A 206,276-nucleotide genomic window follows, 5' to 3' on the forward strand; every position below is an offset into this window, starting at 1 on the left:
GGAGAGGAAGAGGACCCCCAAAATTGCTGTGCAAGGGCTTATAAAGACTTTTGAAATTCCCATCCTGTAGATCAAGACCACCTCCAGAAACATTATGCATACATCACAGAAGGGGTGTAACCTAAGACCACCCCTCCGATACATCCCACCTACATCACAGAAATTTAAATGTTGTTTTTCTCCTGTCACAGTTTATCTCCTGTCTGGCAAGTTACTTGATTGGATTGCCTGGGGAGCCTGGCCGTTCTTTTGTAGTGGTAAAAAATTTATTTCCTGGGCCAGGTCACAGGCTCACACCTTTGACAATGGGAAGGCTTTTCCAGTTTAACCTTGCAGAGAAAGGATTTGGTCAGTTTAGCAATCAAAATGGTTCCAGGTTGGTCTTCCTGTGTTGATCTATGTATGTGCAGTTATGAACATTACCATCTATCTAATACCATAGAATTCCTATCACAAACTTAAAAAACACAACAACTAAGGCTGTAGTCCTCAGCTATTATTTTTTTTAAAGTGCATCCCACTGAATGTAAAAATAACTAGTCAGCTTAAATAAAAATAATCATCCAATGTTTTCATTTTAAACATATATTATTACTTCATTAATATAACACCATTATCAGGAAACAATATTTTCCCTAACTTAAGTTGTAATAAAACAGATTATATGTAAAATTGTATTAATTTTCTTAACATAATACTGTGACATCTTTGTTTCTGTGCTCATCTGTATTAATGTGTTTGGTTCAAATTTTAATTATGTGTTTTGTATCTGGCTTTACACCAGTAAACCGCGAAGAGGTTATTTTGGCACTTAATCAGCATGTTAATTAATAAGTAAAAATATTTTTGTAAAAATCACAGGGTTGTATCCAATGCTGCATGCACTGAGTTCCACCCACAAAACTGGACTTCCTTTGTGCCCCCTGCCTATTTTGCCTTGGAGGGCCCTCCACCTTCTGGATTTTGAGCGTGTGCTGGGGGCTGCAGGGGAAAAGAAATGAGGGTGATATTCTGTTGAGTAAGTGGAAATCTGTTGTGAAAGTAGAAAAACAGCTTCAAAGACAACTGTAATAAACAAAAAATCTGCCCTTATTCCCTTATGGGGGACACAAGAGCCCTTTAGAGCCCTTTGTAGGTTCTCCATCAGTCGGAGAAAATAACAGAGGCCAAACAGAGAATATTGAGAAGCAAAGCAGCTAGTAAGCCTAATCTTTATTGACTGTTGCAACAGGGTGCTCCCCCCTCACATGCAGGAAAGGAGGAGGACCCAGAACCAAGGTGTGCCTGTCCTTATATAGATATTTTAAATTCCCTGCCCTGGAGCTCAAGACCACACCCAGAAACATCATACATACATTACAGAAGGGGTGTAGCTCAAGACCACCTCCCAGATACATCATACCTACATCACAGAAATCTGAGTGCGTTATCTCCTGTCTGGCAGGTTACTTGTTAATAGTCACTTGACTGGATTACTTGGGGAGCCTGGCCAGTCTTTTGTAATGATAAATACTTAGTTCCTGAGCCAGGTCGCCCTATTCATACACAGACATACCCTTAAGACAGGATTTGTGAACAAAAAGACAATGGGGAGGCTTTTCCATTTTCCTTCGACCTTGCAGAGAAATATTTGAGGTCAATTTGGGAGGCACAAAATGGTTTCAGGACTTTTTCTGTGGGGTTATGAACATTTATTTTATCTATCTATCTATCTATCTATCTATCTATCTATCTCACAACCTTCCATCTTCATTCATAAGCATAAGCACAGGAATATATTAAGTATATACTTCATTCCTTTTCTACTGTTTTATCTTTAGCTAAAGAGTTTCCTTTTAATTCTCTTGTTTGTTTTCAACCATTTGTATACTCATTGGTTGAAACAAGCCGGTTTTATTATCTATGGTTTGAAGCTGTCTCATTTCAAATAGTAATTACGATTAATCACTTTAAAGTTTGGATGTAACACAAAACTGTGGTTGTGAGGGAAAGAGAACCGCAGCCCTGCAGATTTAAATTTAAGAATGAGCAAACTGGAGTTTTCTGTCTGGCGTTAACTGAAACTAGGACTGCAGCCTGGGGAAAGTGGTATATGTAGACACAAGTCGCTATTTGCTGTTATATTTGTGGTGATGCTATCTGCTGAAGCTGTGTTTTTACCTCCACTGTGCTTGTGTACAGTGGTACCTCGGGTTAAGTACTTAATTCGTTCCGGAGATCCATTCTTAAGCTGAAACTGTTCTTAACCTGAAGTACCACTTTAGCTAATGGGGCCTCCTGCTGCTGCTGCGCCGCTGGAGCATGATTTCTGTTCTCATCCTGAAGCAAAGTTCTTAACCTGAAGCACTATTTCTGGGTTAGCGGAGTCTGTAACCTGAAGCGTATGTAACCTGAAGCGTGTATAACCCGAGGTACCACGGTATTTGTAAATAAAGCAAATATTACAAAGGTGCTATATGTTTCCAGTACTCCCTAATAAAGGGAAACTATAACCTATAATTCTACTCCTAGAACTTCTGACTGCTTGTGAAGGTGGGTCAATCAAATCACAATCAAATCACAGTAGCAGCATACAAATGTCACATTCTTTGATCTTCCAAACAATGATTTTGAAGGATTGGGACGAAGCCACGTGCACCAAAGTGTTTTGGTATTGAAATATTTCCAAATATATAAACGAAAACAGCTTCTCGTCTCCAAGAATAGTTGATATTCAAGTTATGAATACATTCGAACAAATAAAGTACCAATGATACTGTTTCCCCACACCAAATACTCGTTTAGCCTTTATTATGTTATACTTCCCAGTTATTCCAAACCCATTTCCATCTTTCCTCTGAAATAGAAGTGATCAGTATTTTATTCCATTTATTTTGGAAGGTATTCACTGTATTATTTAAAGAAATCAACATATCAATGCTCCCTGGAAGGCCTTTTTTTTAAAGCATAGTTTATTGCTTTTTCTTAAAAGAGAAAAACATATTGGAATAAAACATCAACCACCCCTACGTGAAGTGCAGAGCCAACAACAAAAGGGAAAAGAATTTTCAGCCATTGAAATTTGTCAGTCTTATTAAATAAGTGTGTCATACAAGAGACTTCCATGTGTTCTTGGTGGTTTGCAACCATGTTCAATGGATGTTGCATACACAATAAAGTCGTACCACATTATGTAGTAGGTAGTGAGTCTTTACTAATTCATATCTCCTTTAAATGTGTCATTAATTTGTCCTTGATGATTAGATCCCATGTCTGTGCAAGCCATACTTCAATTAAATCCACATTAAGTGTCCCCCAGTGCGGTGATTATAGTGGCTGTTAGTAAGTTCATGATACACTTTTTATCTGAGAGGTCCTGAAAGGCCTTTAGTCCTCTATTTAACAAGAGATTTTCTAAAGGGAAAAGTTTTCTTAATGGGCCAGAATTTCTCAACAATGTTCTTACTGAATGCCTGGTTTGTTAATACTGAAACAAAGTGCCTTAGTGATGTGGTTCCTTTTTTAATTTGCCACATCCTCATACTCTAAGTTTCTGTGGTCAACTGTTTCTTGGCTTCACTCTTATACAGTGGTACCTTGGGTTAAGAACTTAATTCGTTCCGGAGGTCCGTTCTTAACCTGAAACTGTTCTTAACCTAAGGTACCACTTTAGCTAATGGGGCCTCCCACTGCCGCTGTGCCACCAGCGTGCGATTTCTGTTCTCATCCTGAAGCAAAGTTCTTAACCAGAGGTACTATTTCTGGGTTAGCGGAATCTGTAACTTGAAGCGTCTGTAACCTGAAGCATTTGTAACCCTGTACCACTGTATATGTAATTGTAATACAGTAAGACTGCCACTTGCGTGCATTTAACTTGTGGGCATTCAGCACATGGCAAAAAAATTAAGATAGAAAAAGGGGGTGGAAAGTGGGTGGGGTTCTGGGGAAAAGACTTTGGCAAGCCTATCTGCTATTGAACTCAATGGATTTTGGCAATACACAATTTTGCCTTTAGACGCAATCCCTGGAATGCAACCTGTGTGTAAATTGTGGGCCTACTGTAATTCTTGTCCTATGTATCAATGGTTCTTCTCCCCTTTTCATCAGTTCTTAGCTTTTTACTTGGTCTTTCCCCACTTGTAGCTGTCATCTAGTCTTGTAATAATAGTAATAATTCCCATGCCAATAATCTGCAGCTTTGGTTATCTTCTCCTAATTTATCACACTCTGTTTAATCGCTCTTCCTGCTTGCAGCTGTTTCTCTTGCACGATTTTACATAAACTCAATCTTTCTAAAGCTGCACTTCCTTATCTTTGGCTGTGCTTGTTCTTTTCTTCCCTCTTTCTGTTGCATCTATACCCCTTTTCACCGCCTCCTAAGTTATAACTTATTGATTTTATATTTCCTTATCTTTTCTTCTGCCATTATTGCGTATAATGTTTGAAGTTTTACTATGCTTTTATATGTGCTGTAAGCTGCCCAGAGTGGCCAAAGAAACCCAGCCAGATGGGCAGGGTATTATTATTATTATAAGTAAAGGTAAAGGTACACCTGCCCATACGGGCCAGTCTTGACAGACTCTAGGGTTGTGCGCCCATCTCACTCAAAGAGGCCAAGGGCCAGCGCTGTCCGAAGACACTTCCGGGTCACGTGGCCAGCGTAGATCTTATAAACTTCTGAATATCTGCAGCCTTTTCTCATTTCACTTCACCATTATGCTGTTTTTCTATTTTCTAATTTATCCCTACATTTACATTAAGTGTTCCTGGACTGCTATAATTACCCAAATTAATGACTTTAATATTAATCAATATGTTGTATTTGAGAGACTGACAAAGCTTCTGCCACATATGTCTAATTAATCTTGCTAAAAAATGGAAACACAAAATACAGAATTTAGATTTATGAAGTAAAATGATTCACCTGCCATTATTGGGCATGCTACTGGGTTTACTAAACTAATTACGTGACTCATACCTCCAAGTAAGAATTATTATGGCATCAATGCTAAGCCTACTTACCTGGGTGTAAGCCTTATTAAGTCTAAGGTTAGGATTGTGGTGTAAAAGAGAATGTCTAGCATTTGAATTTCAGGAAGTTTGTGAATGCTAAATATAATTTTGATTTTCAGTTAACTTCCCTTGTCTTTTGTTTGGGATTTCAATACAGAATATTAAATACAGTTGAATAGGTCTATCAGGCAATAACGGAAATATTTATATAGAATAACATTTTTACATATACTATAACATATATTATAGTTATAGTATATTTTTACATATACTATAACTATACTATAACATTATTACATATACCACTTTTAAAATGGTTTAAGTGCAATGTATGGTGTGGATGTGACATTTGTTTCATATTTTCCTATATAGAGTTACTTCATATCTCCTAATCGTATTCTATGTTGGCATTTAGTTGTGGCAGCTGTTTGTAACAGAACTCATCTATGGCAGAATCCAGAACAGATGTCCCAACAAATGCCCACTCCTCTTTATTCCTTCTCTTAAATGTTTATAGCTATGCATTTTAATTTTCCTCTAATGAGTCTGTCCCCATTCTTCATTAGTTCTTAGCCATTCTCTTTTTGGGGTCTGCTCTGGAAAATACACAAATTCCGTGAGAAGCAGGTGATCCAAGATGACCATTTGGTGGAACATCTCTGTTTCCCCCCTACCCCCATCATGGCATCATGCCTGCACATTTACCCAGGATGTGCAGGAAGAGCACTGCCAGTGGTGGCAAGCTAAAATCCATATAAGTTTAATTCTGGATACATATATATGTCCAAAGCAAAACTTCTTAAGTAGTAAACAAAATAAACAAAAACTGTTCTGTTTCGTCTTTGCCTTTTGGTGTGATTGTTGTAGCATCTCAGAAAAAAAGCACCAATTTTTAAATCAATCAGTTGATTGTAATCATTATATGTGGTCTGCTGTAAAAAAGATTTATCAAGTGCTACTAGCAGATTAACTCCTCTTTAAACAGAAGATAACATACACGAGTCAAGTAAACATGGGATTTATTGGATGAGATTGATTGCACAAGGCAAATGAACAAGCAGCTTTTATGGGAGTTGCCAACATGGCCTACCAAAACATTCCCTTTTAAAAATGCTATTATAACTTTACCTTTAGCTCAGCATGAACATTATTGCAGTTAACTTACAATATTTATAATATACATGTGCACTTTCATAATTATATTGCATTTCACTGTCCAAGTAAGTAATAAGTTAACATGTTGAACTTCAAGGACTTAATCCTGATACGTAAATAGAGTTCTTAATCAGTATAGGTCTCTCAAAGGTACTAGCAGCCCATACGTATAATGAAATGTCAGGGAAAATTAAATTTGCAGTTAAATTATTGAGCTTACGATAATATGCCCACTTACCTGGGCGTAAGCCCCATTGAACTCACTGATACTTACCTCTGAATAGACAAGCCTAGAATTGAATTACAAAATAATTTTGCCTGGAATGAGATTATTTTTTGACCCATAGGCTCAGCACTTAACCTTTGAACCTTTTATTGTGACGCTCGCAGAGCCTTCTGTTCTCGCGAGAGTCTCAGGCCCTTGAGGGAGACCATGGTTCTGAATGAGGCTACACAAACAACACGTTACTCTCGCGAGTTACTAGGCGCGTTTGTGCGAGACGCCTTTCCTCGCGAGATGTGTTTGGCGGACACCCGCCATTTGCACAGCATCCAGCCCGCTTGTGCCGAGATCTCGCGAGAGCCCGTGCGGAGAGCTCTGGGTGTCCCCATATCTCCAGCACGGACCCTCCTCCAAGCAGCAGGACGCGGCGGGCGCCATTTCAGGGAGCAGTCGTTTCTGCTAGAGCCGAGTCCGAATCTCCTCGTTGTGGAACTTCCTCGGCTTTGGCCTTATCCGTAAAATATCTTTTGAGGCCTAGATTTTCCCCATCTCTCTTTCCCGTCGTTGACGGGGTAATTTTGCCGTTGGGGGGCCTACTTCCCCACCGCCCGAAACATCCGGAGCCTGAGGTAGTTGCAGCAGCCGCCCTCCTCACAGACACCTGAGCTAGAAGCGGGACCCCCAGCAGCGCAGGTAACTACCTCCGTCTCTTTGAAGGCCTCCTTTTTGAGGGGCGGCTCGAGAGCCGCGCGCTTTCCGTAAGGCCCGGAGGAGGCCCTGCTTCTGCGTTGGGCCTTCTAGGTGGCGGGCCAGTCTCGTTCCCTTTCCCCCTGGAAGCGTGCGAGCCCGGCCCGACAGACTCGATGTTCGGTTTTCTGAGGCACGGTATTCGCCTCTGTTTCGCAACGAGTTGCCAGTGGCTGCGGGGTGGGGGGAGGGTAGGAAGGGGAAGTCGACTGGGACTTGGTTATAAGGAATTGGCTTGTAGTCTTAACACGTCAGTTTTCATGGACCCGATCGACTTTACTTCAGGGTGATCGGACCACTTTCCAAAACACAAGATTTCTAGCCACGTTTTAGTTCATATGTTTTCGTGCCAAGCGCCATAAAACTTTGTGTTGTGTGTTTACGAAAGGTTGATGCCGTGAGCTAATAAGGGCAGTTAATAAAAAGCCTACGTAATACATGCTGGAAGGAGAGTAGGGAGACTTGTTTTCTTTGTGTTCCCCCCTCCCCAAGCATATTGGGAGGAGGAATGAATTCCCCCTTTTCTGCAGAGTTTGCAGTTTGTTTAATTACAAAAGCATGAAAAACGTGCAAGTTTAAGAGTTAGAATCCTATCAGGATAAATGGATTCATTTTAAGTAAAGTTTTCCATTTTATCATTCTTAAATTATTAAACCATCAGTTGGCAACCAAACAGAACCTTTATATTGAATATGATCATAATCCAACATTTTTGTTATGTAGTTTATGCCTCTTCAAACCACACCTGCAATTTCATATGTCAATACTTAACATTGGTGTACTCAAAGTAGACCTACTGAAATAATGAGACTTATTTGAGAATGAGTAACATATTCTCCATAGACATGCCCCTGGACTGGTACAAGCCCATTGCATTGGGCTTGAGCAGTTACTTGGATTCTGGTCTGAAAGTCCACACTTCACACAAGCAAGAGATGAAGCAGATTGTTTCTAATGTTCAGTGAAAAGTAAATAGCTATGCTATTGTTAGGATAGCCACACTTACTCATAATTTTCCATAAGCATGTAAAGTCATTATTGTGACACGTTTATAATGCTTGACATCATCGTTCACCCTTCTACACAGAAAACAGACATTTGACTGCTTTTTTGATAGAGGGTCTTGGATTCAGTTTTAAGGGACTGAAACCGTTGACTTTAACAAGCTTATATTATGTTTCCATTTTCAATAGGATTATTTGTTTTGAAAAAGTTATGCTTAATGTAGCAAATTTTAGACAATGTCAAAATGTGTCTCAATAAAAATGTGAAATGCTAGAAAATTGCAGCGTTCTTTAAAAGTTGAATATCTTGAATTACTTGTGTAATCAGTGTCTTAACCCTTAATTATACAACTATTTTGGCATACCTGCCCTAAGTTAATATGGATACCTGTATGTCCAACTTGTACAATCGGACAATAATATTTTGCATCTTGTGGCTATCCAAAATCTCTTTCGCAAATTTAAATTATTTTATATCATATTTCAGTCTTCCAAAAGGGCCCCCAAGAACAGCTATGTTTGAACAATGAGCTATACTCACTAGCAATCATTAACTTTGCCTAACCTTTGGGCAGTATTATTCCTGTACTGTATTGGTGTTAATGTAATGGTAGGCAGAGAGAGAATGTAAGTTCTTGGCTTAATTAAAATTTCACCAGGTATTTTCAGCTCCTGTTCTTAGTTACCTGCCTCCACTATTTCAGGTTTGTCTAATAATTTAGTTTGTGGTTTGGCTTTGTTAAATTATATTAAAAATCGGTCAGAGTTAGGTCTTTGAGTTTCGTGCATTTTTCAAATTTAAACTGGGATAGAAGAAATTTTGGCCAACCTGTTTTTTGCTTACAAATAATTTCCCTTGTGCCAGCATGTTTTTTGCTTCTGGGGATTTTCTCATGTTTCTGAGTTTGCTTTACAGAGAAGAAATTGGTGTACAGTATCTTAAAATGTATGTTATTTGTTCTACATTGGGTATTTCTGGCATGGCATTACCATTTTACTTACTGGCACATCTTCTTTAATAAATGCAAACTTGAAAGACACTTTTCCCAAATGCATCCAACTCCACACATGCTAAGCAAAATACATACCTGTGGGAAATCAGAAGTAATTCAAAGCAGATAAGCTTGCCCTAACATCACTGTACACATTAGTTAGCACTCTCCACTATCTTTAACTTCACTAGTTATCAACACAGTGTTGTATTCTCTGAACTCTCACACTTAAGCAGTGGAACTTCCTCTCCCTTTCTTTCTCACATGCCCTTCAGATTTGCTCTGAGGGCTCCCCAACAGTGTTTGAAATACCCCTGGCATGTTTTGCGACAGGCATGGGTCCAATTGTGACCATATGGAGATCTCTGGATGCCAGGCTGGCGACTGACATCTCCATCTGGCTGGCCCCTCCAGCTTTCTTTACTAGGTATGCAGAAGAGCTTTTTGCATTTATATCTCACCCTTTTCTCCAAGGAGTGCATGGTTCAACCCTCTTCAGTTAATCCTTACAACAACCCTGTAAGGTAGGTTAAGAGGCTGTGATTTGCCCAAGGTCACCCAGTGAGCTTCATGACGAATGGGGATTTGAACCCTCATTTCCCGGATCCTAGTCCAACACTCTAACAAGTACACAACACTGGCTTCCTAGAGTGCTTCTGCTTTGGGGCAGCTATATAAATTAAGTAGGTAAATAAATATGGGGAAAGCAAAATATCCCTTAGGGAAGCATCTGAAATACTTTCCTTGAAGCTTCAGTTGTTTTATTCTGGACTATTTTATTTGATGTGTTAATGTGCTGTAAACCACTTTGAGATTTTTTTTCTTTAAAATATAAAGCAGTACAGAAGTGAAATGAATAAAAAGTAACAAAAATAATAAAATTCACTGCAGGAAAAAAGGTACCTAGACATTCCTATGTGGAGACCATAACCCAGGTTTAAGATGGCATTTGGTGATTAGTTTACATTTCTGAGTTTCTAATGCTTCCCCCCCCCCCCTTCTGAAGGAGATTTGGAGAGGGAGCAGTTTTGTTGCACAAATGGGAGTAATTACGTGAGTGCAATTATTATGTTGCTTTCAACACTCTTTGAAACCCCTAAAACAATATTAGTGTGCTGTATAAAAGCAGTCATAAAAAAAGTTCTAAAGTTCAGTGTTAGAAATTGAGATATGAAAGCTAGGAGCTAAATGCCACGTTAAACCTAGGTTATGAGTGCAGCTACAAAATGTTGAATCACACTTTTTAAATAACAAGAATACAAAGCTGAAAATGAACTGCAGCTAAAATACTATGTTCATTTTTCACATGGTGTAGTCCTTCCCCTGCCCACCCCCTAATATTCTTAAGAGGGTCTTTTCTCCATTCTTCAGAGAGTAGCTTAGAGTAGTCTACCCATAATCCTTATTATAACAAGCTCAGGATTGCTGATATCTTGCAATTGGGGAATCTGCAACAGCTGATTCCATACGAAATATTTTCTGGGATAGTTTAACTAATCTGTTTCGAATTTTTGACCCAAGGAGTCAATGATTCATGGCAGATTTCAGGTGATGGGAAATCATCAGATTCGTGAGGAACTTCTAATCTGAAGCTCTATTGAGCTTTTTTTCACCACAGGGATGTTTCTCCCACACCCTGGAGGTAAGGTAACAACACAAAATGGCTTCCCTTTTATAATTCTGCATAGCTGTATTCACTGTTGATTTTAGGGAAATGTTTTCCATCAGACTACTTTAACCTTGAGCAAACAGCATTTACAGTAACAAAATGCTCAACCAAAAATGTTAGAGCATTCCAGGGACAGTTTTATGGGAGGGTATATGCATATATGCATTTTCAAGAGTTCATTTTTCAAAATATGGTTAAACAATTGGAATTTCTAGATTATTGTTATTTGTTACATTGAATTGATAATTGAATTGGTTCCAAAAGTTTGATATTAGTGCATATCTGGTTTAACAAGAGTATGTTGCTTGTTTTGCTTTCAGCGGTTGCTTGGAGCCTGCAGCATCTGTGTTCTTGCCCATTGACAAAGTCTGGGCTCTCCATGATAGAGAAATTGAGAGAGAGAAACTGTAACCTGAGCTGAATATCACATTTATTTTAAGAAATCTTTACCTCTGTTAGTCAGAAAGCCAACAGAGAATTATAATAGTTTGTTGTCTTTGAAAGTCAAATGACTTGGTGAGGGGTTTTCAGCAAATTATTATCTTGATTACACAGGTATTACTGGAGTAATAAAACCTATTATGGCTATTTGGAGAAGGGATATTTTAGTATGTTTTATTAGCAAATATGCTTCTGTTTATGTATGTTGGGTAGGTATTTACAAAAGTAATTTACAAACATGGGAACCAGGTTTACTTTTTCTCTGGATAATAGGAAAACTGTGTAGTTTTGTGTTTGGCTGAATGTGTTACATGCTTCCAGAGACTGTGACTTTTTGCAGGCATAATGCTGAAGCCATGCTTTAGTGTTACAGGATTAAGCCTAGCCTCTCTTTTGAGCTCACACACTTCCCTCTCCTCCAGCATAGCTACACCTAGGAGATTATAAGTTATCACTTGGAATTTTAGCTGAACTGCAGTTTAGCATGTTTGAACCCTAATCTCTGGTAAATCTTATCTATAGTTAATGAAAGCCAGCCTGCTATGGTTTAAGGTTGGCTTGTTTCCATTAGCCATAGTTAAAATTAATCACAGTTGGTCCAGAGTTGGGTAAAACAAAAGCTAATGTTAATAAAAAATGGAAATGAACGCTTGTGGACACTGGTACCTTTCATTTGCACTAGAGGAAGCAGAAAGGGTGTAAAAAGTAGGGAGAAACTTGGTTCATTCACTTTAACAGTGTTATGTCAAAACTGACCTAGAGTTTCAAGAATGTTCAGAATATAAAACTATGAATCATTTGGAAGTGTGGACTGATGCAACTTTTGTCACCATCAGAATCATCAAGCTCTTAATTTTTGAACTAGTCTGGATTAGTACATGCTTGACTAAAGGAACTTTTTCCTCTTTCTAGGTGTCGTGAAAAATGGCTGATGATATTGATATTGAAGCAATGCTTGAAGCTCCTTATAAGAAGGTGAGAAAATATGCTAATAAGGGCTTTATCACTATTCATTTAGCATTATTCATGAAACTACTGCTGAACTGTAAACTAACATCCCCGGAGCCCTCATGATTTATCTTATTGGACGTGCGTTACGTGTATCTTACGAGTAACTATATGCTGTTAATGTAATTATATTGTGCAGTAGTTTCACTTCAGCGTGATGAATAAATGCCCATCTATCTCTCTTTGTAGACTTGCCTAACGATATCTCACCTCTACTCCCATGAATTCACCTTTGATTCCAGTGTGAACTGTCAATCATAAGGTAGTAATTGAGTGACGTATCGCTGTACCGTGGTCCCCCTAGGTAAAAACAAAAAAACAAACAAACGGAAAACACTCCTAAAAACTACCAGCTCAATTTTGGATTAGCAACAAGGTGAATGCAGTGGTTTGGGCAAATAGCAGGGTTCCAAGAATAATCTCTTCCCCAAGTTCATGGCAAGCAAATACTTAAGACTGCTTAATGGAAGAAGAGTGACCTCTTTTTTAAAAAAAAAAGATAGACGGGTGATTAATCTTTAACAGGACAGGAGGCAATTAACTGTTGTGCGAAAGACCTTTCCAAAAATTCTTGGATCCCTGAATAGTTCACATTTTAGTATTAGTAAAACAAAATATTGTTGCAGTCTACCGTTCGTTGTGACAGAGTACTCTTCTATTTATTTAATTTAGCAACTTTGATATAATTTTCTACATTTCTGAATATTTAATACCTAGCTTCTAGATCTAAACAGGCAGCAAATGTATTTAGTTTTTCACTGGATATTGGTGAAACTATTAAATTATGCATGCAGTAGCACTGGCTTCACAAATCTATATATACAAAAAATTAAGTAATGTAGCAGTTGAACTCATGGTGTAACTGGTGTGATAACTACAATAAACATAACAGCAACTATTAGTTCATTTTGAAGTATGTTTAGTACAGCTATGCGGTATGAGTTTTGTACAAGTGTTTGTAACCTTTTAAATTTTCATGTTTAGTTTTATGTAATATTTATTAGCTATGTAACATTTTGAAACAAATCATAATTTGTAATGTTAAGAATCTTGTGTGCTAGTTTAACATGGATATTTTCCATGTAAACAGGTATGGAAATAGGGAATATTTAGGCTGGACTGGTTGGATTATTGATGACTGACTTGGGAGTCGACGTTACTAAAGCAGTGTGAATCCCTGTTTGCTTCAGGGCGAGATGTGTGACAGAGGTGGCATCAAGCTCTTACAGTCCCAACCCTCCAACGAAAATGGGCGAAGATCTCAGGACTGGCATCGGTCACAGGAAATCGATAGTGGCTGGCTGCTAGCATGGCCACTTGGGGCTTAGGCAGAGATATAGCCTTGGTACTGGTCAAAGGGATTATAGTACATGAAAATGTTTTAAACGTGAAATTTCTTTTTACATTTTATTTATTTAACCACTTGAGTGCTGAAAACTTCAGGATAACTTTAAAGTCACGTAAGGAAGCTTGTACGATTTAAATATATTTTTTAATAGTAATTCTTGTATTTGTAATTGTATGGCTTAACTATAAGCAACAAAGTGGTTAAACAAGTCTACATTAACTAGTAGCACTCCATATTAAATGTAAAATAATTTTAGTATTAAAATTTTTGTTTTGTATTTTCTTATCCCTATTCCCATTACCCTTTTGACCACTTGAAATGTTTCCACTTCGTCCTCACGATGTTCTTCTATCAACCCTGCTTAGGATGAGAACAAATTGAGCAGTGCCAATGGCCATGAAGAGCGCAGCAAGAAGTAAGTATCCATTGGTATTACTGAATTTGTCGTTATTCCTAGGAAACATTCTTGGCAGCCAGGCCCTCTTCCCTCAGTAATATTAGTGTTCTTCAGTTTTTAAGCAAACAGAATATTTTACTCCCAACGTAAACTTTTGAAAGAGACAACTGGAATCCTTGTTCAATTCCAGAAATTTCTGCCGGGTCATCTTTCAAAAGAAACTAAATACAGCTAAATATATAGTCTATGACAGATACATAATTTTAGATTTTTTGTAGCAGTTTACCCAACTTTTAAAAAAATCAGTTAAAAGGTACATTAAAAGACTGGTGGCATAATATGTCTGCTCAGAAGTAAGTTCCATTGCATTCATTGGTGCTTATTTCCAGATAAGTGGACATGGGATTGTAGCCCAAGTGAATCTGGTATGAACTTTTTAAGGTAAATTTCCAAATGGAATAAATTTGACTGTGGAATCTTGGGTCACAAGAACTTGTATTGTTGAAGCACCTTGGAACTACTTTAGGCTAGCATACCTATCTTTCTAGAATGTTGAGAAGTATGTGTGGGTTGGTTTAAGGTGACTTAAGCTAATTCTGTAAGGTTGGAGTCACCACAGAACAGTCTTTGCCTTGAGTTCCAGCCAGTCATGCCTCATAGTGGCAGGACAAAAGAACAGTGTTTGGCAGTATCTTGATAAGCTATTTGGAAACACAGTGAGAGTTGCTGGTTTCCACTAGTTTCTTTCTTCTTCTAGAAAATGGAAGCAAAATATTTTAATATAACTGAGAGGGCTAATGAAACAGAACTGGAATAGTTCTAAAAACTAAATTAAATAGTTTTCCAGTGAGATGATCTTCTTTTAAATAAAAGGGAATCTTGGAGTCAACTTGCATATCCTTTCTTTAAATATCTCCAGGAAAAAAAGTCAATTTCTGAGGCATCAGTTCCTTTGTTTAGCAATGGTTAGCTGAGAAAACAAACAAACAAAATACCACTTTAAGCAAAACTGCCTTTGCATATGGCTGTGCTTTTCTAAGCAATAAAAACTCAAATGCTAGTCTTTTACTGTGATGGAAAACAGAATCATTTCCCCACTCCCTGCTGAACAGATCCTTTTTGGATAGTGGTTTGTTTCATTAATCTCAACAGTGACTAAATGTTTACTTAAACTTACTGCTGAGAGACGAGAGAGCACAAGAGACTGAACTTTGTTCTTAAAAAGAATAATATGTTTCTTCCCAGAGCTATCCCATCAAAAAACCACTACTGGAAAAGTACAGTCTACTCTTGCCTTCTGAGAGCATGTCTTTGCTACCTGTGCAGAATGTGGCCCTTCTTGTGGAAATGAGAGGAGTAAACTAATGTTTAAAAATGTGCACAATATAGAAATAAGACTCATCTTCCTAAATTACACTTGGGGAGTATTTGAGGTAGATTGCCTTGTTCATGTAAAGACAGCTTGTATTGGGAAGGTAGATAGCTCCTTTCTCTTTGCAGTATTTGATAGTGGAAGTAACTAATTTCCTTTCCCTGGTGGTTTTACTTTTATAAAGTAGAAGAAGGAGTCTATAGAGTCTATAGAGAAGAAGGAGTCATGCTGTATTCTCTCTTATCCAAATGCAATGGTGTTAGAAGGAAACCAGCTTCTCTACCAGCCTTGTTGACCATTTTTTTCAGTGGATGGTGTCCAGTGGTGACTATCAGCTGTTGAAAGGTTATTTTTAATTATTTCTGCTCCCCCAACCTTCTGGAGCAGATTTAGATAGTGTGTGGGGTACCTTAGGGGGAATGGGAGATTAATAAAACTTTTCTCTCCCTTCCATTGACAGATTCCCTTTTGTCTGCTGACAGGCTCCACTGGATACCACCCAAAGTGAAAATTTAAATACACTGAATAATACTATTGTGGGCTCCCTGACTTGCTTTTATTAGAGAAAAACCCCTGTTTGCTCATATCTTAAGACTGCAAGCCACAATAATAGGTTGATGGTGTTGTATGAAAAGTTAATGTCATAGGTCAGTGGGATAAGAAAGAGGATTTACTCTCAAAAAGGATTTTTTTTTACAAAAGCTCACAGTAAGTTACTTTTCAGAACCTTTTTAATTCTTTTGTAGTTTACTTGAGGAAATATGCGTTAATATTTCATTAAAGCCTTTTGGACCCTTTGCTGTACTAACTTAACTGCAAGGCAGTCTGAAACTCATGGTCTTACAACCACAGCAGGCAACAAAAAACTGGCTGGACAGTCTCCTTTTTATTAAATGTTATCTTGGTGGGAAGATGTTAACTTAGCTTTTTGTTGCTTGTCCTAGGTGTTGAGGAATGTTCTGCCGTCTCCTGTCACCCTCAAGAATTTACAAGAGACTTTGTTCTGTCAGCCATTGGGTGAACAGGGAAAAAGTGCTAAACGTTTTTGTTTTTTTAATGTAGTTTTATGTAGCCTCACTGATCTCATGGGCTAAATCTGGGATGGGGAACCTGTGGCCCTTCAGATGTTGCTGGACTACACCTTCCATCCCTGACAATAGGCCATGCCAAGAGGGTAAGAGGTTCCCCATCCCTGAGCTAAAGTTTATGGACATGGACAATTTCCATGAAGGTTTTTTCCTGTCTGGGTGCATTAAAAGGTATAGACTTCATACCCTGTTGGTTTGTTCAGGGCTCTAAAATCCTGACCTTTTGCTTAATTCATAGCTAAAAAGGCCCCAAATGATGGGAAATGATCTACAATATAACAAAGTGATTAGTGAAAGCATTATGCCAAAAAAAGTTTATTTAAATTAATTTAAGAGAACTTCTTGCCCACCTAGCAGTTCGAAAGCATGCAGTGCAAGTAGATAAATAGGTAACGCACCAGCGGGAAGGTAAACGCCATTTCCGTGTGCTGCTCTGGTTCACCCAAACTGGCTTAGTCATGCTGGCCACATGACCCGGAAGCTGTCTGCGGACAAACGCCGGCTCCCTCGGCCTACAGAGGGCGATGAGCGCACAACCCCAGAGTTGTCTGCGACTGGACCTAACAGTCATGGGTAACTTTACCTAACATACAACATTAAAATCCTCTATTAAAAACATGTTATTTAAACATTCAGAGATTATTAAAGCCACAGTAGCCAAAAGACAGAAATCTCATGTAGGTTCTACATTTATGGATAGAGTTGTCTAAACAGAAATGCTTTAAGCAGGCACAGAGGAATACAGCGAAGGAACCTGTCAGGCCTGGAGTTCCAAACTGTAGGTGCTGCCACTAAAAGATTGATTACTACAAGTGTGGAATGAGTATTATGTGGCACCTGTAACAGTGCCAGTTCTGAAGATTGAAGCAATTGAGTGGGTATATATGGGGTAAGATCCTAAAAGTGAATGGATGGTGCAAAACATTCAATATGCATAAAACAACACAGATTTTGTTTATACCAAAACCTCAGTTGCCTATAATGTTCTGATGAACAGTTAGCCATTTACCATATGCAAAAAGGATACATTTTAGTATAAACTAAGCAAAAACTAACTGCAACAAATACAATTTGGATTAAGGTTAATTTTCTGGGCGGGTGACTAACAAACATGATATTTACCTATTGATACCAGTCTTTTCAGTTTCTTGCAGATGTGTGCTGTAATTTAACTTGAAGCAAAATGGAATCATAGCAAATGCACAAGCTTTTACAGTCATGATGACTGCCTGTATTTTATTAGGAACACAGCATTATTTGGTTTTATGTAGGGTGGAAAAAGTTCCAGAGCTTTTCTTTCATTATGGATATCAATTGCACATTCAATATTAGGCATGCTTGGCAGTTTCAGAATTTTTGCCTTTTGTTTACTAAATACAAGTAAAATAAACATGATTAGATGACTCTCTAGGGCAGGTGTTGAGGAACCTTTTTGGCTCCGTGAGCTAGATTTTTATCAGAAGCCACCAACCCATCAACCACCTGATGTTACAATGATGCAAGTGCTTTAAAGTCCCAAAGGTGCAGCTAAAATTGAAAAGTATTTTCCTACATTCTGGGAAGGCTAAACCCCAGGATGCGGTTTCTGCTAAAACAAATCCCCGCTCTGTTTTATCAGGGAGTTCCATGCAAAACCCTTCCAGAATCAGGAATGCGCCCCCCCCCCCCACAATTTTCGGCTCGCAAGTAGGGGTTAAATCTTGCTTGTTTGGCTGTAGACTCATTCCTTGCTCTGAACAGGAATGCGTTAAATCAACCCCATCCTCAAGCCCATTAGATGACATCACAACTATTGTCAGCTGATAGGCAGGCAGTGTGGTTTCAGGAAAATGACCCCATGGACCAACTTGAACCTCCTGACAGGACAAGATTGGCCCACAGGCTAGATTGTCCACCACCCATGCTCCTGGGCATAAAAAAATTTTCTGGTGCAAATGGAAAATTAACCTATGCATATTACCCTAGTTTTCCAGAAAACATTTGTCACTGTGTGCACTACTGCTTATGTTAAATACATTAATCATTTGTTGCAATTTAGAACACCTTATTCTCTAAGGAGCTCAAGATGGTGTACATAGCTCTCTCCCACCTCATTTATTCCTCACAACAACCCTGTGAGGTAGGTTGGGCTAAGAGGCAGTGACCGGCCTATGGTCACCCAGTAAGCTTCATAGCCAAGTGGGCATTCAAGTTTCAGGTCCTAGTCTGATACTCTTAACAGTTACACCACACTAACTCTCAAGCTTACAAGTCCAATGGAAAGTGTGTAATTTGATACACACACACATTCCTGCAGAAATAATAAAAAAGCAAATCCTCCAAAGTGGTGATCATACTCATAGAATCAAAGAATTGTAGAAGGGACCCTGAGTCATCTAGTCCAACCCTCTGCAATGCAGGAATTTCAACAGGTGGTTCTCCATCTAATTTGAAACCATATTGGACCCAGCTTAGCTTTGCAAATGTGCTAGCAATTTTATTGCTGCACCAGCTTGGTTAGGAATTGTTGATTAGAAGGAACATACCTTTTTACCAGTTTGTCTGCTTCATTATAGTAGCCTGATTATGTATGTACATATGTACTGTGTTGTGGAGCATTTTGTATTACTGGCATGCTGTTAAGAAATGAAGATGATTTGAAGCCTGTATTAGGCATGACTGGTGCCCATTTATTACATTTTTCTTTATATTCAGTTTGGGGCAGCATGCTGCACATGAAGTGGTTTTATTTTATTACATTCTTCATAGTTAATTTTTAGGATGCACTATCACTGACCTCCCATGCACAGCATGAAAGTGATTTTTTGTCTAGTTCCAAGCATTATTTTTTTCTCATATAGTGTATAAGGTTTTCTGAAGTGCTTCTTCATTCTCATGATTCGAAATTGGTCTTTGCTGTTCCCAAGCTATTGAAATATTTGGAAATGAGCAATCTGCTCAGTAATGCTTTCTTATTCAACTTGTACGCGTACAACAGCGGTTTAGTTTTACATGTATGAATTGAAATGAGCCTGAGTAAAGCTTTGAGGTCTCTTGTTCCTCTGTTTCCATGCAGTTGGGAGAAAGATTTCCTCAGTGTTTTGGTTCACTTTCCATAATTTCTGACTTCTCGGAGCGAGCTAATTTCAAACCATGGGTTATGAAGCTGGCTTATTTTAAATCACTGTTAACTAGAACGGGAGTCTGTGAACCTGAAGCTTTTTTCATTCTTATCCCATGTAGCACTAAGCTATATTTTAGTGCTGCATACAAACCAGCCCACTTTTAATGCTATTGCTAGTATACCAGTCTCTCAAAGTTCCAACAGGTCATTTGATACAGGTAGAGTTATTGCCATCAACATAAAAAGCGGGTTGGTTTGCACATTTGCTGCAACCATAAGCCTATCTATATACCCAACAAATTGTTTGTTGGATGAAAATCATGTTCTTGAGCTGCAACTTGTAACTGTGTGTTGCGTTCGCAATGTGCTGCCAAAAGGAAGAAAGACAATTTAAGAAAGCCCTTAACTTTTCTTTACAGAAGTTCATTCCTGTAGTGTAGGCAGTACTGGGATGAAATCTTTTGTTTTGAGAGTAAACTGCAGCTTTCTCCTGATGGCATATGCAAACATGCATTATGCATTCTTGATTTGACTTGTGGTAGAAAGGAGTTGAAACCCTAATTTTCAACTTGGGTAAATTTCACATGCTATGTTTTATATTTTAATGGAGAAACAATTGGTCACACTTGTTATTTAATAATAATGATATGAACATTAATTGTAGGTCCAAGTTTGAACTTCAGTATCTTCTCAGAGTTTCTTTTTATTCCTGCAGTAGGAAAATTCTTGTAGTTCCCATAAATGTTTTACTTGCCACATTCATGTTTGGTACATAACTGATACAAGAGTCTTACAGCTTAAAAGAAAAGGCGAACTAGAAAAAAACCCCACATATCATAACTAGCAGGCAGCCTTAGGTTACTGGGCTTGTAGGTTCAAGGTATATGAAAATGTACATGTTGCAATAATTCCTTACCTAGGTATTAGGTCTCAAATCTATACATTTTCCTTGGGTAGGGGGATATTGGCAATATTTCATCTGGTTATTCCTGTATTGACAGTTTTTGTCATCTGGGAATCAAAGAAGAATTGCTTTCTATAAGGATGTTTCTTGAGGATATCTGACTGCAAAAGAGGAATACCATCCATAATATCTCACTAATATCATGCTAGGTAAACTCCTTAGGTTTGAGTTGATTATTTAGCCTATGGATTTCTTGAATTTTAATTAACAAATCACAGTAGAAACAAATGGTCCTCCTTGTGATTACAAACCAAGGCCCTGGTTTTTGCTCACTGAAGCTATCTGATTCATAACCTACTTGTCTTCCTATGTACGGGGTAGAAACTGATTCAAATAGTACTATGAATTCGTTCAATCTCTTTGTTTAGAATAGAATCTGAGTGAGATCTTAACTCTTGAATTAATTCCAGTTGTCCAGTTTAGCTAGTGACGTTACTCCTGGACAAGGTTGAATACTCTGGATGCAATAAACCATGTGAAATGAAAAGTGCAAATTATAGGCAGGTGGTGTTAGCTTAAACAACTTTTAAGAAATTCAGTACACTTGTTAAGATATTACAGCTTAAGTAAAAAATAAATGCACCACTCTAATAAACCAGGGTCAACAAATAGAGTTTCGTAAACACTTATGCTCTAAATCCTTTAAAGCACAGGCACAGGAGGGAGTACCTCTGTATTTTTTGCAATAGAACTGCAACAGTTTCTGACTGTTTACCAGCAAACCAAAAGGGCTCCCCATATTATGCTACTGAAAAAAGTAATTAAGGGGAATTAAGGATGAATTTTCATGTGAAAGGATTGTGAGCTCAGTTCTGCTACTAAAAATATCTTCCTGTTCTGAGATGTGTACTTGGAGGCAACCAGTTCCTTAGTTCTTGGTACATGTCTGCCTCCTTACAGTGGAAACATTATTTGTCCCTGCTTTTAAGCATGGAGAAACCCTAATATAGACTAATTATGTCTTTTGGGGTAATGCAGTATGTATATGTTCTTACATTTGAACCTGTCTTTGGGTCCCTATGTTACTTCTGTAGCTTTTTCCCCTCTTAAAAATACTTTGCATTTCTGTTATAAGCAGCAAATCATTGACTTGGATCCAGATAAACGAGGGGAAGAAGACAATATATTAGTGCTGTTTGAATTTTCTTGCAAGTGATGGTAAAATATTTCTCACAAGCCAGCAGCACAAGGTAGCATACTGTGTCTACAGTATGAGAGAAATAGTGAATAAGGAAGCTGTAGGATAAACTAGTGGGCCGTAATAATGTCTTGAAAATAGCTTATGCAAACAGAAGCAATTATTTGGATTTGGGGTTGCTTTTCTCATGCAATGCTCTTCCGCTAGGTCGGAAACAGCCCTTCTGTGAGTGGAAGAGGCTTTCCGCTAGCAGAAGGGCACCTGGGATCCAAGCTACTTGCTCCAATGGGACCTTCTCCATTTGGAACATATCTAGCGTGAGCAGGCAGTAGAGTGGAAAGAGAGTCTCATTAAATGAACAGTTCAGAATCAACTATGAACCTGACATTTCTGCAAAGGAACTTGGTAGGTATAGTTATCTGCAGTTTAAACATTTTTGTGTCTTCTGTTTGATAAAATATTCCTCCTCCTAGGAGGGAGGTAGATATTTTAAAGAGTGAGGTACCCGTATGTTTATCCTGGTTGAGGGTATGCTTGTGAATGTGTGCTGTCACCTTGAAGGCTTGTACATACCCAGTGCATTGCTTTTAACTATTGTATAAATGGTTTAGAGAGAATTAAAATAAATTATGTAATTTGATTAAATAATGATTGCATTATTTAAAAAATAATGTACATTATAAAGAAAATTTGCATTCATGCTGCAGTTGCCATAACTTACTTGATGGGGATTTTTTAAACTTGCCTACCTACCCAATTCATAGTCTAACTTTTAAGTGGATCTTATTATTTGCTGCTTTTGAAAAAAAGACACCTAAACTTGTGTTGTTTGTCCTGTTCAGGAGAAAAAAGAGCAAGAGCAGAAGTCGTAGCCATGACAGGAAGAGGAGTAGAAGTAAGGAGCGCAAACGAAGTCGTGATCGTGAGAGGAAGAAGAGCAAAAGTCGGGAGAGGAAGCGCAGTAGAAGTAAAGAACGGAGACGCAGCCGTTCAAGAAGTAGAGAACGGCGATTCAGAGGCCGTTACAGAAGCCCCTAGTATGTTGTGCAAAATTGTCATTTTAGTTCTAATATTTCATTGCTGAATAAGCAGGAAATGTAATAAAAGTATAAGTTTTATTTTTTTAAAAAAAGGCAAACTAACCTTTTAATATAGCTGCATAAGCCTCAATTTTAAGATGTATACATTTCTGTACCTTGGCTTAGGTTTTTCAAAATACTTTTAAGCAGACAACTTAAGAGAAATCTGCTTCCAGTATCATGTGGGATCTGAAATCACAGTATGACTGTAGCAGTGACACAATTTTCTTTTGCAGTATCAGAGTGGGTAATCACTGTAATGGTGGAATAACAATATTTGGTTCATACATAATGCCAAGTCCATGAAACTAAAAGTCCTTGCCATACAGGGGGAGGATAAGACAGACCATGCAAGCCTGAGACTTTGCTTGCGTGCCTTCTTGTTCATATATATGTCACACTAAATCATCTGAGAACTAGCCCAGACTTTCTCATAATGTCAAAATGATATCTCAGGTTAATTTTGGATATGCTTCACATATCTGCCTTACTGCATCCCACTTGCTTTCAAATATACTTGTAAAGTGAACACCAGTTAGCATTTAGTTTCTTTCAAGATTGTTCCTGCCAATAATGAACTTGCTTAGTAATATATTGTCTTTTTTTTTTTAATCTAGTTCTGGTCCAAAATTTAACAGTGCCATCAGAGGAAAGATTGGCTTGCCTCACAACATTAAAATAAGGTTTCCTTCTCTTATTTTATGGTGACTATTTAATTATCTATTTTGATGTATTTAATACCTTCATAATTGGTTGTATCCTTTTTTCCACAGTAGACGACGATCCAGGAGCAAAAGTCCATTTAGAAAAGACAAGAGTCCTGTGAGGTAGGCAGTTGAATACTACTATTTAAATTGACTGTGCAGTGTTGAATATTATATGAGGTGTCTCAGTTGCTTTCTGTGCAAATCTCATTCTCACCTTTCAGCTTCCAGAACATGCTCTCTGTGCATGTTTAGTGTGCTGCCTCTGCAAGCCAAGGTTATTGTTAGTATTTTAATTTGGCATGAGTAGCATAGAGTGCACCTATTTTGATTGATTGTGGCAGTTCTGAAGTGTTGTGGATGTTGGTAGCACTACAGAATTTGATGTTCTTTTATTACTGGTAGTACGACCTTTTGCTTTCTCTGGCCATTAATAGGAACGTCCTTTGAAAGGCATCTGTGATACACCTCTGTGTGAAGGCATTTGACATTAATGAGCTATAAGTAAAGGTAAAGGGACCCATGACCATTAGGTCCAGTCGTGGCCGACTCTGGGGTTGCGGCGCTCATCTTGCTTTATTGGCTGAGGGAGCTGGCGTACAGCTTCTGGGTCATGTGGCCAGCATGACTAAGTCGCTTCTGGCGAACCAGAGCAGCGCACGGAAACGCCGTTTACCTTCCTGCCGAAGCAGTACCTATTTTAATGTGCTTTCGAACTGCTAGGTTGGCAGGAGCAGGGACCGAGCAATGGGAGCTCACCCCGTCATGGGGATTTGAACCGCCAACCTTCTGATCAGCAAGTCCTAGGCTCTGTGGTTTAACCCACAGCGCCACCCATATCCCGAGCTATAAGTAGATTATTGTAAAATTTTCACAAATGGAGCAGCAAGAGATATTGTGCTCCTTTCAGCTGTTCTCCATTACCACACTGATGTGTCTCAGGTCTGTGGGAACAACCTCTGCTGAAGGAAGGAACTATCTGGTCTGAGTAGAGGCGCTGGAATGTCTCCCTAAGTTAGGCTCTATGGAACCATTGGGTAAGATGACCCAAATGGCAGCTAAGCTGCAGGAGCTTGGGGTGCAGTTATGGCCTACAGAGATTATTCTTAACTCGCAGTTTCATGGACCCAATGGGCAAATGTCATGTTAGCCTCAGCTGCCTAGTCCTCCATTTTTTGAAAAGCCATCCTTCACTGCTTAATTCAGTACTTGCGGCAGGCAATTAGGGTCATTCCCCATCAGGCCAGGCTGAAAGAAAACAAGCCTTGGGCTGTTTTCTTGCATTCATCCTAGCTACTATCTTTGGGCTCCTGTGAGCTTAAGCTTGTTAATTCATCTCTCCTGCCAAAATTTGCTAGCGGCACCCATGTATAGATCTTGGCCCCTGTGTGTTCTTGTCTGGCCTATCCACATATAGGGGACTTGCTTTGAAAATAGGGGGATTGATTGAATTAAAGAGTGATCACAATGTCAGGCATAGATTAGCAGTCTTGTAACTGGAGTCATGGTCACTTTGCGAACAGAGTGCTGTTAGGTTTAGACCTTACTCCCATTCTTGCCATAGTCCGCAAAATGTGGACATTTTGCAAGGGTAAGGTGTAAATAATGTTTGGAGGGAGATTGAAACATTTTGTAATATTGCCTTTCAGTTGCAAAGTATATGATAATGCATTTTTGTGTGTAAAAAGTGCTATTCTGCTTAAGCTTGATAAATACAGTGATATGCCTTCATTTTTTCTATGCATCATTGCATTTCTCTTGCTGCCCAGTGCTATACTGATTACTGCCTTTGTATGGATAGAATATCGAAAGACATAAATTTGTAAAATGGCTGAATACGTTCTTTCATTTCAGACATACACAACTATTAAAGTACGTTGAGGTTAAAAGCATTTCCTTTCTAATGCTGGGATTAGGTAAGGTGTACGTACTTAGAAGTATGTCCATTAAATTAACAGATTTTTCCAGGCATACTTGTAGAATCGGGGTGCAAGACCTCTAAAACATCCTTTGTTAACCCCGAGCACCTTCTCCCAACCCTATTTTGTCTTTTTCATCTGCGTTACACATTCTTCTATATTGGGGTAGGAATATAAATTACACAGGAAAGAGCCCTTTTCTGAGGGCAATACCTTTTTTGCACTATAAATAATGAATTCTGAGATATTAAGACATTGACACATCTCATTAAAGGGGACTGTAGATATCTGGTGCAGTTGAAAAACAGGGGTACCTGTCTGCCTGTCTGAAGCATGTGCTATTTGAATGTTAAACCTCCATCTGTGTCTGAGTGTAAATGGATTTAATGAATACCAGAACAAATTTGTTCAAATTATCTTTTAAAACTGAAAATTACTGACCATGGTTTATCTATTATTTTCAGAGAACCTATTGATAATCTAACTCCAGAGGAGAGAGATGCTCGAACAGTATTCTGTATGCAGCTTGCTGCAAGAATTAGGCCAAGAGATTTGGAAGAGTTTTTCTCTACTGTAGGAAAGGTGAGGCGTCAATAACTCAAATTTCTTCTGGTGTCATCCTAATATTTTTAAAGCAGAATAACTGAGCTAAGTGGATGCGGGAGGGGGGAGTTTAAGTGGGGGTGGGAAGGAAAGGGAGGCAAAAGTTCTCTCTCTGAGGAGCCAGCTGGCTTCTCTTCCCACCCCCAGCCAGCCCCTCTCCCTCCACTTATCCAGCTCTCCACCACCCCCCGCAGCCCTTTCTCTCCCCCCATCAAAGGTAGCCACATAGCTGACGTGCATCCCGATCGTGCCTGCCCCCCCCCCTTTACCCCCACATCCGGGAAGACTGGACCAGGCGACATTCCTTGTTCTTTCCACCTGTCCTGGTCTTTCCTGCGGCGGCAGGGGGACCCAGTGCCAGGGCCACCACTGCAGCAGTGACGGCTAGGCTGGGTGACATTCCTTGCACTTGCTGCCCGGCCTGGCCTTCCCGGCGGCAGTGGAGGGACCCAGGGCTGCTGCTGCAGCAGTGAAGGCCGGGCAGCAAGCGCAAGGAATATTGCCCAACCCTGTCTTCCCAGCGGTGGAGGGACCCATGGGACCGACACTGCAACCGGGCTGGACAGCCAGTGAGCAGGCAAGGAATGTCCCTCCCCCTGGCGCTGGGTCCTGCTGCTGGCGGGAAGGTTGAGCTGGGCAACATTCCTTGTGCTTGCCTTCCCTGCGGCTGCGGCAGGAGCCAGGGGAAGGGGCGGCGACATTCCTTGCCCACTTTATTTAATCCCACGATCGACTAGGATCACTCCTGTGATCTATTGGTCGATTGCGGTTGACTGATTGGACATGTCTGACATACACAAAACCAAGTTACAGTAGGATTGTCCTGTTCCACTATTTTTGCAACACTTTGGAAACAGGAGAAAGTAAGTAACTTGTGCGTGTTGGCAAAAAAATGTGATTGGATCCTAAGGTGCCATTCTGTGCAGCCTCCATCTAACGTCAGGGGGAAAGGCAGTTTTGTTGATTTCCCTCTCTTCCCTTCTGGAGTAGACTTTCAGAATATCAGGATCCATCCATAATTTGCTTGCTTTTCTGGTGGTGTAAGATGCTGACACTTTTGACTCTGAAAGTTTCACAGTTGTTACTACACCAGATTGTCTAGAACAGGCATGTCCAACCTCAAGTTGGCTCTGCAATTCTCCTTCCCTGCCTCCCCCCCCCCCCCACGGCATCCTCACTCTTTCCCTCCACCTCAGTCTTTCTCCTTCTGCATCTTTTCGTTTCGAGTCCAGTCATGCCCCATCCCTAAGTTAGGAACACCCCCCCACACACACACATAGACACCAGCCCTCCCTCAGGGCACCGTGTCCCCCTCACCCCCCCCGGTGCTCTAACCCCCCCCCCCAGCACAGTGCAGAGCGGGTGTCAGGAATGAATACAAGCTGGCTTCCTCAGTATGTCCCTGTTTTGTGTCTTGCTTTCAAAATAAGATGGTAACATTGTAGCAAAATTTGGAAAATACTTGGGTAATTATTTGAAGGAACAATTGAAAGTCTTTGAGAGACAGTAAGGTACCTGTTAGGGCACTGAAGCACCATTCCTTGAATACTGAAAAATGGCACTGCTTGTATGTTTTCACAAGTTTATCTGCAGGCATGAGAGAGGATTTAAAAATGATTCAATTTTGTTTCAAACATAATTTTTAATTTGAAGGCAATCTGTAGGAAATGCAGATTAAACTTTTCAAATGGGTAAAACAAGTTTTAACTGTTCCCATCTTTCTAGGTCCGTGATGTACGCATGATTTCAGACAGAAACTCCAGACGTTCCAAGGGAATTGCTTATGTGGAATTTGTTGACGTTAGTTCAGTACCTTTGGCAATTGGATTAACAGGACAACGAGTTTTGGGGGTACCAATTATTGTACAAGCATCTCAAGTAAGTTGATACTAATTTCTGTTCTAGCTCCGTTATGATCAGTAAATCTTACTTCATGTGCACTTTATTCTTGCATTGCAGGGGGTGGAGTAGATGACCCTCCAGGTCCCTTGCAACTCTACAATTATATGAGTCACTTGTGATCGAGTCCTTACATTCCATTCTCAACTCTGGATAGATCTGAAGTGTTACTTAGGGTTATACAAGGCACTTGAATATGTCCAGTATATTTTTTACTTCAGTTGTTTGAGTTTGTCAACCTGTGCCATACCTCAAAGTGCTGTTGAAGATTAGGGGACTTTTCAAAAGTAGTTTGACCAAACAATGATTGATAACAGCTAAGAGACAGAGATGGCAGATAAAAAAGTTTATTAGAATAAACTAGCATTCCTATTTGCAAATTTAAATGCCATCTACTTGAATATTATTGTTAATAATAATAGTAGTATATTTCTTAACGCTTGTGCCTAGTTACTTACTATAAACAGTACTTGATAGTAGACCAAAAGGTGGAAATCACTTCTAATTTATCAACAGTTGCATTTTTAAGATGGTGAATGCTTAGTCAAAACTTGTTTGGCACTAAAAATGCTGGTGATGACAGCAAACTCCTAATCTTGAATAATTGGAAGGCCCCCCCCCTTCTTTTTTTTTAGTATTTATTTTTGAGTGCACTAAACATACAGTGAGTTGGTGGGCTTCTGCTAATATGCATGCTTTGTTTTTTTGCTTAATGTAAGAATACAATTTTTGAACTTGACCTACTGTGTAGTGTACTTCTCTCCCTCTCCCTCCCACACCCACCCAGTTTTGAATACAGTCTGAAGCATTCCTCAGTTAAATTTAGGACAGTTAACTGTTAAACTTTATTTAGTAATGTGTATTGTTTCTATTTGGGATAACTTTTCTAGGCAGAGAAAAACAGAGCAGCAGCAATGGCTAATAACCTACAAAAAGGAAGCGCAGGCCCCATGAGACTGTATGTGGGATCATTACACTTCAATATAACTGAAGATATGCTTCGTGGAATCTTTGAACCTTTTGGGCGGGTAAGTTTTTTAGTTCATTGGGGACAACTGCACCTAGTAGTAGTGACAGAATTATGAATTCCTGAAAGGTTTAATTGGCTAACTTCCTTTCTCTGATTTTAAAAAATGTTAGTTCAAGTAGAAATAAAAACTACATGTATTTATTTGATCCTAAAGACCAGTCTTGATTGAGTAACTTACAGTTGCACTTCTATAGTAGTGGATGCCAAGTTGCGTAGACTGCTTTCATAGCAGATTGTAAAAATTAAAACAATATTTCATCTGTCTAACTGCAATATTATTCTGATTTGTGCTTTCAACAACACTGTGATAACATCAAACCGTGGTATTGCACCATGGGATCACATCTTGTGCTCCCTTTCCTCCTCACACTCTCCAGTTTTCAGGCAATATCACAATTGGAATGTTTGGTTGTAACTGCAGTTGATGGTCTGAGAACGGAGCACTTAGGCATAGCACCAAAGTATGATTTAGTATTATGTGTGACACATCTATTCTTTAGGATTTCACGATCCAAATCTTGAGGATTTCAAACATCCAGGGGAACATTCTGTGCATATTCCAATTTGCATTATGGTCCTGGACAAACAGACTTTCTTTTCTTCTACTTCCTGTTCTATAAAATAAAAATTGATGACAGTAGGTCTTATATACTAATTAGTACTGGTCTTTGCAGATTGAAAGCATTCAGCTGATGATGGACAGTGAAACTGGACGTTCCAAAGGATATGGATTTATTACTGTAAGTTTATAAAGTTTATTGTGGCAAACAGGTTCTACTGATGTCAATGGAATATATTGTTTCCAAGTAAAAATTCTTAGATCTTAAGATGTTCTGATTTTTTTAGACTTGTGATCCTTAACTTAGTTTTAGTTTACATGTGTAAAATTACAATATGTACCACGCCTTTTATAATGTGCCCTGAAAGAAGTTGAAGATTAAATATTTTAAGTTATAAACATGAATAATTCTGAAAGTTAGATACTAAGCCCCAAGTTTTGGGCATGTTCACAATGGTAGAATAATTCCAGTTTTTATTAAACATGAGCAACCACTGCTATTGTACTGGACTTCAAGTTGGAGTGTGCTAAATGAAGATGGCTGCTTCACTACCAGATAATAGCATTCAGTAAAGTACAATCATATCATGGATCCTGAATGCCTTGGTACTTGGACGTTTTGGCTCCCAAATGCTGCAAACCCGGAAGTGAGTATTCTGGTTTGCAAATATTCTTTGAAACCCGAATGCCCAACGGGGCTTCTGCAGCTTTGGTTTCCGAACGTTTTGGAAGTTGAACGGACTTCTGGAACGGATTTCGTTCGACTTCCAAGGTACGACTGCATGTTGCTGTGTTGATAAAAGCAAATTGAAAATGAAAGGATGAAGGCAAAATTGTCCATAGACAAGTGTGCAACTTCTCAAGTTACATAAAATTACTAAATGCAAACATCAAGTTGACAAACTCTACAACCCCTTAAACCCGGTGGAAGTATGCCATGGTTTGCATTGCCTGGTAGTTAGTTTGGGCTCCCATGTAAATGTCTGTACCTATCAGTTTTATAGCAAAAAAATCAAATACATTGTGGCTTCTGTCACACTAAACCAGTTATTTGAAGGGTTCTAGTATCAGCTTGATGACTGAAACTTAATAGTTTCATTTTTAAATAAATAAATAAATGCTGAAATAAAAGTCTGCTAACAACTGTATTTTAAATGACCATAGATTAATTTGTTTAGTTTTCAGACTCTGAGTGTGCTAAAAAGGCCTTGGAACAACTAAATGGGTTTGAACTAGCTGGCAGGCCAATGAAAGTAGGTCATGTAACTGAACGTACAGATGCATCCAGTGCTAGCTCGTTTTTGGACAGTGATGAACTGGAAAGGACTGGAATTGACTTGGGAACAACTGGCCGTCTTCAGTTGATGGCAAGACTTGCTGAGGGTAAGTACATTTGTAAAAAGCATAGTGCATATGGTATTTTCTTCTAACATACTTTTTTAGCATACTACTATATGATTTCAGTCTAAAGGAAAGCTCACTGCCAAGTTTTTCTAGCTAAGTGGGACATAGTCATCTCCATATTGTAGACCTTCTAGTTTGGCTACATTGATTCCCAAGACTTTAAGCTGGTTTGCATACAGTGCTAAAACCATGATTTAGTACTATGGGCATGAGGTGAACAAACCTAAAGCTGCACTTCCTATTTCTCTTTCCTCCTGTGCAGCTGGGAAATAAATGCCTGCTGCATTTTCTTTGAATTTTGTGAATCCTAGCTTGTCATGAGGTGCTAATCAGAATCAAGGTTTAAAATAAACTTGTAAGCTTCAAAGTTAGTAAACTTTAAACCATGGGTAATGACACTGGCTTTAACTAATCAGAGTTTGTTATTAAACTGTGCTGTCTTGAAATTAAACACAGCAGAAGTCTTCCCAAACCTTGTGGAAGTGGGAAGGGATAACTGTAAAGCTAGTAACTTTGATTGGGCTCATTCTGGTTTGTACTTGTAGCACAAAACAATTTTTCATAATTTTAGTATCCTAGTTAAATGTAGAGCCTCTAGCACAAGATAGATTAATGGTTTTCTATTCCAGGTACTGGCTTGCAAATTCCTCCAGCTGCACAGCAAGCTCTGCAGATGAGTGGATCATTAGCATTTAGCGCTGTAGCAGGTAAAATTGTTTTTTCTAAATACTGTATTCTGGAAGTTATTCTTAAGGAAGATAACTTACTCACCTGTTGATTATGATATGTTAGCTGATTTGCACAACCACAGCAATTTTCTGTATCACTTTATTTAATTTATTTCAATTATATACCACTTAGTCACAGAAATTGCTAAGCGGGGTACAAACAGATTACAAAAGTAACAGTGAATAAAATTTTATGCAGGAAATAAAATTAATCATAAAAACAGAATGTATTTAAATGCCTGCTGAAATAGAAAGGTTTTCAGGCCCCTGAAGTTCAACTATCAGAGGGCCCTGTATAATATCAGTTGTGAGGGAGTTCTACAGAATCAGGCCCACAGTACTGAATGTGCAGCTCCAGGGGGATATGAACTGCATATCTGAGCCATGGGAGACCACTATCAAGCAGGGATATAAGGTATCCTGGGCTCAGAATGTTAAGGGCTTTGTAAATTATACAAGAACCTTGAACTTGGCCTAGTAACATGGACAGCCAGTGTGAACTTTGAAGTGCCAAATTTATGTGCTGATGATAATACAGGATTTAGCACCTGCTGGAGCTTCTAGAGTGATGATGATGATGATAGTAATTATTATTATTATTATTATTATTATTATTTATTTATTTATTTATACATACATACATACATACATACATACATACCCTGCCCAATTATAGCCCCACATAGAGCACATTGTAGTAATGAGTTTTGAGGCTACTAGTGATCAGGCTATCCCTGTCCAAGAACAGCCATAGTTGATAACCATAACTTGTAAAAGGCACTCCTAGTCACTGAGTCTACCTGAGCCTAAAGTGACAGAGAACCCCTGAATTATGAACCTGTTCTTTCAGAGAGCGTACATATAATCGTGTCCAGAATAGGCAGGATATACAGGACACATTTCACATAACCAGTCTTGAATTGCTTGTGAAATTTTCATATGACATCTTTCTTTTATTGCTTCTTGTCTGCTAGCTTATGCAATACACAGTGACAAATTTTCTTAGAGGAATGGTTGGTACTCTTTAGAGCATTAAGGGGTGTGAGAGAGAAATTTGCATTCCAAATATTATATTGAAATGTTCTTTGCAATATTTTTCTTTAGATTTACAGACACGACTTTCACAGCAGAGTGAAGGTGAGACTGATTTTGAATAGAGTTGTGTATTGCTAGAAAGACAAGCATTTACAATTCCACCTGCCTGAGAGCAAGGACAAGTGCTCCTTACTACTTGTGAGAGGAACTCTCAGGAGCTTTAGACCGTTCCCAACAGTTTGGATAAGAAAAGATATAGCATGAATTTATCCTGTTTCTTTCCCTGTCCAAGCCTTGGACACAGGAGAAAACTTCCACTGCATTCAGCCTATCATACTTGGCTTCAGAACTTGGTAGCAAGGAGAAATGGATGCTCACCTAGTTAAGGTGATATTAGTGGATCCAGTATGAAGATGACATTTGAGCTGTTGTCTTTTGTTAAAGTAAATAATAAAGAACTGGGTCAGATAGAAAAGGTTTATTTCTATTTTCCAGTTCCTCTTCTAAAAGAATTTCATTTTTCACCAATTCTGGTGTGGACGTGCTGACACTCAAAAACCTATACAATACACTATTGGGATTTTGGGTGTAGTCTTATTGTTCTCAGGCAGTCCACTCAGTTGTACTCTACTTGCTCCAGGGCCATTTCTGAGTTGGATCTTAATTTTGTAAAGCATAGGCTCTTTTGATCTAAGGACATTTATGCAAACTTATTTGTCTGGTGCAAGATGAAGGAAGAAATAAACAGTTGACAGTCTCCCTAGTTAAAGGAGCCATATGTTGTTTTATTGGAGCCCCTTTGACACTCCCCCCCCCCCGGCATTATTTACGACTTTAGTAAAGCAAAATGTATGTGCAATATTCAAATAACAAGCCCTGCCAATGGAAGCCTTTGCAAGAACTTATCCTGCTCCTAAATTGGTTGAGGGGCAGGGAACACCCTGGAAACAGTGCACAGGGGGAGAAAAAGAGAGATAATTGCATCAGAAATTCCAACAGAGCAATCTGCTTAGCACAATGTTGAATTCCTCCCTATATGTTTCAGACAGTATCTTGTCCTCAGAAATGGGGATGGGAGTAGGCCTATTGAAGTTAATAAGGCATGTTAAAGTTAGGTTCATTAACTTTGGCACCTCAGCTCTAAGTAGGACTTACTTTATTACAACCCGTGAATTCAGATCGCTGTTCAAGTTACTTGGTGCTTCTTGACAGGGACATAATGCAGTCAGTTTACTTGTTAGCACAGTGCTCAACAAATTGAATGCAAAATATATCTCCTGACCTCCTTGCCCATATTAAAGCCTTTGAACTAGAACTCCAGTTTTTAAAAATTTGAATGTGAAAGACTGCTTATTAGGAACTGTATTCTTGCAACCTTGGTTTTCTATTTTGTAATGTCGTATTATGATAAATTTTCAATAGAGTTTGCCCTGATACTTTTAAAGTCTTAGTTGTAATCTGAGGGTGGAATTCGGCATTGTGATATTCCAAACGTTCTGCCTGTGCAAGTGTATCAGCTTGCCAGGGGGACCAATCTGCCTCCGCTGGCATGCCTCTCACAGCCAATTGCGGGGGAGGGAAAGAAATGAAGAAAGTCTGTTACGCACAGGGCTTCTGCTGACAGGGCTTTTAGGTGTATCCCACCCTGAATTTTGTGCTTCTTAAAATAAGGAGAAACTTACTCTACACTTTCCTCTCCAGTGTTGGCTGCAGCTGCTTCTGTACAACCACTTGCAACACAGTGCTTCCAGCTCTCCAATATGTTTAATCCTCAAACGTAAGTTAATCTCTCTCTCTCCTTTTGTAAAATCTGTTTTATTTCTCTATTTTCAGTATACATATGAAGAATGATTAATTAATTTGTGTATTGTCTTACTCTTCAGTGAAGAAGACGCTGGCTGGGATACAGAAATTAAGGATGATGTGATTGAGGAGTGTAACAAACATGGAGGCGTTGTCCATATTTATGTAGACAAAAATTCAGCTCAGGTATGTTGATTAAATCAGTACCCAAAGGTGGTAACTTCTATCTGTTCCTATACTTCTACAAGATGTGGCTATACACCACTGTACTACTAATAGTATGGTCAAGTACTTTGGGAGCATTTTATGTTCTACAAACAGACCAGACTAAAGTATTCTCTGTGTGATGCCAGAAAACACTGTTACTCAGTTGTCAGTGAACAAAATATCTATACAGTGGTACCTCAAATTAAGTACTTAATTCGTTCCGGAGGTCCAGAGCATGATTTCTGTTCTCATCCTGAAGCAAAGTTCTTAACCCGGGGTACTATTTCTGGGTTAGCGGAGTCTGTAACCTGAAGCATATGTAACCCAGGGTACCACTGTACAGACATTGATTCAATTACTATTTACATCATTGCAAGGTTAAAATACATGCTTATGAATCCTGAATCACTGGCTGCAAAGAATATAGGTTCAGTAAGTGCTGCATGGACACAGTAATTCAGTTTTACTAGCAAACCGGAGGTTAGACTAACCCCTTTCCAACCCTGGAAGGAGCGTGGGGAGTGTTCATGTGACACACCACACCACAGCTGACACACTAACATGTCATGACACAGTTTGGAAAGCTCTGCCATAGACCATCTCAGTTAAAGGAAAAAAAGATGACACTTTGAAACCTAAGTGAGATTTGCATGCACCTAAAACTTTGATGGGGAACCTGTAGTACTCCAGATGTTGTTGAACTCCCAACCTACCTCAGTCAACATGGCTAGTGGTCAGAGATGATGGGAATTGTAGTCCAGAAACAACTGAAATACCACAGATTCCCCATCTCTGCCCTACAAAATCATGTAGGAGCGCTCCTTAATCTAGTTCTGCTTTCAGATGCACAGGTGGCTATGTGCTCACCTTTGACTGATATGCCAGATACAACCATTCCTGATGAAACTGGACCATGCCACAGTCTTTCAAGCCTTTGTTACCTTTTTGTGGCACTGCCCTTTAAAAGCTTTTGGAAACTTCAGTTGGTACAAAATGCTACCATCAGACCTTTGTATCAGGTTAAACATTCAGAACAAATTGCTTTTCTTTTTTCTTTTCTTTTTTTCTTTTTTTGATTACTTGCATGATGTACTTTAGCATAAGCTGCCTTGAATTAACTTTGTGCAGAAAAGGCAGGATATAAGTATATTAAATTCATTTGATGGATTAAAATATTTATTCACATTTAATCTGTAGTTTAGTTCCAGCAACTTGAATTGTTGATTTCTGTTGATCTGCAAGTGAATGGTTCTGTTAAATGCAGTAAATGTTGTTTGTATTTCAGGGTAATGTGTATGTCAAATGCCCTTCCATAGCTGCAGCAATTGCAGCTGTCAATGCATTACATGGAAGGTGGTTTGCAGGTATGTGAACTGAAGTTGTTTATTACTACTATTATTATTAGAATTAGAATTTATATACCGCCCTATTACCCTCAGGTAATATTTGCCTTGTTGCTGTCTAACAGGTAATAGGTATAGATTAGCAGCTGGGACTTTGAGAAATAAATAGTTAGGGGAGTTGTTTCTTAGAACACCACCTATAAAACTTGGTAATCACAAGTACTTGGGGGAAGTGGTATCAGTTTGCAGGCTTCCACTGAGAACGACAGCATCTCTACCATACTTCTTGCAAATTTATCTTCAGAGCTAGTAAGCCAGTGCCCTTAGAACACATGTTGATTTGGGCTGCTTAAATAAGTTCTAGTACTTTTAATTGTCTAGATTTATGATTTGCAGTTGAACTCAGATGGGATTGACATTTTTGGGAAGAAGGTTATTTCTTCCCACTTGGGCAATTGCTGGGTGAGATATATAGCCCTTCCACCTGTTTTCAGTTTGCCATCCCTTACCCAGGATACTTTCCCAACAATTATATTACAAGAGTATCAACAGTTCCATTTAAGTTTAGTGTAGCCTTTGATACCCCATCCTTCTTTGCCAGACAGATTTTTGTACGTTACAGCAGTGGTTTTCAAGCAGTGTGCTGTGTCACCCTGGGGTGCCTTGAATGATGGTCAGGGGTGCCACGGGCAACACTGGCCCCTGTCCGTCTTTCTTTCCCTCCCCCTTCTAATGCCTTCTTGCGTCTCTCCCTCTCAAAAGGCTTGCACAGCTGTTAGTTGCAGCAGACCCGACTACAAGCTCCCCGGTTTCTCTGGGGCTGGCCAGGGGGTGCTTCCCAGGCCCCTGTAAGGCAGTGTAAGGAGGCACCTTTCCCTGCAGCACCTGACCATCATTCAAGGCCCCCCCCCCCCCCGGGGGGGCGGTGGCCACGGCACACTGGTTGAAAACCCCTGCCTTACTCAGTGATATTTTACTGTTAACTTACTGTAACCTTAATATTTTTTTCATTGGACTGATTAACAAGCTCTAATTCTGGAAAGTATTGCTCTTGTTGGACAGATAATTTTTATGGTTTTTTTCTTCTTTTTGTTGTTGAAAACCTCCCTGAGCATTGCAGATGCATTGTGAGGATAGAAGTTTACTAAAACAATAGTCCTTGGAGGTCTTGTAATGAACTTCATAGGCATTGCACCTTTCTCATTTTGTTCATTCTTGTTTAAAAAGTAAGCAAGAATTTTAAGCAGTTTTCCCCTCGTTTCTTTTAGGTAAAATGATCACAGCAGCGTACGTACCACTTCCAACATACCACAACCTTTTCCCTGATTCTATGAATGCAACCCAGCTCTTGGTTCCTGCTCGGCGATGAAGATGGATTTAGTCAGTTTTGTACATAGCTATTTTTGAAGGAAGACTTGAGTTACCTTTTTAATTAGAAGAAGACAAAAGGAAAGGCTGTAAAGTCCTTTTGTGTACATTTCCTGTTACTTTTAAACGAAAAACAAAAAATAGAGTAAGCAGGAATGCTGTGTGTTCATTCTCTTGATTAGCATTCCCACTGTATACAAAGCTGACTACTTGTTCTGCCTTGTAATTCTTGTACATTTAGAACATTTGGCTAAAGTGATCTGTAGGAACAGATGTAGCTCATAGAAAAGATTTTTCTGTAAAAGGTGGACAGGACATAAATTTTAATGTTTCACAAGCCTTTTCTTTTAATGCAGGTATTACATTTTACATTCACCTAAATGTAGATGCTCTGCTAAAGGTTAATATCAGATTTAACTGGACATATTTAGTGTGTTTTGTATGGATCAAAAATTTGAGAGGCTACTGAGTGATTTCTTTGGCCAGCTGTTCTGCTCACTTAATGTTGACCAGTTGGCAAAATTTGGAGGATTATAGAAGACTTTATTTCTAGATGGTAACTTTTGATTGTCTCTGTAAAAGTTTCTTGTAAATAAGGTGTAAGGTGTGTTTAGAATTCCAAACAAAGCTATCTCTGCATTTCCAGATTAAAGTTCCATTGATTGCAGGGAATGTACCTAAGTTTGAAAGTTGAAGTAGGAAATGCAGGAATATATTTTGTCTGGTTGCATATAATCTGCTCTTTTTTAAGCTCTGTGAGCTCTGAAATATATTTTTGGGTTACTTCAATGTGTTTGACAAAACAGCTTGATATTTCTATCAACAAATGACTTTCATATTGCAATGATCTTTGTAAGAACCACTCAATAAAATTCTCCTAAAGGCCTCCAAAAGCATTATTTTTGAGAACTCAAATTAGGTGTAACCAGAAAAATGCAAATTGTGAATAGTTAAAATGCTGGAAAATGAGCAACAGTTTGAGCTTCTCTTTCCCTCCCTCTGTTCACCTTAGTGCACTCAGTTTTTCCTTACACACATCCACCAGAATTTCTTAGTTTAAAAACCAAGCTACATTTTGCATGGTGTAGAGGAGGGGTCCCTAACCACCTTGAGCCTACAGGCACATTTGGAATTTCAGGAGTGTTTGCATGACCACAGATTGACTGCTGCTGTTACTAAATGTTGGAAGCATACACAGCTATCATCTTCTCTTGCCCAAATGAGACATGGGACAGACGAAGTTCACCAATGGAGGGGGAAAACCTAGTGAGGCCTGCCTGTTAGTTGGAGCAGTGTACTACTCTGCTCAGCACAAGTAGTGCAGAAGCAAGTCCATACCCAGTGTTGTATCATCTCTTACTCCTCACAATGACTTTGATGGCCTTTTCTTCTTCTGGACTACTCTATAATGTCTATGTGGATGGCAAAGGTTGCCAGTTGGGTACTTATAACTCCCATGTGTCAATTCCAGTGAACACAAAAAAATCGAACTTAGGTTCACCTCTCTGCCGCTAACAGCCATGCAGCTGTTAAAGCTCGAATTGCAACATAGGATATCACGTAAATAACCTATCTGTAAAGTGTGTGGCCCTTGACAACTGATGGAAAGCTTTTTTAAACATTTTTAAACTAAAAGTTTTGTTAATTTGGTTCTATCTTGAGAAGGCTATGCTCAGACAAATTTGAAACTCTAAATGAGAAACTGTAAAAATGAATTATTTTATAAGTGACATCATTCAGTTGGGTGGCACCCTATATAACTATGCCTATTAAGTGAAAATAGTTAATCTGGTGAATATGCGAAATCAATTCACAACATACCCAAACAAGTTCTCATTTTCTTGTGTTATTTAATTATCCCCTTCTCTCAAAGGCGTAAGAGGGCCTGAGCTCCCCTTCTATAATAGTAGTGATCCAATCCTACAGTAGGAAGTTCTTGTTACCACCAAGTGGAAAGCTATGGACTTCTTTAAACATGCAATGAAAATTACTTTTACTCTCCTAGAATAAGTGCAACTTAAACATGAAACTGTTATTAGGCTTACACTGCAAACACTTGGTACCAACTTCTTTTGATTATCCATGCAATGATTCAAATTCATCCTGTCACATACACGCTTTCGTCCAATTTTATTCCACCTCCATAAACTTGGGATTTTTGCAAAAATTCAAGCCTCCCTGGTTTGGCTTACAAAATCACGGACAGAAGATTCCTTTGATAAACAATGGCTGATCTTGTAATAAACTAATCATACCCACGCAGGAAACACTTGATACCAATTAAAAAGCATCTTCTAATAGGTATGATTCCTATAATTGATCATTTATTTGAGGTCACATCCATAGAGATTCACTGTATACAGAGATTCCATTACTTCTAAATCTCCACTGCCTTTGCCACTTTTGTTACGGAGAAAAAGATTTACAAACTCTTGCCAAAACAATAAAGCCTGAAATTTATTTTGATGGATTATTCAATCCTGGTGCAGAGATTTTTATTCTACTACATAGCAGAACTTCCAACTTGCAGGGGCATTGGTCTTCGTGATAGAAAAGTAACATTAACAGCGGATTCCCATGCCAATTGCCATAAATGTCCCAAAAGTTCCACCACTCTGCATCATGGTTTTGCCAACACCACCCATCAGTTCTCGCCCTCTCATGCCAAACCTAAAAGAGAAGAAACAATGACAGAGGTGGTTACTTCCCACAATAATCACCGGGAAATAATTTTGTATCTGATTACTGGGAAATGAAATCAACGTAAAAAAAATTCACTAATTTTGAGTGGGTACTTTGGAGTGACCTACACAGCAAATTAGCTCATAGTAAGCACTGGGTGGTCTGCCAGCCAGTGCAACTTAACAAACAGAAGCACTTCCCATAAACTAAACTCTAATTCAAAGAGAAGAGGTTAATGATAGGTCATTTGAAAACACACATCTTTTTAAGATTTAGTATTAATCCCAAACCCCACCCTTTACTTTGCTAGTACATATACACCAACACAGTTTAAGAGTACAAAGTTTTAGTACTAATTATTCTCCAGCTGAAGTAATTTCTACTATAGATTTTATCTAAAGCTTTATACTCATGAATGTGTCTTGCTCTTAGAAATGTACAGGATTGCAGTCATGGTCTGTTATCTGGCAACAATCCGCAGAATAGATGGGGAAGTAAGCATAAAAGATTGTTAAGTACAGGTGGTGGCCATTTGGGGCACATCCAATTAACATGCAATCGCTGACACATGGGTCCTTATGGACTTGGAAGAGTGCAGACCATGGCCGTAATGAGGGCGGGACACACTTATATCTGCATCTCTGACTCATGCTGGGCTGGAAACTGAATCCCTGCTCAAAATGGTTACCCCTTGTGATATGATCATATTGCATTATTTTGCTCTGTTCCTAAGCCAGGAAAGGTAACGAAGAAGATTCTTCTTAGGATTTATGTTGCATTCAACTACATTCCAACATACCTGAGACAAGAAAATGTGCCGAACAGTGCACCTGCTGCCATACCAACAGCAAAGCCCATCATGAAGCCCATTTTCACTCTGTCAAAGCAACTGGGTTGGGATTGGCCATATGGCCCCACTGTCACAGGCATCTAAAAATATAAAAAAATACTTAAATAATATCAATTGCTTCCATGCAGAAGATAATCCACATCACCAGTGTGGATGGACCACTCTAAATATGAAAGTGTGATCAATGTACATGACTGTTATGAATAACAAAGGTGAAAAAGAAGTCCCTGCACCAAGAAATTTTCAACAGTAGCACCATAAGAATTCATAATTTGATTTGCTTCATCCAAAATAAAACTTGCTACAAATGTCTCTTTTTATGGAAGTTGTAGTTATGGGGGAATGTGGTTCTATTTAGACCACAAAGATTTTCTCAAAATGCCCCAGGTAGGCAAATGAGTTAAACATGCAGTAATCACTACCTGTGTGAAGAGACGGTAATTAGTTTCCTGCACTAAACTTAGTACTGTATTATTCTGTCACATTTTCTTTGGGATTGCCAATCAACTGTGTGATAGAAATGTACAAATGATGAATGCGAGTCAGTTAAGGACTAGGCTGAAAAGCACTTTGAACTCAACATTATTAATTTTTTAAAAAAAGTTTTAATTTCATTTTGCAAAATTTAACTGTTACAAATCAACTTCATTGAATGAACAGCAACTTAGAAATGAACTATAAACTTTGAGATTTTAAGCTATTTCCATTTACTACCCCGTCTGGTCTCTTAAGAAATACTTAGACAAAGTTCTACTTTGCAACTGTTTAAATTATTAAATGTTTAAATTAAGGAGCAATACTTTCCCAGTATGTAACACTTGTAGTAGTTTAGCAAGCAGAAGTTCAAACACACAAGTTGCCAACAATTCCAAACCAAAAGGGCCTGACAACAGGGCAAATATACTGTTAACATTAGCTTGAAGGATGTATATCCCCACTGAATCTTCCAGGGAGTTCAGCTGCTTTAGCCATTATTTGTATTGTGGTGCAATCTAGACCTTGAACTCGCAGACGCTTACGTAATGCTTTTTATATTTAAAAAACAACACACCAAAAAGCCAGCAGCATAGCCATTCTAATTTAAAGATTAAAATCCCTATATTCTTGCTTATCTCTTGTGCGAGTATCAGCAATTTCCTCCAATATGGAGAAACGGACCAGTTTCTGGAAACACTGCCGCTTTTAAAGGGATACAGAGACGAAAAGAGGAATAATTCACAAAAGACTGACAGATCTTTGTTGGGGATGTGCGGGGGAGGGGGCGCAATAAGATGGGCTCCAGAATAACACCCGCGACTTTATAATTTTTAGGTTACGTGGCAACGAACACCGAGGTCTTTAAATATCGTGCGTTTAAGGGCGCGCGTTATCTTTCTGTCCCACTTGCTTATTGAGTTTCTCAGTTTCGCTGAAACCACGAAGACCAACGACGCGGGGAAAGGCTCGGGAGACGAGAACGACGCAAACGGCGGCATCGTATGGCAACCGAAAGAGACCCCACCCCACCCCCACCCGGATGCCCAACGTCAGAAAGCCCCCCCTGGACCACCTCGCTCTCTGGGCCCGCCTGCAAACAGCCTTTTCCCTGCTTCTGCCCTCGTCCCCCCTCACCTCGACCACTCCGCGCTTCGTTCCACCCGAGTTTCCCTCAGCGCGGCCTGCGCTTCCGTCGCACTCCGATTACGTCGCAGGAAACGGTTCTCCCGGGGGGGGGGAGGCGAAGAGGCGAGCGTCGTCGTTGTGGGTGCCTGTCGGCTGGGCGAAGGACGGGAGGCGGAGTGACGATGATGGCGGTGCGGCCGGCGACATGGCGGGCTCTGAGAGGACTGCTAGCCGGCCAAAGGAGGCGGCTTTCAGTGGTTCCGCAGCAGCAAGGTAACGGCGCTCTGTCCTTTGCAATCCCGCCAGAAGGGCGAGCGAGCCTGGCGGGACGCCCGGCGGATCGCGAGTTTCAGCAGAAGCAGCTGGTAGGCGGCTCCCTTCCGCGGCTGCGATGGCATCTGCCTCCTGGGCAATGTTATGTTTTCCGCTGCTGCGGGCTTGGGAAGCTCGCGCAGGGGGAAAAAAACCAAACACGAGTGAGAGTCGCCTGGTCCCTTCTTCCCTAAGGCAGCTTGCTCAGTATTTCATTTTTTTCCTGTTGAGGGCTTACTCTCTGAAGTGGGTTTGCTGTCATCGGGAAACAACCTTGGCTGAATGTGAAAGTAGTAGAGGATCGGGGCCATAGAGCCGCAAGATCCGACGGGGTAGAGCCGCCGCAGCGACGCTACTACTAGCCCCGGGCACGATGCGAAGAGCTCAAGCGCAGAAAGAGAACGTGTAAATAAATAGCTACGCCTCCCGGTGTTGTGGTGGTCCGTCCAACTTTCTCTCCCGTCAGCTGCAGAAAACGGCATTGCGATTGAGTCCTCCTGTCGCAGCCCAAGGGATCGTTGAGATGACGGGGGTGGGATTACAGCCCTTTGAAAGTTACAGGCCCAACCTTGGGTTTGCAAAAGTGGCGTAGTTAGTAAATGTTGGAAGGGCAGGAACTCATCGCGACAGCTCACATGGTTACATTCCTAAGACCAGTTAAAGGGTGGGGAGTAGGCTTCTTTGTTGATCAGCAATACATTGCATAATGCCCATTTTTAGAATGGGAGGGACTTGGATTCACATCTTCAATCAGCCATGAAGTTCACTGGGTGACCTTGGGCCAGTTAAAGTCTGAGCCTAGCCTACCTAATAAAAGTATTATGTGCCAAGCCAGATCCAACTTCCAAGCTTGCAGTGCTGGAAATACTGCCCAGTCAGATGCCATTGCTCCAGGTATGAATAACTACTGAAGCTCCCATGTTCCTGCTCCGCTGCATCACTGGTTGGAAACCTTTTCTCAGCAATCCTAATAGGAACCAAACATTCTGAATCTGAAAATGTTTTATATGTTACATATAGCTAAGCTATGGAGATAATCTTGCTCTTTGAACACTTCACTATTGTGTGAGCTCAGTTCAATTGATTTCTGCTGGTGGTTCAGGTTCAAACTTTTAAAATGCCACTTTCTGGTTGAAATGCTTTGTTATAGCTGCCTGAACAATATAGTCCTGTGTATCAGCTTCTGAAGCTGAACTTAAAGTGGAAGTATTTTTGAAAAATATGTTTTAACCACCTGTCTGAATTGCTCGTGCATTAATTAATCTTCATATTATACTACATACTGGAATAAGTCCTCCACCCCATAGTAGAAATGATATCTTCTGCAAATTTGCATTTGTCACTCATATAGTTGTCTTTCCCTAGGCATAGGCAGTGCTGATGAAACTTCGCTTCGACCATTGTACATGGATGTCCAAGCAACTACTCCTATGGTTTGTGAACTAAGTACTGTACTCTTTTGAGGAGCATTTGTTTAAACAAACACATTGTTTACAGAGTAGTCCTGCACTATTTACTCAGAGGTAAATCCTACTATGTTCAGTGGGGGCTTACTGCTAGGTAAGTGCATAGGATCACAGCCCAAGTTTCCTGTCTACCCTGAGATGTTTGATAGGTGAGAGAATAATACAATGTGATATCTGACTAAGATGTACTCAGGCTAGAACTGTAGAAATGATAATTCCGAGAGTCTGACTGAGTCAGATACTTCTCATTGGATCTAGTAGTAAGAGAACATGGCTGAACATTTACAGCCTGTTCTTAATCACATTTTAATCCTATTTACTCTGAAATAAAGACTGCTGCCATACTGGCCGTACTGTCTTGTGTACACAAACAGAAAGAAGATTGTAGCCTTAATAACAGGTCTGGGTGTGTTCCAAGCATTTGGGTGTGTAGGGGAAAACTCTTCGATACAGATATTTTTTTTAATGATGAAATGAAATAGAATAACTATTAATATTTTGTTCTAGGACCCTAGGGTTTTGGATACCATGCTTCCCTATCTTGTGCATTTTTATGGTAACCCACACTCAAGAACTCATGCTTATGGTTGGGAGAGTGAATCTGCTATGGAAAAAGCTAGACAGGTGAGATTTCTGCATTTTTCTTATAATTTGTTTATGAACTGCTTATCAGTCAAATCTCATGGCAGTATATGTATGGGAATTTCATCCAGAAGACAAATTGTATCGAGGAGTTAGTGATCTGACATGGTTACCCTTCCTGCCTCTGTTCCTTCCCCCTCCCTCACTGTTGTTAATTTTTTTTGCTGGTGTGAGAACAGTCTTTAATGTCCTGAGAAGGAGAAGGTGATGCCCCCCCCCCCCCAGCTGCCTTAATCAGTTGTGGAGGATAATGCCGGGTACCTTCTTTGCTATTGGACATTGTTTTGAGAAAGTGAGACATTGGAAGGGAGGGAGGGGGCAGCTAATGGATTATCTGCAGGTAGCCAGTCTAGGAAGGCACAAGGCTATCTATAAAATCAGGTGGTTTGGGCAGAGTTTCTCTGAAGCTCATGCATGGACTGATTGGCTGCAGGGCCGTGCAAACTGAGACTACCTGGGGGAGTCACTTTGCCACTTCTTGTGGGCTTCCAAGTGGCAGATTGAAGTGCTTGCTTTGTATACATTGCTTGCTGTTGTAGAATAAAATCTTTAATCTTCTCACTCACCTGTGTATTTTGTATTGCTTCTGAATCTTATTTTAAAAGAATCACCTTGCCTTTGGCAAGACAGTATACAAAATAAAGAAAAGCAAGATACAAACATGAAACAGTTAAGAGTACATTAAACCCAATGTAAAACCAGCATGAACAATAGCCAGTAGTGCTATCCTGAAAAAGCCTGGCATTCAGTGCCAGTTGCAGCTTCCAGACAAACCTCAAGGGCAGCTTCACGTACAGCACATTCTAGTAATTCAACCTTGAGGGGATAAATATATGGACCACTGTGACCAAGCTATCCTTGTGCAGCCAAAACTGATAGAAAGCTGAAAGAAGGTGCTCTGAGCCCAAGACTGCTTGGGCCTATAGTGACAAAGTTGGAGTCAGCAGTACACCTAAGCTACATACCTGATTGTTCAGGAAGAATGCAGTCCAACCCAGAATAGGCAACTGAGCTGCCTTCTGGACTTGGGTACTAGTTACCCACAGAGCTTCCATCTTGTCAGGATTCATTTTCAGTTTATTGGCTATCATCCATCCCACAACTTCATCCAAGCATGTTTAATATTTGCATAGCCTCATCTGATTTAGATTTCAGAGAGAAATAGATAGAGCAGGGTGTCATCAGCATACTGGTAACACCTTACTCCAAATCTCCTAACAACGACACCTAACAGCTTCATACAGATGTTAAACAGCCTTGGGGTCAGGACGGTTTCCTGTGGCACCCCATAGCACACTTTGCGGGGGGCCAACAAAACTCCCATGCGGTGCTACTCTTTGAAATCAGCCCTGGAGATAGGAGCAAAACCACTTCAACACAGTGCCTCCAACACTCATCCCAGGAGGTTACTATTGTTAATAGCATCAAAAGCCTCTGGGAGATCAAGTAATAGCAACAGGGTCACACTCCCCTGTCCCTTTTTTGATAAAGACAACCCATCAGCAACCATAGAAATCATAGAAATCATAGAAATCATAGAATCATAGAGTTGGAAGAGACCACAAGGGTCATCGAGTCCAACCCCCTGCCAAGCAGGAAACACCATCAGAGCACTCCTGACATATGGTTGTCAAGCCTCTGCTTAAAGACCTCCAAAGAAGGAGACTCCACCACACTCCTTGGCAGCAAATTCCACTGTCGAACAGCTCTTACTGTCAGGAAGTTCTTCCTAATGTTTAGGTGGAATCTTCTTTCTTGTAGTTTGTATCCATTGCTCCGTGTCCGCTTCTCTGGAGCAGCAGAAAACAACCTTTCTCCCTCCTCTATGTGACATCCTTTTATATATTTGAACATGGCTATCATATCACCCCTTAACCTCCTCTTCTCCAGGCTAAACATGCCCAGCTCCCTTAGCCGATCCTCATAAGGCATTGTTTCCAGGCCTTTGACCATTTTGGTTGCCCTCCTCTGGACACGTTCCAGTTTGTCAGTGTCCTTCTTGAACTGTGGTGCCCAGAACTGGACACAGTACTCCAGGTGAGGTCTGACCAGAGCAGAATACAGTGGCACTATAACTTCCCTTGATCTAGATGCTATACTCCTATTGATGCAGCCCAGAATTGCATTGGCTTTTTTAGCTGCCGCGTCACACTGTTGGCTCATGTTAAGTTTGTGGTCAACCAAGACTCCTAGATCCTTTTCACATGTACTGCTCTCAAGCCAGGTGTCACCCATCTTGTATTTGTGCCTCTCATTTTTTTTGCCCAAGTGCAATACTTTACATTTCTCCCTGTTAAAATTCATCTTGTTTGTTTTGGCCCAGTTCTCTAATCTGTCAAGGTCGTTTTGAAGTGTGATCCTGTCTTCTGGGGTGTTAGCCACCCCTCCGAGGCAATTCAGCCATGAAATCAGACCTGAATCAAGATTGCAGTGGGTTAGTGGGTTAAGGTAATCTGTCCTCCAAGAATGCCTGTATATGTGCTGCTGCTACCTTCCCTCTAAAAGAGGGTACTAGTGACCAGGCAGTAGGGGGCAAATGCTACTGGACCAAGTTTTGTTTTGTTTTCAATATAAAGAAGTGGCTGCACCACCACCTGTGGGCATAAAAATGCAGTTTAATTCTAAATCTGCCTTTGCTGACTTATGAAGCAGTTGGGTTTTGAAAGATGCTACAAAAATTGTCTGGTGAATGTGGTTTTCTGCCTCAAAGTAGTAACATTATATTATTGTGTTCTGTCTTTTTTAAAACAGCAAGTTGCATCGTTAATAGGAGCAGATCCTAGAGAAATTATTTTTACCAGTGGGGCAACAGAATCAAACAACATAGCAATTAAGGTAAATGAGTATATTGTAATGCCAAGTGATGGTGATGTAAAAACAATTCACAGTAGTCCGGATGTTCAAATATTACTGTCCTGTCTTGTGTTATAATTAAGGCAGAAGCTTAATACAATTGCAACAACTAACAGTGCAATCCTGTGTATATTTTTTGGCTTTACCTGAGAATAAATAAAAGTATTGGCAAGTCTTAAAAGTGCTAAACCTATTACCTTGTGTGCAGTTTTTCTTAAAGTCTGTGGAAGTCACAATTCTCTACATAAAGTTATTTGGATAATGTTATTGTTTTTGCATTTGCAGGATGAGCATACTGAGATGTTAAATATCTAGAGATACTTTGTTGTTTCTGATATAAATGTATTGTAATTGTAACTTGGTTGAGATCGTATAGCGATATACTGTAAGTTCCTAAAACAACTTGGTGTAAACTTAACCAGGTTCACAGCACACTCCTATGCACGTCTACTCAAAAGTAAGTCCTACTGAATTCCGTGGGACTTCTTTGGGTAAGTGTGCATAAGAGCCTCAGGCTGTGGTCTTGAACTCACTTATTATTGAACACAGTGGGACTTCCTTCTGTGCAGACATGCATGTAAGATTGTACTGGTAGTTGAATTAAACTTCTGCCTTCCTTAAAGTAGATTGCACTAATGTTTCTTGATGTTAAGAGGCCTATTGTATAACCAAACCTAATTCTGCCTGCTTTGTACTTAAAACAGTTTTGCAAAGAGAGAGTTGCATTATCAAAACTAACCGACAGGTCTCTTTTCAAGATTCTTCTCTGCAGTGCAGTTTGTAAGGTTTCTGTGGCTACAGTTTTGCTTTGTAGCTATTTCCCATAATTGCACTGAGGAAAAATGTTGTAAAAATATGTAAAAAATGAAAATATGTAAAAATGAAACCATGACACTTACTTAAAAAACTGAGCTAAAGTTGAAAATTGCCAAGATTACTTGAATAGTTTTTCATATGCAATCCTTTGCATATTTACTCACAAGTAAATCTCATTGTGTTCAGTGGGGCTTACTCCCATGTAAGTGTGTACCATTTTGGGCTGCAATCCTATGCACACTTATGGGAGTAAACCCCCCTGCACTTGGTGGGACCTAGTTCTGAGTAAATGTGCCTAGGATTTGTTGTCTATTGCCTGAAGCTTCAAGGTAACTGGGCGTTTTACATTTTTTTACTTGATACTTATAGAAACTACAGATTTCCAGCAGTTTTGATCTAAATTTTTTTTCCGTTTTATCTGTGTAAAGGGTGTTGGAAGATTCTATAAATCCAGAAAGAAGCATATAATTACAACACAAACAGAACACAAGTGTGTGCTGGATTCATGCCGTGCCCTAGAAGCTGAGGGATTTCAAGTCACATACTTGCCTGTACAGAAAAATGGGATTATAGATTTAAAGGTAAATCACTTGTTTCCAAATTTGTATTCGTGTGATTGCAGCTTCTCCCTTTTTCAGTCCTTTGCAATGGAATGTTAACAAAAATGCAGTCTTCCACTTAGAATATGGATGCTACAGAGAGCTATCTAAGTAAAAACTGGTGAAATGTTTGTTGGGTTGCAGTGACAAAAGGGTGAGGTTTACTGCTTACCTAGTATATTGTACAAAATTGGATCAGTTTAGCAGGTGCATTCAAAGAAAGGACACTTTATGTACTAGTAGAATAAATTGATTTATATCTCTAACCATTTAGAGTGCACCTCTTAGCACAGGGAGTATGCCCTATTGAATATAATGGTGCTTATATGTTAAAAGTGCAGTGTAATTGTAAAATAAGTTTCATTTGCAGTGCTAATGCAGTTCGAATTAATTCTCTTCTATGATTTCCACCAGGATCTAAAAAATGCAATACAACCAGACACAGGATTGGTTTCAGTAATGACTGTGAATAATGAAATAGGAGTGGTACAGCCAGTTAAGGACATTGGTAAGTTGACAGTTTGGGTGGAATTGATTTTATGAAAGATTGTAAGGTGCTTTATGGAAGAAGTTCCTCAAAAAACTGGTTATGAAATTTGAAATAAATACTAAATCAAACAAACAAACAAACGTCATATCTTGAGCTAAAATGCCAAATACTTATAGAGCTCGACAATGAAGCACACACTGTTGAAGCATAGAATAGCTACATAATTGTGGTGACTTAGAAATAAATCACTGGCTCACAATCAATATCTGACAGCTTTTCTATGTCTGTCAATAATTTGTGAAGGTCAAAATAGATGTTACATGTGAGATCTGTGACCAGATTTCCAAACCTTTTTAAAAAAGAACTTCAAGGTTGTTGTTTATGTGTCTGCTCTTGGAGCAGGACCGTGGAGGATTCCCCCCCCCCTTTTATTTTGAGCCATTTCACTCCCATCTAAATGCCCACCTCCCAGCAGTTGAAAGCTAACAGTACAGTGAAACACAGACATCATTTGTATTATATCTGTTCCCAGATTTATTTTGTGATGACCTCTGGGTTTTAGCAATACATTTGAATTGATTGATAAAATCAGTATGTTTAAAATCTTTCAACATTTTCATAAAATATAAATAATATTTCATTCTGAATCATGTTGTTTTTGCATTGTAGGTCAGATCTGCAGCTCCCATAAAATTTTCTTTCATACAGATGCTGCACAGGCAGTTGGGAAAATTCCTCTAAATGTCAATGATATGAAAATTGATTTAATGAGCATCAGTGGCCATAAAATCTATGGTCCCAAAGGTATTGATATTTCTTATATTAGATACTACTTCATTTTTACTAATAAAGGTGGCCAGGTTTATTTGATTTGGTAGTCAAATAAACATTTGGAGAAATCGCTAACCCTTGTCAAGGCACCATGAAAAACAGAGACCTTAGTACAGGGCTGGAGACCCTGTGGCCTTCCAGATGTTGCTGGCCTACAGCTCTAATCAGCCCTAGCAATTATAGCCAATGATCAAGGATGATGGGACTTGTAGTCCAGAAATATATGGAGGGCCACAGGCTCCCTATCCCTGCAATAGTATTTAAGGAGGAAACAAGAATAGCAGAGGAAAGCCTGCAACAGTCGTGCAGGGATAGGCGCTTCATTCAAAATAGCTTTCTTCAAAATAAGTACTTCCAGTGTGGTGTAGTGGTTAAGAGCGGTAGACTTGTAATCTGGTGAACCGGGTTCACTTCCCTGCTCTTCCACATGCAGCTGCTGGGTGACCATGGGCTAGCCACACTTCTTTCAAGTCTCTCAGCCCCACTCACCTCACAGAGTGTTTGTTGTGGGGGAGGAAGGGAAAGGACAATGTTAGCCACTTTGAGACTCCTTCAGGTAGTGATAAAGCGGAATATCAAATCCAAACTCCTCCTCTTCTTCCATATGAGCACTTTGAACACAACTTGGTTCCTAAACACTAGTCTGCTATCCAAGATGTGGAGACAGCTATATGTGGAACAAGCTACATCTACAAATGGATTAAGCTATGCCTGACCACATACCTTACACTATACAGATCTATATGCAGCAGCCTCCATGCAAACTACTGCAAAGGGCACAGTCTATATTAGACTGTGTGTATGGATGTGGCAGTATGCATGACTTTCTGCCAGAATATTAGATTAGGATGCCAGACAGTTATTTTTCATTTTCTGGAGTTAAATAATGACAAAGGAAGATCCTGCTGAAGATCACCTCAAGGATTTTGATAAATTTTAGGTGAAGATACTTATTTTATAGAAATTAGCAAATGAGGATTCTTCCAATTAGAAATGTAAATTGAATATCTGAAGATGAGATCCAACAAAATGTGAATGGTTCTGTTCATGTAACAGGGCTTCTTCTTCCTCTCTTCCCCCCACTGCAGGTCCCTACAGTGATCCCCCAAAAATCTTCTCCAGAGGGTTGGATACCCTCTGGAGTAGATTTTTGGGGGTGCACAGGGGGCTGCAAGCTCAAATGAGAAACTGGAAGTTCTGTTGTGCAACCAGATTCCCATTGCACAAGTGGCGGAACATCACTGGATGTTGCCCTGAATGTTTCAAATGCATCTCTTGCGACGAAGAATCTTGATTAAAAGTTCCTGAAGGATTTTTTCTAAATGTTTCTAAATATGCTAGGAGACATACAGTATGGAAAGTCTACCTGTGTACTGAACAGAAGTAACTTCTTGTTTCTAAGGGGTTGGTGCAATTTATGTTCGGCGGCGACCAAGAGTAAGACTGGAACCTATACAAAGTGGGGGAGGCCAGGAGAGAGGATTACGTTCTGGGACCGTGCCAACTCCTTTAGCAGTTGGTCTTGGAGCAGCTTGCGAATTGGCACAACAAGAGATGGAGGTATAAAGAGCAGTTCTAGTTGTGTAACTTTTCTTGATCCATTTATTTTACCATGTTCTTTGAAGCCTTGTTGATGGTTGAAAGTCGGCAACACATTCCTTTAACAATAATGATTAGGGTTTAATATGATGCCCTTCTCTGTACTGTAGAGAACTAATCGTGCTCCATAATTCAGCCTTTATTTTCCTATAATGTGTAAAAGCAGTTATATAAGCAAAGCAAACTTGGCCTTCTTGGCAGAACAATTTTCTGAGATGGTTTTGAGTATTTCTGAGATATTTTAGTAGTGCTATGTTCATTCATTAAGTAGTTCTCTGTGCCATATTTCTTACAAACTCTAACCTTACAGTTAGAACCTTTCTGGTCTCTGTCTTGCTGTTGGTAAGAGAAGGCAAGCAGTTTCTAGAACAACTAGTGTTTATTGATTATAATAATTGTACAGAGATGTGCCTCTATTTCAAGGGCATCTCTCTTTCTTCTCGAACATAGAATTTTCAAACAATTATGGAGGCAATTTCTTATAGAATTTCCCTACTACATATTTCTGAATTTTACAGCAGCAATTGTGGGATAGTAGAGCAAACTCGGGGTGGAATCCAATGTTGTGCAAGCAGACTTCTGTTCACATAATGAATCTATCCTTTCTTTCTTTCCTCCATCCCCCCATGTACCCTGAAAATGTGGGACATATTTGGGGGTATTAGAGCATGGAAGGGAGAGGAGAGGTAGGTGAAGTCCCATTGTGCAGGTGGAAGTCTATTCCACTTGCACATAGCCAGCATCAGCTTGATAACCGTAACTCTCATATTTAACTTGGGGGTGAATTTTGCTATGGTTATTATTTGTGTGAGAAATTGCTCTGACAAATATTGTGTTATTTTGCCTTGTCTTTTTGGTTAACAGGCCAGATTTGACTGATAGAACATTTTTAGTACATCAATCAAGGCTCATCTGCATGTTTGTAGAATAGCTAATAAGTTCTCTTGTTTCTTTTTCAGTATGACCATAAGCGAATTAGTTTATTAGCTGGCAGATTAGTTACAAACATAATGTCTGAAATTCCTGATGTAGTAATGAACGGCGATCCAGTTCATCGTTATCCAGGTATTATTAGCAGAATGTTGAGTTCCTCTTTACTTCAGAAATTGCCTTTGACCATTTAGGGTTTCTTTTTAAAATGAATACAGCATTGGAAATTTTAAAACAGATTTAAGTGTTAATCTGGTACAGCAGTATTGTTTTAGAATTGAAAGCAATCTTGTGCTCATCGGGTACTAGCCCAGAAACTCAACAAATAGCTTGAATATTGCAAAATTCACATCCTCTGTTATACAATGTTCTATATATTCATGACTAGATGAAAATTGAGATAATATTATAACAGCATCAGTGCTAAAGCTTTGATTGACTCTAAATAGTTTCACTGTTGCTCTGTTAAGCATATGAAGTCAACATGAAATTAAGTAGAGATTGTAGTCACTGAAACACGATGTTTAAACTAATTCAGACATGTCTTCTGCTTCTGTACTGACCTTAAATCACTGCATAAATCAATCCCAGTGAATAGCAGATTATGCACAAGCTTTTTTTATTGTTTTACATCTTAGTTCTGACTTGTATGTTTTAGGTAGAGCACTAGGATAAATCACTGTGTTAAAGACTGAATGAAGAATTCTGTAATGGTCCAAAGAGCTGCTCAATATTTTCTTCCACTTCATTGTCTTCTGCACAGTTAGCCAGTTTTAGGTTGTTTAGAAATAAAAATTATGGGTGTGCTGGTGAGACAGTTGTTCTGCATGCATTTCTGGAATTAGCATTTAGCTCTCTAGTGATCAGAGCTGTGGTGACATTCACATTCAAAGGAAATGAAAAAGAAACATTCCATAAAGGGAAAATAGATTCAGATTATTTAAGAGCAGGGTCTTGAGTTCAACCCCCATGTTGGGCTAAAAATTCCTGCATTGCAGGGGGTTGGACTAGATGACCCTTGTAGTCCCTTCGTATACTATCATTCTATGATTCTGCAAAAACCCTGTTGTCTAAAGTGCAATCTTAAAAGAAGCTGACACTGCTTTGTTAACTTTGCAGGCTGCATTAACTTATCCTTTGCATATGTGGAAGGAGAAAGCCTGCTGATGGCACTTAAAGATGTGGCTCTGTCTTCTGGAAGGTAATATTGTTGGTGTAATTTGGAAAGAATGGGTGAAACTGCACTAAGCACTTGGACCGTGTCTTGAGCCAACATGGTGTAGTGGTTAAGAGCAGTGGACTCGTAATCTGGTGAACCGGGTTTGATTCCCCGCTCCTCCACATGCAGTTGCTGGATGACCTTGGGCTAGTCACACTTCTCTGAAGTCTCTCAGCCTCACTCACCTCATAGAGTGTTTGTTGTGAGGGAGGAAGGGAAAGGAGATTGTTAGCCACTTTGAGACTCCTTAAAGGGAGTGAAAGGCAGGATATCAAGTCCAAACACTACTACTTCTTCTTCTTCTTCTTCTTCTTCTTCTTCTTCTTCTTCTTCTTCAGGCCATTCCTCATTTCTGGATTCTGTTTAGAGAAAGACTCAGCTACACGGGGTGGTTAGAAATAGTTGAAGGCTAAATACTTAAAACATGACTCATTCATCCTCCCCTTTTCTAAGGAATGTGTGTACATGCAGAGGCAGGTATAATTCAGCAACATTGGCATCAATGTGAGATATTTGCCAAGTGTGAGGTTTTATCATCTTGGTGAATGTTACATGCTATATGGTTCAGTTCCGTATAGTATGGTGAGCTAGCATGGTAAGGGCAAGTGATCACTACAAGGTTTGTTTCTGGGACTAGAGAACTCTATTATACTAGATTAGTTCATGATGTACTAGCATCTCTTAAAGTTAATGTAGCTAGTGTATTTATGCTTGTCTTGTGCCATGAGACAATAGACACTACATACTTTGAACTGAACTGAAATGGATAGGGGAACTGTGAAAAAGACTGACTACTAAAAAGCAGGAAAACTCTGATGTTGTGCTAGAAGACTCTGCTGGAGCTGTGCATACTCTGCTGATGACACTGGTCATAGTGTGTTGTAGTATTATCAACAGATGGTGGACCCAGGTATAACAGGTTATGGGCCAACTGACTTCTATAAGTCTTACATATGTGAGAGAGAAGAGAGAGCCTGGAATATGGTCTAAGGACACATTATGCGGTCTATTGTTAAAGCTATGCAAGTCTTAGTCTGGTCAGTGTGCAGATGAGAGATTGCCTGGAACTCCCATGCCAGATATTTAAAGGAGTGCAGAATAAAAGTGGCCTTTTCCACTTCAAGTCACTAGAATTGATGATCTAGAACAAATCTATGAGCCATCTAATCCAGAATCTTTATTTATTCTGACCAGGGCTGATTTACTTCCATTTATAAGGAGTGTCCTATTAGCATTTCTGACTCCTTTCAAATATTTCTGATCCCTTTTAAAATTCAATTGGCAAATGTCAAATTACATAATTTAACCAAGCTTTATTAGTTATAACTGGATCTACTAGATGGTTAATTCCTGCTGCTAATATCTTTTTGCCCTTTCCTTCCAGTATTTTAGTCCCCCTAAGTTATAAGAAGAACTTTGGGCATTCTTATTTTCCTGATCACATAACACACTTTTTAATATATTACCCACCCTGTCTGATCTTTCCCCCTACATCAATCTGTTGCTGTACTCTGCCTTATTTTCTGCTTCTGCAGTTGAAACGCCTTACCTTCTATTAATTATGCAATTACACACCCTTCTCTTGCATAATTAGTCTTCTTGGTTTGTTTCTGTAGTCAGTAAATCTTTAGGGGGCAGCGATAGAGTTATAATAAGAGCATATTACTCTAGAGCTGTCTGCTATTTTGATTTCTATACCAGTTCTGTGTAAGGACAAAATGCCAACTTATTGTTTTTTCTCATTAGTGCTTGCACATCTGCGTCTCTGGAACCATCATATGTGTTGCGTGCAATTGGAACTGATGAAGACTTGGCTCACTCATCCATAAGGCAAGGCTTATAGTTCTAAATTAAGCATAGGCAAACTCGGTCCTCCAGATGTTTTGGGACTACAACTCCCATCATCACTGACCACTGGCCCTGTTAGCTAGGGATGATGGGAGTTGTAGTCTGAAAACATCTGGAGGGCCAACTTTGCCTATGCCGGTTCTAGACAGTCACATTCAATTATACTACATCCATCAAGAGAAGAATCCCTTTTTATCTTTTTATGTGTGCTATGTTGCATCTGATAAGCTCTTTGCTTTAATTTCAGGTTTGGCATTGGCCGTTTCACTACTGAAGAAGAGGTAGATTATACCGTGAAAAAATGCATACAGCATGTGAAGAGATTAAGGGAGATGAGGTAAAAAAATATAAATCTGAATATTAGACATTAACCATCACAGGATTTCTTTAAAAGTCTGTCTGTGGTAAGGAAATACTGCCAGAAGTCACGGAATCTCAGTGGTTAGAGCAGATCAAGATAGGGGAAGAAATATACTATTTGTTATCTCTGTAGCTGTGGTCCAGCCAGATATTTACAGCAAACTGGCACAATCCTTATAAAGCCCAAATATGCATGCAATCCCATTATTTAAGTCACAGAATCAGGTGGGTCCTAATATATATATTTCTCAGGTGTCAAAGGCCAGGGTAAATACACATTTAGAGGGGTGGAAATTCATATATAAATCTCTTTATTTCCATTGCTAGTGTCTCAATATACTGTAATACCCATCGTGGGTTCAGGCATTCAACCTTGGTGAAATTTTGCCATAACAAAACATCTTAATTGGGTATTTCGGAAGATAGGAGGCATTCTTAGACATAATTACTTTATGTAGTTAGAAAGTGTTCTTTGTGGAACTTCATTTAAAATAATATTTTGTTCTTATTAATTATTTCCTGAAAGTTCTATTGATGTCAAATTATTTGTATTTCTGACTGTCATTGAATTTTCCTTCTCATTTCACAGCCCACTGTGGGAAATGGTACAGGATGGAGTTGATTTGAAGAGCATTAAATGGACACAACATTAAGCAAGGAAATCACTTGTTATCTTGGACTGCTTGGATATAGATTAAAGTAATATTTTCTCTACATTCCTGAGTAAAACCATGTTGTGCTTGTTTTAAAAATACAAAATATTTGGGTAATCAGTTACGCTTTCTAAATCTAGAGCCTGCAGACTAAATCTAAGGCAATGTTTGTTCAGGTAAATAACTGTGCTTACAAATCATCAAATACGAATGGACATTCGTCTCCTGGAACCAAAGAAGTTGCAGTACTTTTATTTTGGAGGTGACATTGGTGCAGCTTGATATGCCAAATCCTCAACTGTCTTATTGTAAAAATAATAAAAAAGTAGTTTGTTTCTACTGTAGGTTCTCCCTAGAATAATTTGCATCTGTTTCAGCAACATCTGTCGTATTGCAAAACTTGTGTTCAAACAGACAGTATGGTCAGAAGTAATCGTCTTACAGAAGGCAGTCTTCCATCTAAAAAGTCCATGTTTTATATTTGAGCAATGGCATTTGCTACATAGCAATGAATTCAACTGTGCCTAAGGTTTACTAGCTCCCAAATGCAGATCACATTCACTTTTTCACAAATTCACCTTTTCCTTACCCTTTACCCTTGATTTGTTATCACAATTTTTTTCTCCTGCTTTCCAGAATAATTTTTTCTGAGCTATTTATTGATTTATTTTTGAGTGACGAGGGAAGATTTCAATGTAATGTTTTTCCTGTAGAGCAACATATTTTAGTTTTTGCTGATAAGAAGCTATGGTCTTGAGAATGAGATTGTGTCTGTCTAGAAATATCCCAGTTATAGAAATATCCCAGGTTGATCATCACTTAAAAAAATAAAACAATGTCATTGCCTTTCACTTCAGGGTGCCTGACAGTGCTAGATTAAGTTAAACTGGTGAGGCTAGTATTTTTGGTACCTCATTTGTACCGGATTTTTTTTTTACTGGTATTACTTTTTCTAGTAGTAGAAAGAAAACATCTATTTAAGGGAAGTTTTTGGTTTTTTTACTGCTTTCTGAAATAAATGCAGGAAGGAAATTTAACTGTCTATAATAAATGAACACTTGTCTTATGCAGCTTTGTGTGCACACCATTTTGAAGGAAATGGCTGCAGACCCTAGGCAATGGACTGTTAGCACTCAATCAATGAAGTATCACTTGCCTTAACTACGAGTCCTATACACACAACGCATATACTCCCATTGAAATTGTATCAGCTTCCTTGAGATAATGTTTATTGCAAACCTGTTCTGTTCTGCTTCATGTAGGAGAGTTCTTAATTTGCAAAATCGTTACAGAAGTTTTGAAAAGCATGGTTTAAAACGGAAGAAGCATTGATACTGCAATGATGACAGTTTTATTACCATATCACAAAATTAAATTTAATTTTGTGGGCAAGCCATTAATTCCCTGCCGCCGCCCCCCTCCAGGTAATTTTTTAAAAAAAATAGCTTTGGAACACTTCTTACACTGTACACTGTTTCTTACACTGTACACATAGACTTTTTCAGACATTTATTTTTGTTGTTTTAGAGGAATTCTGTGCAATATAAGTACAGTGAAAGAGAAAGGGCATATTACAGGCAGACAGAGAAAAGATAATGTGTTAAAAACAAAATACTGAGTTAAAATTGGCACAAAAATGCTTTTCTATGTTTAAGTTAGTAATGTGGCACTCATCTATTAATAAAGAGATAAAAGCAGCTTTTACTTGTTTGAGTTGTGAATTCTTGTTCATTGGGATGGAAAATATATACACTGATTTACTGAGCAAGTAGTTCTCATAAGCATATATGAGCATATATGAGGAATTTTTGTCTGAATGTGCATCACTTTGCACTTGCGTATATTGCAATATATTTGCTATTGTGCAGAGTTTGGGGAGATCCTTTTTGAAGATCCTCTCAATTTGTTCTTGCCACTTTGAATAATGTGGTAATGTATTATCAGCAAACATGGCCTCCTCACTGCTCACCCCTAATTCCAGGACATTCATGAACAGGCATCAATCTAGTTCCATGATTTCAGAAATTAACCATCAATAAATAAAAATATTGCTGACTTTGAGATTTGAGGGTGCTCTTCAACAGTTTTAGATAATTGGACAGAAGAGAAAGGTGGATCATTGAGGTCCAACATACTTACAACATTATACAATGCACTCATATACTGTAGCCTGGAAGTTGTAAAAATATGAATGAAATCTAGCAGATCTGTTGTGTAGTCCTATTAAGATTGCCGGAAGAAATATTGACAACCTCAGATATGCAGATGACACAACTTTGATGGCAGAAAGTGAGGAGGAATTAAAGAACCTTATAATGAGGGTGAAAGAGGAGAGGGAAAAATATGGTCTGAATCTCAACATCAAAAAAACTAAAATCATGGCCATTGGTCCCATCACCTCCTGGCAAACAGAAGGGGAAGAAATGGAAGCAGTGACAGATTTTACCTTCTTGAGCTCCATGATCAATGCAGATGGTGACAGCAGCCACGAAATTAAAAGACCCCTGCTTCTTGGGAGAAAAGCAATGAGAAACCTAGACAGCATCTTAAAAAGCAGAGGCATTACCTTGCCGACAAAGATCTATATAGTGAAAGCTATGGTTTTCCCAGTAGTGATGTATGGAAGTGAGAGCTGCACAACAAAGGCTGATTGCCGGAGAATTGATGCTTTTGAATTGTGCTGGAGGAGACTCTTGAGAGTCCCATGGACTGCAAAAAGATCAAACCTATCCATTCTGAAGCAAATCAGCCCTGAGTGCTCACTGGAAGGACAGATTGTGAAGCTGAGGCTCCAATACTTTGGCCACCTCATGAGAAGAGAAGACTCTCTGGAAAAAACTCTGATGTTGGGTAAGATGGAGGGCACAAGGAGAAGGGGACGACAGAGGACAAGATGGTTGGACAGTGTTATAGAAGCTACAAACATGAATTTGACAAAACTCGGGGAGGCAGTGGAAGACAGGAGTGCTTGGCGTGCTCTGGTCCATGGGGTCATGAAGAGTCGGACATGACTAATCAATTAAACAACAACAGTCCTATCAAGAGGTACCTAGTGGAAAACACTGCTGCCCATTGCTACTACTAATATGAACTTTGAACAAAGGTACATTGAAAAACAGCAAGCGATCCACCCAGGCAACCTGGAAATGTTGCACTCATCAGTTAAATATAGTTTATAACTATATTTTAGTTAAACATGCATAGAAAAGAATTGTTCCATAATCCACCACCGTTCTTCTTAGGAAAAGAAAAGGCAACTAAACTCTCCCCTTATGGCAACACAGATGCAGTGATTTACAGGCGATAACACGGGGGAAAGGACTATCTTGGTAAACAGAAATGTCGGGTTAGCAGAAACGTATGACCCAGCTGCTCTTGCGAGGCTAACTTCTACCATGAGCAGAAGATAAACAGAAGCAGGAAGAGAAATGACTGACATTAGCACCCTCCTTGCAGCTATGAATGGGGCTGCGATTCTGAACACCATTGTGAGTAACCCCTGTGAAGCTCAGCGGAACTTACTGCCGGGTAAGCATGCACGGGACTGCTTTTTCTCTGTTTTTATGTTGTATATATTTGGGTTTGATCACATGGAAATGTGACAGAAGTATTGGCACCTATTGTATTTCATGGCAGGTCGGTCCTAATGTTTACAAAACTTTCCCCACCCCACCCCCTTTCGGCTACTGCTGATTACGTTTCTGTTGTCTTTGGCGGAGTGGCTTTGACCACCTGAGAGCTTTCGCCGCACCAAATGTGCGAAGACTGCGAAGGTACCACAGGAGGCCACGTCGAAGGTGCGCCCGCGCTTTTCCCTCACCAGGGAAGATCCCCCTCGCTCCCTCCGCTTGCCTTCGCCACACACGCTCTCGCGGCGCCGCCTATCGCAGGCCACACCCTCCTCTCCTAGCCGCAGACGGCCCGGAGGCGGTGCAGGCGGGCGGCCATTTTGTGGCGCTGCTCGGTCGCTGGCGCTGGGGCTCAGCGCGGGGAGCGGGGCCTGAGTGGCGAGTTAGTTTCCTTTCTAACCCACTTTTTTCCCGTACAGGCCCCTCGGTAAGAACTTAGCACTTCCCTGGCGGCGCCTCCGGCTCGCCGGGGAATAATAATAGGTGGGGAAAGCCTGGCTTGTCCGGCTCGGCTGCGAGGGGGAGCGTGTTCCCCTCCCACCTCAGCTTGCACAAAGGGCGGGAGGGCGGGAACGAGGCCTGAAGGGAGCGGGGGGTGAGGGCCGCGCTCCGGAGCCTCGTTGGCTCCTCAAGGCCTTGGCCTGTAACTCTCGCGTGGGGTCTGTAGGTTGGACAGGCATTTAGCCTCGCTAAGGCATTTTGGGCCTGGTGCGCAGGGTTGCTTGGCTGCGCCTGAGCGACGGTGCTGGTTCGGGGTAGTGGAAGAGCCGCCTATGCGCCCCGTGGGTTTGTGACCCCCGTTTCTTTTGGGGGTAGGTGAGTATCGGCGGCTCCCTTCATAAGTGGCCTGACTAAGCCGGGCTTCCTTGGGAGCATCCCCGGGGCCGGGTCTTAGGGCGGTGCAGGCGCTCCCATTGTAGGGGATGACGGGGGCGAATGGAAGCGAACTCGGTAGTGTAAAACAAAATGGCCTGAGGTGCGGGGATTTTTTCCCCCTTATTTTTTTTGCATCGACCAAAAGCTGCCGCAGTACGCCGGATTCTCTGGCGTCCAAGTCAAATAAAGACTCGTCCTTGTGCAGATTCGAAGTGGTACTGGACTCAGTGTGAACAACGCCGTGATGAATTTCCGATAGCTTTCGATTGAGATCTAGCGTCCTGTTTTCACGGTTTTGTTTTGGTGGGGTGGTCTCCAGGTACACACACCACTGGTTGTTATTTTGGTTAACTGCGCTCTGTGAAATTTCTGGGCCCTTCGTGGTTAACAAAAATTCAAATTCGCGGCATGAAATGATACCTTACATGTGAAACCCGGTGTCGCTGTTTTAAGTTGGCTAAAAAGGTTTTAAGAAACATTTGGTTCTGGAGGATGACTTCAGAGTTTATGGTTGTTCTTTAGGACTCCTGGGGTGGATCTGTTTCATATCTTCACTGACATGGGCGTGCTCATCAGGTTATATAACAAATTCATATGTTATAGAGCGATAAGGATATCATTTGTATACAAAATTAATTTATTGTTCCGAAATTTGACTTCATGAAAGAGAGCTTCATTGTTTGCTGTATTTTCCTAGTTTCTTTATTTCCTCTGAGGGACATAAATGGAAGGATATTTGCTTTTTAAACAATAGGGCTGCTGTAAGTAGGTAAAGTAATTGATGATTATTAGCCAAAGATAAAGGAAGGTGATAGGAATTAAATTTGCCAATTGACAATAGAACAGCTAAACTTACATATAGGTACAAACTGTTAAGATGCTATAAAAAGGCTTTTCATTTAAAAAAAAGTATTTGTTCTTATATATTTTGATTATTAGGAAATACTGGCTTTAGTTTTGTCTTGACTTTGAGTCTTCAGTTGTGAATCCCTTTATCCCAGCACACTTTCCCTTCCCCTTCCCCAGCTACTGATAAGCATAGTAATCATACATTTTTAATACTGTTTGTTTGAAACAAAGCTCCAAGAAAATGCTTGGTGTTGGAAAGTTACTTTGTACTTAGGAATGTTCTGCTTACCTCATGAGTAAAAAAGAAGCTTATCATAGGTTCTATAGGATTTTGGTGTATATTTCGGAACTCAGGGGCAACATACAAAGAGTATTCATTGGGCACGAAGGAGTCATTAAGACCAGGGATAAATTAATATGACAGAATATCTCAGCATATCTGGTAGTATGCTTTTTTTGAAAAGGTTTTTGATTTCTGAACATGCTTGCTTGGAATTATGCATGCGGCATAAACCACAGAAAATAGTTATGAGAAAAACTGAGCATGATGGCAGACCCTTTTGTTGAATAGAAATATGCACTGGGAACTGGTTGGAGAATAATATGTTAGCATTTATATTTTGCAGTGAAATGACCATGTGGAACATTATTAAGCTATTTAGAAATGAAAAATGGCGATCTCTCGAATTGTACAAAAAATTGTCACCAGGATAATTGAAAGATTTCAGATGCTGAAGTTTGGCTTGTGCTGAATAATTCTCACATGAATTAACATATGTCCTAATCTTGAATTGTAAATAGTTGTTTATAAGGTCAGGTAGTGAATGAGTTCTTGGGTTTTGCTGTTCAGACAGGTGTTTTACTTCAGATTTTATGCGGGAATTCACACTGTTTAAGTTTTGTGGTGCTGATGTTGATTTGTTCCTTGAAAGCCTTTGTTTCGATTAATTGTTATTTCTTGTGGTCAGCAAATATACGGTTTTCTTTAAATAAGGCATACTTACAGATATCACCTGTTCATAGAACTGCCTGTCAAGCCATTCATGAGATGTGTGGAATTCAGTATTCGTTTTTGTTTCCTTTCTTTAAATGGAAAATATTTTCAGGATCTGCAGATCAGGATTTCCAGATTACATTAGGGTTGTGTGTGTTTAAGTACTAGTGTATATAAACTTGCTGAACGTTGGACACAATGATTGTGAAATACTGTTTGGTCCTGTGCTTTGAGAAGAAGATTGTCCTGTTTGCAATTCATGTTGGATTGTATTTTGATTCTGCAGCTCTAAAATAAGCAAGGTTAAAGAAATAGGAGGAAGTGTATTGTAAGGTATTTGCAGTCTGATTTGGCTTCAGCAAATGTGAAATGACTTTGAAAGGATGTTGTGTTTTGGTTTATTTAAAGTACTTCTTAATTGGGTGAGAAGTTGTAGCATTAGAAAACTATTCTAGTTTTCTTGATCAGGAAAAATAAACTAGCCCTCTTTATGAAATGAGACAAATCAGCTATCCAAAGAGAGAATGCAAAGTTAATTTCTTTAATGAATGTGTTCTGGCTTTTTGTTTGTATTCATTCTCACGTTGAATATTTTTTGTTTTAAAATAAAAGTAATTGTTGCTATCAAAATGTGTGAAGCTGTGGAAAAGACCAAGGAATGTATATTTCATGCACTCTCAAACTTGTGGTTCCCATGTATTGGAGTGCCTTATGATGGACATTGTCCCAGACTGTCATAATACACAGCACATTGTGGACTGCTAACTTTTAGTTATGTGTTGCTTGCATTGATTTTTGCCTCCATTTATTCTTTATTTCAGTCTAAAAGTTGGTTTTAATTGGTTGCCCACAGGATTGCCTTGGCTTCTACTACTTGTTAAGGAAAAAAAACACACCTCTCTTGGCAGGTAAGATACTGAAGATGTATTTATGCTTACTGAACACGCTTGGATAATTCAAAGTACTCAGGAAGGTAGAGCCAGTACATGAGTTACTTTAAAAAGTTTAAATCACCAAAAATATATGGAGCCCCCCCCCTTGTTGGCCTCAAGTTGTGTTTTTTTGGTAAAACTTTCTGTGGGTAGAATTCTTTAAGATTGAGGTCTTTTTAGGGTTATGTGGTTTTTAAAACACCATTAACTCTTCTGTATAGCAAGTTTTGTGTAGTTACCCAAATTGTCTAGTCATGTAGGTTTAAAAACAAACAAAACCCAGGTGAGTTCTACTCTCCTAGCTGAAGCTTGGCAGCTAAGTCTTTAATTTGCATTTGGTGTTTGAATACATTTTTATTATAATTGTAGCTCTTTGGTGTTTAGTCTGAAATAATTAATACATTTTGTGATGCACATCAGTGTTAGCTATATATTTGCAAAGTCAGATTTTTATATGTCCGTGCCCCCCAAAATACATTCTTTACATATACCATGATGGTTATATCTACAGCCTGTTGTTTTCTGGAGAACTGTACTATTTTGCTGCTCAGTCTTCTATGTAACATTTATGAACTGTTGTTAAATGGCTGTGCAAACATTTGTGTCTTGTATTTTTTAATAAGTATCTCCAGATGAATGAATTATTTAAAATGGAAGGCCATGTTAGGCAGCTTTATGACATTATGGAAGAAATGCATTCTTTGAGATAATGGCCCAAAGATTAATAATTTAGTTTCAAATATTTTTATCCTTCTCTCTGTCTAAAATATAATCAAAGCAGCTATTAAATCTAAAACATCAGTAACTACAGTTTGGTATAAAATAAACAGCACAGCATAGCTTTTTGGTAAGTATAAAAGACAAAAGCTTTGTGAACTACCCACATGAAAACAAATAAAGATGGAGCCAAGTAGACATCTCTCAAAATGACGTTCCAAAATATTTGCACATTGTCAGAAAAGGCCCTGTTCCTATGGTCTACCAGTGACATTTCTGGTGATGAAGTATGGAACAAGACTTTGGTGTCTCAATATTTCAGCAGGTTCCTAAGACAGACTTAATAGTTTTGATTAATAGAATGTATATATCTGGACTGGTTTATCTCAAAACTCCTTGTGGTTGCAGAGAAAGATTTGGCTGTAAACAATACTATTACTTACTTGTGATGATTGAAAGCATGTCCCTGTTTTTGTGTAAGATCAGAATTTTGGGTCACATAGTGCAAGTGAAATACTTATGTAGGTCAGATTAGGAGGCTTCTACTTTTTTCAGACCAAGGACCAGTCTAAAGTGCAGACATGTGTTTGGGCATTTATACTTAATTTTCATCATACAGGCTTTGTCCTATTTGCGCAGGGTTGCATTCCTGGTGCCTGCACACATCGGAGCGTACATAAGCCTACTCTTTTACGCCTCCAACTTGCATTCAGACCACTTCCACAGACCACATTTGTTTGGCAGTCGTTCTGCTGTTGCAGTCTGCTTTAGATCCTGGAGCAGCAGTTGAATAACTGTGGTAATAAGGTATGCAGCAAGATATCTTCAGACAATACACCTTGATTTATGGACTTAATCCGGAAGTCCGTTCTTAAACCAAAGCGTTCTTAAACCAAGGCGTGCTTTCCCATAGCAGCGGGGGCCTCAATTTACAAATGGAACACACTCAACAAGAAGCAGAACATGTTCTGCTTCCAAGGCAAAGTTCACAAACCAAAACACCTACTTCTGGGTATGCAGCATTCTTAATCCAAGTTGTTCATAAACTAAGCTGTTCTTAAACCAAGGTACCACTGTATATTTGTGGTGGGTCTTGAACATGCAAAATTGAATGTTCTTCAAAAACCAGTTGAAGATATTAATAGAACTTGAGCCTCTGTGCAAAGATTCCAGTCATAGACACCCTCAATATTATATAACATGGTTTACAGCTTATTCAATCTTTTAACAAAAATGTTTTAGCCTTTCTATGATGTGCTGAGGTCAGTATTCTACTGAATAGGCCTATTCACTCTTTTGATTTTGTTGCTTAGGTTATGATTATAACACTTCTGCAGAATAAATGTATTGTAGATGTTGCTGTCCAAATAATAATAATAATAATAATAATAGTTTATACCCCGCCCATCTGGCTGGGTTTCCCCAGCCATTCTGGGTGGCTTCCAACTGAATATTAAAAACAATACAGCATCTTCCACTAATATGTTGTACTAGTTTTGAATGCTTGCTTTAACTTGTACTAAATTGTTTGCTTGCATTTGAATAATCTATATTTTCTTATGCTTTTAAATTAGGGATTAATAAACTTTTTTAAAGCCTTTTCCTATTTCTCATTTGCAAATCTATTGCATAGTAATTTGTATCTGTGACTGTCATAACATCTTAAAGGTGACACTGCAGATTTCAAACCTGTTTTATTTTAAAAGAAAACTCTTTAATTAAGAGTACTTACTACAGTAAATATAAGCAACATTGTAAAACTGGACAAAATATATTACAACACAAAACCACTGTTATCAGCCTGAAGGGAAGGGTTTAAATAAAACAGTAACTATTATAATTATAATTATTTCTACCAGGAACTAAATGAACTTCAGAAAGACTGTGACATCACATTTTCACCAAATATGATGTACAGTATCCAGTACATTAATAGCCCTTCCAGCACTTAGACATTAGGATGAATGTGAAGTACTCTGTATCTTCATGAGATTTAGCATTATTAGTGGATGACTTTGAACGTTGCCTCTTTGATCTAGCATAGATATATTGAAAAAATGTTTAAATGAAATTTGCTTCCAGTATTCTGGTGGCATAAGCTGGTTTCCTGATTTGTTTAGTAATGGGAAAATGTGATTGTAAATCCCAGGCAACATGGGACCATTGGAGCATTTATTTTTCATACTTCTGGCTACTGACTACTTGGTTGTTTAAGCTAAAGTTCATTTTATAGTTCTCTCTGCAACCATAAGGAAAAAGGAAGGTTCTTCTGATGAGCTTAAACTAAATCAAAGCCAATTTATTGAAAATTTTATGATACTTCAAAAGCAATTATGTAAGTTTTTATCCCTTCATGTTAGCAAGCTGATGAATGGTTTTAAAAGCATTTTCTTTTAACAAAAAAAGGTTTTTTTTTTTAAAAAAATCATGAACATTTTAAATACTATTTCCTTTATCACATTATTTTTCCTAGAGATGCCAGTCCTTTTTTAATTTAGGAAGGCTTTTAACAGTACTATGTAGCTATTTCAGAGTGGCATTATCTGAAACAGCAACATAATCAAACACAAGGTGCAGGAGAGGTGTATTACTGGTTCCTATCTGACTTCTAAAATACATCTTGCAGTGCCTGGTAATTCTAGAGTTTTCCATCCAAACACCAAACCAAGTATTGGCTTGCTTGTATAAAGGAATTAATGGCTTTGTGAAAGCTGCAGAGTAGGAGGAGATTCTTTAAAAAAAAAGAACAAAAGTGAGGAGCAAGGAATAGGCTGGAGAGATTTCATGTCTCTAGATACCAAGCAATGTGATGTATAGGAATTTTGAAGTAGTTATGCATTCCTGTGTGGGACTGAAGTATAAGATTGTGACATAAGATAAGTGTTTTAAAAATAAAAAGTTCGTTGGTGCACAGGAGCCTAAAATATTCCAGCCTTGCGCTAAATGAGCTTAATGCAAGAAGTTTGCTTTTGGATTGCCATATCTGAAGCTGGCGTTCTCCAGAAGGATTTGTCTTGGTTCCAGTTTTTGACTGTGTTCTTGTCAACAGCCTTTAACATTCCATACTGCAACTTACTGGAAAGCTTTGATGCAATCGTGCTTTAAAAGTACCTTGTAGAGAAAGCTGCATGAATAGAGATCACAAATTGTAAATTGATTTAAGATCTGCAGGAGCTTTTAAACATAAGTATCTAGGTTAAGCATATGGTGTCTTAAATAGTCTGACCTAGCCGTTGCCTTTTCTCATCTGCAGGTGTGTGTGTTTCAGCGCAGCATGGCTGTGGTCATCCGCTTACAAGGTCTCCCAATTGTGGCGGGGACTATGGACATTCGCCACTTCTTCTCTGGATTGACCATTCCTGATGGGGGCGTGCATATTGTAGGGGGTGAGCTGGGTGAGGCTTTCATCGTCTTTGCCACTGATGAAGATGCAAGGCTGGGTATGATGCGCACAGGTGGTACCATTAAAGGGTCCAAAGTAACACTGTTGCTGAGCAGTAAAACTGAAATGCAGAATATGATTGAACTCAGTCGCAGGCGCTTTGAAACAGCAAATCTAGATATGCCACCAGCAAATGCTAGCAGGTCTGGGCCTCCACCTAGTTCTGGAATAAGTAGCAGGGTGACTCTTCCTACGACAGTACCTAACTTTAACAGTCCCTCTCCTAGTGTAGTTACTGCAGCTACTTCAGTTCATGAAAGCAACAAAAACATACCAACATTCTCCACTGCCAGTATGGGAACTGCTCCTCCTAATATTGGTGCTACTTTTGGAAGTCCCACCTTTAGTTCCACCATACCTAGTACAGCATCCTCAATGAACACAGTACCACCTCCACCAATACCTCCAATTCCAGCTCTGCCATCATTGCCCCCAATGCCTTCCATTCCTCCCATCCCTGTCCCACCTCCAGTACCTACACTGCCTCCTGTTCCCCCAGTTCCCCCAATACCTCCTGTACCTCCTGTGCCACCTATGACCCCTCTGCCTCCTTTATCAGGAATGCCTCCAATGAATCCCCCACCTGCAGCACCTTTGCCTACAGGAATGAATGGATCTGGAACAGCCATGAATCTGAGCTCTAACTTGAATCCAATGTTCATGAGTCCCATAAATCCTATTCAGATCAATTCTCAAAGTGGTGTAAAATCACTTCCTATCAATCCAGATGATCTGTATGTCAGTGTGCATGGAATGCCATTCTCAGCAACAGAATCTGACGTGAAAGACTTTTTTCATGGACTTCGTGTGGATGCAGTGCATATACTGAAAGATCATGTAGGACGAAATAATGGAAATGGATTAGTTAAGTTTTGTTCTCCTCAAGATACATTTGAAGCCTTGAAGCGAAACAGGATGCTGATGATTCAGCGCTATGTCGAAGTTGGTCCTGCAACAGAGAGACAGTGGGTGTCTGCAGGAGGCCATATAACATTCAAGCAAACCATGGGTCCTTCTGGACAAAATCATCCTTCTCCTCAGACTCTCTCTATGTCTAAATCACCTAATGGTCAGAAAAGATCCAGATCCAGATCACCACATGACCAGGGCTTCTGTGTTTATTTAAAAGGACTTCCTTTTGAATCTGAGAACAAGCATGTAATAGATTTCTTTAAAAAGCTGGATATTGTGGAAGACAGTATTTACATAGCTTATGGACCCAATGGGAAAGCACTTGGTGAAGGTTTTGTTGAGTTCAGAAATGAAACTGACTACAAAGCAGCTTTATGTCATCATAAGCAGTACATTGGAAATCGTTTCATTCAAGTACATCCCATAACAAAAAAAGCTATGTTAGAAAAGATAGAAATGATTCGGAAAAGACTGCAGAACTTCAACTATGATCAGCGTGAGATCATTATGAATACCGAAGGGGAGACTGGCCCTTCTAAACTCTGTGCACATATATCCAATATCCCCTACAACATTACTAAAATGGAAATCCTTCAGTTTCTAGAGGGACTGGCAGTGGAAGAGAACTCTATACAAATTCTTGTTGATACTAATGGGCAAGGTTTAGGACAAGCACTGGTCCAATTCAAAGCTGAAGAAGATGCTCGTAAATCAGAGCGCCTGCATCGAAAGAAACTAAATGGGAGAGATGTTGTGCTAAGAGTGATTTCCCTGGAAGAAATGAGAGAAATTGAGAGAAATCCTCCCTCCCAGGGGAAAAAAATGTTGAAAATGCCATTGCAAGGGAGTGCACTAATGCCAGGAGTGCAGAATGCTGGTGGGGATAAACATTCTTTCATAGGTAATAGCCCCAAAGATGCAAACAGTGGTCCTCCTTTTCATTTTCCCAGCAATTTCAGTGGGTCTAATGCATTTGGCCCCCCTCTTCCACCTCCAGGAATAGGAGGTGGCTTTGGTGATTCAAGGCCAGGGATGCCTTCTATTGGAAATAGTGGCCTGCCTGGTCTGCCTGGTTCAGGAATTGATGTTCCGGGTTTTGGAGGTGGGCCTAGCAATTTAACTGGGCCATCAGGTTTCACAGGAGGTCCTCAGAACTTTGGAAATGGGCCTGGTAATTTAACTGTTCCTCCTAACTTTGGTAGTGGACCTCCAGGTCTTGGTGGTGCGCTTGGACATTTAAGTGGACCTCCAGGGTTTGGACCTGGACCTGGAAACTTGCATATTGCTGGGCCACCTGGGTTTGGAGCTGGCTCTGGAAAGCCAGGGCCAACTGTCATTAAAGTTCAGAATATGCCCTTTACTGTATCAGTGGATGAAATTTTGGATTTCTTCTATGGTTACCAAGTAATCCCAGGTTCAGTGTGCTTAAAATACAATGAAAAGGGCATGCCAACAGGTGAAGCAATGGTTGCATTTGAATCTCGTGATGAAGCAATGGCAGCTGTTGTTGATCTGAATGACAGGCCAATAGGCTCAAGAAAAGTCAAACTTGTTCTAGGGTAGCTGGTAATATAAAATGTTTGTAGAATAGATATTAGTGCTGTGATTTATGCATTCAGACTGTTTTATAGTAGCTCCAGGTTAGAACCTATAAATTGTTTAAACTTTCCATTTGTTTTGATTTGACTGGTTTAATTGTTTACAGAGCAATCACTGCAAGGGGAAATGTGCAGTTGTTCTACCAGTACAGATACATAAAGAAGGATTCTCATCAGTAGAAAAAGTTTGCTAATGCTAAATTAACCATGCAATGTTTATCAAGGAGTCTAGATTGTGTTTTTGTTTTTTTGAAATCTTGGATGAGGAAAGCTGTCTTGATGAAGTTAGTGATCTCTTAGTGGGTGCTGTTGCAAGCTATTGTAAAATAGGAAGTAGCTATTTCTAGAGTTGGTTAAAAGCTGGCTGAATTTCTTTGTTTACACAGGTCAAAGTTTTTTTGTTTTTTGGGGGTTATTTTGCTTAAAAGTCCCGAGTTTAACATTGCAACTGAATAAAGTCTAAGTATACACAGATTGTTTATGTACCTTATTTTTTCAAAGATTCTTGGTGTATGGACAGTGAAATTATGTACATTGAGAAACATATAGGCAGTTTTCCTATACATAAACAGAACAATCTGTAAAATTCCAGCTTTTGTGGAATAATTTTAGTTCATATTTCAACTGACTGTATAGAATAAGGCTTTTGCCACAAGTGCAGATACCTTCATTTATTACTCTGCATCTTTACTGTATGCTTAATATTGAATACATGGAGGTGCCATACCATGCCACAATTTGAAAGTATAACTGTTTGATTAGATGGATTTGTTAGGATTGTATGTTACAGTTGGGATAGGATCCTCATCACTTGGTTTTTGTACACTCTGTATGTTGTGTATATTTTTGAACCACACCCTTCTGAAATCTCTTGGTTTATTAAGTGAACATAAGGGACTGATGCAAAGTGTTAATGTTAGCAATCATTTGTGTTACTATGATTCCATGAAATCTTGTGAATTATTGCTATGATCACTTAAGATATTAAAGCATTGAAATGTCTCCCGTCACCAATTGAGTTCTTAAAGTCTTTCCAATAGATTACATTGTTCAAATTCTGTGTAGAATTGTCACTTTCTTGGTAGAACTCTCTTATGAAAGAGGGAAGATGCAAATCAAAGACTGTCCATGATTAGATTCAACAAGTTGCCTGAAAAAACACTTGCAAATCATTGTATATTTAAAAAACATTTTAAGCTATTCTGATCCCAGTTAAAGGGAAACAGTGTCCATTTGAGTTGGGTATGATGGAACATCTGAAGTGCACAGCCTGGCATAATGTAGACATGCAAGCGGCAACCATTCTATTCTAGTCATCCAGTGTGTTAGGTGAATGAAAAAACATGCTGAATTGCTGCATCATGAGAGGATTTTGCAGTACAGTAATTCAAGGATTGTGTGAAAGTGTTGCAATGAAGTGGTGGCTGTATTACAAATTTTGTAATTCATGGATTTGAAACTGTTTTGACAGGAACAGAGATGGTGCATTCCTGAAAAATGACATGATTGTACTACACTGTTAAAATTACTAAGCCTCCTGTTAATAAAACTGTCTTTCTGAAGTTTCTTGCTATCTATTTTTAATTGTCTGGTGTGTTTCAACAGCAGACTTCTTTTATTGAACGGTCAATAAAAATATTACATTTTGAGGAAATGGCCTGAATAGGGAATGAGCATTTTCTACTTCTATTTTTAAAGTTTGTTCTCTAATTGCCAACTAGTTTGCAATCATATGGGTATGACTGCAGGAATACAAATCCTGAAAAGTAAAATCATGAGGTTGAACTGAAAGGTTCTGTTTCATGAATGAAATGACTTCTTTCAATCACTGATGACTATTTCCATGGATGGGCATCCCTTTAATGAGTGGAATGGAACCTTTGGATTTAGCCCAATGTTTTATTTCAAGAATTGGTTGAATTTTGAAAGTAGTATGTAGATGAATTGGTAACCATACTTAAATATTGAAAAATCCTAGCATTGCTTTTGTTGATGTTAACTTCAATTAAACTGGTGGTTTTTAGTCCTCTGTCACTTAATGGTTTTGAACGCTTCGTTTCACTTTGAAGTGGAATTGTTAGGATACTTCTGCAAATATTCTAGAAAATACAGCAGGGTACTAGGAAACTCTTGTAGATGTGTTTCTTCAGATTGTTATGCAGATGGTGTCTGAAATCCCATCTGATTCATATCCTGTATACTGTTTAAAAATTAAAAAATAGTGCACTACTAAATCTTTTTTAAAATGAGAGGATATATTTGTCTGAAGTTTTTAAAATTGCAGCTGATCTTGCTAAAGCTATACTCAAAGCTTAATATTTATATTTGGTGTTTATATACTGTCCATTTAATCATGTCCTCTGGTCAGTGGCTATATTGACACTTTAACACCTCAGTATACACATCAGATATTGGAAAATTCAAGTGATGTTATTGTAGGGGTTTTCTTAGTGGTGTACAATCTGAAATTAATTTGGGAGCTTGTGTTAAAGTTTTGACGAGAAGACAATGTTTTCCTGGAAAATTCTGCAAGATGGATTGGATCCTAGAAGCCACTTACAGAATGTGCTGTCTCACCCACTCCAGGATTAGAGGATCTTTATGTATATGGAGGAGGGAGTTACAAGACACCATAGGACCCACCTTGCATTAACAGACATTTATTCTTCCCATACTAGAGTCCCTTTTTATTCCAACTCAATGAGTAGAACAAACAGCTAAATTTTGCTTATTTTATCTAAGAAAACTTTTACAGTGCAATCTTATGCCTATTTACTCAGAAGTCAGTCCCATTGAGTTCAATGGGTCTATTCTTAGGTAATTATGTATAAGATTATATTTGCAGTATGATTTCCAGTGTACAACAGATTGTCACCCTCATTGGAGTAGCTAAATATTTGTTTAGAGATGAAAGGCCAGAGAAATACAAGCAATATGTCTTTCAGATTCCAGTTAGATTTGTCTTTAATATTGGAGGTCCCAGTGGCATCTGTTAAATGAAACACCAGTTTCACCTAGTGTGCCTGCTGCCATGCCTCCTGGGCATAATTCGCCTTTCTACAGTTATCTTTGCTGTTGACATCCATACTGCATAGTGTTGTATGTAGGATGTCCAAATTTCACTTGAAATAGCTGCTTGGAACTTATCCTGCCAGTATATATTATGTTTTAATATTAATTCAGTTGGTTGGATCCTGAGAGAAAATGAGTGGAACTCTGCTCGCACAATGGGGTTTTCTTGGCTCATCTTCCACACATCAATCCTCTGTGCCCCCTGAAAAGCTGTTCCTGAAGGTCAAGGGTCCTTTTGAACACTGTTTGATGGGGCATGTGACTACAGAAGAAAATGGGTACAGATTGAGAGGCTGCCTTGTACAAATGGAAGTGCCTTTCTGCTTTTAGGAAATATCTTTGGATCCAAGCCATTGAGTACAAGTAAAGTACTATACTAGTCTTGATTGAAAGTTCAGAATTGGGGCTTCTGAAGGGCGTCTGATTCTGTCTAAATTCCTTGAGATCTTTAGAGACCCTACTGTGGGTGCCCCTGCTTTTGGAGATTCAGTGGATGACTAAAGGGGATAGGGTGCTGTGAGTGGTGATGTCCAATTGATGGAATAAATTGATAGAACCACTTAGCTAGCCCCTAACTTTGCTAGCCTTTAGCTAACATTGGGGAGCATTAGATGGATTTAATTATATTTTTTGCTCTGCTAACGTTATTTAAGGAGCAATATTGTAGAAGGCATAGTGAGTCTTGTTTCTCAACATGTAGCTTGATGTTCTCTAAGAGTATGAAATTAATATACATCTATATGAACCAATGGCTTCAAGTTACAAGAAAGGAGATTCCAACTAAACATCAGGAAAAACCGCACAGTAAGAGCTGTTCGACGGTGGAACGGTCTCCCTTGGGAGGTTGTGGACCCTCCTTCCTTGGAGGTTTTTAAGCAAAGGTTGAGTGGCCATCTGCTATGGATGCTTTAACTGAGATTCCTGCATTGCAGGAGGTTGGACTAGATGACCCTTGGGGTACCTTCCAACTGTACAATTCTATGATTCTATAACCCAGTTTTCTAGATTTTGATTAGAATTTTATAAACTGCCTTTCTGCTTTAGAGTGTTTGAAGCAGCGTTCAGGAAAAACACCTAATAGTACACTGCCAGAGTATACGGCACTTTATTAAATCAATACCACACAGTTATTCACCATGAGGAGGCTACTTACTAAATTCTAACTACGAGAAAGAAGAAAAACGTATAAAAGAGAGATAAAGGTGGAAGGAATAATTTTTGTGTTCAGCTGCACACATTTAGGCATTTTGTCTTTGGGTGAGAAGCCTTTATGGAAGATAGACGTTTTGAGATGTGATGCAATATTGATTTATAAAGAGGAGCAAACAGTAGAGCCATTTAAGTGAGCTAGTGGCTTTTGGGAAGCCGAGGACACCAAACATGATGGTGCCCATTGTTATGACACTTTACTGTTAAACAACTATTTATAATGACTTAAAATAATTTCTGTTAGAAGATGCTGTTATGTTAAAACCAAGCACTCTCAATTTTTAAAAAAATATATCAGATATTGTGTTAGAAAATAAAGCTACCACTTGGTGATTCAGTTAACGAAACCTATGCACATAAGCAGGTTGATTTCTGTTTTATTTAACAATTTATATCATGTTTAATTGTAAGCACCTCTAAGAAGTTTACATAACATATATAATATTACAACAAAGAATAAATACTGCCTCAACGAAGAAGTTTTTAGCAGGCACCAAAAATAGTACAGCAAAGGGACCTGTATAGTGCCAAAAGGAATTGCGTTCCAGAGGAGGTGTGGCATTAACAGCATTGTAGGCAGTATTGAGTTCAGTACACTAAATAGGGGTCAGCAGCTGGAAGTGCTTGTGCCAAATTCATTCAGCCAGCAACACAGAGGCAGAAGAGATGTTGAGGCTGCAATATCTGTGGCATCAGCTTGCTGGCAGGCCACTTTTTAGGGACTGCATGTGGGATTTTGGCAAATAAGCATCCACTCATTAAAGTGAGAGGAAAACACTGCTGACTTGCAGCATACAGAAATTTGTTTTTGATCTGTTGTTGGTCTGCCGATGCATAAGACATTAGTCCTTACACTGCATAAGTGATTGATTGTAAAGAGCATATGGAAAAGACACTGCCAGATTTCTGAAATTGTGATAATTTCTCGTAGTGAAAAATGCTTTATTTTGGTGTTTCTATTCTACATAGCATGATTACTTGTGCGAGGAACTTGGCTTTGTGTTTGTATTTTTTTAAAAGCAAAATTCTGCATTAAAAGAAGAAAATTCCTGCAGCCTGTCTAAATTACACAACTTAATTTTGCTTGCTTCTGCTTCTCTTTATTTATCGCCCATGCACTTAATCTCTGTCCATGATACCTAGAGACTTGGACTTTATATTCAAAGTCTTCATGTAAATCGTGGTTTTATGTATTTATGCAGACTTGTATACAGGCAGCTTTATTTTTTTATTTGTTGTGTGTGTGGCCAAGGACATGTCTCTCCCAGTATATCTTCACAGCTGCCTTTATGAAGAATAGTGACTGTCCAAGGATTTACACAGTGATCTTCATGGCTTAGTGGGGGTTTGAATGTGGGTCTCTCATAGGTCCAACAAAATTCTGTTGTAGCTTAGGTGTGTGTGCACAACTGTCCCCTGTTGTAACTATTATTTTTGGTGCAAGACTTAAGTTCTAATTGGTGGCAATAAAGTTTATTGCAAAATGTGCCTGAGCATATGAAAAGTGATAGGTTGCAGGTACTCAAGCTACAATTGCGGCAATTTTCAGGCAGCCTTTCTTTCGATTTCAGGTCCTTTCTGTGGATTTTGAGATTTTTAGGTTAGCTAGCTTTGGCCTTTGCAGTACAGTGTTTGGTGAAATAGTTACTTGCAACAAGTTTAGAAAATTGTTGTTTTTCCTTTCTTCTGACTTGTACTTCTATTACTCAGAACAAGTTTAAATGTATTCACCACTTAGATGGTTTAGCTCACAAGTTTATTAATACATGGGCCTTCCACCAAAAACCGAATGTGTCATATGTGAGAGACAGATATTTTTGTGCTAAAATTGGTTACTATGGTGCAGCAGAACATTAGTTTGCAGGTTCAATATGAGTGTGCTCTACCTTTTAAACCGGGATTTGCTGAATGATCCTTTCTCTTAAACTTGTTTAGGTGTAGTTAACAGATATTTCTCAAATACATATAGATTAATTCCAGAGTAGTTGTTCCCAAACTTTCCCCCGCTATGGGCCACTTGAAAATTGGTTGGCAGACCACTTAGTTATTTTTCTTCCTGTTGTAGCAATTGTCATGCACTTGCAGATGCTGTGTGATTTTTACTTGTATTTAATTGTATTACAACTTGTATTCCAGAGAATAAAATTGTAATACTATATGAGAAATGAAAAGATAAAATTCAAATGTATATTTATTGTGGACATGCTATGGATCACCTGGGTGAAGCTCGCAGACCACAGTTCAGAAACCCTTGCTATAGAACCTTGTTAAAGTTTTCAGAACAGTGAAACTTTGCATACAAGTAATGCGATGCTTAATTTAAGGTGCATGCATGGCCCTTGGGAGAACTATCCTTTTTTGGTTGGATTATTCAGACATTTTTTTATTGCATTCTTTACTGTTAAGCTGTAGGTCTAGTGTTGTGTATTGGATCTGGTTATTACTATGGACAACATAATTAGAATCTAAACTTTGAGTAGAGAATACTAGAAAATATGCTGTATAGATTGAAAACTTCCTTTAGCAAATCAGTGTTGTCAGTCATCCTTTGTCTGTTGGCTCTATCACTGGAAAATGGTGGTATTTTGACACTGGCCTATCAAGAATACGGTTGTGATGCTAAAGAATCCAGAGAATAACATCACATTTAATATACATCACTTTAAGGTAGGTAAAATGTCTAGCTACATGGTTGATTGGCAGTCGGTGCATTTAATTTGCTTGGATTAGCTCTCAGGGTTCTAGTAAAGTGTTTTGTTCATATCTATGACTCATGTGGCCCTCATGGTAGTATTCCTAAACCACCTCAAAGGTCTATAAGCTATAAGACAGTTGGCTCTGCTTACCCACTCAGTGATGATGACCAAAAATATTTCTCACTCCATCACAAGACAGTACAAGTGTCAAATCTCCTAAAGAACAGATACTATGATAGATTTGAACTTTGCGGACTTAATACTAGTGCAGAAAAAATTGTGGTCATTGTGTGGATGAGCAGTACCAGCTACTTTAAGGTCATTGTAAAGACTACATCCCTTGAAAAAATAGATTTTGAAATGCACCAGGAACAAAGAATAGTCTGCCCCTCCCATCATTATTGTGCATTTCTTTTCTTCAACATTCCTTATATTTGTTGGATACCTCTTGTAAACCTAAATGCTATCTTCATCTAAGAGGTTTATTTATTTATTTTTATGTCATTTATCTTTCACTTAATATTTAGAATGTCTTAAGTGGTGTATTTTTTATAAAAGGATAAGGATTATTAAAATTCATAATAGCAGTAAGAAACTACTTGAAAACCACTGCTTTGAGAGTTTCCCCCCCCCCCTGGCATACAGGTATACATTTTATGAAATAAGAATAATAAATAAATAAAGTGCCTGCTGAAACAGGAAAGTCTGTCAAGAACCTGAAATTCAGTAGGGAAGAGTTCCACATAATCTCAAATTTGGTAGAAATTCAAATTAGACAAAACCAGAGAACACATTTCCATGTAATAAGGAATGTGCAGTCAACACTGGAAAAATTATTCACTCAAAGTTAACCACCTAAAATTTGGTGCTGCTAAGAATTGAGGATTCTTTTGTTTCATTTCTGTGCAGGGCTGGCTGTTAGGAATTCTTCTTTCGAATGAAGGCTCAGGGCAGCTTAAGTAGCAGCCTCCTGCCTACCCACGCAGTAATTGGATTCACTCTTGCTTAGCTTCACTGGTGCACTCTATGATCTCCAGTTGAAGGGTGGTAAACAAATTCAATAAATAAAAATTATAAATTATAGATTTTCCTAATAGAGCTACTCCAAAGGGAAATGCTAACAATAATTATATGCAAATTATGCACTTGCTTAGTAGGGAGAGTTTTTTATTTAACCAATGCATGATTTTTCTAATGAAACTGAGAGGTGGCCATTGAATTTCCTCACATGTATGCAGAAGCATTTCATGCTGCCTACAGAAGCTGCTTTGTATCCAAGCTTATATTGTTTCCAGGCATTCAGTACAGTAACTTCTAAAAGGTGAAGATTAGACATTGATTGCCAGTCGATGACAGGTGAGTTACAAGACTCAGGTTTTGTTAAAATGGTATCTTAAAGACAGCCATGAACCATTACCAGTGTTGTCTTTGTAACAAATTTACCATGTAGTACTTGCAGTATAGATCTGGTGCTGGAAAGAAACAAGTGGCTAAAGAATGAACTAAGCATACACAATGAGAAATAGTGGGAAATACACTAAATAATAATACATCCTGGCATTTGGTCAGTTTTCAGCTAGAGGAGGCTTGCAAAATCCCCCAACTTTCAAACAGTAAATAACAAATAAGGTTCAAAGTTGAGCGGCTGTTTTCTCTATAGTTAAGGGAAGAGGATATGCTGATCATCATCACAAATGGGAACTGAAGGTTTCACTGAGATAATGAAACTGCATCTATAATGGCTTATTGCAGGGGTTCCCAAATTCACCTGGGGACTGAGCTTCATTCAGGTGGTCCACAGTGTGTTTGTGGATTTGTGGTTGAATGTGGGGGTCTGCACATCCATTTCATTAAATAGTCATACTGATCTTTAATTGTATTTTAATTGCTTCTTTTATTTATTACATTCTATGGAAATCAAATTGTAATACAATATGTAAAATCAAAGATGCAATTAAAATACAATTAAAATCATGCAGCATATATCATAATGCAATACAGTTACCACAACCAACAGAAAAATTGGTAAGTGGTCCTCCAAGACCTTCAGCAATTTCCAAATGGCCCATGTGGGGGAAAGCATGGGAACCACTGGCTTATTGGTTTCTGTGGGATTACAGGACAGAAACTAGCTAGTTAGCATTCTCTGCTCGTAGCCTTTCAGAGAATACAGAGCAGGTGACAGATGACTTGGCAGCTGTTTCACTTGCCTGGTTGCAAATGTGTGTTCCACTCTATATGTCCCATCATACACACATTTTTAGGTTTGTGCGTAAACTGTTTTAAATGTACATCAAGGTGGTTTGGCTTGTGGCAATATCCTTATTGAAATCATATATTACTTGGAAGTAAAATGCTACAAGTATTGTCAGTAATGTGTTGCAAGGAAGGATACAGTAAACTTAAAAAAGTAGTATTGCAATATCAAGGTAGGTTGGGAAGGACGAAAAGTAGAAATGACATCCAAACTGAACATTTTTGCATAAACATATTTGCTATGTGTAGCTGTATGTTTGGGTATGTATAACTTACTCGGAGAAGACTGGTTTATGTTGGTATTTGCTTCTTTCACCTACAGCCATAATGTCTCCTACAAAGGAGTCCTTGGCATTTAAGCTTAGTGTTTTCATTCAGCGTAGTAGTATTTTAATTGTCGGATTGCACTCTGTGCTGCATTATCCATAGTTACTCTGGTGATTGATTTTTATGTATTCTTCTAAATATATGACCTCCTCAGAACACCTTAGCAGGAGTTGATGAAAGATTAATTCAGCCTTCTACTCTATAACTCTACAAGGGTACATTTCTACCACTAGTTGCACAGCTTTGAATCTGGAGCAAGAATAACTAATGATGTTATGTTCTAATTCGAAATCCTTACTGCTAAATAGCAGCAGAAAAATGTAAATGCAGCAGTGATAGGCACAGGGATTACTCCTTTAAGCGTAGTAGAAAACTTGTTCTCATGGAGGAGACTGACTAACCAGATGTCACTGGATTTGCACAGGCATAAGCTTAGCCTATATTCGTGGTTGTTAGATGTGTATAGAGTTTGGATAAATATACCCATTTAGTAGAACTATAAAGCAAGAGTATCCTGCTTATGGGAATTATTTGTAGTCTTAACTATTGCTGCCAATGTTGCAAAGCTGATTCTGCAATTGGGCTGTCCCTCAATGTGTTCACACTACAGTTTTTGATTAAACGTCTGCTACCGTGCCTAAATTCATGAAGAGTCTTGGGTATGCTGGGATTTGAAACTGCTCAAACAATAGGCATTTAGAGGATTAATTGTAAAATAAAACCTTCTGAGTCCAAGTCAAGAAGGAGATTAAAACAGATTTCAGATTCTTTTCTGAAGCCACAGCTGGGGTTTGTATATGCAGCACAAAGCAGTTTGTTATTTTTTTCAAATAGTCACACTGTTTTGCCTGTCGGGCACTTTGGGATCAATAATAATGCAGGAGAACATTGCCCATTGTCCATCGTTCGTAACTGCAATGAGAGATGGAGCATCATTTCCTATTGTATCCCCAGCTGTAGTGAGGGAAATGGCCAAATGAGCAATATGCATGGCCAGATGCATTGACTGTGCAGCTAATAAGCATCTCTGTAAACGGAACTTTGAAAAGTAATAAACATTCAGCTTCCTCTTCAATGTAACCTCTGACAAATTTCCCATATGGAAGGCTAGTTGCATGCTTCTAAACAAAAGTGATCTATATGTTTTACCCGGTCTGTGAAAGAGTGGTCTGTATCTGGAAAGCAGAGAAGCCTGTCATTGAGGTGAAATCTCCCATCATGGTTCCACTGCTTCAGCTTCTTGAATAATACAGGGTACTGTTCTTCTAAAGCAAATACACTCAAACATACATACCCTATGAAGTGCCATTTTTGGATGAAACACTGAAGTCGCTGTGCGAGAATGAGAATAACAGAAAATGAGAGGAGGAAACGGATTTCAGTTCAGCCGTCGTATAAAGTGTTGAATGAGATTAGCAGCATGGATGTGTGTTCTCATCGACACTGCGATGCAGACACCAATGAGCATCCTGAAATCGGAAACATGAAATGTGGATAGCAATGTGCATCCATGTCTTGCTTCCGTCTGAATGAGCATTTGCATCAGGTTGCACACACAGCCTGCTGTGATGGGACAAAAGTTCCAAAATTTGTATCTACAATATATTGCAAACATGATATGCTTATAATATTACACTATATAGGCAGGTTGAAGGAGCCCAGTAATAACAGCAGTATTAAAAGTGAAAAAGGCACCCCCCCACACACACTAGAAAAGTAGGAATGAAAAAAAACAGACCTTGTCAATTGAATTCAAAGACATTATTAAGTAGATAGCTTAAACAGACATGTTTAAGACATGTTTAAAATAGAAAGAACACTCACAGGTGAAAATGTAATTCCTCAGAGACTCAATACATTTCTACTTAACTAAAGAACTGTTTTGTGGATGAGAGACTCTTGGATCTAATTTTTATATATAATCCATGAAGACTTAAGTTACATTCATGCTAAAGCTATGAAGGCAATGAAAACATTGCTGAACTAGATTGTATACTAGCCACAAATCTCTTCCCACCCCTTCTAGTTAGCAAATATCAGTTACCTACCGATATTGTGGCTTGTAAGACCAGCTTTTTAGAAAGTCTGAATAGTTTAGCATTGTACTAAACTAGTTTTTGAAAATGAAATTAGAGCAACATTTGTTTACATGTGCTGCAACAAATCAGAGAATCTAAAATGAGACAGCAACATTGAAAAATGCAAGTGAAATATGGAATTCAGCTTAGTTTATTGTGTGATGCTTATATCACTTAAGGAATAAGCCCAGGCTAGGAAGGGATAGAAAATAACAGCATTTCTTGATCTTAAGTAGTACATGAAGTTCTGGTCAGCTTAACTCAACTGTATGAAACTGCAAACTACGAAAAGGGAGTTATTGATCTGGAAAGCTTAGGCAGAAAGAGTTAAGAAAACTTGGTGGAAAACTTTTTTAAAAAACACCTTGCATACAACCATAATTCCTTAGCATTCAACAAGCTCATGGCAAAGGAAATAAGTGGTTCATGACACCATAAACTTGCCATATTAGCAGTTGTAAGGGGGGGGGGTCCTCAACCTCAGCAGGGGGGGGGGCGTAGAAAACTACTAAAGATGCTCATTTTAACCAGAGTAGACCTGTTGAAATAATAAACATGGCTAACATGCCCATTAATTTCAATGGGTCTACTCTCAGTAAAACTCAAGCCACAATCTATAACCTTAATGAGGTTTGAGAATTAGGAATGGATTAGTAGAGATTGTAGTATGCAGTGGCCTGGGTAATTGAAAATGATTCCTGCATTGTAGGGGTTGGACTAGGTGATCTCAGGTTCCCAACAGTATGATTCTATGATCGGGAATACATTGGAAGCAGTAAATGATGGTTCAACCAAGTAAGGTTTTTCATCTTGCAATACCATAATCTGCAGCAATGTACTTGCTGGTAAGTGCTCACATATAAAGGATTGCTCAGTTGGTTAGAGTGTGGTGCTAATAACACCAAGGTTGCAGGCTTGCATATTCCTGCATTACAGGGGACTTGGACTGGATGATCCTCGGGGCCATTTCCAACTCTACAATTCTATGATTCTGTGACTGGGGGAGGGATTAGAATGGTGCAGTTGATTCTTTCTGCAGCGCTAAATGAAGTATGTATGTTGTGGGTAGTGTTTTGGGATAGGTCAGGGGGTGGGATGTGAGATGCTTCATTTAAGCATCTAAAGCTCACACAGCAAGTCTTCTTGCTAATCAATTAAGCTAATCAAAGTATGGTAGATAACCTCAAATATAGGCATAGCATTATAGCGTCTGTGGGTAAAGAAAAGGATAGGGGTTTGGGTTATTCACCTAGTTACCTGCCTGCTCTGTTGCCCCATTTCTATAGAATCCACCTTCCTCATAGAAGGAAATCACCTGTTGAGTGCAGCAGACTAAATAACACAGCATTGTGTATTGATTCACTGAACAATGCTGCTATCCATATTCTGTGCATATTGGGACCCTGGGGATTTGTTTAGAGAGTGCAGTAGAAATCTGTAAATAAATAAAACCATGAGTGTAGTGAAACAACAAGTGAACTGCTGCTACATAAATTGATCTTTGAACATTTTCACTGCTGTGCTATTCTCTTGAGCAATTTCTTCCACCGCTTCAATTAAGTACTGTGGTGATCCAATGATGCTGAGATACATGTCACATTATTGCTTACTACTGCTTTCCTTTTTTCACATCTGGAAAATGGGTATAAGTATGAGAAATGCATCAAATACAAACCAAAATGCAGAAGGAACATTCTGAAGTCTGGATTAAGCTGACGAACAAAAAGCAAGCAATGCTTCTGACTGAGAAATGCAAAATAATGTCCATCTGTTGAGAATTATTGATAATTATTCCAACTGCACAGTTTTCAATTTTAAATAGACAGGAAAGCGATTTACTAGAATATCAGCAGGCCATTTCTGTGGTCAAAAGTTATTAGAAGCTAAAAAATAGTACAAGTATAAGATGTAACCAGTACAACACAGTCTCTGGCCAAATCATCTTAGCTTTGCCTTATCAAAAACATACGAAAATGAAAATAGAAACAATTTAAGATGAGCACCCAAATTCATGATTCTCTATTGATTCTAAAATATAATTAATTGACCAGACTGATGTGTCGGTAGTGTAGTAAGTAGGATTCGTATGCCCATTCTGAAAGAATGAACTTAACAAAGAGGCACAAAGAAATGGCTTTTGCTGTATAAATTACATTATAAAGTCTAGTGACACTATTATGTTCAAAAGGTCTAGAAAATGGAAATAACATATAACATCTTATTGGCTCTTTGCCAAGAAGTACCTGAAACCTCATGCATATACAGTGGTGCCCCGCAAGACGAATGCCTCGCAAGACGGAAAACCCGCTAGACGAAAGGGTTTTCCGTTTTGGAGGTGCTTCGCAGGACGAATTTCTCTATGGGCTTGCTTCGCAAGATGAAATGTCTTGCGATTCCTGGGGGTTTTTCCCCGCTCCCCACCCCTTTTTCTAAGGCACTAAGCTGCTAATAGCCTTTTAGCAGCTAATCCGCTAATCCCTTAAGCCTTTAATAGCCGCTAATAGCGCTAATCTGCTAATGGGCTCGCTTCGCAAGCCGAAAAAACCGCTAGACGAAGAGACTCGCGGAACGGATTCTTTTCGTCTTGCGAGGCACCACTGTATGCAGTGCCTTTTTCTGGGGGTACGCAGGGGTATGCATACCCCTAAACATTTTGTGAATCTAACTTTGACCTCATTGGGGGGCAGTATTCAATATGAGTAGGAAAATGAGAGCACCCCTAAACATTTTTTTATATATAGAAAAAAGCACTGCATATATGTGATCTGACTTAACATTACTAAATGGGAGTAAACAAAAGATATATTGCTCCATGATGGCACTTGGTTCAATTTCCTATCTTCTAGAAAGAAACTAACCTGCTATTCAGTCAGTTAGGGTTATGATGCATAAAAATCCCTGTTCAAAGGTTTAGGTTAGAAACTCTGGCCCCGGTTTAGACCTTACCTAGTCAGCATTTGTGGAAACTAAATCTTGGCACTGTTCAGCTGTAGAAAGGAAATATGGTGAATTCATCGAGGAGTATCAGTCAGACAACTTCTTGGCATATGTGTCACATGCAGAGTTCAAAGAGTGTAACAAACTAGAGCATTTATCCTTTGATGCAGTCGAATGAGATGAGACTAGCAAATAGTGTAGATTAGGCTATGTTATGTGATAGCTGTTGGTTTCTCTGCCACATTGCACCCTGCTTTTAGGTTTGCCACCCATTGTATATTTTAACTTATAAATTAGTGTTCTTAGCTCCTTTCTCTTGTAAACTCTTAGCACCTGTCTGAAATGCAGATTAAGAAACTATTTGGGGTAGATTCATAGTTTTAACAGCAGAGAGAAATATGGTTATAAAAGGCATCTGTCTCTCATTATTGTACCATTTGACTAGTTAGAATGAGCATTTGAAAGAATTTGTTAGCTTGACCACTGTTGAATCCATGGGTGGCATCACTCATTTTGGGTTTAGACCTTACCCTACACAGTAATTGTTTACATATTTCTCCTTATTAGACTTTTTCAGTAAAAAGATCAGTATTACTTGTCTGAATGCTTGTAAACTAATGAAATAATTCTTACTGCTTCCAGAACATGTTTTCAGACATATGTTTGTGACTCATTCTTCAGCTTTTAATAAGTAAATGCAAACTTTTGAGCTGATTCTCAATCTTACAAATTGTTGGTGGGCTACCTGTTCATACATCAAGATAAAAGCAGCAAATCTAAAATTTGAGGGTTTAATAGACAGTGAACCTCTAGATTCCAAAAGAGGTCTCTAAAGCACAAAACAGTTGAAGTGTTGCAGGAAAAAGCAACTATATACTACAGCAGTCCTGTTTATCTTCATACTCTTCTGTTCACATTACTTAGAATTCATTAATAATGTCCTGGAGTTATGCTAAAAAAATATTGTATAAGAGGATACTAAAGGGGAGGATATTCAGAAAATCATTTGACTGAATGTTCTAGGGCTTTTCCAGACTGTCTTATTGCACTGTAACTATAACCCAGTTACAGTTGCATATGTGAGCCAAACATTTTACTGCCATTCTCAGTAATGTGGTGTTTGGGCTTTTAGAAGCTAGCTAATGTACCTTTTGCATTGAATATAGTTTGGTTGGCAGCCTGTGGCTAGTGTCTGTAGCATCACTGGTGATAAGTTACACATTTCTCTCCCCATCCATCCATTCTAAGGAAGTTTTTTTACTTTGATTTTTTACTGCTGTACTTCTTCAGAAGCACTAATGATTGCCAGGCGTTCCCTATTTCCCATTGGCAGGAGTCATCCAACAGCCATTGTAGATGTTCCTTATTTACATTTCCATGAAAAAAGGCCAGTTTAAGTCTCCCTTTTTGAAATCCATGTTTTCTGGACAAGCAATTGCTTGTGGCGATTAAAGCTTTGGTTTGCTACAAAATTGAAACTTGTTATACATCCTAAGTATATGATCCAAAATGTCTGGTCATGCAGTTTGTGTGCACTAAACAATTGTATCTTTTTAGAGACAAAGATCACTTACAGGATCACTTACCTGAAGGCTAAGGCTGCTGATGACTACAAGGGCTTAGTGGACAATTTTGGTGCAGTGCAAGATGCCATTCCTGTATTCTCATGTCTCTGGGTCATGTTTCATGACTTTCTCGGTCAAATGGAAAGGCAAAATGATACATTACAAGGCCTTTTTCTTGCATTTATAATGCCTAACCTTGGAAATCAGATCTCTGCACACACATACACACCAACATGGAGGTGTTTGTGATACTGATATATAATACTATATATAATATATTTTGGTTGTGTGTTGAAAGCAGTTTGTGGCAGCATGTGTCACTGTGAGAAGACCTGATATAGCCAGGAAAAGATGCAGATGGCATTCTAACTTTAGCTATGCAAAAGTGCACTTGGCCACCACTGAAACTCAGGCTTCCAGGTTCAGGGTTGAAGCTAGGAACACACCCAAACTGCAAACCTGTGTCCAAGAGGTCTGCTATCATCTAAGATAGACTAAGGCCAGGACCAACTCTGCTTTGTCTGAATCAGGCTTCAGTGTATTCACTCTTATCCAGTCTTATGGGTGTCAAAAAATGATTCAGAATCTGAACAGCTTTCTTGGATTTAAATGGAAAGGAAAAGTAGCATTGAGCATCATCAGCATATTGTTAACACAGAACCTCAAAACCACGGATGCTCTCACACAGTGGTTAGCACTGAGGCAAGATGGAGTCACGAGGGATTCTATAGTCCAATGGCCAAATCATCAAGCAGGAGTCCCCTAGCACCACCTTCTGGAACTGACCCTGCACAAAGGACTAGAACCACCATAAATCAGTGCCTCTAAGTCCTATCACAACCAGGCAGTTCACAAATATAGGATTCCATGGTTGATAGTAACAAAAGCCCCAGAGAAGTCTGGCAGAACCACCAGGGACATGCTCTCCCTGTCCAGTTCCTGGAGTAGATTGTCCACCAAGAGGATCAAAGCTGCCTCCATCCCATAACCAACCTGAAACTGCATTCAAATGGCTCTAGATAATCAGTCTTAAATTTAAAAAAAATCCTGAAGTTAAGATGCCACCACATGCTTAAGCACCTTTCCCAAGAATGGAGTATTGGAGACTGGATGGAAATCATTTAGTACTGTCTTTATTATTTCATGAAACAAGATGTAACTGATCATTGACCACCCAAAAAAGTTGCACTGGATGACTGTGGAATGCAGTGGTGGCAGAAATGCAGTTTCTTTGCTGCCATCTCCGCCATAGAGTAGGTTTTCAGATGGTTTCTACCCTGTATTCATTTCGACTTGCTCAAGTCTTTTGCCAGTATTGCTCTAGCTATTGTCCTTATTTATTACATCACTCCCTGCTCCCCCCCCCCAAAAAAAGAAAAATCCCAGCGAGAGATCTCATGAGTAATTTTGTCCACCATTTAGGCCTTTTCCCCTTTTCAAAGGCGGACCAGTGCTTTAACAGGATTGCCTCTTGAAGTGAAAGGCAAGCCTCCAAGAACCATCAGCTGATGGGCCGTTTTAATTGGTGCCTCACACCAGCAGAGGTTTGGAGCCTGAGTAAGCTACCATGATGATGGGACTGTAGCACTACCACTGAGACTATACCTTAGCTCAAGAGTGGAGGTTAATGGGCAGCACGGTACACCAGCAAAACCCATATTCTGTCCTAAATACACACATTAGATAGACACAATCTAAACAGGAAGACGGTTCTTGGGCACCTGGGTCAGTGGGTAGAATAATGATAGATAGACCACTGTGACTCCAATTCCTCTCTCCTTCCAAGTCTTGCGACTGATGAAGTGAGCTGAAATCCAAGAAAGCTTGTAACATAATAAATTGGCTAATTTTTAAGATGTCACAAGAATCTTTGTTTTTGCTGCAAATGACTAACATGCCTACCCCTCAGATATGTTTAAAATAGAATACTTTTTTCAAGACAGTAATTCTAAACTTAGATTTTAAATGTGATTTAAAAATGTTTTTGTTCATGCTGCTTGATTTTAGTTCTCCCTTCCTAGGGCTTTAACAATATACACAGGCCCGGCTATCCGCTAGCCGAAGATTCACTTAGTCACACATAAAGAATTATGCCCAAACCTGCTGTACACTTTCCAGATTCACTTGTCCAAACAAACAACATCCTTGTTTGTGCTTTGCTGGTTGGTGGCAGCCATTTCAGGGTAGAAACCACAGAAAGAGGGCTGGGAGGTGGGGCAAGATAGGACAAATCAGAGAGCAAGAGAGAGTGGACAAATCGGGGAGCAGGTGAGATCAGATAAATCCGTTTCCCCTCTTTCTCTTTCTCTTGCTGATTGGCTGCAGCCATTTCAGGAAGAAACCATGGAGAGAAATGGGGAAAGGTTGGAAAATCCTGCATTAGAAATATTTTCATAGGAAATAGTGTAAATTGTAGATCTGGTATGTGAATGCTCGCCTAATGAACAATTTCCGGGGAGCACATTCTGTTCGTTAAGTGGGACCTGCGTAGCAAAGTAGGAAATAATACCACCATCCATTGCATAGGAATAGGATTATGCATTCCTAGAACCACAAATAAGAAGTAAATTTCATATTGTGTGGAATACAGTGGATGAGGATCTTAGGTCTCGCTCAAATTAAATACAAGTTCACTTTGCAGAGTAAGCACCTAACAGATTTCCCCACTCCTTTATAAAAACTATAAAAACTTGTTTCTGCCTTGTTCTGTGACCTTAGGAGCTATTCCTTCCTTTGAAAAGAATTACTTGCTTCGGAAGTGTAGCATACTTCATATGAATGTACAAAATGGTATCTTACCTTTAAACCCTTTCCTTTTTTCTAGTGTAATAATATGCCTAGGGGAATATGTTTTGAGGTCTGCATAGAGTTAGAGTTAAAGAGAAGCTTATTTATTCATCTTATCAAAGGCAGCAATTATTTAAAACTGAATGAACATAGTAGCAATTAAAGGAATTGCATAATGTAAAAGAAAGATGACAGAGCTTAACTTTCAGATTGTTGGTGGACAATTGCAACCATACTGGCCCCTCTTCCAATAACAAATTGCACATTTGCAGAGAAGGTTTTAGCCTAGCCACCCTGGTATTCTAGCTTTCTATTTGTAGGGAGTTTCTCCTTAATTGTGGGGGCGTATTGAGACATTGGCTCAGTTAACATGTAATGGTAAGTCTAATCATGGCTTGGCGCTAAGGTCCTTGAGAAGAGATAGTGTCTGCTTTGCTTGTCCTCACTGGTCCCGCTGTTGTGTTACTGTGAGCTAAGCCACAATTTGGCTTAGTGTATCATCTGAACCTGGACATGTGGTTTGTCTCACTCCAGACAAATCACAAGCTGTAACCACCAGTGTATTTGCTGAAATGGTGCAACTGATGCAACATAGGAAGTTGCCGATAGTATTTATGTATTTATTTATTTATGCATTTTACACACATACATTGCGCTCAAAGTGGTAAATTCACAGAAGACAATTCAAGTACAATAGCACAAATTATAATACACTAGATGATACCATTGATCATCTACTTTAGTTTGTGAGCAAGAAAGAGAAGATGTATGTTTTCTTTAATAGGAAGAATAAAGTATTCTTTGTTCTTCTAATGCAAGCTTTCATATATTGCTTCTGTTTGTGTGGATGGTTTTTAATTGTATGCATTCTCTACAGATTCTGTGATCAGACCTTGATCATACAGCATTTATATCAATATAAAATTTAATTGTACTTTATGTTCCCTTAATACCATATGCTAATAATTCAGTATGCACTGGCAATTGGATTAGAGCTTTCGAAGTGAGTAGTTTCTCTTGTTAGCTTACCTAAAACTTAGGTCTGACTTGGATAAGTATTCTTACATTATTGCTGTGATCAGTTTCTGAGCTGGCTATGTGTGAGAGCAAGACAGGCAAAAATAGCTTAATTTATTTTAGTGCTTACTCTGCACTTTTACATTAGAGGAGCCATGAAACTGGCTTACAAATTTTATTGAAAGGGGACCTTTTAATTTTAAAAAATATATTAAAAGCATCTAATCACAATCAAACATCTGAAGCAAAATTTAGAACAGATATAACCAAACTGTCTGCCTGGATAGACTTGCCAAAACAGAAAAGTTTTCAATAGGCATCAAAAGGAGTATAGTGATGGTTCTAGCTTAATGCCAGTAATGAGCTGCAAAGTATAGGTGCCAAAGGAAGACTCCTTACAAACGCAGAAAGGATATTGCATGGCACTTGCAGAAGTGCCTCTTCTGCAGATCATAGTGAATCTGCACACATGAGGTATGACAATCCCTTAAGTAAACTGGTTCCAAACAGTTAAGAACTTTATATACCAATAAGAACAACTCAGGCTGGTAGTGAACTGTAAGTGCATATCTTCAAGCACAGGTGTAATATGCCAACAGACTCCTGTCAGCAATCATGCCGCTGCATTTTACACTAACTGCAGTTTCCAGACAAAAACGGGAAATCCCATGTAGAGGACATTGCAGTCGACTAGTCTTGAAGTTACATCCTCTTAAAGCAATAGTCTTCCGTTGAAAAGGATGAATGTGGATGAAACAGGCTTTATCCAGCCTATACCAACACAAAACATGGGATCAGCACTGACCTGCCAGAAATCTTGCCAGATCCAAGTTGAGCCATTAGCTTGAGGACCAATACAATAAGGCCACACCATAATTCCACAGTATTCTAACTCAGCATTTCCCGAAACTCTATAAAGCCCTATATGGCCTAGAACCCTCGTACCTACGGGACTGCCTCTCCTGGTACGCCCCACGAAGGACCTTACGGTCTGCAAAGAATGACACCTTGGAGATCCTGGGCCTCAGACAGATTAGGCTGGCCTCAACCAGGGCCAGGGCCTTTTCAGCCTTGGCCCTGGCCTGGTGGAACACTGTGTCACAAGAGATCAGGGCCCTGTGGGATCTGACATCTTTCCGCAGGGCCTGCAAGATGGAGTTGTTCCGCCAGGCCTTTGGTCAGGGCTCAGCCTGACTCCCCTTTTCTTTTTGTATAAGAACTAATAATGAAAGAGGCCTCCCAGCCATTCTCACAGGCCCATATAAAATCATCATAAACAGTTGGGCCGATGAGCACTTACTGTTCCTAACCCTAACCCTGCAGAAAGCCATCTAATTAGATTTTAATTTGATTTTGACCTGTTTTTAGGAGCTAATTTAATTATTATTTGATTTTATACCAGTGTTATATATCTGATGTTAGCCACCCTGAGCCCGACTTCAGCCAGGGAGGGCGGGATATAAATAAAAGATTGTTGTTGTTGTTGTTGTTGTATGTTGCATCCTGCATTCCTTTGGGCAGTTACACCTTCCCAGAAGTGGTATTGTATTGCTGGGATTAAAGAAATTGTGGTGCAGATTTGACATCAGTGAGGCTGCCTATTCTTTTAGCACACTGCCCTTATTCTGCCTGGGCTGCATTATGTTTATCCCTATTGGCTGAAAACTGGAATTCAGTTGATGCCCCCTGGTGAATTCATCTGTCCCAGGTGAGTTGAGAGAAATACTCCTCTCATGCCAGCCACGCAACAAATTCAGAGTAAATACTTCAGAGGTCTGACAAGTATTGTGTAACCTTAGGCTTATTAAAAATCCTTATCCCTAGGTATATTGTCGTTCCTTATTATGGTACCTTTTCTGATCTGAACCCTAATCAAGCTATTCTGTATATAATCAACACCATCTATAAACACTACTGATTTCTGTATCTGAGGCTCCAGGGTTGCTGTGTTTGTTCTGTCCCATGATTCCCCTATGGAAGATTGTGAGCTGTGGGGGAGAGGAAGGGGATAATTCCAGGGAGACCTGTGGGACTGCCTGAAAAGCAAACAACACAGGATCAGGAATTGTATCTTTGTGGTTGAGATGGTATATACAGGAGGGTTTTATTAAAGGACTTGACCAAACCATCAAAGAGGAAGGGATGTAGCTCATTGGTAGAGCATCTGCTTTGCATGCAGAAGGTCTCAGGTACAATCCTGATCACCTCCAGGTATGGCTAGGAATGTTAGTCCTGCTGTCAGTCAGTGTGGACAGTAAGGCGCTAATTGTCCTGTTTTGGTATATGGCAGCTTCCTAATTTTCCAGAGGCTGAAAATTGTTCCTCTTATGAGACTCTGTAATGGTGATATTAAAGCAAATGCAAAGGATGATTGGAGATAAGCTGGTGGCATACTTCAATCCAGGCAGAAAGATTTACCAACAAGCTATTCCCAGGGCTTTCGTATAATGTGGACACAACTCAAAACAGCAAACAGCATCACCACCCACCACTAGAAACCAATAGGCTAGTCAGTCCAGTCCCTGGGAAGAGCATTGTAAGATGTTCCAGGTGAAATGGTCAACACAAGTAGAAGCTGTCTGGGGCCTTACCTCTATAACCTGACCCAAGGTGGGATGAACTTATGCCGGATGGACACATCCTGGTTTATACTTCTGCAGAAAGAAATGTTGCAAAAGGATACTTGAATATTATCTGGACATGACATTCATGGGTAGCTTGTAATATTTAAAGCACCCTTTGCAAAACCTAATGCCCTCCATATGTTTTGGGCTACAACTCTCACCAGCCCCCTAGTTAGAATGCAAGATTGCTTAGTCCAGTCTGCCTTGGGCAGAACCATAGTAAATTGTAGAATAACCAGGCAATCTCAAACAAGAGTTTGATCAGTGGCTGGAAAGAAGATGAGTTTTCTCTGCTTTACTGCTGTTATTGCCCTAACTTGGGGGTGATTTTCAAAGAAAAGTTCTGGTTGAGTGTCCCTTGCCTTCTCAGCAGTAGCACTTGTGGTGAATTTCCTTCCTTTTATGGTAGGCAGAAGCTAGATCTGTGTCTGCTGGTAGATTTCAGGACATTCTACAAGAATTTCTGACTCCCAGTTGCTTGACAAAAGCAGTAACAAAATTAACAAGTGCTGCCAACACATTATACTGCTGGAATGAAGAAAGGTTGGGAAAACTCTGTGGAAGGACTATGAGCTTTGTTCAATTCAGGTCCTCAAACTGGGTTCCTAGGCTCTGAATTCTTTAATTCTTAGTGTGTGTGTGTGTGTGTGTGTGTTGCATCTGACTCTGGTTCAAGGATCTTGGGGTTCTAGTAAAAAAACAAGATCCCACAAGCCTGAAGTCTGCCAGTACCTGATGTAGGTGAGTTGCAGGCTACTTCTAGCAGTGCCATTGGGAAAGTAGCTAATGCTTCTTTAAGTGAGAGGAGAATGGGAACTTTGCAGCCCTTATAAACTTGGTTAACTGCAAGGGATAGCAGATTTGCCTAGAACCTGCATAAACTGATAATAGTGTGATTTAAGAAAAGGACATTTTTGAAGAAACATGGCTGGCTTGGGACTATATGGCAAATATAACAGATGTACTGAGTTTTGTGTTGCGTCCATTTATGTTTGTATGCTATTGAAATTTTGAATAAAAATGCTTTTTTTAAAAAGGAACATTCTGCCAAGGCATATGCTTTTTTTAAAAGGAACATTCTGCCAAGGCATATGCTTTCAGATTAATTGTTGTATGGTGCTGATATGAGAGGGAAGATAGGTTTTGGTGAAGTCTTTCCCTTCCACCTTTCCAGTGTGGGAGTTCTGAAAGGAAGTGAAGATCTATGAGGCTCTGAAACCAGAACAAACTGGCAGGGTTGAATCTGCCATTCCATGAAATATGAACAAATCTAGCAGGGCCTCAAACCTATTTAGCCCCTTTCATCTGTTGGATTACAGACCAGTCAGAGATATCTGCTTGCCAAACCCTGATATCTCTTCTGAGTGTGCATAGTCACGTGATTTGAGTGCCTGTCTTGTAGAAGGTGTCCTATCTGCCCAGAGGCTTCCTTTTCTTTTGGATATTTCTGAACTCGTGGATGATTATTACTTATGAATCACCTTTTGTATTTGTGTGAGAAAGTGATTTGCAGTCGTATCACAGGAGTAATGAGCATCTGCTTATCATGTCCTGACTTTGCCAGTTGTGGAGGCAATGTGTGAAGGAGTGTGAGCTACAAGGAATGAAACATGAATAATGAAATATTTAGTGGTGGTTTTCCTCATTTATATTTACCCATGGTAAAATAACTACTGTCACAGGTTAAGCCTGTGTGGTGGCTGGGCCCTATAGACAAGAGAGAGGGTGTCCAGTAAAAAAAATGGAGACAAAACAGACATTAACTGTTCTTGGGACCTTCCGGTTGCTCTTGCACCTTCTCAGGTGTGCACAGCTATTCTTTGCAGTGGGTTTGGGAAGCCTAAATGGTGTCCCCACACAATCCCTTTTTACATCAGCTAAATTTAGATGCATGAAAGGGTTGGTTGGACCGGGTGTTGCTTCTGTAGCATCTGAAGCAGGGCTTCAACTCTTCCTGCTTAACTTCCAACCAATCTGAGATTTCCTTAGGGTTATCCCAAGTCAGCCAGCCTCTCCATAACATCTGCCCATGGGCATGTGATGATGTTGAAACAGAAAAGTAATGAGCTATGCGGTCTGAAAGTTTGTCAGTTTGTATGTTAAACCCTGAACAATTTCTGTTGTATATTGACATTAGTGTGAAACTGATGTGCAGATTATCACATTTTGCATTTGGTTCATTTGAATGTTACACTGCATGTTTTTGCAGGAAAATACGCATGTGTACAAGCAAAGTGCAGCTTCATGTAGTTTTCATGTTCTAGAAAACCTGACTGTATGAAGCAACCCTAACACCATCGTATTAAATGGCATTTGGCCAAATCTTTCTGCGAGTGTCAGACAAGTAGTTAAAGCAGTGTATTTGATCATTACTTTTTTATTTCTTTATTTTATTTTTGGAGGAAAATGTATTTAGCTCTATGGTCTGTTAAGACAAGAGAATACATGGCAGTCCAAAGAAAGTGTTAGGAAACTGAAACAGTTTGCACAGATGACATTTTCTGAAGATTTGTTGTGATTCTGTATGCATATTTTTTATTATTATGACCTAATCATTTAATGAGTATTCAACATTCTCCTTTCACTCTGTTAACAGATGGCGCACTGCGTGACAAAGGTGGAACTGTCCATATCATGCGATAATCTGCTTGATAAAGATGTTGGCTCAAAATCTGATCCTCTATGTGTCCTGCTTCAAGATGTTGGTGGAAACCAATGGACCGAAGTAAGGAATTGTTTGTAGTAATTTTAAAACTACCAGAAGTCGGCAGTGTCTCCTTTCTGAACACATCTGAACACTTGGACGTTTTGATTAAAATTAATTAAGGATTAATATTTTACAAGTTTAAGCAATTGAATGAGCTAAATGACAACAAAATCTCACAAGTTTTTTTTTGTATGTCCCATTTTTTTAAATAAAAAAATTACAGGGCTTTTACATAGCCCAAGCTTTTTAATCATGGAAGTTTTTATAAATTAGTTTTAACTGAATTTTGTATTTGCTAATTCATTTCCTCTGGTTTTGGGTGTAGAAAGGAGGCCGGCAACAACATAGCATCAGCATTTTTAATATTCCCATTGTAATGCTGAAAGTTCCACTATGTTATCAAATATTTTTACTGTTTGAAGTTGCATTTGGAGACAATACATCTTTAGTTGCCCCAGAGTCAACATACCCAACTTTTTCCTCTCCTCCCCTTCTGGTTTTACTCAACATCGTACCTGAGTAAGTGTTCAGGAGAAATCAGAAGCCTGTTCACAACTTTGGTGTTTTGGTTGTTTTGACAAAAAACTATTACTATTATGCAGCTTGTGGGTATATATATATATATATATATATATATATATATATATATATATATATATAGTGGACCAGCATGATTGCCCATAACTCTTGTTATTTTTTGTGTCTTCTACAAGTAATTGACAGTGGAAAGATTGAAGGCAGTATATTTCTCTACTGGCCTGGGTCACATGTAGCGCCAATCCAAAACAATGACTAAGCCTGAGCAAGCAAGAATGTGAGCACACAGAACAAAATCTGCAGCTGCCTTGCTGCTCCCCCAGGCTTACTGCTGCTGCACTAATCAAAACTAAGCCATGCCATGGTTTAGCATATCATTACATGGGAACCCAGGTTCATGGTTTTGTCTCCTCCGAACAAGCCTTGAGCAGCAAGCCAAAAACAAACTTTAGCTGCACTTTGTGGTTTGCTTGGAGTGAGGCAAACAATGAGCTTAGGATCAGACATAATTTTAATCTCATACTATGGTTTAGGGAAGGAGCAAAGTGGCCATAATTTTTGCTTTGTGTATTTGCATGCTTGCTTGTTCAAAATATGTCATAGTTTGACTTAGCATTCCATGTGACTCAGGCCAGTTTATGACCTGAACAACCTACAGAAAGAAAGGACATTGGTGTTTTCCTTTGTATTTTTGCTTCTTTGGTCCTTAATGAGAAGACCACCATGGGAGATATGCTTCCATGAACTGTTTCCCCTGTGGTAAGCAGCCACAGGAAAGTGTTGTGTAGGAAACTGCTCTATAACAAGTCAGATGATTGGTTCCTCTAGCTCAGTATTTTTAATCACTGGCTGGCAGAAGTGCTCTAGAATTTCAAACAGGAGATGCAGCCAAAGTTAAACACCTAAAATTGCATAATTTTGGCATATTCAACCATTTTTCTTCCTCTTAAGTTAAAATGAAGCACTTGTCAATCCAAATAGTTTCAGAGGGATTAAGAACAGGCTTAAATCTCTCCCACTGAAAGTAGAACTTAGAAAGTACTTAACTTTGGTTAGATCACACCTCTAGTTTTCTGTTGAAGAATGTGAGTGTTAAGCATGACATTTCCCTTTCTTGTTGTATTGTTACAGTTGGATCGAACTGAAAAAATAAAAAATTGCCAGAATCCTCAATTTTCAAAGAAGCTGCGAATTGATTATTATTTTGAGAAAGTTCAGAAACTGAAATTTGGCATTTACGACATCGATAACAAATCCTATGACTTAAATGATGACGACTTTCTTGGAGGGGCAGAGTGCACCTTGGGACAGGTACTGGGAAACAAGTACTGTAATGCTGCATGCTATTTTTTAATCTTTTAATTACACAGATGAGAGGAGGAGTTAATCTTCTGAAAGCTTTCAGTTAAGAGTAGAAGTACTTGAATCAATTGCCTCCTTTTACGTGGTGCAGGACTCTGTGGACCTGCTTGTTTGCTGGACACTAGCAAACATCGGTCTTGCCAACCATAAAACTAGACCTCACTGTGACTAACGCACGTGACAATCATTCCATGAAAGAGTTGTTCTCATCCCCACCCCTCGGCTTCGAAATAGATGTTGACCTTATGCCTGATGTATGCTGACTCAAAATAACCCAAAATGTGAGGGGTGGCATGGCATTACAGGAGTGCTCACTCCCATATGTGCCAGTGAAATAAGGTAGGAAAACTTACAATGCAGCAATGTTATGCTGGCAGCAAGGATAATAACAATTATTATTATTATTTATTAAATTTCTATCCCACCCTTTATTCAAAGATCACTGGATGATTTACAATATAAACACACACACACACACAGAGAGAGAGAGAGAGAGAGAGAGAGAGAGAGAGAGAGAGAGAGAGAGATTAAAAGGCCATAGAGGAATATGTTTGCCTGCCTCCAAAAGATATATAACAAAGGCACCAGGCCTTTGTATTCTGCTCTGGTCAGACCTCACCTGGAGTACTGTGTCCAGTTCTGGGCACCAGAGTTCAAGAAGGACACTGGCAACCTGGAACGTGTCCAGAGGAGGGCAACCAAAATGGTCAAAGGCCTGGAAACGATGCCTTATGAGGAACGGCTAAGGGAGCTGGGCATGTTTAGCCTGGAGAAGAGGAGGTTAAGGGGTGATATGATAGCCATGTTCAAATATATAAAAGGATGTCACATAGAGGAGGGAGAAAGGTTGTTTTCTGCTGCTCCAGAGAAGCGGACACGGAGCAATGGATCCAAACTACAAGAAAGAAGATTCCACCTAAACATTAGGAAGAACTTCCTGACAGTAAGAGCTGTTTGACAGTGGAATTTGCTGCCAAGGAGTGTGGTGGAGTCTCCTTCTTTGGAGGTCTTTAAGCAGAGGCTTGACAACCATATGTCAGGAGTGCTCTGATGGTGTTTCCTGCTTGGCAGGGGGTTGGACTCTCTTCCAACTCTATGATTCTATGAAAGGCACCAGGCGAGCCTCCCTTGGGACAGCATTCCACAAGCAGGGAATAGAAAGGGACAGTTCTCGTGCTGCTGCCCTCCTGACCATTCCTGGAGGAGGCACATGAAGAAGGGCCTCGGATAGTGATTGCAGGGTTTGAGTTGGTTCGCATGGGGGAAAGCGATCCTTGAGGTATTGCAGTCCTTAGCCGTTTAACGTTTTATAGGTTGAAACCAGCACTTTGAATTGGACCTGAAAACTAATTGGCAGCCAGTGCAGTTCAGCCAGGATTGGTGCTATATGCTCCAACCGTCTTGCCCTTGTAAGCAACCTGGCCACTGAATTCTGCACCAGCTGAACTGTCTTCAGAGGCAACCCCAAGTACCAGAACATAGACAACAGAAGTTAGGCTATCCCTGTCCGGATAGGGGTGCAGCTGGGTCCCCAGCCAAAGCTGATGGAAGGCACTCCATGCCACCAAGGCCACCTGAGCCTCAAGCAACAGCAGTGGATCCAGTGGCACCTCCATGCTATTCCTTCAAAGGGAGCGGAACCCCATCAAGAGCAGGCCACCTCCTATCCATGCGGTCTAGGGAACCACCCACTAACAGAGCCTCTGTCTTATCTGGATTGAGCTTCACTTTATTGGCTTTTATCCAGTCCATTACCAAGGCAAGGCAACAGTCCAGCACACCCACTGCCATACCTGTGGATGTAAAGGAGAAGTATTACATTGCTGACAAGGGGATAAGGGGCTGCTGCACTGGTGGCAGCAAGTCATCTGCCATAACATTATTGTTACAGCATTGGATGTTGTTCTTAGGGCTGAGTGACACAATCCTTTCAGCACCTTGGCATGTGAGTTTACTTGATCCTTATTGTGTTTGTCCTTTTAATTTAAAATAAAGCATCCTGAGGCTTTGGTAACTGTCTGAAAATCCAGATGGTTAAATTACGTAAAAGTTGAAATCTGTTTCTCATTACACTTATATATAATGTATCTTGACAAATGTTTTTGGGATTCATGATAAAATTTCACACTATGTAAATAGTTATGATTGGCTGTTATAACTGATAGCTGCAAAAATGTCTCTTGTGTTGACAGCATGTTAATTGGCTTATTGCCGATGATATTTCTTCCTTCACATTTCTGCCTCAGGGTAGAATATATCACTTTATTTGACTTTTGTAATGGATGCATGGATTTCATTCTTCTTTAGATTGTGTCGAGTAAAACTGTCACTCAGCCTTTAATGCTGAAGAAAGGAAAACCTGCAGGAAAAGGCACTGTTACGGTAAGAAACTCATTTCTGGCAAGTTGAAGGTTCCTCTACCATTTTTTTCACCAATAATTGCTTTGGGGAACCCTTTAAAATCCTTGCTAGTGGTCCCCATAGCTCAGCTGCATAGCTCATAACTACTAGGAGCCATTCATTCAGTGTTTGGGCAGGGGGTGTTCCACGTTTATGGAATTCACTCCCAACTGAGATTAGACAGGCATCCTTTGCTGAACTTCAGTCACATGACAAAGTCTTCCTTATTTCAGCAGGCATTTTAAGGTAATTTTCTGGTTTTATGAACAAATTGAATTGTGAGTGTTTTTCTTTTAAGAATATATATACCATTAATTTAAATATTAAGTGATATAGAACTACCTGAAATAAACAAAAATTTTAAAATGATCGATTTCACAGTTACTCCAGTTTAACAGACAAAATAGTGTTTTTTAAGTGTCATATTAAAAAAAGTGATCCAATACAAAAGCTATTGGGGTACATTGGAAATCTCAATGTCTATTTAAATTCTTTATTGGGCTATTAGGAAGCCCTGGAGGAGAAAAGGGGAACTGTGAGATATTGGCTTATAACAGAAGAGAAAACAACACAGAAACCAAATAATACCTAAGTGAAATACTGGCCTCATAGTAAATAGTGGAAGTGGGCCAATGTACCTCAGTAACCTCAATGGCCTAATGAAGTTTGCTGTTTGTATTTTCTTTTTCCAAATAAGAAATAAACATTTCAAGTTTAGACTATGTTAACTCCTGTGTCAAAGCAAAGCAGAATTAACCCTAGGTTGAAATTTACTCCTGGAGACCAATAAACCCCTGTGATCATTTTTGTAATTGTGGGTGGGTGTGTTGTGTGTACGCAGGAATGTACAGGCCTTTAAAAAAAACCAAAATAGGTAAGTGATAGAGAATTCATTATATAGGCATGAATGCTAAGGGTTTGTCTATCCTACTTTGAGAAGTTGCTGGGAATAGCATAGACATTTTGTAGTTTCCCATTCCCATTAATTTCAATAGGGCTAAATCAGACCTCTTGATAGTTAAACATTAAAAAATATATGAAAAGATGAGGGGAATGAAACAGGACAACTAACCTCATTGTTGTCAAATGTATGTGTGGAGTATGAAGTGGTTCAGGTTTGCTTTAAAAAAACCAAAATTGTTTTGCAAGTAATTCAGACAGCTTCTGGATTCCACAGCAGTCACATTATCACAGGAGGAATTTAGGAAGTAAATAACACTGCTGCTTCATGCGAATGTATTTGGATCATAATAGCCTCATATATTTCTCCTTTGGTTAAGCTAATTGTGAAGTACATTGGTGAATTTGTTTTATAATTTGTGTGTTTGAACGGCCTGCATTATTCACATTAGAAATACTTTCCAAAATCACACTGAAATTATTTCCCTTTGAATTTTTAGATTTCTGCAGAAGAGATTAAAGACACTAGAGTTGTGTCCTTAGATGTTGAAGCCCTGAATTTAGACAAAAAGGTAAATGATATATTGAAAGTAACTCTCTTTCCAGTTCATTCGGTACTTGAACCAACGTTTATATCCCATCTTTCCTCCAAGGAGCTCAAGGTGGTGTACAGAGCTCTCCCCACTCTATTTTATCCTCGCAGCAACCTTGTGAGGTAGGTTAGGCTGAGAGACTTGACTGGCCCACTGAGCTTTATGGTTGAGTGGGGACTAGATCCCTGGACACTTCCGCACACTGCCTCTATAGCAGTACCTGTGTGAATAGGTTTCACAAGGTATGTCATGACAGAAACATCAAGAAGGAAATGGCAATAAGTGTAGTAATTAAGGGCTTACATGAGAATGGACCTATCTGTTGCTTCGAAGGAATTGGGGGGGGAGTTTGAATGTGAGAGGCATGTGTGTAGACCACACTTGAAATTAAAAGTGATTATTATTTTTATTTTGTAAAGCTTTTTTTAATTTATTGAAGTTAATTCCTGAAGTACAGATTTCCTAGAGAAGCATAATAATTTCAGCTCTCGCTACCATGGATTTTGGTGCTTAAAGCACTTTGCCTTAGCTGAGCATAGACATGCATTATTTGCAGGCTACTAAATGAACAAAAGGACCGAACAGAAACATCTGTGACTGAAAATAAGCCATTATTTGTTGAACGCTTGATGTTTGTGTGTGTGTGTGTGTCTGTGTGTGTGTGTGTGTGTGTGTGTGTGTGTTTTGCCAGTAATAATAGATATACTATGAATAGCAGAAAGGTATGTTGCTCTAGAAGTTCTTACATGCTGAATTATTATTTGTATAAAGATCAAGGTTCTTTTTCTACACAGGATTTTTTGGGCAAATCTGATCCATTTTTGGAGTTTTATAAGGAGAGTGATGGTGGAAAATGGCAGCTTGTCTACAGATCAGAGGTAGGATTTACACAGTGATTCAACTTTTGAACTTCAGGAGCTGCTATATCTTAATGAACTCTGAATGAACTCAGTTGCAAAAAGAATGGAGCTGCTACTTCTTTGGACAAAATCAGGCAGAGGCATTATGCATAAGTGGAGTTCTGCCAATCCAGGATTCTTCGGCCGGACTTTGGGTGATACCTCCTCATCCCACACTCTTCCAGAGGGCTTCCGACCTTCAGAAACATGTTTTCAGTGGGCAGAGTGGGCTGCATTACATAGTAATTTCTTCTGCTAGTGGTTCTCAGACTTCAACCCACTATAAGTTCCTCATATTTGGGCAGTGATGTTCAAGCCAGGTGGGCTTTCTGGAAGGCACTGCAGCAGCTCTTAAATTTTGCAGCTGTAGCCACCCAAAATCTCATGCTTATGCCAAACTGTGCACGTTCAGCTGAGATGCATGTTTAAATTTATCTTGGTATGAAACTAGAAATTGGCTTAAAAAATTACAGAAAATACATATATGTTTATTACATATACATCAAGTGTATTAATAGATATTTGCCTATAAGCAATGAGTTATGTCTTATCATAATGGTACTCTACTTTTCATCCAGAAAATTATTATGCAGCTATTGGAACAGAATTATTATTTAAAAAATAATAATCTACGGAAATTCTAGGTAAGGGAATGCCATTGTCATAATGTACTTGTAGGATGAGGAGAGATCTCAGGCGCTTGGTTGTAATTCGATTTCTTTTATAGGTAATTAAGAACAATTTAAATCCCTGCTGGAGAAAGTTCAGTGTTCCTCTTCAAACATTCTGTGGTGGTGACTTCAACAAACCAATGAAGGTGATGACAATGATTTAACTTTTAAAAATAAAAATAAAATACAGGTTAGAGAACCCATTTGATTTAATTATAAGCATATTTTTCAATATGAAGTCTGACTGTGAAAGAACTAAAACCAAATAATGTGTGGCTGCCCAGTAATTTAATTAGATTGCCATTCTTTTTGCACCAGGTTTCCTTCTGTGTGCTTACCCATTTATTTCTTTGAAATATACTTGCAGCACTGAGAATACTGGCAATATGAGCTATTCTCCATCCCTCTAACTGAGCAGGAACCTTTGTTCTGTTTATTGATTAACCTGGAAACATCATCTGCCAGAGCTGTCTTTCTGTATAGACTCGTTTTTGCAGTACATCCACTGTGGACTACAACTATGTCTGAAAATAATAAATAATATTATTTAATCCTACACGCTTAAATGTAGTTTTATGGAAGACCAAGATCATGAAGACCTAAATAGCGGCTTGAATTTTCAAAAGTAAGTCTGTAGTATTGCTGGTTCTGCGGGAAAGCTTGAAAATATGACCTGAGTGTACCAAAATGCCCTTTGGAGGATGCTTGGCTCTGTTTTTAAGCTATGGTTTTTGTGGCTTAATAAATGAAATCATTATCTTCATACCCAAACATTCTAAACTATATAGTGACTTCAAAGCCTCCACGAGTCCATTGCTTTTTTTAAAAATGCACTTCAAAGTATCTAATGCAGTTGTTTAATATGCTTAATTTGCTGGTATTCAGAAGTGAAGTCATATCCACTGCCCAGTAAAATTGCCATTTAAAATAGGATTTTTATTATGCCGGCCAACCAAATTTCACAACCTGGACTTTCTAGCCTGCTTGCAAGCTTCTCACAGCCCTTGGGTGGGCAACATTTGGCCCTCCAGATGTTGCTGGGCTACAGCTCCCATCACCCCTGCTTGTTAGCCATACTATCTGGGACTTATGGTAATTGGTGTCCAATAACATCTAGGTGCCACAGCTCTCCACCCCTGACATTGGCTACTGTCACAACAGAATGCTGGACTTAGATGGTCCTTTGATCCGATCCAGATGGGCAGCTCTTATGTTTTGTGCTGGCTGTCTTGGTAAGTTAAGACTGCTTGGGAGAAGCTGAGCTGTATATGTGGAAGAGGGAGTATTGCACTCACGTAAAGGAATGGAAGATGCTAGATACCTTTAGTGAGGTAGTCACAATTGGAGGAATAAAACATAAATGTTGAGGATCCTCTCAGCTGTTGCTCATTGTCAAGCCTTCCATTTTTGGTGACCACAGCTAGATTGGGTATTTCTAACTTGGGTCATGTCCTGGTTATGTAACTGAAGGTGTGTTAGTGGTGTCAGTAGATTATCTCTACTTGGAGATTAATGAAGGAAATTTTGACTTTAGGGGGTTTGTAAGAACTTACAGCAAGAGCAGTTGATAGTACAACTGTGGGACCCGGCATGTGTAAATAGGCCTGGAGTAAGTTGACTCAGCTCTTAAGCTGCCCAGCCATTCCCAGGGGAATCAGGTGAACAGTCATTCTAATAACCTTCTAGTAACTGTCCTTGGGGTTGTGCCGGAGTGCTCTCATTCTTCTTTATTTATTCAGAATATGCATGAGCATGCTGGATGACAGCGCCAAATTTGCACCCATAAAATGCATGTCCTTCCCACCCAAGCAAGGAGAGAAGAGCATTTTACATTCATGTATCTTTCTGGATCTGCACTTGCAAAAGCTTTCCCTGCCTGAGCAGAGGGAGATTGAAACTAAGCAGAGCCAATTGAAACGAAGTCCAAGACAAGAGTGATAATGGTTGGTGAGTGGATAGACCAGGGGATAAAAGATGAAAGGAGCATCGCCTCCTTGGCTCAGTCAGGTTTGCAATTTGATTTTCAAGTGTAAACCAGGAGCACTTGTCACCTCCTAATCTGGTAAGAAGGCTGCCGTTTTTTCCGCTATCTATGCCATTACTGAAAGGTACTGCTTTTCAATTGATGGTGTTCTAGGATGCACACTGTTGGCTTGTGCTGTTTTAAATCTTACTCTACTCTAAAAACAGATCACTGAATGTTGGTCACAAACAAATTAGAGGGATGTGAATTCAAGATAATATATTTACAATCAAGCCATTTATATGTAAGCCATATATTGTATCTAGATGTAATTCCTATCTTTTCAATCTGCTGGTAAACAAGGGCAGGGTTGAAAGCTACCCGTTGTTTAAACTATAGCATTACTCAAAGTTATTTTAAGCCCAAAATACATAGCAATTCTCAATTGAGTCCTGTGTTCCTTCCACTGCAGACTATCTGAACTGCTTAGCATGGACATTCAGGTCATATTTCATTTGAGTTTTGAGAATGAGGCTTGCAGGTTTTTGCATGACTAGATATCACCAGGGAAGAGTATTCATGCAAAGTTCTTAAAATAAGAGGGAACTTTGGATTGTACGGTTTGTGTTAAGGCTCTTCTTTGCTGTTGAATGTCTTGGGTTTTTGTGCTGTTTTTGTTTCTTTTGTTTTTTTGTTTCTTTTGTTTCTTTTTCTTTTGTTTCTTTTGTGCTGTTTTTGTTTCTGTGTTTGTTTCTTTTTATAAGGGTTATATAAGACTTTGTTTCAGTTGATTGCTTGGCTTCTATAACTGGATTTTTACTTAATTTAGCTTTGGAACAGTCATTTTCTTCTTCTTTTTTATCTGCTTAGCATTTTAGTTGCATTTCCATTGCCTACTAAACAGGTTCGTACCCATGGCTCTCCTCAAGGACTCATTTTTGGGTCTCTCTCTTACTATTAGGTTTCAGTTAGTGATATGGATGACAGCACCAGTTCAGATTTGATAGGGGAGTTCACATGCGCCACTGCAAAGCTGTTGGAAGCGAGAGACCAAGCGGTGAGCAGCAGTCATTCTCTATTATAAAGTTCTGCTTGTCCATTGCCTGCTCTTTCTTTCCTTTCAGGTGCACTGTTCAGATTATGATAGTGATGGGTCACATGACTTGATAGGCATTTTTGAAACTAACCTCTCCCAGCTACAGAAGGCAGGTGGCAGCTCTCCGGTGAGCTTTTACTTTTACCTTCTTTTATTAACTAATTGAACCTATTTCTCATTGCAAAGAAGAATCATAGAAACAATAAATTTATTCTCACAGAGCTACAATTCCCAGCACCCTTTACAGTTCCTAGGAAGCAATAGATGTTGTATTTTAAGTCATCTGTGTTCTTCAGCAACCCAAGCGAAATGATCCTAGGATCCTAAGATACCTAATTTCAACTTCCTGGTTTACCGCGAGGGGGAAAGGAAGCCAGGTTTGCTATCGCAGCGAACTGGTTGCTGATTTTTGGAGTTTTTAGGCAGCTTGCAGGCAATGAGTGCCCCAGAGAAGGTCCTGGGGACGACCAGGACATTGAGGGTTCCCGCAGAGGTCAAAAGTGAGCTCCCAACAGGTCTGCATGGTTCCATTTGGTGCCGGGCTGACCTGGTGGTCAAGCTGTGATCACTTGCCAGTATGCATGGCTACCATTATTTTTTCTAAGTTGGGTCTTGTCCTGTGTATCTTAAAATGTGAACTATGTGGTTTCATTTCATTAACTAGAAGAAGTTCCTTTGATGTCTGTTCCTTTCTTTGTAGGTGGAATTTGAGTGTATTCACCCTGAGAAGAAGAGAAAGAAGAAGAGTTATAAAAACTCTGGCATTGTTCGAGTGAAGTCTTGCAAAGTAAGGAGCATTTCATACAGAAAGAGTTTGCTATTCTGTGATTGTAGGGTAGAAGTTGTAACAGTTGTGTGCTGTTTTTTTCAGATTGAAAAGGAATATTCTTTCCTGGATTACATCATGGGAGGCTGCCAAATTAATTTCACTGTGAGTTGGGTCACCTGTTCACATGCCTTTTCTACCTAAGTTAAAACATAACTCAAGCATTTATATATTCCCATGAAAAAGCCATTGCACTTAAACTGCACAAAAACCTGTTTACTAGATCTGTCAGTGAATAAGTCTGCTGTTGTATATCTGCCAGACTAAACAAAATGAATTCACTGATCTTTCTAATACATAGTCTCCCTGGTTGCATTTTGGGGGAACCTAATGTTTGACCTTTCTTCAGCTGCCTTGGGTTTTTTAGTGGTTATTTCAGCAGCATTCTTCACAGGTGTTAGGTATGCTTGAAGTCAACTTCCATGAATGTTGGGCTTTCTTTGGTTGCCTGTTTCCAGAAAGAAATCTTATCTTTGTGTTCTTTGTTATTGTGTCAGGTGGGCATAGATTTCACCGGCTCCAATGGAGATCCAAAGTCACCAGAATCTCTTCACTATATCAGTCCAAATGGAGTAAATGAATACCTGACCGCCATCTGGTGTGTGGGGAACGTTGTACAGGATTATGACACGTATGTTAAAACTGTTTTTAGCTGCTCTAGAGAAATAAGTGAAATTTAATAGAGCTAAAGTGATGTATTTGACTAAGTAACTTCAGTCCCTTCAACCTTTATGGATTATGCATCTCCTGCATCTCATGTTATTGCTGAGAACGGTAATTCAGTGAGAGTTGCAGTAGATTGTTCTTTGTTTTGTTGGTTCCTTCATGAGAGTAAGTTGTCAGGGAACTGCCATCAGCTCAGAGGCGAGAGATGGAAGGGCAGTTGTGTTATAGGGAGCCTCCAAAAATCTTGGGAAGCAGTTCCTCTTCCGTCGAGGAGGAAAGCCCCACCTCCAATGGAGAAGAGGTGCAGGGACCAGGGGATGCTAGGGAGAGCCTCAACACCGCGCCTGAGCAAGCCGGAGAGGAGGGAAGTACGCCCCTGCTATCGCCCGTTCTGCACAGTAGGCTTCGGCGCAGGGAGGGGCGGAAAAGGCTGGGGGTGAGGCGACTTTGATGCTGGGGGAGGTACAAAAACCGACCACTCCCAGATTCTGCTAGCGATTGAGCCAGACATGAACTTACAATGCTCTTCACTGTAAATAGTTTGCACCAACAACAAAGCCTGGAAAAGACAGGTCGGAGTCTTGCCTGTTTACTCTCGAGCAACCACACCAGCATCTGACATAAGTGATTGTTTTCCTTTTCTGCTTGCTCATAAAATGACACTACTGAGTTTCGATACTTGAGAGCAGGAGCTGTAGACAGTCATGTATAAATGAAAATGATCACTGCTCATGGGATGAATGTGCATTTTTTCCTGACATTTTAAACTGAAGGAGGAGTCAACTTGATTACAACATTGGCTCCTGGAAGCCTCGCTCCCCTGCACTCTTACTGCTTGCTTCACTTTTAGCAGTTTTGGTTTCTGAGGTAGCATGCAGTTTCTGCCAGCTTGCAGCAGTGGTAACTATGAATTGTTTTTGTTCCGTTGAAGGTAACATATCTATCTTTCCTCCTCCCCTACATCTTTCAGTGACAAACTGTTCCCTGCCTTTGGGTTTGGAGCTCAAGTTCCTCCAGACTGGAAGGTGAGTTTCTTAGTTCAGGTGTTTCTTAATTCAAATGCATTGGTATTTGGCTACATGACTAAGTGTGTCTCTTTCCCAGGTATCCCATGAATTTGCATTGAACTTTAACCCTACAAATCCCTATTGCCAAGGTAAGCATTTAGTAATCTTCATGACCCAGTAATCGAATTTGACAAAGTGTGCATCAGAGAGTATGTTCCATTAAAAATAAAGACCAGGACCAGCAGGGCTTCTAGAGTTTTTGTCAGGATAAAGTGCATGAATATTGGTATATCTCCTTTGCCACTCCACCTGTTCTGTAGCCACAGTCGTCTTGGCAGTCAGTGACCACCTCTGCAAGGCTCCAAGAATTATGCTGTATGCTGCAGACAGTACATGTTTTGCCATCCTCTGAAAATAACTGATTCACACACCCTACACATATGGTGAAATGGGGGAAGGCGTGTCTGCTTAGCTTCAGTTATTGTGCACACATTAGATTGCCATTTCCATTTTGTGACAGAGAAAGGATAAAAGTTGAATAACTGTGGGAGGATTTATGGAGAACAGTGGGAAATAAGCAGCATACATACAAACTATTGCAATAACAACTGATGTTTCCATTTTTCAGGAATCCAGGGAATTGTGGATGCATATCGCCAGGCATTGCCTCAGATTCGTCTCTATGGTCCAACAAATTTCTCTCCAATTATAAATCATGTTGCCAGGTTTGCTGCTCAGGCAGCACAGCAAAATACTGCTTCTGTGAGTCTGTTTGATTTAATATTTTGGATGTTTTTGTTTTTGAGTGATGGATTGGGGGGGGGGAGTCACAAGAGGCATTTATTTAAAGGTGTGCTAGTATTCTTTCATTACTTCACTGTTGTGAAGCCATACTCTGCCATGAAACTTCAGATACTGAATGGATTTGTAATCAGGCTCTACCCTCTGAATTCTGTGTTTTCTCTGCAATTCATTCCCATGTGGTAGAGTTAGGACATACTGTACTTCCATTTGTCCGGTGATTTCAAGTCATGGGTCCAAGACGCTTTACATTTCTCCCACTGCTTTCCCTGGGAAAACCTGTTTACTTCTGAATCAGAACAAAGTCAATCCACAGAAAACCTGAGTGATGTTTGTTCTGATTCAGCAGTAAACAACGTGTGTGTTTTTTTACTCTTTCATGCTTTACAAAGTTGTGAGACACAGTTGCAGATCGTTCTTTATATTTGAGCAAACACAGAAGTAGAAAAACATCAGCCCTTCAGTCCCTTCCTTAACTCTTGCCTAAGATTTGAAGTCAACCTCTATTGACTAATCTAATTTTCTTGCAGCAATACTTTGTCTTGCTGATAATCACAGACGGAGAGATCACTGATCTGGACCAAACCAGGCAAGCCATTGTCAATGCCTCCAAGCTGCCCATGTCTATCATTATCATTGGAGTTGGGAGCGCTGAGTTCAAAGCCATGGAATTCCTTGATGGAGACGATGGTGTTCTAAAGTCCTTGTCAGGGGAACCAGCTGCACGAGATATTGTCCAGTTTGTGCCCTTCAGGAGGTTCCAGAATGTAAGTTGAAGAATACCTAACTCTTCCAGAGAGTTATACTTTGTCAGCAGGCAATATTATTTACTTCTTGAAAACTCTTTGGTTCACACATAATGCTACAATGTAGGCAAAACAAGCCAAGTTTCATAATCCAACCACAAACTATAACTTCAGATTGTGGTTTGTTGGCAGTAAACAAATCATAGTGAGGCTGCTGGCCACAGTTCACATATAATGCTAAACCATGGTTTAGTAAACCATAATCTGTAGTTTGACCCAGAATTTTTCATAGCATTGTTTGCACAATTTTTAAAAAAATTAATAATAACAATGTCCAAAGCCAGCTATGAAAACCATTCCTTTTCTTGCTCTTGTCGTCAGTGATGTTGTCTTGCTCTTTCTTCGTTACAGGCTCCTCGTGAGGCACTTAGCCAGTCAGTGTTAGCTGAAGTTCCTAAGCAACTGGTATCCTACTTCAAGATGCTGGGCCTGAATCCCATGAAGATGCCTTCAGAAAAACAGCCGTAAAGCACAATACCTTTCATTTACAAGGAAAAGAATACTGCATATAGAGCTTTCCAGTGAATTGTCCTTTTCCCTATGTATTACTCTGCATTCAAAACAATATTTCTGTACTTCCAACAAATATGGGGAATATGATATATTTGCAGACAATATATAGGAATACTAGTGCTCTTGGCAGTTCTTATTAGAAAACTGACGAATACCTTATGGCCAAATCCATTTGCATTCTGTCCACCTGCCCTTGCTGTGCAGCACACAATCCTAGTGAAGAATCTTGGGTTTGTTTGTTTTTTAAAAGTCAAGATCCTAGCTCTTGATTTAAAAGAAGGCTTTTTTAATTTTAATTTTTCTGCTGAAGTCGCAGAACCTGAATGGAGCTTAGGACATGGCTTTCAGAAGGTGGTGAAACTTCTTATATCACAAAATGGCTGCTAATGCTTGCTTCTGTCCCTTGCTGATTTATATCCCATTCCCATATTATTATCTGCTCAACCCTTCACTGCATTTTTGAGTCCGTTGTGAAGGTTCATTCATAACAAATTATGAAAACACCAGATATTTGTACTAAAATTACAAAAAAAAAAAAACCTAAAAGGGGAAAAATGGCCAGGTATTCATGCAGCTCACTAAAAAGAATTGTCTTGTGAGTGGTTGCTTCTCTCAGTTTAGAATGTATTTGAAATCTAGCTGATATAAAGTTTACATATATAGTTATATATTACTTACCATGTATTGCTGGATGGTCTCTTCTGTGTCTAGAAAGAGAAATCATTTTGCAATGATATATACCAAAATCACTGATTGCCTTAATTTCTACTATGCCTTTATGGAATGCCAATGTATTTTTTAGTACTTTATTTACAATGAAACCTTAAGCTTCAGGTCCCAAAATTGATTGCAAATCAAGAGATTCTTGCTTCAAAGGTGCTGTTTACATATAAAAATTCTTTCTCAAGGGCATTTCGGTCAGTGTGTTTCAAACTGGGCTGTGCACTGATATGCAGGAGACAACAAGTGAAATAATTTGTGTTTCTGTCTCTGAATTATCACCTGGGAAAAGGGGTGTGTGTGGATGTACTGTTAAGCAACTGCTGCACTATCTGTCACAGGTTTATTGCAATATTTACAATCCTGTAGTTTTATTTGTAGCAAAAGCTTGGATGCTTGCTTTAGACAACATTATTTTAGCTGTATTGTTTATAAAATGTATTACATGCTTCCTACAGCTTTTGGATTTAAGCACTTTAAAACATATAAAATCTTTATTGGATTTAAGAAAAACAGTATATGGAGAACTTTAATATTTAATACTACCAACTAATTACTAATCACTGTTCCAAAATATAAGAAGATTACATTAGAGTAAAATCCCTGCACAATACCTAAATAGCCTCTTCTTTTGAAACTGCAATTTGATCCATATATAAATTTGATCCTATATAAATTAGATATACAAATTATAGAGGTTTCAATTAGAACTGCAATATTTATCATTTCAATAGCTATGTGAAATGTACACTTAGTTCTCCAGGAACAAAATATACAGTGAATACTAGCCTAGGACCTTCCTTTGCTGTTACTTCTGGTGGGTTACATGTGTTCAAACAGTTCCTGAGAATGAGGTGGTAGATTTCTAAAGTGGGAGAATGGACCGTATCACCAGACTGCATGTACAGTAAGTAGCATTCAATATTTTTAATGCTTCCTTGCATTTAAAAACAAAAACTAACAAACAAACTTCTTCTTGCAGGTAGAAAACTTAGAGATTTCCTTAAAAAAATTATCTGGGGTAACATTTAAAAATGACACCTTCTCCAAGCATTCTGAAATAGTATAATTCCTGTTGCCACCTCAGAATGCTGTTCTGTTGCAGGTATATGCTACACCAGGCTTCCTCAACCTCGGCCCTCCAGATGTTTTTGGCCTACAACTCCCATGATCCCTAGCTAGCAGGACCAGTGGTCAGGGATGTTGGGAATTGTAGTCTCAAAACATCTGGAGGGCCAAGGTTGAGGAAGCTGAATCTGTTACAATTGAAAGTTGTCCATTTCTGAACCTTAAGAAAGATGCTATGTGCAGATGAATTAAACTCTAATGTGATTATTATTTTCTTCAGTACAATAAAAGTGATAATGCATTATGATGAAAGCTGCTTGCTTCTTTTTCTTCTGGCCTGTATTAACCACTGTGATACAATGCTTACATTGCTCTACCACTTATTTCTGTCGTTCACATTTCCATTTTGCAGATAGTGACTTTTCCAAAGCTAAACAGTGATTTACTGGCTGAACAGGTACTTGTTGAAGTCAAATGCTGGTCTGTACTGGAGTATGTTGAAGTCTGAAATGCTGGTGCCTTTCCTTATGAAAGCTGCCATTCTTTTATAGCAGTCCTGATTTTCTGCAGATGTCAGTGTAGTCAATACTTTTGGTGCCTAGGGCACAACATTGGTCTTTTCTCCTGGATTAACAGGAGAAGCGCACACCATTTAACATTCAGAAACATAAATATTCTTAATCAGTTCTGTGGAAAATTGGGAGGTATACCTCTTGCAAATTGAGTTAATAATGCATCTTAGCATCTTGCTCTCCTTTTAGCCAAGTGCTTTTTGAGCAATTGTGATGCTTTGTGGATAGCTATAGTGTGAGCTGTGGGTTATTTTGCAGTATACTAGTGTGCCCTATTGGCACATAGTTTGGTAATCCCCAATACTATACACCAGAATATATGTATGACTGGCTCGCCAGATAATGCTGTTTATGGATCTACCCCAGTATTGTTGACTCTGACTTGCAACATCTCTTTAAGGTCTCAGGCAGAGGTCTTTCTCATCTGATCCTTTTAACTAGAAATTTTGGTGATTGACCCTGGAACCTTCTGCATGCAAAGCAGATGCACTGCTACTAAACTATAGTCCCTTTTAAGACAGTCTTGATTGCAGCCAGAAGAAGTTATGCCTTTCGTACATCATGGCTGTAGCAGTCTGGGGGTCTCTCTATCAGTTCTCGCTGGTCTGGCAGAGTTCAGCTGGCATAACTGGCAGGGCCTTCTCATGGGGGAGATGCTACACACATACTGTTTCACTGGAAATATTATTGGCCAACTTGGAATGACAGCCTGGTTCTTTGGTAGAAAATGGAGTATTTTACCAAAGTGTGCTTTGCTTTTTTGGAAACTATTACATTGATATTCTATTGCACTGCTTGGTTTGGTTGATTAATGCCGAAAAGAATCAGTTCTTCATGTAAGAATTATCATCTTGTGTACCACAAACTCCATTAAATTTCTTTATCAAACTCAAGGTGTCTTCAGTCTCTTAATTTTAATAAAATTTCACAGGTATAGATGGAAATTGATGTTAAGGCTTCTTTGTTACTTGAAACCCCCATTACTATGTGCAAAGACTCTGTCATTACAAACTGTTAGGTTCTTATTGCAAAGGTTATTGGAGGGAGGGGTGCAGAGCTCCTCAGCACATCACTCTCATATTGACAAACACAGGAGCAAGAATGCTCAAATGGGGGTAATGTCTTACGTTGGACTATGTGTGCTCATGTGTTAATTAAGTCATACACAAGGTGAGCAGAAGAGAAAGGTGTGACTTCCTTGCATTTAGGTGTGCTGCAAACTAAAAGGGGCACAGTAAGAAGCACATCTGAGCTGAGTGTATGCAGTTATCTGCCCACTGGTGGTGCTAAAATGCTAAGCTTAAAGTTCCCCCAAATGTGATGTGACTTAGAGCTATTCTCAATGGTGGCAAAGCCTGTAACACAGGATCCATGTTCCTCTGGTGCTGTGCACTTGTGACGCATGCAGCTGCCCTCCTACTTGGCTTATACCTCTAGCCTAACGGGGAGGGAGTGGTTGGAATGCAGTTACACAGCATATTTGTAGCCTACAGGCGCTTCAGTTTCCCCTTTTAATGGTCTTGCCTCCAGTGTGTGTAGAAGTCCTTATAAACTTAATGTCATTCAAGTCAACCACGTAGTTCCTATTTGGCACAGCACTGGAGAAGTACTGAATCACAATCCTTGCGTCAATCAGGTTGCTTCAAGTTGCACAAGCTCCTCTTTCTGCAGGTAGCATTCGTTACCATTCTTTAAAAAAAAAATTCCTTGTCAGTATTCAGCAAGCAAGAGTACTAAAATAAAAATCAGTGAAAATAACAATGCAGAGCCAATGTAAACCTGTTACACTGAGGTAGTCTGCAAAGGCGGCAAAATGTGTTGATCATTAGCTTAGATGGCTTTAATATGGGATTAGATAAATTCATGGAGGAGAGTCTTGGACTTGGGCTCACCAGGTTGTGATGTCAAACGTTAACAAATTATATGAAAAAAAGCAGCTAACGAAATCAATTCTAAAACTGATGTTTTTTTGTTGAGAACCCAGATGTAAGCAAGTCCCCTGTGCTACCCTGCTTCCTAGTGGGCAGCTGTTTGGCATACACAGAAGGTGGCAACTCGTGACATCGCCCTTTTTCTCTCGGTCATAAATCACACTCCACACACCCATGAGCTTTGTTTTCAGAAGGTGTAAACACAAGAAAAAGAGAAAATTGCCTTAGGTATTCATTCCATGCCATATATAAATCATCACTGCTTGGCTCCAACAGAGAAAGGGTGGACCGAGGGTTCATGTACAATATGAAAACACCCTTTGCCTAGATAAATCCCAGTGTGGCACAGCTATGTTTGGGAGAGGGGAGGGAAGAGAAAACCAATTAAATTAAACTTCCGGGAGAGGGAGTCTCATGGCAGATTGATTTTCTCTCATCAGCGGTAGACTGATGAGAGAGAACTCTGCTGAGTATTAGCCAGATACATTTCTGGCTGTGAACTCACTTTGCAAGACTGGAATCTGGGGTAAGTGGCGTGAGGACACAACAGCCATGCATCGATCCTAGTCCTTCAGACCTTGGAAAGTGGTGCAGAGCTGACTTGAGGAGGGCAGCATGACCAGCATGCCCCCCCCCCCGAAAAATGGACCCAGGGCAATCGTTCCAGAAGCGCCCCCCCCCCAAACATGCTACATCCCTGGTTATGTGTTTTAGGGGTAAAAGAGTCCAAGAGGTCAGAAAGACCAAGCCCCTGCTACAAAGCAGCACCATTCTCATACTGATTCCCAGCACATAGTCCCAACTACACTGAAGTACAACCACAAAGCAGGTTCAATATAGGAAAATGTGTCTGCAAATTTGCAGCTCCTGATCTGATAATTCTTCAGTTCGTTCCTCAGAACAAACAGCAGGGCCAGCCCAAGACATTTGGGTACCTGAGATGAACCACAAAATGGCACCCCCTTCCCTGCCAGGGAATACGGGGTGAATGAAGATCTACAACGGAATCTGCTACCTGAGGAGGTTACCTCACCTTCCCTCACAGGTGGGCCAGCCCTTGTGGCTAGAACTAACTAAAATATTGAGAGAGATTAAATGGTCTGAGAAAGAAACAGGACAGAATAATACTGTAAACATGTACATGACAAGGGAATTCATTTTCAAGTTTCTCAGCAAAGGAAGCAAACAGAATCTTGGAACTAAGCAGGAGGCAAGTCACATGTGCTCCACCTATTCTGTCAACAACTAGAAAAGAGGGGAAACACAATATGGACTGTGGGAAGTGTTCTTTATGGCACTCAAGCAGAAATTATGGAACCTCCAAATGTATTTAGGATTGGCGGTGAATTTATGTTATTCACTAGATATTCTAAATATATATGAAGAAATGATACTAATACAGTGGTACCTCTGGTTAAGAACTTAATTCATTCTGGAGGTCCATTCTTAACCTGAAACTGTTCTTAACCTAAGGTACCACTTTAGCTAATGGGGCCTCACGCTGCCACCGTGCAATTTCTGTTCTCATCCTGAGGAAAAGTTCTTAACCTGAGGTACTATTTCTGGGTTAGCGGAGTCTGTAACCTGAGGTACCACTGTATTAGGGCTCTTGCACACTGCTCCAGACCTGAATACATCACTTGAAGTAAATTTGCAGCTTCTGATCTGATTCTTTACCTCCACTGGTTGTGTGGAGGGGGCATTATATAGAAGGTCAAGTGGAGAGATAGATGGGGCCCCAGATATATTGAACAAAGAACTGTGGTGGAGTCAGAGAAAGGCGGCAGGGGAGAGAAGTCTAGAGCCCCACAGCAGAATGAGGGCCCCCAAACACAACAGGGCCTACTTATCATGAAAGGCCCTTCCAGACTGTTGCTTCATTGTGGGTGCATTCTGCTACATGTTGGTGACACAATAGTAATGTATCAGCGGTGAATTTATTCTGCGTTATTAGTTCTGCAACACTTACCCAGTCCTACCATATAATTACTGTCCAGATGAGCTTTCGTGCAAGAAAAGCGTGGCAAAAATAAACCATATTTGTGGTATAAAAAGCCACAAGGTTTTAGCAGAAAGATACGGGACTGGCACTGACTGGAAATGAAGCAGTGTGACCACCCCAAATTTTTTGCAGGCATAAGTAGTATTGAAAATGAGATTATGTATGAGCACCTGGATAGCATAAGGAGCACAAATCATGAATGTGTGATAAAAAGTATGGATGAAAGGGTCCAAAGTCTGTGAATAATACACATATCTGAAGAGCCCCCATCCTCAATCAGACCATTAAGTCCAGAGTTTAAAATTACCTCATTGACCTGCTGAGGGGGAAATGGCTGCTGTTCCTCAGCTGGCTGTGACTTATGCTCGTTAGGCACATGGCTTGTATTAAGGAGAATCAGAGTGGTCAGGATAGAGGGCTATAGCTAATGCTAAGAATTCAGTCATGTCTTATTAATTTCAATGGGCCTACTCTGAGAAGCACTACAGTGGTACCTCAGATTAAGTACTTAATTCGTTCCGGAGGTCCATACTTAACCTGAAACTGTTCTTAACCTGAAGCACCACTTTAGCTAATGGGGCCTCCTGCTGCTGCCACGCCGCCGGAGCCCGATTTCTGTTCTCATCCTGAAGCAAAGTTCTTAACCTGAAGGACTATTTCTGGGTTAGCAGAGTCTGTAACCTGAAGCGTCTGTAACCTGAAGCGTCTGTAACCTGAGGTACCACTGTAGTACTGAATACAGCCTGGAGTGATTGGTGCCTACCCACTTTGAACGTACTTGCCAATATTGGATAATGTGTGACTTGCAGGTGGGGTCTGGGCAGCCAAACCTGCTTGGTGAGTCCCCAGGCCTGACTCACTGAGTGACGAGACAGGTGGAGCCCTGGACTGTTTAGCAGCCAGCCCTCACGCCTGGTCAGTGCTGAAGCGAGCCAAGCCCTGGCAGCACCATGGCCCTGAGTGTCAGCGTCAAGAGGGTCACCCACCTGCCAGGGACAGGGGAGCGGCAGGTGCAACTGAATTTCCGAGGTGCGGAGCATGGGGAGGCGTGGGGAAGGAAGTCGGGGTGAGGTGGGAAGGAAAGGAAATGCATCCAAGGTTTGGGGAAGGGGAGAAGGAACTGGTAGCCCAGGAATCTATTTGCTTTAGCCTGAGGTGATGAAAATGCATCAGGGGGCCAAGATGCAGGTGTGTGGGACTCTGTGCATTGTGTAGAGGTACCACTGCCTTTCCTTTTCAGTTATATGAACATGTCTGTTATGTGAGCTGTGGTCCTGCTTGTTCTGTCATGGAATATGCTTGTTCATGTAACCTTGAAGAAAGTTCTGAAATCGAGGAACTCTTTACATATGATACATTTTTAAAAAACAACAACACTCTAATATGTGGTGAAATAGCCGTGTGTATGTTAAACACACAGGACTGTATATGCACATAACTTCATTTCTTACAAGGATGTACTTAGGTGTATAGAAAATTTGTCGTGGGAAGCAGCTCTCTTTAAGAAAAAAAGAAAACCTTTCTCCTCAGTCACATACACACATACCCTCAAAAGAAACACCTCTTAAATCTTATAACCACCTAGGAGCAAATAGTCATTCCCAGTCCTAGTTTTCTAGAAAAAGAGGTGCTGGAACTCAGCATGAACGCTTCCCTTGTTCTCTTGTAATGACAATGGTGCCCACCTGAGCATAGCTGTCAACTTTTCCATTTTCTTGTGCGGAATCCTATTCGGCATAAGGGAATTACCCTTAAAAAAAGGGGAACGTTGACAGCTATGCACCTGACAGGTGCCAGAACTGAGTTCTGGTGAATTCAGCTAATTTTTTAAAAAATCTAAATTACCTTTAAAAAAAGGCCTGTTGGCTCCTCATATATGTATGCATTACTAGTAACAAGGTGTGGAGGCAAAATTCAGATTGTCCAATCACCTGAATGGACAATATTTTGTACTGGAGATAGGACAGCAAAAAATATATATATAGAAACCCATTCTGCAGTGTTAATCTTAATTGGAGGTTAATTTAATGGAGGTCAGCAAGATATAGGAATTATCAAAAGATCCCACTTTTCCTAGAAGATTACTTCTTGTGCAGGAAAAACCTAATGTATGAAGTAACCTTCACCTCCAAGTAACTATGCTCTGGCTACAAGGGTTCAGTTAGATCTTTTAGGCAATGCTTCCAGTGATTTGAATTACCCACCTCAGAAACATTTTCACTTCTCTGTCCAAGGAGGGATTTCTCTTGCAGCATTTTTGTCAGTCAGTTATTTCCTCTTTGGTCTCTATTTAAGTCCAGCAACTCACCAGTAGTTGTTGACTCAGTAGCTGATAACAGCCTAGTATCCTTTGTGTACATTCCACTGCAATGAAATATTTGCTAAAGGAAAGAGGTGTTCCCATCTGCTTGTTAAAAAGTGGCAGTGAATTATCAGGTCATGTCTTAGTTATGGTGATAGTCCGTGTGGTAAGCTTTGTTTCCTTTGAACAACCAAGAAACCCAGATAGGTGAACAGTTCCCCCCCTCTAAATTAAAACCAAAAATTATGATAATTTCATCTAGCAACCTGTCTCCCTCCCCTGTGTCACACTCTCTATAATCCCATAAATCCTTGTTCCCTGGTTCCCCCTTATTTAGAGCATTCATGTCATACAACAACTTCTAACACTATGCAGAGGCTTCCTCTCCGTATATCCAGGGATAATTCCTCTTATGCTAAAAGAAAGTTATTTGTGTACAAAAGTCCAGTAAGACAGTGGATTAAAAGCTCACACCACCGAATGCAAGCTAGAGTTTTGCTTTCAATTATGGGAAAAGCTTCTAAAGTCACCATTATTTAGTCTTCCTCCTTGCATGTATTCTACCATGGCTAGTGGGGAAAACTTAGAACATTTTGTTATCTATACAGTGGTACCTCGGGTTACATACGCTTCAGGTTACATACGCTTCAGGTTACAGACTCCGCTAACCCAGAAATAGTACCTCGGGTTAAGAACTTTGCTTCAGGATAATAACAGAAATTGTGCTCCGGTGGTGCAGCAGCAGCAGCAGGAGGCCCCATTAGCTAAAGTGGTGCTTCAGGTTAAGAACAGTTTCAGGTTAAGAACGGACCTCCGGAACGAATTAAGTACTTAACCTGAGGTACCACTGTAATGAGGGTACTAACAGTAATTAGAATGCTTGACTTAGATCAGGAATACCCAGCTTCAAATCCCCATTCAGCCACAAAGCATCATGGGTGATACTGGGCCAGCCACATACTCTCAGCCATCACAGCATTGTTGTGTGGATAAAATGCAAGGGGGCATACACAATGGCAAGTATAATGTTTCTGTTTCTTTTAAATAACAACAGTGGGATATCTGAGACATCACCTGTGCATATCCCTTCAGACAACTAGTTTCCAAAAGACTCTTTAGATAGCAATTGGCTTTAGGTGTGCTATTGTGATCAAGTCTGGTATATACCTCAAAAAGACACAGGTGGCTTTATCAAAGGTGTCAGTGCTCTGAGTTCTCCCTGCACAGCAGCATGGGAAGTCCTATCAAGGAGACCTTACCAGGTAACTCAAGTGCAAGGCAAAGGGTGACCAGGAATGTTTTCTGAGGTGTGATGCTTTTCTAGGCAAAATTATTTGGATCTCTGTTTTCTAAACACATGCTAGTGGCAGCATGCTAAGGCTAAAGAGAAGCTTCTGTTAACATCAGATTCATTGAAGTACAACACTCATCGTCCCTGGTTGTTGGTCAGTCATACTACCTGGGGCTGATGGGAGCTGGAGTCCAACAAGATCTGGAGGGCTAGAGATTCCTCATCCCTGCCATAGGCATCTGGGTTGGCTGTTGTGAGAACGGGTTCACCACTATTCTAGAATGACAAACTCTGCATTTCCCCCCCTAAGGTTTTACTCAGAAGACAAAGAAGATACACTGTGGCCAGGAAGTAGTCTTTGGAGAGGTGAGGAAGCATTACATTGTGCTCAAAGAGGATTGAGTTTTCAGTTATGACACATTAGCATATGCTCCCAAAGTGTTTGTGGACAAGCGTCTTCACACTTGACATGTCTACCACAGCAAAATAGTGTCCCCAGGCTGATGAATAGCTTGAAGCAGCATGATCTGGCTGAAGGCATGCTTGTGCTCTTAGCCACAGAATCTCATTCTGCCCCACAGTCTACTTTTATTAAATCATATATTGTTATAATTTCCCCAGTATATTAAGATAGGTTACTGAGCAAAAAGAGAAAGTGATGACAAGCCTTCTCTCATCATTGTTTAATGTGTGAAGTTCTGTGACTCAAAAGATGTGATGACTGCCTTACTCTCATGTGTTCTTTTAAGATACCCCATACCTTGGTACCCATCTAACTATATATGACAGCCCTCACCACCCTCCAGATGTTTCGGATGACTTGCCTCAACAACATGGTGGGAGTTATAGTCCAAAATATCTGGAGGGCACCAGGTTGGTGAAGGCTGGTATATGTCATGAAGAACTGGGGAAGTGGGCTCTTCAGGAGCTCCAGGAGCCCACCATGAATTCTGCTGCTTGTCTTTTCTTTTTAGCTTTTTCGCTGGCCACACTATGGAAAGCTGATTATGGAAGAGATGTTGATTGTTAAAGTTTACAACTGCAGTAAGGTATTTAGTAATAGGTAAGTTCATATTTATTTCAAGCGGGTGACTATGAGGCACCAGCTAGATTTAGGCTTAGGGCAACAAGCCTGGCTGATGTCACCAATGTATGTGTCCATTTCACAAATTTCACAGAAATCAACACATGCCTCCATTGGGAAGGTCTTGTTGCTGTACTTTGCCTCAAGCAAATTGTGTTCTTTACGACTTCATGACCTTCCAGTGGACTCTGGATGGCACAACTGGGTTAAGTGGAGTTGAAATATATGCCCTTGGCTTAAATATCAACAGAATTAAATTTTGGTGATTTGGATGCAGGAGTATTGCGAGCTGTCTAAATCAGAGCTCAATTGAAGCAGATGGTGGTTCTAAACTGACCTGATGAATCCCTAATCCATATTCACCCTCTTCTTTGCCTACAGCCAAATACTCAAGCTTTGACACATACAGGCAGCCACCCCAGAGAGGTCAAATGACAATATGGGATCACATTTTGTGAAGTCACCAGGGTGTGGGAGGTGCAATGGCAGGTACATAAGTCAACATTGTTGAGAAACATTGCCACTGAACAATTGCAAGGCAATCAAGTTGTGCGAGCATTAGAGCTGGTTAAGATTTCAAACACTACTCCTTTGCTTGTACAAATGGCAACCATTTTGAGCAGGGGTTCTGTTCCTTGCCCCCCCCCTCACCACGCATTGGCAGAGCATGCATAAGCCTGCCCTGCCCCGTAACAGCCCGTTACGCCCCACCCACTGCACCCTATTCTGCCTCCCATTCCACCCCCATTCTGCCTTCTTCCAGGAAAAAAGGACCCAGAGGTCAGTGTCACGGGTCAATTGGATGCATGTAAAATGGCCACTGCCTGAATTCAACACCCACCAGTGCACAGCAAAAGGTGCATTCCTTGGGGGTCCATTATAAGCAGGGGAGAGGAAGGGCTCATGTGGTAATCTAACCTTTCTCCTGTCCCAGCACTTCAACTCAGACACCTTTACACATTCCAAAACAGCAAGAGAAACATGGGAGGAGGTGGTAAAGGGACTGGTGAAGCAGTGGCACAAGTGCAGGAGACTCAAGTGCTTTTAACCTGTTAAAGATATATCCATGATCTCTTGGCTGATACCTGGGTACCCTAACGGTCACATGTGTATACATGCTTGCCTACACACAAAGAAATGCAGTCTTCCTCAGTCTTTTCAATGGGTGGAATAGGAATAGTCAGATGTTGCTGGACTGCTGAGCTCCACATCCCTGATTCCCTGACTGTTGGTCATGCTGGATGGGGTTGATGTCCAATAGCATCTGGAGGGTACCACATTGGCTACCCATGATGCAGAATTACCAGCTCACACTGATATGTTTGGATTCATGTCTCATCATCACCCAGCATACTTTAGTACTCTGTTTCAACATTGTTTATTCTTTCATTGTAGATTACTTGGTTCCTTAGTTATAAGCCTTCAGCACTTAGTAACATCTGGACGACTAAACATCAGAGAGGCTCTGGTTGACAAAAACCACAGCATCACAGGTGTAAGTAGTTTGACTATCATCAGAATACTGGGATACTTGCATGGGTGTAGCCAAGGGTAAGGCTGGGGGGCAACTGCACCCCCCCCCCCAGTTCAAGTAAAACAATTGAAATACTTTACTAACTGACCAATCACGTCAGTCCTGCCCCCTATCAAAGTCCTGCCCCCTATCAAAGTCCTGCCCCCCCCCACAAAAATCCTGGCTATGCCCAGGGATACTTGAAAAGCACCAGTGAGCTGGCTTTTGAGTGCCTCAGCTAACTTGACAAAGCACTTAATATGTGTTAGGCTCCTATTTGCTGGAAAGAGATCCTACATGAGTTATGGAAGATTCTTTCTGTAGACATCTTCCATTGCTAACATGCTTAGATTTTGGTTTTGGGCATGCACAAAAAATGGTCCATTTATTATATGTTTAATTCCGCCATTCCTCCAAAGAGCTCAGAACAGCATACATGGTCCCTACCTCACAACTGTCCTGAGAGGTGGGTTAGGCTGAGATACTAGGCCTCCACTTAATTTAGCTCACTGTTATTTTTTACTTACTTTTGTAGGTGCATTTACTATATTCTCTTCTGTTTTAAAATATTCTTACGTATTTCATGCATGCATTTATCCATACCCAATACTTTTTTATGGGGGAGGGAGGAGGGGGATGCATACTCCTAAATATTTTGTGAATCTTTGTACTTTTGTCCATTTACCGTATTTCTTTTTCCTTATTTGATCTGTAAAATGGTGTTTTTCTTGAGTCAAAATGAGAGTACCCCTAAACATTTTTTAAAAGAAAAAAAGCACTGTCCATACCAATTTACATCCTGTATTTCAGGACCAAAAACCTCCCCAAGCCAGCTTCCTTATAACAGTTGTGGTCTTCCTATGGTTTGCCTTTCCCATACAGATATATATTGAACTAGAGCTGCGATACCAGCCTCCTGATGGAGCCGCAGGAACATGGGCTGAAGAAGATTTTGTCTATCAGATGAAAGACAGGTACTGGATATAATGTGAGAAGAAAATTACACTGGGCAGAAGGTAGGACTAGGCAGAAGTGTCCTTCCACTCAGGAAACCTAGCTCAGTCAGCCGCCTCCCAGTTACCAAACAGGTGGGCAGGATCCCTACCAACAGCTGGCAGAATCCCAAAATGGGTGTTCCAAGGGCTGAGAAAGGCTAGAGCTGGACTGAGCTTGCCTTGGAGCCAGTTTATAGCCAGAAAGATGGAATCAACTTTGATCATCCTCCCCATATGTGCTGAAACCAGCAGGGTTACAAATGTGGGAGTGGCTCCACTGCTCCACAAAGTCCCACCAGTGGGAGGGGAGAGTTTAGATTGCACCCTTAGTTTTAAAGCACAGACTTAGATGTCTGCTATTCAAACAGAATTCCTACAGGCATGTCTCCACCGTACCCTCCCCTGTTAGGAGATTTCAAAGCATTTCTACAATGAGCACAGAAATGTAAGATCAGCAAGGATAAGATTTCAGCACATACAGGGCTCATGCAAGTGCAAATTGAATGACTAGCCCCAGGCAATGTGGGTTTTGAGGCATGAAAGAGAAATTGTCACAGTTAAGCATATTACTCATAATGTTGCTTTGGAAGCAATTGCACCATAACTGGCCTCTCTCAACCACTAATCTGAGGAGTTCTGATTGCCATCACAATCACTCTGTTGGTATGAAATGTTAGGTCAAGAGAGACTGCAACCCATTAAGAAGATTCACCAGTCAGTGCAGCCAACATTGATATTATTCATGCACTCAGGTTTTCCAGAGAGTGGAGACAAAACAATTGCATTCCAGGGTTTTCACTGTTGACATCCTTTCTTTTTAAATATCTTGTTTATGACACCCCTGTCCCAACTGGGAAATAGACTAGAGCAACAGTTTAAACGCATAGTCATTATTCAGCTTCTAGTTAACTGCAGAAATTTAAACCCTCAGCAGGGATAAAGGGCCCTATTATGGAAATAACCCAAGAAAGGTTAAATTGGATAGAGAGCTATTTTCTGCAGTTGGTGCATGCTTGTCATTATTCCTTTTCTCCCCCTGTTTACTATAGCTCAGAGGTTATAATCCGCAACCCTGGATTTGAGGAGCTGGAGTAAGTGCCCTATTCCATTACCATTTTACAACCTGATATTCTGAGTTACTTGATCGAATACAAAAGCTTTTATGCACTGGTTCAAAACCACAAGTTGGGGCAGCGGCGTAGCGTGGGGGGCTGGGAGGGGGCCGTTGCCCTGGGTGCATTTTTTGAGGGGGCACAACCACTATAGTTCCCTTATGGAATGAAGCCGTGCCCAGGCTGGCCTTCGGGGCTGGGGCATGGGCGGTAGCTCCTCCACTCCCAAGTCAGCCCTGACCCAGGGGCGAAAGCGTTGGAGAGGTGGCGGCACTGCCCCTCTCAGATGCTGCGATCACACACAGCTTGGAAGCATCAGAGAGGCACTGCCACTGCCCCTCTCCAATGCTGCGATGATCTGGCACAGGAGGGAGCAGGGCGCTTCCAGCAGGCTCCAGTGGGTGAGTTTTGCGCCCCCAGCATGTCCCACCCACTTGATGCGTACATCCCCCTCTGCATGCATGCACGCCCTGGGCAGCTATCAGGGATGCAACGCCCTTGAGTTGGGGCATTGCTCTTACATTGTGAGTCAGCTTGGGGCGCTACAACAGGATAGCACTGGGAGAGCAACACTGCAAAGATGGTGACTTACCAGATTTGCTAGATGCAGTGTAGCAATGCCAAACATAGTTGTGATATGACACATAGTGGGCAAATAGTGCTTGCAATGGGCCTGTGATGGAATACACAGAATTACCCACAATATGAAAATATTTTACTCCAGAAACTCAAAGTTATAGTATGTTTTGTGTCTGCACAACTTTGGATGTTTCATTGTGTTGTTTCAACACTGGGTTGATTTAAATTGCTTTTATATTCTGTATGCTGTTTTTAGTTGGTTTGTGTCTCTTTTGTTTTGTTTCACTGGAAAGCAGGGGGGTGGGAAACTCCAGGTCTAGCCACAGTTAAGCATTATTATGTCTTATAGATCGAGAGGAAAAGAAGACATCCTTAAACCTCTGACACTGTAATAATTGATTAAAATTGATTAACTTGGAGTGGATTGTGTTGTTATTGATGAAGATAATAAAAATGAATAAAAAGGGAAGAACTAGATGCTGAGTTTTGGTCATGAATGATATAGATAAGATTTTTTTAAAGCTTCAGAGGCTGATAACTGTGATGCTGTAGGAACTGCATATATCTTGTGCTTCTTAAAGTTCCCTTTGCATGTAGCATGAGCTTGTGTTTGTTGCAGCCCTGATGAAGTGAAGCGAGCTGCTGATCTGGATAGGAAGGCTGCAGTACTTGGCAGGAAACTCGTCAAAGGCTTGGAGACTGATGATGATGAGGATGATTATTATGATGTGTCTGACATGGAGTTCTCCGGCATTGTCTTCACTCCTGTCAAGAGGTACTTTTCTGAAAGCACTTTAACACAAAAGGGTCTGTCTTCAGGTTCCTAGCTAGCTTGACACTTCATCACATAGCTATTTGATATCCCTTCAAAAAAGGAACCTGGTGTTAAGCACAGAGTACCTTTCAGAACAGTGTGTATGTGCTGTATGAGGGTCCTTCATCATTTATCAATAGAAACAGCATATTTCATAGGACCATAGAGTTGGAAGGGACCCTGAGGAGCATCTAGAATACCACTAAAAATTTGGAATTAGAGATTATCAATTACAGATTACACTTTCTTAATTGTTTGCATAAACCTGATTAGTGTTATTTACTAAATTTGTACACTGCTTTTTATCTGAAGATTACAAGGTGGTTCATAACATAAAAATACAAAATGATGGCACAGAAATGTTTAAAAGTTAAAGCAGAAAGTGCTTTGCTGAATTTCTGTTGAGAGAGCAATGACAATAAAAAGCATTTGATTTTAAGTCAACATTTCGTTTTCTTCTATTATCCTTCCCTTTTAAATTATGTTAACAAGGGTCACAGATCAAACTAAAAGCTTTACTTATTTACCCCCAAAATAAAGTAATGGTTTACAGAGAATGGCATTGCTGAAGTGTTTAATCACTGTTTTCTTTCCATTGCAGCCGTTCTAGGGTCTTTTCCAAATGGGACTTGTATGCTACTCCTAGACCACAGAACTTCCAGGTACTATACTTGCCAGTCTTCTTGTGTAAACTATTTAAGGCAGTGGCTCTCAAACTTATATATATATATATATATATATATATATATATATATATATAGGCCACACTTTCAGAATAAAAATATGCTCATACCACATCAAATTTTGTACTGGTATGAAATACATTGGAAAACAAAAAGAAACAACTCCTAGCAGTGCTTGATTTATAAGATAGAACACAACTATTTTATAATATGATCATAGGTTATCCAGAAAGTATAAAACATTGCAGCTACAAAAGAACATGAATCATTCCCAAAATACAATTATATATGTGCCTCTGATATACATACCTTAAGTATGTATACAAACTCAATGAGAGGTGTGAATTTGCTTTTGCCGGGTCTAAACCTCATTTATATTAGGTCTAATCTGAGATAAACTCTCATTTCCTCAACAACAGAAATGAATTGTTCAAATGCCCTTGAATTTTCTGGCAACATTTGCCATTTTCTCCTGCCACACCAGTTTGTCATTCCACACCCTTTAAGAACCACTGGTTTAAGGGAATGTTCATATTGCCTTAAGATTTCTGGGAAGGCATATGATATTTTATGGGACTACTCCCAAGTTATCAAACTCCTATTAGACTAGCCCAGGACATGTTAGATCAGGAGTGGGGGAACCTGTGCCCCTCCTGATGTTGAACTACAACTCCCATCATCCTTGACCATTAGCTGTGCTGCCTGGGGCTGGTGGGAGTTGGATTCCAACAACATCTGGAGGGCCATGGATTCCCCATCTCTGCCTGCAGATTAAAAGATTAAAATTCCCAAGTGACCCTGACATACCAGTAACTTGAGAAAAAACTCAAAGACACCTGCGCCTTTGAAACAAGCAATTTTCTCCTTCCTCTTATTTAATTCCATCTCCCATAATGTTGACATCCTCAGACTGATCCTAGGAAGTCTATTGTCTCCACAGATTGGCATAAACATTATTGAAGCCCAGAAATTGGTAGGAGTGAATATTGACCCTTTTGTAGTTGTGAAAATCGGAGATGAGAAGAGACGCACAGCAACACAAAAGTCAACCAACTGTCCCTTTTACAATGAGGTATGTAATGTACCGGCAAGATTCCATGACTCCATCGCTCAGAACTTCTAGTTTTGTACACATCCTAGCCACTGTTAGGCAGCTGACTGCAGTTTGCAGACTTCTCTCAAAAGATTCGCATGCTCTTGTATATGCTATAAAAGATGTTGCATTAACATGCAAGTCATGGCTAAATTATCAAGGTTGGCAGCTGCACACTTGAGTAATGGTTCTGTGTACAGTTGCTAAAACATTGCTGCAGCCTACTAGCACATGGAAGCCAGGAGTGTATAAATCAAACTACCCTGTGTTCACGATCACCTATTGGATTATCAGCATGTGGGTCAACCATTTATTCATTTGGGAGAGTGCTTTCTGTATAGAAATTTCACAACATGTGAGAAAGTCCTAAGCTTATGCACCTCTGTAGAGTATGGGTGGGGAACCTCTGGCCTCTGGATGAATCTTGCCCTGCCACGTCCAGTTTTCCCTGTGAGGCCATTTCCCCCCAAACCATAACCACTTGTCAATCAGCTCTCTTCACTGGGCAGTGCCAACTGATGGGTGGAGGGCAGGGTTCAGTGAGGTGGGCTGGGTATGGGTTCAAAAGTTTAGAGGAGTGGCTGCCAAAGTGGGAGATACACAGCTACACCCACAGAAGCCTTCCCTGGGTCCCTTTTCCCTCTTGCCCCTCCACATGCTGAAATCAGGATTAAAAGAAAGGTTTTATTGTAGCCAAAAAGTTTCAGTGAAGCCTAACTGTGGGGGTGGGGAACATTTTCAGCAGGGGGGTCTCAAATAGGGAAGGGTGAGTTAATGATGGACACCCCCCCCCCCCAGTTGTGAGCCTCCTGACTCAAAATGCCTCCCACACAGAGGTCCTCTGTTGACTACAATTGAATGTTTCCACCAGGCCTAATTACAATGGAACAGGGGTGATGGAGGGGTTGCAGTTGGGGAGGGAAGGGTGTCTTCTCCAGGAATAACACCTTTTGCCTTCAGTTAGACTTGGAGGAGGGCAGGAAGCAAAAACACTTTTGTCAAGACTAATTGTTGGTAAGGGAAGGGTATGTGCATTGATGTGACTGGTGTGTGCAAGATTGCAGTAAATGCATGTGGATATGCCATGTGGCGCTGTGGGTTAAACCACAGAGCCTAGGGCTTGCTGATCAGAAGGTCGGTGGTTCGAATCCCCGCAATGGGGTGAGCTCCCATTGCTCAGTCCCTGCTCCTGCCAACCTAGCAGTTCGAAAGCATGCAGTGCAAGTAGATAAATAGGTACTGCTCCAGCGGGAAGGTAAACGGCGTTTCCGTGTGCTGCTCTGGTTCGTCAGAAGTGGCTTAGTCATGCTGGCCACATGACCCGGAAGCTGTACGCTGGCTCCCTCAGCCAGTAAAGCGAAATGAGCGCCACAACCCCAGAGTCGTCCGTGACTTACCTTTACCTTATGCCATGTGTGCATATATGTGTGGCTGTAAAGTGTGCAGGTGTGAATGGCTTCAGTATGTGGATGGCTGCAGTGCTTGCGTGTTGCTCATGGCAGCTTCCCCAGTTTGCAAATTTGCACAATGGATGAAAAGGTTTGATGACTCCTGCTTTAAAGAAAGTATCTCATATGGGGGGGCGGGGGCGCTACTGTGGTCCTTGGAATATGATAGCACTCATGAGTCAGAATTCTTCACATTCCCTTCCAGTACTTTACATTTGAATTCCATGAACCGAGAGATGTTTTGTTCCACAGACTCATAGAGATTTCTGTAAGTATTAGCCATTGTGGGGCACTGTTATGGGGAGAGAGCTAACATGAGCCTATTCCATAGCAACATTGGTGCTAAGAACCGTAACAAACTAGATAGGGTACTAAACCATGCCTCTGCTTTAGGTTTCCTTCCTCTTCTTCCAAAGTTTTGCTGGTTCTTAGTTTCATAAGAATGACTGTCTCAGTGGAAACCATTACAATCCAAACCAATGTAGGCATTACTGTACTATTTTTCTTTGTGATATTTTATAGTGCCTTAACTGTGGGTGGCACTTTGCAGAAGGATCAGAGAGGTCCCTCCCCGCAATGAGCATGCAATCTGGAACTTAAAGTGCGAGAGACAACAAACAAAGGGGTGGGGGAGGGACAAATGAGATAAAATGTAATTATGTGCATCGAAGTTTTGTTATAGCTGAAAATCAGGATTCAGGGGTTAAGCCAAGTGTCCAATGAAAATGGTGTATTCTAGGAGAAATTTGAAGGAGCAGCTAAAGTAATCTGAACCTCAGCTCTACTGGGCTGCCTTGGTCCTAGGAGGTAGGAATTCTCAGTACCTAGGAAACAGTTTTCTAATGCGTTCTATGAATGCTGGAAAGGGTGGAAAAGATGAGCTGGTTGCCTTGTAAAATCCTTGCAACATCCCAAGGGTATCTACATTTCTCCATGGGAAAGTTTGATCATCTGTGTGACGATGCCCTATATCTGTCATCTGGAATGCTGAAATAGAGGCTGCTTTTATAAATAACATGCAGATGTGTTCCACACTCTGTCTCAAATACTTTATTAATATTCAACATCCTGACATTGCAAGAAGGAAAAATAATTTGATTAAACTTCTAAATTGAAAAGAAGCACCAGAGAAATCATACCATTGTTGAGCAAAAGAGCTTTACAATTTATTTGTAGACTTATAACACAAGATTAGCGAAGACTGACAACTTTGAAATACACCCTTCATCTTTTAAACTTGTCTCTGTTTCATATAGTACAGTTGAACTTGGCCTTTTTTTGCCACTCTCCCTATCTTTTGGAACCACCGAACAATTCTATTAGCTCAGTTCCCTCCACCACTGCTGATAGAGGCTACTACAGTACTACTACTGTAGCATTAATCATGTTCTGCACACCTTTTAACAATACTGAGAAAGTGGTTTGTATTACTTTGCAGGTCTTCCATTCAAAGAAGATCCGATTCTTAGGTGCACTCATAGGGATATTCAAGGTTGATCTAGCAACTATATACAACCAGCCAGGTACAGTACTTGGAAGTGATTCTTGATTTCCTTTTCCATTATCTGCTTTGAGCCTATGATATGAGTCACCCTTGCATTATGGTCTTTTTTGAACTCGTTCTTTCACAACAACATAATTTACAATTAAATAATGAATGAGAACATTGTAAAATGGGTTTTCATCTGCCTAGTCAGGGCAGCCCCAATACATTTTTGCTGAAAACTAAGGATAACATTGTGCCTTTCCCTATTCCATGTACAAAAGGCAACCAGTCTGGCGGCGGCTGAATCTTCCTTGAACACTGGTGAAGGGTAGCAGACTTGCAAGTGGGGAGGAGGGTGCAGGGCTGCATAGCTCACACAATTCTAACCTCCAACATCTTGTTGCCTCTTGCTAGCATCAGACCCTCCAAGTGTCCCTATTTTCCAGCGACATCCCTGATTTAGAGAAGCCACCCCGGTTTCTGATTTGATCCCAGAATGTCCAACTTTTCCTTAGGTTGTCCCTATTTGCATTGGAGCGAATGGAGTTATTCAACCCCCAAGCGGTCTGAAGGCAATTCTGTATAGGGAAGTTTTTTTTTAATGTTTAATGTTTTATTATTATTTTTATATGTTGGAAGCTGGATATTGATTTTTGCTTGCTAAGTGTCTTCCCTGGTACTTTGTGTGGATAATACAACTCTGCTGGCTTTTTTCTGAGGCTTTGAACTTGTGATGGAAGTTCTCATTATAATATGTATTGAATCCAAGAAAATTGTGAATCAGATATTCTCTCTTTATGTCCTTTTAGATCACAGATTTTACCAGAAGTGGGCTGTTATTCATGACCCCAAGGACACCAGGGCAGGAGTCAAAGGCTTTGTGAAATGCAACATTTCTGTCATTGCACGAGGGGATGTAATGAGTTCCCTTCCCACTACCTCAACAAGTCAGAATGAAGACATTGAAAAGTAAGTTTGTGTTATGGAGAGGTATGTAGTGTGTTCTCCCAAAGGATTGGCAAGGGATTGATAGCTAATGTTACTCAAGATTAGAGAACTGATGGAATTAGCCATTGTTCTGATTCAGTGATCTCCTTTCCTTCAATTTTAGTTAGCCTCTGGTTTTCTAGGAGCTGTGAACACTATTTAGAACTCAAATATATTCCTTTCAGGAACTTGCTGCTGCCTAAAAGAGTCCCAGCTGAAAGGCCATGGGCGAAATTCTGCATCAAAATGTACAAGGCAGAGGGTCTTCCCAGCATGAGTGCAGGAATCATGGGTGGTTTCTCAAAGATTGTGGGTGAGAAGAAAGTCTTCATTGATCCATATGTGCAAGTTGTTTTTTCTGGTCAGCAGGTAAGTTTAAGCTTGAGCAACTGATTTCTGTGAAATGTTTGGTTCTTTGTTCTGTGGCTCGCAACAGTCCAGTCTATGTAACTTGAACAAATGCTTTTCTAATGCATCATAATAGAGAGAGGGTATGTACTAAGAATGTAGGAAGCTGATTAGAAAACTGATTAGAGAGACAACCTTCTCCTCCATTACTTTGCCTAATCCTTTTTTAAACCATCCAAGTTAGTGGCCATCACTACTTCCTGTTCAAGTAAGTTCCATAGTTTAAATATGTGCTGTGTGAAGAAGTGCTTTCAAAAATCTGTCCTGAATCTTCCAACATTCACCTCATTGGATGTCCACACATTATTATGAATGGAAAATTAATGTTGTGTTGTTTCAAAGTGGAAACTTCTGTTGTTTTCCCTTGCGTGCAATCTTGATTCATTTCTTTGGTTCAGGGAGAAACTTCGGTTGAAAGCAGTACCACAGAACCAGTGTGGAATGAACAGATCAGCTTCATTGAAATGTTCCCGCCTCTTGTCAGAAAAATAAAAGTCCAAATGTTGGATGATGCCAACATTGGAGATGTTGCCCTTGCCACACACTTTATTGATCTGCAGCAAATATCTGACCCTGGCAGAAATGGTGAGCCCCCTCAGAGCAGCAGGCACTTCTGAATGTTCAAATGATTCTTTCACTCATTGCCTATTTGTCTGGAGTGGTTTGTTGTTGTTTTTTTAAAAAAATTGATTATATCTTTAATCTTATCTTCTGAGCTACCTGTCCGGGGAATATATTTGAAGGATGGAATACATACAAGCATATAATAAATATTAATTTATCTACTACAGCTCAGCTGGCCGGGTATGCAAATATGTCCATCTTTGTGTGTGTAGAAGCACAAGTAGGGGAGATCTGATGGGCACCCAAATCTAAGGCTGCATGTACACAACACAGTTAGAGCACTTTTAAAGCATATACCCGCAAATAATCATGGGAACTATAGTTTACCCCTCACAGAACTGTAATTCCCAGCACCCTTAACAAACTACAGTTTCCAAGATTTGGGTGTGTGTGCTGTACGTGTATGGTACGTAGGCAATCCATGGGATATGGCCACAGTCATTCCTGCTGAATTCTGTTTGGTTATAGCCAGTATCTAGGAGGGTCACCAAGAGTCTCCTGCTCTGCTCTGCTCTGCTCTGCTCTGCTCCGTAGTGGGGAATGACATGTGTGAAATTCTGAACAGAATTCAAAAATGTCTTTTCCCACAGGCTTTAATCCCACCTTTGGCCCAACCTGGGTGAATTTATATGGATCACCCAAGAATTCTGCCCTGCGAGATGTACACAAAGATCTCAATGAAGGTCTGGGTGAAGGCATATTCTATCGTGGGCGCCTTCTCATGGCCATTAGTGTGGAGATCTTTAGCACTATCCAGGCAGCAGAGAAAAAGCCTGTGGAAGCTCTCAAAGGTGCCCTAAGTAAGCTGAAGCTGAAGAAAAAGAGCAAAAAGGCCAAGGAGAAATCCAAAGCTTCTGTCAAAGAGCAGCAACAAAGCCAAGCTGAGGGTGACGTCCTGGAGGAGTCTGACCAGCCAAGTGAGGTGATTGTGGAGGTAGAGGACCTCCATCCTCTCCCAGAGGTAAGTCTCATATTTAGATCTTAAAGCAAAGCTCTGGCTGTGTGCATTGCCTTCTTCTATACACACATATATGTGAATTCCAGAATAGAGATGAAACGTTTCCTGGACAGCTACAAAAGTAATATAATTGTCTCTTACAAAGGCACTATGTAAGACAAAGGTACTATGTTGCAAGGTAGGTACTAAGTTGAAATTCTGAAATCTTGAAATTGTAAGGATCTCTTTCACATTTCAAATTTAAAGAGTTGTGATAAATTGTTTCAAGACGCTTAAGCAAATATGTTGCCCCTCCAGATGTTTGACTCCAGCTCAAAGCTGCTCTAGCCAGCATAGTCAATGATAGTTCAACAACATCTGAAGGACCAAAGGTTTCCCCATCCCTGATCTAGCAGATAACGCTCCCCTTAGACTCTGTGGAGGAAAGGAAAGTGTTTGGTACACATGTGCTTTTACAGTAACTATGCAGCACTTTACAATTCATACAGTGTTTGCAATGGGAACAGTGAGCAGGTAGAGATGGTGATTATACAACAGAATTATATAGATAAGGACAAAGAGCTCTGACCTGCTCTATCACAGCGAAAAGGGCAAATGAAATGAGAAAAGCACCACACCCATGTCATAGAGCCTTCCCTTCCTGGTCTGGCTGCAAATCTAATAACATTTTATGAAATAAGTAAATATAGTAGGTTGCCTGACTTACAGTTCCAAGGAAGTTTTTTCTTTTTTCTTTTAATAAAAACAGCTACAGACCTTTGAAACTATAGACTTAGGCTCCAGCAAACATTTCCCTCGTTCTCTTTGAGCCATTGGCTTGAGCCTGGAATATCAATTAACCAGAGGGCAGGCTCAGCTTCCGAGATGCCTAGCAAGCTAGGCTGCACCAAACAAGCAGGTTAGGGGGAGTGAACAAATGATGATTTGATTTTTTCATGGGTCATCTAATGCATCAACTTCTGCATGAGTATTCTTTTGCACTCAGAACTCCAGATCAAGTGGTTGACTTATTTCTCCAATATTCACATCCTTCTCCCAAGGTGATATCATCCATATACTGACCTGTAAAACAGAAACCGAGCTGAGCCAGCCAGTCATTAATCTAATCACCTATGGAACCCCACAGCTGTTTGCCTTTGTTTGTCTTGGGTGGCATTTGTATTAAGATTAGTGTGTTGGATTAAGACACAGTGAATTAACTTTGCCTTGTCTCTTCAGTTAGAATCCAGCTTCCAGTTTTCCCCACCCAGCCTTCTCTTGGATGAAGAGAAACCCTACTATGAGTCTCTCTTTAGAGCCCAGCCCAAAGCGGCTATGAATAGGCCATGAATAAACTTGCAATACAAGCAATAGATGTGTGAAGCCTGAATTGGTGTCAGTGTTTAGCAGCCATCACAAATTACTACTTGGATTTATCCACAAGTTAGTTTTCTGAATTATTATTTGAGGAGGTCAATATTGTAAAGCTAGGCTGTTTTGAAACTAAATTTCTTTGTTGTTGTTCAGAATGCCCTGGGCGTGAAAGAAGAATTCCTTCTCTTTGCCTCCTTCTTTGAGGTGACTATGATGGAGCCAGCAATAGGTAGCAAGCCTGTGAAGTTTGAGATCTCCATAGGTAAATTTGACAGAGACTTGTGTTCACTGTAAAACAGTTTCTTCCCAATGCATCTCCTTTTTTGTTTTTATCTCATGCTTTCTATTCTCGTATTCTCTTATATAAATGCCCCTCTCTTTGTGACTACCTTGTACGCTTAGCTTTGCAACTACACCAAATATACAGCCTTCTCTGCAATAGGCCACAGTGAAATTGGCCAGGTTTTCAGCCTGGCACATTTTGCTTAAGGATTAGCACTCGCAAAATGGCTTGGAAAATGCCCCCAGTGGATTATCTCCACACGTAGTTGGCCCTGTTTGTCTCTGCCTTCACTGTCATTGCTCTTAAAGCACCTAAGAAAGTGGAAGCTTTTGGTTACCCATGCAGGTGTTTGTTCACTGTAAGTACAAGCAAGAGAACAGTCTAGGAAAATGGGAATTCATTGCTTTTACTCAGATGAGGGATGGAAGGAACTGTCAGTTTGAGTTTTCTTAGTTTCTAATTTTTCCAGAATTATTGATCTATCCACATTTTGAAGCAATTTGCAGACGTATTTGTTTGTTTATTTTTAAAATCCACATGGAAATTCATCAGTATTTTCATGTGAATTTATCCTAATAAACACATCTTTTTAAGCCATTTTAATGTACATTTTTTTGCAAAAAAAAACCCCAACGGCCCCTAACTTAATGCATGCTACTTTCACGAAGATCTTAATTTTTATGCAGTTTTCCCCAATATATGCATTTTTTGTAAGTGGTGTTTGGTTGGAGAACTGAATCGGAAAACTTGGAGAAGTAAGAATTTTTAAGGAAAGCTGTGTTTTGGTTCTCATGAGTGTGAATTTGATAGGTTTGGCTTTTACTACAAACTGATTTGAATTTCTCCCGGCTCTCTAACTCAAACCATAGATTCTAATATACTAGAGCATGCATGTTATGAACACAAGCTGTTAATGCTCCAGAGATATTTATAATATTATAAATATTATAAATTTATTTTTATAATTATATAACATTATAGATATGAAATGTTAATGAGAATAAAGAATAACTATACTCATCTTCAAGGGAACTATGGCAAAGCTGAAGAAGTGATGACCAAAATTTCCAAGAAAGATGAGAAGGGAGAAAAGAGTGAAGACAAGCAACCTTTGCTGGAACCCAGTTCAGATGATGAGCTGGATATTGAAGTCATAGCACCAAGTACACCTTTGCTTGATAAATCTATGACTGAGAACCTAAGACCTGAATCCACTGAATATGACAAGTAATTACTCTTCATACTCTTAGCCCTGTTTGTGTCTTCATGTCCGTTCATTCATTTCTAATATAGTACATTCAAAAAATTATGTTGAGGCATTCGTCTGAACACCTGAGTGCAAAACTCTATAAGGGGACAGAAACACACTCGCAAGTTTTGCTCCCCAATGTCATTGCATACATCATCTCCCCGAACTTCCTTATTGCACAGAACTTTATAAGCCCTTCTGATCAGGAAAGCCTTTTAATTATTACTGTATTATCCAGTAAGGAACTGTTCAATGCTACTATCTAATTTTGGCATGGGAAAGTGGAATGGATTTTCATATATGTCAAATTTGTGTAGCAGAAACACAGTTTTCTATATTTCTGTACTTTGGCACTGCTTTTTTTTTAAAAAAAAGAAAACACCAAGGGAAAAGCAGTTCTTTATCCTGTAAAGCCACCCCTACTGATATTAGGGAGTGTGTGGTGCTGTGGTTTAAACCACTGAGCCTCTTGGGCTTGCTGATCAGAAGGTTGGTAGTTCAAATCCATGCGACGGGGTGAGCTCATGTTGCTCTGTCCCAGCTCCTGCCAACCTAGCAGTTTGAAAGCATACCAGTGCGAGTAGATAAATAGGTACCACTCCGGCAGGAAGGTAAATGGCATTTCCGTGTGCCAGAAGCGGTTTAGTCATGCTAGTCACATGACCCAGAAAGCTGTCTGCAAACAAACACCAACTCCCTTGGCCTGAAGCGAGATGAGTGCCACACCCCATAGTCACCTTTGACTGAATTTAACCATTCAGGGGTCCTTTACCTTACTGATATTATATATCTGAGTATAACTCTTGCATGCAGACAGTTGTTAGCTATTAGTAGAAGGTTTGTAAAATTTGTCTGTTTGCTGCTCTTAGCTCTTACAGCTGCGTGCCAATGCTGCATGAGAAGCCCTGTGTGTATGTTTGGAGCTACTGGGAAGATTATACCTGGAGACTCTGTAATTCCAACTGGATTGTCAAAATAGCAGAGCGTTTGGTAAAGTATTGCCCTACCTTTAAAGGCTCTGTCAATCCCTGATACTTTTTTCCTGATATACTTGTTTTATTTGCACCACACATCCTTAACTGGACTGAGAAAAAGCATGATTGAGATTAGATTCAGAGTACTCTCAGCTCTGTTCCTGATGAAGGATGATATCCTTACTGCTTATATATGAGATACTTACTTTGTTATCTTTGGAATTCCTTACACCAGGAAGTATGTATGGCCCCTGCACTTCCAACTTTTAAGGAGATCTTTCCCCCCTGCTTCGTTTAGCTTTTCTATTGAACTCTGTTGATTTTATACTGACTTGTATTCCCCACCCCCATCTCTGAGCGGTGCGAGATTCCAGAGATTCCAGGCGCTTACCCAGGATTTATGTTTCCTTTTGGAAACGAGGTACAGCAGAGACTGTGGTGTCTTTATCATATATGGCTTATTTACACATATATACAACCTTAGTCTTCAGCGGAGGGGTTCACTGCATCTGCACCCCCAAAAAGGTATTGTTTCTCCCATAGCTGCAGCCTTGGATTGAAACAGAAATCAAACATTGCTCTGACTCTCTCTCCAGCTTGCTGCTTTTCTTCTAGGTTACATTATTGCAAATCAACTCTGACTTCCCCCCCCAAACTAACCATGAGCTAGGGAGGGGCCACACCCATTTGCCGTATCACACAGAGCTCCTTTCCTTTGTTTCCATTAATAGCTCATCATCCAGGTTATCACTTCAACACAGGAAGCTAGCCTGGCTTATATTTTAACACTTGCAGGATCCCAGTGGGTCGGAGGGTAACTGCATACAGTATAGTCTATGCATACAGTAAACTCATAACAATATTTTAGCAATGTGGCAGTAGACCAATTGTTTTAGCTCTTGGCTTGTTTTAATTGCTGTTACAAAGCTTTGTCCACAACTGCAATGTGAGTTAGGCCAGTGGTTTCTGCAAGCACCTCCCTTTTCTTTTAAATCTGGCCAGAGAGAAAACCCAGAGGTATGGGTTGAATAACTTCATGGACAAGTTAATGACCAGCTGGATTCTTCCTCCTTATGCATGTGAGAACAGCTTGCTTTAATCATTTCCCCCCTTCAGCACAATTATGTAGTGTAATAAAAGAACATAGGAGAATACATGTTGCTTCTGGGACTGATATCATTATTGTATTTGCCGTAACAGGAACATGGACTAGAAGAGGTGGAGAAGCTCCTGAGGAGACCAAGATCAAAGGCAGATGAGAGGCTTCGGCAGGTGCTAGAGGAGTTTGTAGCTGGATGTAGGTTAGTACTACATATTTGATTTCTTTTCACATAAAGCTGGCTTTTTACCTCCCTCAGCCACAGATAATTGCAATCATCTTGAAATAATATCCTGGAGTCCAAGAACTACAAATCCTAGAAGCTAAAAGGGAGAAAGAGGCAACCCTCAGACCATCTTATAGGTACAGTACAGACCCATGTGTGGTTTGGGCTGTTGATTATGGTGCTTAATCCACAGGCCAGCATTTCGATCCAAGCATGGGCCAAGGGAGGTGAAATGGGAAAGTTCACTCCAAAATGCAGAGTGAACCGGAATCGTCCCCAACCCTGTATTAAATTCAGCTCATGTTTTCATGTGATATGTGTAGCTACAGCCTGTGTGGTATGTGTGTGCTACTGTCATGAGCTCAGAACTCACAGCTTCTCTGATTCCAGGCAGTATTCTCTTAACGTGGACAAAAAGCCCATGGCCCGTCCAAACAACCTTGATCGTTGCCGGATGAAATCTCTCCCACAAAACATTGTAAGTCATGTGATCAAGCTGTGTGCATGCACTCTTGAGGAGCAGAAAGGAATTTGAATGTTCCATGTGACAACAATACTCTGACCTTCATCTAGCCCAATGTAAACATGGAACCATCATTGTGTTGCCAGGTTCAGTGGCTATCAGAGTTTCCCCAGATCAGTGCATAGCTTTGAAACCCATTGGTGAGGAATAACTGCCTCGTTATTCTGAACACTGTGGCTTATTTTTTTCCCTATGCTTTATCCTGCCTCTCTTCCTTGTTTTGTTTCCTTTTAACCCTTGGTATCATTGCATGGCCTCCATCCTTCTTCCTCTTGCTGCATTCTGCCTTGACTGTTCCATCCCATACTATTCTTCCCTTACTGCTCCATTCCCCGAGTTCAAACTCAGGGCCCCTCCAGATGTCTTTTTTATTGTGCATTAATTATTATTTGTCCTCATGATGGTATTGGGGCAGTCATAAGTGATCCCACCTAGAGAGGCCCTTTCTCTGAGTGAAATAAACATTTCTAAAATTACAGTAGTACTTTCTACTTATGAAAACACAAATTCCTCAGCAGTCTACAGCTTAGAGCTATAGAAATTGGAGATTCTCTGCTATGGGCAGTTTGCAAGGAGGTGTGGGAGAGCAGATGGAGGGGAAAAGATCGGACCTCTCAGTCTGGTCCCCTGTGTGGTTAAATTCATGGTTAGAAGATGTAATCTTTTTGTCTTCAGATACTATATGCAAAACAGGGGATGCGCATAAGAAGGCGTCTGACTCGCACCAATGTCAAGGAGAAAGTAAATGAGACAAAGATAATCTTGTCAAAGCTGCGCTTCCTGGCTAAAGAGGTATGTAATTGCAGGTGTGTGAATGCAATCAGGTTTGGGAGCTCCTATACATTATACATTAAAAGCCGGGTAGCTCAAGCTCAAGGAAACACTGCACCAGAGAGCATGATATTCTAGTAATGCCCTAGAATCCTTAGAATTTCTGTTTATGTTTTGAAAGAAGAAAGCAAACAGGTTTCTAGTTCTTTGGTAGTGGGGTGCGGAGAAATATGAGTGCATGTGAGAAATTCAGTGTGATGCTTTCCAAACCAAAAGGTGTATGGATGGTGCATGAAAGGATCAAGGGTTGAGATGAATTCGAAGAAGCTCAGCTCTCACTCTGGTCCCTACATCTGTTGCCTACACCCATGAATCACACCTTCCTTCACTTCTTGGTCTCAAACAAAAAGTTCCATTTAAAAACAAAAAACAAAAACTCAACTCTTCCCCCCCACAGATAAGGAAAAAGAATGTTTGCACTTAAAAAAAAATTAAGCTAGTTTTATTTCAGCTTTCCCTCTCATTCCTGCCCCCAGCCCCAGTGTCCTATCCCTGATGTCCTGATCTGGATGTTTAGCAACAACAAGCGTGTCGCATACACTCGGATCCCTGCCCAACACATCCTTTATGCAGTGGTAGAAGAGGAGAAAGGCAAGGACTGTGCCAAGATACAAACGGTCTTTCTCAAGGTGGGTGCTCACCATTTTTGCTCATTAAATTTCTGTTGCATGTACCTGACCCTCCAAGCAGCAAGAGACTCTAGGGGTTCCAGCACTTTCTTACCAGTGGTTCAGCTTCCTTGGAACAACAACAATAACAACAACAACTTGTTTATTTATACCCCTCACATCTGTCTGGGTTTCCCTAGCCACTCTGAGCAGCTTCCAGCACATATAAAAACAAAACAAAACAAAACATTTCTTAAAATTCCTGATACAGTGCTACAGTGGTACCTCGGGTTAAGTACTTAATTCGTTCTGGAGGTCCGTTCTTAACCTGAAACTGTTCTTAACCTGAAGCACCATTTTAGCTAATGGGGACTCCTGCTGCCGCCGTGCCGCCGGAGCACGATTTCTGTTCTCATCCTTAACCCGAGGTACTATTTCTGGGTTAGCAGAGTCTGTAACCTGAAGTGTATGTAACCTGAAGCGTATGTAACCCAAGGTACCACTGTATTGGAATGGTCATTGGAGACTAGTATCTTTAGGATATATGGTGTTATTTACACATATATACAACCTGAGCAAAGGATAAAGGGGCTCTACAGCTCTTGCATCCCATTAGGTTCCAAGGGAGAGCTGCAGGCCGTAGCTTTGGGATCTAGCATAGAGCAAGATAAAGCCTCTGTGTCTCCAGCTTCCAGCACCAGCCACAAACTCACACACTCAAAACCCCCACTTGGCCTATTGCTCTCCCTCTTACGGTGGCATAGCATCCCCCCAGGTGAGGTGAGAAAAGGCTCATCCTTTTGTTCCTATGCAACAGGGCAACCTCTTTTGACACATAAATGGCAGGTTTGCTATCATAGATTCTAACTTCACATACACAGGATCATAGGTTTGGAAGGGACCCATGTTTATCACCCAGACTGACACCCCCGCACACACACTTAGAACATTGCTTTATGTGTGGAAGCAGACCTAATAATTTATTTCATTCTTTTACTATATAAGCACTTCTTGCCCTTACCATATTTTAACTGAAAAAAATATTATTTGGGGCTTAAAGGTTCCAGGGTCACGGAGTGGTGACATCTTTGCAAAACTGGAAATCTACATGTGGCTTGGGGTAACTAAATATGTGAAGAACAGCACCGCAGAGCTACCAGAGGAGTTCAAACCAATATATGATAAGGCTGTGCAGGCTGCAAGAATTCCAGCGTACATCCCACCCAGTCAGCTCAACAGAGATGGTAAGACCATATTGTTTTTTGTTACCTCCCAGTCCTTTCAGAAATGAAAAGATATCATAACTCAAAACTAGCACAGGATAGAAGATTCTGATGTAAGGGTAGCCAGATGTTGTTGGACTCCAACTCCCATCAGCCCTAACCATCATGGCCGGTTGTACAAAGCTGTGGCACAGCTGATTGGTGGCAGTGATCCTGTCCCATTCCACTAAACAGCAGTGACATTAGTGCTAGGAGAGTGGCTCCACCTTATCACACATGCCACTATTGTCAAACGCCATAGTAAGATAAGAACCCGCAATATACGTTCATGCCACACATAACTGAATTTTTTTTTATATGTTGCTGTTCAGCAATTTCATACCAGAGTGAAGAAATGCAGCCTCTGATATGTTAAAGAAAGACTCCTTAGTGAGCTCACTGCTAAATCACCTCATCACTCAAGTGTGTGTGTGTGTGTGTTACCTTAGCTAAGTTGGCAGGTGTATGTTTGTGTGACACACACACACACACACACACACAGACACAAACATATATCTACCAACTTAGTTAAGGTTGCATTCAATGGATCTGAAGTGGACCCTGGTCCATGAAAGCTTATACCACCATAATAAATTAGTCAGTTATTCAAAGTGCCACAAGACTCCAATGAGCTTTAAAAATGAAATGTTCATGTGGAGCTTTTTTTTCTTCTTGCTTTTTTGAGTTCTAGCAGTTTCTCTTTCATGATTAAATGCTGTTGGATATATTTATCATTCTGCCCCATTGTAAACTTGTTGGGAACAGCAATGATTCACATCAAAGTCATGTCTAATGTGTGAACGTCACACATGGCTGTCATCTTGGGAAGCTGATAGGTGCATTTTGCTTTTTGCAGACTTCAGTTACTTTCAGCTGCGAGCCCATTTGTACCAGGCTCGGGGGATTCTCCCAGCTGATGAAAATGGCCTTTCTGATCCATTTGCAAAAGTGGTGTTTTCAACTCAGTGCCAGACTACATGTGTAAGTGTATTTGCAGCAGACTTGTGAGTAAACACATTTGATAGCCCAGGTGAATATTGAAATGGTCCAGGATAGGGGTGGGGAAAACACTCAGCGAGATGTTTTTGTTTGTGTTTTAGTGGGAAAATGGTGTTATAGATGTGGATAAAATTAATAAATGCCATTTTGGTTATTTTTGGTATGAAGGTAGAAATATAAGCTGCAAAGGGTAGCCTGGCCAAGCTAGGGCTGTTAAGGAAACAATAGAGAGCCATTGAGGGTCGTTACAAACTTCTTGCCCCAGGTGTGACCTGAGAATGGGGATTTGGAAGGTTGCCAGGGTAACTGCTGGGGAGGGGGAGAGCACTCCATCTTTGGAGTGTGCTGACTGCAAGCAGCTTATGCTGCTCCCTCTTGGAATGACTATGCCATAAGATCTGGACCCCCTCCATGCAGACTAAAGAAAATAAACCTATTTTCTTAAAGCATGACAGTCTCTGCCATGTCTTCCATTCTCCAAAGGGACACAGACCCTGTGTGTGTGCCTGTGGCCCCATGAGCTCTTGCCACTGCTTGGTAGAGAGAGGGGCAGGCACCGGGCTTTTGTAACAATAGTAAAAGACTATAAGAGTCCTGTTGGATGAGACCAATGGCCCATCTAGTCCAGCACTCTGTTTCCAGGTTGCTCAACCTGATACCCATGAAAATCTCACAAGCAGAACGGAAGGGAAATGGTTAAGCAGTCCTTCCCTTTACTTAATTTCACAGACTCCTGGGGCAGCTGTTGTTTTAAAAAGTAAGTTGGGTGAAAGATATACATGACTGTGGATTGCATGGGTCCAGCCTGGTTCTAAAGGAGCTGTTTAAACAGCAGCTTTGATCTCTGTTAATTCAGATCTTGGAAGAGACACTCAGCCCAATGTGGAATGAATTACTTCTGTATGACCAGCTCATTATCGATGGAAAGAAGGAGGACTTGAAGACAGAGACTCCAATTGCTGTTGTCAATATCTTTGACTACAATAAATTTGTAAGTTTGAACATATAAACTCACCTGTTTTGTGTGGCTGTAATTTTCTATTTGGCTGCAATAGCTTCTCGGGGACCAAGAACTCACATCGACCATAACCCCACTTTCCTGCAGAAGCAATTCAGAATGGTTTGGGAACCACCAGCAGGTTGAAGGAATAATATACATGGCATGTTGCAGAAAAACGTACACCAATACAGTTGATCTAGTCAAGCACTTGGGTGGGCTGAATGTTCATACTAATCTAGTTCCTAATCTAAACAATGTTGGGAGAGAGGTTAAGTCACTCTAGCAGCAGGCTTGCTGAGCAGTGCTCAGTTGTGTGAATTTTCTGCATGAGTAAAGTAAAAAGCAGAGGCAGGTTTGTGATACAGTGAAGATGGAGGTAAGGGAGCTCATTGCTCTTAGATACAAAGGGTGCTGCAGTGTGGGTAAAATGCCCATCATTGGATCTAATGGGAAACTGGGTTCCTGAAATAATGTTTCTTGCCATATCTGATAGCTGCTTCCTCTTCTTTCCAGGGCTCACCTGTGTTCCTTGGTCGAGCCTTTGTTACACCACTGGTGAAGCTGGTAGATGAGCCATACAGCAAACCTTCTCTCCAGTTTTTTGACATTTACAAGGGACACAAAGCAGCTGGGGAATTAATTGCTGTCTTTGAGCTGATTGAACTGGATTATAGTGGCTACTTAGAGGTAAGTGGGCTCATTGCCACCTCATGGCTACAGGGATGTGTTTGGCAGCTCAAATAGGTTGTGAACAGCCTGCGAATAGTCTCATAATAATAAAAAAATGGCCCAAATCTCATGTAACAGTAAAGTTTTGTGCTGATGAGCTGGACTGAACTTAAGTCAAACCTCATGGACATGTTCTCCATCACCTCATCCTGTGTAGTGCTGGAGGACTTTGCCAGTGTTTCATTTCATTGTAATTAGGGATGGGGGAGAAATCTGTTTCAGTTTGCATTTAAAGGCAAATCTATTGCATTCACACTTTCCACATGAACCGAAACACAACCATCCTTCAACATTCCCCCTTCTCCAAATTTTGCAAAGTTCTCCAGCCAAGAAATGTGTGCAAAAATGTATACACTGGTGTAAAATGTATTTATTAGTATTTATTATAATGCATTTATTAGTGAAAACAACACACAAAATGTGCAATATTTGCTTGCAGCGATGTGCATATTAGGCAAACTATCATACGGACATCTCTATTGTGAGGACTTTTTACAAAAAATAAATTGCAAAGGGATATGGAAATGTGGAGAACTGAATTTAAGATTGGAGTAAGGAGAAACAGAGAGACACCAACATTGATAGATGTACTTATCCCTAACTGTAATTTAATTTTGTGTGTAAACCAGGGTTGTGATTTATCATAAACTCTGGCTAGTTAAACAAGCCAGCTTCATATCCCCTGGTTTGATGTTGGCTTGTTTAAAAACTAACCAGAATTTGTGATAAAACCAAGTTCTCAGGTTCATCATGTTCTCCTAGCAGAGGGGCCTTGTGTTTTAGAACAGGATCCTGAAGCATTGATGGGAAAGAATTTTATGGAAAGACTTGATATGAGACAGGTAGTACCCAAGTGCCCTTCAGTATATAACCAGTGACCATCTCTCACTGCTGACCACCCACAACCAGTGCAGTTCATACTTCTAGGACTAGAAGAGAGAGCCTTCACAGCTTTCACTTTAGAAAGTGAAGATTGGTTATGATGGTAATTGGTGGATAAATTGACCGGTGGGCATTTAAGTCTACATAGCTATAGAGAAGACTTTTAAATTGTTGTTCTGTGCTGTCCAGCCATCAGTGCCTAGTGATGTAGAACCCAAGGAGCCGGAATATCTGGGAGACCCCCGTTCTGGACGATTCATTATCCCTGAAGGTATCCGACCAATCCTTAAAGAGTTTCGTATAGAGGTAACATTATTTGTTCTTCTTTTAGCAAAGGATTTATTTAACCTAACCATTTTGTTTTTAACCTGTTCAAATACATCAGTATTATAGGGATTCTCCCTCTTACGTATTGACATGATGATTATTTTTAATCATTCCTAATATGTAATTGCAATTATCATATTAATTGTTGCTCATTTAGCATTTTGTATGAGCTAATTTGGGCGCAATTTTGTGAAAAAGTAGCAAGGAAATAAACAGAGGAGAGAATGAAGGAATCTAGCTTGACACACAGTAACTAAGAATGCAATCCAAATTCCCTTTGCTGCACCAGGCTGTGGTAGGGATTGGATAGAGGTGTCTCTACCAGTGTCACTCCAATAGCACAGAACTCTCTGTTATGCCCACCAAATGTGTGGGTGAGTGAAAATGCGGCTGGTGGGATTCTTGCTGGTGGTGTTCTGGGGCAGAGATGAACTGAGGCCACAACCATCATGTGTTTACATGAGGCCTAATCCAGGACCAATCACTACATCAGCTCCAAGATGGCACAGAGATTTGCCTACTCCCCCCTGCCTTCTGTCCAGGCCAGCACCACCACCGTGTTAAGGTCCATTGTTCCTCAGCTGGGGTTTGGCTTGCAACCGTAGGCTAGTTTGCAAGAAACAGAGAACAGGAGAGAGTAGGTGGGTGTCATATAGGTCTGTTAATCTAGAATGCATCTGTGACTGGGAAAGGTGCTTCAGTGGTTTTTGAGAAGAGGACCATTTTAGAGAAGGAGGGTGTTGGACCCTGTACGGAGTACCCAGAAGAGTCAACTCTTCTGCTTTCTTTCTTTTTTTAGATCTTGTTTTGGGGCCTGAGAGATCTGAAGCGTGTGAACTTGTTTGAGGTTGACCAGCCACAGGTGATCATTGAATGTGCTGGGAAGAAAGTGGAATCTGAAGTGATTACAGTCTACAAAGAGAACCCAAATTTCAATGAGCTTGTCAAATTTGTTGATGTGGTGAGTAAGAGGCAGATCTCAAAAGACTGGGATCGCCTTCCATTACTTGATTAACAAAACCAGAGTTGTATGGCAGTAATTTAGAAGCTCCCATTATCTTGAGTTAGCCTCCGCTAACTCATTGTATACATTTCTGCTAAATAATGTTCCCATCCACTGAGAACCTTTGAGGTTTCCATGTGCTTGATTATCAGTAGAAGTAGCTGAGCAACAACCTGAATGTTGCTGAATGGCTGATACTTTGGTCTTGAGCAGAGCTGTAGAATTCTACAATCGTAGCTGTGGAAGCTCCAATGATGGAGCAATCTGCTGCTCTTGAAAGGCCATGCCACAGTAAAAAAGCTGCATTAAAAATACCACTAAAACATACATGCAAACATGCAACCCAAACAGTATATGTGATTAATGCCTGAATTGGATTTATTTCTGAGATTTTGACTCTTAATCCATACCTTTTACTTGACCTCTCTTCCTAATGTTGCCAGGGTTGATGTGAAACATTCACAGTATCTTGTTGAACTAGGATATAGAACCATCCCACCAGTTATCAAATCACTTTATACAGTAAAGAATCTTATTTGGGACCTTATATTAACTGCTGACCAAGATTACTAATTCAGTTTACTGTTTTAATTTCTGTTGTCATTGCTGGGCTGTTTTAAAAGGATTGCTTTATTGTTTACTTTATTCATGGATGTTAGTTTTAACTGCATTGTTTTATTGGGTACAGGCAACTCCCTGTTTGTGTGGGGGCTGCATGCCAGGTCATTGCACATGTCAGTGGTTGCACATAAGCCTGTTCTGCCCCCACCCTGCCCCTGTTCTGCCCCCCTTTGGCCATGTGTCAATTGGATGCCCACAAAATGGTTGCCGCCTGTATTTTGATCCTGGTGTATTTTAAAATTTTCTGCATATTAACAATGTTGTGCTATATGTGTGTGTGCTTTGTACACTGCTTAGAAGTCATCTGGGCATCAAGCAATGTATAGTCAATAAATGACTAATAATGAATAAATAATCTGCTTTGTGGCACCTCATTGTATTCCACAGGAGCTTCCAGAGCAGGTGTACTTGCACCCACCTCTCAGTATCTTCGTGGTGGAAAAGAGAGCCTTTGGACGCTCTGTCATGGTGGGAACTCACATAGTTTCCCATATTATGAAATTTGCTCCTAAAGAGCTAGATGAGTTGGAAGAGGAAGACGACAGCCCATCCAAAAGTGAGTCTTTAGAATCCCAACTCCTTTAAGGGACCTTTCAATGAGGTGGAATTGTGTGAGGGTCAAGTTAGGGTTTTATGTGCTGGGATTTAACATTTGCAGAGTGTGACACCCTGCACATGGCATTGGACTAGAGCTACTCTGCTGCTCATGGCCATATCTAATTTCTTGGCATTCCTATGCCAGAAGGTCAAAGCCAAGGCAGAAAACATTCAAAGCACCATGCTTTGAAAGAAAAATCTAAGCATGGTAGCAAGACTGTGCAAACAACCTAAGCTTCAGTATTTCTCCATTTTGCTTTTTTAATATCTTCTCAGAGTCAGATTGTATTATTTCCACCTAAAACCCATGCTGTGAACATATAGAGACTGTATTTTATGAAGGAGTTTTAAGATGAGTCAGGCCAGTGGTACATCTAAATGCAACATCGTTTCTCTTTGTCTGCTAATTAGAGGAAAGTTGTGGGTGGGTGGCAAAAGGCAGGGCCACACCATACATTTAAAGCACATTAAACACACATTTAAAGCATATGGATTCCCCCAAAGAATCCTGAGAGCTATAGTTTGTTAAGGGTGCTGGGAACTGCAGCTCAGGGAGGGTGAAACTACAGTTCCCAGAAATCTTTGGGAGAAGTTGTGTGCTTTAAGTGTGCACTGAATGTGCTTTAAATGTATGGTGTGGGTGTGTCCATAACTGGTTAGTAAAGCGATAATGATTCAGCAGGTGAAGGCCTGCATTCATGCTAAACTATACAATTTATACTGTTTTCTTACAGCACGGAAAGCCTCACGGCCGAAAATCTCCAAATCAGTTCTGAATCTTGGTGCAGCTGCTGGGAAGACGGTGATAAACATTGGTGCAGCTGCTGGTCAGACAGTAATAAATATTGGTGCAGCTGCTGGAGACATAGGTAGCAAAGTAAATCCCCTTAAGCTTGCAAAGGTGAGTGTAGCAATTGGATGGTCACAGGTTCTGCTATTAGAGGAGTGTTGTAGCTCATAGGAAGTGCCTTTCTAAATCCACATTGCAGAAATGGATTTTCCACATAGCTGAATCATTCAAAAAGCTTAGGAACTTCATGGTGGGGGAACTTTACTGAGCAGCAGAAAAGGGGGGGGGATACAAACAGCAGGGGTGTAAATGCAAATAGATATCATTGGAACAGATCCTCACAGATTTCAGTAGGGTCCCCAGGGAAGATTCTCAGACACATCCTTTTATCCTAAATCCCAGGTATTTATCACAAAAGGGAGTGCTGAGTTGCAGTCCTTTGCTTTCTCTAGCAGTAGGCATGGGTTGTGGTGTGTATGTGAGAGAGCTATGCATGTTACACATGAACGTCTGCCCCAGGGAAAGCATTTTGATCTTTCCCGTCAGAAGTTTCCTTTGTAGGAAAAGCCATGTAACAACTGTGGGAGGTAACCTGGTTTAAGGGATGTGAGTCAGTTCCATATCAGAGCATTAGTAAGCAGTCAGCATAAAACCAGGAGAATCTGGGAGAAAGGAAGCTCAGAAAATCGGTGGAAAGTGTGTTTAAAGTTAGAATTATCAAACCTATAGAACAAGCTTTGCTAAGGAAGAATCAGCATGGCTTCCCCCAAATGGAATTTCTGCTTCACTAATCTTTTAGAATTATTTGAGAGTGTCAGTAGAAGCATTTTAGTAGCAGACATTCTACATTTGGACTTTAAAAAAGATTTAACACAGTCCTTCGTGAATGACTTCTGGGTGAACATAACAGGGATAAGAGGATGGGTCCTCTTGTGGACTTGTAACTAACTGAAGAATAAGAATCCAGTGAAATCCAGTAAAAGGATAATTTTCACAAAGAAGGGATATAAGCAACAAGGTTTTCCAATGATTTGCTATTGAAATTGGTACCATTTAATGTATTCATAAATGATCTGAAATTAGGGAAAGCAATGATGTAGTAAAGCAGCAACATGTGGACCAGAATTCAGAATCTAGGGGCCCTCCAGGTACTGTTGAACTCCAGTTCCCATCAGCTGTTATTCCAGATTGCTAAATGGAACCTCCATGTTTGGGAGCAGTTTACCTCTTACTCATTGCTGCCGAAATAGATTAGAGCTTGCCTATAGGCTTCATTGACACTGTTGGAAGAAGGACACTCGACCTGATGGAGCTTCTGGGCCAACCCAGTCAGGCCCTTGTGTTCACACATGCCTTTGATAGATTGAGATAATTTATTCTCAGGCACCCCTGAAGAAACTCCCAATTGATAAACTCACACATGCCTTTGATAGATTGAGATAATTTATTCTCAGGCACCCCTGAAGAAACTCCCAATTGATAAACTCATGCCGAAGGAGGAAGAATTTGAGGAGGAAAAACCTGAGAAAGAAGAGCTGGATTGGTGGTCTAAGTACTATGAATCATTAAAGGAATTAAACAACCAGGTAATGGGATTTCAACTACTGAATTGTATTTGCAATAGAAGGTAATCTGCTTTGGACTACAGATCCCTTCATCCCTGAACATTGGTCATGCTGGCTCTGGCTGATAGGAGCTGTAGTCCAAAAAATCTGAACGGCAGCAGATTGGGGAGGGGGGAGGGACTCAGGTGTGAAGCAAATGACTGCAGTAGAGAACTACATAGGACAGGTAGGAGGAAGCAGGAAAAACCATATCCCATCAGGATACTGCAATCCCCTCATGGGATTTGGAGAAGGAGAAGAAAGAAGAATGGAAGGGGAGTAGGAAAGGTCCTTAAGTAAACTTAGCAAGAGGATGGGTTCTTTTATGGATTGAGAACTACTTAAAAAACAGGAAGGCAATTAAATTATGAAAAAACAAACGAACAGTTTATTTCAAATACAAAGGCGCTTTTTTGGTTAAAAAAATAAGGTGCCAGTAATCATATCTTGATAGAAATGCTGTGTGTGCCAGCCACCACAAAACGGCTACTATGGGCAGGTGCAAAAGAGGTGGCAAGTATTCTGTATCATCACAAAAAGAGTCCTGCCTTATTGTATTCCATTTACAATTCAATATAGGATGTTAGGATGTGAAGTAAAGGGTGATTTGTTTCTAGAACATCACACATTAATAAATCAGTTCAGGTTTCCCTAGCATACACAAATCTTTGCAGGATTCCTAGCAAGGCCACAACAAGAAACTGTCATGTCCCGTGAAGCTTTGTGTTAGGGTGGAATGCTGATTTTGATGTTCTAGTACAGGGATGTCCATCAGGTCGACTTTGGGTGTTCCTCCCCCCAAAAAGCTCAAGAACTTTGGTGAGGGCTTCCCCAAAAAAGCTTAACAACTTTGGTCAATCCGATGGTTAGATCACTGCCAGTGTTTTTATACTGGGAGTAGATCGCAGTCTCTAGGGAGTTGGACATCCCTGTTCTAGTACAAAGCAGGATTCTTTAAAGACTGAATTGGAATGTGGGGTGGGTGGGGGTTAGAATGGTGCCCAGAGTCCAGGAGAGGAGCACTGGTGGTGGGAGGGCTCCACTCTGATGGAGGTCCCAGCTGTATCCTAATAAGCTAAAGCTACCCCTTCTGCATTTCTCCTGCCAACCATTAACAAATCAAAGTTGGTCATATCCATTAATTTCAATGGGTCTACTCTGAGTAGGTCTAATACTGGAGACAACTCAAAATTTGTATTATATAGCTTCTGTTTTCTGCAGCAAATTTTATGGGTTTCTGGAGTGTTGGGGGTGGTGTTATTGTGAAATTCATCTCACATTGTTAATAGATTTGCTCAGTTAGCAGCGACTGGTGGTTATTTGTCACAGTCTGATTAATAACTATCCTATTTTACAGTCCTACAGTGATGAGGAAGAGGAAGAGGACCCAAATGATCCAGGTGAGATCTTCATACTATAGAAATTGCTAGGACAAGGACCTGAACTGTCCTGAATATCTTGTGTTCAAATGACATACCCATCCCAAAGTGGTGTTTTTATTATTGTTCTGTTTGTGCTCCCCTTCCCTGAGCTGTGAGAAGCACGGTTCCCTGTGTTGGTGTAATGTGGAAAAATAGGTGAAATTGCGCCTGGGTTCTGTTCAGGGTTAGCACGTCAGCTGCACTGGGTGGTAAAAAAATATCTTTGGGTTATTTGTATCCACCCGAGACCAAATGCCTAAAGCATTATTCATCTACTCTCCCTTTCTCTGAGGAATGTTTGTACATGGAGTGATCGGTATAAAGTCAAGGCTGGATTCAGCCATATTGGCATGATTGTGCGGTATTTGCCGAATGCAAAGGTTACATGCTAAATGGTCAAGTACAGCATGGTGAGCTAGCATAGTAAAGTGCTAGTGTATCTCTCTGTAAACTTGGATCTTTACAAGGTTTATTTCTAAAACCAAAGAACTGTATTATAGTAGATTAGTTCATGATGTACCAGCATCTCTTAAAGTTAATGTAGATAGTGTGTTTATGCTTGTCTTGCACCATGAGACAAAACACACTTTATACTTTGAACTGGACTGTGTGGAAAAGGGGTTTTCTTAACCGGGGATTCTGGAAAAGACTGACTATTGGAAAGCAGGAAGACTCTGATGTTCTGCTGGAAGACTCTACTGGAGCTGTGCATACTTTGCTGCTCAACCTAGTCAAAGTGTGGTATACAGTGGTACCTCTAGTTACGAACTTAATTAGTTCTGGAGGTCCGTTCTTAACCTGAAACTGTTCTTAACTAGAGGCGCGCTTTTGCTAATGGGGCCTCTTGCTGCCGCGGTGCCGCCAGCACACGATTTCCATTCTCATCCTGGGGCAAAGTTCTCAACTCGAGGTAACTCTTCCAGGTTAGCAGAGTTTGTAACCTGAAGCATTTGTAACCTGAGGCATTTGTAACTCGAGGTACCACTGTAGTATCAACAACAGAGACCAGTGGTGCTTTTTGTGAATATCGGTCTGTTTGCAAATGTACAAAATGAACAGGAATTATAACTGGGCACAGAGTCAATTCACAGTAATAGGTGTTCAGTCTCTCAGAAACCTCTTTCTCTGTCTAGAACCTCTTTGTAACACTGGTTTTGGCTGGCAAACTGCTCCTTTCAGATTTCATAGGATTGGTTCACACACAGCCATCTTAATGAAGCACCATGCTTGCAGAAACCTCCCAGTGCCTACCTACAGTGTGCCCTGGTTCTGTCAGCTGCGACAGGTGTCTGCAGTGGAACCACTTCCAGCCTTTCTTTGCTCAGTGCTCACACTGAATTCTCAATTGCAAGCATGAATGCCTGACGCTAGAAAGAATAAAGGAGAAGAACGGGGTGGCGAGCAACAATCTGGTCACTGACTTTGTTGGAAATCGTTCAAAGCTGCAGGGGTTGAATGGAAAATCTGTGTGATATTTGACTGTATGAGTTGAGCAAATTATCCCATTAATTTCTCAATGTCTTATTTAGATGGAGGGAACTTAAATGTTGCTTCTCTTGACGCGGAAGTGGACGACGGCACAATAGTTGAAGTTGAGCCACCTCGTCCCAAAAGGAAACTTATAGCTACATTAAAGGTAGGTCTTTCAGAGACAGAATCCTTTCCTAAGTAATCAAGGGTACATCCTATTAAGGATAAGTAAGGGAAGGGCCATGGCTCATTGGCAGAACACATGGGTTGCAGAACACAAGGCACCTAGTGTTTCCAGGTAGGGCTGGAAAAGATTCCCACCTGAAACCCTCAAGAGCTGCTGCCAATCAGTGTCAGCAATACTGAGCTAACTTCCAAATGGTCTGTGTTAAGTTGTGGGTGAACATATCAGACGACACAGCCATTCTTCAAACAGCTCTTGTTTATTCAGAGGCCAGAACAGAACTGAACTGAAGGGTTCAGTCAGCCTGCTTATATAGAGCTCCAGTACAACGTAACTGTAACAATTTTCTAAAACTATCCAATCACTGAACGTCATTTTTGATCCCTTATTTGCATGACTATCTACAGTATCCCGCTGCTGGCCCAGGGTGAGAACTTCAGTACATAACAGTCTGACTAGATACAAGGCGTTGCCTATGTTCCTATTGATTTCTGTGAGACTAGGGCTGGTGTATTTCAGCGCCCACCCCATCCCCAATTTGTATATTATGCACATCAATTTGGGCATTTCCTGCCAGTTGATTTGTGTCTGCTCCTGACATTTACCACACACACAAAAAATCGGGAAGGAGTAGTGGAAATAATTGTTTACTTCACTGTTTGCTCAGGCCAGGAAAGAGTGGCCTGTCTTATTTATGTGTGTATTGATATTTGTTTATAAAAGTATTTATATACCACCATCTCATAATTTTTTTGACTAAGGCACCAATGTTCATTATGTTCTATTCTGTCAGCCTTTGAGGTTGAGACCACAGTGAAGAATGATAAGGAGAGATGTGAATGACTGCTCTTTTATTAGCTCTTCAAAACCAACAACGATCATCTTGCAACATCTTAAAGACTACACATTTGTTATGTCACAAGTTTTAATGGATTTAATGGATCCACTTAAAAAATGATGTAGAGACCTGTAGTGACCTGTAGCACCTGTAGCGACATGACATAACCTATTCACTTGATCGGTGAATAGAACTGAAAACAGATCACTAGAGGGGAGAGGCCTCTGGTTGCACTAACTGTTCTCTGTACTACTAGTTTTTATTATCAGCTGTTATGGCAAGAAAGCTCTAAAATTAACATGTCTCTCATTTCAGATCTACAGTTCAGAGCTGGAAAACGAGTTCGACAATTTTGAGGACTGGCTCTGTATTTTTCCACTTCATCGTGGGAAAGCCAATGAAGATGAAGATGGAAATGAAGAGGATAATTTAGTGGGAAAATACAAGGTAATTGGCTGGATTCAACTAACCCTGTGCACTAACGCAATGGCGGATCTAGCCTGCTCTGTAGGATGAAGGCTAATACTTTGCTCAGAATGCAGTAATAAACCTCCTTGTGTCTATTCCTTATGGAGTTATAGCTTTACTTTTACTGGGCTTTTCCTTCTCCTGTCTCTCCTGTGATTTATTGTACTTCCAATATATGTGTCACCAGAGGTGTAGTAGAGCTGTGATACTGCAGTACTCAACATGCTGCAGTCTCCTAGGAAACAAGAAGAAAAATCTTCTGACAGGTGTATTCAAAATATCATTCTACTAGAAAGAGTGACATAGATTTCCTTTTGTTTAATCCCTCTTTTGCAGGGCTCATTCTATGTCTATCGGGCTGAAGAGGCAGGTGCAGAGCACAAGATCTCCCAGGGCATCCCCAGAAACAGACCCATTAAGGTCCTTGTCCGAATTTATATTGTAAAAGTAAGTATTTGTACGGAATGGCATGAGTTTTGAAACCTGTGCTACAATTACCAGATAATGAATTCATAACCATCCCACAACCTGCAAAGTCCCCTGGGATTTTGTTGTCACTGTTTGTATCTCCTTTGAGCTATGGCAAGGATGATCTCCCAAGATGGATAGTAGCTCTGTGATTTAAACCCTTCATTCAATTCAAGCTGCTCCTTATAATTGTGCTTTCATGAATTTGAAGATGAGATGTCACAGAAGGAGCCCCTGGAATTTCCAGACTCTGCCTTTAGATTGGGGAGACTTGGGGCTGCTAGTGCCATCGATTCCATTCCGAGATGCAAACAGCATTCTAAAATGTTCTGTATTTTGCAGGGAGCCTCCAGACTGTTAGTGTTTTGCAGGAGGCATTCAAGTGCATATGGAAATGTTAGGTTTGCACAGCTAAAGTAGATTAAAGTGCTCTATCATCCCAGTGCATCAAATCTCCCTCTCCATTTTAAGCAGCCTTTTTGCAGTTTGGAAAGTGACAGGGAAATGCATTGAAAAGTGAGGGGTGGATGAATAATTAATGGGAGGACATGTAAATACCCCACAAGCAAATCAGAATAAACTCAGGCTGACTGCTTATTGTCATATAACTGTCCTATATAGAAATCAGCATGAATACTGCATAACCTTTGTGCAAAATAATCAGGATGAATGCTAAATAAACAATATATTCCTTTTGGGGGGAAGGGGAAAAGTGGCTAACTTCTAGGTCGCTCTGCCTCCTGAGGCTGGAAATGATAATCTTCGAGTTCCTTGCAACTCTATGATTTTATAACTCTTGATGTTTTGATCACGTAACACAGGTCAGTGATCTTTTGCAATAGTAGTTTTCCGTTACCGATTCAACCTGAAGTTCCATGAAGGTGTTTCCAGACAAATATATGTAATGCTATATGGTTTTGTTCCACCAATGTTATAGTGCCACCTATTATGTTTTTTAGGCAACTAATCTGAGTCCAGCAGACCCCAATGGCAAGGCAGATCCCTACCTTGTGGTTAAAATCGGGCAGCAGCAGAAAGACACCAAGGAGCGGTACATCCCAAAGCAGCTGCATCCAGTCTTTGGAGAGTAAGAACGCAGCTTTACTTTGCATCTGAGTTGTATCCTCTCCACATTGCTTATAGCAGACTTTGCCTTACCCCTAGGTGAACCTAGGCAACTGCAAAGGGTAGCTTGTGTTGGCCCCATTGTTGGAGATGCAAAAGGGAGGGATTCATATTCTCAGCACCACCTAGGTGTGCATGCATCTCTAACAAGATGGTGGTGCAGCAAAGAAGGAAAGAGGGCTGGATCTATAGGAAGATGAGGAAGGCTATAGCAGTTATCAAAGGATAGCAGAAATGAGGGGTGAACAAATGAGAGCATTGTTGGGTTCTGCCAATGACTTGACCACATGAGATGGGGGAGAGAAATTGGCAAGTTCAGGGTCTTCAAAGTGAAGGGTCTGTTAAAGAGGACTTGTGCCAGTTGGATGTCATGGACGGATGTGTGTGACTTTACCCAGATATGATACATAGGTTTAAAATGGTGCAGGTTCTATTACAGCAAGAATCAAAGTGGTGGTGGTTGTACAGAGCCTACTTCCTTAGGTTGCTTCCCATCCTCTAGTTGCCCATATATATTCTCATCCTGTCTGCCTCTCTCTTCTTCAGAGTGCTGGAGCTGAGCATATCGTTTCCCATAGAATCAGAACTCACCATATCGATATTTGACCACGATTTGGTCGGATCAGATGACTTAATTGGGGAAACAAAGATCGACTTGGAGAACCGATTCTACAGCAATCACAGAGCCAACTGTGGGTTGGCCTCGCAATATGACACGTATGTAATATAGAAGGAGTTAGCAAGGCAACCACAAACCCTTCTTGTCATTTTGTTAGTATTTTTTAAATTATTATTTTGCAGAAAGTATTGCTCTTTCAAGTGGCTGGTAGCAACTCTGTAGCCTTCCCAATGAAGCCTGTTTCTATAGTGGTGGGTAGGGGTTGGACTCTGCTCCCTGCTCTATAGAAACGCCTCCTGGAATGCTAGCACTAAGATGAAATAAACCAGCTTCACATTCAGTTCTGTACCCATTAGGAGGTAATGGCTATGGCCTCACATGACACTAAGCCATCATTTGATCTAACTGTTCAGCAAACCACAGGTCATCTTACAGGTGAGCTCACAAGCCACAGCTTATTTCTCCAAAGCTTAGTTTGTTCTCCATCTGATCTTGCCTTGTAGCTTAGATGAGCACCAAATGAGACAAGTTTAAACAAGGTAGTTGGTTCAGACATAATGCCATGCTAAAGTTAAAACAAGCCATGATGAGTTAAGCCAATAACAAACCATGGTTTCACACTGCTTTGTTTTCAGAAAACAAACCATGGTTTCACACTGTGCTTTGTTTTCAGAAAACAAACCATGGTTAGTCTGCTAGGTTCAGATGTTCAAACAAACCATACTTTGACTTAACAAACCATGGTGTAGTATTATGTGCAGACCAGGCCAATAAGTTTGATCCTGTTCCTTCCTTACAGAGAGGGCTACAACATGTGGCGTGATGCTTTCAAACCCACACATATCTTGGACAGTTTGTGTAAGAAGAATTCGCTCCCCTCAGCTGAGTACAGGCGGGAGGAAGTCAAAGTAAACAACAAGATTTTTAAGATCCCTCCTGAAGCTTTTCCTGAAGGTACTGGTTTATGCTAAAAACAAACAAACCAACACACCCCTTTGTTTACCCAACTTTTCTGCCAAGTTGCTCAAGGTGATATACATTGTTCTCATGCTCCCTATTTCATTTTCACAACAACACTGTGAGGTGGGTTAAGCTGAGAGGCAGTGACTGGCCCAAGGTCATCCAGTGGACATCTCAGCTCAGTGGGGATTCGAATATGGGTCTTCCCAATTCTAGTCTGACACTCTAACCACTGAACACTACTTGTTCAGTGTTTCAAATGAGAACATAAAGCCAAAGCTGCTAAAGTGAGCAGTGGTGAGATCCCTTTGAGATTCCTATATAATTTATTTATAATAATAATGATAATAATTGATTATTTGTACCCCACCCATCTGAATGGGCTGCCTCAGCCACTCTGGCTGGTTTCCAGCATATATAAAAACATAGTAAAACACTGAACCTTAAAAAGCTTCCCTATACAGTACAGGACTGCCTTCAGATGCCTCCTAAAGGTTATATAATTCCTAGGCTTTGCCATGACGTTCTTCATTGGTTGATACTGATAAACAGTACTGATTCTGTCTGGTTCCCTTTCTTAGGGGCTTCTGGTTATTTATTTATTCATTCATTCATTCATTCATTCATTCATTTATTTTAGAAGCCTTTGTAAAAGACAAGAAAGAAAACGAAGATGAAACCTGGTCTGCTTATGATGAGCACAAGGCTTTGTATGTTCTTCAACACTGGGATGAAATGCCAGAATATGGATATAAATTAGTACCAGAACATGTAGAAGTTCGGTCCCTTTACAATCCAGACAGCCCAGGTCTCCTACAGGTGAGACGAGACTGTTGGTTTACTCATAATACAACTTCTTCACATTGGTACTATAGGATCATGTGCAAGGAATGTTGCACTAGCACAACCCCAGCGGGGAAAACACACCCCTGTTATATCCATTGTAGGGAGGGCAAGGCTGTTATACATAGCAGATATAGACAGAAAGGGTGGTATGGCAAGAGGCAGCACTTGAGACCAAAAATGCATACCTTCTTCCACAATCATAAAGGTCTTTAGGCCAGCCATTACCAATGTAGGGCCCACTAGATGCTTTGAACTGTAAGTCCCTTCAGCCCCAGCCACCAGAGGACACTAGGTTGGCAAAGACTGGCTTAGCTTCTTCCCTTTCCATTGAAGCCTTGGGAAATCATACCTGTGTCAACGTAGACGTAGTTTGTAAAACCTTATGCAGAGACTTTGGAATGTATGAGTGAGAGTTGTTGCACTAATCCCAGGTAACTTCGAAACAAAAAGAAAATTAGCTCCTGAACATTGAAGTTGAATAAAAATCATTTCTCTGAGTTTCAGAATATGTCTACAGTATTTCATAAATACTTGTTAGCACCATTCTGGACATTTCCCCCTCCCTTCATTAGATAGATTCGACTGCTCTTGAATCTCAGAAACAAACACCTTGTTTTCTCCCAGGGTGCTCTCCACATGTGGATCGATATGTTTCCAAACGATGTCCCTGCACCACCTCCTGTCAACATCAAACCACGACTCCCAATCAGGTAAAGGCCCTCTGTGAACTGGAAGAGAGCCAATTCCTAAACTATTTGTTGCTTTGCCTTTTATAGAACGTTTTCTTACATTGTGTGCCCCCTGGTAGGAACTATTGCAGGAAAGCATCTGCAACAGGCACCTGACCTGCTGGTGCCTGTGCTAATAATGTATAGGAATTGCTATGTGAATGGCTACCACTATGCAAATGGTATCCCCTTAAAGAGGAGGAGTCTCTTCTGTTTTAACATGCCGGTGAAATGCAAATGAAGCAAGTTTAAAGGCAGAGTCCTTTGGAAGATGTTTTGAAGCTCCAGCGATCAACTGATTGTTGGCGCTTCGAAGCACAGTTGTAAGGTTCTCAACAAGCACCAACTATTGATTAAAGAGAGTACTGAACTGTTGAAGCCCCAACTACTATATTATTATTATTATTATTATTATTATTATTATTATTTATTATTATTAAAATTTATATACTACCCTTCATCCGAAAATCTCAGGGCCGTTCACAAGATAAAAAATACAGAATAAAAGCACAAAGAAATAGAAGAAAGCCAAAACAACACAATAACCTTCCCTCCTACAAACACACTGTCAGCTGGGATTGGTGGCACTTGGGTGCATTTCCACCAAGGAGCTGCACCACCACCAACTCAAAGTCAGCTGACAAAGCCTTTGTTTGGGCAGGTGACCTGATGCCCTTGGATGGCAGTGGGTGTTACAGCTAGTGGAGCAAAAAGGGAGGAACAGCTTGGACTCAAAATGGAGTATTTCTGCATGCACCCTTTCTCTGCAGAAGGGGAAATTACTTGGCTTTGAAAGCATTTCCCCTGCTGCAGAGACTTCACACTTATATCCAGCGATCAGCTGATTGGAAGTTACAGGGAGCCTCTCTGAAGGCACAAAGCCAGCTCATTGGCACTAAACCTGCTTCTTCAAAAAAAGGTTATTGTAACCATCAACTGACCGATGATTACGGCAACCTCTTTTGAGCTTTGATAGGTGTCACCCACCTGATGTCATTACAAGTTGGCCCACAGCGGGTGGAAGAGAGAAGGATCTGGCCCGCCTTCCTGATGCAGTTCCCCACCCCTGGTCTAAGGACTAAAATTACTCAGTTGCACCCTGTCTACCCTATGATCATTTGGGTTGCTTCTGTTGTGGTTCACATACTGGGTAGTCTGGCCCCATATATTGGTAAAGGATACTCTTCGTTCTTTGTGGAAAGTTTTGTCCAGAATTTACAGATGCAGAAAATAAGTTTTGAACAGAACTTTGCATTTTCTCATTCTTTCTAGCTATGAGCTGCGTGTCATTATCTGGAACACGGACGATGTGGTCCTTGACGACGTCAATCCAATAACAGGAGAAATCTCCAGTGACATCTATGTAAAAAGGTGCCTTCACCAATAGATTCAGATAGTCCGAAATGATAAAGAAATGATAAGTATAGCTTATTATTTCTTTAGAAACAAGAGGATTTCCCTGATGGAATAGGCAGCCAACTGTTCTGGTTTCAATACAGTAGGTTGCTAGTTTAGCAGGAGTTAAAACTTTTGATTAATAAGTAATATTGGGTTGTATCCAATGTAGTGCTAAGTAACTGTCCCATTTTCACCTGCACAATGGGACCCTCTCCCCCTTCTCCCACACGTACTCCCTAAATTATGGGTTTTGTACCTTTTGTGAGGAGGGGCCAGGAACTGGTGCCAAATTATTGCTAGATTCTAATAAAGGTTCTTCTGCAGTTGGATCAAAGGACTGGAGAAGGACAAGCAAGAGACAGATGTTCACTTTAACTCTTTGACTGGGGAAGGCAACTTCAACTGGAGATTTGTGTTTCGCTTTGACTACCTCCCAACAGAAAAAGAGATAACTTACAAGAAGAAGGATTCCATCTTCTCTCTGGAGGAATCGGAATTCCGAGAGCCAGCTGTCCTGGTCCTTCAGGTCTGGGACTATGATAGGATTGCAGCAAATGACTTTCTAGGTATTTTAATGCTCACTGTGCCTTTTAAAGGATTGGGGCATATATAAATGTTTTTCTTCTTCTTCTTAGTTTTTTCCTGAAGGATGTGCAACAAATATATTGCAAGAAAGTTAAAAACTGTCCCTACAAAGCTTCTGAAACTCACCTTTTCTTTCTACTCCTCCTTCCCTGCCTGCATAAAACTCATCCATTAAGAGGCCTTTTTAGCAGTGCAATTTCCTAAAACGGCTAATCTGAACTGACGAGGCTTCCAGGGATAGGAAAAGGAGAGTGCATGTGCTCGGCAAGCACATCTTTCTATAGTCCATCTGTTTTTCACCTTCATATACAAATAATTTATATTCAGTAAAGTAATCTAGCCCACTTGTGTCTAAATTCTCAGTACAGCTATTAAAAGCTTGTCTGCTGCAAATAAACAAATGGTAAAACACCACTCAAAGCCTTTCATTCATGACTCCATATTGTTTTGATTTGGTTTCAGTTCCCTGTTGATTAAATTGCATGGAATTGAATCAAAACAATATGGGATAATGGATGAAATTTTGTAAAAACACTGGGGCAACAACAAGCTCTAAAAAGGAAACACTAATAGGCAGCACCATTTAGTGGTTAACCAAGGTACTGCATATTTTTGAACTTCATTCTGATTTTGTTGGGGTGAAGTTGCAAATTCTGAACATGGTTTGCTGCCCAGATATCAATTACATTGAATGCATGAAACTAGACAGCAACAAAGAGATCTCAGCTGTATTTCCTACTATGCCGTCTTTTTGCACATTTCCTCTTTCTGTACATCTCACTGTTTCCTCATGTAATATGGAGATTTACAACATCCTAGTGGTAAGAAATTGCACGCTAACGACAAATTTAGGTTGAAGAAGAATGTTTTTAACCAATGAAGATGTAACATTCTTGAGGGCAAAGAACATCACAAAGCTTGAGATGGAAGGAAAGAAGCATGTGGAGGATATCATGTAGTTTTTCCCTGATGCCTCTGTTGTGACCTGTTAGGATCATTTAAGATTTTCCCAGGTATCTTTCTGCTTAGGCGATTGTGTTCCTTCACCCTTCCCCTTTTAATATAATGTTGTGTGGTGTACAAATACACCCAGGGGATGATTTAGTGGATGCATTTTGCAGTGGTGGACTTGGGGCTCTCAAATTTCTGTGGTGCCCCATGAACCACCAGCCATTCTCGCATTCAATCGCTAGTCTGACTGGCTTTCTTATGTGGAGTTGTGGGCCAGCACCATCGTGCTCTCTGTCTCCAGAAGTAAAATGTCTTGGTTGCTGAGGAAGAGTTCCTCTGCCCCACCCTGCCTTGGAATGCAGGCTTACTTGAGCTTCCCTACTTTTGTGCCTTCCAGTCTCCTAGCAGCTACTGTATTTTAAAAGGAAGTGGAAGAGGCTGCTGATTAGTTGGTCAGTAGCTCCTGGGATATGCCTTGAATCTGTTTTCTGACTCTTGGTTTCCTTTGCCTTGCTGTTCCCTGAATACTGCTCAGTTTTGTTTGCTCATTCCTTGCCAGATGATCCTTAATTTTCCCCTGATCCAGCTATGCTGACTGTGTCTCAGTTTGTCTACTGAGACAAACTGCTGTATTTGGGTTTGCAAATATTTTTTCCACCCAGTCAGATTGACAATGATCTTAGGCTTCCCTACTCGGTAAGCTAGGGCTGCCATACATTACTGGAATTTCAAAGGCAGAATTGGCATCCAGTGGGAGTGTCTGAAAGGTGGTGGCTTGTCCTGGATGTTAGGCAAGTCAATCAAAAGACCAAAAGCTCAACAACTTTTTGGGTAACCCTACTGTAAGCTCCTTTTTGCAGTGCATTTTCTAACTACTTCTATTATGATGGAAGTTCCTGTTTTGAACCAGGGAACTGTTTGCTCCAGTCTATTGTTGTGATCTCTACAAAAATGTAGTGGCTGCATTCTGTAAATCATATCATAGCCCAATAGCTGCAAGCAAAATTCCTGCAATTCCCTATGGATGGAAATGCTGTGTTTCCTAGCCACCTGGGGGGAAATTGTCAAATCTCCCATTATAAGTGGCCAGTATATGATGTTATCCCAACTTTGTTGTGTTTCAAGGAGCCATTGAGTTGAAGCTGAACGATATGGTGAGAGCCGCCAAGAGTTCAGAGCAGTGCACCATCAAGATGGCCAAGGAGAAGGCCATGCCCCGCTTCTCTATCTTCCGAAACAAACGAATGAGAGGCTGGTGGCCATTCATCAAACTCAAGGGCCAGGAAGACATTGAAAGGGAAGAGAGGGAGGCTAAGCAGAAGAAGAAAAAGAAGAAGAAGAAGAAGTGGAGGAGCTCTGTAAAACCAGAAGATGTTGAGTTTTCAGATCCTAGTGGAAATATCTTCATCCTTACAGTAAGAGAACTGCACTGAAGATGCAACTATTTTTATTATTATTTACATTTATTAACTATCTGTTAACCCGTTTCTCTAGGCAGCATACAACACAAATCAAATACAGTGGTACTTCAGGTTACATACGCTTCAGGTTACAGACTCCGCTAACTCAGAAATAGTACCTCGGGTTAAGAACTTTGCTTCAGGATGAGAACAGAAATCGCACGGTGGTGGCGCAGCAGCAGAGGGAGGCCCCATTAGCTAAAGGTGGTGCTTCAGGTTAAGAACAGTTTCAGGTTAAGAACAGACCTCCGGAACGAATGAAGTACGTAACCAGAGGTACCACTGTAGTACATTGAGGGTGTGGCATGAGTTGAGTGGGACTCTCCTTCCGTCAAGTCCTGCTGAGCCCCACCGGCCTCCACCTGCAGAGCGATGCCAACGTCACTCTGCTGGCCCAGAACCCCCACTCAACTCTGTGTAAGGCAGAACTGCCGCTGGCAGGATCTCCACCATTGGCAGCAAGCGGATGGGAGTCTCTAAAGCACAGCAGACTCTTGCAGTATGTCAGACATTTTGCTCACAGTGTGCTTCTCTCCAGGGAAAAGTGGAAGCCGAATTCCAGCTACTGACTGTAGAGGAGGCTGAGAATGCCCCAGTTGGTCGGGCACGGAAAGAGCCTGAACCCTTAGAGAAACCCAAGTAAGTATCTAAAGATTTATATAAATGACTTTGTAAATGAGAAGACCAGGCCGGATCAGGCCGTGGTCCGTCTAATGCAGCACACTGTTATATGGTGGTCAGGTGCCTATGGGAAGCATACAAGCCTATGGGAAGCTCCTGCTCTATACTAGGGATGGGGGAATCTGTGGACTCCAACCCCCATCAGTCCAGTTGTCATGGCCATCAGCCAGGGATGATGGGAGTTGTAGTCCAGCAGCATCTGGAGGGCCACAGGTTCCCCACTCCTGCTTTGTACTGTTGTGAATTAAAGGGAATACATTAATATTGTTGGAACACACTATTTAACGGGAAAGCTGATTAAATGCAAAATGACCTTTGGATTTCCAGGCATTCAAGCATAGGTTGACTTGTCTTCACTGTGAGCATTGTCCTATTATCAGCTGGGGGTCGGGGTTAGCTATGTGCTACCAACATTAACTTTGTTGCTACACCCTTGTCCAAACCTGCACCGAGTCTTGCCCTTTCTTTTCTCCCCAGCCGCCCGAAAACATCCTTCAACTGGTTTGTGAATCCCATGAAGACGTTTGTCTTCTTCATTTGGAAGCGGTACAAGAAGTACATAATTGCACTACTTATTATTGCAATTTTGACCATATTCTTGGTTCTCATACTCTACACAATGCCGGGATACATCAGCGAGAAGATAATAAACGGCTAAAGACAGTGCTTTCTGTCCTCTTCCCCAAGTTGGGACTTGACAAAGGAAGATAACAGTGACTTCTGTGCCAAAGACATTAAGGAGCATGTGCAGCTGGCTGATTGTGCCTGGAGCACTTTGAAAATGCAACTGTCAGAGTAAGGGAAGAGACTGCCCATATTTAGGCAGTCAGGCATCCTGCTCACATCTGTGATGTGATGACAATTATTTCTGAAGAGCCTTTGGAATTATTCATTAAACGCCTTGCCTTTCATTAGCTCTTAAGATGGTATGCTTGTTCTATGACCCTGCAACTCTTTATAGCTAAAGCAATCAACTGTCACTTAAGAAGAAAATAAGAAGAGGCCACCTATAGTAATAGATATAGAAGCATGGGAACCTAGCAAAATGGAAAGGAAATTATAGTTTTATGCCACTGCTGTCTGTGTCTCCAAATCATATCAGTCTGGTATGTGGGTGTGGTTTGCTAGGAATTGCCTGGCAGGTCCAATTGATACCCCTAGTGGTTCACAGTTGGTCTGTGGGTTGGCAGTTCCCCATTCCTTAATGTATTGGTTTGAGAAATGTGGATTTGCTAAATTTGCATTAAAATGCAGATCACATTTCTCATCCATCCCTACACTCTAGCGCAATAAGCAGTATACATGCCATCATGTTTGGAAGTGGGAGACAGCTGTGCTGTTTTCCATTTTTGTTAGTAGAGCAGGGCAGCTAGATCACAAGTTCATCCATCAAATGATATTTGTAAATATATAAATCACAGATTGGAGGGATAAGGAGTAGGGTTATGTTACTCCTAAGCATTGCAAGCGCTGCCTAAAAGGTGCCTCTGACATTTGTGCAACCTCATTGTGTGAAGAACTATTCAGCATTATCTAGCAAAACGATTCGATTTTCCCAGCAAGATACTGCACTTTTGGAGCAAAGAAAATGTGTTGTCTTGGCAACAGAAAACTGTCTTGGACAAAGGTAATGCCCCCCCTCCCATATTGCCTGTATTAGCTGAAATGCTGCTTGTGTCTTTTTACCCTGTGAAATAGTGACATTGATATAACATGATTTTTGCTGTTCTTTAAAGATTACATGCACTTTAAAAATAAATAACACTGCCACTTTTGCAAATTACAGGGTGGTGTTTTTTTCCAGAAATGCATATTTCTACAGATGTGTTTTTTGATACAACCAGAATGATTCACACATAGAGGCAAATTTCCAAATGCAGATCTGCTCTGCTGGGGCAATTGTGCGGGGGGGGGGGGGGACACACACTGTGTCAGTCCAACAACCTACTTGTGCTCTTGGAAAAGTAGATTAGCCTTCTGTGACCTTGTGCCCAGTAGCAATTTTGGATTAAAACTCTGATGAAGCTCTGGGGTTCCTGTATCTTCTCTCTCTCTCTCTCTCTCTCTCTCTCTCTCTCTCTCTCTCTGTGTGTGTGTGTGTGTGTGTGTGTTTCTCTCTCCCCTGCAGGTGAAGAAGCAACTGAGGGTGAGCAGTATTAAGCTTAAAAAGCAACTTGAGGGTTAAGCAGCCGACTAGAAATGCAATACACCTCACTATAGTGGAGAAAATTGTGACCAGGTAACCTGGTCTGTACTATTCAGGTACTAAGTGTTGATGGGTGATTTCAAGGCCTCTCCTGCTCCCCCATATTTTGATTCTTTATATTTGAAGTAGGACTGGATGGTTTAAACAGAATGTAGCTGTTCAAGTAGTAAACATAATGAATAACCCTACTCCGAGAGAGAGAGAGAGAGAGAGAGAGAATTACAGTGGTGCCTCGCAAGACGAAAAGAATCCGTTCCGTGAGTCTCTTCGTCTAGCGTTTTTTTCGTCTTGCGAAGCAACCCTATTAGCGGTTTAGCGGCTATTAGCGGCTATTAAAGGCTTAAGGGATTAGTGGATTAGCTGCGAAAAGGCTATTAGCAGCTTAGTGCCTTAGAAAAAGGGGGTGGGAAGCGGGGAAAAAACCCCAGGAATCGCAAGACATTTTCGTCTTGCGAAGCAAGCCCATAGCAAATTCGTCCTGTGAAGCGCATTGAAAAATGGAAAACCCTTTCGTCTAGCAGGTTTTCCGTCTTGCGAGGCATTCGTCTTGCGGGGCACCACTGTACTAGGTTTCAGTGAGGGTTCAGAAACAGTCAGGGGTGCCAACTTGAATAAAATATTGGGGGGAGGGGCAGGTAAGCCCCACCCCACATAATCAATCACTAGACATGGCACACACACACCATTTGAATCAACTTTTTTGGGTGGGAGTCCCCTCAAATATTTTATTGGGGAGGCTGAAGGGTCCCCAGCCCCTAGCAGTTGGCTCCCATGTTAAACAGTATTTAACAAACTCTGAGTAGTACTGTGTGTGTGTTTGGGGGCAGGGAAGCAGTGGCAAGAGGCCAGCTCTTTGCAACTTGTGGACACGGAGGGACAGCGGCCGTCGCTCTGCCTTTCTGGTGTTTGTGGCCTTCTCAGCTACCCTTAGCTGCTTCCTCTCAATCCTGAGTTCCCCTTTTTCTGTGGCCTGGCAGTCTGACGCTGCTGCTTCTCTGGATCTGATCTGCAACCAGGCGTTAAGGAAGCAGGATGCCTGAGCTTATCTCTGTCCAGGACTTTATCTCCCAGACCCAAGAGGATCTCAGCTCTCCGACCACCTCCTCCTTTTCCAGCCACATGGGCAAATGCAGGAACACCGTTTGCAGCCTAGAGGAGGTAAGAGAGGGTTCAAGGAAGGAGATGGCGGCAGCTGGGCCGAAGCCAAAGCAGAGGGGGAGATGTTGGGATCCCATGAGGAGAATTTGCTGCTGGGTGTTCCTCACTCTGTGCAGGGAAATAGACAAACTGAGGAGCGAAGATGGGTGCAGTTATTTTTATTTATTTAAGGATTTGTACCCCACATTTCCTTCAAAAGAGGAAGCTAAAAACAGCTTGCACAATGTCCATAGAGATTAACAGAGATCAACCAATTCCCATAAATGAGCTTGAAAAACCAAATAGCACAAGCTTCAGGGGAACTTTTATTCAATACAAAACTGCCCATCCAGCCAATGAAATTAACAGAAACCACTTCTTCTAAACAGGCAGTATTCACTTGCCTTCTAATGACCGAAGGACCAGATCTGGGGGAACAGATTCCATAGCTATGTTGCAGGCAAGAGCCTCTACTTGATATCTTGTCAGATTTCTCCTCACCGACAGAAGGAACCCAAAGGAAGGCCCCTTCCATGGGTACCAAAGTCACCTAGGAGAAAGCACATCCTAAGACATGCTGACTTGCCCCTTTGTCATAGTGACCTAGGACATAAAATTGCCTTCGGAATTATTCTCATCCCTATTCAGTGGCTTGGTGGCTTAAGTCCTTGTCCTCAGCAACTTTGCATTTATTAGAAGACTGGCAAGCAAGGCAATTGTATACCTAAGGCTAAAATGGGGCAAGAAAGCATGTATAGGATTGCACTGTTGGTGTTAAAAGAAATAAATAAATTGCACTGTTGTCCATGTGATCTGTTTGCTTTGCTCTGATACTAACTAAACCACATTGTTCTTACCATCTATAAGGGAAGGGCTGTGGCTCAGCGGTAGAGCATGCAAAATGTCCAAGTTTCAGATCTCAGCCTCTCCAAGCAGTCCCATGTCTGAAAACCTGGAGAGCTGCCTGCCAGTCAAAGTAGACAACATTGACCTCGTTTCCTGTGTTCCTATAGGGCACCCTTTCAAAATGCAATTATATCTCACAGCTATCTGTGTAGGAGTGTGGGAGCCACCACCAAACTGTCCTCTGACTAACTTGAAACCACTTCTGCCCTTCTCACCTTCTCATTTCCTCTTATGAAATCCGTTGCATATCTGCCCTTCAGTTTCCAAATGTTGGACTCATTTGTGAAGCGAAATCCAAAGGCCAGGATGCCTGATCAAGCTTTGCATAATGCAGTTTAGCAGAACCCACAAAACAGTAAAAGAGCCTTAGGGCAGTATGTTAAGATAAAATGAAAAGCTGGAAACAGGAAACCATTTAGAAATATGAATAGTTTGAGGGCTGAAAAGAAAAGCTTGCACATCAGGAAACGGAAATGTTGCATGAACTCAGTGTGCACGAGAGGCAGGAATATCGAAAGCAGCACCCACAACTTCAAGAGAGCAGCTTTAGAATGTTAAGTAATGAGGGTGAGGGGCACAAAGCTTTTGAGTTATCCAGAGTTCCTCCTCAAAACAATGGGGGTGGGTATACAGCTGGACGTGATATAGAAGACCAACATGATTTGATTTTCCAAATAGAGGAGAGTGGTTATTACTGGTTTGTTTATCCCAGTAGCCCTTGGGGCAACTTGAATTCTGTTTTGCACCTAGAAAAATATAACCTTATCATGTATAATATTTTTTCCATATTTATAAACTTTGTTTTGCTTTGGGAGAGCAGCTTGTGCTTAGGATGTCTTTTTCTTTTTTTCTTTAATGCCTTTAGGCTTTAGATTCTGATCGAATCATTCTGCAAAAAATGAGGAAAGCAGTGAAAGCAGAGCACACAACTGGACAAGGTCAGACTGTCATTGGGGATGTGCTATGGGCTGCCCAGCCCAGAAGCCCTGAGAATTTTCCTGTACCTTTAAGGGTTGCTTAAAAGGGCTAATTTTACCAGTGTCCACTTACCAATTCTTATAGGATGACGATCCATCTCAGAGTCTTACAATGCAATATTATACATGTCTACTAGTCCTATTAAATCCTGTTAAATTAATAGAATGGTAATAATTACTCTTTGGCAAGTATGTATAGGATTGCAGACAGAATTTGGCAATCACAGATGTAGTTGATAGGATGAGATCTTGAAAGACACATCTTGCTTTTATGCATACACACACCTGTTTAAACAAGCATCCCCTAATCTCCTGACCGGAGCCTCCTGTTTTAATAGTTCTAATTTGTTCTTTTAATTGTTGTGTTGTTTTAATGGATTTCTTTTATTGCATGCCATCCCAATCTCCTAGTGTTGTGAGATTCCAGGCGCTTATTCAGGGTTCGTGTTTCCTTTTGGAATGAGTCACGGTGGAGACTGTGGTGTTGTGATTTTATGATACAGTATATGGTTTATTTACCCATATATACCTAAGCCTATGATGGGGGGGGGGGCATTTCACAGCATCAACACCCCAAAAGGGTCTTGTTTCTCCCATAGCTGCAATCTTGGATTCAAGCAGATGACACTCTCTCTCTCTCTCTCTCTCTTTCTCGTCTGTCTCTGTGCACTGCTTTGATTCTGTGTCACATTACTGTCTCCACTCTAAACTCTGACTTCATTTGTTGAGGGAGGGGGCTCCACCCATTTGCCATCTTGTGCCTAGCCCCTTATTCCCTCTTCATGGCCTGTCATCCAGGTTATCGCCTCACCAGGTGGCTAGCCTGACTATTCCAAGAATTAAAAGCCTTGATTAAATTCTAACACTTGCTGGATCCAGAGATTAGAGGAGTCTGGCACATACCTTAACACCTCAAACTTATAACAGTATTTTAGATATATGTGCTAATATTTTTGCAATTGATTTTGTAAAGAACTTGCAAGCCGCTTGGGCAATTAAATGGCATACTGCATTAATAATATTGATGTGGGGGGTTGATCTGCATGATGCCTGAGTCCCTTCTAATTCCTGGGGTCATGGAACCAGCAAGGGTTAAAATATCTTGGAAGATCTCATTGTTGAACTAGTCAGGCAAGAGGTTTTTTGTGTGTGAGTTAATGGCCATAAGGATCAAGTTGCTCTGTCCCAGAGAACAAATGGGTGGGCCCCCTCCCTCACTTAATTGGTAGTTGGAAGTGCCAGGGCACTTGTGTGTAAGAGAGGAAAGCAGGCTGCAGGCAGAAGCCAGAGAGGGAGAGGCATGCTTGATTTCTGCTAGAAACCATGGCTGTGGCTATGGGAGAAGCAAGATCTTTTGAGGTTTTAATGCTGTGAACCCCCTCATTTTAGGCTCAGGTTGTACATATGTGTTACTAAACCATATATCCTAAAGACACTACAGACGGTGCTGTCCCTCATTCCAAGGAAACAGAACTCTGAGTAAGCACCACTTGGAGGTTGGGGTGAAGTGCAACATCATCATTATTATTATTATTATTATTATTATTATTATTTGATGTGTGCACACTCAAAAACTTTACTCATAACAAGTCATACTGTGCTTGTGATACTCCATGCAGGGAACCATTACCCTATATTTTAAAATGTGTGATAACCACATTAAAGTGATAACAAAATCTTTATAATTTGGCAACAGTGGTAGAGCACATTCCTTGCATGTGGAAGGTCCCAGGCAGAGCTCCTGGTTTTTCCAGATGGAACTAGAAAAGACTCTTGTCTGGAAAGTGACTGTCAGGCAGCATAGGCAAGACAGACCAATGATCAGAACTCTGTACAGTGGTACCTCGGTTTACGAACTTAATCCGTTCCGGAAGTCCATTCTTAAACTGAAACCGTTCTTAAACTGAGGTGCGCTTTCCCTAATGAGGCCTCCCGTCGCCAGTGCCCTTCCATCGTTCGGATTCCATTCTTAGACTGAGGTAAAGTTTGCAAACCGGAACACTATTTTCAGTTTTGCGGAGTTTGTAAACTGAATTGTTCTTAAACCGGACTGTTCTTAAACCGAGGTACCACTGCATCAGTAGTTCCCCATGTTCCTCACTTCCCTGAGCAATGTGAAATCCAGGGGTGGCATCTTTACAACAGCTGTTTAAAATAATACAAGTAGAGTTCCATGGAAACAAATGGATTCCTAAAAACGGGTTGCAGAATTGCTGGTCCTGCAGTTGGGTCAGGTTCCCAAAGGCAGCAGCTGCACAATGTCAAAATCCTTCATCGTATTGGCAGCTCTCTCCATCTGCCCCTCTCCTCCATTTGACTCTGCCCAGATTATACCTTTCTTTTGCCATGTACAAACAAATTGTAGTTAATAGCTGCCATTAAGAAAATATCACTCCATAATTTATTGATTATTAGCAAGAAAGCAACTTAACAAAGCATAACCACTTGACTTACTCCTGAATTAATATGTGTCAGGGCTTTCATTGCTAATTCAGTCAAACAGGTAGCTCACTGTTTTATCATTTTAGGGAATCTTTCTTGTTTGTTTCAGAAAGGCATACATGAATGTTCAAACAAATTTTGCTTCTGCAGATCTCATTAACCACTTAGAAGCTCACATTATTACCCAGGAGAGGTTTTCAGGGAACTATCACAACAACAGTGATGAGAAGCTAGCTGAAGCCTTCATCACCTTTGCTTCATTCTCACGGGAGCTGCTTGATGCTGTTAAGAGCCTGGTATGAAACTGTTCTCCGCACCCACAGATTTGTCTGAAAAACAGAAGCATGATGACAGGGGCATGGTCAATGGTGTCAGTCTTCCCTTCCGGGCCCTAAGGAGAAGAGCAAAGGCCATGGGAGAATCTCAAAAGGCTACCTTGCCTTTACTTACTGAAATTAGGGCATGCAAATAAGTCTACAGTTTGATTCCCTCCTTTCCCATTCCTTTTTGACAAGCTAAAATAATAATGCAATTATTTTTGCTTTATTTGTTCTACTTTATTTTAAACGTTTCCATCCCCACCTCTCAATTAAAACTTGGATCTCCGAAGGGGGCTTACAATAAAAATCATAAATACAACGCACATTTCTAAAGCACAAAATGCTCCAGGACCTCCAGGATGTCCACTGTGAGAAATGGTCCACTGGGTTGATCCAGCGGATTCGAGCATGTGCCTGGACTAGGTGGCATTATAAGCCACATATTTTTGCTATTTGCTATATCAAATAGACAAGACTATTTGGTGTTAATGCCTCTCTCATACAATAGGCCTTCTGGTTTTCCTTTACTGAAATTGGTTTGGCATCTCTGAGAAAAGACATTGCCTCTGAAGAGATCTGTAAAGTTTTGGACTGGACTACAGAAATGCTTAGCCGCCCTGAGCCCGGCTTTGGCTGGGGAGGGCGGGATATAAATAAAATTTATTATTATTATTATTATTATTATTATTATTATTATTATTATTATTTAAGAGTTTGGGGTAATACTCAAAAGATTGAGATTGTTGCTTGTTGCACTTGTTTTTGCATTCCCATAGTGCCAGTTGGATCTATATGTTTTTATTTAGGTTGTTACAAGCAAACAAAGCCCTTATTATTTTATTTAGGTTGTTACAAGCAAACAAATCTGCAGTATTCTCTAAATGAAAATGATGCCTGAGATTATCATCTATTGTTGGAGAGCACTCAATAATACGAAGCTGTTAGTGCTAGCTACATGTTGAACTCTCTCTTTTTGTAGTTGCTGAGCCTGTATCACAACATTCACTTTTCCCTGGACTCACTGATCAAGGGAGACTTTAAAGGGGTGAGTAAATAGATGCTGAAAAATGTGTTTCTGTCCTGTTATTACTGTGAGATTGCTTAGATTTTTGTTCATTCATTTTTACATTTGCATTCTGTCTTTCCTCCAAGAACTTCAAGGAGGCACAAATGGCTCTCTTTCCATTTTTTTAATCCTGTGGGATCAAGTATTGAGATGCACTATAAAAGCATGAAAATAGCAGGCAGGGAAAATAAAGGTTTGATTCTCTTCACCCCATTTAGGGCAGCATAACAGTTTAGCAATCTGTATGAAATATGAGGTGCATTGAAAGTACTGAAATAGGGAAGAAGAAATAAAACAACAACTAGATTTATTAAGTCTTAGTTTCTTTGTCTCTTGATAGGACTTTAAAAAGCCTTTTGAGAAAGCCTATAAAGACTATGAGAGCAAACTGTAAGTTGGCCTTTCCCCCTTAAGCCAGTGATTGTTTCTGTACCTGGAATTGTTTCTAGCAAAATACACCTGCACACAGCCATTAATAAATACTGTCTCTTTCTAAATTTCAGTGCAAAGATAGAGAAGGAAAAACGAGAGCTGGCAAAACAGTATGGGATGGTACGGACAGAGGTTGCAGGAGGGGAGATTGCTGAGGAGATGGAAAAGGAACGAAGGATGTTCCAGTTACACATGTGTGAGGTGAGTGGGGCAGATGAAAAAGTGCTTCTTCCTTTCGTTTCCTGTGGGGATCAGTCTGCTTGACAACACTGCATGTTAAAATGTGATATTTCCCTTTATGAGACAGATACTCATATCAGATTATTTAAATTGTTATGTAAATAATAATAGTTGCAAAGTATTACTTCATCTAGGAAAAAAGAAGCATGTCTGAACTCCATAAGCAAGGCACTTGCAGGCCAAGTAGATGCAAGACTTTTTTTAAGAAGGCATTCTCCTCTGCTAAAGATTTTACATTCATTGTTGATGGAATGAAACAATGGTTCCTACATGATATTGTGCCCAACCTAGGAAAAAAATATTACAGTACAAACAGAAGTTGAGTCCAGATGTAAGACATTTCTCTACAATAAATGTGTGCTTGTTTCTATAATAATAATAATTTATTATTTATACCCCGTCCATCTGACTGGGCTTCCCCAGTCACTCTGGGCAGCTTCCAACAAAATATTAAAATACAGTAATGCATCAAACATTAAAAGCTTCCCTAAACAGGGATGTCTTCTAAAAGTCTGGTAGTTGTTGTTCTCTTTGACATCTAGGGGGAGGGTGTTCCACAGGGCAGGTGCCACTACCGAGAAGGCCCTCTGCCTGGTTCCCTGTAACTTGGCTTCTCGCAGTGAGGGGACCACCAGAAGGCCCTCAGCACTGGACCTCTATTTTGTTTCTGTGCAGTTTTCAGGATTGTGGCTCAGTTGCCAGCACTTGAAGTCTTAATGCTTTGTGTTTTGTACCTGGGGAAATGCAATGCTTCCCCCAGAGAGTATATTCCCTTTGGTACAATGCAATGTGGTTATATAGGTGCCGCTCTGGCACTCGTCACGGTCCTCTGTGCACCAGTAGTGGTTTAGTCATGATGGCCACATGACCTGGAAAGCTGTCTGTGGACAAAGGCTGGCTCCCTTGGCCTGAAAAGTGAGATGACCGCCACACCCCATAGTTGCATTTGACTGGACTTAACTGTCCAGGGTCCTTTACTTTTAAAGGGATATCTTAACAACATATCCACCAGCATCAACTGAATGTGTTTGCTATTCATTGTTAGGGGGAAAATACTGCTTCTACACTAGTAACTGTGGAAGTAAGAATGAGTTGTCAAGGGTAAATGAAAAGACAATGTAAACACTGTATAATATCTGCCTTTTTTAGAATTTGAAGGAGGGGAAACGGAACTGATTTAAGTTATCTAAATACAAAGAGTTTGATCCAGATTTGTCTTTCCATAAACAGAAGGGCTCCTTTCATTCATGGAAGGGACTGAGATCCAGTGGAAGATCGAACTGGGGAAAGGACAGGGGGAGGCAATTTTTCCTGATTGTTGCTCTCTTACTTTGTACCACCTTCCATTTTGTTCTGTGAGTCTCCTGGTCCTTAAGAGCAGCTTTTTGGATGGCACAGGGGCTCCAGAGGGAAGAGGGAATAAGCGGGAAATTATCTATGTGCCCACTTTCCAGCAGCAGGAACTTCCTTTGAGTTCTGCTTGCAAGAAATCTAGATCTTAGCCAGTTTATTGTGCTGTCTTTGAAGAACAATTAGTGTATTATATAGTTCATGTAGCAAATTAATTATGCTAATGATACAAGGTACAATTTACACACAAAAAAGGCAGGTAATTTGGGGGAAGCATTTTTAAACAAAACAAATCACTGCAGAACATTGTTTTCTATTTGAGCAGAGGAGGCATAAGTAAACAAAACAAAATAAGTAAACTCATCAGATCCATGTTCCCTTTCCCTCCAGTACCTAATTAAAGTGAATGAGATTAACACCAAGAAAGGAGTTGACTTGCTGCAGAACAACATCAATCACTGCAACTCCCAGTTCAAGTAAGTGCATTCAGTTTCCTATATTCTCATTCCTCACAACGTTGCAATAAATTCTTGAGCATCCCAACAGTATTACATCATGAGCTTCTGTAGGAGAGCCTTATGATATTCATTTATTTTTCATTTATAGTGTGTGTGAGATCTCTCTCTCCACACACCTTTTTTTTATTCTGAACAGTCTTCTTTCCCCATAGCAGAGCTTCCCCACATTACATCTTTACAAGCCTTAAGCCTTGCCCTTAAGTATACGTCTGCGTTAAGTAACTAGTGTGATTGTGCCTGTGTGTTCAAGATGTGCGATACTGCACTGCCCAACTTCACCCACTTTTGATTCTGGCCCTGCTTGCTTATGAAATGTGCCCCCTTACAGTTTTCCACTGTGCTAATGCAGCCCCCAGACTCAAAAAGGTCCCATCCCAGCCTTAAGGGAGTTCCAGAACATTCCAATCTGGATTAAGCCCTGGATTATACAACCATTTTTGGAATACCTCCAAGGGACATTGTAGAGCTGGTAAAGGCTCAGAAAAGGGCAAGCAAAATGATTGAGGGGGTGGAGGAAAGGTTGCATTTTATATTTCTGATAAAAAGTGAGTATGAAGTGACGTGATGGAAGTTTATATAATTGTGCACGGAATGGATAAAGTGGATAAAGTTTTTCTCTCTCATACCACTAACACTTGTTGTTGTCCAACCAAGTTGAATGTTGGAAGATTCAGGACAGATTAAAGAATCCCCTTTTTCGCACAGTGCATAGTTAAACTATGGAACTCACTCGCACAGGAGGCAGTGATGGCTACCAACTCAGAATGTGTTAAAAGAGGATTAGACAAATTCATGGAGGATAAAGGGTATCAGTGGCTACTAGCTATGATGGCTGTGCTTTGCCTGTGGGGTGTGAACTGGGAATATCCTTTTTCTACTTTTGTTCCACAATGTTTTTCTGACAGTTTTTTCCAGGCATGTTTAAAGGCAACAGAGAAGCACAAACAGTTTATAGAGAATCTTACTCCTGAGCTTCAGAGTGTGAGTATGCTTCATCAGTTTCAGAGGGTTGTGTTCGACTAACATTTGCTTAGAGCAGACGTTGCTGAAATTAATGGTCGTGACTAACTTAGGTCCATTGATTTCAGTGTGTCTAGTCCAAGTAAACATTAGTTGAATACAGCAGCACTAGAGAATATGTCAGGGCTCCTCCAGATAATCTGTTGATTCAGCATTCATCCATAGGTAGTGGAGCATTTGTTCTGTGTGGTTTTTTTACAGGGTAGTTAAAAGGCAATGAACATCCATCCTGATTTGCTTGTTGAGTATTTAGATGTCTTCCTGTTAATCAGTCATTCATCCCATACTTTTCTATGCATTTCCATGTCACTTTCAAAACTACAAAAACTCTGTTGGCTTTTAAGCTGATTTCTTGTGCTGGGGTGACAGAGCACTTCAGTCCACTTTAACTGTGCAAAATTTAAGTTCCAATATGCACCTGAGTCATTTGGGCAAACTGCTGATGGTCTGGAGCACCCTGAGATTTTGAATGGTCATTATTTTTGTATCATTCTCAGATCACTTTTCATTGTAAAATCATAGAAACATAGAATCATAGAGTTGGAAGAGACCACAAGGGCCATCGAGTCCAACCCCCTGCCAAGCAGGAAACACCATCAGAGCACTCCTGACATATGGTTGTCAAGCCTCTGCTTAAAGACCTCCAAAGAAGGAGACTCCACCACACTCCTTGGCAGCAAATTCCACTGTCGAACAGCTCTAACTGTCAGGAAGTTCTTCCTAATGTTTAGGTGGAATCTTCTTTCTTGTAGTTTGGATCCATTGCTCCGTGACCACTTCTCTGGAGCAGCAGAAAACAACCTTTCTCCCTCCTCTATGTGACATCCTTTTATATATTTGAACATGGCTATCATTGTAGCATGATACTTTTTATTCTAAGGTACTAAGGCTGCAATTCTATGCATGCTTACTGGGATAAAGTCACAGTAGGCCCTTACTGTAGGGCTGCAATTCTATACACACTTTCCTTGAAGTAAGTCACATTGAACTCAGTGGAGCTTACTTCTGAGTAGACAGGTAAATGATTGCACTGTAAAAGATTTATATCCTGCCTTTCTTTCATTAAAAAGGATCTAAGCTGGCTAACAGAATTAAATGAAAGCAACCAAAAACTCAAAAGCTATCTAAAAATCAGAACATAATCAAATCATAAAAGCTACAGCAGGAGAATAGGCAAATTTTATGTATTTTCCCCCTTCACAATAATATTGTCACCATGTCTACTGCTTTTAAGGCATAGTATAATATCACTGAACTAAAACCAATAAAACAGCAATATTATAAACACATAAAAGGAAATAAAACAGAAAATGAGAGTATTCAAACATGTAAAACAGGTTCCAATGTTATGAGCTAGGAAGAGGCAAAAAGGTACGGTAAGTCTTGACAAGACTTCTGAAACAATTGATGGTTGCTGCTCCATGTATGACAGAAGAAGAGGCATTATACAGTTCAGGAGGAGGAGGAGCAGAAAATGCCCATTGTCAGGTCACTGACCTGTGATATTATATTCAGGTGCAGAGGACACAACTATTATTAATACAAAATGCATATCCTGTTTTTTCACCTGCCCTGGTACCTGTCAGCCATGTGGATCCATAGAAGAGCACTGTAATAGTGTGACAAAACTGGATGTGGCCCAAAAGTGCAGGCATATGAACATCTAAGCTGGGACTTGTTCAAGTGGTGATTAACCTTAGTTACTTTTAGTCTTTGTTTAAATAATATGAAATAGTGGGAGCTTGGTCATTCCTATAGAGTCTATAGACCAAGTGTGGGAAGCCTATGGCCCTCCAAGTGATACTGGTGTTAGACAGTAGCTCCCGTTGGCAGTGACCATTAACCAAGCTGGCTGGGAACTGTTTTGGGAATTGGAGGGCCACAGCCTCCCCATCTCTGCAGTAAACATAGCAGAGTTACTCAGTGCAGAATGTAAAAAGAGGAAGGAAATGCCTACTGAAGGGATTTAGCAGCAGCAGATGGAAGAACTCCCTTGCTTGATGGAATGTTTGTTGCGCCGCCCTTTCAGATGAAAGCCAAGCAGGATGAGGAGAAGAAGCAGTTGTGCTCTCTTCGCGATCAGCTGAAAGCAGCGCTGCAGCTGGAGCCCAAAGAGGTAAAACTGGTGAGGGAGCACCTCCTTTTGCCTAGGAATAGGGATGGATGAATTAGCTAATTTGGTTTCCCTTAGTTCCACATTGTTTCAATCTTAAGTTCAGTTTCCTCATCAGTGTGATTAAAAAAAAAAGTACTCAAAAATCTTCATGTAATTTTGTGCACATTTCTCCTAATATACATATTTTGTATGCATCATGGCCATTGATATGGATTTGGGCAAGTCATTTCCCCCAATATGTATTTTTCCATGTTACTTTCACTAATAAGCTCATTTTGTGTGCACGCTTTCCCTTAATATGTGCAGTTCTGTGTATCTTGTTTGGTTTGAGATCTGTATTGCAAAATTTGGACAGATTTTGAGAGATAGCTGTCTTTCAGTTTCCATCTTGGTTCAGAATGTGCAAATTGGGTGGGTTTACATTAAAATTCTAGTGTGCTGGAGTCAGAAAATAAGGAACTCTATTTCACAAATGTTTTGGTTGAATGTGAACAGAGGTTTGGAATAATTGTAAGGGCATGAAGCTTGGATTTTTGAACCCTGGGCCAATATTAGATTTGTACTTGAGAAAAACTACAAAGTGCTGCAAACCTGTTCTGTTTCCCAACAGAATTCTGTTAGCAAGCCATTGAGATACAGCATGCACCAGTTACAGGGAAATAAGCAGTATGGCACAGAGAGATCCGGGAGTCTCTTTAAGAAAAGTGATGGGTAAGTGAAACCACTTCAGATCTGGCAACTGCAAATATATTTTATGAGCTCAGTTTACAGCAACAAAATCATAAGAAGAGCCTGCTGAATCAGGCTAATGGTTCATGTAAGTCCAGTTCTCACGGTGGCCAACCAGATGCTTATGGGAAGCCTGCAAGCAGAACCTGAACTCAGCAGCATTCTCCACACTCATAGGTCTGGTTCACACATCACATTAAACCAAAGTTTAAAGCAGCCAATGGGTTGATGTGGATGCACAGTGTGTTGGCACATGCTGCTGAAAAGTTCTGCCTACTCCTCTTGCACCCATGCTGTTACCACTCTCCCAGGAAAGAAGCCAGAGTTTGGCTTGTTGCGATATTTAAACCTGGGCTCATGATTTTTCTCCTCTAAACAGACCATGAGTAGCAAGCCAAAAGCAAGCCTTAGTTTCACTGCTCATGGTTTGTTTGGAGAGAAGCAAACCACAAACCTGGATTTGGGCAGCATGACAAAACAGACTCTGGCTTGCTTCCCAGCAGTGGTAGTGAAGGAGTAAAGAAGCATCTACCCTTTCAGCAGCATGCACCAGCACACCATGTGCTCACATTAAACCATTGTTTGTTTGTTTTAACTATTATTTAATGTGAAATGTGAACCAAATCATTCTTCAGGCTTGCCCTGGAAAGATTTTATATGGCACGGCAGACTATAAATAAACAAAACAAAGAAACAAGCAACTACCAAACAAGCCAAACTTCAGTGGATGAAATTTCTCATCATGCATTTCCATGTTGAGAAGAGGGACATGTGGTGCTGAATTCCTGCTTGTTATGCTGCTGGTGAAAGGTCCTTGCCTTACCCTCACAAAAATTGGCAGACTGAGTTGTGTCATGTTTATATGTAACCCGATGTCATTTTAGAAATATCCTATGTGGTTGTAACAAGGGCTAAGTAAGAGATGTGATGTTGCCACTAAGATGCTTCTTCAAGTGAGTCTTCCGGAGAGACCTTTGTGAGTGTAAGAGGGGAAAACAACAGTAGACACTCCTCCCATGAACTTCTGTAAATTAGGATGACAGCCATCGTGTTTATTTCCATCATGCCCTTTGATGCACTTACCCTAGGTGAAGTGGTTGGAATTAGTATTTGACAGGTTGGGTCTCCCACCTGAGACTTTCTGTTTAATGTAATGTTACCTTTAACTTTCAGCTTAAGAAAGGTCTGGCAGAAGAGAAAATGCACAGTCAGGTATGGCTACCTGACCATCTCACACAGCACGGTAGGCATCATGCTTCGTCTTAGAACCTGCTCAGTGTAGATGGATTAGAGAATAAGCTTCTTCAGAAACCAGTTATGTACAATAACTTTATTAGGGTACTTCCAAAGCTCACCTTCCCTACAAAAGTGAAGCAGGAAGTACTTGTTATCCCAGGGGTCAGGAGTGAGTTTTTCCTGGTTCTGGACAATGTTTGCTATTGCTCTTCATACCCCAGTGTTTGGTCTAGTGGTGATTAGAATGATGAGTGTGTAGTGGAGATCCACCTGATTTCTGTTTCGTATGTGCATAATCCATATTGTATGCAGGTTGTGCAGCTGGACAGTGTTGAAACTGACTTACAATATTCTTTTCTTTTTCATCACCTAGCTAAATCGCACTCCAGTCAAGCTGAATTTGCTCACTTGCCAAGTGAAGCCAAACGTGGATGACAGGAAGTGCTTTGATCTTATTTCACGTAAGTCCTCATTTTCTGAGGAAGCATTTCAAAGAGCACCCTTTTTCTATAGTGCTTCATAGGAAAGGTACAGGTGAAGAGGTTTTTTTTTGTAGGAGTCCGGGGAGGGAATGCATCTTAAACCTTACCTTATCCTTGAATTTCATTCCTTTCTCACTGGGTGACCTTGGCTAGCCATTGGCCTCATTTACTGTAAGCCTAATCATGATTTAGTGAGAATAAGCAAACATGCAGGTCCCCAGAGCATTTTGCTCCTCCCCAGCTGTGCTGCAGTTGTGCAACCTAGGGCCAAGCCATGGCTCATTTTCATCACCTCCTAATTAACCATGAGTGGTAAATCAAAAACAAACCTTGGTTTACAGCTCATGGTTTGTTGGGAGATTCCGTGGGATCATTTTGTGTTCTGATAATATTTCTAAAACAAATTTTCTTTCTCTCTCTCTCTCTCTCTGTGTGTGTGTGTGTTTATTTCAGATAACCGAACATACCACTTTCTAGCAGAGGACGAACAGGAATGCACCATGTAAGTATTGGGGAGGAGGGATGAAGCCCTTAAGACCTGTGTGGATTGAAAAAGTGCAACAGGTGACACTTCTGCTATGTTTATTGTTTTCTCATGTTAGGGAAAGCCCCAACCATTTATTTTTGATCTATTAACAGGGCTTTGAGCAGAACTACACATTATGCATGGTTCTGTTATTCTTCCTGTAGACTTAAAAAAAACCAAAACAAAATATACTGAGACTGAATTTGAAGGGGGAGGCTGACCTCCGTCACATTAAACCTACAGAACTCACAAGGATATATGTGTGCCTGCATCCCCCAGCTGCAGGAATGGGGCACCTGTCGCCCTCCAGATGTTGTTGGACACCAACTTCCATCAACCCCATCCAACACAGTCAGTGGTCAGTGGAATGATGGGAACTGCAGTCTCCTGCTATAGTGGCCCAGGTGCAGGTGGGACCTCTGCTTATGGGTCCAGCATCTTCCATCTTAGCAAAGTGTCTTAACAACATCATAGTGTGGTTTGAAGTGCCATCTTCAAGCTCATCTGTTGCCTTGCATCCCTTTGCTTAAGGAAGTGGCATGCATGGGGAAGGTATTTACTTTGGATTCCTTACAGATTGTGGCTTCAATTTACTTCCACTTGCAGCCATGCATGCAGTCCGCAGTACAGAGGCCTAGGCCGACTGAAAGGGTGAGGAAGTTCAGTTTATCTGACAGCAGTTTCCTTCTGCCTTGCAGATGGGTCTCTGTCCTCAGCAATAGTAAAGAAGAGGCTCTCAACGTGGCATTCAAACAAGCACAAGGCAGGGAAGAGTGCAGCATGGACGACCTGACCGGAGCTATCATCAAGGAGATAAAGCGCATGCCAGGAAACAGCATGTGCTGTGACTGCTCAGCATCAGGTGCAAAAGGAGACAGCTGAACTACTTCCCATTTTGACCCTGAATGGCTGGGGCAGGTTCTACAAAGGGGGATGCATTGGGATACCCAATTTCGGTGATCACGAGCAGAAGGAGGACTTATGCTATGACCAGATCATGTCATTATTGAGGACTGTCATTGTCTGAGGACTATCCCTGCCTCAGGGTCTGGTCAATGCCAGGTCAATGATTCATAAGACCACTGCCATCCATGACGTGATCGTGGATGGAGGAATTGTCCTGGCAGGAGACTTTGTTGGACATGGCAGATGGGTCTCTTTTGCCGCTACTTGTCCTCCAGGTTTCTCTTTCGCACAGCAACCCAGGGCATGTGGGCGGGGGATGGGGAGGTTGCAGTGATTTTTAGGAAGTCATTAGTTTTCACTAAGCATCCTATTATTTCATTTCATTTTTATGTGTTTGAAGCTTTGAAGATAATTGTTCTATAATGAACTGAGCAAATGTTCACCCCTTCCACTGACATTTTTGAGGGCCCTCAGAGGTGTTGAGAACATTCCATGAGGTGAAAGTGTGAAGATTTCTTACCATACTGTCCATCACCTTCACCAAGGTGACAATACCTGTTTTGTTCTTGCTTACTCCGCACAGACCCAGCTTGGCTCTCCATTAATTTGGGAATCCTGATTTGCATTGAATGCTCTGGCATTCACCGAGAGATGGGTGTCCATCATTCCCGTATTCAGTCAGTAGCCTTGGACAAACTGGCAACCTCAGAGCTTCTGGTAAGGGTGTTCTGACTGTGTTTTGCACTACTACAACCACCTTCCATTCAAAGTTCATGATGGCATTTCCCCTTCCAAGTACAACTGATTCACCTCTTTAATAAGCTCTGCTTTGGTTCCAACATTCCTTCGGTGATTATGCTGTTTTCCTCTCTACCCCAATTATTTTGCAGTCTGCCACATTCTGTGATGTTACCATGGTTTCACCTTGCCTGCTAACCCAGACCATACATTTAAAGCACATAGCTTCCCCTCAGAGAATCTTGGGAATTGTAGTTTGCCACTCACAAAGCTACAATTCCCAGCAGCCTTGACAAACTTCATTTTTCAGGATTCTTTGGGGGGCATCATGGGGTTTAAATGTACTTTAAATGCATAGTGTGTGTACACACACACACACACACACACACACTACATTTAAGCTAAGCAGGGCATAAATAACACAGAGGTACTACTCAAATGTTGCCATAGTTCAACATTTCTCCTACTCTAACCTGATTTTCTCTGTCATAAGACCCATCCAGGATGCAGCTTGTGGGCAAGCACATGCTTGGCATTGACGTAGGTATATTTTTATTTCCTGTTGTGTGTTAAATTACATCTTATTTGTTTTGCAGTTGGCAAAGAATATTGGAAACACACAGTTTAATGACATTGTTGAAGCCAATCTTCCCAGTGCATCTCTAAAGCCTTCTACTGATAGTGCAATGTAAATAATCTTAATTCTGTTTTTTTTTCTGTTTTTTTTCCTGGTGAGTGGGAAAGAGTGTTGGGGAGTGGGCAGTGGGAGAAGCACAAACATGTCGGACATTACACCGCAAGCCAAATGTCAAAACAAAACAAATTTTGGTGACACCCATTGATTTATTGTCTATAATTGATTGTGGCAAGAACTTTCAAAGAGGGTTTATTACATCCAGTGCATTAAGTGGTTATATTGTGAGAGATGGCAACTATGGAATCTATTAAAATGGATATTTTATACTTTGTTGGTATACTTTGGTCAGACCCAATGACTCATCAACTCCATAATCCAGTTGAGAAATGTAAAAGCAGGGAATGAAGGCAAAAGTCCCACCTCTCTGTTTGCAAGGTCCTACTGTCAATGTTATTAGAGTGCATTCTTAGATATGTAGGAGAAGATAGCAGATAGACAATAAGGCAACATGGTGTCACTATAGGTAGATTTTGCCTGACTAATTTATAGGAATATCTTGTACTACTTGTGACATAATATCTTACAAATGATGTGGGTTAAATTAGTAGAGAGTGAATGTGTAATAAGGATATGAGGTTAACACTTGAGCTTTAGAGATTGTCTGGACACAGACTTTCCTGCACTGCTGTTTTGATGTAGAGAGCCAGGTATATAGGAAGATCCCTGGTAAAATCCTGGTAGTTTTTTAGCCTACCCTGCCCCCAACCCATGTTAAACATAGGAACCCTGTTGTGTAGTTGTAGTAGTAGTAAATGCTTTTTTCTGGGGGGTACTCAAGGGTACGTAGGTTTTCGCAGGGCAGAAAGAAAGAATGCTCACACAGAGTTTTAAAGTGTGGACCATGATGAGAAAGTACAGAGGACAGTTAAGTATAGATAAGCCCTAAGACAAGACTATTAAAACAGCACAATTAAAAGAGCTGAAACAGCAATTAAAACAATTAAAGGTTTAAAGGTTTAAAGCAGAAGATCAAACAAATGCTTGTCTAAACAGGTGTGACTTCAAAAACCAGCAGCATGCCAATACTGATGGGCCTCTCTTGTATTTCAGCAAGATCAGCGTTCTCAATGACACTAGTGAAAAAACCTGTCTCTGTGTTACCGCAAGCCAATAATAATTAGGCTAAGGAAAAAGAAGCCAGGTTTAATATGTTGATCTTAATTCCCTTATCGGAGAACACTTTAAAACAATGATTTCTTTTCTGCTTCTGAAAGGGCAAGGTGTGAGATGTTTTACATAAAATATAAAGCATATCCTAAACTGGTCCTTACCAGCTTTGTCAAGTGATAAGAGCACCTTGACTTTGGAGTACTAGAACAGGGTTGAAGATTTCTAAGATAAGAAAGCCAGAGCCATTGGTCTGTATGACCTTCTGATCCTCTAGCTCTATGGATCTGCAGGTGTGACATTTGGCACTCCACAGAGAAAAATTCTGAAAATGTCTTTCTTCTTCCCACCCGAAGCTGTGATTAGAGGCAAAAAGCAATGTGATGGGGAGCCAGAACAGGGCGTGGGAAAGAAAAGAATAGGTTGCCTCTAGACTGTCGATGTTTTGGAGGAGGAATTTTGGCACATTTCAGGAATATAGGTTTGCACAGTTAAAATGGATCGTAGCAGTCTGTCACAATGACTCCATTTATTTATTTTTTGTTTGTTCAAGAAAACATATTTGTGCAGTTAGGAAAGTGACAGGGAAATGAACTAAGATGTGTGGGATGAACAAATTATAAACAGGAAGATCTATAACTGCCGTGTCAGCAAATCAGGACAAATTCAACATGAATGCATTGTTGTATAACCACCCTGCAAGCAAATCAGAACAAATGCTCAATAGAGGTCAGGCATAGCCTAAATACCGTGTAGGTTTTGTGTAAGCAAATCATGATGAATGCTCAGTAAATAGGTCATCTGGTGAAGCCCATAGTCTCTACCCATAGACTGAAGCTCTGAACTTTTGCTGCTTGTTGACTTAGAGGCTATTCTTGACATCGGCTTTTCTGCTGGCCTTGCATCAAAATGCCCCAACAGAGCCATGGTTTCCAATTTGTGCTTTGCACCATTACAGGGCTCTCCGGAAGGATTTTATCATCTCCAAGTATGTTGATAGGAAGTATGTTGCTCGGAGGACCACAGAGAGCCCAGCTGCCAGGCTCAAGGATCTGCAGGATGCTGTCAAAGACAAGGATATATTTATCTTGCTTCAGGCATATGCTGAAAAGGTGGATTTAAATCAGGCCCTTCTGGAGTACAGGCAGGTGAGGCTTCTGCTGCCCCAAAGAGCTGACAAGCACACCTACACTTTAGCAGAGATAACACCAATGTTGCAGGAGGAAAGCAGCACACACAGTCCAACCAGAACAGGTTTTATTGAACCCTGTAAGAAGGTATTTGTGCCTAGGCTATACACTAAGGAGATTCATAAACTCTGAGTCACTGAATAGCATTGCTTTAGTTATTTGGCTGTTTTTCCAAGGCCTTTTGCTTGCATAATAAAGCACACAGTTGTTTCCTCTTCATTATTTTTGACTCAGCATTTGGCACCCAGGGTCATATTCCCCTTTGCCTCTGTGTATTCTATGTACTTCTCCCATTGCCTCTTGCATCTCATATACAGTATTGCCTCCCTTCCCCTTTTTTTAAAAAAAACCCTGTCAGGGAGAAATAATGGCAGATCCACTGTACTTTATTTATTTAATGGTTATTTAAGCCTCAGCGCCTAGGGCTTGCCGATCGAAAGGTCGGCAGTTTGAATCCCCGCGGCGGGGTGCGCTCCCATTGTTCGGTCCCAGCGCCTGCCAACCTAGCAGTTCGAAAGCACTCCCAGGTGCAAGTAGATAAATAGGGACCGCTTACTAGCGGGAAGGTAAACAGCGTTTTCGTGTGCGGCTCTGGCTCGCCAGAGCAGCGATGTCACGCTGGCCACGTGACCCGGAAGTGTCTTCAGACAGCGCTGGCCCCCGGCCTCTTGAGTGCGATGGGCGCACAACCCTAGAGTCTGTCAAGACTGGCCCGTACGGGCAGGGGTACCTTTACCTTTTTATTTAGATTATATTTTTGGATATTGCTGTTGAACTGCCTTGAGTTGCGATATGAATGCCATCAGGAAGTGATTCCCTTGATGCTAAAGAGCAATGGCTAGGACTTTTCAATAAGCAAAGAAAGCGGCAAAACATAGTTGCACAATCACTTTGTCTTCTTCTTTTTCTTTGTTTAAAGGAGCCAGGCGAGACACTTCTCCATCTGGCGGTTCTAGTATGTGACCGAACATCTTTGCATATTGTAGATTTTCTGGTGCAGAATAGGTAAGCTGACTCCCTAGGCCTCATGATAAATTGAGGCAAGACCTACTATTGAGGGGTTTTGTTTCGGGATTATTATTATTATTATTATTATTATTTGCAACAACAACAGAAAGGTCCTGAATGAGAGTAGGAAGACACACACTCTATTTCCTTGCAAAAAGGCTTCTGCATTGTTTGGGGAGGAAGGGAAGCTACTTGGACTTGAAGAAGTGTTGTCTGTTTGGGCTCTTCTGAAGTTTTCTTCAGCCCCCTCTCCCTGCCCCATTATTATTATTTTTAAAGCACTCTCTCCATTGAGTTGGAAAAGATATTAAAGTTCTCTCCATGGTGTTTGAACTAGACTGGCATGTTCCTTCATGTAAATCATCATCAGGCTGAGTATGTCATCCAGTGCTGAGCATGCATGTGTGAATTTGTGCCTGGTGTGTGCCAAAAGGCATTCTTTATATGTTACATGCTGTTGTACTATCTTCTGAGTTTCCAGCCCTGAAAATGATGCTGACAATTATATGCATGTATTTTAATTTGGTCATGTTAATTAGAAGATTGAGTCCCTGGACAAAAACAGAATTTAATTCTTGGAGAGCTGGATCAGCTGTGTGTGTGCTTATATTGTGTGTGTAATGGCACTTATCAACACCTGGGGAGGGGTGGTGATGGCAACACTAAGAGAACAAAGTGATGTCAATTGCTGCTGTTGAAGCTGTGGCAGTACAGTGGTACCTGTGGTTACGAACTTAATTCATTCTGAAGGTCTGTTCATAACCTGAAACCGTTCTTAACTTGAGGTACCACTTTAGCTAATGGGGCCTTCCGCTGCCACCACACCACCGCCGTGCGATTTATGTTCTCATCCTGAGGTAAAGTTCTTAACCTGAGGTACTACTTCCGAGTTAGCGGAGTCTGTAACCCAAAGTGTTTGTAACCCGAGGTCTTTGTAACCCGAGGTACCACTGTAATGGCAAGGTCCAGGTATATCTCTTCCTCTTCCAGTTCTCAGCAGTATTTAATTGCTCCCCATATTCAAGCCATACTCCATTGCATTACCATTGCATTGCTTAGACTCACTGACTGTATATATTGTCAAAAATGTACATTTATCTGGAGTGTGAATGTTAGTAAGGGGGAGTTATTTGTAGATAGATTCCAGTCCTTGGTTGATTAAGCCATCAAAGAAATGAAGTATTCTATAAATGGGAAACTGTCTGCCTGGCTAATAATTGTCTCTCATCCAGTGGGAGCCTGGTGAAGCAGACCTCCAAAGGCAACACCCCACTTCATTACTGCAGCCTTCACAATAAATCTGAATGCATAAAACTCCTTCTACGGGCCAGAGCCAACATCACAATCAGTAAGTGGTTACCAAACAAAAATTACTGTTTGAGTTAGGAGGGGAAATAACTGCTTACTTGTCACAGACTGGTTGGACGCAGAGGAGTGGTGGGGGGAACCTGCTGGGGAACCCACCAAGAGAAGAAGGCTCAAAGCCCAGGGATTGGTGGTGGGATGACACTGAGTGGTCAGAGGGAGAAGCCCTGGGAGGAGGAGGTGTCAGAGGTTGAAGGGGCAACAGGGCTTAGTGAGCTAGGAGAGTCCGTGGCAGAGAGAATCAAGAACCAGAGGCAGAAGCTAAAGAAGGTGAGATGAGATGAGTCAGGATAGTGAAGAGTCATGCAGTGTCTCCGCCTCCTGCTGTGGCAAGCTCCCCTCATTTCCCCCCGCACACATTTCCTCCTAATATATGCATTCTTGTAAACATTGTTTGGTTGGAGAACCGAGTCAAAAAATTCAGATAAATGCAAATTTTGACATGTTTCAGTTCCCATATTCTTTTGGAAAGTACCAATTTGAAAGATTCACCTTTAAATGTGAACTGAGGGAGGTGGGAGGAGGTCGAGGAAATAAGTTATTGAAGGATGGAATTCTGAAAAATGGAAGTGTTTCTTTTTTAAATGTTTTGGGGGGTTTTTTGGTTTTTTTCTTGTTGGTGGGGTGGAGGTGTGGTTTTTTTATGTATTTTTAATTTTTATTTTTGTTTTTTTCCTTACTTTATTGTATTTTGTCTTTTTCAATTCTTTTTGTATTTGTGAAAATTGGAATAAATATTATTTTAAATAAATAAATAAATAAATAAATAAATAAATAAATAAATAAATAAATGTGAACTGAATCAAATTTCTCCCCCGTTCCTAAAACTATGGTGATATCAATAGAGCTTAGTCTGTTGCTCTCATTATTACTCATTTGGTGTCATCTGATATTTCTTAACAGCGAATGAAGCTGGAGAGAGTGCCCTCGATATTGCTAGGCAAATGAATCACGATGTGTGTGAAAATCTGGTAAGAAATGGGAGGTTTATCTCTGCTTTGCCGCTATGGGAAAGTAATGAGCTTGAGAAGTATTTAGAAAGGGCCATAGCTCAGTGATAGAGCATCATCTTTGCATGCAGAAGGTCCCAGGTTCAGACTCTGGCATCTCCATATTGGACTCAATGAGGCCCCTGTCTGAAATGCAGATGAGCCTCTACCAGTCAGTGTAGGCAATACTGAGGCAGATGTACAAATGGTCTGACTTGGTGTAAGGCAGCTTCCTATGTTCCTGTGTCTGGAATCTGGACATACCCAAATATTGAGCTGTTGGCAAAATTAAATATCTAGTTCTCTGTATTTTCAAGAGATTCAAATTACTATGAAACTATCATTGCCCATTGCTCCTGTGCTTATTTTGTGTGCACACTCTCACTTGGTCTTTGCTGAAAACAAGGTTATCAGGTTTAACTAGCACTTTAAAACTATACCCTGTAAAAGTAGTGCAGTTGTGTGAATTCACCGATGAAAATGGGAGAGCAAAAAACTGGAAAAGTTGTATTGTACCAACAAAAATAGAGTGGCTTGCCAAATTATTGGAGTACTACAATATATCCAAAACAATGGGAGAAATTGGAAGGATCTCAAAAGAGAAGATAGGTAGGGACTGGAAGGTGTTTAAAAGATACTTGCAAAGCCATATTGAACAATCAGAACTCCTATTAGAATAAACAAGTTCCGTTTCAAACACTGAAATACTGAATAAGATGGATAACAATGTGTAATAGAAAAAGAAGTATGAAATTAGGCTAAAGGTGTGTGAAAGAAAGTAATAGAAGTGGAAAGAAATTGCAGTTGAGTAGATTGGAAGTCTAACACAAAGGTGGGGTGAGGGGTGGTGGATGGTGATGGGAAAAGGAATTATTTGTGGGACTGAGTGTAAGTATGTTTGAACACTTTTAAGGATTGTATGAAATGTATGTTTGTATGCTTGTGTATCTGTAATATATGTGGATTAATGATGAACTATTTTAACAATAAAAATTTAATAAAAAAAAACGAAAATGAGAGAAGTTGGGAGATGGTAGCCACCAAGTTAGACATATTCCTCTTCTCCCAGGCCTTTGGCCAATTAAACAATCTATGGCCTTCTAAACTGGAAGGGGGTCTTGTTTTTGTTACTATGTTATATAGTTTTGGGTTTTTATATTGTAAACCGCCCTGTGATCTTCGGATAAAGGCTGGTATAGAATTATATATATATATATATATATATATATATATGCTTTCGTAGATTTTCACGGGTACAGGAATGCAGGTTTTGGTGTCCTCGGGTGTCTTCCCGTGTAAAAGTTGGGGTGTCTAGGCGACGTTTCGACGAGGTCTCACTCGTCATCTTCAGGCTGGTGCTTTCGGCTTCTTGTTACTGGAACAGAGCAGGATCTCAGTGTTTGAGTTCCTATAAATACTGTTGAGGAGGTGTGGTGTATAGCCTCCAATGTTCTGGGCAGAGAGGAGGTTCCCAGGCTAGTGTGCCTTTTCTTCTTTTGTTCCTTAATTACTTGAGGGATATCTTGAGTGATTTCTTGAGTGATTTCCTGAATCCCACTTAGGTGGGTCATTAGGTGTGGATTAGTTGCTAAAGCCTTCGTGTCTTGAACTCTTGAACTTTGTGAAGAGTTTTTCTGAGAAGATGGCTGTACTGCACTTGGTTGTGCTCTGGCTTGGCTTCGTGTATAGGGGCGAGCTGTGGTTTTGTGGCCTGTGCCAGCCAGATCTGTGTAGGATCTTCCTTGACGTCCTAATCTACAAAAAACCTGATGGCTCCCTAGGACACACTATCTACCGGAAAAAAACACACACCAACCGCTACTTACATGCACAATCACACCACCACCCTGCACAAATAAACTCCGTAGCCAAGACTCTCATCTCCAGAACCAAACGCCTGGCTGACGAAGACCACTTGACAACTGAGTTACAGAATCTCTCAAATGTGTTAATTGCCAATGGATACCAGCAAAACAGGGTTACGAAGCTAATCCAAAAAGAAACACCCCCCAAAAACCAAGACACAGAAGAAAACAATGGCATAGCCCTCCTTCCTTATATCAAGGGCACTACAGATAAAATTAGCAAAATCCTCCATAAACACAATATCAAAACAGCCTTTTGCACCAACCAAAAAATAGCCAATATCCTCAGAAACCCCAAGGATAAAATTCAGTTGGAAAACCAAGGGGTCTATGAAATACCCTGCAAAGTCTGCCCAGCCACGTACATTGGACAAACAAACAGACGAATAAATGCACGGATCGCAGAACACAAGAATGCCGTCAAAAAAGAAGAAAAAACTTCCTCTCTTTTCCAACACATGAAAGAAACAGGACACGAAATTAATTTTGCAGATTCCAAATTGCTCTTTAACATGGAACATCACCACAAGAGAATAATCATGGAAGCCATCGAGATAGAGAAACACCCTCACAACATGAACAAGCGTGACGACACATCCCGCTTGCCAGACATCTGGAAATTAGCCCTCCCCACAAAATCTGACACCAGATCCAGAGGCACACAGAACGCCATCACCAATCAACCACACCAGACCCAAACCCAGACCCTCTCCACAGATAAATTACAGACACCATCCAGTAGCCAAACCAGGGTGGCACCTCCGGATGCTGCACCCCCCTGCAATCCCTACACAGATCTGGCTGGCACAGGCCACAAAACCACAGCTCGCCCCTATACACGAAGCCAAGCCAGAGCACAACCAAGTGCAGTACAGCCATCTTCTCAGAAAAACTCTTCACAAAGTTCAAGAGTTCAAGACACGAAGGCTTTAGCAACTAATCCACACCTAATGACCCACCTAAGTGGGATTCAGGAAATCACTCAAGAAATCACTCAAGATATCCCTCAAGTAATTAAGGAACAAAAGAAGAAAAGGCACACTAGCCTGGGAACCTCCTCTCTGCCCAGAACATTGGAGGCTATACACCACACCTCCTCAACAGTATTTATAGGAACTCAAACACTGAGATCCTGCTCTGTTCCAGTAACAAGAAGCCGAAAGCACCAGCCTGAAGATGACGAGTGAGACCTCGTCGAAACGTCGCCTAGACACCCCAACTTTTACACGGGAAGACACCCGAGGACACCAAAACCTGCATATATATATATATATATATGCAAGGCTTCTTTTCATTTGCATTTTGTAAAAGCTTTTTCTGCTTTAGTAAAAAACATGCTTCTGTGCGAGTAGTTAAGGAAGTGACAGAAATACAGCCCCAATTCACCAACAATTTATTGGCAATTTGTGGTGTTGGGATTATAGCCCCCACTACCCCTTCTCTTCTGGGTGCTTCCAGATTGGGTTATTTATTGTGGGATACCTGCTCATCATGCCTGCAAGTTTAAAAAAAAAATTGCAGCATCCACACAACATCATTGGCATTAATATGGCAGCCTGCATCCTGACCTGCCCCTCTTTTAATTTGGATTTACCTTTTCCCGGGAAAATCTAATAAACTAAAAGAAAACAATGACCCATTTGTGATATCTCAGTGGCCTGTTTACAATATTAAACCTTCTTATTAAGCTGAAAGCACCTTTTTTCCTTCGGCAGTACTATTTTCCACTTCCCCACTAGAACCCTGGAATACAAAAGAGAGCAGCTAGGACTCCAGCAAACTTAAAGTTTGCTTTGGAACTTTTCCAAACTATAATAAGAAAGAATGTGAAGAGATGCTAGAGTGAGTGTCATCTCTCTTGCAGCTATTGCAGGCTCAAAATGATCAGTTCAACATGCGAGCTCATGTGGAATATGAGTGGCGGCTGGGCCAAGAAGACATGTTCGAAAGCGATGATGATCTGGATGAGAAGGTAAGGTCCCAGCACTTTTGATCAATTGTTTTGTGACCTGGAAGTCTGTCCATTGCTTCCCATTTCTCAGCAGCTTCCTAAAACACATTTGGTCGCTTAAAGATGTGTGCCTCTTTCGGCAGGGAGTTTGTGAAAATAGCCAAAACTGAATGGATATTTCCGTAGTCATTGAATTATAGAATTGGCAGGATCCCAAGAATGATCCACTACTGGGGTTATTAATGTGAATCATTTTAATCAATGTATTCCAAGGCCACTCAAAGCCATTGATTTCAGCAGATTTAAAGCATGCTAGGTTGCAGCCCATGGGTTGTGGTCAACATAGTGCTAAGGAGGTCATTCCATTCACACAAGCATTTCTGCCTGCACAAGGGAACAACCTCCCCTTTCCTCTCCCACTCACTGTTCTAGGAATTCTCCAAACCATCTGGAACAGATTTGGGGAGGGCATAGGAGAGGGAGCAGGAGAGGGTTGGAATCCTGTTGCATTAGTGGGGATCCTTGCACTTGCTTCTGTGCAACAAGTTAGTTGAATACAGGCCTGCATGTTTTAATCAAAGATTGCAGGGAGCGATTCACCACAGAGGAAAGTTCTTTATCATGCTCAAGACTGCAACTATTACTTTTTTTTAAAGGAGAGCTACTTCATCATCATCATCATCATTATTAGAAAATAGGGCTGCAATCCTGTGCACACATGCTAGGCATTAAACATGAATAAGGCTTCAGTCTTCACCATGAGGCGCTTGCCTGAAGAGAAAAAGTTCATTTAAAAGGGCCATCACACAATTTAAGTGTTTCAAACTTAGATCCAAAATAGACAAGCATCTGGTTTCCAGGATCAGGCACTGACTATAATTATTAGTTCTTATTTGAACAAGGACCTCGGAATTGTAAAAAATGAATACGTCTCAAGGAGAAGCCCTTCATCCATTTATTCTACATGCATTCCATGTACAGAAGTAGTATACCAAACAACAGGGAACTGCTGTTGCCCTTTGTGACCTCTTGAAAGCGTCCTGGTGGCTGGAGGCTCTTGGAAGCAGAATACTAAATTAAATTGGGCTGCTGATCTAGCAATGCTGTTCTTGGGTAAGGTTTCTAGTATTTTATTCTGCTCTCTATTAACATTTATTCATTTCAGCTTAGTCCAGCAAAAAAAGATCGCTTTCATCGTCCTCAGAGCTGCTACAATCTGCCTGGAACAGCCTCTCAGTCATGGAAAAATCCAGCTGACTTCTCAAAGGGAGCCAGTCCACTATCCCCGGAGAAGCTCCGTGAGCTATACGCTGTGCCACATGTTTCTGCCTCTAGACCCACTGTGGCAACATCGCCCCCTGCCTGTACAGGCCCACCGCTGCCACCACGCAATGCACCTAAAGGTTAGACAGCATCGATAATGTCCTATTTCATCACTGCCTTTATAGCTACAGAATTATAGTGCCATAACTACTTTTCACTCTGGTCAAGAATGTATTTTAATGGGGATTTTGGAGACCTAGAAGACAGGGAGGCAGAGGTTGATATCCTTTCTTTCACATACCTCTGTGGGTGTGAAGAAGATGTAACTGATTGCTACTTTCAAGTGTAAATACTGCCATGGTGAGCAGTGTCGTGCATCTCCTATTTATATGCAAACTGTACAATATATCTTAAATTTTGCACCTATGTATGGATGGCCAGCTCCTTTATTTTTAGGGTATGGGTGCAGAACTCATGGCTGTCCAGACATTGTTGACCTACAAGTCCCATCAAGCCTCACCACTGGGCATGTTGGCTGAGGCTGATGGGACCTGCAGTCCAACAACCTTCAACAAGAGTGTTATCACTGACTTTTTCTCTTTTTTTGGTCAGCCCCCAGCTTCCCTCCTCCACTGCCCCCATCCAGCTGGTCAGTCCTCCCTACAGACACAGCACCTAGAAAGATCCTGCCTCCACCTCTGACAATTCGACATAAGCGGACCTCCTCAGAGCCTTCTCCCAGCACACCACTCAATCCTACCAGCCCAACTGCAGGTAAGAGAGTTCACTGAATCAGCTGAAGATTGCTGCATTGATTATAAAAATGAGGAACAGGAATATATCTAAATCTAGATCTATGGGTGGGGGGGAAGGCTTTATGCTGAGGTATATCATTGGTCCACTATTGACATTAACTAGGGACATTAACTCTTCTTATTCACAAAATACCACAGGACACCTGTGTGTTAAAATCTGGAAACACAGCTCTAGGTATATGAAGTTAGGAAACACAGTCAATTTTTTTCATACGCCTTCCTGCACCATTTCTAAATGTTGATTATATGTGAATGCTCTGACACACTTTGAATATGTGGGCCACCACATCTTGCAAACCTGCAAAAAATATTATTTTAATCAAGATGTGGTGGGTTCACAAATTCAGTTCATCTGGCTGAAATTTCCTTTAAAAATCAGATTGGGTTTATTTTGGCACAGTAGCTATTTCTTTAAAAATGCCCATCAGTTCATATACTGAATCACTTCAGAAGCATTCCAAAGAATCCAGAATCAAGAGAGGATGAATGCATTCTTTTGAGGTAGCAAATAACCTTCAAGTTGATTACATGAAAGTCAGGGGCATGGCATGATAGTGAGAATGGACCACAACTATCCTGAATGCATCACTCTAATTCACAACCATTTTGACATGTCATTGATGCTGTTAAGTGTCCACAAGTTGGGATTTGTTTGTTTTTTGCTGCAGTGACAGGATTTGTGAATCCTCTGACATGTTGAGACGGTGATTTTATAATGCCTCCTTGGTGGATTCACATTTTGAAGGATTTTTGAGAGATTGTGAGATATGTTTTGGGCATGTGCATATCAAAGGCAGGTCAGAACATTCACAAAATTAGTCATTGCGGCAAACAAGATGGGGGGGACTCAACTGGTTTTACTATGTCATCAAAGGATTGTTTGCTCATATGTTTATGCTATAGTAAACTGACCTGATGCCAGCTTGTAAACAGAAAAGTCCCTTTGTCTCTGTCTTAGACCCAAGATCTTTCTCCCTTCCAAGACGTTGCTCTCCAGAAGGAGCCTCTTCTAGGAGGCTGAGGTAACCATGTGTGTCTGTGGGCTCCTCCAGACATCCTTTTTATTGCACATTTGTGATTTGTGCTCATGAAGCTATTGGGGCTGTCATATGTGATCCCACTTTCAATACTGTTTGCAGCTGCAAATGTTTTGCGGCAGTCTCCCGGCTTCATTTTTGGCCAGCTCATATATCGTAACTTACTGCTGAAATTCAGTAACTTTGCATACTACAATTGTTCTGGTTTATTTTTGTCCCACAGCAATAACGTGGTAGCATTGAGGCAGCACTGCAGAACAAACTAAAGCAGAATAAATCCACCACTACTGTTGTGTCAAGAACATGTTGCAGAATGCCTCTGCAATAAAACACAGTTCTGGAGGGGCCCTGTGATGCAGAGCTGATTGCCTGGTGCACACCAGCTGTGTTTTGAAATAGGGTGGTTGGGCAATCTTTGTCTCTGTCAATCTGTCTGTCTCTGTATGTACTGCTCAAGAGCAGAGAATGAGGTTTTAAAGCAGTTCAGTTAGGGCTCTTCCAGATTTCCTGTTTGTTCATCCTGATTCATTTGCACACAATTTGCACGGAGGTTATGTAATGTTGCCCAACTTTGCTGTCATCCCATTCTTTCCAGTATACTTTCCTGACCACCAAAATTTTTGTTTTGTTTTGCAAGAGCACCAAATTTACTATAATTGTGCAAACTCAAGTTTTTGGTATATGATGGAATCATACCCGCAATATAGTGACAATATGGAAGCAACTTTAACTTGCATTGTGAATATAAAACTTATATTGGTCAGAATCCTCATTTGCAAGACAGCTGCCTTTCTTCTGCTCACCCGTCAGTTGGTATGAGTTTCTAGGTGGCTGCTGTTTTTCAAGCACATCGATTAGGAAATGAGGGTTTCTTCAAGGTGAATGAACACTCCCCTCCCCTTATTTCCTTTAGTTCTGACTCTTCTGAACTCCCTGAAGTGGTGGTGGATTCCTGGCGACAAGGTAAAACTCTCTCTCTCTCCCCCCCCCCCCCAGCAAATACCATCTGAGCTACTTCCTTCTCCCCACTACAGTCCTCCAACAATATTTCACATGTTCTTTCCTTTTAAAGTTTATTTCTTTTTTAACTTATGGACTTCCACTATATCATAAGTTTTGTGAATTTTACTTTCTTGTATTCAATTGTGTTCCTACGTCAGCCTTGTTCTTCTATTTTGACACCATTTCAGAATCTAGGGGCACTTCCAAATGACCTGTTTATTGAGCATTCTTCCTGATTGCAATATGATGACAGGGCATTGGCATTCAGCCTGACTTGCTTTGGGGGAGATTAAATGACATTGCATCAAAGCAAATGTTATCCACACTTTAAAGTGGATTTCCTATCACTTTCCTTACTGCAAAAAGTCAAATCTTTGGGGGAAACCAGGTTTCTTGCACATAACTTCCAGTCACCTAGGATTGCACAAGCTAAATTTGCTGTTATGTGATTGAATCCCACCCCACAACAGTCTGGAAATGCCTTAGATGATATGTTCCCCTAACTGTTGCATCCCTGTGTTTCCTCGCCCAAGGTATTGCTCTGGTTTTGCAAGTACTTTGTGGGGAGCTTCTGTTGAATTGTAGTTCAATCCTTTCAGATGTGAACCAGTATACTACCATTGTCTCACTTGGTTCCGAGGTGCTTGCTGGTGATGTGTAACCTTGCCTCTATTTATTACCTGACTGCACCTCCACTACTAGGTGTTTTAAAATGCCATCCCTCTTGTTCTGGATTTTCCTGAAACTGTGTAGAAATCCTGCTATACTTGCAAGGCAAAAATCAGGTGTAAATTATTAGCACTGTGTCAATTTTCTTTTTGTCTTTAAACTGTGTGTGGACTGGCTGCAGGGATAAACTACAACACTTGCTAATTTCATTTTTTAAAAACTGAAATATGTAGTATATGTAATGCAACCTTACTCTAGTGCCAGATTCCACAGAGAAAATATAATTTGAGCAGAAAGGGATGGAGAGGTTTGTTTTTCTTACTTCAGGCCTTCCACATAGGAGGGAGACATTTAACCAATCATACAGAGAAAATCTCCTGCAGAACTACACATTCAATAAGAGCATGTTATACCTCAGCAAACAACATGGTACTCTGCATGGTTGCTAAGCAACACCTTAACCTGTCCTCCTCTTAGCTAGTTGACTTTAACACTGACAGAATTCACCTACAAGTTGCACACAGAATGATCACCACTGTTGCACTTCCAACATGAAATAACACAACAGGGCTGTGTTTTGTGTTGCAGCTGCCTTAGAGGAAGAGGGGACAATTTGTGAGCAAAATCAACATGCAAGAAAAAGCCAGTGGACTTCCTCCCCCTCATTGGAATCACCCTTTGAATCATCAGATGATGTCCCACCACCACTGCCAAAAAGGGGGGGTTTGGTGTGTTCTTCATTTAAATATACATTTTCTTACTAAGTGCTTTCATTTTCCCTCTTCATTTTAGTGTACTATTAGCTAAGGATGGTTGCCTTTCACCGACCTAAGCTGCCTCTGACTACTATAGGAGTGTGTGTATGAATTAAGCTTCTCAATAATGGGGGGTAGTCTGTACACCACTTTTAATGTGAAATTGTCAACCCCAGGGATGTTATGAATCACCAAGTGAGCCAAAGCGATGAGGTAATGAAATCTGTCTGTCACTAACAGGATTCAGGGGTGAAGAAATTAATTGCATGGTGGTGGCCCCTCTCCTTAGCCATATTGCGATGAGGTCTGCATCACAATATAACTGAGAAGAGACTTCACTCACTAAATTGATGCCAGTTGCTTGTAAATGTACCGTTCAGCCCTGCTTGCTAGGAATCCACAACAAGTTGCCGAAAATAACAATTCAAAGACTCCAGTATGGTTAAGAGCGGTGGACTCGTAATCTGGTGAACTGGGTTCGCGTCTCCGCTCCTCCACATGTGGCTGCTGGGTGACCTTGAGCTAGTCACACTTCTTTGAAGTCTCTCAGCCCCTCTCACCTCACAGAGTGTTTGTTGTGGGGGGTGAAGGGAAAGGAGAATGTTAGCCGCTTTGAGACTCCTTAGGGTAGTGATAAAGTGGGATATCAAATCCAGACTCTTCTTCTTTCTTCCGTTCTGAGCATTTCCTTCTTGCTATAAAGCTTCTTCATGTGTAAGTGACTGAGGCCTTCCACATGAACTACATGAGGGTTGGGGGAACCTGTGTCCTTCCAGATGTTGCTCGACTACAGCTCCCATCATTCCTGACTATGGGTTGTGCTGGCTGGGGCTGATGGAAGTTAGGAGTCCCAAAAACATCTAAAGGGCCACAGCTTCCCCCAACCCTGAACTACATTATCTGTGTCTGCAAGCTTAACATTGCTTTCTGGTGCTCATTTTCAGAAACACTCCAGTGTGTGTCGGGTCAGAGCCCTTTATGACTGCCAGGCTGACCATGAAGATGAGCTAACCTTCCAGACTGGAGAGATAATTGTAGTAGATGGACAGGAGGACTCCAATTGGTGGGTATGTGACAGTTTCTTCTGGGTGATTGCTGGGGATTCCTTATCATGGCACTGGGCGTTACCCTACTCCATGGGACTGTCTCCAGGTTTGAGGGGGTCCTCAGCAAAGTGCCCTGTGGTCAGTGGGCCTTGGCAGGAGTTAGCAGTGATGGGCTGTGTCCTGCAACAGCTTCAGCACCACAGGGGATCTAGCCACCATTTATTTTCAACAATGCTGCCAGACACAGTTTAAATTTCCCACAATGCCTTGGAGCATGAGGGAATATTGTGTATTGAATATTAAAATGGCAGGTAGACCCAGTACTGCTCAGAAAGTCAGGTCTGCATTGGCAACGACCCTGGTCAGGGCTCTGGAGCTCCAATAGCTTCCCAATGATGCCGGGTGCTGCCTCCAGCCATCATATTGCATCGCATCCCAATCCCATAAATATAGGGCATGATGGTCTCAGAAATACAGTCGTTGTAAGACTTGTAATTACGATGCACTGAGGTTTTTCTCTCTGTGTTAAAACTGCCTCACCTTCTGCTCTTTCTTTCTTTGCAGTGTGGCAGGATTGAAGGGCAGCCTTCCAGGAAAGGTTTATTCCCAGCATCGTTTGTTTACATTCTGCATGAATAGAAGGATGGGTTGATGAAAGAACACTGTATTATTTACTGAAAATATAATCCTCTGCTTTAAGAGTGACCTCTGAAGGCAGCATGCCAAGACTTCAGTAGGGTTCCTCTCACATCTACTAACTTGGTCGCCAATCTGTAGGACGACATGCTGGACCAGGAATCGGGCTCACTGATGCAGAAATGTCATCATAGACTAAAGTGCAATCCACTTCTCATTCAAGCCACTGGTAAAATGTCCATTGATTTAAATAGAATTGTAGCTACACTGTATTATCTGACAAACTCACTGGCCTCTTTCATACACACTCAAGAGTGGCACAGGAGCCCTTTTTTTGGTGGTTCAATCCGTCATTGCTATGGTTTATTGTATGAATGCCAGACATCCAAGAGTGAAGCCAACTCCATGCGTCTTTTCCACCTCACAGCTAGGTAATAATTGGGAGGGAAAGATCCTCTAGGTTACCTCTCTGGGTGGTCGCTTCATTCATGCACACTCGGGCAGCGGTTGTTCCACAGGAAAGCAGCTTCCACACTGTGTATCTGTGAATGGGGTCAATATGTTCCAGCTATTCTGTTTGGAAAGCTCCACCTCTTCACTGTTACTCCCTTCCACTGCATGGAAAAATAGGCACCTTCAACAACCTTTGAGAGTTAGAATCAAATGACCTGAAGGACTAAAAGGCTATGAAGCTCAACCCAAATGTTAACCAGCAGATGTTAGATGAAAGATACTTGCTGAGCCTATAGTTCCTGATGGCAGAAACAAGTGGGACAAAATCATAATAGCCCCCCTTCATTCCCCTCCACAAGCTATGGGAAACATTCTTTTTTAATTCCAACATAGCAATCAACCAGTCCATGAAGCAAAATCCATCAGCTAAGCCTCCAATCCCATGTGCCCCCCATGCAGCAACCTTTTTCTAGGGATGCAAGGAGCCCCACCCCTCACATAAAATATATTTCAGTTTTTGCAAATGTATCCTACTCTGTGAATAAATTCAGATTTTGCTGCTTATGTAACACAAGGATGGTGAATCTTTGGCCCTTCAGATATTGTTGGATTTCAACTCCCAGCATCCTTGCCCTTGCTGACTATGGCTGATGGGAGTTGGAGTTCAGCAACCTCTGGAGGGCCATTGATTCCTGTTCCTTAGAAGGCTTTCCAAGCCATCTCTAATCCCACTCCGATCTTAACGGGACAGTTTTACCATTCATACCAGTCATTTCAGAAATAATAGTTCTAACTGATCTAATTACAGGGTGAGTCCTTTAAAAGAGGCCCTGTGGATACACATGTTCCACGTGGCCTCTTTTAAAAGACTCACCCCGTATATCCTTATGGAACAGGACAGGCATTAAACACTTCATTCCAAATAAAGGCTTACTATTGCTTTACATAACAGTAATCCTATTTACCTATTCTTACTAAGACTGCCCAACCTGAAATATCCAAGAATTGCACTTTACATCTTTACAGCTGCCTTGCATTAATAGATGTAATCCGGATTGCCTGAATCATCAGAGCTCTTTCCTATCTGTCTTTTCAAATGATATGATTCCACCTGAGAAGAAAATGTACTGCAGTCCAAAACTGTATACTATTTAATTTTTGTCTCATGTTTCTTTATTTCCTAAAAAAAAATTGGTACATCTGAATGCATGTTTTATCCCCCACCCCACCACCACTCCTGTAATAAATTTTCTTTTGCTTACGTCTCATGCTGCTTAGTCAGACTACCAAGGGAGATTGGAAATCACACTTTTCCTGTGTTACTTCTGAGTGGAAGGTTTTGAGGGAAGTTGAAAACCTGCTTTGTGTGTTAAATAGTAAAAAAGAAATGTAGATATTAAATAACTTTGTACACCTGCACCATATATAGTTCAACTCAATAAAATTACTATTTAAGAGGAGGCAGTTGTAAATAGGTGGATCTTTGGGGCTTGCTTAAATGTCTACAGTAATGGAGCCTTATATATTTCAGCTGAAACTGAGTTCCACAGGCATGGGGCCACTGCCAAAAAGGCCCTCTCCCAAATTCCCATAAGCCTAATTGCTCTTACAGTCAGGCACACAAAGCAGAGTCTCTGAAGCTGATCTGAAAGTGTGAGCAGACTACAGGTGAAGGCAGGAAGAGTGAACCTCAGGGGCGGAATGCAGCTCTCTAGGCCTTGGGACTCTCCAAGAACAAGCCCCCTCACAAGTACCCATACCCCCTTCCCACCAGCCTTACTGCACACTCTCCGAGTGCTTTTGCCTGGATGAAGGATAAAGACTTTTGCATTGCTGCAAGGAAGCCTTCTGTACAAAAGGTAAGAGTCATATCTGTTGCTCCATCCACTTTGGCCTCAGCCCCACCCACTTTATATCTTTAACCCTACCCACCAGTGGCATGCAGTTCAGCCTAAAAAGGGTTTCCTAGCCCTATTCTAAGGTAACCTGGTCCCAAACCTTTAAAGAATAAGCTCAGTACTTTAAAACGGACCTGGAAATAAACTGGCAACCTGGTACAATCAATCAATCAATCAATCAATCAATCATTGTTTGTTTGTTTGTTTGTTTGTTTAAATTTGTATACCATCCTTCATCCATAGATCTCAGGGCATTTCACAACATAAACATTCAATATAAAAAACACAAGAATAAAGGTTAAGTTTCAATACTTGCATATGATGCATTTACTTACTTACTTACACATAGACAAATGCCTGAAAGCTAAAAATACAGTCTAGAGTTACTGACCTCTCCCTGAAAGCATAGTAAGAAAAACTGACAAAAGAGGATTACATGTTCTGATGGCCTCCACATCTGTGGATGTTACATGTAGTCTGAAGTTCCAGCTTCATCAGATACTTTGCCCATCACCATCAAACCACTATGGACTCCCACACTCACATATATAACATCATCAAATTCAGTCATCCCCCCCCCCATTATGTTAGGGGAAATGTGACACTTTTTATAAATCAAACTTTGTTAAGAATAGTATCATGACTGTAAATTAGTGACATAAATTTTTCCACCACTTTATTTTTCCATTTCCAAAGTCCATTGGTAACAATGAATGAATGGCAACTACAAATAAATATTAGACAAGCTTGGCAGTTTTAGAGCTTTCAGCTTTGTTTACTACATACAAGTAAACTAAACTTACTAAATTAGATTACTCTCTATGGTGGGAAACTCGGATCTGGCCAGTGGGTCAGATCCTTATCTCTTCCCACCTGCAGAGGCAAGTCTGACTGTCACCTTTCATACAATGGACATCACCACTTTCTGGAAAACCCAAATCATTGCTGTTATTGTGTTGCTGTTATTGTGTTGCTACAAAAGAGAAGAAACTAGGAAAATGAGGGGAGAAAGC

At 40.6% G+C, this 206,276-nt stretch overlaps 7 protein-coding genes and 2 long non-coding RNA genes across 44 annotated transcripts; 7 read left to right on the forward strand and 2 right to left on the reverse strand.

The window, feature by feature from the left end:
• Window positions 1-6,722: 6,722 nt before the first annotated feature.
• On the forward strand, window positions 6,723-38,208 carry RBM39 (RNA binding motif protein 39). 16 transcript variants are annotated; one of them, XM_083444048.1, is made up of 20 exons: window positions 6,760-7,063; window positions 12,136-12,198; window positions 12,421-12,607; window positions 13,422-13,576; window positions 13,945-13,994; window positions 16,411-16,522; window positions 22,484-22,678; window positions 23,338-23,403; window positions 23,494-23,547; window positions 25,808-25,925; window positions 27,672-27,824; window positions 28,736-28,873; window positions 29,550-29,615; window positions 30,613-30,817; window positions 31,468-31,545; window positions 32,671-32,703; window positions 34,303-34,378; window positions 34,485-34,590; window positions 35,897-35,975; window positions 37,223-38,208. In XM_083444048.1, exons 6-20 carry the CDS (start codon window positions 16,512-16,514, stop codon window positions 37,321-37,323), a joined length of 1,479 nt encoding a protein of 492 aa, XP_083300174.1. In that variant the 5' UTR covers window positions 6,760-7,063; window positions 12,136-12,198; window positions 12,421-12,607; window positions 13,422-13,576; window positions 13,945-13,994; window positions 16,411-16,511; the 3' UTR covers window positions 37,324-38,208. The 16 variants fall into 16 exon arrangements, with proteins under 16 accessions (XP_083300164.1, XP_083300174.1, XP_083300168.1 ...); XM_083444042.1 differs by lacking the exon at window positions 13,422-13,576 and adding an exon at window positions 20,541-20,652 and having other exon boundaries at window positions 12,421-12,493; window positions 15,809-16,522; XM_083444041.1 differs by adding an exon at window positions 20,541-20,652 and having other exon boundaries at window positions 12,421-13,994.
• LOC310679228 lies at window positions 32,710-33,976 on the reverse strand. Its single transcript, XR_014512159.1, has 3 exons — window positions 33,949-33,976; window positions 33,599-33,910; window positions 32,710-33,357 (listed from the first exon to the last, which is right to left on the reverse strand). It is a non-coding gene; the product is annotated as an uncharacterized lncRNA (long non-coding RNA).
• A 1,416-nt stretch (window positions 38,209-39,624) lies between the features above and the next one.
• ROMO1 (reactive oxygen species modulator 1) lies at window positions 39,625-42,597 on the reverse strand. Of its 2 annotated transcripts, none has more exons than XM_083444106.1 (3): window positions 42,466-42,597; window positions 40,804-40,934; window positions 39,625-39,992 (listed from the first exon to the last, which is right to left on the reverse strand). In XM_083444106.1, exons 2-3 carry the CDS (start codon window positions 40,932-40,934, stop codon window positions 39,884-39,886), a joined length of 240 nt encoding a protein of 79 aa, XP_083300232.1. In that variant the 5' UTR covers window positions 42,466-42,597; the 3' UTR covers window positions 39,625-39,883. The 2 variants fall into 2 exon arrangements, with proteins under 2 accessions (XP_083300232.1, XP_083300233.1); XM_083444107.1 differs by having other exon boundaries at window positions 42,404-42,466.
• On the forward strand, window positions 42,594-58,771 carry NFS1 (NFS1 cysteine desulfurase). 2 transcript variants are annotated; one of them, XM_083444059.1, is made up of 13 exons: window positions 42,594-42,729; window positions 44,134-44,201; window positions 44,742-44,858; window positions 47,628-47,711; window positions 48,974-49,126; window positions 49,559-49,652; window positions 50,304-50,438; window positions 51,868-52,025; window positions 53,024-53,129; window positions 54,114-54,195; window positions 55,960-56,043; window positions 56,309-56,398; window positions 57,011-58,771. In XM_083444059.1, the coding sequence occupies exons 1-13, from the start codon at window positions 42,639-42,641 to the stop codon at window positions 57,072-57,074; spliced, it is 1,326 nt and encodes a 441-aa protein (XP_083300185.1). In that variant the 5' UTR covers window positions 42,594-42,638; the 3' UTR covers window positions 57,075-58,771. The 2 variants fall into 2 exon arrangements, with proteins under 2 accessions (XP_083300185.1, XP_083300186.1); XM_083444060.1 differs by having other exon boundaries at window positions 42,610-42,729; window positions 44,742-46,378; window positions 47,255-47,711.
• Window positions 58,772-61,002: 2,231 nt separating this feature from the next.
• Window positions 61,003-114,591, forward strand: CPNE1 (copine 1). 12 transcript variants are annotated; one of them, XM_083444026.1, is made up of 17 exons: window positions 61,045-61,130; window positions 64,276-64,330; window positions 96,188-96,316; window positions 97,967-98,146; window positions 100,505-100,579; window positions 101,998-102,069; window positions 102,885-102,968; window positions 103,717-103,806; window positions 106,585-106,680; window positions 107,420-107,506; window positions 107,591-107,650; window positions 108,043-108,176; window positions 109,182-109,236; window positions 109,316-109,367; window positions 109,847-109,980; window positions 110,550-110,786; window positions 111,177-114,591. In XM_083444026.1, exons 3-17 carry the CDS (start codon window positions 96,188-96,190, stop codon window positions 111,291-111,293), a joined length of 1,602 nt encoding a protein of 533 aa, XP_083300152.1. In that variant the 5' UTR covers window positions 61,045-61,130; window positions 64,276-64,330; the 3' UTR covers window positions 111,294-114,591. The 12 variants fall into 12 exon arrangements, with proteins under 12 accessions (XP_083300160.1, XP_083300151.1, XP_083300153.1 ...); XM_083444031.1 differs by lacking the exon at window positions 106,585-106,680 and adding an exon at window positions 106,748-106,846; XM_083444036.1 differs by having other exon boundaries at window positions 61,080-61,130; window positions 64,244-64,330.
• On the forward strand, window positions 68,346-72,585 carry RBM12 (RNA binding motif protein 12; the record flags this gene model as incomplete). Its single annotated transcript, XM_083443991.1, has 1 exon — window positions 68,346-72,585. One exon carries the CDS (start codon window positions 68,346-68,348, stop codon window positions 70,986-70,988), a length of 2,643 nt encoding a protein of 880 aa, XP_083300117.1. The 3' UTR covers window positions 70,989-72,585.
• On the forward strand, window positions 104,296-105,345 carry LOC310679240. Its single transcript, XR_014512175.1, has 2 exons — window positions 104,296-104,777; window positions 105,058-105,345. It is a non-coding gene; the product is annotated as an uncharacterized lncRNA (long non-coding RNA).
• Window positions 114,592-117,409: 2,818 nt separating the features above from the next.
• LOC310679169 (fer-1-like protein 4) lies at window positions 117,410-167,944 on the forward strand. 2 transcript variants are annotated; one of them, XM_083443952.1, is made up of 45 exons: window positions 117,410-117,511; window positions 121,535-121,590; window positions 122,199-122,287; window positions 123,704-123,803; window positions 124,704-124,795; window positions 125,866-125,907; window positions 127,127-127,282; window positions 127,923-127,983; window positions 128,945-129,076; window positions 130,751-130,813; window positions 131,984-132,068; window positions 132,841-133,000; window positions 133,204-133,387; window positions 133,825-134,011; window positions 134,641-135,011; window positions 136,515-136,623; window positions 137,673-137,871; window positions 138,763-138,883; window positions 140,068-140,168; window positions 140,583-140,670; window positions 141,391-141,507; window positions 142,023-142,175; window positions 143,215-143,398; window positions 144,273-144,397; window positions 145,272-145,406; window positions 145,929-146,102; window positions 147,216-147,332; window positions 148,153-148,314; window positions 149,365-149,533; window positions 150,309-150,475; window positions 151,819-151,950; window positions 153,326-153,368; window positions 154,919-155,025; window positions 156,197-156,328; window positions 156,686-156,796; window positions 157,777-157,904; window positions 158,489-158,659; window positions 159,361-159,515; window positions 160,162-160,340; window positions 160,992-161,077; window positions 162,368-162,466; window positions 162,818-163,059; window positions 165,155-165,444; window positions 166,028-166,128; window positions 166,648-167,944. In XM_083443952.1, exons 1-45 carry the CDS (start codon window positions 117,481-117,483, stop codon window positions 166,826-166,828), a joined length of 6,087 nt encoding a protein of 2,028 aa, XP_083300078.1. In that variant the 5' UTR covers window positions 117,410-117,480; the 3' UTR covers window positions 166,829-167,944. The 2 variants fall into 2 exon arrangements, with proteins under 2 accessions (XP_083300078.1, XP_083300077.1); XM_083443951.1 differs by lacking the exon at window positions 117,410-117,511 and adding an exon at window positions 118,365-118,660.
• Window positions 167,945-168,336: 392 nt separating this feature from the next.
• On the forward strand, window positions 168,337-204,825 carry LOC310679178 (arf-GAP with SH3 domain, ANK repeat and PH domain-containing protein 1-like). 7 transcript variants are annotated; one of them, XR_014512145.1, is made up of 30 exons: window positions 168,337-168,432; window positions 169,354-169,534; window positions 171,285-171,357; window positions 173,989-174,134; window positions 175,138-175,203; window positions 175,565-175,614; window positions 175,728-175,857; window positions 177,637-177,722; window positions 178,670-178,745; window positions 180,814-180,900; window positions 181,511-181,611; window positions 182,803-182,872; window positions 183,239-183,326; window positions 183,801-183,849; window positions 184,572-184,735; window positions 185,363-185,496; window positions 186,114-186,205; window positions 188,280-188,469; window positions 189,431-189,516; window positions 190,752-190,867; window positions 191,788-191,855; window positions 195,603-195,710; window positions 196,855-197,092; window positions 197,565-197,726; window positions 198,726-198,789; window positions 199,718-199,767; window positions 201,064-201,203; window positions 202,175-202,297; window positions 202,841-203,890; window positions 204,234-204,825. XR_014512145.1 is itself a non-coding variant. In XM_083443981.1 (29 exons), exons 2-29 carry the CDS (start codon window positions 169,409-169,411, stop codon window positions 202,926-202,928), a joined length of 2,976 nt encoding a protein of 991 aa, XP_083300107.1. In that variant the 5' UTR covers window positions 168,337-168,432; window positions 169,354-169,408; the 3' UTR covers window positions 202,929-204,825. The 7 variants fall into 7 exon arrangements, 5 of the variants coding, with proteins under 5 accessions (XP_083300107.1, XP_083300108.1, XP_083300109.1 ...); XM_083443981.1 differs by having other exon boundaries at window positions 180,814-180,909; window positions 202,175-202,293; window positions 202,841-204,825; XM_083443982.1 differs by having other exon boundaries at window positions 168,345-168,409; window positions 180,814-180,909; window positions 202,175-202,293; window positions 202,841-204,825.
• Window positions 204,826-206,276: the final 1,451 nt, after the last annotated feature.

The sequence above is a fragment of the Podarcis tiliguerta genome (genome assembly GCF_965153285.1).
Source record: "Podarcis tiliguerta genome assembly, chromosome: 6".
Classification (NCBI taxonomy): domain Eukaryota; kingdom Metazoa; phylum Chordata; class Lepidosauria; order Squamata; family Lacertidae; genus Podarcis; species Podarcis tiliguerta.

Coding starts and splice junctions, on each gene's coding strand:
- RBM39 (XM_083444038.1), top strand. CDS start 12,148: ATGGCTGATGATATTGATATTGAAGCAATGCTTGAAGCTCCTTATAAG. Junction 13,995..22,483: donor CATGAAGAGCGCAGCAAGAA/GTAAGTATCCAT, acceptor TGTCCTGTTCAG/GAGAAAAAAGAGCAAGAGCA. Junction 30,818..31,467: donor GATGGCAAGACTTGCTGAGG/GTAAGTACATTT, acceptor TTTCTATTCCAG/GTACTGGCTTGCAAATTCCT.
- ROMO1 (XM_083444106.1), bottom strand. CDS start 40,934: ATGCCTGTGACAGTGGGGCCATATGGCCAATCCCAACCCAGTTGCTTT. Junction 39,993..40,803: donor GGCACATTTTCTTGTCTCAG/GTATGTTGGAAT, acceptor CTTCTCTTTTAG/GTTTGGCATGAGAGGGCGAG.
- NFS1 (XM_083444059.1), top strand. CDS start 42,639: ATGATGGCGGTGCGGCCGGCGACATGGCGGGCTCTGAGAGGACTGCTA. Junction 44,859..47,627: donor CTATGGAAAAAGCTAGACAG/GTGAGATTTCTG, acceptor TTTTTAAAACAG/CAAGTTGCATCGTTAATAGG. Junction 47,712..48,973: donor CAAACAACATAGCAATTAAG/GTAAATGAGTAT, acceptor ATCTGTGTAAAG/GGTGTTGGAAGATTCTATAA.
- CPNE1 (XM_083444025.1), top strand. CDS start 96,188: ATGGCGCACTGCGTGACAAAGGTGGAACTGTCCATATCATGCGATAAT. Junction 100,580..101,997: donor CAGGAAAAGGCACTGTTACG/GTAAGAAACTCA, acceptor TTGAATTTTTAG/ATTTCTGCAGAAGAGATTAA. Junction 107,651..108,042: donor GCTGCCAAATTAATTTCACT/GTGAGTTGGGTC, acceptor TTATTGTGTCAG/GTGGGCATAGATTTCACCGG.
- LOC310679169 (XM_083443951.1), top strand. CDS start 118,582: ATGGCCCTGAGTGTCAGCGTCAAGAGGGTCACCCACCTGCCAGGGACA. Junction 124,796..125,865: donor GTCTATCAGATGAAAGACAG/GTACTGGATATA, acceptor TGTTTACTATAG/CTCAGAGGTTATAATCCGCA. Junction 143,399..144,272: donor CAGTCAGCTCAACAGAGATG/GTAAGACCATAT, acceptor TGCTTTTTGCAG/ACTTCAGTTACTTTCAGCTG.
- LOC310679178 (XM_083443981.1), top strand. CDS start 169,409: ATGCCTGAGCTTATCTCTGTCCAGGACTTTATCTCCCAGACCCAAGAG. Junction 174,135..175,137: donor TTGATGCTGTTAAGAGCCTG/GTATGAAACTGT, acceptor CTCTTTTTGTAG/TTGCTGAGCCTGTATCACAA. Junction 199,768..201,063: donor GGTGGATTCCTGGCGACAAG/GTAAAACTCTCT, acceptor TTTGTGTTGCAG/CTGCCTTAGAGGAAGAGGGG.